Source organism: Sciurus carolinensis, chromosome 6 (assembly GCF_902686445.1).
Source record: "Sciurus carolinensis chromosome 6, mSciCar1.2, whole genome shotgun sequence".
Taxonomy (NCBI): Eukaryota; Metazoa; Chordata; class Mammalia; order Rodentia; family Sciuridae; genus Sciurus; species Sciurus carolinensis.
Window position 1 is genome coordinate 20,193,435 of NC_062218.1, and position 288,358 is coordinate 20,481,792.

The 288,358-nt window shown below is 34.7% G+C and overlaps 1 protein-coding gene across 1 annotated transcript; it reads left to right on the forward strand.

The window, feature by feature from the left end:
• The first annotated feature begins 7,395 nt into the window (after window positions 1-7,395).
• LOC124986990 (60S ribosomal protein L27-like) lies at window positions 7,396-159,658 on the forward strand. Its single transcript, XM_047555848.1, has 2 exons — window positions 7,396-7,808; window positions 159,502-159,658. Exons 1-2 carry the CDS (start codon window positions 7,396-7,398, stop codon window positions 159,656-159,658), a joined length of 570 nt encoding a protein of 189 aa, XP_047411804.1.
• Window positions 159,659-288,358: the final 128,700 nt, after the last annotated feature.

Genomic DNA, 288,358 nt, shown 5'->3' on the forward strand with positions numbered 1-288,358 from the left:
TATACCATTTGAAATATCCTGTGGTGATTTGTTAGGACCATCATGGACTGTAACTAACAGAAAGTTTAATGTTTCAATTTCCTGTATTTTAGAGCCATCTTAAAATTGTCAGATATCAAATGGTTCACCTGATTCAATGAGTTCCTGGCATTTAGATCCTTCAGTGTGACTTCAAGTACCAGTCTTTCACTTAAGGCTGCTGAGGCTGATGTCCTTCTTTCTTTCTTTTTTCCTTTCTCTATTTCTGACATTAAATACTATAAGAACAATTACTCTTAATATTGCATAGCTAATATGGTTCTGCCTATTTTATCAGTAATATTGGTCTAATTGTGCATAAGACCTATGCAACCCTTAAAACAAAAACATTGAAGAGCAAGTGCTTACTAATAGCTGATGGACACTAGTATGTGAAAGTATTGTTCAACCAAAATCAAAATTAGGAAAGACAGATGTAATACATAAGTCATATGCATGTATTTTTCATAATCAAATTGTCACAGGAAAGCAGGGAGCTGAAACTCCAAACCTTGGTTCTTGTGGTCAAATGAAAGAAAATCTAAAATCAGATACAAAAAGCCATGCAAGAGAACTTTATTACAAGAGAAAGTGAGGTGAAAGTAAAGTAAAAGCAAAGTGAGGCTTCAGCAGAGAGCACTCTTAAGAGAGAGAATGGACCATCTCTGAGCAAAGACCAACAAAGGAGACAATGTTGTCTCCAAATTTATTACTGTTTGAAATTTGCCAGGAGAACTAGGGACCACCTTCTATACTTTTTGCCAATCAGGTATTCAACTCCTTCTTCATGTAGGGTGGTGAAGTTGCTGACTTTAGTTGGTCCTCTCTGGAGTGGTCATGGTGACCATTCTATTTAGGAGGACTTTATCTACAAGTCAATCCCATATTACTGTGGACACTGGGGTGAGTAACTGGTCAGAAGTTATGTTAGTGAGCCTGCACTTCTAAAGGAATCTTCCTTCTCAGATGAATGGAGACACCTAAGGTCATAATCTCTAGTTTCACATCAACACCAATGGACCCCCGACAAGTGTCAGGGACCAAGAAGAAGTTCTCATTCTGAGAACATTCTGACCTTTATGATAAGCAGCAGCACACCCTCCCCCCTCCTGGCTGATAATTCTGACAATATGGCACCTATGGCGCCGTCCCTGCTTCTCTTCCGGGACTTCACCTTCCCGCCAGCGCGAACTTCACCTTTCCGCCAGCGCAAACTTGCACCCTATCAGGAGCCCAATAGAAGAACACAGCCAACCAGCCTGCACCTCATCATACCCCTCATTCCCTCAGCATAAATACCCGTGAGAACAATAAAAATTTGCAGCTTGATCAGAATTCCTGTCTTGCTGTCACTCCCTGTGTCTCTTGTCCCTTTCATTCCTTCTCTCTTAGGTTCACTGTCCTGCGTTGATGTCCTGCGGGCCGGGACAATTGGCGCCCAACGTGGTTGACTGAACCCTTTACCTGAGAAGCGAACGCCACCCTCCGGGGAAGCCTTGGCCAAGTGGGATTCCGGATCACCTCGGTAAACACGACCGGGAGTCAGATCCAGGAGGAGAGTGAGGCCGGTGCAAGGTGAGTGACACACCATGGGACGAGCAGTTTCGTCACATGATTTGTTTTTGACGGGTCTCATGGAGGCCCTCAAGACTCGGGGAGCGCGTGTTAAGAAAAAGGACTTAAAATTATTCTTTTCATACATAGAGGATTTGTATCCTTGGTTTCCCCTTGAGGGTCAATTGATGGTAAAAGGTGGCTCAGAGTAGGAGACTGCCTCAAAGATTATTATGAGACTTTTGGTCCTCAAAAGGTGCCCGTCACTGCCTTTTCTTATTGTAATTTAATTAATGAGATTCTTAAAAATTCACCCTTTGACAGTGGTACTTTAAAACTTGTAAAAATTGGGGAGCAGGCAATGCAATCCACCTCTCGCCCCCCCTCAGCATACCCTTCGGTTAGTATTCAAATGCCCCCTACTCAGCCTTCTCAGGACCCTGGGACCCTCCCAGACCCCAGGAACCTCCCAGACCCCACCTTACCAAAAGAGTCCCCTAAAAATTCCCCTAAGATTTATCCGGTTTTAAATCCCCATGATGAGTTGACCCCAGAGGATGAGGCTACCCTGGAGGAGGCAGCGGCTCAATACCATTCTCCAGACGTGCCACCTCTTAAAAATCCACCTCCCTCTTATACACCCCCTGCCTTTCGTGCTCCGGCCCTTCAGGGACCTACTGCCCCCCCAGACATTTTTTCCCCGCTTCCCTTGCCTAATCTAACCTCTTTACGTGAGTCTCTCCAACATAGGCGGGAACAAATCCAACTTTTAAAAGAACTAAAAGCCCTTGATGCCGAACTTCGCTCACTGGCCTTGGGCACGGAGTTAACACAATCTGGCCCAAAACCCCTTAATACTCGTAAGGTGAAGCCACATGGTCAGCCTGTTCTTGCCTTTCCAGTCACTCGCAGTCAAGCAGATCAGCCCGCCCAAACTGAGGCAGAGAATTTAAAAGGAAGTCAGGAAGAGGAATCAGGGGAGGAACAAGAGGTAGAACCAGAGAGAGAACAAGAGGAGGACCAGGAATCAGGGGATGAGGAGGAGCCCACCTCTGGACAGAGTGGAGCCCTTGGTTTTTATAAAAGGCTGAGCCTCCGCTTTCTTAAAAGACTTAAAAAGGCTTGTACGCAGTATGGCCCCACTGCACCTTATACACTGGCCTTGCTAGAGAACCATAGTACACAATGGCTCACCCCTAATGATTGAAAATTTTTGGCCCGAGCCACCCTCAGTGCGAGTGACTTCCTGTTATGGAATGCAGATTTTAAGAAATATTGTTGGGAAACTGCTCAAAAAAATTCAATCAAGGCTTCCTCTAAATCCTGGACCTATGTTAAACTAGTGGGTAATGCGCCATTTGATACTAACCCTAAACAGGCGTGCTTCCCTACTGGGCTCCTAGCACAGGTTCAAACTGCTGGTTTGCACGCTTGGAGATGGCTCCCTCCAAAGGGCTCGGCCACCACCTCCCTAGCAAAAATTCGTCAGGGTCCTGACGAGCCTTACAGTGACTTCGTTGCCCGGCTTAATCTAGCTGCAGCGCGCTTACTTGGACCAAGTGAAAGTGGAGCTCCTTTGTAAAATATCTTGCCTTTGAAAATGCCAACCCAATATGTCAAGATGTTCTTCGACCCCACAAAGATAAAGGGGACCTTTCTGACTTCCTTAGGCTGTGTACCGGGGTAGGAACGGCCCATGCCATGGGTCTCGCCATTGGCGCCACCTTCACCAAGGCCCTTCACAACCCTGGCCCACGTACTTGCTTTACTTGCAAATAACCTGGCCATTTTGCGCGAGACTGCCCAACAGGGAGACTGGGTCAAGGACCCATATCTCCTCAAACAGGGGCTAAACCACCTCCGCTCACGCTTTGCCCTAAATGTGGTAAAGGTCGCCACTGGGCCAAGGAGTGTAGATACAAGACCAATGCCCTTGGACAGCCTATTCCCTCTGACTTCTCAGGAAACTCCTCTCGGGGCCAGTCCCTGGCCCCAACCGCCCCCAGAACAAACCCGGGGGCAATAAGGTTTGTTCCCTCTCAGACTCCCAACCCAATCCAGTCCCCCTGTCCTCCTCCACAATCACCTCCCTCCAACACGCTACCCCAGGCAGCGCAGGATTGGACCTCTGTGCCTCCACCGATACAATATTAGACTCTATGCAAGGACCCTAAATAATACCCACTGGGGTTGTAGGCCCCCCTCCACCTCATATGTGTGCTCTTATTCTTGGGAGAGCTTCTACCACCTTACAAGGTGTTCAGGTCTTCCCTGGCATCATTGATAATGATTACACTGGAGAAATTAAAATACTGGCCACAGCCATTAATGGAGTGGCTGCCATCCCTGCAGGAACAAGAATTGCACAATTAGTACTCCTTCCCCTCATTCAGGAAACACTCCCACCGCCCAAAATTCACCATGAAACACAGCCTCTTTAGGTTCCTCTGATGTGTATTGGGTCCAACCTATCTCCCACAAAAGACCCACTCTTACCTTATTTATTGAAGGAAAGAAATTCCAAGGGATCCTAGATACTGGTGCGGACGCCACAGTTATTTCTCAAAAATATTGGCCATCAGAATGGCCCCTCATCTCATCACTAACTGACCTTAAAGGAATAGGGCAATCAAAAAACCCCTTAGTTAGCTCCAGGGCACTCAATTGGACTGACACAAAAAATAACACAGGAAATAAAGGAACTGTTACCCCCTTCGTTGTTCCTGATCCCCCTGTCAACCTTTGGGGATGAGACATTCTAAGCCAAATGAAAGTTATTCTTGCTAGTCCCGACTCTTTAGTCACTTATTAAATGCTTCATATGGGCTTTATCCCTGGTACAGGCCTTGGGAGGCTAGGACAAGGACAGGTTGAGCCTGTACAGCCCATACAAAAAACAGACAAATTTGGACTTGGGTATTTGGATTTTTAGTGTCGGTCCCTGACCCTCCTGTACCCCATGCAGACTGTACCCCATGCAGACAAAATTATTTGGGAAACTCAAACTCCTGTGTGGGTGGATCAGTGACCCCTTACCCAAGAAAAATTAGAGGCTGCCTCCATGTTAGTACAGGAACAGTTGACAGCCGGCCATGTGGAACCCTCAACCTCACCCTGGAACACTCCTATTTTTGTTATTAAGAAGAAATCAGGCAAATGGCACCTTTTACAGGATTTGCGCGCTGTCAATAAGGTTATGCGCCCGATGGGGGCACTATAGCCAGGCATCCCTACACCGGTAGCTATTCCTAGGGACTATTATAAAATGGTCATTGACTTAAAAGATTGCTTTTTTACTATTCCTTTACATCCTGAGGACAGACCCTAGTTTGCTTTCAGCCTCCCCTGCATCAATTTTCAGGGCCCTAAGCAAAGATTTCAATGGAAGGTCCTTCCCCAGGGTATGGCTAACAGCCCTAGTCTTTGCCAAAAATATGTTGCTCAAGCAGTAGACCCTGTGAGAGAGCGGTGGCCACAAGTTTATATATTACATTATATGGATGATTTGTTAATCACTGCACCTAACACCTATGATCTTAACAATTGTTATTTGGATCTCTATAAGGCCCTTACTGCCTTGGAACTTAAGATAGCCCCTGATAAGGTTCAGACACAGGACCCCTACACCTACTTGGGCCTCAAACTTCAAACTAATCAAATTCAAATCCCTAATATACAATTGCGTGTGGACCATCTCCACACTCTTAATGATTTCCAAAAATTACGAGGGGATATCCAATGGCTAAGACCATATATAAAACTACCCACCTATGTGCTTTTGCCTCTTAATGATATTTTAAGGGGAGATTCTGACCCTTCTTCTCCTTGAGAGCTTACTCCTGAGGCGCAGCAAGCATTAATTCAAGTCACAGAAGCCATTGCTCAACAATTTGTTAAACAAATATCTTATAACCTTCCTTTGGTTTTGGTTATATTACACACCCCTCATACACCCACGGGACTATTCTGGCAGCAGGATCCATATTTTAAAAATAAAGGTTGCCCCTTACTTTGGGTTCATTTGCCCGCCACATCCTATAAAGTTAATTGCTGTCTATCCTGCTCAGGTAGCTTCTATCATATCCAGACAATTGATTTCTGATGTACAGATACTCTCAAGCACCATACAAGATCTTCAAGATCAGGTGGATTCCTTAGCAGAAGTGGTCCTACAAAATAGGAGAGTTTTAGACCTTCTAACTGCCAAACAGGGAGGCATTTATCTGGCTTTGCAGGAAAAATGCTGTTTCTATGCCAACAAGTCAGGAATTGTTAAGGACAAGATCAAACAGCTGCAGGAAGACTTAGAAAAACGCCGATGAGCACTGGCTGATAATCCACTATGGACTGGATTCAGGGGACTCCTTCCCTATCTCCTTCCCTTCCTAGGTCCCCTCCTTTGCTTGCTGCTTATCATATCGATAGGTCCTTTGATATGCAACAAGATTATGGCTTTTCTTAGAGCTCAAATTGAGGCTATACAGGCGAAACCTATTCAGGTTCATTACCATCACCTGGAGATGATAGATTGCGATGGTGCAACATCTGATCAATATTAGATCTTAATAAACCATCACCCCTGTGAGCTGAACTGGACAACCAATGATGGGTAAGATTCGTGAGAGCTCATACCAACCTAAGACAGGAAATGAGGGCTACAGCCTCATTATCCAATGACGGGTAAGGATGTTGCTCTGCCATGGACAACCTAAGACAGGCGCAGTTCCCGAGGGATTGTCACTCCAGCTCTGTACCTGTTCGGGCAAGCCGTGCCCCCGCCTCACCACATAGCCTCTATCACTCCCTTAAAATATGGCTATCGAAATATGGTCAATAATTTTGTATAAGAAAGGGGGAAATGTCAGGGACCAAGAAGAAGTTCTCATTCTGAGAACATTCTGACCTTTATGATAAGCAGCAGCACCCCCTCCCCCCTCCTGGCTGATAATTCTGACAATATGGCACCTATGGCGCCATCCCTGCTTCTCTTCCGGGACTTCACCTTCCCGCCGGTGCAAACTTGCACCCTATCAGGAGCCCAATAGAAGAACACAACCAACCAGCCTGCACCTCGTCATATCCCTCATTCCCTCAGCATAAAAACCCGTGAGAACAATAAAAATTTGTAGCTTGATCAGAATTCCTGTCTTGCTGTCACTCCCTGTGTCTCTTGTCCCTTTCATTTCTTCTCTCTTAGGTTCACTGTTCTGCGTTGATGTCCCGCAGGCCGGGACAGACAAGAGTTATTCCCACTAATCCTTTTATTCTGACATACTTTCCCATTAGCTCCTTTGTTTCTGTTTATTTTCTACAAATCAACTATCACCCTTGGCTTTCTCATCTACTTTGGAAGTAATTTAAGGAAGACCCTAAAGTAATTTAAGGAATACTTGTGACTTTTCCATACATTTCACTGCTCATTATTAGCTACTACCTAACAAAATTTCTCTGCTCAGTAGGTCCATGTGACCTATTCTGCTCTGTCCAGAATATTACATCACATCATGGTAATGTGGGCAACATGGAATTTATGATGTAAAGACATATTTGATAGACTGTAGTTTTCATTAGAAAATAGTTAAAAGGTCTCACTCCCTGAGTAGAATAAGTGTCAGTACTAGGAAGTTAACATTAGCAACCATAGGCTCGGCTGTTTGCTGTAGGCTTCTGATGACTTCCCAGTGGATTCCATCCTGCAAGCAGTGCCTGCAAGGGGCTTGGGCCAAGACAGCAGTGAGCACTAAAGTCCTGGGCTTAGGACCTGAGCTCAGAAACCATTGACTTTACGAATTTTTGAGTGTTCCCTTCTTGCTTTCTGAAGAAATGGGCAAGTTTGTGAAACCTGGGAAGGTGGTGTTGGTCCTAGTTGGAGGCTACTCAGGACACAAAGCTGTCATTATGAAGAACATCGATGATGACACATCAGACCCTCCCTACAGCCATGCTCTGGTGGCTGGAATTGACCACTATCCCTGCAAAGTGACAGCATCCATGAGCAAGAAGAACATTGCCAAAAGGTCAAAGAACAAGTCTTTTGTGAAAGTTTATAACTACAATCATCTCATGCCCACAAGGTACTCAGTGGATATCCCCTTGGACAAAACTGTCATCAACCAGGATGTCTTCACAGACACTGCTCTTAAACCCAAGGCCCATCGGGAGGCCAAGGCTGAGTTTGAAGAGAGGTACAAGACAGGTAAGAACAAATGGCTCTTTCAGATGTTTCAGCTTTTGATGTTTTTTGGTTGTTGCTCCCATCACTAAAAACAAAATTTTGAAGAAAAAATATTAATATTGGCAATAATACGAACCCCACAACTTCCACCTCAGGCCAATACCTATGGACTGAGTTACTGGAATTACATTTCATGTGGTGTGGTGGACTGACAGATCTGGCTCCATGAGAATGTTATAGGCCAGACTCTAAGGGAAATGACTAAACAGACTCCATTTTGCTGTGAGACTCCATGTTATGTAGGAAATAAGTTTCTCCCATGGGAACACCCCACCTCTGTACCCATCATCAGTTACTTAGTGTGACATGTTTAACAATACAAAATGACAATTCCTAAGTAAAGAAAAATTGCTCTCTTTTGATTCCTATTGCTCCTAAACAATGTACATGTGAACAGTGATTGGATAGATGTTAGTAATCATTCTTTAGTTTGTACCTAGGTAAGGGTCATTTTGACCCACTTCTCCGTCTGTTGATGATCTCATGATGTTAATGTGTAATTTCAAATCATAGCAACAGACACTTATGATTGATGTGATTTTTGGTATAAGAACCCCTACAACCCTGTGGTCGGGACTGTTCTCCCAATAGCCATTTTTTGTGGCATTGTGTGAGACACTCCGTCGGTCGGCTTAATAAAGACTCTCAAATTTGGACTTCTCAGTGGTGATTGGTCTGTTCTTAAGTTGTGCCCCATGACAATGCTAAACAGGATTACTTCCACCACCACTCCTCCCTCAGGCAGAAAAATAAGGAGCAAGACCCCACTCTCTTGGAAGCAGGGTGGGAAAGCTAGTCCAGGACTTGGTCTTAGAGTTCAGTGTCAAGTCTTAGGTGGTAAAAAACAGCACAGCACTAGACAGAAAGCAAAGGCTTTCTTACTCAGGTCAGAGCTTGTAGATAGAGGCTAGATCTCGGCATCAGGTAGAAACTAGTGCATTATTAGTCAGACAGATTTGGGTTTTGGCCTGCATTATCAACTGCCCTTAGTGGGAGTGGGGCACACACAACTCCTCCCCAACCCCTTTCAGGTGCCTGTGGGTGTGACACTCAGGAGTGATACAACTTAATGTTAGTCCAGGGACCCAAGGACTGTCTCCACCACCATCTGTCCGCCTTGGGGAGAACAATTATCACCAGATCAGTTCTCACAGATTGAGCTGCAGAATCTCCCTAGCACAATCCAAAGACCAGTGTCCTGGTGGGAAGGACTCAGCTATCCACCTACATCACTATAAGCAGCAGCCTGAACCTTGGTGTAATCCTTGGACTAAATTAGTGAGCTTGACAACAGGCTATTTGAAGATAATCAGAGGAAAAAACAAATGATAACAACAACAACGACAAGGATGAAGAAAGAAGAAAGCTTAAGAGAATTCTGGGACACAATGAATAGAACAAATACAAGATTACTAGTGTAATACAAAACCGATACTCCGCACTTCCAGGTGCAGTCATTTCTCCCCGCCTCCCAACCACTTGTCAATCTGTGCTCCGCCCAGCTCTTACATTACAGGAATTTCCGGCCTACCCTACAGCCATTTTCCTGCTTCCCATCTTACGTCCTAACATGCTAGCTAGCTATTGGTTCACCAGTCAGCTTGCAAGTATTCTCTGCTGCTATTGGCTCCAATATCTGGGAGAAGCGTTCACTGCCATTTTCTCTTTTCCTTTCTTTTCACCCCAGAGCAGATGCACTAGTCATCCACATAATAAAGTCTCTTGCGTGAGGCCTTGTGTCCACCATGGATTTTTCTGGGAGCTATTGTCGGGCCACAACTGAGACGGGTGAGTGGAGCGGCAGTTCAGCGGGAGGGAGCTGGAACTGCCGAGTCCCGAGCCGAGCTGCATTTTCCTTACAACTAGGGCTCAAGGGGGACATGGAAATGCCAAAGAGTAGAAAGTTTATTCAAACCAATAATAACATAAAATTCCCCAAACACAGAGAAAGATTCAAATATTCAGGAACAAGAAAGGTAAAAGTTATCAGTCAGATTTAACTCAATCAAGTCATGTTGTAATCAGGATTTCAAAAAGTGAACGATATGAAGAAAATATGAACATAAGAGAAAGGAATCAACTAACACATAAGGGAGCCTCAATTCCCCTGACAGTTAAGTGTCAACTGAAAAGACTGGCAGGGGTGGCCATGGATTTCCAAAGACTTGAAAGAAAAAGCAAAACAAACTGAAACTAATGAGAATATGTACCCAGCAAAGCTACCCTTTAGAAATAGAGAGACAAAGACACTTATAAACAAAGAAAAACTGAGAGAATATATTTGCAACAACCCTGTACTATACGAAATGCTAAATAGCTGGGCAGAGGCTGAGGCCAGCGGATTAGTAGTTCAAAATCAGCCTCAGCTACATAGCAAGGCCCAAAGCAATTTAGTAAGACCCTGTATCTAAATAAATATGGAGATGTGACTCATGGTTAAGCACCCCTGGGTTCAATTCTTGGTACCACCAAAAAAAAAAAAAAAAAAAAAAGAAAGAAAGAAAGAAATGCTAAATGGACTTCCTCAAACTAAAAGATACATTAATGAGTAGAAAAATCATACAGTATAAAACTCACTGTTAAGACTAGGTATGCCATCATGGGATACACGTGTAATCCCAGCTGCTTGAGAGGCGGAGACGGGAGGATCACAAGTTCGAGGCCAGTCTCAGCAACTTAGTGGTGTCCTATGCAAATCAGTGAAATCTGTTCTCAAAATAAACATTAAAAAGAGCTGGGGATGTGATTTACTGGTTGAGTGCCCCTGGGTTCAATTCCTGGTACCAAAAATAAAACTTATGCAAATTCAAAATGTTTCAATACTATAAACATGGTATGTAACACACCTGTTTCTTTAGTATGAAGACTAAAAACAAACCAATCAAAAATAACAACATTAATATTTCAAGATAAGACAAAAGATGTAAAACTGGACATCAAAAATTTTAAATGGGGGAGTAATAGAGGTCAAGTGTATAGGTTTTACTGGTATGTTTTCTCTCATTTTTGCTTTTTTAAGATCTTTATGATCCTGTTGTATTATCATGTCAAAAGTAATAGGAATTGATCTCTATAAACTCCTCTCTTAGCACTGCTTTTGACATATCATCCCATTTACTGGGGAAATTCCTCACACAGAAGAATGAAACTAGACCCTTATATCTCCACAGTTAAAAAATTACATCAAAATAGATTACATTTAGCTATAAGCTATGAAACTGCTAAAGAAACACATAGAGGAAACACTTCAGGGTAGAGGAACAGACAAGGATTTTTTCAGAGCAGGCAAGAACAAAAATTGACCAGTGGAATTACATTAAACTTAAAAGCTACTTCATCGCAAGGAAAACATTTATCAGAGTGAAGAAATGACTTAGAGAATGGGAGAAATACTTATTAAAAATATCTATCTGACAAGGGATCAATACCCAGGATGTATAAAGTATATTAAAACAATCTAAAGTTAAAAATCAAATAAACCAGCAGGTTGTGGTGGCTTACACCTATAATCCCAGCAGCTCAGGAGGCTGAGGTAGGACGATTGTGAGTTCAGAGCCAACCTCAGCAACTAAGCAAGGGCCTAAGCAACTCAGTGATACCATTTCAAATAAAATACAAAAATGGACTGGGGATGTGGCCCAGTGGTTGAGTAACCCTGGGTTCAATCCTTGGTACCAAAAAAACAAAAAGAAAAACAAAAATCCTCAAATGAAACAGTTAAAAAACAGGTGAGAAACCAAAATAGATACTCCTCAAAAGAAAGCATGCAAATGACCAACAGGTATATTGACATTTGTTCATAATGATTAATGATGTTCAACATCATTAATCATTTATGAAATGAAAATTGAAATCACAATGAGACATCACCTCACTCCAGTAAGAATGGTTACTATCAACAAAGTAAAGATAGTAAGCATTGGCAAGGAGAAATGCCCATATTTTGGGGAATGTACATGACTACACACATTAGGGAGAACAGGAGATTCTTCAAAAAATTAAAAATATGAATAGCATGTTATCCAGTCCCCCCACTTCTAGGTATATGTCCAAAGGTAATGAAATCAGGCTGGCAAAGAGCCATGTGCCTCCACCAGTTATGACAGCACTATTTATAATAGGTAAGAAACAGGAACAGCCTCAGTGTCCATTGGCTGATGAAAGGATGAGAAAAATTTGGTGCATTTCAGCCATGAAATAGAAGGAATACTTATCAAAATGAGTTTCGCTACAATATACATAATAGCCACATATTACTTACAGTTTTACAGCATGCCTGTCCTTGCTGGGACTCCTGAGTGGACCTGCTCATGGATGGAAGAAGGTTAAAAAAGAATCACTATGACCACAGCACCTAAAAGAGTGTGAAAACCACTTCCTGTCTCACAGTTTTAAGACTTTCCTGAAAGGTGAGAAGATATAATTTCTGTTTTTTTTCTGTCCTATGCTGTATCATCAGTGTTTAAATTCCTTAACAAAAAGATGCATTTTCTGTTACTTGAATCTGAAACCTCTCAAATGATCCAACATTAAAATTTTTCACTTAACGTTTTCTCAGATTTTTTGAAATATTTATTAAGTACTGCAAAACATGAAAAACATGAAAAGGCAGTAAGCTAACATTAATAAGAGAGTAGAACATGTGATCAAAACACATGCAGCTTATAAAAAGGAGAAAATCTGTTTATCTAACAAATTCAAATCATGTCCATTAATAGGAACCTTCAATTCTGCGCCAACTATATATTAACCTGTACTTTTGTCATGAAGCAATTTATTTTTAGAATAGATGTTTGGTGTTAAGGGATGGTTTAGAAATAAATTATTAAAATTTATTGGTCAGATATGCATTTAAACATGCTTTATTAAAAAGATCACATTATTTCATTGGGCATTCATCAAAATCTATGGTATACCCAGAATTTTTTAAAGTATAATTTTAGTTAAAACTACACTATAAATCTCATAGTATATTATAAATATAGTTTTAATCTGGAACTACTAGGTCAATTTACATCTCACCAAAATGTAGAAATCTTGTATTTGATATTGTTTTTGTGTCATAATTTTATGCATTTTGAAACTGCTGTATTGCATGGTCAAACTAAAAATTCCCAGCAATTCGCAGCAATGAAACAGATCCTTAATTGGAAAAAAAGTGAAAAAAAAAGAAAGCAAAAAGAAAGAAAAAGAAAAAGGAATGCAGTTTTCAAAGGTCTTCCACAGCGTGAAACCAACCCTAACTTTCCTACGTACACATATAAACATCTTAGAGGTCTTTGCCTCTGACAACAGAGTCTTACAGAGGAGGGAGGCAGACTCCTGGCTTGTTTTTTTTTTTTTTTTTGGAATGCTGGGGATTAAACCCAAGGCCTTGTGGCTTGTGAGGCAGGTACTCTACCAACTGAGCCATATCCCCAACTCTCCTAGCATGCTTTTCCATTAAGAATCTGCTTCCTAAATGGACAGGAATCTGGGAAGCTGAATAATCAGCTGAGTCTGAAAGGCTGAGAAACTTACCAGACTTAATGGACAGTTGTACAGCAATAAAAGGAGGACATAACTTGAGGCCAATGTGTGAAGAGAATCTGGGGTTACACATTAAAATTTTGGTTGGAAGCCCAAAGGGATATATTTTATACTTAATAAACAGAAAATCAGCCAGGTCTTACAAGAACTGAAGTCATCTTCAAACAAAGTCAATTTGAGTTTGTATTAAGGACTGCTTCCCACTGTTTAATTGATTCTTGAAGCAAACATGTTTTTAAACATTCAGTTTTAAATTGTCCTGCCATGTATCACACATAATTTCTGGGTCTCATGTAAAAATAATCAGGCATGCAACAAAAAAATAACTGAAAGCAAACCAAAAAGAATTAAAAAAGCAAAAGCGGAAATGTCATAGTAAAACTGCCAAAAACAAAGACAAAGAGGAAAATTATAAAGGCAGCCAGAAAATAAAATTAAAAAGACAGAAAAAAGGCATACTGCCTTCAAAGAAAGACTTCCCAAAAGAAACAATAGAACCAGTAGACAATAGACTGATATCTTTGATGTGCCAACCTAGAATTCAATTCCCTGTGAAAATATCACTCATAAATGAAGACAAAATAATTTTTTAGGAAAACAAAGACTGGGAAAAGTCAACAGTGTAAGGATATCATTAAAAGAAGTCCTGCAAGAAGATTTTCTGTATATAAGGAAAGAAAGGTAGAATGAATCCAACCCTAACTTTCCTGCATACACATATAAACATACCACAGTGAATCTTACCTTCTGCATGTATATAAGGTGATAATTTAAATATATATATATATATATATATATATATATATATATATTTAAGTATTTAGCAGTAAGAGCAGAAGAGGAAAGGGAAGGAAACAGGGAAGGAGGAGGAGAGAGAAAGGGGAAGTACTGGGACTGAATTAGAACAAACTATATCTCATGCCTGTATAATTATGTCAGAATGAATCCTAAGAGTATGTATAACTAAATGAGCTAATAAAAAATAAAAAAGAGTCAAATGACATAACTTTTTGTAAACAAGTCCGTAAAAATTTAAACAACAGATGATGTTGTCTTGGCTAATAACTTGTATCAAAAAGTGTGCATGAGAACAAACTCATCTATACATATAATTCACTAAACATAAGTGACACAGTAATAGGTAAATAATTCCCTGAGCAGAAATTTTTCAAATCATCTTCCCAGATTCTCCACCCTCAAGGAAGGGGTGCATATCTCTCACTCCAAAATTGTGGTTCCTGCTTGTAATAGTGCAATATTGACAGGAGGGAAAAATAATAACTTCACACTGGTGAAATCTGGCCAACTCTACCATAGCCAGGTGATCAAAGTCAATGTCAAAATATGGAACCCGTGCTGATGGTACAGATTGTTGATGTTTTGTGATTAGGATGCATGTTACCATTGTGTTCTTCCTCCCAAGAAGAAATTTTACTAAAATAATTAGAAAAATACCAATAAAAGCTCAGTGGAGGAACATTGAAAATACTTTTTGAAACTATAAAACAATCTTTAAAATATGACAAATCTGATAAAATATTTGCCAACAATGTCTCTTAGGATACATGACTACTGTATTGGGATATCTTAGATAGGATTTTGGAACATGAAGAATATTAGGGAAATATGAATAAAGTATATACTCTAGGTAATTATGAGGTATCAATATTGGTTTATTAATTATAACAAATATACTATGCTCATAAAGGTTAAATTTGGGAAACTGAATCATGTGGAAAATTACTAATCTTCACTGTCATTTTTTCTTTAAACTCTCCTAAAATTTACTTAAAAATAACTGCAGAAAATGAGAACAATATAGGAACTTCCAGAGTCTTCCTTTCAGATTGTTTTAAATAATGTTGCAATTGCAACATCCAAGGATCTTTTTCTCATTCAGCCCTGATAAAACCAGTATCCCTTTGTATCTCTGAACCTCTAAATGAAAGTGACTTTATGTTGTCTCCTGACTACTTGTCTCAGTATCACTTGTTCGATGCTTTAAACTTGTTCATACATATTGAAATTGTCCCTTTCAGGGACAGATAAAGGTTTTATAGAGTTTAAAATCTGTACTATGTGGAGATTTTGTTTTTAGAAAAGGAGTTCACAATTATAAACATCAAATTTGTATAGAAGAAAACGCACCTTTAGAATAAGAGTGAAATTATGTTACTGTGGAATGGAAATTCCTTCTACAATCCCTGTAGACATTTCTCAGACATGCAATGATTCTTCACTGTAAGCAGGTTGCCTCTCTCCATTCAGAACACAATGTTCCCAGCAGCTCCCAGAACTTTCAGAGGCTCCTGCAAATGGGAGCCCTGCAGTTTAAGCTTCATTAGCTTCACATTAAAACTGTCTCTCGTCCCTTCATTTAATTCTCTTCAAAATCCCAGTAGATTGCGGTTGCTCTCTGATGTCAGCAACCCTTACCAATAAGTCTAGGAGGTAGAAATGCAGAAAGTAGGCTAATTGGAGATCTCTTTTGTCTAAAGAATCAATGCTCTAGGGTGTCTTGTGGAATGTGAGAAAGGAGATAGAGGTAGCTAGTAATGACGATAACCAGGTTTGGGGCTTCAAAACTCTTTTGTGCTTAGTGTCATTCAAGTTAATAGGAACTAGCAGAAGAGGCACCAAATTGGAGAAGAAGAGAATTTGAGTTTGGGGCTGTAGAGTTAGATATTTCTACACAGATATTTCTGTGTAGTATATCCATAGATGTATGTAGTAGATATCTGCTTCTTAAATATGAGGAGAGATTTGATCTGGGAATAAAGTCTAAAAATCATCAGGGTAGACAGTATTTAGAATTCTAAAGTGATCACTTGAGGAATCTATAGACTTTAGGAGTAGAAAGGTATTAATGTAAATCTCAGAAAGGGAAAAAAGAGCAGTGTTTGAAAGGACATCTCTCAGAAGCAACTGGAAACTGACTCACTCATTAGAGGGAATCAGCAGCTTTCTATTTAATCAGAAGTGAAAGAAACAAATATTAAAAAACCAGAAGCACCAGAAGTAACAATTCTGTTACGATGGCAATGGACATACATTGAAAGCTTCTATTTGATTATGTGGCAAGACTAACAACAATCTTATGAGCCAAGGAAATTTATCCCACTTTAGGATGGATAAATTGAGTAATAGGAAACCATTTTCTTAAATGGATTTTGTAAATAACTTAGGTTTAAACAAAAATCAAACTGTGTATAAAAACCATATTGACTAGGGGCAGGGGAAGTCCCCTTCAAAATATGAGAAGTAGAAAATAATGGAAACCATAGGTCCATGAGGCTTAAAAGCATTCAAAAATTTTTTTTTCAAAAAGAACAAAGAAAGATCTCTATCTAAACAGTGAAGGAAAGTCATCTTCTCAGTTTATTTTTGTAGTTTTATAATCACACTTTTCATGCCAGAAAAGGCCCTGTTTCTTCTTTCTGTACCTCTTGTTGCCTGTCATACCTGCTGAACAAGGAAAAGAAAATGCCTCCTATTGGTGCTACCTGCTAAGCAGAGATGGCTCAGCCTCACTCTGTACCTTGCCTCTGTGATGGGCAGCGTTCCTTGTAATTCTGACTTCATTGTTAATAAAAACGGCTTCTGCATGGGGTGATAGGTCCCTGGACCTACAGGCTCACCATTTCAACCTTCCAGAAAGTGACAAGCTGGTTGAAAATGCACATGGAGTTTGTCTGGGGGAGGGTTCTGTAAAGAGTGAACTGAGTCTGGTGGAGGGTGGAGCATTTCATGCATGCTTTAAACAAAATTTCCATTAGTCATAACCTGACAATGCGGTGGTTATATAACAAATCTTTAAACCAATAAATGCTTTGAATTTTAGAACAGTTATATGTTTTTGGGAAAATCACAGATAGTACAAAGAATTGACATGACCTTTATACCCTGTTTCCCAATTTTTAACTTCTTGCATTGATATAATTCTTGCAATGTTGGTAGATTATTATTGAGTTCCTGCTTTATTTAGATTTCTATCTAGTACCCTTTCTGTTCCAGGATCCCATCCCAGATGTTGTTATGGGGATCACAGGTTCTGTTTTCGCAGATGTGAAGATTGAATATCCAAGAAATGTTGAGGCAAGCATAGAAAGCAAGTTTTATTTAAAGGATAAAGCAGAGATAGACTTCTCTGCAGAGAAGGGGCCTCAGAGCTGGATAGCCAAAGAAGTGGGGATGTCCTGCCCTTTGATACATTTTAGATTTCCTTTGCTCTTATTCTCTCCTCCCCTGTCTTCCCTCTCTCCTCTCCTTTCCTGTATAAGTGCCTAGTGGGCCAAAGGTGAAGGTGGAGCTGTTCAAGGACTGAATGAAGCTGCCCAGGAATACTGTAAGGAAGGGACTAGGCATTATTCAAAAACTCTTACAACTCCCTGCAAGGAGGAACAATTCCTGGGGCAGGTTACCTTAGCAACATGTTGAAGAGGAGGGGGAAGGGCTTTGGAGATGTTAGCATTTGATTTCTTTTCCTTTCCCATCAGCCCCCATCTTCTCCATCAGGCCCAATAATTTATTATCTACATTGACTGCCTTTTGTCCCCCAGCTTCAATATCATGTTCCATTTCTTGAGCATGTCCCCTTAGACTCCTCCTAACAATGACATCTTTAAGACTTTCTCAGTTTTTTCGTGCCTTTTCCAATTTTGAGGAATTTTGGCCAATTACTTTGTATAATATCTCTGTGTTAGAATTGATCTGAAGTTGTTCTCATGGTTGTCTTGGAGATATGGGTTTTGAGGTAATGATCAGAGAAGTAGAGCATCATTACCACCACCCTTTTAAAGGGACATATTATAAACCTCATTTATGACTACTGATGTTGACCCTGAGCATATGGTGTAGGCATGTAGTACCAGTCAGGTTTCCCCAGGATAAGTTACTCTCTCCTCCCCCCACCACATTTAAGGAATGGGAAGATGTGTCTTCCTCTCCTTGAGAGTGAACTGTTTGCATATATTATATGGAATTCTTCTGCCAGTTCCCACAATATTCCATTTTTCCAAATTGTAAAGCACTGGATAACAGTCAGTTTAATCTGCACAAATAAGAGGATTGTCTAACTTCCCTGGGAACCCAAAACAAAAATGCTCCTGATGAGGTAAGAACAAATAGCAGGCAGTCAGGATAGATGATTGGGACAGGAAGATTGTGGCTAAAAATGCTAATACCTCCAGAGCATTTACCCCTCCTCACAACCCTACCAAAGTCACTTCCAACTCCAGGGAATTGTTCCTCCCAGCAAGGAGTTATTAATGAGCATCCCCTGTTTGGCTCCTCTTCAGCCTTTTGGATCATTCCCACCTTTTGGTCACATAGCCAGGATGTGAGGAAGGGGCATTAGAAGAAAGGAGACCTGAAATTTATAAAAGGGCAAGATACAACCTTTCCCACCGAAACCAGCTCTGGATCTCCTTCTCCCTCCTGAGAAGTCTGTCTCTGTTCTATCCTTTAAATAAAATTTTTTCTCTGTGCTTGCTCCAGTGTTTCTTAGGTGTTTAATCTTCAACATGGGGGTGGAGAAAGGTGGCTGGGGGTGAGGGAAAAGGACCCAATTCTGATTTTCAACTCTGGTACCATTGCCTTTTTACCAATCCAGGGGGCCAAGAAAGGTGATGAGAAGTTCTGAGTTCACATGGAAAAAAGCATCACAAGGGTTCCCAGTAAGAAAGTCTCCACCAAACTTCTGAAGAGACTTACAGTAAGGTCTTCCCTCCCTGCATGGGGAGAACTCTGAATTCAGACTCCTAGGTGAAGGGTTATGGAAAATAATATTCCTATAGGACAGCTCCCCAAGAAAATGGAGGGATGGAGTGACTTGGAAGGAGGGAGGAGAAATTGGCCAAACATTAAACCTCCCCCAGAGCATTCTTTTCTGATAACAATGGACTCTGGGGGATAGGGGCAGATACTGAATGCTGGGTCCTAAACCTTGACCTTCCCACATGGCGAATTAGTCCTAAATGACAATGAGCAAGATTTGAGTACTCATCCCTGGGATCCTGACTCATATCTCCCCAGGCAACAATGAGTTTCGGCCTTTTTACAGCTACCCTCCTAAATTAAAATTTTAACCTGCACAACTAGCCCCTGATGGTCAAAACTGCACGTACACAGTTTGGAATGATTACATCATTGTACCCTATACAACCAAAATCCCCTCTGCAACTGACTGCCATTTTCCCATCTGGAAAGTGAACCCCTATGGCGCCCGAGTCTGCAAAGGAATACAGGCCTCTCTGAATCCATTTAGATCTGCCTCCCCTCCTTTTGCACTTACACTAGGTATGCCCCAAAGCATGGCCTGTCATAAAAGGTGTTGGAGCCTGGGGGAGAGTCCTTGTCTGCAGCTCTCTCCAGACATTAGAATACATTTCCTGTGCATCAAGTGTGGTTGGGGAAACTCACTTCCCCCATTTTACCTGGCCAGTAATGCCTTTGCGATTGACTTATGGCTGGGCCTGAACGATCAGCTTACTATTTCTACTTATGTTAGGTTTTGGAGTGTGTCCTAAAAAGAAGAGTTCTGTTTCATTTAAGTAGTTAAATTTAGAGCATAGAAGAATGCACAATTTTTCTCCATTATCATTTCAGAGTCTATGGGATCAGTGCCAATGACATCCAATATATATTTGGGTGAGACTCGTGATGATGATGGAATCTTATTCAGAAGAGTATGATTTTAAAAGCCTGTCTATATTCACCACTCCCAATAGCAGCAACATTTTCAATAATTTTGTGATAAAAGGAAGCTTTAAAATGCATTATTATGAAGAAATTTTCCAAATGAACTTTAAAATCCTCAAATGTGGTGACTGCAACACTGAGGATTTTACCCTCTTTCATCCTTGCTACTCAAGCTGAGAAATTTCCACTCTTCTGAATGCTGAGTGCTTCTCTTCCTCCTTCTCTCTCTGTCTCTCTTCTCTCTTTCCCAAACCAAGCCCCTATATCTTCTATCTTCTGTCAGCCTCCTTTTTATTTTCTATGAGGTATTTATAATTTGTATGTAAAATTCATCACACTTTCACTCTAGTCTCTATTTTGAAGATTTAAAACATGTTTCTTTTATTTTTTCAAAACAAAAATAATTAAATAATCTATCAATCTCTATGTATTCATCTGTGATAGGGTAGCTGGCACAAATATCCACGAGACACATCTCTGAGTTCAAGCCAAGGTTTCTTGAGAGAGAAAGTCTGCCAGGTTGCCCTTCTGCAAAGTGCAGCAGCCTACTGGAAAAAAACTTCTTAACTATATGGTCTTGTACAAAGGAGTAGTTAAAAATAACCTGTCAGGTCCTCTGATTGTTACTTGCTGTCTTTGTTCTTGTTTAGGTTATTAGACCTTTGAGGGTGGGCCTTCTGAGAAGGTCATGCCTGGTGGGCAGTTGCTGATTTTCAAAATGGAGTTAAGTTGGCCTAAGGATTTAACATTCTGGCCCTTTTCTTATTGATAAGGGGCATTGTACATTCTGGCTTCTTTGAACTATACAGGGGCATAGAAGGGTTTAGGCTGGAATTTTAGGGAGGGGCTTATATGGGCTCATAAAGAGCTGATTTATAGTCTGATTAGTCAGTGACTTTACTTGATCATGTAAAAAATTTTTTTCAAGCAATTTACCAGACAAGGTCCTGTTAAGAGCAGTATGATGAGTGTAAGGAAAGGGCCCATCGACAGGAGCAGCCAGGGGAGAGTCTGGCCCAAAAGGGTGCAGGGAGATGACTGCTGCTGTTCCCAGTGGCATTTCACGATGCTTTCCCAGAGTTCAGTTATCTTTCCTTGGTGAAATAACAGCATCCCTCTTCTAAAAAAGACGTAAGTGCCTCCCTTCTCTCCCATTAGTAAGTTAGTGGCTCTCCTATTTTGGAGAACTACATTGGCTTCAGAGGTGACCTGGATTTGAAGAGACTCTAGGGAATCTGCCAGCTGCTCAAAGTCCTCATTCAATTCTTGTGAGAGTTTATAGTAAAGATGGGTGGCGTACCTATTCCTGCCACCCCCATACCAGCTGCTCCCAATATGCCTGATCCAATGAGGACTGAGGTGAGGACTTACTCTTCTGCATCTGGAACATTGAAGTGGAGTCCAGGATTGGAAGAAAAGGGCTAGTTCAGCCTCCCTTTCAGAGTATATGGTTCTATCAGGTGTGAGGGGGGCAGGAAGACAGAAGGTAGGAATAGGAGGTGTCAGGCAGTGAAGAATGGAGCTTCCCCAGAGGAAGAAGATGCCTGGTTGACTCTGGAGTGACTAAGTGACATTGTAGGTTGTGTTGTGCAGGGCACTGTTATATAGCATGGTGGGGTAGAGACATAGGGTGGGGAGGGTGCAGCAAAGTAGGAGACATTGTAATAAAGCGGTCCCAAGCAATTACAGGGGGAAGGGGTGAAGAGAGAGGGTAGATTGGAAGTCCGTGGAGAAGGGATAGGGTTTGCTATCAATGATCCATGGATAAGAGGCACAAGAGCCAGCAGTCACAAGTATAGGATGGGTTAGAATTGTTGAGGAGTTGTAAGATTCTGTTGAGAAATGTGAGCAGAGGGGGTCTAGGCGTGGATTTAGTAGTGTTTGTGATGGTTTGAGCTACATTGCTTATTGGCTTATCATCCAATTGGATATAGGCCTTAATAATTTTGATTATTCCTGCTGGATCTCTATCCCACCCATCTACATGAACCCCAGCCTTAAATTGGAGTCCCAAAGGGTTTTGAGGGTCAGGGATGGGATATTGCATGGGGTTACATTGGTTACTCTTACCGTTAGTGGGGGGATGGAGTTTGAGAAAGTAACTTCCTGGAGTAGCTGTGTGAACATGATGGCAAGGCCAACGGGGACAATAAGCCTCATCAGGGCTACCTTTGGAAGCTGGCCTTTGTTTCTGCTTGAAGCATATGTACTTATGTTGGAAAGCATATCCCTATTCCCAACAAGGGAGTAACACACTGTCATGAAATTTTGAGGCATGGTGTTTGCACAGGTATCAAATTGGAGAATGAGAGGAGTGTTGGTGTGCCAGCTCAGCAAGTGGAGTTAAGAAGAGTTGGTGTGCCCTAGTTTTTGTGAACCTGGAATTGCCAATAGCCTAACACTTTGTAGTGAATAGAAGAGAAAAGGAGAATAGAAGTAAGGAAGAGAAATAAGAGATTTCTTTGGAAAGAAGTCAGAGAGGGTGACTTGTAGGTGGAGGGATGAAATCCATGACTGAAATTGGGGTAGAACTCCAGAGAAGAAAATCTCATCCACGTATTGCAAGACAAGACTGAGTGACAGGGAAAGAGAAGAGAGATCCTTAGCAAGCACTTGGTCAAATAAATGGGGATTGTCTCAAAATTCTTGGGGAAAGACTATCCAGGTGAGCTGTTGAGAATGACCAGTATCAGGGTCAGTCCATGTAAAGGTAAAAGATACTTGTGAGTTGGAGCATATGGGGAAAGAGTAAAAGGGATCTTTAAGATCTAAGACTATAAAGTAAGAGGTGTTGTTAGGAACGAAAGACCATAGAGTGCATGGTTTGGAAACCACTGGATGACTTGAAAGGACTACTGTGTTGATGCTGTGGAGGTCTTGTACTAAATGATAAGATCTGTTGGATTTTTTAATGGGAGTGTTTAAAAGAGTGTGAGTAGGGAAGAAGTCCTTTTGAAAGATCTGTTATAATGGGTTGCAACCCTCTGAGATGAGTCAGGGAGTAATGAGTAATGAGGCTGACATGGGAAAAGGAGGGACCCTTCAGGGATATGTGGATGGGCATATGGTGAGAGGTGACAGCTGGATGGGTCAAATCCCAAATTGAGTAGGTAGAAGCAAGAGGAGTGGAGGAAGTAGGTTACTGGGGAACAAAGAAAAAGCAATGTGATGTGCATGGAAGAGAAAACAAAGGATTGGCAAGAAGAGAAGGGAGAGACATCTGTAGCAGCCAGGGTGAGTTGTTCCATTTTGGGACTTATGGAAGTGATACCACCGTTTACCAGTGATGAGTTCTGCTCCTTCTAATGTTGAAGATTGAACACTAGAGAAGCACGCCAAGGCAAGCATATTAAGCAGGTTTTATTTAAAGGTAATAATACAGACTTCTCTCTGCAGAAAGAAGGGGGCCATGGCTGATGTTCTAAAAGTCCCTAGAAGTGAGCGCACCCCTACATCTTTTATAGGTTAAAGTCTCTTTTGTTCTCCAGTTCTCTCCCCCCTTATTTCTCCTTCCTGCCTATGTGACTAGGCCTGGTTTTGCATTAAGTGAGAAACCATGGGCAGGGGGAGGGCCAGGGTGATTCAGGCAGATAAGGGCCCAGGGGGCACCAATTAGCAGCCCCTTGTTTGCAGTCCTTGATAAAGGCAGGTAAATTTGGTAATCAATGGACTCCGGAGATCCTTGACATTCCATTCTTTCAGGGACAGTCTCCAACTTCCAGAGGCAGATGGCTTTATGGTCTCCATTTCCTCGATTTGACCCGATCCCCTATTTCTACACTAACTACCTGTTCTTAATTCTGGCTTCAGAAGGGAAATGAAGTTTGAGGGAGGCTTGAAATTTTCAGAGGAGATCTCCTCCATTAAGGAGTTTTAATTAAAAAGGAATGTACACAGAATCCCCTCAAGGCTGCATAGCAGAGGGTTTGTCATGCGTGGGTTGGAAGTTATTCCCTTTACCCAGACCACAGAGGTTTTCAAAGGCCGTTTGGTCCCCAAAATTTGGGTAAAGTTGAAAAAGTTTCTGCTATATTAATGAGGAAAGAGATTGGTCTGCCTTCAACAGTGGCATTTACCCTGGGCTCCCGGTGGGCAGTGGTCGTTGGGGCAGAGAGCTCTGGTACCTTCAATCTTTGGAAGTCAGCCCTATGAGGTTAGTTAGGAAGAGGGAAGAGGGAAGTTTTGGCTCCTCACCTCGTTGGGAGGAGGGACAATTGGCTCCCCAGTGTCTGTCACTTTTTGCACTTAGGCCAAGGGCTGGGTGTCGGTTGGAGATTAGGGCACCCATGGCCCAGTGTCCTTCCTGTTTGCACTTGAAACGAGGACCAGGAGGTGCCTTGCAGTGCCCTTTGTTGGAAGCCATACCCTTGGGTTTGCCTTGCAGGACCTGTGCCAAAAGTTGAAATTTGGCTTTATCTCTTCTTCTTTTTTTTTTTTTTTTTTTTTTTTTTTTTTTTTTTTTTTATATCTCTTTTTCTCTTTATCTACCTTTTGTTGTTCTTCTCCAAAATTAAAAACGTTAAAGGCAGCATTAAGAATGGTTGATTGGGGGATTGGGGGCCTTCCTCTAACCTCTTAAGATTTTTCTGAATGTCTGGGGCAGACTAGGGGATAAAATGAGTCATTAGGATGATAATGACATCTGGGGATTGTGGGTCAAATTTAGTATAGCCTTGAAGAGCTCTGTGAGATAAGATAGAAATTGGGCTGGATTCTCATTGGGTTCTATGCATCTCATCTGCATGTGCTTGGGCTGTGGCCCAAATCCTGTCTCTCCTCTGGGATAAGGGTAGAAGAGAGAATGATATAGATATCATGCCATGTCACATCACAGAATTGGGTAAGACATTGGAATTCTTTAGTATAGGAATTGGGATCAGTAGAATAGGAACCCAAACATTTCTCAATCTGGGAGAGGTTAGTAAGCCAGAAGGGAACTTGAACACATAAAACGCCTTTGGCTTCAGCTTCCTCCCCCAATGGTAGGAGGAAGGGTGTGGGGGTGGGGCACCAGACAAGGTATGAGAGGAGAGAAAGAACAAGAAGGAGAGGTGGGATTGGGAGATGTGGTGTTGAGATCAAAAGGAGGGGAAAGGGATAAAGGATGGGATTTTCAAAATAGAGTTAGTTTGGCCTAAGGACCTAACATTCTGTCATATACATTAATGTAATACATTTGTTTTTGCCAGACATACTGGCACACACCTATAATCCCAGAGACCCTAGGAGGTTAAGGCAGGAGGATCACAAGTTGGAGGTCAGTCTTAGCAACTATGTGAGGTGCTAAGAAACTTAATGAGACCCTGACTCAAAATAAAAAGGGTTGAGAATGTGGCTTAGTGTTAAGACCGCTCTCTTTTTAATACTCAGTACGTGTGTGGGTGTGTATAATATACATATGCATAAACTATATATATTTATCCATGTTTAATAATAAAATTATACAAAATTTTATATTTTTCCCCATGAGAATTTGTAAATATTGTATTTGTTTTGTTTGCATCTGAGCATTGTTAGATAAAAAGATGTTTTCTTCAAACTTCTTAGGTCAGTAACACAGGTGGGCTGTGAGATTGTGCTGTGGGATGTTTGAGACACATGATTTTACAACAAGGATCCTTGAATCTCAATCTGGAGCAGAGAAATCACAATCTCTGAAGAATGATTTTTGTTTTATACTACTTTAGAGCAGTATTCCCTAAGTTTTTGTGTAGTCTGAAGTGTCAGGTAGTTGTCTTGTCTGGAATTTAAATTTTTTAATATCCTTTCTGTTCTTTCAAAGTTATATTCACAAACTTTTCTTGATTATCCTTTGTGCTTTTCTGCCAGATTCACTAGGTATTCACATAATTTGCTATTACCAGAACTATAAATGCAATTTCCTCAACTATTGTGAAGAGATAATATTTTCAAGCAGATTGCTATTTCCTGGGCTTTCTCAATTTTCATGATATTCTTATTACACTAGGTAGCAAGAATTTCAAGTAGCTTTTCAAGTGTGGTTTCAATTACTTGCCACCTACACAGTTTTGAGTAAATTTCCAATAAACTAGATTTATTGTTAGTTCTTTGCTTTTCATTCATTATCAAATTTAGTTTGATTATATTTATTTTTTTAAGTAAATAAAATAAAGATGGCAGTGACCTTTAGGATTATGGTACCATATTTAGAGATAAAATTATTAAATAAATTTACTGGAATAAAGACAAGGAAGCTGCATTATTTAAGGAAAATATGTTTTTCTTAAATAACCCTAGAATGATCAGGAAAGGATGCAAAATGACAAGAAAACACAACTTGTATTTTTCAATATATGTGTGTTTATGTGCACACAGACATTTTAGTGATTTACACATTTCTCTTAGTGTTTTAGAAGGTTATAACAAAATATCATGACAACAACTAATAGGAAAATATATGCAATCATCTTTTAAAAACTTATTCAGATGTTAAAATATTCAATTCTATAATGTTGACAATAACTTGTATTATGCTTCTATGAATTGAAAAAAATTATGTTATTGGTGGTATTCCTCTTTAGTTAATATAGTAATTTTCTTCTTCTCTTCATTACCAAGGATATAAATGATAGAAAACTGTATTTATTGTTTGAATTCCTAACGGAGTAAGCTAAGACTTATCACCAGGCAGCAGATTGAGACATTGTCTCAGCCTGTTACTCCTCCTCTGCTAGACAGTCTCAGAGAGCCTCAGACCTCAGTGACAAGTCCTTCCCTCCTTAAAGTGCACACTGCTACAGACTCTTCTCATTGCTTCTAACTGAAGGTTTGTCCAACCATGTCACCTGCCTGTTCAAAATCCCCTAGTGACTTCCAGATGCACCCAGCATCAAAACCTGTGGTGCCCTGACATAAAAACCTGTCGAAGCACCTGTGAATGGCTCATCTCTCCAACTCACCCTACATGGCTCCCTGCCTCATTCACAGGATCACAGTCCCACTGATGTCTTTTATCTTTAATTAAAGGAAAACTTTAATTCTCCTTTAGGGCTTCCAACTTTTATCTCCATCATCTTCAAAATGTGCCTTTCCTGGTTCTTGGGCTGCTACCTCCTTATCATTCAGATCTCAGTTTACATGTCTTTTTCACCAAGGAGCCTCCTTAACTACCCTATCGCCACCCTGGCAAAATTCTAATTTTGTTTAACTACCAGGAATTTTCCATTAATTGCCATGGTATAAGGCATGAAACTAAGATGCCAGAGTATGCGCTGCCTTGATATTCTGTGAAACCAAGAGGGCGAATGGCCTCTTTTCACATCCTGCTTCACATTCTGCTCCCAGGGGTAAGGTACAATCATCCAGTATTGCTCCTTGTCAAGGAGACCTGGCACTGTTACTATGGAATCCAGAGTAGAGGATTTTACTTGCCTGCTACTTTGAAGAATTATTAAACAGCTATAGCTTTCCGTGGAACCATGTCATGCCTCATGTGTATAATACAGCAAAGCTAGATTCTTATGGTCCTCACTGGTTTATTCTTCTCTTGAGTGCCACCTGAGCGTTAGGCTACATGGCATGCATTGTCTTCCCTACACTGGTTGAGTCCGTGAGTTAAAAAAAAAAAAAAATACTGCTGTATCAGTCATTTACCCAGTTTGACATCCCCTCAACCATACTGGCAGGAATTCCTCCTGCACTAATGGGGTGAGGCAGAAACAAATGAAACCATACTTTTATTTATTAATTTGTGGGGTATTTACCTACAATCATGTAACCAAACACTTCATCTGTCCTAGACTTTCATGTCTTTTTCCCTTCAATAATATTAAAGCATTACTATAATGCTTTACTTTATAAACATTACTAAGTACTCTGATAAATGAATGATTACTAAGATATCCCTTCCTTCTTCACATCCTTACAAATACTCATATTATAGATGATTACAAACACAGAGACTTTGCTTTACCAAAGGGGAGGAAAAATCTACATGCAGGGCTTGGATGGTGTAGTTTAGTGGTAGAGTGCTTGGCTAGCAAGACTGGGGCCCTGGGTTTGATTGCTAGCAAAGCAAAACAACAACAATAAGAGCAGTATCTGTATCAGTGCTAAACATCCTGAGCAATCTCTGCTGGCAAACCTGTAATAGGAAGATTCTTAGGACATAAGAAAGCACAATAGGTTAATGAATTTCTAAAATGGCCCAAGATGTCCCAACGTAATACCAAGAATGAGTGAATATGCTGGATAATAGTTCCATGATTATGTTATGACAAACGTTGTAGGTGAACTCAAAATAGGTTGATTACACAGGTGGGCCCATTGCTATGACAACACAGAGCCCTTAAGGGAAGAGGATGTCCTGCTGGGAGCAGATGAGAATATCAGAGAGATTTGAAGGGCAGACAGGATTCCAGGAACAACTCCTGGGCTTGAATGTGGAGGGGAAAACAGGTCAAAGAATGTGCATTACCTCTCCAAACCAACAACAATCACTACTGACTTTAGTGGGAAAGGGGGACTTGGCCCTATGAATCATAGAACTTCATTTAGCCAGTTGTTTGAATAAAATTGATAGGATTTTCCTCCAGACTCTCCAAAACTATTATGTCCCGAGTGTCACATTGATTTCAGCCTTGTGAGGCCCTAAGCGGAGGATCAAGTTAAACCTGTTGAGACATCTAACTTATAGACCATCAGGAGCGGTGAAGAGAGGAGAGTTAGGTAGTTTCTCAATGCTGGTTTATTCACTGCACATAATCACACACTTGCTTAATCTAACTCTAGTCCTAACCTAACTCTAGTCTCACACCAACATCCCAGGGCTCACCATGTGACGTGTCTTAAGGTTGGTTTTGCTGGGAGTCGATCTGACCCGGAGGGCGTATGTGGGATTCACCAAAGGAGGAAGCGGAGGCTGGTGGCCTCATTTCCAGCATCTGGTCTGGCTCTTGTCTCTGCTCGTTCAGGGTCTCGGCTCCCTGGCATCCTCAGCTGTCTGATGTCCGATCCAGGCCTCGACTCAGCTCTCTGCCATTGGATCTCCTACTCTGCAGTTGGTCTTCTTATAGTTTTTCTCAGGGTCTGTCGTGGCTCCATAAGATGAATGGAACTGGGGGTGTTAGGTGTGGTTGCTCTAAACTCTCTCCAACTGGTTACACCTCTTTTTTGAGTTCTCTAATTGATTACACCTCATTTTTGGGTTATATCATTGGGTTTTCACACAGTTACATTATATCACAGGTAAAACTGCATTATTCATATAACATTCCATACAGTAAAGTATAGCAAAGCAAATTATATCACTCATAACACAGACTGACAAGATGATAAACATATATTAAGCTACTAAGTACATAAAATTTGTCCTGTAATAATAAAAAAAATATATATATATATAGCCATATCCATGGAGAAAACCACTCTCTAAAGCATGGTCTGCAGGGACTAGTGGCACATGTCTGTATTCCCAGCAGCTGGGGAAGCTGAGGCAGGAGGATCCTGAGTTCAAAGTCAGCCTCAGCAACAGAGAGGTGCTAAGCAACTCAGTGAGATCCTGTCTCTAAATAAAATACAAAATAGGGCTGAGGAGGTGGCTCAGTGGTTGAATGCCCCTGAATTCAGTCCCTAGTTCCCACCTCCGCTCCCCAAAAAAAGGAATGTAAACAGCTTGAAGGTAGTGGATATGAGATGAGGAGACTGCCCTGAGGAGACGGTCAGTGTTTGTCTGGGATGCTAAATACGGAGCATCCAGGTTATTTGGCATAATTTTAGGCCACATCCTCATTGTGGGACCACTAGAATCCAGATAATATTGTCCCTTTCTTAAGAAACCAATAGTCACTTTTGGGAAAAAGAGCAAACCTGGCACTGGAGACTAGCAGAAGAAATTATGCCACTGCTTCACATGAACAATTGGTCACAGTCCCACTTCTCACCACCACAGGCCAAGCATCTGACTCTTCACAGAAAACAAAGGCTAAGCTGAGCAGAATCAAACTCAGGGGTATTTATTAAACCATGACTTAGTCAGGAAGAAACCATCTTAAAAGGGAATCAGTGAGTCCTCCTTCACACTTGGAGAGCCCCAAGATAAAAGGAAACATCAAATGCATGATTGTCTTTGATAAATGATGTCTTTAGAAGTACAGTAGAGAACACCACACACATAAAAATGCAACTAGTTATGAGAAAGATAACTAATTAACCACAGTAAAAGTGTTTATCAGGATCAAAAAAGGAGCTAACTAGCAGTAGCATGTACACTGACAGGCAGAATTTCCTCAGAAACAAGATCAGGAATCAAGAATTTTATGAGCAGAACGATGTTAAAACAACTAAAGTAGCATAAGAGAAACAGCTGAAGACATTCAGGGCAGCAGAAATAGAAGGGAGGGAAAGTCCCCACAGCAAAATTATGATAATTCCAGAGTAAACCGACACTAGAACTTCTCTCCAGCATATGTCTGAAAGTTAGCATGGGTGAAATTAACTGTCGCCAATGCCAATCTCCCAATATACATTATTTCCCTAGAGCTGCAAAATCCCAGTTTCATGAGTTCAAAATTAAGATGAGGATCCTGATAAATCATTGTCACCCCCCAATTAGCCTAGAACAATATCTCTGCCTCTGTATAATTTTTGTATCTATTATTCTTCACATAGTGGATTTTTGGTCCACTGCAGAGTGGATAATGACATCAAGAGCATTCCCTTGTTTCTGAGAGAAGTCTTCCTGCTGAGGCGCAAAGACATCTGTCATGGTCTCTCTTGCAAATTGATGTTTAGCACATGAATGCTGTGTGCATTTGATATGCGACTGCATTTTTAAAAATATTTTTTAGTTGCCAATAGACCTTTATTTTATTTGTTTATATGTGGTGCTGAGAATTCAACCCAGTGCCTCACACATGCCAGGCAAGTGCTCTACCACTGAGCCACAACCCTAGGTTCATACGTAACTGTTTTCTTTTCTTTTTTCTTTTTCTTTTCTTTTCTTTTTTTTTTTTTTTTTTTAATTTTTGACTATGTCCAGAGTGGGAACTTTGAGACAAACATGTATGTTTTTCTTAGTTTCAAAAATTGTATGATAAAATTAAATTCTTCTTATTTAATTGAATCTTAAAGTTTATGCCATATATTCATTAATTCCTTGTTATGCTTGAGTTACAGCTGTAACTGAAGTCAAGAAAGATCAGTATCCTGTTTATCCTTTATACAGTAATGAGCTGAGCATCATCTCATTTAATAAAGATAACTGTAATCTCTGAATAAAAATCAATAGATACAAAAAAATCATTATTTTACTGAAGGTAGGTCTCTCAAAGGGTTATCACAGGACCAACTCTGAAAATATAAAGTAAAATAAAGGAAAGTCAAATTGAAGAGGAATCCATGAGATTATGGAAATAATATTGAACAGACATGGGAAACCAAAGGAGTTAAAAGATGAATGTAAGAAGATTATCATAAACTAATACCCTATAACAATCCCCAAAACAGACAACAAGGTCTTTGCAACCTGGTTTGGCTAATTTTCTCTTTCACTGTAAGATGTAGATATTGATTCTGCTTCAATTTAACTTTTAAAATTTTATACTATGCTTTATAAACAAATAAGTAGACAAGATTAACATGTATTTTAATATTTTCCCCAAGTATTTATAGAAATAAACCAAGTATTCCTTTATTCCAAATATATTAAGTTTTGATTCTTTATAGGAGATATATTTCAAAATAATGGATTTATTCAGTGAGAAAATAGGTGCATATTCCAGGATAATGTGCATGAAAGGAATTCTGCCTTTTCATACACTTCGACTTTCCCCATGTATTTTTGTGTAAGAGGGAACATTGTTTTAAAACAAAGAGGAAAGTATGAGCTAAAGTAAAATTTGAAACCATAAGAACAACTGGGCATAGTTACAGTAACCTGTAGTGTTCCTTTTAGGGAAACTGAGGAAGAAGAATCATGTGTACTCAGGAGTTCAAGGTCAGCCTAGGTGACACAGCCAAGCGCAACTCCAAAAAAATAAAAAATACACAAAAAGGAAAAGATAAGAATATTTATGTTGAGTGTTTGATTAGGATATTGTGTAATAAATTTGATAATTTAAAACATTCTAAAGCTTTTTGAATACATTTCTTTATATTATATGACAGGTTTCCAAGTGAAATGCTAGAACCTGGTAGCAAATATTGACAATAGTCTTAAAGATAAAAATAATGAGCCTGGATATACAAAGAGCTAATAAAAATCAATAAATCCAAGGTTGGGTTAAAAAGGCAATTCACGACAGAAAAAAAGTTTATAGCAATTAAAGTTATTGAAAAAGATGCTCTACATAATCTAAGGTTCCCCTGTTCTTCTCTCACTCCTCATACCCCCAACCCCATTATATATCATTCTCCACTTATCAGGGAAAACATTCGGTCTTTGGATTATTGGGATTGGCTTATTTCACTTAGCATGATATTCTCCAATTCAATCCATTTATTTGCAAATGTCATAATATTATTCTTCTTTATGGCTAAGTAATATTCCATTGTGTATATATACCACAGTTTTTTTTTTTTTTTATCCATTCATCTGTTGAAGGGCATCTAGATTGGTTCCACAATCTAGCTATTGTGAACTGAGCTGCTATAAACATCGTGTACAACCATAGAAACGAAATGATGTACTCCATTGTGTACAATGAATCAAAATGCAGTCTGCAAAATATTTAAAAATAAATAAATAATTTTAAAAGATGCTCTATTCACTTTAATCAGATAGTGTCCATTAAAATAAAATTGAACATTGTTCTATTGGATCAGCAAACATTTGTGTCTCATAACTTCTAAATTTTGATGATGTTTGATGATAGTCATGCTCATGGGCTAGGGATATAGCTCAGTTGGTAGAGTGTTTGCCTTGCATGCACAAGGCCCTTGGTTCAATCCCCAGCACCGCACCAAAAAAAAAAAAAGAAAAAAGAAAAAAAAAAGTTAGATGTACATTAAAGATAAATTCTCAAAAATTCAATATATGTGGACTACATCAGTTTGGGTTATAATTATAAAATCACAGAAAAATAAATGTATATGATTAATGTAAAAGCTGGGTAAAATATAAAAACAATTAATCTGAATATTAAAATAATTTTAAAGAATTAGGTTCATATACACTTAATGATCTAAAATATGTCCATTATTTTCTGCTCAGTTGAATAAGTTTCAGAACCATATGTAGAGCATGATAATATTATTCTAACTCCATTTATGTGCTTACATGTTGTTTTAAGCACATATACATGAATTTTGTCATATATGAAAAATGTCCAGAAGCTTATGTAGTTTATTATTTTCTATGATTTTCTTTGGCCATAAAAATTCTATTGCAATAATGCAGAGACTCGGGTTTTTCTTTAATTATAATTTCATGCATTAAAATAAGTTATAGATTTACTATTTATTGCCTATATTTTCATATAGATATTTTACAATAATTTATAAATTTAAGTGTTGCAACAATTTCTTAAAAAATCAATTAGTAAATATGGTTTATTATACTATTAATTAAAATACTCTAATTTCACATTTATAACTTGAAAAATAAAGATTTTTACTCTGATCGTCAGTTTTGACTTATAAACATGTGAATATTTAGAGATCAGAAGCTATTTCAAGAACAAAGTAAAAATAAAAGGAATAAAAGGTGGATTTAACTGACAAATTTGAAGTCTTGAGACAATATTTTATTTGAAAGCAAATTAAATTTAGGGGTTTCTAACTTCAGGCAATATAACTTAAATATTAACTTTGAAATCTCCTTTGACTTACAGAAAAATATGTAGAAACTTGTTTAGGTCTGATAGTAGTCTATGAACCTCTTAGAAATCAGAGTTAAAATTAGTTAAAAATAACACCTGATTTGTATATTTAATTATTGGATAAAAGAATCCATATTCATGAATGTATAAACATTTTCAACCATATTTCCAATACTTTATATAATGGCATTTGAGAAGAAAAGAGAAATTGAAAGAGGAAGAAAAAAAGAAGTCAGAACTTTGGTCAGATTAGCTTTCACCAGTTCAAAGAATCTATAACTTTTGTAATGTAAGTAAAATAATTAAATTAGTTTGTTTGAAAGACTGACCTTCCAATATTTTAAGGTTGGCTTTGTGTTTATTTAAACTTTCTAAATAACTAAAAATAACTCCTCACAAGATATTTATTTATAAGAAGCAAATTGCTCTGGGACCCCTTCAAATGAAACCAAGCAAACTACACTGCCTACATATAAATATGTATCACCTGGTCTTGATAAAAGTCAACCACGACTTCATAGAGAATGTTTTCCCTTTTTTGAGGGGACAGACCTAATTCCCGCTTCTAGTTAGAATACCTTCCAGCGTATAATTAACTCTTTGAGATTTACTCTAGTTGCTTTCTTTTCCTATCACTGTAAAAAAAAAGTTATTGAATTGATGAATGTACTTATCAGCAAGGAAATACACACAGAAAGTTAAATTTCTTAAAGCAAACAACTAGATATAATTTAATGTTTTGGTAAGGATACCACTTCCAACATTTCTTTTTCTAACTAACATAATCACTCATAAATTGTGCCAAATTTAGTTTGTTCTTCTCTAATACTGTTGCTTTGATTCATCTTATGAACTAAACTTCATTTCTTGCACTGGTCCCTGACCTACTGGATCACTTTCAGAATTGGCTTCAGTCTTTGATGTCACCTGTTCACAACAGGCATACTGTCCTATCATCTCCTTCTGATCTCTGCTACTTTGGGCTACATTTCCTATCCCTGAGAGGGGTGGAATATGCTTGTTTACTATTTTCATTTTTACTTGGAAAAACAGTCATAGTGTTTTCATCATTCCTTTGTTGCTAGAGTGTAGTTAGTACATCCCTGTAGCCACACATCCAGCGTGGCTGAGGGAAAGGGTTTTTGTTGGAAGGATGAACCGGCTGTAGACTCTTCACTAAGAAACATATTTAATAGAATAACCACAAGAGACAATTTATCTTTTTGAATCAGAGAGGATGCTAAGGATTCAGTCATGACAGTTCTGGCTCTAATAAAGACAGAGGAGCCCACCTCCGTTTATTTATAGTCATAGAGGTAAAAGGGGGAGTAGGAGGAACTTCTTCTGTGAGGAACAGAATGGGGTGAAGTTAGGAAGCCATTTGTCCAGTAGGATCAGCAAATTCTGGGTGGTGAGTCACTCTGCAGGGATACGGTATCCTCCTGACAATCTGGAACAATTTCTCAAGGATTGCCAGTTCCTGAAAGCCATATTTCCATGTTCGACAGCTCACCAAGCCTGGTTTTAATTGCTGGTCATAAATGGCTCCCCACAATCCATGATTCCTTTATTAACCTTTTTCTAACTGAACTTTGATTTATTTAGAAGCTCTAATGTGTTCTTATACTCGCTTCAAAATCTCATTGCGTAGAATGAGAGATGTTTTACAGTCTGCAATTTTAGTTTCTATCTCTTCCAGTCTGCCAGTCGTTCTGTTTCTCTCCCTCTCTCCCTCTCATCTCTCTCACACTCCCTCCATATATACACACAATTGACAATGCACAGATATTTATATTTATATATGTAAGCACATATGTATACACATGTATATAAGCGAATGTGTATATTAATAATTACGAATGCTTCATAACATTCCGATTTAAATTTCTTACATTACTTGGATAATCTCTATTATGAATTTATTGTGGGTGCTATCATTGACCATGAAAGATAAATAACAGGTTTTATGTTTAAAAAAATAAATATGGTATCATCTAGTCTTGATACAAATCAACCGCAACTTTTTAGAAAATGTTTTCCCTTCTTTGAGGGAAACACCTAATTCCTGCTTCTAGTTAGACTACCTTCCAGAGTGTAATTAACTCTTTGAGATTTACCATAGTTGCTTTCTTACAGATTGTAGAAATAAAAAAAGACATATAAGTTCATCTTCACTAGTATCTTCAACTGTTTTTAAACTGATTGTCACTCATTTTCATGTCATGAATGTTTACTTTTTAAATGTTTTATTTCAAAACAAATTCAGATTTAACTAAAAGGGAGAAAAGTATTATAACAAATTCCCACAGATAGCATGCCCCCTCTTAGTCCTGGTTTCATATCCCATGGTTTCAGTTTTATGTGGTTAAATATAGTCAAAAACATTAAATGGATAAATGACTTCTTATCTCCAAAGTATCAAATGCAAAATTCCCAAAATACACAATTACAAGTTTTTTAAAAACTTTATTACAACATTTTGCTGTAAGTGTTCTATTATATTATTGATCATTGTTGTTAATTCTTCTTGTGCCATTGATATGTGCATAGAGGAAAAACACGACATATTCATGGAAAGGTTTCACTGGGGTCCCCACCTGGTGAGTAAGGGGGACTACTATATCTTTCATGCATGTTCTTCAAAGTTTTATATTATGTAATGGTAGATGAATTACCGTAAATTAAATTATTTTATAAGTAAAAGCTAACCTACTTATCTTATTCAAATTCATTTCATTGTCCCACAAATTTTCATTCTCTGGGAGAGAATCCAATTGAGAACTAAATAAAACATTTAGGTGCTGTGTTTCTTTAGAGTCTTCCAACACCAATCCTCATTGTTTCATAGTTTTTTCCATGACTTTTAAACTTTTAAAGAGTATTGACTAGTATTATGTAAACTGTTTTTTTAAAGAGAGTTTATCTGATGTTTTTTCCTCAGTTTGTTATGTACTTTTAGTAAGAATGCAATAGAAGTAAGTCTGTGCCCCAAAAGGTAACATATTTCAGCAGGTAGATGATAATAGTGTGATTCATTATTAGTATATTAACTTTTTATGCTTGTTTAAGGTGGGCTATGGCAAGTTACTTAACAGTGAAGTTTTCCTCTTTATAATTAATAAATATCATGTAGAAAGAAACTTTGAGAATATGTAGACTTTTTTTGTTATGTTTGTACTAGTTAATTTTGGCAAAGATAGATCTCAAACTTTATTGTTACATAAGACAAAATAGTCATTTTGTTCTCTTTATTGCTCCACTAGTCTATCCAGAATATCAATTTATTTTGATTAATGATGTTGAGATGCTTACCTTCTACACTTGTATAATTTGACAACAAATTCAACGTATTAGAGCAATATGTCTGAGAAAAATGAGACAAAGGATAGAGATAGTTATGACTTTATATAGCTGCAGAGTACATGGCTTCTAGGGACATTTTGGAAACCTACTTAAAGTAGACAATAAAGAGTCTTGATGAAAATGGAAATTGAAGGTTAGTACCTATTTGATATAAAAGTAAAATAATAGCTTACTATATTATTTCTACCATCCTATAGAACATTAACAGAACTGAATCATCTTATAAAGTGAATAATGATTTGGAAATGTGTGTGGAAGACAGTAATCTTTATTGCAGAGAAAAAAGTTTTTCTAATAGTGAGTATAAAAATTTGGCAAATGAAAAGATGCCAAACTTTGCATACACTACAGCAGCATTAACAAAGAAGATTTTTAAAATTGATCTGAAGTCTTAAGATCTGAACTTATGTTTTAAGGCTATGTGTATATATTAAAGATGGATGCTAATATAGTTGAACTTTAGCAGAACAGCAGAAAATTACCTGGTCTCTCTATGTCCTTAGTATCAATCATATCATTTTAGAAAGAAATGTTAATTGCAAATTTTAATATATCATGTACACATGAAAAAACATGTCAGCATATAATTCCATCATTTTAATTGACATTAATTTTTTCCATGTTTCCTCTTATTGAAATTAATTATGAAAGCTAAGATGATCTAAGTTTTTTTTATGATCACTGGGAGTATGATCCATCATATTCAAGGAAATTAAGTTGGGTAATTTTGTGAACTAGAAGAGTAAAGGAAGGTGTATCACAAGCACCATATAGGTAGCAATTGGATTTCACATATTATTCATATTTTTGTTTTCTAACCTAAAGAATTAACTCCAGGCATGTCATTTCTGGTCAATAATTTGAGGCAAGGACATAAATATACATGACTTTTGTCATATATACTTTTGGATAACTTGTGTTTTGATTCATAGTTTAAATCATTTGGCAAATGAGTGCTCAGCATAGTCTACCTAGACTCTAGAGCGAACATTCCTGGCTATTCTACTAACAGTGTCTTCACTATAAAAAGCTTAATGCTGGATAGTCGGATCATTTTTTTTTTCTTTGTTTTGTTTTCTCTAAGAAAGTATGTGTCTTAGTAAAAGAGCTGAAAAGTATGCTGCCTATTAACAAGAATCGAGATGGTTTAGAACAATATCTGTCATTTTCATTCAGGAGAATTCAGAGAATGGATTCTAGTGAAAATATGCTGCTTAAATATCACATTTTGAACCAAGTTATTGTTTATAGATTGTTTGTCTTAAAATAAATTTATGTAATTTTGAAGTAGATTTAACAATATCCCCCCCAAATTTATGATTACCTACAACTTCAGTATATGACATTATTTGGAAATGAATTCATTACAGAGATAACTAAGAATTTCAAAATGAAACTATCTGGAATTTTGCCTAGGACCTAAATCCAGTTCCTTATAGAAGAGTAAAGAGATACACTCATGTTAAAGATCATTTGCAAATGGAGGCAGAGATTGGAGTTACTCTATCCTAAGTCAAGAAATGTCTAGGATCACCAGAAGCTGGAAGAGGCAAAGATTCTTCTCTAGAGCCTTAGGTGGGAACATATCTTTGCTGAAACTTTCATTTTGGAGTTACCTGATCCAGAACTGTGAGAGAATATACTTCTTTCATTTTAAGTCACCTAGATTTGGCACCAAGAGTGAGATGTTGCTGTAACAAATACCTAACAATGGAAACATGGTGTTAGAATTGGATAAAGGACAGCAATTGGACCAATGGACTCTTAATAGTTGTCTAGTTTTCTTCATTACTGGTGTTTCATTATTTCTTTTCTCTTTGAAACTGGCTCTATGACTATCAGCTTTAGCTCAGGCTTTGTTCTGTGTCAGAATCTGTGTCCTCTTCTTATTTTCATGATACCAATTGCACATAGCAATCACCAAAGCATTGCACATTTAAATTGTTTCTTGTCACTCTGTATTTCGTCATGTGTCCAGTGAGTCAACTACTTGTGTGTTACATTCTTCATTTACAAATCCCTTCAATAATCATTATCTTCAGAAATGAGTATTAGGTAGCTCGGGAGACTGAGGCAAAAATACTGAGGCACTAAGCAACTCAGTGAAACCCTGTCTCTAAGTAAAATACAAAAGAGGGCTTTGAGTTTTAGCCCTGGTACACCCCCCTCCAAAAAAAAACAAACAGATCCAGAAATTAATATTAGAACAGCTAAAATTCTATGTGTAAAGTGACTCTGGACCATCAGGAATCAGAGTTTTGTTGTCGCTTGCTCTGTATTTATCTTTCCTTCCAAAACACATTTTCTCAATGAGTCATAGTCATTGGAGTAAAAATTACTTCTCATAATGTCAATTATGTGGTCTTGGTCAAACTGAGTTTTAGAACATGGTCCTAAGGTCTGGTAGGTCTTCCTAAGTCTTCTGAACCCCATGCAGGGAGTCCATCTGTAAAGTTAGAAGTAAGAGTACACAGAGGACCATCTCACCTCTACCAAACTCTGGCAATTAGAGTCAGACTTGCAGCCTGTGGAAGGTAACAGTCAGGTAATAAATTTCTGTTGCTTTAAGCCATCAGTTCATGGTACTTTATTACAACAGCCTTAGGAAGTTAATACCAATTTGTCAATTAACTCAAAGTCCAAAGCTACCAATCTCTGTCACGTGATGTGGCCTTTCTCTTGACTCTTCACATGCCTGTGGCCATGCATGACTGATGATTTTTTTCTCTCAGAACAGCCTTAGATAAATCACTTCTAAGAATTAGTTTCTTATAGACCCCCTTTGTCTCCAACACCTTTAATTTGCTCTCATTTCCTCTACATTCTCACCTTTACAAGACTTCTGATTTTTTCAGTGTATTTCCAAAGCTCAAACCTAATACTAGGATTTACAATAAACCAAATCAATTTATAAATGCATACTGGTATCACAAATGTGCTGGTAACAATTCCAGGTAATAGGGATATAAGATAGCTGATAAACAGATCCTCCTAATAGTTTTTAGTATGTAACTGTTTAACAATGGGATGAGCATTTGGAAAATAGTGATGTGGAATATCAGGCTATACATTTTTTGCTCTAAAATTTTGATTCATTGATATTATCTACCTGATGATAGAAAACAGTCAAGTTAAAGAGAGTATCATTCAATTGTCCTGCATTATAAAGACCTTAATATCCAAAAAGATGTTATTTGTGATATATGTGATATATATATTATACATAAGATATGTTATTCAAAATATGTTCTTTTATTTTTTAACATAAAATTTTAATATTTTTATAATGTATGACCTGATATTCTGAAATATTTATACATTACAGAATGGATAAATTAAGCTAATTTATATTTGCTTCACTTCATATATTTATTTGTCATGAGAATTTTAAAATCTACTCTTAGCAATGTTTTTCATTCAGATATTTCCCTTTCCTTGGTATCAGGTTACTCAATGTTTCAAGTCCTTAGTGAATCCCTATTTATCCTTTAAAACTAATTTCATCTTTTATTTCTACCTTTCCTGTGTAGGAAACTTTTTCTAGTGATATTCACCTTTCACAGGCCTGGCTTTATTCTAATGCTGTGTTCTTAAAGGATCACTTCACCTACATCTCAGGAAAACAAGTGCTTAGTGTGCAAGGAGTAATTAAGCTTTCCCTTCTAATATATGAATTAAAGTCCCTGGATCTTTTGGGAAGGTTATTTAACTTAAAATACTTGGCTTCATTGACAATGAAGTGACATTATTGCTTCATTAACATATTTGAAAAAAGTATGCACATCTGTAATCAATTCAAAACAGGAATATTGATGAAGATTCTTATTTTTTTCATAATTTTTAAATATTTTATAGACTCCTCCACAATATTTTAAGCAATAAAAACAAAAGTATTAGTCTTAATTATCTTTTCCCAATTTCTAGTGCAATAAATTTCATAACATGACTTTTTTACATTAAAAAATATTTAATTTGAGAACAGTTCAAACAGAGGCAGAATCTAAATATAAAAATATAGCAATTTAAACCTGTATTTAATTATCTGAAGGAAATGTTTACAAAATTTTCACATGTAAATGTCATATTTGAATATATATCAGTGTATAACTATGAACATAAACTGAAAAACATTGCTCATTTTTATATTAAAATTTTTGTAGAAAAAAAAGAGAACAACTATAATAATATATTAAATCTTAATTAACTACATAAAACAATACTTAACATATATATGGCTTATTAACAACTTCACATGTTAAAATTTGGAAAATTTGAAGTTTTTAATAATTTTACTATAAATTGTCAAAATTATGTTTGACCAATATGTGATATCTAGTACATTCCAAAATCATTTCATATAGAAAACAAAGTAATCTAAATTTTATTTTAAATTTATCTTTGATCCCTGAAAAATACTAGGAAAATCAATTAATTAAATTATTTCTGATAATTATTTTACCTTAATTTTAGTCAGAATACAGCAGATTTTGTAAGCAGGAATTTTATAATATTATTGACGTATATTCATCATGAACTGTCAAGATTTCTATTTTTTTCTGCAACATATTATATTTTTAGGAGGTTGAAGAAATTATGTGAGGGATAGTTATCCATATGGGAGATGTGTGTTGAAGTTCATTGGCAATATTCTTACTTGTGTTGGTATAATGATGCCAGACTAGAAATATACCTACATTCTCAAACTCTGGCAAAAATGCTTGAACCTGGAGTTCAGAATCTACATATTCAAAATGTGTGTACAGAATGCATGGCACACTAAATACACTGAGGAATATATTTCCATGATTTATCAAATTCCTGAACTATTATCTCTTGACTAGAAAGAAATTGTGTATGTTAGAGAAATGAGGTACTAAAAGTATTTTCATGAATCAAAATAACAAATGGGAAAACACCTTTACATATTAAGATTTCATTAATTTAGATTTATTATCATCTCTTAAATGGAACAATCATAAAGAGTAATATCTTGAAATGCATGTATTACCTATGCAAGTGTTTTGATGCTTAATTAGAATTTAGATGTAGTAAATTATTTGTTTCATACTTTTTTCTTGCTTTTTTTTTTGGTGAAGTACATGATTACTGGTTCTTTCTGTGAGAACTTGAGACAACAAAATATCTTTTTTAGTTTATCTCAAATATTTTCATTTTGCCTATGTGCTGCAATCTGTATTTAGCTGTCTTATGATTTTCATTTGGACAAATTTTTACCCTAAGCTCTTTGAAGATATTATTTCATTGATCTGTAATATTTATTGTTCTAAACTAGGAATCTGTTGTTTCTCATTCCATCATACATGATATGAATATCCATTTTGTAGTTTGTCATTTCCTCTATTGTCTTTGATACATTTTAAATTTAGCATTTATTTTCAATTATTTAATTCTATTTGTTTACAGACAAAATTGTTAATGATATTATAAACGAATTTAAAAACCCAACAGGGAATAATGCAATTTTCTCACCAAAATCTGTTGTATTTTTTTCAGTGATACATTTTAACATACTTTTTCACATTTTCAAGACTTCCTTGAAACTAAATACAGACAAAGAATTGATATTGTCAATGACATATGAACAGAAAACATATGGACAACTGTGCAACCTTGGCCATGAAACTCTTCTGCCTTAGTTACTTCACCACATCCCCTTCTGTCAGCCCAATAGTTAAGCATAGTGAATTTACAAGCCATGTGTTGAATATGGCAAAGTCCCAGGATGGAACGATTCTTAATTTCTGAATCATTACAAGAAAGGTAGAGACATACGGACTAGAAAAATTGTTTTGGACATTATATGCCAGAGGAATAAACTCATGCCACCATAAAACCATTTGCTGCCCATTTATGGCACCTTCAAATTTACCAAGTACAGTTCTCTCTAATGGTCATATTGTGTTTATTTACTAATAAGGAAAGTCATTTTCTCAGATATGCTTAGCTCACTAGTTTTATTCAAGTTGCTATTAAACGTATGTAACTATGAAACCAAAATATTAAGAATATGTACAAACAATTCTAAAATAAAATAAATAAAATTAGGATTGATCACAAATAACAAACAATTCAATAACATGAATACTAGTATTTTCATTGTATTTTTAAAAATCTTATTCTGAGGCCATTTCCACTTGCTCTGGAACAGATAACACCACACAGGAGGTTGCTATTTTACTGTTAATTTCCTCATTTGGACTAATGTAAAATTGTTCATATGGACTACAGTGTCATAAATTCATCTTGTACTGAAAAAGGGAATTATTTTTTCTTCTCACATATTTAAAGTAAGAATAGAAAATAAACATTATTGGTAGAGACACAAAAAGCACAAATATTAAGATATTATAATATGTGATATGGAAGAGAGTTTTTAAAATATTCATCCTTTTCTCTATTCGTTATAATGTGTCCAACTCTTTTGAATCTAGGTGAGAATATTTAAAGTTTTCTAATCTTTAGGAGGTCTGCAGAAGGCATGTGATGAAAGGAGGCATGTAGCTTTAGACTTTCTTTCTGTTCTTTCCCCAAAAGCAAAGTACCTGCAGGGGAAAATGGTGCTCTAGAATATAACAGGCTTCAACTGAAGGACTTAAGAATGACACCTTGAGCAGTAATCTCCTGGTTCCCTCTGCTGCAGTTCTTTACTGGGTTGGACATGAGCAAGAAATAAAAGATTTGCTGGGAAATTCACTAAGATTTGTTGGATTTGCTCATTATGGTATATAAGAATGGTATATAAGATGACTTTCCTAATCAATGCCACAATGCCTAGTTAAAATGTAATTACTCACATGCTGATTGATATCAGATGTCACATATGATTTTTAAATTTTAAAATCCAGTGAAAACAAAAAAGCTAAAATTTTGTAGAAAAATCACATATACGAGGAAAAACTAATATTGGATATTAAGTAGAAAATTGTTCCAAACCTAACAATGAATAATAGAATATTGTAGAAAAGTAAAAGCTGTCTGTTTTGGTTGTACTGTTGGTAAAAATGAGGTAGTCAAGGTGTAAGAAGAAACAGAGAAATAAACTGAATAAATAACTAAAAACTGAATAACTATTAAATACATGCCTAACAGCAGGAAAGTAAACCTTAGAAGTTATAATAAGGTCATGATTTTCAGAATGTGAATTATTTAGTTTACTTTTTTTTTTTGTTTTAAGCACCGAGGATTAAATCCAGGAGAAATTGGCCACCAAGTCACATTCCCGCCTTTTTATTTTTTGTTTTGAAACAGTTCCACTAACATCCTGATGGTCTCGCTAAATTGCTGAAGTTAACCTTGAACTCAAAATGTTTCTGTTTCTGCCTCCCAAATTGCTGGTATTATAGGCGTGTATCACTGCACCCAGCTTGAATTATTTAGTTTAATCAACATGTAATTAAGGAAAAAGATTTTCTATCAAATCTTCTAAACCATTAAATTTAAATATTATAAAATTCATCATCATTATTTTCAAAAAGTATTTTCAGTATAAAATTTCAAGATACCTTCGAAATAGATGAAAGTTTTGAAAAGTAATGATACAAATTTGAAAACATTTTCTAAAACTGATAATTATGATATTAGAAGTATAAAATGGAACAGAAGTGCCTTGTTTATAGCAGAAACAAGAAGCAAAATCTTAAAGTTATATTTATTAGATAAGCTTGCAGACTTTTTAATAATGTGTAAGACTTATGTAAATAAAATAACAAAACACACAAAACCTCTATTGAAGACAAATGCTGGAATTGCATTCTGTGTTTCTGTATGGAACATTCAAAAAAAGAGAGAAAAAAGGTAAGTTCTCCCCTAAATAATAAATACTTAACTAATTTTAACAAAAATCATGGGAATTAAAACCAGGGATGCTGTACCACAGAGCTATATCCCACCCCTTTTTAAAATGTTTCAATTTGAAACAGGCTCTCATTAAGTTACCCAGGCTACACTCAAACTTGAGATTCTCCTATCTCAGCCTCCAAGAGCTACATTATGGTCCCATCTTATAATAAAATTACCATCCACATAGAAAAATTCAAATTAATATAAAATATTTTAATGAGACAAATGTACATTATGTAAAGATACAAAGTCATGATTGCATATTTTATATGCATTACATAATTGCAGATTCAAAAATATGCAAAAAGAATTGAAAATAAATATACTGAAGAGGTGCTAATATTTCCTTTGGCTGGTGGCATTTAGACTGTTTTAAAATGTATTTGCTGAATTTAATTTGGTTTTATCAAAATTATAAAACAAACAAACTTAATTTTTAAAAAGACAATCAATATTAAAATTTAACCAAAAATTATTAAATATTCAGAAACTATTTTCATCAGGTCACGTGGTTCATATGAAATATTTAAAAGCATTGTCTTAAAAAATGTCTCTAGAGCAGAAAGAAACTGTAAATAATCGTAAGCATGATTATCCTGCAAATAATTAGCAAAAAAAAAAATGTATATTTAAACTTAAAAATAAATGCTCTGTAAGGTGGCACATGCTTTTAATCCCAGCAACTTGGGAGGCCAAGACAGGAGGATCCCAAGTGTTTGAGGCCAGCCTCAGCAATTTAGTGAAGTTCTAATCAACTCCTCAAGACCCTGTCTTAAAATAAAAACTTAAAAAGGATTGGAAATGTAGCTCAGTGGTAAAGTGCCCCTGGGTTCAATATCTAGTACCCCAAAAATTAAAAATAGAAATACTTTCAAATAAATTTTTCTCCAAAGATTATATACAGATGACCAGAAGGTCTACAAAAAAATGCTTAAAATAACTAATTAGGGAAATGCAAATTAAAACTAAAAAAAAATATATTGCTTCATACCTGTTAGGATGGCATTATCCGAAAAACAAAAGCATAACAAAACGTATTGGAAACCTTGTACACTTTTGATGGGAATGCTAAATAGAGTACCGACTTTAATAAACAGTATGAAAGTTATTTAAAAAGTACCTAATTATCACAAAATGCCACAGTACTAATTATGTGTATTTTCCAAATGATTTCAAATCAGAACCTCAAAGTATATTTGTACATTGAAGTCATTGCAATGTGATTCACAATAGCCAAGATATGGAAATGACTTAGGTATCTATGAATAGTTGAAGAAACTTTGATATATACACACAATACCATATCATTCATTTATGAAAAGAAAAGTCTTGTTACATGGTATATCATGGATGAATCAGAGGACGTTATGCAAAGAAAAGTAAACCAGTTACTATAGGTTAAACAGCACATGATTTCATTTCTATGAAGTATCCAAAGTAAGCAAATCTATGGAAGGAGAAAATACTCAGGGGTGTCAGGAGCTGCTGAATGGGGAAGGGGACAATTAATGTTCAATGGGAATAAAGTTTCAGCCATGTAGAACACAAATATTCTGAAATATTCTGAGAATGAAAGTTTATGCTTTTGTCTCTTTTACATAATTGTGCTTAAAGTAAATAATACTGTATGTAGAATGAAGATTTATAATGGTAAATCACATAATATATGCTTTTTATCACAATTTTCCAAAATATTAAAAATTAAGCAGAATTAATAAATAATTGATAAAGAAAATGTCTCTTGTCTGTTAGTTCAGCATTACTCAGCAAGAATTACTTGTCTTACTCTCCAGTCCAGTCAATTATGGTTCATATGAATTTATTTCAATTGAATTCCTCACAATCACCTTCAGTTTTCACTCTTACTAGAAAATAGTTTTTCAGTTGTTGACAGGTTTCCCAATGCCTGGTACATGAAAATTGTGGGGTTTATTTATGGTCAGTTTTTCCGTTAACTGTTGTTTGAGTCTAAAAGCATTTCTCATTATTTTCTTTACCATTAAACTGAGATTTTCATATGACTTCACTGAACTTGAGACAAATTCTAGTAGTCCATTTACTGCCCCAATATAATTGTCTCTTTACTGACAGATGACCTACTTAAATCATTGTTCTTCACAGAAGAATATGATTATTTGTCAAAATTTTCTGGTTTTCACATGGATTAATTAATAAGATTCTCATAAAATTTATATTTAATTTATGGTTTTTGGCATTTAAAATTTTTTCAACTTGAAAACATTATGTATGAAAGGCATAACTACTCATATAGCAGGTATAATACATTTATTTAAGAAATTAGCATTTATTTGCTGAATGAAAGAGATCAGAAAACTAAACCAGAAACAAAAAAATGTAGTGACTACTTAATACAAATCAAAGATATATGAAAATATCTATAATGCTTTGTGTCTTAACTCAGTAAGTTAATTTTCGAGATCATCCTATTTCTAGGCATCAATAATAAAATACTGCTTTTTGAATGAAATAAAGATGTTTTATTACTTAATTTTACAATCATATCAAGGCTTCATATCAAACCTGAGATATTTGAAATAGTTTTCTAATTTTTATACTATTCAAACCAATGCGTTAATGTCTACACATGCCTGAAATGCAGCATATTTTATTTTTCACATTTATAGCATAGAATAAATCAATTCATTACCTTGAGTTTTTATTTTTTTAGATAATTAACATGATCTAGATCTCATTTTCATACAAGCTAAACCCATTTAGTTGCATGCTTTGGTAAATTATAAAAATATCTAACCATTGCAGTACTAACTTATAATGATCATGAAACATTCCTGTAATCATGTAAGGTTTTTGTTTCAATTACCCTACCCCTCCACATGACATCTTTTGGCCTCAGGCAATCCCTGCTATGCTTTCTCTGATGAAAGAGTAGTTTTGCCTACTTACAAATTTCAAAAAAATAAAATGCTGAAGTTTAAACTCCTTTGTCTTTTGCTTCTCTTACTCAGCATGCTGTTTTAGAGATTCCTCTTCGCTGCTGTGCTCAACAGTTCATTCTTTAATATGACTAGGTAGTATTCACAGTAATATTATATGTTATATATACGATATGTATATTATGTATATATATGTATAATGTAATAATGTTCATTTTGTCACCTGTTCATTGGTATTTGTATTATTTATAATTTTGGATATTTTAATGAATAAAATGGCTATGAATATCTGTGTACAATTTATAATTTGGTTAAAGGACTAAAAGTGAAATTACTTCTTTTTAAAGTGTATACACAAGTTTATATGGGATTTCTAAACTATTTGACATCTAAACCAGAAATATATGAATGTTTAAGTTGCTTTACATCTTCACCAATAATTAGTAAGTCTTTAACTTTTAGCTATTTTATTTGTTATGTAGTAATATTTCATTATATTTCAATTTGCATTTTCCTGATAACTATTAAAATTGAATGTCTATTCTTGTGATTATAGTTTGAATACATAGAATCTCCTTTAAAAAGTGTACTTTCAAACACTTTCCTATTTTTTATTACATTGCTCCCATTTTTTTCCAAAATAGCAACAATATTAAACTTTTAGAATCACCCTTCCAGTTTCTCTTGCTCTATTCCAAAATCTCTATCCTGATTTCTAACAGTCAAATGAGTTTCATTTATTCTTTTTCTAAGAAAAGAAAAAAAAAATTGAATAAATGAACTTTTGACTAGTACATAAAACTTTTGCACACTATTGAAATAACAAAGTTTCAACACATGGGTACATTGTATAAGGTTTAGATCAGGTATGTTTAACAGGTATATGTAAATCAGGTTAAATATATCCTCAAATATTTATCATTTCTTTATGGTGAAAACTTTCAAAATCTTTTATTCTAGCTCATTGAAAAGTACAACACACTACCGTTATCTATAACCTATTGTGCAAATCCTGTGAAACGCAGAACTTTCTACTGTTCTCTAACTATGATTTAGTAATTGTTGATCAACTTCCTACCATTCATCCTTTTCCCTCTACCCTCCCCAGCCTCTGGTAATTGCCATTTACATTCAACTTCTATCCGATCAACTTTTTATATTGCACATATAAGTGAGATCAAGCAGTACTTGTCTTTCTATGTCTGGATAATTTCACTTGACATAATGCTCTCCAGATCCATCTATACAGTTGGAAAAGATAGGTTTTCATTTTTTCTAGGGTTGAAGAGTATTCCATCACGTATATGCACCACAGTTTTTAATCCATTCATCAGTTCATTAATAATTAGTTTTTTCCTTTTCTTTACTATTCTGAATAATACTGCCATAAATGTCTTTGGAATGGTAAGTTTATTTATTATTTATTCTTTTGTATTTATTCATTTGGACAAGACCCCCAAAGACACAGGAACCACAAGCAAAAATAGACAAGTTAGAGTACATCAGAGCAAAGAAAAAACAAACAACAACAAAAAAAAGAAAACACAACCTACAGTATAATGGGAAAAAATTGCAAACTAAAAATGAGAAGAGGTTAGTATGTAGAATATGTAAGAAATTCCAAGAACTCCAAGACAAGAAGCCCAAATAATCTCAATAAAAATCAGTCAGTAGATAATGATAACATTTATTAAAAGAAGACACAAATGGACACTAGGTATAAAAAAATCCTCAATATCACTCATCAAAAATGAAATGCAAATCAAAACTACAATGTGCCATCACCAGTAAGAATGACTATTGATCCAGTAAGAATGACTATTGTCAGAAAGACAAACACATTGGCATGCTACTGCTTGGTAGAGCATCCGGTTGGTAAGGGCCTGGGTTTAATTCCACCACCAAACACAAACAAAAGAGGCAGAGAATGACAAGTGCTGCCAAGAATGTGGAAGAAAGAGAGTGTTTGCACACTGTTGGTGGAAAGTTAGATCAGCGCAACCATTATGGAAAACACTTATGGTGTTTCCTCAAAAGATGAAATGCACAACTACCTTGATCTACTATCTCACTACTGTGCACACATGGACAGGAAATACAGTAGTATACCGAGGATACATCTACACTTCCCAGTCATTGACTTTCTTGAAATGGAAAAGATCTTATGAAGTGTGTAATCGGATTCTTTCTCTTATAATATATGTCAATATCTTTTCTGCACATCTGAGGCTTTGTTTATGTATAATCTAGCAAAATGTATGAATGCATTTTACTGTCATGTACAACTACTTAGAACAATTAAAAATTTTTTTAAATGTATCTTAAGGGAATGCATAATAAGTTTTGATAACCTGAATCATTTCTTTTTGTGCTTAATGTTGTCATTGTGTGTTTTTTCTACTAGAAATTCTTTGCTTCAAAATCAGTTTTGTTTCATTTTGTTTCTTTCTTTCATTTCTTCCTTTCTTTTTTCCTTCCTTCTTTTCTTTCTTATTCCATTTTTAACAAAGATCTCATGTATGTTTTTGCCTATTACCTCTATATCTACTTTCTTCTATAAGACTAGCTCTTTAAGGTAGTTTCGTGCTATATTTTGTTATTTTTGTGTATATCATCACAATGTAAAGATTGAGGTCATTAAAATGTTCCTCACAAATTATATCCAGTTGATCCGTCAACATCTGTCATAATGAACACCCTGTTTTCAAGGTATTTATTTGTCAAATTGGTCATTAAACAGATATGTGTAATAAGCCTGTGTCTTGTCTCTGTTTACACACTATTGAGTTTTATGTCTATCTTCACAAAAAGATTATACTGTCTGGATTATTGAAAATTCAGGACTTAAAATCAGGCAGTTTAAGTCCTTCAAATTTGTTCTTTCTCAAAATTCTTTGAAGTATTCTATCTTTTTCATATTTAGTTCTATAATCTAAAATCAGCTCATCTATTGCTAAAAAATTGAAAATTCTATTGCATTGCTTAAAATTTTATTGAGTCTACCTAAATCAATTGGAAGAGAATTGACATTTCCACAATATTCAAGTTTTTAATCATTGAAAATAGTTTATTTCTCTACTTATTTAATTCAAGTTGTTCTCGGCAATATTTCTTAGTATTTTCTTTAGAGTCCTTGCATAACTATTGTTAGCTTTATCCCTGTGTAGTTGTTATTTTGGTTCATATCATTTATAGTATTGATTTTTGCTCTGCTTTTTCATGCTTTATGCAAATTATATATAAATTGCAATTGATTTTGGTATATTGACAAGTTAACCTATGGATTTGCTAAATAAAATTACATGTTTAAATAGATTTTAAAATCATTACTTGTGTTATTTTTAACATGCAATCATGTGTAAAGTGAATAGAATGTTTATTGTTTCCTTTCTAAACTATTATACTTTTCTATGTTTCGTCTCTCCCCCTGAGAAACACTGTTATGTTGATGAGAAGTTGTGAAAGAGGATTTCATTATGTTGTTCTTAATCTTAGGTGAAAAACATGACTTTTTCCCTATGAAGTATTATATTAAATCTAAAGTTTTGATAGATGACATTCATCTTTTGCCAAAATAAGTATTTTCTATTTTTAAATTCCTGAGAGTATTATTTTTTAACAGGAATGATTGTTTAATTTTTCAAAAATGTTTAGCAAGAGCGTTGTGGAGAATTCCTTGGTATTCTTCTGTAAATACAATGAACTTTGCTATGGTTTGGATCTTGTCTCCTAAGGCTGGTGTGTTGGAGTTTTGTCCTTAGCCAAAGGCAGTGTTGGGAGGTTATGAAACCTTTAAGAGGTGGAGACTTATGAGGGTTCTAAGGTCATTTGCACATGTCCTTGAAGGAATTTAAGGACTCTGGTCTATTCCTTTACCTTTTTCTTTCAATTCTTGGCCATGAGTTTAGCAGTCTTCATTCTTCCTTATGTCTCCTTCCATGAGTCAAAAAGTAAGCGGGCCAACCAAGTAAGGGTGGAAACTCAACAATTGTAAGTCAAAATAAGTCTTTCCTCTTTTTAAGTTGATTAATACAGATATTTTTAAAAAGTAATGAATTCATTAAACTATTCAAAATAACTTGGGATAAACCACCCTAAATATTTTGGCAACCTGGAGAGACACTTGTTCATATCTGCTTCCTGAAGACTGGTCTCAGAGAACACAGTGGATCCATTGTCTTGGCTGACAAATCCATCAATGCTTAGACCATGTTCGCCCTGAGCTGCTTTAAACCAGTGACTGAATGCAACAAGGATCCTCGGCAAGGCCCATTCTGCATGGTGTTCAGTTCTATTTATTGTCAACCCTTGCTCAAGAAATATGCCCCAACCTCATCAGGATTTTGTCAGAACTGTTCTATGCTGTGGTGCAAGATTCTTACTATATACTTCTGATTCCTAACTATTCTTGAACATATGACAGATCTGCATACTGACCCAATAATTCTCCAACCTACTTCTCCTTTCTTCTGTATTCACGATGGGTTCTTTCTCTTAGTAAATGTTTCGCGTGTTTAATACAATTTGTGTAAGTTTATATTTATAAAATTATAATACACACTATGTTATAAGGACATCCAATATAACTATTTAGTTTTAATTTAACTCATGTCCTACGACAATTACTTCTATTTTAATCAGTGATATTTGCCTGAACTTTTGCTTTTAAAAATGTCTAGCACAAGTTTAGTACAATGATATGCAGTACTTCGAATGGGCTGCAAATATGTGTTTCTGCTCTTTTTGTTTATTTATTCAAAAGTTTTTGTAAGAGTTGGTTTTATTGCATTGTAGAATGTTAGACAGAGATCACTCGAGAAGTCATCTGAGCACAGAGTTTTCTTTATGAGAAACTTTTAAAGTTGAGGTTTATATCCCACTAATTTCTATCATACAGTCTTATAAACCAGACTGTCTTAGAATTCTAGCTTAGGGAGCTTGGATTTATTTTTGATTACATTGCTTAGAAAAGTAGGACATCTGACACCCCAATTCTTGGAAAACCAACTAATATACAATCATATAAATGAGAATCATCTTGGTGGTTTTGACAATAATTTTTATAATGCTAATATACAAACTGATCTACTAAAGGATGAGATTTTTAAAGCAGAGTGCAGTGTTGTACCCCTGTAATTCCAGTGAACCAGGAGGTTAACACATGAGGATCCCAAGTCCTTGGCCAGACTCAGCAGGTTAGCCCCTCTGCAACTTAAGGAGACCCTGTCTCGAAAAATAAAAAAGACTCAGCTTGATCTCAGTAGTAAAGCACCTCTGGGTTTAATCCTTAGCACTAAATGAATAAATAATAATAAATGTATTTAATTCATGATTTCTATCATCATAAAATAAAATTGGACATTAATATACATAAAAAATTTGTCAGGGATAATCTTCATGACGATAAAAAGCTTACAAATGCCTATTAAATTGGGAGCATTGTTTTTAATATGTAAGAGATATTCAGAATGCTCACATTGAAAACTGTCTTAGCTTTTTTAAAGTATAAGAAACCACAATAAGTGGTGCCTAGATTTCTAATGAAGAATGATGATACAGTTGGATTAAGTATCTTGGAACGATTTTAAATAGAGCTTTGTACAAGATTTTCCAAAGCCTCTGTCTAGGTGGATATGCTATGAAAGTTATTGTTTTCTAGGTAGATATCCTTAAAGATTATTGCCTTTAAATTCAGATTGTCTTTTCTATATTAAAATGTTTTCTCATTTAAAAATTAATATTCTATTGTAGATATTGTGCAATAAAGATGAAGTAGAAAGTATGATTTTTGCAAATACTTTAACAGATGACAAAATTTTGTGTTTGTAAAATTAATATATTCTGGTACAAAATGGTTTTAAATTATATTTTATAAAATCTTCCCCCAAAATTAATTATTTTATAATTCTAGATATGCTTACACTTTATATTTCTCTCTGTATCAATTTTATGTCAATTTTGGTGTTCATTGAACAGATCTTTCCCTTATGTTTGCATGGCTTTCCTCATAATATTCTTTGTTATCATGATGTCTTTAGGACCTGTACTTGTGCATTTTTTAGCCTTTATGCATGCAATTTGAGCCTTCTGCTTTTAGTTTTCTTTGGTCTGTCATAGACTTTCACTTTTAGATTTTAATTCAAATTTTGTATTACCTTTATTAATATTTTTCTATTGCTTGTCTGTTCTGTGGTTGCTTTCCTTTCTTTTACTAAAATCTATTAGATTTAATTTTCTCTTTTTTCATAGTATTCAGGGAAAGCATATAAATGATATTAAAATTCAGTATTTATTATTTTGATGCTATATTTTTCATCTAATCCCTGTTTCAGCTGTACTATACACATTTTTGATTATTTGTCTTAGTAGTTAAATTCAAAAAGTTTTAAACTTCCAATTTGATATTTTTGATTTGCGACTTTGGTAATACAACAACTGTCTAATTTACAACTACTTGGCTATATAACCTTTCTTTGAATTGTAATTCAATTTTCTTTTGGTCAGAAAACATACACAAAATTGTTTCAGTTTTTTTTTTAATTTACTAAGACATTTTATGGCATTGAATATAGCTAAGGAAGTAAATATACCATCTGTACTTCATGAATTTGCATTTTTTATATAGATACATGTAAATTTTCATAAATGTCAGCAAAGTTTAGTTGAATGGTACTGTTGTTTTCTGTTCTTTAAACTTGTTCTATATATGACTAAGAATGAGAAAATTTTCAGCCAAAATTGTGGATTTGTCTATTCTTTTGTCTGCTTATTTGTTTTATGTTTTGTTTATTTAGAACCTGTGCTAATAGGTATATATATCATTAAGTCAGTTATATCATTTTGTTGAATTCATCCTGTTGTGATGATAAAATGTCTTTAATCATTTCTGATTATATTTTTCCAGATGTCTACAATGCCTAATATTAAGATCAACATTCCAGTTTTCTTATGATTAGATTTTTCCTTATGTCTCTTTCCATTACTTTACTTTATGGATTAAGTATGTGTGTTATAGATAGAACACTGACAATCATTTGTCTTTAACTAACTTTTAAATTAAAAAACCCTTTGTTTACTGTAATTATTAATACATGTGACTTAAGTTTACCATCTTACTTTTATTTTAGATCTGAAATTATCTTTTTTTCCCTACTGTGTTTCCTGACTTTTGTTAAACTAATTGAGCCATTATATTTCCTGCATTTTCTTAATTTTTACATGCTGCATCTTTTTAAAGAATTGCTAGAGTTTATGATGCTTACCATTAATTTTTTCCACAGTCTTACTATAAGACCTAAATTTTAATATTCCACATACTATGTAAAAAGCTTTCAAAAACATACTTTGTTTCCCTCCATCTTATTGTTCATGACATTATTTTTTCTTTTATATTGGTAATTCTGTCACATTTATGGATTGCATATTTTTTGTGATTATTTTGGTTCTTTATATGTCTTCTAATATCTTATTGTTTGTTGAGTAAAACAGATAATATATTGTTAAATAATTGGATTTTGTTTCTTTCCTGTAAGGATTTTTCTTCTTTTTTTTTTTTTTAGGAAGCAACTAAGATAATTATGAGGATAAATCTAATCCTCCTCAAGCTTATTCTCTTGTTTTTCAAATTCATTAGGGCAAGCCTATAGAAACATCTTTAGTTTTTTAGAGTTAGTTTAGCCCTACTGATAAGGTACAACTCTTCTGGATGTTATTTGAATTGTACCAGTTTCAGCAAATATTTTCCAGCCCTGCTTAGAATTCAGTGAATTTTAGAATCTTATTCTGTGTTTAGTTTTTTTCTTTTCCAATTGACTCAACTTCTCACATTTTGTGAACTTAATCTTCACAAACTCATATATTATTCTCCACAAGTGCATCATTTCCTGTTCTGTCCAAAAGCTCAAGGTAGTATTGTGCAAATAAAATTAAGTAATCTAAATGTTTTTGGAAAATGAAATCAACATTTTAAATCAGACTCCTCCGTCAGTTTCTCAAATACATCACCGATCACAAGGGGCAGCAGTACAGTTAGCTCCTGCAAACTCCTAGTAGGAATATTAGGTATAAAGCTAGAATATGTTCAAATGTCATGAGGCTAAGAACCAAAAATTGAGAGCCAGATTTTTTTCTTTTTCAGTGCTAGAGATTGAATCCACAGCTTCATGCATGCTAGGCAAGCACTGTCTTTGGAGTTATATCTCATCCCCTGACATTCAAAATATAATTTTGCAAAATACCAAAAGAGGAGAAAGTCAACTGATGGCCTATTTCCATTTGTACACCAAGGTTCATACCAGCAGGAAACTTGTCCTGTTCCCTCTCCTCTAAGCATCACAAGGTGCATGCTTATTCTTCATGAAGCGTACACCTGGTTAAAGGTGTCTGATTACCTTCAAATAAATAATGACCTGCCTTGCCATGCTCGCCACTCTCCCACGACACTTTCTTTACTCTCTTCTGACTCTGCCTTTATGCCCTGCACTTTCACTACCTGCAAATTTTCCTTCTGTTTCTCTGCGTGGCTTTCAGGAATGAGCTCATTTTCTGTCTATTCTAGGATAGTGAAGTGTGTCTTTAATGTCACCATAGAACACTGTGAATATTCATCTGTCCCATTATTTCTGATGAAGGGAAATCACCAGTTTACTTTTCTGTGCCTCTTGAAGAGAGGATGGTGTTTTATGTATTGCTATATCTCAATTTTCTGAAAAGTAAACATTTTTAATGAACAATTCTTAATTCAGTAGATATGGGAAGTTATTCTTAAAGAAGCAGCTATTATTATGCACTGAACATTATTTTATCAGCACTTTTTCCTCTTTTTGTCTAATTCCACCAATTTATTTAAAATTCTACTGACCCCACCCTCCTGAACAAAGTAAGAGATGCTTCTATAATGCAAAATTCTCCTGAATTCATCCTTTCTTTCCTGAGAGCAGTCCAAAATCACCTTTTCCTGTTTCCTCTTCAAAAATCATATTGTTTTACATGACTTACACTGAACCCTAAGACTTATTGCTAAAAATTATTTCACCCTGATGACTGAGAATTTATCTAGGCATTATACAGCTGTAGTTCAATGAGAATTTAGCATCATGTAGAATATGCAATTTGATACTCATCTCTATTCTGTGTTCATATCATATGCTAATCCTGATTATTATGTAGAATAAAATATTAAAAAACAATGTGGACTCATTCATAAAAACCATGTTTTCTATATAAATGACAATAACTCCATTATAATATTTTGTAGGTGAGAATCCAATGTAGCAATTTTATGTGTCTTCTGTATAAATATAGGGACGTATTATTTCCTGGAAAAAAACTGAACAAGGCAAATGACACTTTTCCACACAGTGGTTCACTAGAATATGATCTTTCACAAAATTTTTCCAGTAAGAAAATATGCTACAAAGTGAATAAATGAAAATATATTCTTGTGTATACAACCAACTACAAAGCCTGTAATGGGGAAGAGATCCGTGCATCCTAATGAGAGTGTATTGGACTGGCTTGTGTTTTTCTATGTCATTTCACTCAATCATCAAAGGACATCTTTGTAGCCTTCTGAGAAACTTATGGACAGATTAACATTTTCACTCTTTTGAATGAATATCTGTATGACATGAATCACACATTAAAGAGATTGAAGGAGACTGAAGTGATGCTATTGAAATACTTCATAAATCTAATGCAAATCAATCTTATTTGTTCCTATGGTATGAATAGACAGTAATTCTTATGTAGAAAAGAATAATGAAAACATACTGAACTGACCTCCTCAATGCTCACTTAAACTCCAAAATCTGATCTCTCTTCATGTTCTCTGGAATCAAAGCTTACCAACTTCTCACTAGAGGACCCAGTTGCTATGGGACCCTGGCTTATTTGAGAGAATTAACAGAACATGTACTTCTATTTTCATTATTTTGTAATTTTAGATAATGTTTTATGTGATTTAAAAATTGAATCACAGATTGATTTCTTATTCTATTTATGCAATTTATAAACAAATAGATCAGAAGAAAATACAATTTATTATTTGAATTTTTTACTTTTCCACTAAATATTTGGAAGTCTCTGTGGAAGAAGGTTCCCTTGGAAATACCATTCAACCAGATTTTTCAATTCATAGTTGTTATGGTTTAGAAATGAGGTGTCTTCCAAAAGTTATGTATGAGACAATTGAAGAACATTCAGAAAAGATTAGTTATAACCTAATCAGTTGGTGAAAGAACTTGGATAGATTAACTGGAGGAGGTAGCTTACTGAAGGCATTCCTAGGGTTTATATTTTCTTCCTAGTGTTCAGAACTTTTTTCTTTTCTCTGGGGCAATGTTTCTCAGTGGCTTTCCTCCTCCACACACTTCTGCCTTGCCGTTCTGCCTCACCTAAGGCTTAGAGCTGTGGAGTCAGCTGTGTAAGGTCTGAGACCTCTGAAGCCATGAGCCAAATAAACTTTTCCTCCTCTAACTTTTCTTATCAGGTCTTTTTGTCACAGTGATGAGAAAGCTGACTAAATCACAAATTGGTACTAAGAGAGGGGTTATTGCTGTGACTAACCTGACCACGTGATTAAGAAGCTTTTGGGGTTTGTGGAGAAATTCTGAGTCATTTAGAGCTGCCATCTGGAAAAACTTTAGACTGTTGGAAGTGGAGCTTAATGTAAGATTCTGGTAGGAGCCTGAAAGACTGGAATACAGAAGGATTGTAGACAGTAAAAACTGTGTGCTCCTGAGTATCAGAGAAGGAGAACTCCTTTGGAAGTTGAATTAGAGTTCATTCATGTTACATTCTGGCTAAGAAGTTGTCCTCATGTCGCCCATGTTCTGAGACTTTCTGTAAGTTAAATTTAAAGCTAATGGTGTAGTTAATTTGGCAGAGGAAGGTGGCACAGCATTCAGGAGTGGCATGAATATTTCTGGCAGCTTTTAGCTATGATACCAGGAGTACAAAAAAAAAAACAAAAAAAAAAGCAGAAAGATATAAAAACTTATAGTTTTTTCAGGAAACTGAGTAAAACTGAAGTTAATGAGTTGTGGTAGTTCAAGAGATTATAACCACTAAAGGAATGTTAAATACTTTATCCTGAGATAATAGGACAGATAGCTTGAAGACATCTCAGGAACTGTCAAGACCACACCCATCTCAGGCTCAAGGGTATAATAACAAAAGTTCCTTTGAGAAGAGACCAACGGGGCACCCTGCTTGTACAGAATGGTCTAGCAAATTGTTTCACCAAATGCGCCTGCCCAGGAATCCAAAGGCTGCTGCAGGCAGGGTCCCAGGGGATTTGGCTACTGTTTAAGATGGTGGCAGGCATTGGTTTCAACCATGTGTTGCTGGTTCTGCAGGAATGCAAGATGCTGGAGGTAAGGCACCATGGGGGTTTCCACCAAGATTTAAAAGGAAGGCCTATGAGGCCAGGCAAATGTAGAAATGTCAAGGTCTCTGCGGGCTGCCCCTGAGAGGGTGATGCATGAAGAAATAAGAAGAAATCAAAGCTTCAGTGGAGACCCCTAAGATTAAGAGATGCCAGTAATGTGGGATGTCTGCTAAGGAGAGCTGCAGGAATCAAGCAGGAAAAATAAATAAATAAATAAAAGCCAAGAGAGGTCACATGGCTGCAGCCAGCAAGGCCTTGGGGTGGAGCTACACAAGTCATTTGGAAAAAACATCACGTTGCTATGTTTCTGAAATGTTGAATGTGGAGATGCAGGATTTCCCAACTGGGAAAACAACTATAAAAATGGGATGAATTGTCCCTAACACTATCCCATGGGGCATATAAATAACACCTAGTGAAATTTTTAGCTTTCAGTAATCTAGGCAGATCAAAGAAAATTTGTTTGGGGTACTTCAGAGTTTGTATTTTAAAGAGAATTGTATGTCTAAGACATATTATAAAACAATAGCTTTTAGAAAGTTTCTAATAGCAAGTGTCAATGCTGTTTGAACTCATACCATGAAATGCATAGATAATATTTCTTTTGCTGACTCTCAGAAAAGATCAGAATTCAATTTATATCAATTATATGATTTAGGTGAGAAGCTAAAAGTGTTTGTGGATCACAAAGAATTGTGTGCTCATTGCTAACTTAAGCATGACTTACCTGTTCATGTTAACAGTAGTGAGTTTATTAAATAAATGGGTGAAGTAAAAATGTATTTTATAATCAGAATGGAAAAAATTGCTGTAGGATTCCTAACATGCCTCTTGCCAATTCTTCCTAAAGTACTTTTCAGATAACTAAAGATTGGATGTACTAAACTAAAGATTGGACAATGAATATATATTCTCTTCATTTCATATACCTGAACTGATGCTAATCGTAAAATGGACTTAAGTATTCATCTACCCCAGTGTCTAATTGTTTTCAATTAGTCAAGACTAGTTTTATTTTGATAGTGCCCTATCCCATTTATACTTATTCTTAGCCTTTGACTTGGGTAGGTCACTGTTTTCATCTCATAAATACTGCTGTGCAAGATAGATTGAATTGGAGGAAGAAGACAATTTTCAGACACTTTGATGCTGAACATTGCAAGTAATTTTGTATAAAAGGCAAATATGACATAGAATGTAAAACCTTGAAATTACTGGAGTTTCTTTCCTTACTGAAGATTAAGATAGGTGGTAGGTCGAGTCTTTCAAAAGGGAAGATTTATGTAGAATGAAAGAATTGAGTTCATATATTCTCCAAACATTTTGCTGATTTCAACAGAAATGAATTCTTAAATATGGCTTTCAAAACATCATAGGAAATGCTGAGTGGTGTGCATTCAAGGTTCCAAATGAAAATTGTCCTTATTGGAACATTTGATTTCTTCATTCAATTTGGTAACAGCAGTGACTTCTCATGTCATGGGTTATATTAGTATAATTTGCTTGCTGGGATTACCATTGTATTTTCTTAAATAAAATCACTGTCCTATTATAGCATTATTTTCTCACTGGAATGTTTAATTCACTGGACATACTATTTCAATAATTATTGTATTATCATTTTTTACAAAAGAATGGCTAAGATTAATAGTAATTGGATTTCCAAATAATTAAGTTTGAAATATTTTCCTGTAGTAGGAACAGAAATAAAGTCCCACAAAAATGTTTTAATCCATTCCTGAATAGCTAATATTTTACATGGCACATGAAAATATGCTGAATGAGAAAAAAATTGAGGATAGTCTTGTAAATTCTAGGGGCTTCTTTGCCACCATTTGCATCCTCTGATTGAGAATACATATCAAAGTATAATATTTGATATTCTTTTAATTTTATTCCCTCTTGCTCTTCTTTGTAAATATATTTTAAAAGTATCACCTATTATCAAGTTTATCCTTCCAAATTATTCAAATGTTTTAAAAATTGCTACTTTTTTAACATGGTAGTTTTCTGTCAAAAATTTGAATTGCTACCAAAAGAAAGCAAAGTCACATATGATCTGTGTAACTTTCCCCTATCCCTTCCTTGCTTTGTTCTTCCTTGTTCTGGTTCTAGTTTTTACTTTAATTTTATTGTTTTCTCTCTTCCTCCTCCTAGTTCTTTTTCAACCCTTTGAAAAGGTTAAAACCAGTTTCACTCAAATGATTTGTACAAATAGACTCCTGACTGAGCGTGACCCACAGAAGGAAGGTTGCTAATGTTACTACTCTAGACTAATAAGACTTCGCATAGACAATGTGGAAAGAGGCATTGATGGAGAAGGAGGAGTTGAAAGAAAGGATGAAGGTACCATCTTGAAATGTCCAGCAGGAGTCAAGTTGTTCCATTGCCTCCACCATTAAGAAAATGGTAGGCCCCACTATAAGAAAGCAATTACAAATTCCAAGTGAATATAACACCAACCTTATCCTTTCTAAATCCTTATTACTCAGATATTTTTCCTGAAATAGTCACCATGATATTTAAGTAAAAACACAATGCTTAACAAAAATCTATATGCTAAAAATATGATTAAAATTTATGGTTCCCTTAGGTCAATGGGGTTGTAATTTCAAGAATATGAATTTAATACTAAAATATTCATCAAATAGAAAATGAAAAATAACTAAGTTATGGACACATGGAAATCAAAATGTTTAATAAAAGTAACATATACATATATTACAAGTTAACTATATTTGGTTCATAAATAGAATCTAATGAAAAATTATGAAATAGAATACATATTCTTTCTTCAAAGCACAGGCTTTTATTCAGCATTAATATTTGTAGGATGTGATATTCAGATGAAGCATTAAATTGAAGTTCCACCTGCCTGAATTTAGAAGTTATTAGCAATGTTAAAATGTCTTATTTTTCTGACTCAGAAAAAGCAGATGTGTATAACTGTGTCCTGGCTAACATTCCTTCTTTTCTAAAGTAAAATTATGGATGAATTGTCACTAATAAAAATATTCACTGCAGAAAGAAGAATGTTGCTGAGTTCACAAAGGCATTCACAGCTGCCTATCAGAATCATAAAATATCACTCTAGAAAATGCCATTTTAATGTAGCATAAAATAATGCAATTTAATCTCTAAGCAGGTGTGACATTGACAGGAAGCAAACATAGTTACTCCTCTCTCTCATTCAGTCAACAATCTCTATAATATTTACTTTATTGTGAAATTGTTATTTTATTATGCAAACTGGTTCATTCATTTGTAAAACTTGCCTTTTCATTTCCTATAAACTGTACAGCATATCCTCAATTAAGGAAAAAAGTGTCTGGTGAACAAGCCTTTCCCACATTTAAAATAATGAAATGATGAGTAAGTATAGATTATACCAGATCTTTAAAGGTGACCAAAAGATGACCTTTCTCTGAGCAAGATTAAAGGCAGAACTCTTAAAGTCTGTATGTATCAGGTGATACACAATTATCCAATACTTTGAAGATGCATGTCAATGTATAAGATTTTATAATTGAGAAATTACATTATTTACTATTGATGCTGTTTTTATATATTTTAGTATATGATTGTCAAACAAGCTGCTAAAATATACTTAACAATTTTTTTCTACATACCTAAAATGTCAATTTGAGTTTAAATTAGCCTGTGTCGTATCTATCACAGAAATGACAGAATATATATTCTCTGTCAACTATTTTTAAGAAATTAAAGAAATATATATATTTGTCAGTAATATATAACCTCTGGTATGCTGTGTAATAAAATTTAATGCAAGATTACTAAACAGCCAAAAGATAGTCCAATAAAATATATTCTTATTTATATATTTTAAGATAAATTTACAATTTTGCCTACTTGTGTACCTAGATTTTAATAATAATAGTTTAAAAATCACATATGTATTTATGGAAATGCACAAACCCATGTGTATATGAAAGTTTGATAAAGAATACATAGAATTCTAGAAATCCTTGCATTTATCAAATACGGAACAAATCCCCCATAAAAATCGAAATACCAAAATGGGAATTTTAAAAGTTAAAAATACATTAACATAATGTTTTAAAATATTCACTATTCCTTTTATCTAACACTTTATAATGACAAAAGTGAAGTATTTTTAATAAGATCATTCATTTTCTATTATTCTGTACTTTTACATATGTTGTGACATAATTCTGTAATTATTGTCTAGTGTTTCTTAAGATCTTGTGAGTAGAGCCACTGAAACTTTTTTTCTGAATTAACTTTACAAGGCATGTACAGAGCAGAGAGCCTTGGAAAATGAAGTTGGTGTCTCTCTTTGGAGAAAAGGACTTGTGCGTTTCCTGTCCAGTGGAGTAAAGCTTATATCTGTACCCGGAGCAAAGAGCAGGCATGTTTACTACCCATTATAAAGGATTCAACTCTGTTTTCTCATAAAACATTCCACCCAGTGTGCATGGAGGCATTCATATGAACCTGTCTGGAACTCCACTGTGGGAGTAAGAAGCAAGGGAAGCTGATGGCAGTTCTCATGCTCTTTCTGTACCATGAGTAGCAATAGCCTTTGTCTCTGACCCTAAAGTCTAGCGTCCCATGCCAGAAACTATGATACTTTGAAACTAAGTAGTTAGCTTGAAAATGGATAAAAAATCTCACAGCATTCACTGTGTAAATGAGGATTGGTCACTGATGAATGCATGGCTTTCAAGAAGAGATAGACAATGTCCTCAGGATTGTGTTCAAGGATTCTAAGCTGCTAATGCATGAGTTACGTTCACATAGGGAGATAAGCAGTGACAGCTGTGCCTGAGGTTGGTATGTACTGTTCAAATGTCACTTTTTTTTATTTTTCACTCTTATGTAAGTAGAAAAAAGCACTTAATCATGACATCTATGGGTTCCATCTTGGAGGCTCATTCAGGATCCATAGACTGCTGAGTAATATGGACAAGGAGCTCTGCTTTCTCTCATCTCAGTTCTTTTACTGTGGACAAATGGAGATGTCAATGGGTTCTTTGTCTTGTGAATTCAAGGAATGAGACCCAAGTGGGTGGAGTGCAAAGATTTATTTAAAGCAGAGAAAGGCTCCAGCAGTAAGGGAGAGGGTCCCAAGGGAGAGTACTGCAGGTAAATCTTTGCCTGGGGTGTTTTAAAGGCATATCTGAGGACCTACAATAGGTGATTGGTGGGGCCTATGTTAATGTGGGAGGTGAGCACAGACCAACCAAGTTCTTTAAGCTCTGCATTTGATAAGTCAAACAGAAGGGCATAAATTTAATCCCTTAATTACATAATTAACAGGACTGGTCCAACCTTGTGGTTTGGCATCTTTTGTGGTCAGTCATTGCTAGGGGTATGGGAAGGGATAACTAGGAAGATGTGGTTGCAGTTTTCAGGGGCAGCTACAAAATGTGCTCAGGGCCCTGAGGCCTTCAGGATAGTCTGGTGTCCTTCCCTTTTTCTCTTCTCTGAGGCCCTTATGCTACCTGCCTGTGGGTTGTCTACCTTCCTGCCTCAGAACCAAACACTGAGTTCAGTTTATTTCTGCCTCCAGATGTTAAGTTCATCATTGTCCTAGCTCTGGTCAAAATATATACATATATTTAAATATATTTATATATATTTAGTTAACTTTAAAAAGTTGATTCTTAGTACATTTGATATCTGTTATCCTGCCATCAGGGAAACTGTAGCTTGGAAAATTAGCTTTCACTTCTTAGAAGGTATAAGCTTTAGGAAACAGATCATTTCTACGTAGTAAACTGTCTGCTTCACTCATGCCTCCAGTAAGGGCAGTTTTCTGAGACCGACCACAAACCTATGGCAGATGGATGTATTCTTGAGACTGTGTGTGTCCCAGATTAGATCTATCCATCACCAGACAGAGAAGCTCTTCCATTAGAGTAAGAAACTCTGGGATTCTGATGCGGAAGTTAACACTGCATGCCAGATTTTGTTTCTTGCTGAAGCTGGCCAAATATCTTGCAGTGAAAGGTGACACATTTCACAGGAATTATCCTCTTCTATTCTTTGTAGTTTGACTACCACGATCTTTTACTTTGATTCGGAATCATCTGTGGTGGCTTTCCAATGCAGATGCTTTTCCAGTTTGCAGTATTATCTTCTCTCTAGCTCATCAGCTGACTGCGGTCACACTCCTCTGGTCCTTGAAACTTTTCTGGGTTCTGATTTTCCCACTCTGGATCATTTGAAGCCTTACTGTGATATGCCTTTCATCACGAAAGTCATTGAACTAATAGTGACAAATGAAGGAGTGTAACCAGTAGGTATTGTTCAACTTAGAAAAGAGTTAAAAAAAATGGACTCAGAAGGGACTCAAAATGATTTTTGACTCTCGTTCTCACTACCTTTTATACACACCTCACTTGGGATGTTGGGTCATGGGACCAGAAAGGCATTTCTTCTCTTTTGTTAAATATTAGCTATGTTATTGCTCCTCTTTCACTCTTCCTAACGTTTTAATTTCTGAACCTGAAAGCAAGATGGCATTTGTTAAGTACCCCAGATATTCTGTAGGGAATCTGACATATTACACATAGGAAATGGTAAAGCAGAAGTAGACCACCCTCACTGAGTCTGCATTCCATGTTCAAATCATCTGAACATAAAGTTATGTCCTCAAGAAGACATTAGTAAATAAGATTCAATAATCCATGAGAATGCCTTATTATACTGTTTTTATTCAGAAAGATATGTTTAAGCATAAATTAGTGTAATTAACAACTGCAACAGTCAACTCATGTAATCATTTTAATAGATGTAAAATTATTTGATAAAATTCAAACCCAAATGTAAAAAAGCCAGTTACAAGAACATTTTCATAATCTGAGGGTATCTTTAAAATTCTAGAACAAACATGGTACAGAATCTGAAAGAATAAAACAAATTGAAGATAAGGGTCACCATTTCCCTTTAGTGATATGCAAGAGCCCCTAGCAAGGGAATCCACAAAGGAGAAAACACAGGGAGATTCACATTTTAAAGAAAGAAATAAAACTTACGTGTTTTTGATCACTTAATTTAGTATACAGAAGACCCTAAAGTCTTTACAAAAAAACTAATAAATAATTCAAGTCAATTTAGAGAGGTCATGGGGTTCAAGAACAATGTGCAAAGATTAATATTATTTATTTAATCCAGCAACAGAAAGTGGGAAATAAAATATAGTAACATTCCATATGATCAAAGTTATCAAATAAATACAGATGAATCTAAATATATATGTATTCATATCATATATATATACCTCTCCATATCATATATAAGATATCAAAAGAAAACTTTTTTTCTGCAGAATATATTTTAATTGGTGAATTAATGTGCATATATTTTTAATAGACAAAATGTCTTGAAGTATATACATATTGTAGAATGGCCAAAATGAGCTAGCTAATATATGTATTTTTGTATCTGTGTGCATGTGGTGAGAACTCCTAAAACCTATGTTCAGCAATTTTCAAGTATACAATATACTGTCATTAATTATAATTACTATGCTATACAAAAAAATCTCCTGAATCTTTTCTTTCTATAAAACTTAAAGTTTGTTTCCTTTGACCACTATTTCCCTAAACCTCTACTGGACCTTACATAATCATCATCTTATAACTGAGGCTTCTTTAAATTCACTTTTTAAATTCCACATCAAAGTGAGATAATGTGAGTCCTTTGGTGACTCGTTTTGTATCTCAGTAGTGAAGTGGCCCTTCAAAGGGGATTGTTGGATCGTAATGTGGTTCTATTTTTAATATTTTGAGAAACCTTCATACTATTTTCTACAGTCTGCATTAATGTTCATTTTTACCCACAGTATAAAAGGCTTTCCTCTTTTGCATATCCTTTGCAACATTTGTTTTTTGTCATATAGGTTATAGTCACCCTAACAGGTGTGAAACGTTAGGTCATTGTCATTTTAATATATATTTCCCTGATGTTGAGCATTTATTCAGATACCTGTTGCCAATTTGTATTTCATATTCTGAGATATGTTTTTTAAGATCCTCTATGTTTTTGTCAAGCTGTTTGTTAACTTTCCATTGAATTATTTGAGTTTCGTATATATTTGGATGTCAATCCTTATCAAAGATGCATTTTGTAAATATTTTCTTCCATTCTTTGGATTATTTCTTTACTATGATGATAATTTCTTTGGCTCTGCAGAGGTACTTTTATGCCTGAAGAGTTATTTGAATTGATTTCTCTGTGGGGTACAAGTGCTGGAGAGTCATATTACATCAACTTTCTGATGCCCTTATAATAACTGGATGAAAGAAATTAAGCAAGAACTAAAGAAATGGAGATTGGGAAGTTAAGTCAATTGTAAGACAATTTCTCTTTTCTTCAGTTGATCTATAGCTTAATGTCATTTCAATCATGAGTAAGTAAGGCAATCTTGGAAAAACAAGCATAAGCTGAAATACTTCACTGCTGTATATCAACACCTATTATACCGCTGCAATATTTGAGAAAATATGTTAACAAGGCAACACAAGAAAACAGGGCATTCCTAAGGAAAACCCCAGGCTACAAAGGTGGAGTCAGAACCTGTAGCTTGGAGTCTGAATGTGACCTCCTGCCTGATTTTGCAGATGAAGTTCTATTTACCTACAAATGGTCTATAACTACATTCTGGCTTCAGTGTATTGTCCATCTGGCCTTCACAGAAAAAGTTTGCAACCTGATGCAGGCTATACAGCATTGGAGAAAGGAAGGTCTAGGCAGCAAATATTGCTGAGCATTTGTTTCTAAATGCTACCTACCTATCTAAATGAAAGAAAGTAATATTTACCTCACCTAACATGAAGTGTAAAATTCAATTCCACATGCATTGTATAACTAAACATGTAAAAGCAAGCAATAAAATTCTACTGAGTAACATGGGAGGATAACTTCATGAACTTGGGAGAGGCAACAATTTTAGGCAGTTTAGGATATTGATCATAATAGAAACAGATTTAAATTGACTGATAAAATTGATAACTTTAGTAGTCACAAAAAAGCGTACTGTAACTATACAAAATTAGCAAGGAGTTTCAATGTATATTAAAAAAGATCACATGAGGGGAGGAAGGATAGTAAAGTGAAACAGATATTATTACCTCATGTACATATATGACTGCATGACTGATGTGATCCTAAAAATGTATAATCAGAAAAATGAGAAATCACACACCATTTATGTATGATCTATCAAAATGTATAAATGTATTCTACTGTCATGTACAACAATTTAGAACAAATAAAAAATTTTAAAAAAGAAAAATTTGTATAACAGATGTCCTCAAAAGCATAGCCTTATATCAAATTGATCAAGAAATTTATGAAAATGTACTTCCACATAATAAAGAAAATACATATCATATCCAAAATATCTACATACCACTGCTGACTTAGTAGGATTAACCAAGAAAAAAAAAAAAAAAAAAAAAACAGCACCAATTTGGCAAAAATGAACATTTCATAAAAGAGAAAATGATATTAATAAGCAACTTTTTAAAAATTGCCTATTAGAATTCAACATATGTATATTAGAGTTCTCTAGAGGAACAAAGTCAATAAAATCATATTTATGTCTCTTTATCCATATCTACCTATCTATCTACATGTAATTACAAGAGGTTTATTAGGAGGCTTACGAGATCATTGGCTGGATAGTCCCACAGTGGCCGTTTGCATACTGAAGAACCAGAGGATTCAGTAGCTGCTCAATTCAATAAGCAGGAATCCTCAGAACATATTTAATATGTTATAGACTTTTTTAACAGAATAAATTACAAATGTAATATTTCTGACTATTGTGAAGCAGTTATTATTTTTCCATTTCACAGGTGAATGGTTTGGGTCTCAATAGGAGTAAATAGTAAATCGTTTTTTTTTTTTTTTTTGGTACTAGGGATGGAATCCAGAGGTCCTTTATTACTGAAGCATATTCCCAGTCTCCTTTTTTATGTTTTATTTTGAGACAGGTTCTCACTAAGTTGCTTAGGGCATTGCTAAGTTGCTGAGGCTGACTTTGAACCTGCAATTCTCCTGCCCCAACCTGCTGAGTTGCTGTGATTACAGGGGTATACAACTGCACCTGGCTAAAAGGCACACTTTTTAAAAACTGTAAACAAATGGGGTATACTTGTTTCTCTGGTTGTACATGAAGTAGAGGCGTACCATTTGTGTAATCATACATTTACATAGGGTAATGATGTCTGATTCAGTCTGTTATTTTTCCTTCCCCCACCCCTCCCACCCCTCTTTTCCCTCTATAAATTCCATCCTTCCTCCATTCTTGCCTCCCTCCCCCCCCCATTATGTGACCTCATCTGTTTATCAGCGAGATCATTCATCCTTTGTTTTTTTGGGGATTGGCTTATCTCATTTAGCTTGATATTCTCCAACTTCATCCATTTGCCTCCAAAGCCATAATTTTATTCTTCTTTATGACTGAGTAATATTCCATTGTATATATATGCCACAGTTTCTTTATCCATTCATCAACTGAAGGACATCTAGGTTGGTTCCACAATCTGGCTATTGTGAATTGAGCAGCTATGAACATTGATGTGGCTGTATCTCTGTAGTATGCTGATTGTAAGTCCTTTGGGTATAGGCCAAGGAGTGGGATAGCTGGGTCAAATGGTGGTTCCATTCCAAGTTTTCTAAGGAATCTCCACACTGCGAGTGGCTGCACTAATTTGCAGCCCCACCAGCAATGTATGAGTGTACCTTTTTCCCCACATCCTTGCCAACACCTATTGTTGCTTGTATTCTTGATAATTGCCATTCTAATTGGGGTGAAATGGAATCTTAGGGTAGTTTTGATTTGCATTTCTCTTATTACTAGAGATGTTGAACATTTTTTCATATGTCTGTTGATTGCTTGTAGATCATCTTCTGTGAAGTGTCTGTTCATTTCTTTAGCCCATTTGTTGATTGGGATATTTGCATTCTTGGTGTAAAGTTTTTTGAGTTTTTTATATATTCTGGAGATTAGTGCTCTATCTGAAGTATGAGTGGCAAAGATTTTCTCTCACTCTGTAGGCTCTCTCTTCACATTGCTGATAGTATCCTTTGCTAAGAGAAAGCTTTTTAGTTTGAATCTATCCCAGTTATTGATTGTTGCTTTTATTATTCACAATAGCCTCAAAAAAAATAAAATACTTTGGAATCAATCTAACAAAAGAGGTGAAAGACCTTTACAATGAGAACTACAGAACACTAAAGAAAGAAATTAAAGAAAACCTTAGAAGACGGAAAGATCTCCCATGTTCTTGGATAGACAGAATTAATATTGTCAAAATAGCCATACTACCAAAAGTGCTATACAGATTCAATGCAATTCCCATTCAAATCCCAATGACATTCCTCACAGTAATAGAGCAAGCAATCATGAAATTCATCTGGAAGAATAAGAGAACCAAAATAGCCAAAGCAATCCTTAGCAGGAAGAGTGAAGTGGGAGATTATCACAATATCAGAACTTCAACTATACTACAAAGCAATAGTAACAAACACGGCATGGTATTGGCACCAAAATAGACAGGTAGATCAATGGTACAGAATAGAGGGAATGGACACAAACCCAAATAAATACAGTTTTCTCATACTAGACAAAGGTGCCAAAAACATGCAATGGAGAAAAGATAGCCTGTTCAACAAGTGGAGCTAGGAAAACTGGAAATTCATATGCAGCAGAATGAAACTAAGTCCCTATCTCTCACCCTGCACAAAACTCAACTCAAAATGGATCAAGGACCATGGAATCAGACCAGAGACCCTGCACCTTATACAAGAAAAAGTAGGTCCACATTTTCATCATGTCGGAATCAGGAGTTACAGTATTGTGGTCAAATTTTTGGAAATGCATAAAAAAACTGTAATGCATATGAACAATACAGTGCAGCATATAAATGACAAAAAAGTATCTATTTAAGGAAAAAAGTAGATTTTTGACTAATTTCATAATATGTAGTTTAAAAATTGCAAAATTGAAGTTTAAAATTGTATTTCTTACTTTCTCAACTCATTATACACATATTATGGCAAAATTCCAAAGAATATGCATAAGTAAATTCATATTTAGGCAATGAATTATAATAAAGCTACCTGAAAACAAACTTAAAAATTAAACTTTTTACTGCAGTTTTCTTGAGGACAAAAATTTAAAAAACCACAGTTATAGTCAATAAAACACAACTTCTTAAAAAAGCTGACTATTTTGCCCTCTTCAAAATATTTTCTGCAGCATTTTCCAATTGTGATAGTTCATTTCTGGATGATGGCTTGCTTTATTCTTTACCTTATGTCAGTATTTTTACGTATAAGTAGTTCTGTTTTGCACACTTAATGATATGATGATAAATCATTTTCCTTTGGGGTTTGGATAAGATTTGCCACACCGTTTTGAAAGAAGAGAACATGCAATTGAACTCTGCTTTCATGTCTCATTCATATGTTACATACATCTTTAGACATGCAAAGAGCAGTAGATCACTTCCGAGAAGCAACGCACATGTGAAGACAATTTTTCTTTTTCTTTATGGCTGAAATTTTCCAAAACAATGTGTTTGTTGAATAGATGCTGTTTGCACACTGTGGGTGTCTGCCTCCATGGAGTCTGTGGACTTGCTGGCACCTAGGATTGAGAATAGAATAACTTCAGAATGGAGAAGGGGCTTTTTCATTTCATTTCCAGTTTGTGAATTATTTTCCAGGTAAGTTTGGGCAATTTCCTGAAGTTTTGCTTCCTGCACATAATAAATAAAAACTTTCTTTTTTCACTATAATTAATCAATAATTCAACTTATTACAGTAATGAAATAAAGTTCCCAGTAACTTTATTATATTGCAAGAATAATCAGATAATATGCATCATTTCCTGCTACAAGGTAGCCAGGCTTTATTTCTATATCAAAAACAATTTATGCCTTTTTATCTCTTTCCAATGTTCTGTACCCAAAAGAATTTATAAAAGAGAGATTCTTTCTTATTTTCCTGCTGCTTCTCTTGGGTGATTGGAATGTTTATTTTAATAGCATTCTTTTTTTCTAGGCGGGTTATCATTCATCAGACTTTGGCATTTGGTGAAGAATGACTCACAAAATTTTCCTACTGTTTGAAACCATTTCATTGAAAGTCAAACTTGATTAAATACACTCAATATTTGACCCCAGTAGAAGAACCAGACTAGTTAGTGCACGAAGCCCTTGGAATAAATACTTGAGTGTTTAAAGACCACCTATGTGGATATATTACAGAGACAGAGTGAGGAAAAAGCTAATTGTGCATTTAAACCACCATGTGGTAGCCAATGTGTTTCCTTAAGGGAACATAGAAAGCTGCAATTGAAAATTATTTCTGACTTACAAGAATGAAAATATCTTCCCTAAGATACAAACATAGTCTGCAGTAAACATGGGTCTTGATAGAAATACAGCTGGAAGAAGAAAACAACTGCCTGTTGTTTTGCACCCCTCAAGCTAAAAATATATATGTATCAATTTTCTTTCATGCTAATTGAGGAAAAATATCAACAATCAAGCAGTGCTGTTTTTATTATGCATTTTCAACTGCAAGGGGAAAAAAAGAAGATAAATAATACGGTTTCACCCTATCACAACATATTTTGCATCATGTTTACAAAATGACTGATTAAACCAGATGTTACCATGTGGTAATATTCCCTAATCTTTCACGTGGTATAAATATACTTGTGTGTGTGTGTGTGTATGTGTGCCGTGGGTCTTCTTTTTTCAAGTAAAATGATCAATAACAGCTTATGAAAATAAAATAAAATTTTGATAAACAAGTGGTATATTTATCTTATGCAAAATTTTCCTTGTATTCATAGATACTGAATTGAGAAAACCCACTCCTCAATTTTTTTCCTTTTATCCCTAAATCCTTGCAACACTTCATGCAATTTTCTTCCATAACTGGGGTAATATTGCACAGGTTCTATCTGATGATTTGTAACTCATGGATTCAAGGAATGACCAATTTATCCTAGATTAGTTTTACTCCTTTTATTAATTTTTTCATTCTGAAAAGAAAAATAAAGGAAGTACCTGGCAATCACCATGCATTGTGGACCCACATATTTAAAAAGCCCAGAATGATTCTAAATACCCATTTTTACAGTTGATTCATACTGAATTAGTATTAAATTTGTTAATTTATCTTCAAGGATTTCATTTAATTTTGATCATCTTATGTACTGTGGCTCTGAGTGTTTTTCCAAAGAAAATTTTTTAAAAAACCTCAAACTGGGATTGATTCCCAAGTATTTTATTTTTTCGATGCTATTGTGAATGGGGTAGTTTTCCTAATTTCTCTTTCTGAAGATTCATCACTTATGTATAAAAATGCCTTAGATTTAGGTGCATTGATCTTATATCCCGCTACTTTACTGAATTCACTTATGAGATCTAAAAGTTTTCTGGTGGAATTTCCTGGTTCCTCTAAGTATATAATCATATCATCAGCAAATAGGGATAGTTTGAGTTCTTCTTTTCCTATTCGTATCCCTTTAATTTCTTTGGTCTGTCTAATTGCTCTGGCTAGAGTTTCAAGAACAATGTTGAATAGAAGTGGTGAAAGAGGGCATCCCTGCCTTCTTCCAGTTTTTAGAGGGAATACTTTCAGTTTTTCACCATTTATAATGATATTAGCCATGGGCTTAGCATAGATGGCCTTTACAATGTTAAGGAATGTTCCCACTATCCCTATTTTTTCTAGTGCTTTGAGCATGAAGGGATGCTGTATTTTATCAAATGCTTTTTCTGCATCTATTGAAATAATCATGTGATTCTTGACTTTAAGTCTATTGATATGGTGAATTACATTTATTGATTTCCTGATGTTGAACCAACCTTGCATCCCTGGGATGAAACCCACTTGATCATGGTGCACTATCTTTTTAATATGTTTTTGTATGCGATTTGCTAAAATTTTGTTGAGAATTTTTGCGTCGATGTTCATTAAGGATATTGGTCTGAAATTTTCTTTCCTCGATGTGTCTCTGTTTGGTTTAGGTATCAGGGTGATATTGGCTTCATAGAATGAGTTTGGGAGGGTTCCCTCCTCTTCTATTTTATGGAATACTTTGAGAAGTATTAGAATGAGCTCTTCTTTAAAGGTTTTGTAGAACTTGGCTGAGAACCCATCTGGTCCTGGACTTTTCTTTGCTGGTAGACTTTTGATGATTTCTTCTATTTCATTCATTCATTGAAATTGGTCTATTTAAATTGTGTATGTCCTCCTTGTTCAGTTTAGGCAATTCATATGTCTCTAGAAACCTGTTGATGTCTTCAAAATTTTCTATTTTGTTGGAATATAGATTTTCAAAATAGCTTCTAATTATGTTTTGTATTTCAGTCGTGTCTGTTGTGATATTTCCTTGTTCATTCTGAATTTTGGTAATTTGGGTTTTCTCTCGTCTTCTCTTTGTTAGTGTGGCTAAAGGTTTATCAATTTTGTTTATTTTTTCGAAGAACCAACTATTTATTTTGTCAATTTTTTGTATTGTTTCTTTTGTTTCAATTTCGTTGATTTCAGCTCTGAGTTTAACTATTTCCTGTCTTCTACTACTTTTGGTGTTGGTCTGTTCTTCTTTTTCTAAGGCTTTGAGCTGTAGTGTTAGGTTGTTTATTTGTTGAGTTTTACTTCTTTTATTGAATGTGCTCCATGAAAGACCTCTACAATGAGAACTACAGAACACTAAAGAAAGAAATTAAAGAAAACCTTAGAAGATGGAAAGATCTCCCATGTTCTTGGATAGACAGAATTAATATTGTCAAAATGGCCATACTACCAAAAGTGCTATACAGATTCAATGCAATTCCAATTAAAATCCCAATGATGTAGCTTACAGAAATAGAGCAAGCAATTATGAAATTCATCTGGAAGAATAAAAAACCCAGAGTAGCTAAAGCAATCCTTGGCAGAAAGAGTGAAGCAGGGGGTATCGCAATACCAGATCTTCAACTCTACTACAAAGCAATAGTAACAAAACAGCATGGTATTGGTACCAAAATAGAAAGGTGGATCAATGGTACAGAATAGAGGACATGGACACAAACCCAAATAAATACAATTTTCTCATATTAGACAAAGGAGCCAAAAATATGCAATGGAGAAAAGATAGCCTCTTCAACAAATGGTGCTGGGAGAATTGGAAATCCATATGCAACAGAATGAAACTAAACCCATATCTCTCACCATGCACAAAACTAAACTCAAAATGGAATCAGACCAGAGACCTTGCATCTTATAAAAGAAAAAGTAGGTCCAGAGTTTCAACATGTTGGCTTAGGACCAGACTTCCTCAACAGGACTCCCATAGCACAAGAAATAAAAGCAAGAATCAATAACTGGGATAGATTCAAACTAAAAAGCTTTCTCTCAGCAAAGGAAACTATCAGCAATGCGAAGAAAGAGCCTACAGAGTGGGAGAAAATCTTTGCCAATCATACTTCAGATAGATCACTAATCTCCAGAATCTATAAAGAACTCAAAAAACTCTACACCAAGAATGCAAATAATCCAATTGACAAATGGGCTAAGGAAATGAACAGACAATTCACAGAAGAAGATGTACAAGCAATCAACAGATATATGAAAAAAATGTTCAACATCCTTAGTAATTAGGGAAATGCAAATCAAAACTACCATAAGATTCCATCTCACCCCAATCAGAATGGCGATTATCAAGAATATAAGCAACAACAGGTGTTGGCGAGGATGTGGGGAGAAAGGTACACTCATACATTGCTGGTGGGGCTGCAAACTAGTGCAGCCACTCTGGAAAGCAGTGTGGAGGCTCCTTAGAAAACTTGGAATGGAACCACCATTTGACCCAGCTATCCCACTCCTTGGCCTATACCCAAAGGACTTAAAATCAGCATATTACAGAGATACAGCCACATCAATGTTCATAGCTGCTCAGTTCACAATAGCCAGATTGTGGAACCAACCTAGATGTCCTTCAGTTGATGAATGGATAAAGAAACTGTGGTTTATATATACAATGGAATATTACTCAGCCATAAAGAATGATAAAATTATGGCTTTGGAGGCAAATGGATGAAATTGGAGAATATCATGCTAAGTGAGATAAGCCAATCTCAAAAAAACAAAGGACGAATGATCTCACTGATAAGTGGATGATGACACATAATGGGGGGGTGGGAGGGGTTAGTGTTAGGGTTAGAGTTAGGGTTAGGGAGGGGGGCAAGAATGGAGGAAGGAAGGACTGTATAGAGGGAAAAGAGGGGTGGGAGGGGTGGGAGGGGTAGGAGGGAAGGGAAAAAATAACAGAATGAACCAAACAACATTACCCTATGTAAATTTATGATTACACAAATGGTATGCCTTTACGCCATGTACAAACAGAGAAACATCATGTATCCCATTTGTTTACAATAAAATAAATAAATAAATAAATAAATAAATAAAAGAAAAAAAAACCCTCAAACGGGATCCTACCAATAGTTTATTCTCATTGGGAGTTATTATTATCTATTATACATATGTAGAAAAATAAACAACTAAAGATAAAAGCAGAGTATGAAACTTTACAAAAAACTGCAATAAATATCCCTCACTGTAGCACTGACTCTTCTACATATTGTTTTTCATCATGGAAGTTTAATAAGAACATGCGATGAGTATGTAACAGGGATACCATTCTAATTCATAAACTTTTTTGGCACTGACCAAAAATTTCTCTGCCTACCTAGAAATTATGCCTTAAGGTGAGTTTTTAAAAAGGTGATATTTAGATTCATTAGTGCTTTGCTTTTCTGATGCCTCTATTAACTTCAAATATGTAAATGAAATACTGAAAGTTTCTAATAAACAACACAGAAAAATAACATCTTTGAATTGTGAGGTAGTAAAAGTAAAGTCACTTTATATTGTATATTACTTTCCTTTCTTTCAATTATGTTTCATAAATGCTATATAAAACTACAAAGTTTTGCATATTAATGGGGTACTGTGAAGTTTTAATGCATATATACATTGTGTAACATTCAAATCGGGCTAAATCTGTCACCTCAAACACTATTTCTTTATCATAAAAACATTCAAAATCCTTTTCTCTTGCTTTTTTGAATGGATAGGATATTATTGTTATCTATAGTCACGTACTGTGCAATAGCATACCAAAATAGCAAGATTGCTCCCTTCTAACTGCAACTTGGCACACACTGATTAAGACTCCCATCCTAAATCTCCACCATTTTCCTCTCAATTTCTGTGAGATCAAATGTTTTGATTCCACATATCAGAGACATCATGCATTGCTTTATTTTCTGTGCCTGGTTTATCTCACTTGACATAATTATCTCGTTTTATCTATGAAGCCCCAAAGACAGGATATCCACTCCCTTTTATGGTTGAATATTATTCCATTATGTATGTGAACCATATATTATTTATTCATTCATCAGCTGATGAACACTTAGCTTGTTTTAATTTCTTTACTTTTGTGAACATGGGAGTGAAGAGATTCACTAGATATAACCAATTTCATTTCGTTTGAACATACACCCCGTAGTGTGATTATAGGATCATATGGCAATTCACTATTAATTTTCTGAGGAAAACTCAGACTATTTTTATAATGAATGTATTGATTTATATTTCCTCCAATAGGGTGTCAATGTTCTCTCTTTTCCCTATCATTACTAGCACTTGTTATCTATAGTGGTTTTGATATAAACATTTTTATAGTTTGAAGTAATATGTCATGTGGTTTTGATTTGCATCAGGTTTTAAATAGAGTATTCCTCTCTTTGGTTAACCTGACTGCACCATTAACATTTAATTTCACAATAAATGTCTAAACACTGTTTTCTTTAAGATTTGCTTTGACCTTTATTCAAATAGAGGTCTTTCTAAGTTCCTTATATTTTTAACATATAATTTTTCTCTACTTTTTCTACCATCTTTCCTCATCTGGTATAGCTTTTATAATATGATTTGATACTCAAGAAATGGTAACCACTCAATGTATTTAAAGACAACAACAGAAATTATTTTCTGAACATTTAGGCTAGTAGCATGATCAAATAACTTGCTCAGTCTCAGTATGGTATAATTACTCCTATTTCCATAAACTATTCAGAGAAAACCATAGTTTTCAGATATCTTTTATTTTAAATTAATAAATATTCCATTAGTCTTACAAATGTTTTGTCCTAAAAAATACTGTGAATTTTTTTCATTGTATATCACAGAGTTGGAGGACAATGCATTCCTTTATTCCTTGTCTTTATGAGAGGAATTCTTCTAGATCCCAGGCTTTGGAATGTATTAGCTTTAACTATGTCTGCATTCTCCGGTCCTGCTGTGGTTCTCCTGATCAACAGGAGAGGCCTTTCCTTTCGCTCACCACCACTTTTAATTCTACTGCACTGAGGTGGGCTATGAGTCCCTGCTTCTGTGAAGAGCAACTATGTTTAATATTGAAGGGAATATAATAAAGGGCACCAGAGTTCCATATCCAGATCACTTCCTGCAGTCAAATTTTATCATTAAAAAAAAACTACTTGATTTATTTGCCTGTTTCTCAGCTTCTGTAAACATGGGAACTGAATGAGTTATTATATAATGTCCCTTTCAAATATTATTATATATCATCTTTTAAAATAATTCAAAACACAATAAAGGCATTGATATAATAACATTAACTTTATATCATAATGACAGAACATTGGGGCAATGTTTCTGTTCAGACATTGTAAGGCTTATTATACTATGTATATATGTCTTATTTATCAATTATTAATTATTATTCTTAATTATCTCATCCTAGAAACATTTAAAAGAATTTTTTCATATCATTCTTTTATATAAATCTCTGAAAAGATGAAAAAGAGCAATATTTAGACATGAATAGGATATTATTTCCAAATTATCACAATTGATCATCACTAATTTTATTAAAATCTATGTTGGACATATAGAAAAGATATGTAAAAAGACCTGAATAAGTTTATGTACAAAATATGTTCTATAGTAAAATAAGTTTAAAAACCAAAGGATGGAAGTAGATTTTTTAATGTAGAATTACTCTTAGATTCCTATCCTTACTATAACTAATTAACCCAAACTTAGTGCTTTGAAATAAGACAAATTCATTATCAGTACTGAAGATCTGAAGTTCAAAATAGGGTTTCACTTTACTGAAATTGTCAACATGCTACCTTCCTTGTGTTTGTCCAAGGGAAGATCTACTCTCTTTCCTTTTCCATTTATATTCTGCATTTCTTTTCTCCTGTTACACTCCTCCATCTTCAAACCAATGTTGGTCAGCCAAGTTTTTCTCAATTTATGTGACTCTGGCAGGAGCTTTCTTGCCTTACTTATTCACTTACAAGGTACCAGGTGATGCACTGGGACACCCAGACCATCAGAGTTAAACTTCCATCTCAAAATCCTCAACTATCCCATCTCTAATGTTTTTCTGTCATGTAAAATAACAATCCAAGTTTTCAGGATTGGGACATAGACATCATAAGGTTAGGGAAAGAACTTCATCATTCTACTCTCACAATTGCATATTGTTGAATTGTTTTTGAAGCAAACACATTGTTACTTACCTGTACCCCATTATGAAGTTCAGAAATGCTAAATACTGCCTTTCCCAACCTTTGATCATAAAGATGACAGCACAGGTGGCATTTTGTCCATACAGAGGATATAAAACATGTTTCTAAAAAAGATTATTTTCTTCCTAACATAATCATAATCTTATTATTTTCAGTGCAAGGTAACTAAGAGGAATGTTAAAGCATTTTCAGTAGATGTGAACATGTTTTGAACTCAAGGGAACTTAATACCCTGATCTTGTACAGTCTGAAAGGCTGTCAACAAGTATAAATCTCCACACTTGTTATTTTTTTACTTTTCCAAAAAATCTGAGTTGAACAGTCAAACTGCATGTACATAAATCAAACGAAGAAACAACTTAAAAAAAAAAAAAACGGAATCTTGCAAATTAGCAGACTCTACTAGACTATCTCTACGCTTGTTATCAAATGAAATAAACAAAAGCCTTTTAAACTTTTTCTTCTTCTTTAACATTGTCCAATTTTCCTTCCATTTTCAGCCTACATATTTTCAAAGAAAAATTTTACTATTCTAATATGCATATTTATTAGATCCACTATGTATTAGATTTAGATGAAAAGGTTGAGGACTTATTTATGACATGTTAAAAAGTAGATTTATTTTCTAAATTACATGTCAAGCATTAAATGGGATAGTGTATTACTATAAAATCATTACTTTTGAATATCTTATGGTTCTGAAAGTTAAACATGATTTAACTTGTTATAATTCTGCAGGGTTTATAAATTGTTTTATTTTGATACCTTGGTTAATATAGTTTCTCTTTTGTTTTGTCCATTAACAATATATCACTAAACTCCATGACAGATATGAATATAAATCATTTAAACTGGGAACAGAGTTTACAAAATAAATAAATTAAAAAAAGAAGTATAATGTACTTTCATATATAAAGAAACTAACAAACTTAAATATTGTGTCAGTTTTAAGTTGGCCACCAGATTCTTTACCATCTATCCCACTGAGAAGGAAAGACTTTTGCTTCTCTTTCTGGTCTGTGTATATGTAACACCCAAATTCATATGTTGAATCTCCAAGTGATAGTGTTAGGAGGTGAGACCTATGGGAGGCGATTAGGTCACAGGAGATCTGCCCTTATGAAAAGGGTTGGTGTCTTATAATAAATGCCACAGAAGTTGTCTTGTCCCTTCCACTGTTTGAAGACAGAGAAGCTGCCATCTATGAATGAAAGCAAGCCTTTGCCTAATAAGAAACTGCCAGCTTCTTATCTTGGAATTCCCAGCCTCCAGCACTTAGTGATTTAGATTTGTCCTTTTTGTAAGTTTTCCAATGAAAGGTATTTTTTTAGGGGAACCTGAATGGATTAAGACAATGTCCCATCAATAAAATATGGCCTAAAGGATGCCAAGTGCCTTCTGAGGCCATGATCCCCAAAGTCCAAGACACTTCAAACTCAGTCTCTGAAATAGCCTGCTGAGGAACATCATTTGATGTTTTTTCTCTTCTCAAATACAGCAGAAAAACCCTCTCCATATGATGATCTCACATTTAGGTGCTCTGGGGATATATGGACAGATGAGCTGAGCCCAACAACCTGACATAAAAGTAAAAATCAAGATGGAAATGGATTCTTCAGCTCTGGCTTGGCCTGTCATAGGTGTTTATATACATTCCCATTTTAATTCTTGGGCATCATGGAACACAACCAAGCTATATTCTCTGTGTTCCATCTAAATTTCTGTCAGAATCCTTGAGTATATTGCCATGACTATTTCTGCATACCATTGAGTTGTAGGATGGTTTTCTGTTCAGTGAGACCTATATATGTTTTTTTTTTTTTTCAAAGCATTAGATAAATGGAAACATGTTGAGGAGAGGTTTTAAATGTTGACATGAATTTTGATATTATTTTAATTGAAATAAGTAAAAGATGATTCCTATTGCTTAGCACATCTGTGTTTTCAGTGTTCTTCAAAAAGTAATATATTTTGTTTTCCAAATAAGTATGGTGTTTATTTTGGCATTCCCAATATCTAACATATTGATGTGCACGAAACAAAGCCCAAAAAGTGTTTCTTTGATAAAGACATTTGAAAATGTTTGCATATAAAATGTTGGAGGTAGTTTACTAAAGGGAATTTCTGTTAATCAAGAAACTGTGTGGATGTAATTTCACCTTTAATAAGCAGTAAAATGATTCTTATAACAAATAATCAAGTAAATAATCAGCATCTATGTAATTCTATTCTGTAACGATGAACACTAAGAACATTCAGTGCTTCTTCCAAACAGAATTCTGATGACCACAAATACACACAAAGTCATACTGCACTAAATTTAAGAAGGTGACCTATCATAAGAGTGGCCTTGTAATTCATTAATCCATTTGTTTTTTATGTTGCACTGAGGTATTCTGTTTGGAGACTATAGAAACTGATGGTTGAAATAATAAAAAGATTGTACCACTGGCTATAATTTCAAATGAAAAAGACAGCTTGGGGATGAGAATAAAAAATATATGGGGCTTTTCTCAAGAATTCAGAAGTGTATGAATGAGTGTGTGTGTGTGTGTGTGTGTGTGTGTGTGTGTGTGATCTTTTGCACAATGCTGCTGAGAAGTTCTGTCTGTAGTATCTGTAGTATAGTTTCTACATAGTATATAGTTTGTATAGTATATATATATATGTGTGTGTGTGTGTGTGTGTGTGTAGTAGATTTCATTTGAAACTTTGGCCAGTGACACAGATTTTTTTTTTTTTTTTTATTTAGCCAAGGCAACTTTAATTGTCCTTCAACAGGATAGCTTAGTATAATAAAAAGAGTAAGTGAATTACAGGGTCACTCATAGGCTAGGTTACTTCTCCAACTTAATGGCACTAAAATGATTAATTGCTCAGTCAATAAAGACCAGCAGCTGATCAAGACCAAGAATCAGGTAGTGTTTTCAGGCTCATTTTAGCTGGCAAAATGAAAATCTATATTGGGACCCCTGGGATATGAAGAGAGAACAAAATTGCTTTGAGCCACTGTGGTGGTTGATGAATGGCACACTAAGAGAAAACATTAGTCTCTTTACCCACCTGCCCAAGTCAAGCTAAATTCAAAGGAAATATGTACCTCCCAGGTATGTAATGGAGTACTTAATTTATTCTCTTTGACCAGAACAGGTACTCTTGTGTTCATTATTCATTGCTCACATTCAAAGGGATAAAATAATGTGATTTGACAATGCTGTGTATGGATAACTTTCAAATAAGTTAGGTATAGAACAATAACATAAACCCATAGGGGAAACATGCTTATGCACTTAATTTTTAAAAGGTATGTAGCATGTAAAAATATATCTTTGATATTATAAGAATAAAAGAGGAATGCTTTATCTAGTCATACTTCAGAGAAATGAGAATCAAAGAAAAAATCAGAAAGACACTCAAGGTTAGACTTAATATACTGTTTTTGTATATATGGAATATATGCAATTACTTATTCAATGAAATTGAAAAAAATGTAAATCAGTGTGATGAGTAAAATCAGTCTAAATATTCTATCAATTTATATCTTTTAAGGCTTAATTCAACTATGATTGAGCTAACTAATCATATATATGTATATATATAAATATATAGGTGCATAAATATATACACACATATAAATACTGTTATTTATGTCTTTTTTAGCATGAAATGCATTACATATGCTTTAAAATCCTATTGTTTTTCTTAAATAGCTAAAACAATAGTTTGTAATAAAATTAAGAGAAAGATTATTTCTCTAAATTAACTTTTATTGCTATATTAGAAGAAATAATTTTAGAAAATAAAATTAATGTTTAATGCCAAATTCCATTCTCTCTCAACAGTATTTATTTAAAACTTTTAAAATCATCATTTCTATGAAATGAACCAAGATAATGTCAAAGTATAAAATAAATACTCTTTTATAGCAATGTTAGATGTTCTGATATAATGATAGACTTTTATATAATTAAGCAATTTCTTTTCATTTATACATTTTCTACCTTATGTAATGACCTCAATCTAATTTATTGAATTTTCTCTTGATTTATCAGGTAATAGAAATGAATTTTTCAGAATTAGTGTTGCCAATCTGTCTAGATATCTGTCTTACATAATTAATCAAATAATTATTTGGTATTATCTTTTAGCTCTTATTTTTTTAATTCATCACTTCTAATTAATATTAATGATTGTGGCCACTGAATTATGTTATAATAACATTTAAGCTGAGATTAAATAACCCCATATGCAATCTAAAATGTGGTGTAGCACTTCCTGGTTTAAAGTACACTGAATATTAACAATATTCTTTAGTCCTACTTATTTTTATATTTTTGTCTGTGTTCATCTTGCCCTTGGTTCTCCATATTCTTCATCAATGCTAAGTCATGAGAGGTAAGTTAGCTTGAATTCTTTTCTAAGATACCTTTATTTATGTGTACTCCCAAGATACTTTAGAAGAAGTGTAAAGTATTCAGTATAATATACTGATTCAGGTTACAAGCTATGGCTACTTCCTGATGTTTAGTTGGAGGTCTCAAAAAGTGAGATGTCTAACATAGAGAAAGAATGAATTGTGCATTTGCTACCCAGGTTACACTCCAATATATTGCCATCCATTAAATAACCATTCTAACAAACAGACTTAGCTACATCAGTAAGTTCTAACATTTTGGATTACTATACTTTGAAATAGTACCCCAAATAATATATGGAGAGTTGAATCCAAATTCTTGAAGCCCAGGGACAGAGTAGGTGGTGAGAGTGAGATATATTAAGCTTGTAAGTTTCTTTATAAAGGTGTAAACTGAACCTGAGATGAAGACAACTTAAGAGATAGCACACACACACACACACACACACACACACACACACACGCACATGTACACACTTACTAACTGGTTACATGGGAAAACATAAAAAGGATCTTTTGGAATTTCATCATTCATTGGGCAGTAAGAAGACATTTAACAATAGAAAAGAAAGTATAAAGGTGTAAGGGTGTAAGGAGGACTGAAAAAGTGTCTTGTGAAAAATGCCCAATGGGAATGATATTTTAGAATCTATACAAAACTAAATAGTAAAATATATATATATATATATATATATATATATATATATATATATATATATAAATGTAACAGAGATACTTCTTTTTCCAGTTAATGCAAACACTCAATATTGGACATTGCATAGAAAGCAATGCCCTTAGAAAGATGGTAAGAAGACCCCATTTACATCTCCATGTGTTAAGGAAACATGTTTAGATGTTTCAGTACCAAGGATTCTGACGAAAGAGTCACCTCTGAGGGTCATGATTACATAGGTTTTATGTAAAATGAAGTAGGTAGTTAAGTGTAAGATATAACTAGGAGAAGTAAAAATAGTTTGATTTTGTCTGTAGAAAAATGTAAAATGTCTTCCAAATGTACAACCATAAAGATAGTATTTTGGGAACAAAGTTAATCATTCATTTAAAAACAAAATAAATAAAAACCAAAAAATGAAAAACAACAGGATGACTAATAAATTTAAATATATGAACCAAATACTTCCTTGAGTGCTTGTAGATTTTTAATAATACTCTTATTTGGGGGGAAGAAAAAGCATGCTACATCCTTATATGATCTCACAAATGTCAATATCTTACAAAACAATGTAACTGGCAATGTGTAAACATATAAGTTATTTATCAAACAGCAATAGAAAAAGAATCAATGAAATTAAGAATTTATTAAAATTAAAAAATAAAACACTTAGCTAGATGTAGTACGAAAAAATAACTAAACAGAAAGCAAATTTATTATAAATTGTCATAAAAATAAAAAATAAAAAACAACAAAGTTAGCAATTGTGTTCTAAACTGAATGAACTAGAAGAAATAGTCAAATTCTCCAAAACATACAATATACCCAGACTGAATCATGAAGAAATAGAACATATGAGCAGATAATAAGTAGAATGACAATGATCAAAATCCTATTATAGTTTGGATGTGAATGTCTCCCAAGTTCTCATGAAGAAGCTTTAGTCACCATCTGCAGCCACTATTGGGAGGTGGTAGAAAATTTAGGAGGTGGGTTTGGTTGAAAGAGATGGGTCATTGGCATATGTGTTTATAGGTGTGACCTCTCCTGGACTCTTCCTGTGTCCCTACTGTCTCTCCTGGCTTCTGTCCCTATGGCAGTGTCCCTACTGCCCTAATATTCTGTTTAGCCTCAAGTCCAAAGCAATGGAACCAACTGATCATGGAATGAAATTTCTGAAAACATGAACCAAAGTAAGTCTGTCCTCCTTTAAGTTGATTTTCTCAGGTATTTTTTCACATTGAAGAAAACTAACTAGCATGAACAATTGGTACCTAAGAATGGGGTCTTTGTACTCAAAATTCCTAACCATATTGTTTAGAAACCTTGGGAAATGGTTTGGTGGAGAGTTCAAAAAAGTTTGTAGATGCAGGTTAGAGAACCCCTGGATTTTTAATGGATGGTGTGAACTTAGGAGAACAGAATGCTGATAGGAATGTGGACAGAAGGTACTGGGCTTATGAGGTTTCAGATGAGAATGAGGACTCTATTGGGATTGAAGTAGAGACCATTTGTGTTACATTCTAGCAAATTACTTTTCTACCTTTCATTCAGGCCCTGAGATTTGAGAGGCTGAGTTTGAAGGTGATTGACTAATATTTAGGAGAAATTTCCAAGGGAGCACAAAATTCAGGTAGTGGCTGGAGTAGCATGCTTCTTTTAGCCAGATATATTGTGAAAATTAACAGCAAATAGCAGAGCAGAAAGATTTTTTTTTAATTGTAATTTGGCAAGAAGAAAAAAAAAAAAAGATACTTTTAAAGTTGAGTCTCAGAAAGAGAGTATGGTTGATAATGAGACTGTCATTAAAAAAAAAGTCGAATACTCTACATGGGTAAAACAGGCACTATGCCAGTAGGGCATCTCAGGCAGTAGAGATTCAAGGGCATAACAGTTTAAATTAATTAAAAAGGCTGTTTTGAGGCAGTCAGAGGACAATGAGGCTGTGGACTAAGGAGACCTGGCTACTGCTGGAGCCCAAGGCAGACCTTGGCATTATCACCAAAATATTGGTTTTGCAAGCATACAAAATTTAAGAGTTGTGGAGTCATGGAAGACTTCCACCAATACTTGAAAGGAAGGCCTGGCAGGCCAGAAAGAACATGGAAGGGCCCCAGTCTGTGTGGGCAGATGTAGGAGGACAACATGTGCAGTTGTGAGAGTGGAATCAAAGCTGGAATGGAGAACCCAGGATGTTGGAAATGCCAGAAATGTGGAAAGCCTGCCAAAGAAAATTGAAGGCAGCAGGTAGAGCCAGTCTCAGAGAGTGAAGTACAGCTGGCAAGACCATAGGGGTAGGGGTAGGACTCCCCAGGTTCTTTAGAGCTCACGTCATGTCAATGCTGGCCACAGATGCAGGATATGGGACTACACAACTTAATGTTTGCCTTAGTGGGTTTTAGTCTTTCTGTAGTCCCTTTCCTCTTTTCTATGCCATGATGCCCTTTGGGAATGGAGAGGTTAACCTTGTGTTATTGTTACATTGTAACTATTAACTTGTTCCTTTTATTTATATTTATTTATTTATTTTTATAAGGGTTCACAGATAGGAGTTTCACTTGAGTCTCAGAGGAAACTTCAGGATTGGACTTCCGAGCAATGCCGGAACTGTCAAGGCTTTTGAGATACTTAAAGCTAGACTAAATGCATTCAGCATCGTGGGAATTCAATGAGCCCTTGGGGGCCAGGGACATAACAGTGTAGTTTAAATCTCGAATTGCACTCAAAGTCTCATGTGTTGAAGGGTTGGTCCTTAGTTGGTGGTGCTATTGGGATTCAGTGGAAACTTTAGGTGACAAGTCTCAGTTGGAAGAGGTGGGTCACTGAAGACATACATTTAACGGGCTTAGTTTGTCCCTGGATCTTCTCCTTCTTTGCTTTCTTGAGATATTATATTTGAGGTATGAAAACCTAAGAGTCTCATTCGCATCTGTACCTGATTTGTATAAAGAGATTCAGATCTAGATTTGGAGCAGATATAATAGTGGGTATTTTTATTTAAGTCTTCTGTATATTTCTGGACAGCATGAATGTATTGCACATTCAGGAAAGACATAAATCACATAAGGGAAGATTGAGAGTAACAGTAGCTAGTCTTTAAGTTTACCCCAAATTTTAACTGACTTCTGGTTATTTACACACTTGTCTGACACACTTACCCAATGGTCGCTTTGAGAATAGGTCTCCATAAAGAGCTAAGCCAAGAACCCCTAAATGTGTAACTTCAAGATTCCTGGCCTTTAAAGATTGTGGGACATGAAAAGCTTGTTGTTTTAAGTTGTGCACAGCAATGCACAGTGCCCTTTCTGATGTCATTTTTTGATTTGTTCTTTTTAGATATACATGGTAGTGGAATGTATTTTGACATATTATATATAAATGGTGTATAACTTCTCATACACTGGTTGTATATCATAGGGGATCATAGAAAATTTATGTTTGATTATTCTAATGTCTTTTGTATTTCCACCCCCTCCCTTTGTTTCTTGATGGATTGGTTTATTTCACTTAGCATGATAGTATCCCTTTCCATTCATTTACAGGCAAATATCCTAATTTTATTTTTATGACTGAGTAATATTCCATTGTGTATGTATACCACAATTTCTTTGTCCATTCATCTATCGAAAGGTACATAGGTTGGTTTCTTATCTTAGTTATTGTGAATTGAGTCACTATAAACAATGATGTGGCTGTGTCACTGTAGTATGCTGATTTTAAGTTCTTTGGGTATAAACTGAGGACTGGGATAATTGAGTCAAATGGTAGTTATAGTTCAAGTTTTCAGAGGAAGCTCCTTACTGTTTTCCAGAATGGTTGCACCAATTTGCAGTTCCACTAGCAATGTATGAGTGTACATTTCTCTGCACTTTCTCGCCAACATTTGTTGTTACTTGCATTCTTGATAATTGCCATTCTGACTGGGGTGAGAGGAAATCTCAATGTAGTTTTAATTTGCATTTCTCTAATTGCTAGAGATGTTGAACATTTTTTCATGTAGTTTTTGGTCAATCATTTATCTTTTTCTGTGAAGCATCTTTTCAGTTTGTCATGGCTTCATTGGGTTTTTTGGATTTGGTGTTAAGGTTTTTGAGTTCTTCTTATATAGGGAAATTAATGCTCCATCTTAGGTGCATGTGGTAAAGATTTTCTCCCATTGTATAGCTTTTCTCTTCACATTTTTGGTTGTTTCTTTTGCTGTGAAGAAGTTATTTAGTTTGCTACCATACCATTTATTGAATCTTGATTTTGGTTTTTACACTTTGGAAGTCTAGTTAAGAAGACAGGTCCTAAGTCAACATTATGAAGATTTGGGCCTATTTTTTCTTCTACTAGGTGCAGGGTCTCTGGTCTAATGCCTAGGTCCTTGATCCACTTTGAGTTGAGTTTTGTGCAAGGTGAGACCTATGAGTTAAATTTTATTTTGCTACATATGGATTTCCAGTTTTCCCAGCACCATTTGTTGAAGAGGGTATCTTTTCTCCAATGTAAGTTTGTGATGCCTTTTATGGTCTCATTTGACTTCCTAAAGGTAAGTTTAACACTGATGCCCAACTATATCTGTAGTCAGAGTTTTATAAAACACCTCAACGAGATCAGCACAATTTTAGAAATGTAAAATTTTCAAAATTTGAAGTGTAACAATATAAAACCTATTTCTTTGTCAATATTTTATTCCTGGAGGGAAAATAAAATATCAGGAAGAATTTTTCAAAATCCCTGTAACACACACTTTCTTTTTTTTTTTTTTTTTTGGCATTTAGAAAGCACAGTCCTTTTATTTTTATTTATTTATTTATTTATTTTTATTGTAAACAAATGGGAGACACGTTGTTTCTCTGTCTGTACATGGCGTAAAGGCATACCATTTGTGTAATCATAAATTTACATAGGGTAATGTTGTTTGATTCATTCTGCCATTTTTTCCCTTCCCCCCCTCCCCTCCATCTATACAGTCCTTCCTTCCTCCATTCCTGCCTCACTCCCTAAACCCAACTCCAACCCCAACACTAACCCTTCCCATCCCCCATTATGTGTCATCATCCACTTATTAGCGATACCATTCTTCCTTTGGTTTTTTGAGATTGGCTTATCTCACTTAGCATGATATTCTCCAGTTTCATCCATTTGCCTGCAAATGCCATGATTTTATCATTCTTCATGGCTGAGTAATATTCCATTGTATATATATACCACATTTTCTTTATCCATTCATCAATTGAAGGACATCTAGGTTGGTTCCACAATCTGGCTATTGTGAACTGAGCAGCTATGAACATTGATGTGGCTGTATCTCTGTAATATGCTGATTTTAAGTCCTTTGGGTATAGGCCAAGGAGTGGGATAGCTGGGTCAAATGGTGGTTCCATTCCAAGTTTTCTAAGGAGTCTCCACACTGCTTTCCAGAGTGGCTGCACTAGTTTGCAGCCCCACCAGCAATGTAAGAGTGTACTTTTCTCCCCACATCCTCGCCAACACCTGTTGTTGCTTGTATTCTTGATAATCGCCATTCTAATTGGGGTGAGATGGAATCTTAGGGTGGTTTTGATTTGCATTTCTCTTATTACTAGAGATGTTGAACATTTTTCCATATGTTTGTTGATTGCTTGTAGATCATCTTCTGTGAAGTGTCTATTCATTTCCTTAGCCCATTTGTCAGTTGGATTATTTACATTCTTGGTGTAGAGTTTTTTGAGTTCTTTATAGATTCTGGAGATTAGTGCTCTATCTGAAGTATGATTGGCAAAGATTTTCTCCCACTCTGTAGGCTCTTTCTTCGCATTGCTGATAGTTTCCTTTGCTGAGAGAAAGCTTTTTAGTTTGAATCTATCCCAGTTATTAATTCTTGCTTTTATTTCTTGTGCTATGGGAGTCCTGTTGAGGAAGTCTGGTCCTAAGCCAACATGTTGAAGCTCTGGACCTACTTTTTCTTCTATAAGATGCAAGGTCTCTGGTCTGATTCCGAGATCCTTAATCCATTTTGAGTTTAGTTTCGTGCATGGTGAAAGATATGGGGTTAGTTTCATTCTGTCGCATATGGATTTCCAATTCTCCCAGCACCATTTGTTGAAGAGGCTATCTTTTCTCCATTGCAAATTTTTGGCCACTTTGTCTAGTATGAGAAAATTGTATTTATTTGGGTTTGTGTCTGTGTCCTCTATTCTGTACCATTGATCCACCTTTCTATTTTGGTACCAATACCATGCCGTTTTTGTTACTATTGCTTTGTAGTAGAGTTGAAGATCTGGTATTGCGATACCCCCTGCTTCACTCTTTCTGCCAAGAATTGCTTTAGCTATACTGGGTTTTTTATTCTTCCAGATGAATTTCATAATTGCTTGCTCTATTTCTGTAAGCTACATCATTGGGATTTTAATTGGAATTGCATTGAATCTGTATAGCACTTTTGGTAGTATGGCCATTTTGACAATATTAATTCTTCCTATCCAAGAACATGGGAGATCTTTCCATCTTCTAAGGTTTTCTTTAATTTCTTTCTTTAGTGTTCTGTAGTTCTCATTGTAGAGGTCTTTTACCTCTTTTGTGAGATTGATTCCCAAATACTTTATTTTTTTTGAAGCTATTGTGAATGGGGTAGTTTTCCTAATTTCTCTTTCTGAAGATTCATCGCTTATGTATAAAAATGCCTTAGATTTATGTGCATTGATCTTATATCCCGCTACTTTACTGATTCACTTATGAGATCTAAAACTTTTCTGGTGGAATTTCCTGGGTCCTCTAAGTATACCATCATATCATCAGCAAATAGGGATAGTTTGAGTTCTTCTTTTCCTATTCATATCCCTTTAATTTCTTTGGTCTGTCTAATTGCTCTGGCTAGAGTTTCAAGGACGATATTGAATAGAAGTGGTGAAAGAGGGCATCCCTGCCTTGTTCCAGTTTTTAGAGGGAATACTTTCAGTTTTTCACCATTTAGAATGATATTAGCCATGGGTTTAGCGTAGATGGCCTTTACAATGTTAAGGAATGTTCCAACTATCCCTATTTTTTCTAGTGTTTTGAGCATGAAGGGGTGCTGTATTTTATCAAATGCTTTTTCTGCATCTATCGAAATAATCATGTGATTCTTGACTTTAAGTCTATTGATATGGTGAATGACATTTATTGATTTTCTGATGTTGAACCAACCTTGCATCCCTGGGATGAAACCCACTTGATCATGGTACACTATCTTTTTAATATGTTTTTGTATGCGATTTGCTAAAATTTTGTTGAGAATTTTTGCGTCGATGTTCATTAAGGATATTGGTCTGAAATTTTCTTTCCTTGATGTGTCTCTGTCTGGTTTAGGAATCAGGGTAATATTGGCTTCATAGAATGAGTTTGGGAGAGTTCCCTCCTCTTCTATTTTCTGGAATACTTTGAGAAGTATTGGAATGAGCTCTTCCTTAAAAGTTTTGTAGAACTTGGCTGAGAACCCATCTGGTCCTGGACTTTTCTTTGTTGGAAGGCTTTTGATGACTTCTTGTATTTCATTACTTGAAATTCATCTATTTAAATTGTGTATGTCCTCCTTGTTCAGTTTAGGCAATTCATATGTCTCTAGAAACCTGTTGATGTCTTCGAAATTTTCTATTTTGTTGGAGTATAGATTTTCAAAATAGCTTCTAATTATGTTTTGTATTTCAGTTGTGTCTGTTGTGATATTTCCTTGTTCATTCCGAATTTTAGTGATTTGGGTTTTCTCTCGTCTTCTCTTTGTTAGTGTGGCTAAAGGTTTATCAATTTTGTTTATTTTTTCGAAGAACCAACTATTTATTTTGTCAATTTTTTGTATTGTTTCCTTCGTTTCAATTTCGTTGATTTCAGCTCTCAGTTTAACTATTTCCTGTCTTCTACTACTTTTGGTGTTGGTCTGTTCTTCTTTTTCTAGGGCTTTGAGCTGTAGTGTTAGGTCATTTATTTTTTGAGTTTTACTTCTTTTATTAAATGCGCTCCATGAAATAAATCTTCCTCTAAGTACTGCTTTCATAGTGTCCCAGAGATTTTGATATGATGTTTCTTTGTTCTCATTTACCTCTAAGAATTTTTTTAATTTCCTTCCTAATATCTTCTGTTATCCATTCATCATATAGTAGCATATTGTTTAATCTCCAGGTGTTGGAGTAGTTTCTGTTTTTTACTCTTTCATTAATTTGTAACTTCAATCCATTATGATCTGATAGAATACAAGGTAGTGTCTCTATCTTCTTGTATTTGCTGACATTAGCTTTGTGGCATAATATATGGTCTATTTTAGAGAAGGATCCATGTGCTGCTGAGAAGAAAGTGTATTCGCTCTTGGTTGGATGGTATATTCTATAAATGTCTGTTAAGTCTAAATTATTGATTGTGTTATTGAGATCTATGGTTTCTTTGTTCAATTTTTGTTTGGAAGATCTGTCCAGTGGTGAAAGAGGCGTGTTAAAATCACCTAGTATTATTGTATTATGGTCTATTTGGTTTCTAAAATTGAGAAGGATTTGTTTAACATACATGGATGAGCCACTGTTTGGGGCATAGATGTTTATGATTGTTATATCTTGCTGATTTATGCTTCCCTTAAGCAGTATGAAATGTCCTTCTTTATCCCTTCTGACTAAGATTGGCTTGAAGTCCACATTATCTGAAATGAGGATGGATACTCCAGCTTTTTTGCTGAGTCCATGTGCATGGTATGTTTTTCCCCATCCTTTCACCTTTAGTCTATGGGTATCTCTTTCTATGAGGTGAGTCTCTTGCAGGCAACATAGTGTTGGATCTTTCTTTTTAATCCAATCTGCCAGTCTATGTCTTTTGATTGATGAATTCAGGCCATTAACATTCAGGGTTATTATTGAGATATGATTTGTATTCCCAGTCATTTGGTTCATATTTAAAATTTTTGACACATCTTGGTTCCTCCTTTATTTGACAGTTCTTTTAGGATAATTCCTCCCTTTGCTGATTTGTTTCTTTGTTTTTTATCTCTTCCTCATGAAATATTTTGCCGAGAATGTTCTGTAATGCTGGCTTTCTTTTTGTAAATTCTTTTAGCTTTTGTTTATCATGGAATGATTTTATTTCATCGTCAAATTTGAAGGTAAGTTTTGCTGGGTATAAGATTCTTGGTTGGCATCCATTTTCTTTCAGAGCTTGAAAAATGTTGTTCTAGGCCCTTCTAGCTTTTAGGGTCTGGATTGAAAAATCTGCTGATATTCGTATTGGCTTCCCCCTGAATGTAATTTGGTTCTTTTCTCTCACAGCCTTTAAAATTCTGTCTTTATTTTGTATGTTAAGTATTTTCATTATAATGTGCCTTCTGTGGGTCTGTTGTAATTTTCTGTATTTGGAGTCCTATAAGCCTCTTGGACTTGATTTTCCATTTCATTCTTCAGATTTGGGAAATTTTCTGATATTATTTCATTGAATAGAATGTTCATTTCTTTGGTTTGTTTCTCTGTGCCTTCCTCAATCCCAATAATTCTCAAATTTGGCCTTTTCATGATATCCCATAGTTCTTGGAGATTCTGTTCATGATTTCTCACCATCTTCTCTGTTTGTTCAACTTTGTTTTCGAGGTTAAACATTTTGTCTTCAATATCTGAAGTTCTGTCTTCCAGGTGTTCTATCCTATTGGTTATGCTTTCTATGGAGTTCTTAATTTGGTTTATTGTTTCCTTCATTTCAAGGATTTCTGTTTGGTTTTTTTTCAATATCTCTAACTCTTTATTGAAATGATCTTTTGCTTCCTGAATTTGCTCTGTTAACTGTCGATTGGTGGGATCGTTCAATGCCTGCATTTGGTCTTTCATCTCATCGTTTGCTTCCCTAATCATTTTAATTAAGTACATTCTGAACTCCCTTTCTGTCATTTCTTCTGCCATGCTGTCGTTGGATTTTATTGATGTAACATCTAGATTTGTTTGGGGCATTTTCTTCCCTTGTTTTCTCATATTGTTCAGGAATCAGTGGGTCATTAAGATATTGCAGATTTCCTCTATCAACTTATAATGTCCCTGAAGATTGCTAGTATATCCCCTCTTATCCTTCAGTAGCCTGAAGTCTTGGAGGAGGTTGATAATGCAGAGCTCCACAAAGAAGCTGCCTCTCTAGGGGTGGTGACCCTCAGGTGGCGTATATTCCCTGCTAGTGGGCAGAGGTGCCTCCACTTGTTGACCAATGGTCATCCAAAGGGGAACTAGACTGCGGGCTGAGGCAAGGCCTGTTTGTGCCTGTGTCTCTGGTTTTACCGTCCCTGTGGGAAAACCTCACCCGACAGGGAAGACTCACTCGGTGGGGACGTCTCGCTGGTCAGTTTCCCTCCTAGAGGTTCCCCTTAATCTACAACTACCACCTGGGCTGGGCTGTCTTCCTCTGCAACGATCCCAGGGGCCCGGACCTACGTCTTGGGCCTGGGAGCCTCACCCTTCGCAGGCAAGTCTCCTTAGGCTGCCTCTCCCAGAGAATCTGCCAGGAGTCCTGGAAACTTTGCTCCGCCCCTAGGTGTGTCTCTGTGCGGCTTTTCTACCAAGAAGCCAGTCCTGGGACCCTGCTCTGCACCTAATCGCCTGGCTATGCGGCCCCTCCTCTGAGCCGCCACCTGGAGCCCCGTAGAATAGCTCCGAAACCAGAGACCCGCCACACACCTCCTCCTCGGACAGCCGCCTGGTTTCCGACGCCGTCACTAGGGGTCCAAACAACTCACTTCGGGTCTCCTCCTCCCGCCAACCACCCGTAGCCCTAGGCAGTCACTCCAAGTCCAAGTGACCCGCCCTGTTCCTCCTCCTCCTCCTCGGGGCACCCCCCGGGTGTTCAGGGGCGGTGGCTCCTAGACCAAGTGACTCACCACGCTCCTCCTCCAGGCAGGCCACCGGTGTTCAGGAGTGGTCGCTTTTAGTCCAATCAACTCACCACTCGCCTCCTCCTCTGGCAACCACCTGTGGCTCTGATGCAGTCACTCCTAGACCAAGCGTCCCACCGCTCTCCTCCTCCAGGCAGGCCACCAGTGTTCTGGAGCAGTTGTTCTGAGTTCAAACAGCTCGCCACGCAGCTCCTCCTCTGGCGACTGCCTGTGGCTCTGATGCAGTCACTCCTAGGTCAAGCAACCCGCCGCGCTCCTCCTCTTCCTCCGAGCAACCTCCCGGTGTTCAGGAGCGCTGGCTCTGAGTTCAAACAGTTCACCACGCAGCTCCTCCTCTGGCAACTGCCTGTGGCTCTGATGCAGTCACTCCTAGACCAAGCGTCCCGCTGCGCTCCTCCTCTTCCTCCAGGCAACCCCCCGGTGTTCAGGAGCGCTCGCTCTGAGTTCAAACAGCTCGCCACGCAGCTCCTCCTCAGCAGCTGCCCAGAGCCCCAGTGGTTGCTCGAGTCCAAGCGCTGTGCTGAGCCGCCTCCTCTACAATGATCCCAGTTGTCCGTGTTTACCGCTCCAGCCGGGGGAGGGACGTCTCGCAGAGCAACTCCACTTCACAAATTCCCTGCGTTCCGGGGCTTCCGCCCCATCCGGGAAGCCTCCCCAACAGGAGAGACTCACCCGGCGGCTTTGAGTTGGTCCCAAGTCTCTCACTATCTCCTCTTTTGAATCTTGAGTCCTGGAGCAGCGTGAAATGCAGCCGCCCTCTAGTCCGCCATCTTGGCCCTCCCCCACACACTTTCTTTTTCTGAAAGAAAAACAAATCAAAGCATAGCCTGAAATTGCTATTAAGCTTCAGATATATGAAAGATATATCTGAATTGTAGCACAATGGTAGAACACTTGCCTAGCATGTATGAGGTGCTGGGTTCAATCCTCAGCACCATATAATAATAAACAAATAAAATAAAAGAATTGTGTCCAGCTAAAACTAATACTTTTTTAAAGATACAATATATGGTTTGAACCAGCTATCCCACTCCTCAGTTTATACCCAAATAACTTAAAATCAACATGCTACAGTGACATAGCCACATCAATGTTTATAGTAGCTCAGTTCACAATAACTGAACTATGGAACCAACCTAGATGCCCTTCAACAGATGAATGGATAAAGAAAATGTGAGATATATATATATATAATATATTATATATATATATATATTTATATATATTACTCAACTTTAAAAAAGAAAGAAATTCTGGCATTTACTGGCAAATGGATGGAGTTAGATAATATCATGCTAAGTGAAACAAGTCAAACCCCAAAAACCAAAGACTGAATGTTTTCTCTGCTCTGCGGAAGCTAATTCACAATAAGTCATGGGGAGGGTTAGGGAAGAATATAGTTACTTTATATTAGGTAGAGGGAAATGAAGGGGAGGGAAGGGGTATGGGGGTAGGAATGATGGTAGAGTGAAACAGACATTATTACCTCATGTACTTGTATGACTGCATGACTGATGTGATCCTGCAGTATGTATAATCAGAAAAATGAGAGATTACACTCTATTTATGTATGATCTATCAAAACATATAAATGCATTGTACTGTCATGTACAACTCATTAGAGCAAATAAAATAAAAAATAAAAAGTATATAATATAGGGGAAAAGAACTCTGTTTCTTTAATTCTTCTCCAGAACTGACGAATTTCATTCTAAACACAGTTCATATGTTTTAACTCAAACCTCTCGAGTGTCTTATTTATTTTCCAAGTTTTGGAGTGTGATAAGATAAAAATCACAGACAAACTTTATAGTCATAACAGCAAAATAAAAAAAAAAAAAAACAAGAAACACTGTAGTAGTTTAAAACTAAGACTATAATGTTCCCAGTACCTTATCCTAAGATAACATAGTGTCCCCACAATGTTACTTATGTGATAACCTGGACCCACCTTACTTTTGTTTCACTTTTGTGAATATAAAGAATAACAAAAAGGGTCTTTCTTTCAATGTTGTGAGGATGTAGGTCAATCTTTCTTAAACTGTTGTTTCTCAATTTCTTAAACAAAGAGAGCTTTATAAAATAAATAAGAGACACTTTTCAATTAGTTAGGGCACCTCCAATTGTAACCAACCCTAAATTTCAATTGGTTCATGCAATAACACATCATTTTTCATAACAGTTTATTCTAAAGTGGTAGTCTCTGATTCGTAGGTGATTTTTATACACTTTGACTGAGGGATCTGAACTTCTTTCTTACAACTTGTAAATACAGCATGCCATGGCTCCTCAAGAATCAGCAACAAAGAAGATGCGATATTATAGAAAAACTCACTTTTAAACTGTCTTGGCGATAAGGGATACACTTCAATCATACTCCTATGTTCCCTTCTAGATGTCACAAAATGCTGGGGAGGAATATTCTTTGCTTCTCAACTGGATATATTTTCTGAATGATAGTACTTAGCGATGGAAAGGGAAAATGTAAAGTTGGTGAATATTGCTCTCCATCTGTAATACTGAGTCTTGGTGTATAATTCTCCTGTGCAGTTGCCTTTTTAGATACCCCACATTTAATTGTGATGCGACTGCCAAAGACAAGCTCTGTCTTCTCCACGTTTACAACCCACGAACTTCCTGTTTGTGCAAGAGGATTCTCCAAGCAAGTCCATAGTGTCTACTCCCCACAATATCAATCTTCAACACATTCATCATCTTTTTTTGCATCCCTTTTAGGATTGCAAGGTATTTTGGATTTTTCTATTGCAACCATCTACAACTAATTTCTCCTCAGGGAAAGAAATGTTTAATCAACTTCTGATTTGATGAGCCCTTAATTTTGCTTTCAAATTCAAGACTTCAGGAGCCCAGAAGGACAAATAAGCTTAGACTTTGACTGTTCTGATCCTTAAGCAATTGTCCATCTTTAGAAACCTCAGAAACAGGAGTTTCCACTGCATCAATTCAACATATGGGCTCAGATTCTGAAGTTTCATTTTATGTTTTCTTGCTTGTTGTAGGTCCACCAAAGTTTTTAAATGTCACAAATGCTTGTATTATTCTCATTTGTCCAATCTATAGTATAGGTTTAATATTGAGATTTTCTTCATTCTTTCTACTTTCTTTTTGTTCCCTTCACCTATTAAAATATGAGCAAATATTGAATTTGCTTTTTAAACATCCATTTCTAGCAAATTCTGCCATTTTCAACTTCATAGTGGGAGAAATTTTCTTAGCATCAGTGATCTCTATTAATGCGAATTTGACCACAGGAACCCTTGATTTCAGTGTCTTTAAGGTTTTTAACTGAGGATTTAAATCACATGGTTATATCTCTGTCTAATTCTCCAAATATAGACGGATAGTCTCCTGGCCACTCACTATGCTTCAGTTACAGTGGCCTTATTATGTCAAGATCATCAATTATTATCATACCATAAGGTCTGCTTATTTGAAGTTACTTCTAAATGTAATGCGTCCTCCTCCCCAAGGGACACAGCACACACACACACACACACACACCCCATAACTAGGACTAAAACATGTATTTCTAGGATACTTAAATCCTATCTAGTGTTCCAACTTCAGCTTGAATATGCATTTCATCTTTTACCAGTACTTCTTTTCACACCACCTTAGTCAGAACCATTTGTTGTATTTCTCACCACAATAATTAATGGATATATAAAAATGACTTTTGTGTGAAAAATATGTTTCTTCAGTAATCTATGAAATGACTTAGCCTTTCTCACTACTAGGACACTCCCTTACCTTATTCAACTTATACTTATGATGACACTTTGACATTAAAAGGGATATAAATTATAATAATTTGGCCTTTTTAAGTCTTACTTCTCAATTTCATGCATTATTATTTTGTAGTCACCGTCTGTGTTTGCTCCTTATATTCATAAGGTACAAGTTTGATAGATTTCTTAATTGACCTCAATATTGAATCCTCATGTGTAACTTTGGAGGATATTTTCAATATATGTGTGATCTTAGATTTCTTTTAATGGATAATTCTTATTCATTTATAGTATGTTCTTTTGCCACATTTGATAAAACTCCTTGAGAGTCAATTGATTTCCTTCACTTTATTTTTTAACTTTTTAGCACCATTTCAAAAACCCCTCACTGTACTTAAGTTTCATTTCCTTCTTACAAATTGTTTAACTTTATTTTTCAACCTGCACAGTTTCCCCAGATCTAAATTTTTCACCTACACTACCCTTCATTGAACCTAAGAAAAATAGAGAATATTTAGCTTCAGTATTTATGAAGCAAAGTTTGCATTACATTTAATTCTTTTCCATACAGTTAAAAAAAAGTTTGAACAACACTTTGGAGTTTTAAAGGGAATATTTAAATGTCAAATTAAAAATAGGAGCCTAGTTTCATTCTAGGGAATTGGATTTCATATTCATATATGACATTCCTCCCCAGTCATCTTGTCCCATACAAACAGGGGGAAAAAATGCAATGTCAAAAGGAGTTATAACTTAAAGGAAATCATCTAAGAATGATGTATTCTGGGAAAAGAATAAGGTACCAGGAAAAATAAACTGTAGCACACAAAATATGATTGTGAGTGAGAGTTGTTGGAAAGGTATAGAATGCTTTCCATCTCTCATTGCTCACCAGCACAACAGGTCTCCCTATTGTACAGTTTCAGTGTATTACAGTTGTAAGAGCTGCAAGATGCAGATTCTCACAAGAAGAAATAAATAGTATTTCCCGAAGTCAAGAGAAGAGACAAAAACATGATTAGTTCAGGAATATATAGCTGCTGATATCTATAGCTATAAACAACGTTAACCATAAACCATTTCTAACCCTGAGTAATACAGTTCCTTACCCTAATGATCCAAATATCTCATCCCCTTTTGCCTAATAAACATGACAGGTTTTCAGCAAAAGTAAATGAATAAATAAATAAATAAAGCATAGAAAAACCAGGGAAAAAATAAATTCTAAAAAGAACAGAAGATGCATCAGAAATAGATGCAGATATGATATAGATGTTAAAATTATTAAGCAGATAATTTAAAATAATTATGAATAGTGTATTAAGAGGTGATATTAATTTCCTATAACTTCTTATCCTGAATTACTGGCTTAAACCTCAAAAACTTATTGTCTTACAGTCCTGGAAGTTAGAAGTCCAAAATCAAGGTTTTGGCAGGGTCATGTTCTTTCTTGAAACCTGTAAGAGAATTCCTTCTTACCTTTTCTTGTACTTGGTGGTTTGCTGACAATGTTTGGCATCTCTTGAATTGCAACTGTATGAATTTATTCTGTGCCTTCAATATCACATGGTTTGTCTACACATGGTCATGTTTATATAAGGACATGAGTTATATTGAATCAGTGTCCCACCCTACTTCATCATGATGATGTTTCAGTTGAGCTAAATACACATGTAATTACTCCATTTCTCAGTGAGGCTGCATTCTGAGACATTGGAATTCAAAATATTTCTTTTGGAAAGACACGATTTAATCTGTAAGTTCCCAGATACAGAATAGAAACTAAGAGATAGCTAGAAAGATTGAAAATATTTGAAATTATAAACATATCTCTAGCCCATAAAGAAATAATTTATTTCAAGAATATTAAAATACATGTCAATTAAAGTAAAACCCCTTATCAAAAATTAGGAGATTGGAAAGAAGAGTGTTCAGAGTAAATTTTATGCTATTAAATGTAAGTAAAAATATGTTTTCACTCATAGAAACTAGATATGGAAGAATAATTTAAGCTTAAAACAAAGAAAAGAACAATTAACAAATAAAAAATTAGAAAAGAAATCAAATTGAGAATAAGAATATACTAAGGGAATATAAACAACAAAATGCTGTTTCTTTGAAAAGATCAAACTCAATTGTGTTTATATACATCATAAAGATGTCAGTTCTCTCCAAATAGATCAATAGTGTCAATGTAATCTAGTATTATTTTTTTAAACTTAAATACTTTCATACTTATGAAATACCATGACTTGTCACTATTTTCCAAAACAAAGATGGAAACATGTTACTGGAGATAATCACGTGTACTGAGATGGTAAGAATAAGGCACAGGACACAAAGACCACTGTAACAGAAAAACTCAGCAGGTTGTACATGATGGACTTATGACAGAGGGACAGAATTGCATAAAAGGATTGTAGGGAAAAAATAATATTTCCAAAAGAATTCATCGCTACTTCTGAGCAATTTTGTCCTCTGTTATGTGTATGCACACATGCACACACACATGCACACACACACACACATACACACAAACACATACATAAATACACATGTAGGTATACATATGTACAAGTATACATACATATACATACATATGAGAGAGAAGGAAAACTTTCTTTTTCAAATCCTATACAAAACAAAATGTAGAAACCCAATGAAATGTCTGAGGAAGTTAATTTTCTATAATTAATATGTACACAAGTCTTGAATAAGAAAAGATTTCTTACATGTGATAAAAAGCCCTACTCTTATTGAAAATATGAATAAATTGTCTATATTTTAAGTAACATTTTAATATATCAAAACCTCTATTAAAATATAATAGGCACAACATGAGAAATTATATTGATAATACATTTTCATCTACTCAGGGTTAAATCAGGAAATGTGAAAAAATGATTTTTTTGAAGTAGAAGAATATAATGTATAGAATTTTTAGTAAGAGTTATGGTGATTACAGGAAGCATCAGCTACCCCCTGGGGCTTGGGTATTAATGGATGAGGTTAAGGTTTTATTTTATTTTATTATTTGCCTTTTTAGTTACACATGACAGTAGAATATATTTTGGCAAGTTATACATACATAGAGTATAACTTAATCTATTTAGGACCCCATTTTTGTGTTTGTACATGATGCGGACTTGTCCTGATACTGTATTCAAACCAATGCTAGGAAAGTTATTTCTAATTAACTCTACTGTCCTTCATATTTCCCTCCCCCTCCTTTTCCTTCATTCCCCTTTGTCTAATCCAGTGAATTTCTATACTTCCCTTCCCTTACTTTGGGTTAGCTTCCACATATCAGAAAGAATGTTTGGTCTTTGGGTTTTTGGAATTGGTTTATTTCCCTTAGTATGATATTCTCCACTTCCATCCATTTACCTTCAAATGCCATTATTGCATTCTTCTTTAATGGTAATATTCCATTATATATACTATATTTTCTTTATCCATTCATTCACTGAAGAGCACCTGGGTTGTTTTCATAACTTGGCTATTGTGAGTTAAGCTACTATAAATATGGATTTGACTGTCACTGTAGTATGCTGTTTTTAAGTTCTTTGGGTATAGACCAATAAGTCGGGTTACAGGGTCAAATGGTGGTTCCATTTCAAGTTTTTAAAGGAATCTCCATACAGTGTTCCATAGTGGTTGCCCCTTTTTGCAGTCCCACCAACAATGTATGAGAGTACCTTTCTCCACATATCCTTGCCAACATTTATTGTTACTTGTATTCTTTATAACTGCCATTCTGACTGGATTAAAATGGAATCTCTGTAGTTGGCAGAGGTTAAGTTTTTAGAATTTTCAAAGTTGTAGTGAAAGATTCAGAACTGTTTTCAATGGAAGAAGCTACTTTATACCTGACTTGTGTAACTTGAAGAGTTGAGATGAGCGTCCCATATAGTAGTGGCCCAGGAAAGAAGGGAGGACCCTTCCAAATGGTGCAAAGAGAAACTGAACCAAAAATATATGGTCAGCGAAACACAAATTTTCTGGCCTCATAGGATTTAACTATGCATGGAAATATGTCTATAAATGACTATTTGATAAATACAGTGCATTGTATTTATGAATTAATGAGAATTTTTTCTTGAATGTACCTAATTAAAAGAGATGTCTACAACTGGAAATGACATATCTGTAGTCCAAGAGGAATATCATCTCTGGAGTGCCACCATACAGGCTCTCGTTGAAGCTGTGAAAGTCAATGTGGTTGCTCAAGCAGAAGGTATCCAGAGAAAAAAAGAGTCCTATCTCAGGGAGTAGAAAATGACATAAGCCAACCAAGAGCAATCGTGTTGATAGAAAGAGACTCAGGAATGGTTAATAAGGAGAAACACATTAAGGTAGAAACATACCCAGGAAGGTTATGGACAAATGAAATAGGAAGGTACTTTTGAAGAAGACTGAAAAAAAAAAAAAAAAAAAAGTCCTTGGAACTGGCAATTTCAGCATTAAATGTGACCTTTGAAAAAGCAAGACTGGCAGGCAGAATTAACAGCATAAAAGTCAGATGTAAAATGCTTTTAATGATTATCACTAATACCATAAAGACATGAGTTAGCATTTAAAATCATTTACACCCCTTGATGCTCATGTCCAGAAGCATTTTGTGGAATGTTTGATTATTATTAACGAATCCCTGGGTGTTCAAAGTGGAACTGTCAAAACTTTAAGTCCGATTGTAAAGGCTACTTGACTCTCCATTTTGCCACTGTGGATTTTCACAGACTTTTCCTTGCTTCTCCCAAATGTTGTAAACCTAATGAAGCAGAAAACTTCTCTTCCTGAGTCAGGTGATCGAAACCTTGGTGTTGGGCTTACACTGGCAATGAATTCTATATCATTCCTTTATACGTTTCTATTGTAAGAAGTCAGGGGTTTTATGTAGTTCAGAGAATTTATCACTTTTGGTAATATCACCAAAAATAATAAATACTAATAAATAAAAATGAATATTGAGAATTGTTAAACTGGCTAAAAGCAAAGTAGGATGTAAACTGAAGATCATTTTTTAGGTCAAATTAGGAATCACCATTAAAGCCCAATTTTATATTATATACTAACACTTTACACGCTTTATTTCCTTTACAAACTGTCATTTACTCATGAAAACCATAGAAATATTGGTCTACTGTCTTTCATTCTATAATCAATGAAACAAATAAGCTTTTTAAACATTGATCTAAAATATTCTTAAAATCAACTCAAACTTGAAAAATCTCATAAGAAACATTTACTTTTGGAAACATTTTCTAAATAATAATCATTCCTTTGATCATGCAATGGACAAATGTCAGTAACTGTTTTGTTTTGTTTTTAAATAAATGCTTCAGATGGGTTTCTATGGTATCCCATAGTAATTTCCTGGATAAGATATTCAAATGGAAGGAAGAGAGGCAAATGGTTAAAGGCAATTTCTTAAACCAGCAAATAGTGTAGTCGGTTCTCTTTCTAACTTACTTTCAAATATTTTGTCATATCTTCATGTAAAAAATGGTTATGGTTCCAAGGGTTTTCTGGAGATTGAATCATTTATCAAACTATAACAAAACTTTTTCGATTTTTATTAGAAAAGTTATGAAGCTGAACTACAGAAATCATTTCTACTAATTTGTTGGTTCAAAAATATCTAGAGGGAGAGAGTACTTTCGTGTCTGTGCACTAGTGTAAGCATATATGTATGCTCAAGAAAGCACTTTAAGCACCATTAATGCCAATAAAGCACACACTGCAGTCATTTTTCATGAGTGGTGCCTCTTTTGACGCCCTCCCTCTGAACAACCTTCTTCGTCTCTGATTGTTCATCTGTCTCACAGAAATAGCCCAGGATGTTCATTCATCATTTGAATGATGGGTGGTAAAATTTCCACTCTTTTTTCTCCTGCAGAACTAGTGTATTGTCATGGACTGTGCTTTTTAAGCTCATTAATAGCAATGATGTTATATGGTTCACTCCTGTTCTTTCTATGGGTTGCTGCTCACATCACAGGAAGCAATAAAAGGCAGGAGGTAGAATATGGAAAGAGAATGAACCCCTGGTGCACAGGGGTGATTGAGATAACAGTTCATTATTCTTAATAAGCCAAGGATAGACAGAGGGAGGATGAATAAACTTTTGGAAACAGTAGAGTGGGTCTCTCTGTCCCTGTCTCTCTGTTTCCATCTCTGTCTCCCTTTTTCTGATAAGATACTGTGTAGCCACAGTGAGTTTCCTGTGGCACAAAAATCATTGCAGGTGGGACATTATTTCCAGCACTCCAGACTAGATGGTTGCAATATGCTGTATTTGAAGTTCCCTTGGAACACCTCCCAGAAGCTTCAGATAATGCAGAATGCAGCTGTTGGAAATCGTTAGTGTAAATAGATCTGGCTTAGCTGGGAGCCTAAAGCCTGGAACTTAAATATATATCTGAGCTCAACTCTTAGTTCAAAAGCTCTCAAATGAAAAAATAAATTAAAAAGTTAAAATATAAATTTTGCAGATGAAAGACTTAGGAACCATTAACTTTGCTTTATTCCTGACATAAAAACTAGACAAATGTAGAAATTTTACCAATGTGCTCAGTCAGGTGAAGTGTTCTTCCAAATTGTAAGCTTTGATGTCATTTTTTTGATATGTTCATAAACATAGAGCTATTGATCTACATAGACATTTTTGTTTGACTAAAATATGTACATAAATGGACAAAATAATTTCAATAACTTTCTTTTAGAAAGAAAGGAATATCCTATTATTTTAGTTATACCAACATCAATAACTTTTATATATTTAAAAACAAACAACAGAAGAGTATTCTTCTGTTAAGTTTTAAGTCCTTGACACACATTATGTGGTATCAATTGGTTTCATAATTAAATAATATAAAGAACTCACTAAGTCTGAATATAAAATCCATAAGATCTTTAGAGTTATTGATTAATTTACATTAAATAGGATTAAAAGACATATTAAAATACTTTCCAGAATAAAAACATATTAAATTGATTAAAGGTAGGTACTTTACAATATAAGCAAAACAATGCAGTAACATATCTGGTCTTGTGTTTGAAATTATTAGTACAAGAAAAGAAAATGAGCTTAGCATTATGAAATCTTATATCATATTAATCTACTACAATTATTCATAAAAATATAGAGTATTAATGTTAACAGACTCTTTACAACATGTATATTCACAGTCTTCTACAGTTTACCTGTATTTTAACTGTAATTATATGTTGTATTTTCCCTATTGTGGTTATTTTATGAGCCAGTGATATTTTTCATAAATATGTAATAAAAAATAAAAGCTTAGCTTTCTAATTTAAAAGTTTTAATAAAAATTAAACATAAGAATAACATGGTTAAATAATTTTATTCATTGTGAAATTGAGATTATTTATTTTCAGTGTCATTTAAAACATCTATTTTGTGAAATGTATTTTTTTAACTAATGGCAAAAGTTTATTCATTAATTCACCAGATTTAAAATATGAACATATAAGAATGCACAAATCGAGCCACAGTAAGATGAGATAATACTTCATAACCACTAGAATGACTATAATTAAAGACAGATGACGGCAGATGTTAGCAAGGATGGAGAAACTGGTCCTTATGCACTCCTGTATTGTATGTAGTCTTTAAGAAAATAAATGGACGTGGTACAGATTATTGACTGGGCCTTAGATTGCACTTTTATTTCTTTCATTTTTTTAATTGGTGTATCATATTTTGTGTATAATGTTAGAATTCATTGTCATATATTTGTGCATGCACACAAAGAATCTAATTTTGTCAATTTCATTCCTCAGTATTTTCTATTTCCCTCTCTTCTCTTCTCTTGTTTCCTTTCCTCTATTTTACTGATCTCCCTTCAGTTTTTTTTTAGATACCCTACCCACAGTTTTCTTTTCCTTCTTATTCTGTAACTTTCACATATAAGATAAATCATTTTCTGAGTTTGGCTTATATCAAGATCATATTCTCAAGTTCCATCCATTTTCTTGCAAATGACATGATTTCATTCTTTTTTTTTAATGGCTGAATAAAATCCATTCTGTGTATATATATCATATTTTCTTTATCCATTCATCCATTGGTAGACAATTAGGCTAGTTTCATAGTTTGCTATTGTGACTTGTGCTGCTGTAAACAGGTATGTATGTATTGCTGTAGTATGCTAACTCTAATTCTTTAGGGTAAATACCAAACAGTATTTAGGATTTAGTTATTTAGGATAAATACCAAGGAGTGATATAGTAGGGTCATATGGTGACTCTGATAGGGGAAAGATGTGAGTTTAGAGAATGTTTCTAAACTGGTCCAATGTGCTGACCTCCACACACTTTCACTTTTTAAAAGCAATTTGCCTGGATTAAGTCTACAAGATATTCTACATTCCCCACAAAACTACCTGTTTTCCGCAAGATAAATGTAGGTCTGGGAAAGCTAATAGGAAGAACACAATTTTGAGAGAAACTTTGTGAATCTTACACCAGGTCCCAGAACAAAGAGAGATAATGATAATTTCCCCTAAGCATAAAATCTGTAACAATAGATTCTAAAATTAGAACTGGTCAGCATGGGCCAAAGTGATCCAGAGTTGTCATGCACAATGAAGACTTGAAAGTTTGATGTCATTGAGTTGTCAGTCAGAAGTCAGGAAGTGAACCTGAGTAGGACTCTCTGGAAACTTCCCTGGTACCCCTTTTAAAATCAAAGGGCAGGAGGCACATCCCATCCATCTCCTCTGAGAGAGGAACCACTCTCTCCATTGAGTGTCCACCTGTTTTCTTTCCTATACCTTCTAATAAACTCATGCCATACGCTGAGTGACAGGTCTGAAATCTCTGACCCTATTGCAAGAATTGAGCTTTGACCAATGGGCCTCTGTGCTCCCTCAGTTTCCCAGAAGGTCTCAGAGCTATAATAGGAATAGGTCACATTCCTATTATTTTGAGGAGGATGTTCCATAATTACAAATTTGAGTACAATAGTAGAAAACTAAATTATTTTATTTTATCTGATTGAACAATTTTGTGAGTAATATTGTGAGTTATATTACAACTGAAGGTGCCATAAATTTGGGAACAACTAACAATATAGGGGACTGAGGCACTTTTATATATTCAGTTTGCAATAAATCCCACTATCTCATTCTTAAACAGTAACAATACAAAAATTGAAGCAAAAATTCACTAGCTTATTAACTCTAAAGAACTGCAAAAATTGTTTATTTTGTATGAATTTTTAAAGCGTAGAAATTATTATTGTTTTCTTTTCAAATATTTTTCTATCTTTCACATATTTCATACCAAAAAGTTTACTATCATAGTCAAAATGTATTAATTATAAGAAAATGTTTCTGGGGACTAATAATCAGTATTTAAACATTAGCACTGCAATTATTCACAGAGTCACTATTCAACTAAAATTTGAGCATTTTTATTCCTATATCCTTAAATATTATCTTCTTATCAATGTAATCTACTTAAAAAATGATTATTTTTATATCACAAATAAAACAGCTTAATCTTGATTATGACCAACACTAGTATTTCAACTTCACTTTTTTTTTCTTCAAATGTTGTTAATATATTTTAATTTCTTTTAAAAGTGTCTGGCTAACATAATCCAAGTGTCTCAATTGATTACGTATTAGAGTATTTATACTTCATGTCATTGTTGGAGAGATTTTATACTTCTAATATTAAAAACCAACTCATCTAACAGGTGTGGAGTTATGATTTTCAAACATTTCTTTCATTTTTAAAAATAATAATATTCATACTTTGTTTTTTATTTATTTTTTAAATTTTTACAGACTGCATTTTGATTCATTTTACACAAATGGGGTAAAATATTTTGTTTCTGTGGTTGTACATGATGTAGATTCATTTCTTGTAATCGTACATGTACGTGGTCTGTCTCATTCCACTGTCTTTCATGCCCCTGCCCCCTCCCTCCTCTCATTTCTTTCTACACAATACAAAATTCATTCATTAATATTTATCATTTGAACCAAAGAAATGTCTTAATTTTAAGCATTACAATTTTTAAAATTGAAATGTTGCAATAAATTTATTATGTAAAAGGCATTGGAATCTCTGAATAAATTTTCAAAATTATTTCAAAAACATAGTCTTGCCCAGTGTTTTGATGTGTAGTAATAAAGATGAATCCAAATAACTGAGAATAATCAATTCCTCTGTAAATAACTGAAATATAGATAATGGCTACCTATAAAAAAAGGTAGATTGAAAAATATTTTAGGTTTAAAATTTATGGGTGGAAATGTGTTTTATTCTTCTTTAAAAACTGTATTTTCTTCTTTAAACAAGAATTTTTATTCATAAATCTGTGCAATTCAGGCCAAGCATATAAAATATTCTCTGTTAAAGCAAGTCCTTTAATGAATATCAAAATTATGACTCCCTAAAATTCTGAGACATCTAGGCAATGTTTGATCACCAATATAAATAAACAAGAGAAAGTATCATATTTATTGACTAAGAGAATAAGAAGATTATAAGGAATTTTGAATCTATTTTTGCACAAATATTCAATGCATAAATCAAGATAAGTTCCCTAAGCAGACAGTTTTCTTTCTTTCTTTCTTTTTCTCTTTCTTAATCAGATTCCAATTTATGACAACTGGTCTGTGCTCTTTTCCCAAGAGAATAGACTATCTGTAACAATTTGTGCTTTTTCCCTGAATTTAATTTCACTAATATAACAAGTTGTAGGTTTATAAAATCCCAAGGAAGCTTATTTGGTGAGCTTCAACATCTTTCCAATGGAGCAAACCTCATATATACATTTACTACTATATAGTTATATGGTGGAAGAGGTAGAATTACTACTAATCAAAATATGGGCAGAGAAGCTCCAAATTGGTACCACCTTATGTACAAGTCAAAGATAAATTATTTACTTAGTTATTCAATCCTAACCTAGGATATGAGGCAAATTTTTACACACACACATATAGGCATAATTATATTACAGTGGTAGTTCCAAAAAGCAAGAAGTGACTGGGGTCTCTGATAGGGAGGATCAATAACACCATCATGGAGATTCACATAAATTAAGTTTCCCTCAAAGTAGACAGTCTTCTGTGTCCTATTAAAACAGATTAATTTGTACACATGCTATTTAAGTCCACCCATATGTTACCATTTAGTTCACTATTTTCCGGCTTGTATTATTTGTGATTTTCTTTTGTATTTGTTCTAAGATTTTAGGCAAGATGTCTTACCTTACTACTTTTTTATTATGGAATATATTTGTAGAGCCAAAGGGAAATTTCCACTTAGTTCTCTGAGGTTTGCTGGAACAAACTGACCAAGATAGATTAAATAGAGCAAATGTGCAAATATACAAAGGGCAAAAGAAGAAAAATCACAGTATGAGAAAAATAAATGTGGTTACCCAGTAGCCCAAAATTATTCAAAACTTATATATCCCCTTCCAAAAGGGGAGAGGGGAATGAAAAAGAGGATAATAGTAAATGATTGGGCTGGGGGGTATGGGGGTTGAACTCAGGGAATCAACCACTGAACCACATCCCCAGTCCTATTTTGTATTTCATTTAGAGATAGGGTCTCACTGAATTGCTGAGTGCCTCCCTTTGCTGAGGCTGGCTTTGAACTCTTGATCCTCCTGCCTCAGCCTCCAAAGCCGCTGAGATTACAGGCGTGCACTACCGTACCTGGCTAGTAAATGATTATTAAGGTAACACCATGGGCTTGGATAACAAAAGTTGGCTGGGTCAAAGTTTGTAACCTGTGGAACAGACAATTGGTTGTGATTCTTCATGGGATGGCAATAGAGGAAAATGGTGTCTGGTTAACTGTCCAGGTATGTTGGCAAGAGTGGAGTTCTTCCCTTCCTGTTTAAGAGTTTAGTTATTAGAAACTTAGGCAAGGAAACAGGCATACCTGCTTTCTTCCTTGGGGGTTTAGACATTAAGTAAACATGTAAACATTGCAGAAATCTTCTCCATGCACTGACAGGGCAGAAACAGGGACCTGGAATTTAGATTTGCTTTTAAAACTTTTAAATTTTCTTTTGATCAGATTTCTCAGCATTTGGAAAACCACCATATTTTAGGGGGACTCATGCTCTTAATTCCATAAGTTTAATGAAGAAAATAAAAATATCTAATATACTGAAAATTAAAACATTATTTTACTTATTGCATATTTTCTTTCTTATTTGCTTAATGATTAAACCATCACAAAATTAGTTCCTTAGAACCGAAAATGTGTAGGGTAATAATAACAGAAATAGAAATGTACAATATTAAAAAAAAATCAAAGAGAACAAACCTTGTTATACATTGAGCTCCATCTTTGTCAAGGAATGTAGCTGTAATTCTACATATCTTTCGTGTGTGGTATTTTAATATTTTATCACATTCTTCCTTTTTTTTCTTAAGTAAAGAATAATTGAATTCAGGGACCCTCTGCCACTGAGCTACATTCCCATTCTCCAGCCCTTTTTATTTCTATTTTATTATTATTTTCTCTTATTTTGATGCAGGGTCTCCTTAGGTCACCTAGGCTAGATATGAACTTGAGATCTTCCTGAAACAGCATCCCAGGAAGCTGGGCTTAGAGGCATGCACAGCGCATCCAGCTTATTATCTTTATTTATTAATGTTTTGACAAATTAAAAAAAATCAGCATCATTATGTAATTTGTTCATATTTTTGTGGGTAGAAAGTAGTAGTGCTGGTATTAAAACATAGCTCAGAATGTTTCCACAGCCACAATGTGGATACTACTAAACTCTTGTCCATGGCAAAGAGACAATTACTTACATAAAAATTATTCTGAATAATTTGGGCAGTATAAATTTTCCTTATTTTTTATTCATTTCTTACACCAAAGATATCAATACATTATATACATTTTATAAAATAAACTCCTAGTTTCTTACTGATTGAACAGACCATTTTTAATTGGATCAGTTAAATAACTGTGCTCATTTTAGTTATAAAGTAAATGAATTGTACCATTGATGCTTCCTTCAATATTTTTAAATTCTCTTTCAATGTGATTTTATTTTTTAAAAATTGCCTTATTTTTTAAAGTATGCTATTTTACTTCATTTTAAATAATGATGATTGTACAAAGCTATTCAATACACTAAAAAATGTTGATTCTGCATCATATACAGCCATAAGACTGGGATCCTAATTAGAACAAGATGTACTGCATATTTGTCTATATGTCAAAATATACTTTACAGTCATGTATAACTAAAATAAATTACAAAATTTTAAAAGAAATACATAAAAAGTCATGGAGGAATACATGAGAAAAATTTCCATTCATTTATTCAACCAACATTTATTGAATACTTTGTATATGCCAAGCTATGTTGTAAGTGTTTAAAATGAAGTTCTATACAAGACAATACAGGCCCCTAATTAGTTTGCATTTTATGTTCTTAGGAAAGAGATAGAAAGAGCAAATAGACCTTTAACATGAAAAAATGTTGATAGTTTAATAAGATTTAAGTGATCTACTAATTATGATGCATGAAGTGATGTAGTAATCAGTTACATCCTCCATAGGGACAGCATTTTCTTGTAGCTTTTAGAAATTAGAAGAGAAAGATCAAAAATAAAGGAACAAATGTGTGATTTCAGTGTGGGAAGACAGCCAAGACACCAAATGAATAGAACATTTGAAAAAGCAATAGTAGTGTTGGAGGGTAACAAAATGTCACTTTGTGTGTGTGTGTGTGTGTGTGTGTGTGTGTGTGTAACTGGAGGTTGAACTCAGGTTTACTCTACCACTGAGATATATCCATGGCCCTTTTAATTCTTCATTTAAAAATTTTTGAAACAGGATATTGCTAGTTTCCTGAGGATGTCCTTGAACTTGTGATCCTTCTACTTCAACCTCCTGGTTGCTGAGGTTATAGTCATGCACAACTTGTCTTCCTGGAATGTCATTTTTAATTTGTTGGTAAGAGAAGGAGTTGAAATTTAATGGATACTGTAAGAATAAGAGCATGACAGACATGTCAAGACTGTAATTAACTTTCCTTTGTACATGTAAGAATATACCACAGTGAATCTCACTATCATGTATATTCACAAGTATGGGGACTAAATTAGAGCAAATTATATATTATAATTGCTTTTATAATTATGTCAAAATGAATCTTATTGTTTATGCATAACTAAAAAGAACCATAAAAAGACACAAAGTTCAATGCAAAATTTGCAACTGTATAAAAATGTTATTTAATCTTAAATATTCAGGAATTTGTATAGTTCAGTTCATACTGCAATATGTCAATTTTGCATTGAAAATTCAGAAGTCCACAATTAGAAAAGGCAATGAAGAAAAGCAAAACTAAATTTTCCAAATGTTATATTTTATTCTCAAATATCAGTGTTTCTATTATTTTATCTTTAAAAGAATACATGTTAAGAGTTCTCCGGCTCTCCTTTAAGTTTTGTTTTCAAAATTAAATTCAATAAATTTGTTTGCATTTAAAAAAAAACAAACTGTAAGTGAAGATACACTGAGTAGAGAAAATAGTAAATACACAAGAATTGTAGCAGGAAACAACTTGAGATTTTCAAGTAAATGAGGCCAGTATGTGTGCCACTTACCTGAATTCAAGAGTTATAGATAGTAAAACTGGAAATATAAGGATGGTTAGAGATGATATGTGAAGCCTGGATTTGGCTTGTAATCTTTAGTTAACTTTATGTAATGTACCATCAGCAGCATAGAGACAAATGACATAACCCAGTGAGAAAAACAGAAGGAAGAAATACATTACACTAGAGTAGAAATCCAAAGTATGCCTAGATTTAAACATCAGATAAAAGAATAAGCCAAGCAAGAATGTGATGAGAGAGACAAGTGAGAATAGTGATAGGAACAAGAAAAGAGCCCATAGAACTGACAGCTTCAAGGAAAAATGTTGGGAATATTGCCTGAAAGTCTGCAGATATGTCAATGAACACAATACAATCAGTAGTAGAAAAAAGATTCAAAGGAATCATTTGAATAATAAAATATTGAACTAATTACATTTGTAAAGAACATTTTTAATTGGAAAAGAAAGGAACTAAAGATGCAATTGATTGAAGAGGGAATGGTATGTCTTGCTTTCCCTTCTAATTTGTACACCACTGAGAGAATCAGTTAACTCTGTATTGTGGTTCTTTCCTGTGTACATGTGTGTGCACACCTATTTAGGTAGATTGATATGTTATTCCAGTTTTCCTTTGTAGCATACTAGCATTTAACATTCACAGAATTGGTATGACCCAGACTTTGAATGTTCCCCATGTGATTGCTTAGGGCAACAGGATGCTATTAGATGTAAATATAACAATTATTAACCTATGCTTATATAGTTTGTCTTGCATTTTGGTTTTGGCATATGGATGAATTATCATCTAGCAGTCAGCCATGTGTCACAGTTGCAAAATGATAGACATAGAGCAACACTACCTCTTCAGACCTGCAGATTTTCAGCATATTTCAAAGTTATCAAGAATAGCAGGCACAGAATCTGAGTCATAATCATCTCAACTGATCTGCAGACATATGAAAGAGAAACTAGGAAATGTTAAAGAGGTAGAAAAATGGTGAACCATGACATAAAATGTTAAAGTGTTGTATACAGTAAGTTGGGAGATAGAAAATACACGAAGTTGGCTGGTATTGTAGCTCTGTTGGTAGAGCACTTACCTACCATGTCTAAGCACTGGGTTAGATCCTCAGCACTGCATAAAAATAAATAAATAAAATAAAGGTATTGTGTCCATCTACAACTATAAACAATTTTTTTTAAAAAAGAAAATACATGAAATGCACAGATCATGATTAGGAAGGAATTTTGAACACAGGTTGAAAACAATGTGTTATTTTATAAAAATAAGTTTACCTATTAACAAATCAGATGTAGAAGCACAGGATGAACATAAAAATTTTGCAATTATAAAATAAACATATTTCTCAATAGTGAAGAGTATGGAAATTACAAAAGACTTCCAGAAGAAAAATTATCGAACAAATCACTAAGAAAGGCACTACTTTAAGGCAAGTGAAAAATCAGGGACTGTGACTCTAACAGAATTTTTCAAGTCTTGTGGAATATACAAGAAGTATTCTATATACCTTTTAAGGCAGAAAAAGATGGTTTCAAAAGTATGAAATTTTTGGACTCTAAGAAGAGCACTTGTTCATAAACATAAAAATAATGGAATTTTTAAAGGTATCTTGGTGTGGTTTTTAACCAATCAACAGGACTTGAAAGTCACTCCATGGAATAAAAGTGGAATTAATTCAGAAATTTGTCTTAGTCACAGTGTTAGAGAGGTTGAAGTCCAAGATTAGGTGGGCCCTTTGCTTTCAACCTGTGGTGGGCATGCCAAATGGCAATGTCCACAAGTGTGTGGAAGAGCAAACTGCTCACCTCACAAGCCAGAAAGGAGAGAATAAAGGCTGGAGTCCCAAAATTATCTTCAAAGGCAAACTACCAATGATTGAAGGAATTCCCACCTCCTCCAAAATATTCCTCCTTCTGCAAATAGTACCACCCTGGGGATCAAACCTTTATTTAACACATGTGTCTTTGGGTGAAACTCAAGATCCAATATATATCTCTATGCCTCTTGCCCCCAACTGTCATGTGTATCTCACCATGCAAAAGACTTTCACTTCATTTATAAGAGTCCCTAAGGTCACTACTATGTTATGATTGCTCAAAAATCCATGTCCATATTATCTTATTAGTCTCAAGGAAAACTCAGTTGTGAGCCCCAATAAGGTTTTTTAAAAATGTAGATATATACATCTAATATACAATGATGAGATGGAAATGATTTCAATGTTCTTATCTAAACATGAAGGAATAGGAAAATATTGAAGAGGGATCAATTCAAAGCAATAGTGAAACCCAGAAAGGCAAACTTTAATTACTAAATCTCCCTCCCTGACTTCCAGAGCCCACTGTCTGAAAATGGGCTCCTGATGGCCCTCTCCTGTAGACTTCATCCACTGTGGCCCACATGGCATTTCTAGTGACTGAGTTTTGCGTGCTTCTTGTAGCTTCTCTCAACAGGTGTTCTATGTTCCTGACAGCTCTAACTTCTTGGAATTTTCATCCCAGTTTGCTTTCACCCTCACAACTCCATGCAGCCCTGTTGAGGCTGTTTACATGGACTGTGACCCTGAAGCACAAGGGTGCCTTCTGAGGCTTCACTTTGAAGTCTCAACGGAAGCTGCTATGACCCTTAACGCTTGCATTCTGCATACCTGAAAAATGAGCCTCACGTGGGCAATGCCAAGATTTGTCACTGGTATGTGCTGTACAAGAACCCAGTTGAACCAAAACTACAGTTTCTAAATGTTTTGTTGAATGACCAAGAGGAAATGAATTCCTAATTGAGTCGAGGCCCCTTGAGCTGTTTTCATGAATGATTTCACCCTGGAAAGTTTTTGAAACCAAATTTCACTTCTGCACCTTTGAGTCTATGATGAATGGGCAACCTTGAAAATTTCTGGAATTCCCTGAGGGCTTCTTTCCTTTGGTTCTATGCCAAGCCCTCGCTTTCTTTTTTATCAGTACTAATTTTCTTAGCAATGGCACCCTTCTTGCTGCACCCACATTTTTGCTCTTTTTTTCTGCCAGGCAGCAAATTTTCCAAATCTTTTCAATCTGTTCATTTTTGCTTCTATTTTTTATTATAAATTTGGTTAAAGCATCCCATGATACTCAGACCACAGACTAAATACTTTACCACCTTGAAATTTCTTTGTTTCTTTTTAAAATTGTTTATTTTTCACCTTTTAAATTTTTTTCTTGTTACATGCACATGACAGTAGAGTGTATTTTGACTTATACATAATTGGATTATAACTTATTCTAATAAGGATCCCATTTTTGTAAGTTGTACATGATGTGGAGTTTCATTGGTCATGTATTCATATATGAACATAGGAAAGTTATGACTGATTCATTCTATCTTTCCTATTCAAATAACATGCTCATAAAGCTTCTTCATCAATTTTATACATTCATCTATTGCAGAAGATGAAGACTCAGCATCTGTCAATGTCCTCCATATTTATTTCTCCCATTGTCTGAAAATACACTTCATGATTATTGGTTGAATAAATAGTCGCTATTCAAATTATCAACATAGTGTATATTAAACCACTTTGTGATGAGGTTTACTCTCCTACCCAACCTATTTTTTTCCTGGAATTACTTATTTTTCTGTATATGCAGAGTTAATTTCCTCCAAAGTTTTTCCCATTATACCACAAAAGAGTTTCTCTGAGTTTCAAACCCAAGTCACAGAGCAGTTTTCATTGTTGCTGTGTGTTATGGGCCAGGAGTCTCTTTTCTAGAACCCTGGCTCATCTGCTCCATATGAACTGATTTCTGTCCAGGCCCAATTCATATCTGTTATCTGATTTCAAGGTCATCCCAGCCTTTCCTATTTGGTAATCTTTGCTTCCAGAGCCTCATGACTTCCTTTTTCTTACTATCTCTGTGTTTGTCAAGAAAACATGTCCATTTACTTCCTGAGGAAAGTGTAGATTACTTACATGTTGGAAGAATAGTGTATAACTTTCTTTAAACATGATAGTTTGGTTAGGTTAGAGTTCATGACTCAAAATATGTTTATTTTGATTCTTCCTTATCATTCTCTAACTTTTGTAGTGAAATTTCTTTCCAAGTAATCTAGTCTATCACCCTTAAGTAAGCCTTCACACAAAATATCAAAGCAAGGACAAAATGCATTCAAATTCTTTCTTAGAGTGTCTAAGAAGTATAGCCTCTAGTCCAGTGCCAAATAGGGTTCTCATTTCCACCTAAAATCTCCTCAGTTTTCCCTTTATTGTCCTCATTTTTATTATCATTCTGAGTCCTTACCAGAATCACCTATTAAGCTCTGCATTCTGTGGAAGCATTCTGTGCTTCCCCTGTCTTGTTCCTCCTAACCCCTTAAAATTTGACCTCTAAACCACTTCTGATGGTTTCTCTACATTTTTAAGTATAGTTATGTAAAAGGCCCCACTTCTTGGTACAATTTTTCTGGATCAGTAAGTTTTCTGTCTCTATATCAAAATATCTGAGATAATAAAATTGTAGGAGAAAAATGTTTATTTTGACTTCCAGTTTGGGACACTCTAGTGCAAGACTGAGTGGACCCTTTGCTCTGTGTCTCTGGTGGGCATGCCAGGTGTCAATGGTTGTGAGTGCATGATAGAGCAAATTGTTCTCTTCATGAGTCAGGAAGAAGGAGATAATAATGAAATGGCCAGATTTTCACAATCTCTTTCAAGATCACACCCAAATTACCTAAAGAATTCTTATTTGAATCTACTTCTTAAGATTTCATCACCCCTGATGGCACCACTCTGTGGAATCAGTCTTTAAATATATGAGCGTTTAGAGGACTTGCAAGTTTTAAGATCCATACTCTAGTATATTCTGTCCTTTAAAATTTTTTTTAAGAGTGAAATGGATTTTTTGCTTAAGTATTCATTATACTGGTTTTCCTTGGGCTGCCACCACAATATACTATAAACGGGTTAACCTAAAACAACAGAAACATTTTGTGTCATGGAAACTAGAAGTCTGAAATCAGGTTTATGTAAGTTTTGATTTCTTCTTGAGCATGCTTTTCTCCTTCTTTCCATCAGATGCTGACAATCCTTGGCATTGCTGGCCCTGTAGACATGTCCCTATGATCTCTGCTTCCATCATTATGTGACATTCTTTTTTTGTCTGTAAATCTGATGTCCTCTTATTATAAGGACACCAGTCACTTTGGATTAAGAATTACTCTAATTCGGTATGAACTTTTCTTAAGATTGTTGAATCTATAAAGATCATATTTATAAACTAGGTCATATTTAGAGGTATACGTATATAGAACTTCAATATGTATTTTCTGGAGGAGGAAACATTCAACCAATAACAGTGAGCCTATGAAAAGGAGCAATTGTACAAAACAGACACAAGTGATAGGATCTGTACATTCTAGTTTATTAATGATTAAGACTTTAATGAATCTTGGAATGAACATAACTGTATTTTTATGGTGTGGAGGTCATGAATATTCATGATCAAAACACTGTTCCTTACACGGTAATAAATTAAAGATCATTGGTCTTGATCCTCTGTTCCATCCTTTCCTTTCCGTGATTACTTGACCATGATTTGAGCATGATTCTGTCACATTCTTTGATTACATGTTTGTAGAATTAATGCCAAAAGAGTCTTTAATATTGTCATGTGTTTGGGTATTCTTTTTTATATTTCTGCCATCAATTTGGAGAGCATATTTTGGGATGGAACTACATCTTCACACTGTACACTATAATGAGATACATTGAGTCAGATTTCCTCCAAATGGCCTCAGTAATCTACATTCTAGCATTGTTGTTTGCACATGAAAGAATGAGAAAAAGGATTGCGTGTTTAGTGTTTAGTAGCACTGCAATTTGGTGGTTGTTAGTGACAATTATTGCAGTAAAATCTGAACAAAGCACATATTGTATGTGAATCTGTATTTTAGGTTTTTAGAACAAGTACACTAAGCATTGCTAAGGGAATGAAAAAGCACAAGTCACTTGCTAGAAAGACAAAAAATGAATAGATAGTAATATGAAGTGGATGCTGATATCTTCTTCTGTGCTTGTCGATGAGAAGAGAAATGCAAGGGATCTGAAGACGTTTGTTTTATATTACTCAAGTGTGTTATTCTGTATATTTTCATAAACATTTCTCTTTAAAAATAAAATCAAAATAAAGATGAATACTTTTGAAGACAAAGGGAGCTATTGTCTCCATTGGGCAATTGTTGAGTTACGAAAATCTCAATAATGCCCAAACTAAAAATAAGGATTTGTTGTTAAAAGAATGTAATATTTTATGCATGATTTTTGAACTGATACTTTCTGGATTCAAAAACTGACCATGCATTGGGGAAATGGAAAAGAAAGGAATTTTATGTCAAGAATCATAAGAGAATCAGGACAAAAAGAATGACTGACGGTGATGCAGCTTTCTTCACTGAATGAGTTTTGGTAAGATGATGAGTAGGTTCAGCAAGGCAGCACAGACCTGTATTTCCAGCTACTCAGAAGACTGGCAAAGGAGGATCATAATTCTGTGGTTAGTCTGGGCAGCATAGGAAGATACTATCTCAAACTAAAATCAAAAGGGTTGGTGATGCTATTCAGTGGGAGACACTTGGCTAGCATGCACAGGCCTTGAGTTCAGTCCACAGTACTGCAAAACACACAAAAAGAGACGAGTATTTTAAGTAACAAGAAAGTATTTGGAAACAAGGAAACCAATCAGGAATAGATGAAAACAGCAATGTGGAAATATGATACAAGTGAAGGTAGAATGGGTACTTTCATCTGCACATACATTACTGATAAAGGAAAACACTGATGCTATGACATAAAGTGAACGAGTACAGAAAACAGGACATCAGGTTGATCGTGTAACTTATCACCAAAGCTTGAGAATCCTATGCCAGGAAATTAGGTCTGGTGCATCCTGGGGGTTCTGAACAAACAGAAAGTGGTATTCTACATGTAATATGTCTTTGACTAAATAGTTCTAATGTCCAGATAAAATATCATGGAAATAAAACCCTCAAACAAAGTGAAGGGCAGACTGTGAAAATGATAGTGTGTCTTCTGAGCACTGTCATCATCATCTCCATTGATATAACTCCAGCACTGTTTGATTTTCACGACTATATCGTTCATGTTTTATATCACATATTAAAACTATAGTCATATATTAGATTTATACCCTTCATTTTACATTATCTAAGGGAGAGGAATCATTTTACATCATGTTTATTTACAATTTTTTTTTATATTTTTCTCTGATTAGAAAAGGAGAGAGATTGGGAAGTGTCTTAGTAGAGCATTTGTCTTGTGTCAGTCAGACAGGTCCTGGATTCAGTCTCCAGCACTGTAAAAACAAAAAAGAGGGAAGGTGTGGGGGGGGGGTAAGGGGGAAGAAAGAGAGAGAGAGAGAGAGAGAGAGAGAGAGAGAGAGATAAAGAGAGAGAAAGAGAAATTATTTTTTTGTCATCTTTAGTTAAACTGGCAAAACAATTGAATTGACACTGAGTAGCAGACTGTTTTGTTTAGTTACCATGATACTATTCAAGAATTTAGAATTTTGTGGTAAATTAAAATAATATGATAATTGTGCAGTTCTTTCTTTAGTAAATATAAAAAAAAGTTAAACTAGGTAGTTAAAATCAAATCACATCTATTTTATTTTTTTCAGGTATTTGGAAAAAAAAATTAAATAGATACTCAGAAAGCATTTAAAATTTAAATCTCACCATAATAAGCACTCATTCCTCTTTTTGGACTTGGGGAAGTTGCTATTGACCTGATGACTGCATTATTAGTTATGCTTTTTTGCCTTTTCTCATGGCTTGTATTTTTGTTGTTGAAAACTGAATGGGTAAAAGAAATGGAAATAAATAATGTAAAGATTTATACATCCGATTGGAGTTGAACTGTGTTATTTGGTGTAGGCACAGTTCTCAAAGATGAAATTCCTCTAATGTCCTTGTTTTTTCTTTACTTTTCTTTTAGTGTCTCCTTAGTGTAATCCTCAGAGTGCAAATGTGTCTTGTAACTTTTTTGACTGTTACCAGTTTGTTGTAGTGGAACTGTTGCTGCAGTGGTAGAGTGCAGAAGAGACAAATATCTTACAATTTGATTAAATCTGGATATTTTAGTAATCCTGTATCTTGGAGCTGTGACCCTCACAAGTGTTTATATAGTGGTATAGTTTTGGTTTGTTTTATTTTTTTCCTGTTTCCCGATCCATTTCTTGCTGCAACATTCCTAAACTTGAAGCCCAGACTCCTGTGTACATTTTCCTCCCTGTGGGTGAGATTAGAAGAAGAAAGGGAGATAGAAGGGTCCGGCTTTCTTCTCAGTGGGAATAGGTTCTTACAATGTTCTTTTTTCCAAAGTGTATGCTTTCATTACACTATGTAAAAGGCCTTAGAGGTATTTCAAAATGATTATTCACCTTGTTTCCAAACCTACCAATTTCCCCAACCTCCACTGGAAATCAGGAAATGGGTACTTTGGAATCTGCTTTTTCACTGGAACAACTGGTGGCCTTCATGAAGGACAAATCTGGGACTCCCAATTTTCACTTTCCTGATTGTCTACCCTTAGCCTCCTGTAAATAATCAAAATCCATCATTTATTTGCCAAAATCTCTATTTAGCTCTTTGCACCCATTTCTGCCTCCAATGACATCTGCTTCAGAAAAGCAAACTTCAGTAGGACTCCCTGATCCGGTGCCTCCAGATCTTGAGGTGGCAGTTTTACCTGTGGTTTCAATTCCAAGGAAAGTCTTTAATTTTAAAGTGTTCCCCTCCTCCCCCCGCCCCAGCTTTTCCTTATTGTATGAACAGGAGTGATGATTTATAAATTTTTATATTTTTGGAGCTGAAACTGTATGTTCTAAGTGATCTTTTCCTGATGTTTTAAATTTTATACACTGATTTTCAAAACGTTGTTTACAAAGAAGTACATTTGGACAATTGCAGTACTAAAATCACATGTGTTTTTAAAATTATTTCAAAACATGAAATGATCAACTGAACTAACTCATTTTTAATTGGTGAAATTTGCATTAAAAGAACCAGCTCACAGCCAAATCTTAACTTTTATACACCATCCTCTATGAAAAGAATTAGATCTTCTTAGATAAAGAGTGAGTTTCAAAATTGGGACAAAAAGTATACAAAATAAGCCTACAGTATCTTGCAACACCAAAAACTAGGAAAGTACTAAACACACACCCATACATATACACATACACATACAGACACATCCAGAATAATGGAAATTTGTCAAGTAACACAGGATCGAAATAAAACATCTTCCAATGAAAGAAATGGGAAAAGAATGTAGTAACAGTGTAATATTGAATTATAGCTCAACTTATAAAATAATTATTCAAAAATGCATACTACCATAAATAATTGAATGAATGAATAAATGAATATTAATTTTTTGATACAGAAAATTTTAAAATAATTATTGTAGATACTTTACCCTCAAACAGATGAACCATAACCTCTCAGTCCTGGGCTAATTGCAGTGACTTCCAATGAATAAAGTATGAAATTTTTTTAAAAAATGAGTATATTTGCAATGAAGAAACTTGACAAATATTACCTCAGCCAGGTGATAGGTTAATAGCAAAAGTTAATATCAAAATCACTAAGTCAGATCCATAATATGTACCCTTGATCATATCACACCAGGTGGTTCGTACTATATCATTGTGTTTTTCCTCCCCAAATTCTATAACCCAAAGGTAATAATGAGGCAAAAATCATGCAAATCTCAGCTGATGAATCTTAAACAAAATACCTGATCAATATATGCTGCCCACTGGGTTGTGTCTCCTGCCTGATTCATATGTTGAAGGCATAACCCCACTGAGACTGTCTGGGAATCAGGTTTGGAGAAGTAATTAGGTTTAATAAGGTCATAAGGGTGGTGCTTTAATCTGTTAAGTCTGCACCCTTTTAAGTAGATAAAGATCTCTCTCACCACCATGACTTTTTGTATTTTACAATGTTCTTCAAGAGGAAAAGTACATGTATTTATTTTAGTTGACTTCTACAAAATTGGAGGATTGAGTAGAAAAACACAAATGGAATCTTAACTTGAACTACTGCAAAGTTATATGTGATTAAAGAACAACAAATGAGATAATATAGTACAAAATTTTCAGGCTTTTTCACATTCCAGCAAATTTAGTATTCTTCAGCATATTTTTAGCTATAACAGCCTTCTGAATAGGGAGTCTTCAAAGAAAGGACTTAGAATCTCATGGACCTTAGTCATATGACCTCTCATTCAAAACACAAGACGCATCTCAGATACAAGGATATTTAGATAAGAAATTGAGAAGTCTTACATGAATGGTTTCAACTAAATAAAGGGACTGTATTCTGTCTTATGCATTTCATTCATGTACAAAAACAAAACTAATAATTTGAGATGCTAACATTTCTGAAATTTGTTTTATATTTAATCACATGCTTAAGATATTTTATGATTTGGATAAATATTTATAGCATGTTTGACTTCATTGAACTCTTGAAAACATTTTATAATTTTCTGACTGTTCTCAATCCTACCCACGACTGGGTATCATGAAAGCTATTAAAAGATGAATTTCTGCACTTTTTTTTTTGCATATAAAAGAATTAAAGTATTTAGAAAAACAATTGATAAGCACAGTTCACTTTGTTAAATATTCTAATAATTTCGAGATATGTATATCTGCAAGTAATTCAGAATTCATAACCTGGAACCTCTGGATTAAGAGAGAAAAATCCTTAAAAGCTGTACTGTCAGAAACAGTTTCCCTTCTTTGAAAAAAAATTTAAAAGTAATAAGATTTTATAGCTAAGTCCCTAAGACACTGACTGTGACTATTTTTTCCAAGCTCAGGAACGTAAAGATATTAGTTTTTTTTTTTTCCCAATAATTCTATTGGAATGATTATGTTGGTTCCAAGGTTAAAGATGGGGTAAGATCAAAGTAATTTCTAAGTGGACAAATAGGAAAGAGACTTCTGAACTGGAAAAGTCATCTATACTGAGAAATATTATTTATTTCTTTACTTATTTATTTTATTTTATTATTATTATTTTTGGCATTGGGTGATTTGAACCCAGGGCCTCATGCATCTCAGGCAAGCACTTCACCACTGAGCCACATCCCCAGCCCTAGAAATATTATTTAATCAGAAATTAAAATTCCTCTCATTCTAATCTTTCATATTTATATGAGAAGATATAAGTCATGAGCTTCCACCATTGGATGATTATTGAAGAGAAGAAGAACAAGCAGTGGGGAAAGAATTTTTTTCTCTCTAATTACAAATCTGCCCATCAGAAATAGAAAATAGATAAATTCATATTTATAGCCTCTCTCTCACCCTCTTTCTGTCCTTTCACTTCAATGGGAAGACGAGACACATTACTATGGAATGAATTAAGTTACTCCAAAGATATGTTGAAGTACTAATTCCCAGTACCTCAGAAATGTACCATGTTTGGAAAAAAAGATGTAATCAACATAAAATGTTATCATTATGATTCATCCAACTGTGGGAAGCAGATTTACCAATAAATAACGATTCCCAATAGAAGACTCTGCATGAAAGACAGAAAAGATCATCACTACGTGAACCCCTAAAAGAAGTCTGAACAATTTCATCCAGAAAATCCTGGACTGAAGTCTTAGCAATTGCATTTGTCTGGTGAGGCAGAAGACACTTAGACCCAACAAGTCATATGAAGCAGATTTGTTCCTTACAGACAGACTAAGGAATAAAGGAAGCCAACGATACATTGTGAGCCATTCTCCTGGGTTGAAGAAAGCTTCCTGGAGCAGAAGGAGACTTCTTTGTCCATATCCTAACTGAACCACAGCCTGCCCCAGCTGATGTACCTCGGGGGCCACACAAATCACTAGGTAAAGTTAAGAAGAAACCCTGCTTTCAAAGGAGAGAAAAACAAAACTCCATCAGTCCTGGGCAGCTCTTCCCTATCATATATCATTGCTTTTTAGGTGTATTATACTGTTATTCTGGGAATTACAGGCAAGAAGAGGGGACAGAACCCAGTAAACCTAGTGTATCAGGGAATGACCCAGCACACTGGTTTTCTAAAAAGAGGAGAAAACTCCACATGAAGACTGGAACATAGAGGGGAAATGTCATATGTGACAAGAAAAACAGAATGAATTTTTGCAGCCAAACACCAAAGACTGCAAAGGCAGTCAGTAAACCACCCTAAACTAGGAAATGGTGAGGAAGGATTCTCCCCTACAGATTTCAGAGGGAGGAAGATCCTGCTGTTATTTTTGCTTTTGGACTTCTAACCTTCAGAAATGTGAAACAATAAATATCTGTTTATGTAATCTCCCAGTTTAGCAATATTTAGTTATAGCAAACATAATAAATTGATAAAACTTTTCCATGGTGACATCTTAATGCTAAATGGGAGCAGATATTCTAAAACATTAGGAGTGGTGCTTTTTTCTCCTCTAGTACTTTTATTTCACCATATATTTAGCTAAAGAGGCAGAAACTGCTTCTGACAATTGAAGACTAAAATGTACTCCAAGTTGAAGTACTTTCTTTCCAAATAAATAACAAAGAGCGCAAGCCTTGAGAAGCAGTGTGCATGTGTTTTAGTCAGCTTTGCTGCTCTGAACAGAAGACCTGATAAGAACAATTATAGAAGGAAAAGTTTATATTGGGACTCAGGGTTTCAGTAGTCTCAGTCATAGACACGCTGCTCCATTCCTCAGGGCCCTAGGTAAGGCAGAACATCATGGTGGAAGAGAGTGGTGGAGGAAAGCAGCACAAGCCGTCACATCTGGAAGCAGAAAGAGAATTCTGCTCACAAGGACAAACTATATACCCCAAAGGCACAATCCCAATGCCCACCTCCTTCAGTCATACCCTACCTGCCTCTAGTTACCACTCAGTTAATCCCCATCAGGAGATTAATTCACTGATTGAATTAAGGCTCTCCTAACCCAATCATTTCACCTGTCAATGTTCTTGCATTTTCTCACACCTGAGCTTTTTGGTGATACCTAATACATAAACAATAACAGCATGCATATACCTTAACCTACTAAATGGATTTACTTTATATTATTGATGAAGTGTTACTAAATTTTCCAGAAGGAGGATAAGTGAAAAATTAATTTACCTGCACTAATCCAAAATAATTTTTAAACTACTGAATTGCCAGGTAGTGAATATACAGTGACTTACAGTATTAGTTATTTCCAAATAATTTTTTGTTTAATCTGTTTGTTTGATATACCACAGCAAGTTATTTTATTTAGCCAGACTTTCTCTTCTAATCCTTACTCCTTCGTTTAAGTTGTAATCACATAGAATCATTTAGATGTTCTTTTTATAAGTTGTGTTTAATTAGTACATAATAATTTTATTCACATATGGGGTGCAGTGTGACTTTCTTTCTCTTTCTTCATTTTTTTTCTTTTGGTATCAGGGATTGAACCTAGGCGGGCACGTAACCAGTGAGCCATATCCTCAGCCTCTTTTATTTTTTATTTTGAGAAAGGGCCTTACTAAGTTGTAAAAGCTGGCTTTGAACTTATGTGATCCTTCAACCTCAGCCCTATTGGGATTACTGGCATGCACCACCATGCCCGGCTACAGTGTGACTTTGTGATACATTCCATATTGGGTAATGATCAGGTCAGGACACTTAGCATATCCATCACCTTGAGCATTTATCATTTCTCTTGGATCCTAAGAATTGATATTCTGTCTTCTAGTTATTTTGAAATATACAATACCATATTATTAACAATAGAAACCCTACTGTGTGTGAATGAAAACCACTTGTTATCCCTATTTCCATGTAACTTTATACACCAGTTATCTCTCCAGTCACATTCTGTAACCACTATAAGTCCATGAGTTCCACTTTCTTGGACTCCAAAATTGAGTGAAATTATATAGTATTTGTCATTTTCTCTCTGGCTTACTTAATATACCTCAAGTTCATTCACATTGTTATAAATGACAGTATTTTATTAAAGACTGAATATTATTAAATTGTGTGTGTGTTTGTGTATGATAATTTGTATTCATTTGCCCATTGATGGATACTTATGTCAATTTCAAATCTTGGTTATTTTGATTAGTGTTGCTATAAACATAGGAATACAGATACCTATTTTACATACTGATTTTATTGTTTTAACTATGCAGTAGTCAGAGTGCTGGAACATATGACATTTTTATTTTTAATTTTTTTTTTTTTTTTTTTTTAGGGGAACTCTGTAGTATCATCAGTAGTAACTGCAGTAATTACATTTCCACCAACAATGTGAAGTGGTTTCCATTTCTCCACATTTTCTCTTTCTTACCTACTTGATAAGAGCCATTCTAATGAAGGTTAGGTTATATCTTAGTGTGGTTTTAATTTATATTTTCTTAATGATCAATGATCTTAATCAGTTTTTCATTTACCATTAGTCATTTGAGTATCTTGAGAAATGCTTTTTTCAGTTGTTTTGCCCCTTTAAAGTCAGATTATTTGCTTTTGCTATTGAGTTGTCCAAGTTTCTTATATTTTCATAAATCATGTCAGGTGCATAGTCTGCAAGTATTTTCTTCCATTCTTTGAGTTTCCTCTTCACTCTTGTCAATTGTTTTCTTTCTGGTTTAGAAGTTCTTTCATTTGAAGTAATCCTGTTTATAGTTTATTTTTGTTGCCTAAGTTTGGGATTCTTACTCAAAAGAAAATCCTTGCTCAGACCAATGTCATGAAGCATATTCCCTAAATTTTCTTCTAATTGTTTTATGGTTTTAGGTCTTACATCTAAGTCTAATCCATTTTGAGTTGATGTTGGGATGTGGAGAGACACAGGATTCTAATTTTATTCCCCAGCATGTGGATATCCAGTTTTTCTGGTGCCACTGATTGAAAGAAACTTTTACTCAGAATGTTCTTAGTGACTTTGTCAAAAATGAGTTGTCTATAAGAAGATAGGCTTATTTCTGTATTCTCTATATTTTTTTTTTCTTTTTGTGGTGCTGGGGATAAAACCCAGGGCTTTTTGTTTGTGAGGCAAGCACTCTACCAACTGAGCTATATCCTCAACCCAAGGTTTTTTTTTTTTACTATAGTATTTTGAAGTCAGGTACTATGGTGCTTCTAGCTTCATTTTGTGTATTTGTTTTAGTTTTGATTTTTGTTTTCTCAAGCATGCTTTGGTTATTCAGAGTCCTTTGTGGTTTTATGTGAGTGTCAGGATTGCTTTTATCCAGTCTGTTGAACAATTTCATTGGTATTTTGATAGAGATTATGTTGAATCTGTGTGTGACTTCCATAGTAGTGGTTCCTCTTCTTACATTCTTTAGAAGACAGATATTGTCATTCATTTCTCAACTGTAGCCAAACATTATTAAAATTCTAAAATTTTTTGGTAAAGTGTGGTTAAATGACTGAACGAACAAATAAAATAAATACACATCATGCCTGTACTTATAAGACTGACTTCATTATCATCTTATGAGAAGTGGTATTGCCTCTTGAACAGAGAAATTGATTTAAGGGATGGGCTTGTATGGATAAACCTTGAATTTTTTTTTTAATTTTCAAAATTTAAATAAGTATTGGTAGGAAATTAATTAAATTTTCACCGGTTGTTATATTCATCATCCACCCTCCAAACTTATTTCTTTTGTGCTGATCCTGTTATCCACGCTGAACATTCTTATTTCAAACTTAGTTCATGAGAGTTAGGTGTTAGCTCAGTAACAGACTTTACAAAGAAACACCAGTTGTGTATCCAGAACCTTCATTGTCTTGAGACTTCAACATGCTAGATAAAAAATAAATAAATAAATAAATAAATAAATAAAACAAATGCTCATTTGTAGATCCCAGGCTCATTTTTCTCCTACATAAAGGCATTTAGCCATGACTACTACCTTGCTTTCATCAAAGTCCCTATTTTCAATTGCTATCTTTGGATCAAATGAATAAAAGAGATTATTTTCAGGACACCTCTATTCAAATCCAGATAAACTAAAAAGAGGTCATCTAAACCAAAAAAAAAAAAAATACTGTCAATTTTAAACCTTTTCAGATCCATGCTATTCAACATGATACGGATTCATGAAAAATATTAGTCAAATAAAAAAAGGAAGACCTAAGTTTTCTTTGCACCTCTGGCTAATAAGCTGTCACATTTTTCACCTGAACTTCTTCAAAATATTACCATTTTAAATTCTCTCCCTGGCTCATCACTCACCCCTCAGTACCCACCACTTTGACTGCAGCGCTCAATTGGACATCTCATTATTTCTGGCACCAGTGACCTTCATTTACTGAATGCAATAGGTACTTTTTAGTCTTCCTCCTTCCCAACTTCACTATATCACTTGTCAGAGAAGATCATTCTTTTAAAAACTCTTTCTCCTTGCTTCTCTGATTCTACATTCCCCTTTTTTGTTCTACCTCTCAGGCCTTTCTTTCTCATTCTCTTTGTTTATAATTCCTCCACCTCCACTTGCCAAAGCATTCACCTCCCAGGCCTTAACAGCTCTTCTTCTTCTGCTTCCTTGCTCTAGGTGATCTCATTAATGCCCAGAACTTCCCCGCCCTTCTGTGTGATGATTCACTATTACAGGCTATACTGTTTTCCTGCCCTCCAGATGATCATCTTAAACTGGTTCCTTAAGCTTTGCATTGGGCGGGTTCACAGACTGTAAAATTTTGGTCACTAAATGCAACATAATATGCAAAAGTATGTGTCTAAAATAGAATTTGTAATCTAGCTCTATCCAAAATTCAATTCTTCCTACTGTGTTCTCTGCATTAATTAATAAGTATCCTTCCTCCAGTCACTCAAGCTGAAGACAGGGAAACACTGTTTAATACTCACCTCTGCTTAAACCACCAGCAGCAATCCATCAGAAAGTTCTGCAAAATTCAACTCCTACCTATATTTCAAAGCTGTCTATTTCTTTCTAGTTCTGTGACAACCACATGAGTCTAAACCAACATCTGTCATATGGATTTTTGTAAAAGTTTTCAAATTGGTCTTTCCTTCATCCTATTTTACCCTGGCACACACAAAAAAATCTTTCTCCAAAGAGCAACCAGGGTGATATTAAAAAAATCTAAATTGGAATGTATGATCAGAGTTAAATCTAAATTCTATAAATTCTGTATTACTCTCCAGAAGGACTTGTATGATTCAATGCCTTATCTATCCTCTCTCAACACCATCCTTTTTTTATTCCGTTACCCAGTTCATGACCTACAAAAGCAATCTTTCTTCTTGAAGTAATAATCCATGCTTGCTAAGCATGTTTAATTTTAAAATAGAAAAATGTGATAAACACATATGCAAAGAAGGTGTAAGTGTGTCCTCTGATCTAAAATAACCTCTGAAGACTGAGAAGAAAATCCTCCCACCTGGAGGATTACATCACTGGTTATCCCCTATTTCTTATGAAAAAATAATTCTAACAATTGCCTTGCCAATTTTTATGTTTTTACCACAAATTTATAAGCTTCTGAAATGTGTTGGTTAGATTTGTCTGTTCTGTCTGTTTTGGTCTGCTCTGGTGGAATGTTTTGCTTTTTCATTTAATATCTGGATTTGCATTTGTTCATTATAATATATCATAATTCATGTATTTTCCTAGTGTACAGTTGTTTTGAATGAATATAGTACAATGTCTTGTCCTTTTTTATTATTGATAGGTAACTGACTTTTTCATAGTTTTTTAATAATAAGTATTACTACTAAGATCTGTTTTGTAAATGTGTACTGGAAGGTATTGAGAAATAAGGATTTTTTTTTTTTTCTGTTAGAAATACCTAGGACAGAAATCCTCATTTCACAAGGCATATACAGATAAAACACAGGAAATTAAAAATACTTGCCTTTTTTTTTTTTTTTTTTTTTTTTTTTTTTGGTGCCAGGGATTGAACACAGGGATACTTGCACACATCCCCATCTCTATTTTGTGTTTTATTTAGAGACAGGGTTTCACTGAATTGCTTAGGGCCCCATTTTTGCTGAGTCTGGCTTTGAACTTGTGATCCTCCTGTCTCAGTTTCTCAAGCTGCAGGGATTACAGGCGAGTGCCACCACACCTGGCAATACTGTCCATTTTTAACCTATATCTTAAAAATAATTTTAAGTAATTTTAAATGATTCCAACTTCAATATAGCTAATTTGAGTAAACAAATCAAAATCAATTTCAACAAAGACATAAAAGTTTACATTTTAACTGTTTTCATCATTTTGGGACTTATCTATTCATGGCATATTTTGATGAAATGTCTGGGTATTCAAATATATAATTATTTACATTTTAGTGTGTCTTCTTTAAAAATGCTTCTTTGAAACCTAGAATATAAACATATTTCATAATTTAAAATTTTAATAAAATTCACATTTTATTATTTATGTGAATTAAATTTTTATTTTCATTTTTTAATAGGAGATAACCAATTTATCCAGTATCATTCATGCAATGATCTATACTTTTCCCAATGACATGTCATAAGTCAAGATTTCATATGTATCACTTTCAGCCTCAAAGTCATGTAAAATTTTTTGACTGCTAAAGACTACTAAAATATTTAAGAAGTCAATGTATCTGCTATATTCATTCAAAAATATTTTTTACCTCAATGCATAAAATGGTCTCTGTGTGTACATATATCAAGTGATATACAGTTTATGTATATAGATTTATATAGGGCTAGGGCTGTAGCTCAGTGTAGAGCGCTTGCCTACTGTGTGTGAGACACTAGGTTTGATCCTCAGCACCACATATAAATAAATAAAATAAAGAACCATCAACAACTAAGAAATATTTAAAAAATAAAATAAATTTGTATGTACATATAAATATATGTATATTTCTAGTTGTTCTCCAGCTCAGTTTAGTTATTGACTATTAAGATGCTACTCTTTTGCTTCTTTCTCTCTACATCTCAGGAACTTACTTTTGATAGCTTCTGGAATTTTCTTGTAATTCTTTACAGTTGTAAATTTCACTAAACTATTTCTCAGTACAATTTTTTCATGTTTCCATTATTTGGCATTTGGTGAGTCATTATTTACTTCTAGGAAATGTATCTTTATGAATTTATTCAAATGTTTCCTCCTCACTATTATTTTTCTTAGATGTTTGATTTCTTTTACCCAGTTATTCATCTTTTCTATATCTATTCTTCTTAAAATTTATTATTCATATATTTGATTTTGTAAATTTTTTTTTGTAATTTATTGATCATTTTGTATAAAATCTACAAGGAACTTATTTGTTTATTTATCTCATAACATGTTCTTCAGATACGTTTTGTATTTATGGTGTTTTTAGAACAAATTTAAGCTACTATTTATGTATGAATAGAAATATCTGTGGAATGACTTCTATCTTGTTTCCCATTGACAATGTTTTTTTTCCCCATTTTATCATTGATCTTTCTGATCTAACACATCCATATATATTGGTATTCAAAATCTAGGACTTTGTTGTGCTTTTTCTTCTACTAATCTTGTTTGATTTCTTGGTCGTTTAAAAATAGATCTCCTGCTCAGATGTTGTGCTATTTTAGTGTGTGACTGCATAGGGATGTGGAAGCTTCTGACATCAATAAAAAGCCCAACTCAGCTAAAATGTCACCGAGCTTTCTAGAGGCTAGAGCAGTCCTCTAGCTTTCCAAGAGAAGCAGGTGTGTGTGTGTTTTGGAAAGGAACCATGCATGGGGGTCAGCACCTAGGACTCCTTACATATTCAACTCCTTATTTCATCTCCTGAACACAGACTTCTGAGCTACTTATTTGGAATAACACATTTTGTTAAGGCTGTTGCTTTATGTAAACAGGGAGCAGCATTGATTTTCCCAGGGGGAAAGAGTTCTTTATTCTAATTTTTCTTTCTGGATATTTTCTGCTCTGGGTTGAATCAACACCCTTTAGGGCCAGCAAAGCCCCCCGATTTCCTACAAAATGTACCACAATTTTTTTTCCAGAATTTTGTCTTTCCATGTTTAATAGTTGATCTAATTTGAGAGAAACCGCAGGCTGACTAATTTACCATCTTGCAGAAATGACAATTTCTTACATTATTGTTATTATGCTACTATGATATTTTAAATTTACTATAATGACAAACGTTCTTCCCATATATATTCTTATTTATTTTAAAAAATAGGAAATATACTCAAGCTTATGGGTGGGATGGCCACTTTTTCATGTTTGTCATATTAGTCAATGTTTATTAAGTGCTAGGTGATGTGTTATTTAAAATTGCATTATTTACTGAGTAAAAAATAACCTTAAGGTATCATCTTTCTCTGTTTACATGAAATAAATGGGGTATTTAAGTATTTTATTATGTGTTTTGTTCTGTTACTGACTGTAATCTGCTTTTGAAAGTGAGACACAAATTTTCATGAATCTTAGGGGTCTGATAGACATGGTTATTAGAGTTTTATATTCTTCCCATAAATATTACATAAACAGTTAAATGTAAATTTTTGCACATTTGCATCCACTGGACTGTGATCCTATTAAAATCAGGAAATGTTTTTCATTCAACAAGTGGAAAAATTAACATCAAATATTTACTCAAAAATTTTCTAATGCAGCATATATTTTTCACTGAGTTAATGCCAACTTAGTCTGTCTTCAATACAAGCACATTCTTTCAGGGAAGAAAACCATGTAGACAAAGGCTCATAAAAAAATAAATGGTGCAAATGGAAGCCTGCTTCCATGGAAGCAAATTTAATGGGAGATAACAGGAATGAATGCCTGTGTAGGTAGAATCTTGTTATGAAGATATAAGTGTATCTAAATATTTAGCTCCAACAGCCCTACAGGGAGAAAAACCTGTTAAAATATTTAGAAAGACATTAGACTTGACTTAAAAGTTATACCAGAATAAAAAGTTCAACTAGAAAGGTGTAAAATTATACATGATAGTTCCCAAAACACTTTTCTGTTTCAGCCCAGAGAACAATGTTGCATGATTACCTGATTTGGTAATCATACAACTAAATGTTACAAGGGTAAGTGATATTAATGTAAATGTAGAACAGAAAAATCTGAGGTACCAGTTCAAAGCAGTCAGGCAGAGAGTTTCCCCTTACTTGCAGAAGGATCAGCCTTTTTGTTTTAATTCTAGTCTACGAGGATGAGGCATATCTGCATTAGAAAGGATGATATTCTTTACTGAATCTATAGAATCAAACGTTAATCTTATCTAGAAATGCCTTGGTAGACACTGGAAATAATGTTTGAAAAAATGTCTGGTTATCTTATGGCCCAGTCAGGTTGAAACAAAAAATTAACCGTCTTGATGAATGTATCTTAAGATGACCTCCTCAGCTTCTTGAATTGATTTTTGATCTGAGGTAAGAAGTAGGGAGGGGAGTCCTAAAGACAATTAACAAGGAAAGGAAAGACCTCCTAGAAATGGTGTGCCTAACTATAAAATCTGTGAACAGAAAAAACAATATTATTACTTATTTTATTGCAGAGAAAATAGAATCATGAAGGTCCACATGTTTTCTAGGGACATAAACTTTAAGAAATTTTGGAAGAAAGCCTTTGAGATAGTCATATGCATCCTCCCTCTTGATAGTCATGTTCTTGTGAAGACCCCTCTCTGGTTCAGTGACCAAGAGGACCCAACCAGAGTGATGATGTATCACTTCCAAGTCCAGGTCATCAAGGATATAGAGAAATGGCAGCTGCTGATTTAGGACACTCAGACAGCCTGATGGGGAGGTCTCTGAGAAGATCTGAGGTTTCCAGCAAATGGCCAAGAAAGGACTATTGCCTGCTGCCAGCAGTCATGTTTTGGAAGTCATTTCTTCAGCTGTATCCAAGCTATCGATCTGCTGCAGCCCTGGCTGACAACATCGTGAGATCCTGAGGTGCAATCACCTGGCTAAGCCACTTCCGAATTCCCCACCACACATACCAGGAGGAATCAATATTTATTTTCTAAGCTGATGAATTTTATAGTAATTTATTAGGCAACAATAATTAACTGAGACAGATTTTAGGACAGAGGATGTCATGTACTGTGACTACACCTGACTCATGGACTGGCTTTGGAACTGGGTAGTGATGAGAACCTGGAGAAGCTTCAAACAAGTGTGTGTGAAAAAAGATGAACTTTTAATAAGTGATTTTAAATAACACGGTGACATTTCAGGAGGCCTTTCAAGGGAAAATGATGGCTTACTACCAATAAAACAAATTAAAATTCCCCTTGAAAAAATCAAGATAACCAGGATAAATTTGAGAGAAATTTCTAATTGCCGCTAAAATCAGAAGAGTGCCATTTCTTCCCAGTCAATACAGTTTACATCTGGAACTATTCCACCTGTCATAGTACACTAGCTCCTACTTGGTATTAACACTGGTCTGTGGAGAAATTTCTTTCTCCTTCTAGGGCTGATGTTGCTCCAGTTTTGCTCAGTGAGTGAGGGAGGAATGAGTTTGCTTCTCTGAGCTGGGTAAGCCCATCTGCTGACTCCTGGTCTTTACATGAGGACAGGATTGGATTACTAGAATACATAAAATTTGTCTTTTATCCTGAATGTGAATATTTACCTTGGAATTCTGAGGGAAAAAAACATAAAATCAGATTAAAAACACATTTTCCTTAAATAGTTTAGGCATACAAATGTAAAAGTTGTGAGTAACGAATGGATTTTTCAGTTAATAGAGTTTGGGAAGTTTGGTAAGAAATTGCTAATGATTTAGGGACATGAATAAAAAGAAAAACCTTTATGTGAACCCAAGTCACATTTCCTTTCTCCCAAGTTCTCCCAAGTTCATTCTGTGCACTGGCAGTGGCTTTGATGAAGGTCACACATCCCCTCTTTTTCCAAGAATTCTGTATCTGTGTACTATCTGCCATGCCTGACATCATTTGTGGAGGAACACACACTTTGTGGAGTGTCCTTTACCTTAGATGCCTAAGTTCATTTCTACATGGGCTTTATGGTGTAAACGAAATCCTATCTCATGCATAGTTGTGGTACTTCTTTTCTAACATCAGTACACTTGTAACCATTTATAGCGCATATGGAAAACACGATATAATAATAGAAATCATTATAATTATTATTACTAAATTATTATTTAATAATAAATAATCATAAGTACTCAATATTTTCTCATGAGGACACAAAGGGGCAATTCCTAGGGGTCGCGAAAAGAAAATGATTAAGTTTTCAAACTTCGCTTTTCTACTTCTCATGAACACATTTAGATTACACAGGCTTTACCAAAAAAGAAATACAAATAACCTCGTTCATACAACTCCAAGAAGTGTTTGCTTTCTCACAATCCTGAAAGAATCACTTTTCTTTAGTGTTACAACTTTCTGCCTGTGTTTTTGGCAATGCATTTGCTGTTACCCATGAGCTCAGAAATCTAGTACTCAGCAAGATTCATGTGTGTCCTTGATTCACCAGTAAGCCTTTTCTGGTGACGTTAGAGATAGGTTGTTTTTTTCCTCAATTTGTTGTGAACTATTTTGGTTATATACATATTTTTTCATCCCATTGGAAAGATTCTAAATAAATATTGAAACTTTCAATGAGAAGCAATTTTCTCTAAAAAACGTTAAGTAAATAACCAGTATTAGTATGCTGTGCTTATAAAGGAAGTAAAGAACATCAAATTGGATAGTATTTGCTATGGTTTGAATACAGTTGTTTGTCCCCATGGGAACTTGGTGCTGCATTTTGTTCCACAATATGGTGATTATTAAGGCATGGTGCTTGCAGCAGGTGACTAGTTGTTAAGACGATTTCTTTTCTTGAGGTAGTGAGTCAGACCTGGAGGGATTGGGTCAGTTGCCATGAAAGCAGATTGCTTTAAAGGAAGTCAGTCTTCCCTCTATCTCTCTCACACATGTACATGTCTCTCTTCTACTTTTTCATATAACCTGGGCCTCATCAGAGGCAAAGAAGAAAGATGCTGGCACCACCATCCTTTGCCTTTAGAGTTGTGAGTTAAATAAACCTCTTTTATTTATAAATTATTCAGCCTCATATATTTTGTTATAGCAAAAGAAAATGATTAAGAGAGTATTAATAAAGTTCTTAATTTCATGAACAATTTTTATTTTGTGTCTAACATGCTTTCATTGGAAGTTATTACGTTTAGTAAACTAGTTTTTATTAGGTGTCTGATATATATCTACTCTTATTTATTTCTATATATATTACAATTATAAATTTAAATATAGTTTGGGGATTTACAGAAAATTCCAGTATATTTTCAACCTTTTGTCTTGCTGAAAAATAAATGAGTTTGAGTTTTCTCACAAACCTATAAACCAGTGAGCTCAGGATTATTCAGTTATAACTGAGATAAAGAAATAGAAGAACATGGTAAATATTTGTAGTGAAAATATAGATGACTATACTTTTAAAATTAGTCAATTAAATTGGAGATGTGCAAATAAAGTGAGTTTCAGGCTCTTCACTTTAGCTATTTGCATGAAAAAGTAATAGAGCATTAACAAACTATTATGCAATATGGTGTAATTGCTGTTCCAATGTAACCCCCACACACCAAGGGTATACTTGTATACAAAATAACTATGATACTGGCATAACAAAGAAATAAAATTTTAAAGCTGAATTTTATGTGGCAGGGAAGAGAAATCAAAGAAATTATGGAACTCAGGTAGAGTTTTTTACTATCCTGTCGTCATTTGGGAGCTACCAGCTGTTACACTCACACAAATAGATTAGTTGAAAAATGCATTAAAATGTACAAATTATGTCTTTACAGTGAAATTAATGATCAGTTCATACACCATAAAAGATAATTTTACAAAGGAAATACTGCATCATTAAAATGAGCATTTATGCAACCCAAATGTGTAGAATAAAATGACAGCCGCTTTCTCAAAATGATGTTATACTCTACCAAAGTGTCTATCTCTTAAAATGAAGAGCAGTAATACACGAAGGGTGCTTGCATATTTCTCCAAAAGAATGAGGATTGAGTGATCTTTAAAATTAAAAAAAAAAACAATTTAGTTTTATTGTTATATCAAAATTATTCATTAAAAGTTTGCAGTTATATAGTAGATATACCGATGTAGTTTAAATTGTGAAAAATTGACATAATTGTATGCAGATGACTTAATTCATGAGATACTAAAATATGTAGGTACTTTTGTAGTATTGGATGTCTCACTGAGTCCAGAACTAGACTTGAACTACTATCCTATTTCAAAACTAACTGCATCAGCTCTAATGCACCATCCTCAAGTCCTTGTTTTCAATATGGAACCCATACCTGTCATGAAGAACAGACGTTTTACAGCCAGTTTTTTTTTTTTTTAAATTGAAATAGTAAATAGGACTAATGTTTTTCTTCAGATCAGTGATGTGTAAATACAAAGGCAATTAGAGGGCCATGTCCAGTATGGTTATCACCAGCATCTGCACAGGGACAGGTGAGTGCCTATTCTCATGTGTCCTCCTTCCAGTCCATAGAAGCAGCTTAACTAGTACTTTCATATACCTATGTTACCTTTACTACTATAAATGTGATAAAATTTGAATTTTTTTCTTTGTTCTTTTTAGTTATACATGACAGTAAAGCCTATTTTGACATATTCATACAAACATGGAGTATATCTCATTCTAACTAGGATCCTGCTCTTGTAGATGCACATGATGTTGAGACTCACTGTGATATATTCATATATGTACATATGAAAGTTGTGTCAGATTAATTTCACTGTCTTTCCTATTCCTATCACCCCTACCTTCCCTTCATTCCCCTTTCTCTAATGTTTATCATGCATTTTCACCCTTGAGGAACTGTGAATAGATGAGTAATGTGAAATATTTTTAATCACAGATTCAAATAAAAAGACAAAAAGGAGCTAGACATGAGAGTTCACACCTGTAATCCCAGAGACTTGAGGGAATAAGGCAGAAGAATCATAGGTTTGAGGCAAGTCTGCACAATTTAGTGAGATCCTTTCTCAAAAAAAAAAAGCTTTTTAAACACTCCTGTGTCCAGCCTCCAAACAAACAAACAAAGAGAAAGAGAGAGAGAGAGAGAGAGAGAGAGAGAGAGAGAGAGAGAGAGAGAGACTCTACTCTCCAGATACAAAATATATACCCCATAGCCACACCCCAATTCCCACTTCTTCCAGCCACACCCTACCACTTCAATTATTCCCATCAGGGATTAATTCACTGGTTGGGTTAAGACTCTCACAACACAATAATTTCTCCTCTGAACCGTCCTGCATTGTTTCACATGTGAACTTTTGGGGGACACCTCACATTCAAACCATAACAGCTGGTAATACCACACTCTAAAGACTAATGACTGACATAGCCCACAATTTCCCTCGGTAGAATATCCACAAAGAAAATTGAATTTATATTTTTCAAGTGATACTTATTTTTATCCCTTCAACTAGCAACACTTCAAAACTTTTTATAATAGTTAACTCTAGATAATTTTGTGTTATATCCTTGAAAAAATGCATACATTGTAGGAAAAATGCATTAAGAATTAAGGATATATGTTCATAATAATCTATATGGAAGGTATTGTTAAGTGGCAGCTGAAGTTGATGTAACTTAGTTCTGACTTATTCCAGTTACCTTAGGCTGACCTTGGCTGGTTGACTCACTTCCTATTAAAATGACTTCTCCAAAATTACTACAAGTGCAAAGATGACTTTATGTTGCTGCTTAGTTTATTAGTTAACTCATCAAGTAGTTATACATCTCAAATGATGGAAAATTTAGGACATTAATAAAATGCTGTGAGATTTTATGATTTTGTTACAGTTTATTATAGAATAGTTATATAATGTAACAGATGTCTTCTGTATATGAACTTTTTATATTCTTGTGTAAATCATCATATTCATAGCATTTTACTAGTAAAGTTAAATGCTTATAATAATGACTCCTTTAGAATGTCCTATCAATCACCATTATACACTAGCAAAGTTGTTTATAATTGTGTATCATTCACCAATATACCTTAGTGAACTGTTACATACTGCTACTTACTCTTCATGAACTGTCTCTTTATTTTATAATAGTTTAAAACATTCTGAGTGTACAGGAAACTTGCAAGATTGGCGTAATTTCTTAGTTACATGTTATCCAAATTCATGGTTTGCATTTTTTTTCCATTTGCTTTATTATTGTCCCTTTATTTTTGTTTATTTCTTTTCATCTATCTATATGTATGTAAATATCTGGGTTTTTTTCTTTAATTATTTGAGAGTAAGTTGGAGATATCATGACCCTTAACACCTAAGTACTTCAGAGTATTCATTCTAAGAAAAAGTGTATGGTCTTCCAGAATTACAGTATAGCTATCAAAATTAGAAAACATGGGGCTGAGATTTTGGCTCACTGGTAGAGCATTCACCTATCATGTATAAGGCACTGGGTTCTATTCTCAGCATAGCATATAAATAAATAAAAAATAAAGGTTCATCAATAACTAAAAAAAAAAAATGAGAATTAGAAAACAGCATAAAACTGTTATCCAATCAATAATCAAGATTCAAATTTCAGCCTTTTGTCAAAATAAAGTCATCTGTAGGTAGTCCTTAGCTAGAATCCAGATAGATTTATTTTTTTCAAATTATTTTAGTCTCTTTATATGATGTATAATTCATTTTTAAAATATATGACAAAATATTAAATGGATATTCTTTTTTTTGTTTTGTTTTGTTTTCTTTTTTTTTGTTTTTTTATTATTGTAAACAAATGGGATACATGCTGTTTCTCTGTTTGTACATGGCGTAAGGCATACCATTTGTGTAATCATAAATTTACATAGGGTAATGTTGTTTGATTCATTCTGTTATTTTTTTTTCCCCATCCCCCCACCCCTCCCACCCCTCTTTTCCCTCTATACAGTCCTTCCTTCCTCCATTCTTGCCCCCCTCCCTAACCCTAACTCTAACCCTAACACTAACCCCTCCCACCCCCCATTATGTGTCATCATCCACTTATTAGCGATATCATTCGTCCATTGGTTTTTTGAGATTGGCTTATCTCACTTAGCATGATATTCTCCAGTTTCATCCATTTGCCTGCAAATGCCATAATTTTATCATTCTTTATGGCTGAGTAATATTCCATTGTATATATATATATATATATATATATATATATACCACATTTTCTTTATCCATTCATCAATTGAAGGACATCTAGGTTGGTTCCACAATCTGGCTATTGTGAACTGAGCAGCTATGAACATTGATGTGGCTGTATCTCTGTAATATGCTGATTTTAAGTTCTTTGGGTATAGGCCAAGGAGTGGGATAGCTGGGTCAAATGGTGGTTCCATTCCAAGTTTTCTAAGGAGTCTCCACACTGCTTTCGAGAGTGGCTGCACTAATTTGCAACCCCACCAGCAATGTAAGGGTGTACCTTTCTCCCCACATCCTCACAAACAACTGTTGTTGCTTGTATTCTTGATAATCGCCATTCTAATTGGGGTGAGATGGAATCTTAGGGTGGTTTTGATTTGCATTTCTCTTATTACTAGAGATGTTGAACATTTTTCCATCTGTTTATTGATTGCTTGTAGATCTTCTTCTGTGAAGTGTCTATTCATTTCCTTAGCCCATTTGTCAATTGGATTATTTGCATTCTTGGTGTAGAGTTTTTTGAGTTCTTTATAGATTCTGGAGATTAGCGCTTTATCTGAAGTATGATTGGCAAAGATTTTCTCCCACTCTGTAGGCTCTTTCTTCGCATTGCTGATAGTTTCCTTTGCTGAGAGAAAGCTTTTTAGTTTGAATCTATCCCAGTTATTGATTCTTGCTTTTATTTCTTGTGCTATGGGAGTCCTGTTGAGGAAGTCTGGTCCTAAGCTGACATGTTGAAGCTCTGGACCTACTTTTTTCTTCTGTAAGATGCAAGGTCTCTGGTCTGATTCCGAGATCCTTAATCCATTTTGAGTTTAGTTTTGTGCATGGTGAGAGATATGGGTTTAGTTTCATTCTGTTGCATATGGATTTCCAATTCTCCCAGCACCATTTGTTGAAGAGGCTATCTTTTCTCCATTGCATATTTTTGGCCCCTTTGTCTAGTATGAGAAAATTGTATTTATTTGGGTTTGTGTCTGTGTCCTCTATTCTGTACCATTGATCCACCTTTCTATTTTGGTACCAATACCATGCCGTTTTTGTTACTATTACTTTGTAGTAGAGTTGAAGATCTGGCATTGTGATACCCCCTGCTTCACTCTTTCTGCCAAGAATTGTTTTAGCTATTCTGGGTTTTTTATTCTTCCAGATGAATTTCATAATTGCTTGCTCTATTTCTGTAAGGTACATCATTGGGATTTTAATTGGAATTGCATTGAATCTGTATAGCACTTTTGGTAGTATGGTCATTTTGACAATATTAATTCTTCCTATCCAAGAACATGGGAGATCTTTCCATCTTCTAAGGTGTTCTTGAATTTCTTTCTTTAGTGTTCTGTAGTTCTCATTGTAGAGGTCTTTCACCTCTTTTGTGAGATTGATTCCCAAGTATTTTATTTTTTTCGAAGCTATTGTGAATGGGGTAGTTTTCCTGATTTCTCTTTCTGAAGATTCATTGCTTATGTATAAAAATGCCTTAGATTTATGTGCGTTGATCTTATATCCCGCTACTTTACTGAATCCACTTATGAGATCTAAAAGTTTTCTGGTGGAATTTCCTGGTTCCTCTAAGTATACCATCATATCATCAGCAAATAGGGATAGTTTGAGTTCTTCTTTTCCTATTCGTATCCCTTTAATTTCTTTGGTCTGTCTAATTGCTCTGGCTAGAGTTTCAAGGGTGATATTGAATAGAAGTGGTGAAAGAGGGCATCCCTGCCTTGTTCCAGTTTTTAGAGGGAATGCTTTCAGTTTTTCACCATTTAGAATGATATTAGCCATGGGCTTAGTGTAGATGGCCTTTACAATGTTAAGGAATGTTCCCACTATCCCTATTTTTTCTAGTGCTTTGAGCATGAAGGGGTGCTGTATTTTATCAAATGCTTTTTCTGCATCTATCGAAATAATCATGTGATTCTTGAATTTAAGTCTATTGATATGGTGAATTACATTTATTGATTTCCTGATGTTGAACCAACCTTGTATCCCTGGGATGAAACCCACTTGATCATGGTGCATTATCTTTTTAATATGTTTTTGTATGCGATTTGCTAAAATTTTGTTGAGAATTTTTGCATCGATGTTCATTAAGGATATTGGTCTGAAATTTTCTTTCCTCGATGTGTCTCTGTCTGGTTTAGGTATCAGGGTAATATTGGCTTCATAGAATAAGTTTGGGAGGGTTCCCTCCTCTTCTATTTTATGGAATACTTTGAGAAGTATTGGAATGAGCTCTTCTTTAAAGGTTTTGTAGAACTCGGCTGAGAACCCATCTGGTCCTGGACTTTTCTTTGTTGGTAGGCTATTGATGACTTCTTCTATTTCATTACTTGAAATTGGTCTATTTAAATTGTGTATGTCCTCCTCGTTCAGATTAAGCAATTCATAGGTCTCTAGAAACCTGTTGATGTCTTCAAAATTTTCTATTTTGATGGAGTATAGATTTTCAAAATAGCTTCTAATTACATTTTGAATTTCAATCGTGTCTGTTGTGACATTTCCTTGTTCATTCCGAATTTTAGTGATTTGGGTTTTCTCTCATCTTCTCTTTGTTAGTGTGGCTAAAGGTTTATCAATTTTGTTTATTTTTTCGAAGAACCAACTATTTAGTTTGTCAATTTTTTGTATTGTTTCTTTTGTTTCAATTTCGTTGATTTCAGCTCTGAGTTTAACTATTTCCTGTCTTCTACTACTTTTGGTGTTGGTCTGTTCTTCCTTTTCTAGGGCTTTGAACTATAGTGTTAGGTCGTTTATTTGTTGAGTTTTACTTCTTTTATTAAATGTGCTCCATGAAATAAATCTTCCTCTAAGTACTGCTTTCATAGTGTCCCAGAGATTTTGATACGATGTTTCTTTGTTCTCATTTACCTCTAAGAATTTCTTAATTTCCTTCCTAATATCTTCTGTTATCCATTCATCATATAATAGCATATTGTTTAATCTCCAGGTGTTGGAGTAGTTTCTGTTTTTTACTCTTTCATTTATTTCTAACTTCAATCCATTATGATCTGATAGAATACAAGGTAGTGTCTCTATCTTCTTGTATTTGCTGACATTAGCTTTGTGGCATAATATATGGTCTATTTTACAGAGGGATCCATGTGCTGCTGAGAAGAAAGTGTATTCGCTCTTGGTTGGATGGTATATTCTATAAATGTCTGTTAAGTCTAAATTATTGATTGTGTTATTGAGATCTATGGTTTCTTTGTTCAATTTTTGTTTGGAAGATCTGTCCAGTGGTGAGAGAGGAGTGTTAAAATCACCTAGTATTATTGTGTTATGGTCTATTTGGTTTCTAAAATTGAGAAGGATTTATTTAACATACATGGATGAGCCACTGTTTGGGGCATAGATGTTTATGATTGTTATATCTTGCTGATTTATGCTTCCCTTTAGCAGTATGAAATGTCCTTCTTTATCCCTTCTGACTAACTTTGGCTTGAAGTCCACATTATCTGAAATGAGGATGGATACTCCAGCTTTTTTGCTGAGTCCATGTGCATGGTATGTTTTTCCCCATCCTTTCACCTTTAGTCTATGGGTATCTCTTTCTATGAGGTGAGTCTCTTGCAGGCAACATATTGTTGGATCTTTCTTTTTAATCCAATCTGCCAGTCTATGTCTTTTGATTCATGAATTCAGGCCATTAACATTCAGGGTTATTATTGAGATATGATTTGTATTCCCGGTCATTTGGTTCATATTTAAAATTTTATTTATTTATTCATTTTTTGACACATCTTGGTTCCTCCTTTATTTGACAGTTCCTTTAGGGTAATTCCTCCCTTTGCTGATATGCTTCTTTGTTCTTTATCTCTTCCTCATGGAATATTTTGCTGAGAATATTCTGTAATGCTGGCTTTCTTTTTGTAAATTCTTTTAGCTTTTGTTTATCATGGAATGATTTTATTTCATCGTCAAATTTGAAGGTAAGTTTTGCTGGGTATAAGATTCTTGGTTGGCATCCATTTTCTTTCAGAGCTTGGAAAATGTTGTTCCAGGCCTTTCTAGCTTTTAGGGTCTGGATTAAAAAATCTGCTGATATCCGTATTGGTTTCCCCCTGAATGTAATTTGGTTCTTTTCTCTCACAGCCTTTAAAATTTTGTCTTTATTTTGTATGTTAGGTATTTTCATTATAATGTGCCTTGGTGTGGGTCTGTTGTAATTTTCTGTATTTGGAGTCCTATAAGCCTCTTGAACTTGATTTTCCATTTCATTCTTCAGATTTGGGAAATTTTCTGATATTATTTCTTTGAATAGATTATTCATTCCTTTGGTTTGTTTCTCTAAGCCTTCCTCAATCCCAATAATTCTCAAATTTGCCCTTTTCATGATATCCCATAGTTCTTGCAGATTCTGTTCATGATTTCTTACCATCTTCTCTGTTTGTTCAACTTTTCTTTCGAGATTAAATATTTTGTCTTCAATATCTGAAGTTCTGTCTTCCAGGTGTTCTATCCTATTGGTTATGCTTTCTATGGAGTTCTTAATTTGGTTTATTGTTTCCTTCATTTCAAGGATTTCTGTTTGGTTTTTTTTCAATATCTCTAACTCTTTATTGAAATGATCTTTTGCTTCCTGTATTTGCTCTTTTAACTGTCGATTGGTGCTATCATTCAATGCCTGCATTTGCTCTTTCATCTCATCATTCAATGCCTGCATTTGGTCTTTCATCTCATCGTTTGCTTCCCTAATCATTTTAATTATGTACATTCTGAACTCCCTTTCTGTCATTTCTTCTGCCATGCTGTCGTTGGATTTTATTGATGTAACATCTAGGTTTGTTTGGGGCATTTTCTTCCCTTGTTTTCTCATAATGTTCAGGAATCAGTGAGTCATTAAGATATTGCAGATTTCCTCTATCGACTTATAATGTCCCTGAAGATTGCTAGTATATCCCCTCTTATCCTTCAGTAGCCTGAAGTCTTGGAGGAAGTTGATAATGTGGTGCTCCACAAAGAAGCTGCCTCTCTAGGGGTGGTGACCCTCAGGTTGTGTATATTCCCTGCTAGTGGGCAGAGGTGCCTCCACTTGTTGACCAATGGTCATTCAACGGGGAACTAGGCTGCGGGCTGAGGCAAGGCCTGTTTGGGCCTGTGTCTCTGGTTTTACCGTCCCTGTGGGAAAACCTCACCTGGCAGGGAAGACTCACCTGGTGGGGACCTCTTGCTGATCAGTTCCCCTTCTAGAGGTTCCCCTCAATCTACAACTACCGCCTGGGCTGGGCTGTCTTCCTCTGCAACGTTCCCAGGGGCCCGGACCTACCTCCTGGGCCTGGGAGCCTCACCCTTCGCAGGCGAGTCTCCTTAGGCTGCCTCTCCCAGAGAATCTGCCCGCAGTCCTGGAAACTTTGCTCCACCCCTAGGCGTGTCTCTGTTCGGCTCTTCCAGCAAGAAGCCACCTAGCTCCTGGGACCCTGCTCTGCACCTAATTGCCTGGCTATGCAGCCCCTCCTCTGAGCTGCCACCTGGAGCCCCGTACAATAGCTCCGATACCCAGAGACCCGCCATAGACCTCCTCCTCCGGACAGCGGCCGGGTTTCCGACCCAGTCACTAGGAGCCCAAGCAACTCACTTCGAGTCTCCTCCTCCCGCCAACTGCCCGTAGCCCTAGGCAGTCACTCCAAGTCCAAGTGACCCGCCCTGTTCCTCCTCCTCCTCCTCGGGGTAGCCCCCCGGGTGTTCAGGAGCGGTGACTCTGAGACCATGTGACCCACCCCACTCCTCCTCCAGGCATCCACAGGTGTTCAGGAGTGGTCGCTTTTAGTCCAATCAACTCACCACTCACCTCCTCCTCTGGCAACCGCCTGTGGCTCTGATGCAGTCACTCCTAGGCCAAGTGACCCGCCTCACTTCTCCTCTTCCTCAGGGCAACCCCCCGGTGTTCAGGAGCAGTGGTTCTGAGTTCAAACAGCCCGCCACGCAGCTCCTCCTCTGGCAACTGCCTGTGGCTCTGATGCAGTCACTCCTAGACCAAGTGACCCGCTGCGCTCCTCCTCCAGGCAGGCCACCGGTGTTCAGGAGCAGTTGTTCTGAGTTCAAACAGCTTGCCACTCAGCTCCTCCTCTGGCAACCGCCTGTGGCTCTGATGCAGTCACTCCTAGACCAAGCGACCCTCCACGCTTCTCCTCTTCCTCCGGGCAGCCCCCTGGTGTTCAGAAGCGGTCGTTCTGGGTCTAAACAGTTCGCAACGCAGCTCCTCCTCAGGCAGCCGCCCAGAGCCCCAGTGGTTGCTCCAAGTCCAAGCGCTGTGCTGAGCCGCCTCCTCTACGTTGATCCCAGTTGTCCGTGTTCACCGCTCCAGTGGGGGGAGGGGCGTCTCGCCGAGCAACTCTACTTCACAAAGTTCCCTGCGTTCCGGGGCTACCGCCCCATCTGGGACGCCTCCCCAATGGGAGAGACTCACCCAGCGACTTTGAGTTGGTTCCAAGTCTCTCACTATCTCCTCTTTTGAATCTTGCGTCCTGGAGCAACGTGAAATGCAGCCGCCCCCTAGTCCACCATCTTGAAACTCCTAAATGGATATTCTTTAAAGATGTTTTCAGTTTCATGTAAGTTAGACTATTTTCTGTTATATAAAATCTTTATTTGAACTTTATTTTTACGTAATGTTGAAAAAATAGTCATTTCAAAAATACCTTGAACTTGCATTTGAATGAAAAACCCTAAGGACAGCTGTAAAGGAATCAGAAATGATTGAATCAACACTCTTATCTTTGACATGACTCAGATTCTCCTTAGAATTATTATGTACTTCAAGCATTATATCCTAGGTTAAGTGATTTCAGATATGTTGCCTCTTTTATCCTTTGCATCACATAATAGTAAGTGCATATTACTATTTTCATTAAAAATCAGCAAACTGAATTTTAAAAAGAGAACACCAATTGCTAGTTTCAAGTTTGGATTCCTGTTAACTGTTGAACTGGAGTTTGAATCCATATTTTCGGAATCTCTATTAAATGAATCAGGGTAACGTATAATAGAAAATAATATAGATCAGAAGTGAATGCAGATAGATTCCCGAAAGAGGAGTCAAGTCAATTTCAAACATGAGAAATGAATGAGAATTTGAAATTTAAACACTTTGAATTTAAATGTGCAAAGTCTATGTAAATACAAATGCTAATTAGGAGCAATGATTTAGAATGTGACGTAGACCACCTGTAACAATTCCTGTGCTGACTGAAATGATTGCATATCTGAGTCTCATCAGAATTAAAAGCTCAGTTTTATTGACTAATGACCACCTGCAGTATGTACTTCTGGAGAAATCACTTTTGTGTCCCTGGGAATGCTACTGTACAAATTTGGGATAATTTCTTACCAAAAGTATCCAGCTATATTAGTTTTCAATTTCTAAAAAATGAAGTATCACAGACTTAGTGGTTTCAAACAATACCCACTGAATAGATCACTGGCCTGTAGGTTTGAAGTGTGAATGGGTTCAACTGGATTCTACATATTCAGGGTATTACAAAGCTGAAATCGAGACAATGACCAGGGTAAACTAACCTAGAAGCTCTGGGAAAAGTGTTTTCTTCCTGACTCACTCAGGCCAATTACAGATCCATTCTATACATCTGAAAGTCTAGGTTGGACATCCCTTGCTGGCTGTCAGCCAGGGTTGCTATCTGTACTAGAGACATTCAGTTCCCCTATCAGGACACCCTCTCTGTCTTCATAGCCAGCAGACGCGTGTATTGTTTTTTTGTTTTGTTTTGTTTTTTCTTTTACATACTTCAAATATTTCTCAGATCCCCTCTGCCACAAGTCGGAGGACATATTCCACTTTGAATAAACTCATATGATACTTTGGGACATTATAATTATTCTATTATAAGGTTAACCAATTAGAATACTTAATTACATGTCCCAAGTAACTGTATGGCCATGAAAACTAATGTAATTATGAGTATTATATTTATCACTTTGATGCTTCCATGCATTATTGTGGAAAATTTTTGATTAGCGACAGTTTCTGAATTTTTCCTACTTCATAGAAGATATTAAAATGTGACTTAGACATACTTTGATATCATCCTATTTTATCACATTAGCAATACCACTTTCAGCCTTAACACCTGAGTATTTGGGAAGAATATTCTGAAAGTCTGCTCATTGAATACCTTTTAGGATTTGACATTATGACTAAACTCTGTCTTGTATAAATTCTTCCGCTCTTTGTATTCATAAAACAATTTAATTTTGCTAATTTAATTATATTTCTTGGACAACTTATGGGTCCAATTTCTTTGCTGTTACTTTTCATTTTTATTTTAATTTTGTTTGTTTTTCCTTCACCATTCATAAATACCCTATCAAGCTTTGGCATGCTCAATTTTCTTATAGTATATCTCCTTTCTACTGACTATTGCTCTCATGGATTCTACTACCATCCTTCAAGATATATTTCTTTTTTTTTTTTTAATTGTACACAAATGGGATACATGTTGTTTCTCTGTTTGTACATGAAGTAAAGGCATACCATTTGTGTAATCATAAATTTACATAGCGTAATGTTGTTTGATTCATTCTGTTATTTTTTCCCTTCACCCAACCCATCTCACCTCTCTTTTCCCTCTATACAGTCCTTCCTTTCTCCATTCCTGCCCCCCTCCTTAACCCTATCTCTCACCCTAACACTAACCCCTCCCACCCCCCATTATGTGTCATCATCCACTTATCAGTGAGATCATTTGTCCTTGGGTTTTTTGAGATTGGCTTATCTCACTTAGCATGATATTCTCCAATTTCATCCATTTGCCTGAAAATGCCATAATTTTATCATTCTTTATGGTGGAGTAATATTCCATTGTATATATATATACCACAGCTTTTTTATCCATTCATCAATTGCAGGACATCTAGGTTGGTTCCACAATCTGGCTATTGTGAATTGAGCAGCTATCAACATTGATGTGGCTGTATCTCTGTAGTATGCTGATTTAGAAGTCCTTTGGGTATAGGCCAAGGAGTGGGATAGCTAGGTCAAATGGTGTTTCCATTCCAAGCTTTCTGAGGAATCTCCATACTGCTTTCCAGAGTGGCTGCACTAATTTGCAACCCCACCAGCAATGTATGAGTGTACCTTTCTCCCCACATCCTCACCAACACCTGCTGTTGCTTGTATTCTTGATAATCGCCATTCTAATTGGGGTGAGATGGAATCTTAGGGTGGTTTTGATTTGCATTTCTCTTATTACTAGAGATGTTGAACATTTTTTCATATGTTTGTTGATTACTTCTAGATCTTCTTCTGTGAAGTGTCTGTTCATTTCCTTAGTCCATTTGTCGATTGGGTTATTTGCATTCTTGGTGTAGAGTTTTTTGAGTTCTTTATAGATTCTGGAGATTAGTGCTCTATCTGAAGTATGATTGGCAAAGATTTTCTCCCACTCTGTAGGCTCTTTCTTCGCATTGCTGATAGTTTCCTTTGCTGAGAGAAAGCTTTTTAGTTTGAATCTATCCCAGTTATTGATTCTTGCTTTTATTTCTTGTGCTATGGGAGTCCTGTTGAGGAAGTCTGGTCCTAAGCTGACATGTTGAAGCTCTGTACCTACTTTTTCTTCTATAAGATGCAAGGTCTCTGGTCTGATTCTGAGGTCCTTAATCCATTTGAGTTTAGTTTCGTGCATGGTGAGAGATATGGGTTTAGTTTCATTCTGTTGCATATGGATTTCCAATTCTCCCAACACCATATGTTGAAGAGGCTATCTTTTCTCCATTGCATATTTTTGGCCCCTTTGTCTAGAATGAGAAAATTGTATTTATTTGGGTTTGTGTCTGTGTCCTCTATTCTGTACCATTGATCCACCTTTCTATTTTGGTACCAATACCATGCCCTTTTTGTTACTATTGCTTTGCAGTAGAGTTGAAGATCTGGTATTGCGATACCCCCTGCTTCACTCTTTCTGCCAAGGATTGCTTTAGCTATTCTGGGTTTTTTATTCTTCCAGATGAATTTCATAATTGCTTGTTCTATTTCTGTAAGGTACATCATTGGGATTTTAATTGGAATTGCATTGAATCTGTATAGCACTTTTGGTAGTATGGCCATTTTGACAATATTAATTCTTCCTATCCAAGAACATGGGAGATCTTTCCATCTTCTAAGGTTTCCATTAATTTCTTTCTTTAGTGTTCTGTAGTTCTCATTGTAGAGGTCTTTCACCTCTTTTGTGAGATCGATTCCCAAATACTTTATTTTTTTCGATGCTATTGTGAATGGGGTAGTTTTCCTAATTTCACTTTCTGAAGATTCATCGCTTATGTATGAAAATGCTTTAGATTTATGTGCATTGATCTTATATCCCGCTACTTCACTGAATTCACTTATGAGATCTAAAAGTTTTCCGGTGGAATTTTCTGGTTCCTCTACGTTTATAATCATATCATCAGCAAATAGGGATAGTGTGAGTCCTTCTTTTCCTATTCGTATCCCTTTAATTTCTTTGGTCTGTCTAATTGCTTTGGCTAGAGTTTCAAGGACGATATTGAAAAGAAGTTTTGAAAGAGGGCATCCCTGCCTTGTTCCAGTTTTGAGGGGGAATGCTTTCAGTTTTTCACCATTTAGAATGATATTAGCCATGGGCTTAGCGTAGATGGCCTTTACAATGTTAAGGAATATTCCCACTATCCCTATTTTTTCTAGTGTTTTGAGCATGAAGGGGTGCTGTATTTTATCAAATGCTTTTTCTGCATCTATTGAAATGATCATGTGATTCTTGACTTTAAGTCTATTGATATGTTGAATTACATTTATTGATTTTCTGATGTTGAACCAACCTTGCATCCCTGGGATGAAACCCACTTGATCATGGTGCACTATCTTTTTAATATGTTTTTCTAAGCGATTTGCTAAAATTTTGTTGAGAGTTTTTGTGTCGATGTTCATTAAGGATATTGATTTGAAATTTTCTTTCCTCGATGTGTCTCTGTCTGGTTTAGGTATCAGGGTAATATTGGCTTCATAGAATGAGTTTGGGAGGGTTCCCTCCTCTTCTATTTCATGGAATACTTTGAGAAGTATTGGAATGAACTCTTCTTTAAAGATTTTGTAGAACTCGGCTGAGAACCCATCAGGTCCTGGACTTTTCTTTGTTGGTAGGCTTTTGATGACTTCTTCTATTTCATTACTTGAAATTGGTCTATTTAAATTGTGTATGTCCTCCTCGTTCAGATTAAGCAATTCATAGGTCTCTAGAAACCTGTTGATGTCTTCAAAATTTTCTATTTTGTTGGAGTATAGATTTTCAAAATAGCTTCTAATTACATTTTGAATTTCAATCGTGTCTATTGTGATATTTCCTTGTTCATTCCGAATTTTAATGATTTGGGTTTTCTCTCGTCTTCTCTTTGTTAGTGTGGCTAAAGGTTTATCAATTTTGTTTATTTTTTCGAAGAACCAACTATTTATTTTGTCAATTTTTTGTATTGTTTCTTTTGTTTCAATTTCGTTGATTTCAGCTCTGAGTTTAACTATTTCCTGTCTTCTACTACTTTTGGTGTTGGTCTGGTCTTCTTTTTCTAGGGCTTTGAGCTGTAGTGTTAGGTCGTTTATTTGTTGAGTTTTACTTCTTTTATTAAATGCGCTCCATGAAATAAATCTTCCTTTAAGTACTGCTTTCATAGTGTCCCAGAGATTTTGATATGATGTTTCTTTGTTCTCATTTACCTCTAAGAATTTCTTAATTTCCTTCCTAATATCTTCTGTTATCCATTCATCATATAATAGCATATTGTTTAATCTCCAGGTGTTGGAGTAGTTTCTGTTTTTACTCTTCATTTATTTCTAACTTCAATCCATTATGATCTGATAGAATACAAGGTAGTGTCTCTATCTTCTTGTATTTGCTGACATTAGCTTTGTGGCATAATATATGGTCTATTTTACAGAAGGATACATGTGCTGCTGAGAAGAAAGTGTATTCGCTCTTGGTTGGATGGTATATTCTATAAATGTCTGTTAAGTCTAAATTATTGATTGTGTTATTGAGATCTATGGTTTCTTTGTTCAATTTTTGTTTGGAAGATCTGTCCAGTGGTGAGAGAGGCGTGTTAAAATCACCTAGTATTATTGTGTTATGGTCTATTTGGTTTCTAAAATTGAGAAGGATTTGTTTGACATACATGGATGAGCCACTGTTTGGGGCATAGATGTTTATGATTGTTATATCTTGCTGATTTATGCTTCCCTTTAGCAGTATGAAATGTCCTTCTTTAGCCCTTCTGACTAACTTTGGCTTGAAGTCCACATTATCTGAAATGAGGATGGATACTCCAACTTTTTTGCTGAGTCCATGTGCATGGTATGTTTTTCCCCATCCTTTCACCTTTAGTCTATGGGTATCTCTTTCTATGAGGTGAGTCTCTTGCAGGCAACATATTGTTGGATCTTTCTTTTAAATCCAATCTGCCAGTCTATGTCTTTTGATTGATGAGTTCAGGACATTAACATTCAGGGTTATTATTGAGATATGATTTGTATTCCGGGTCATTTGGTTCATTTTTAAATTTTATTTATTTATTTATTTATTTTTGACAGAACTTGGTTCCTCCTTTATTTGACAGTTCTTTTAGGATAATTCCTCCCTTTGCTGATTTGCTTCTTTGTTTTTCATCTCTTCCTCATGGAATATTTTGCTGAGAATGTTCTGTAATGCTGGCTTTCTTTTTGTAAATTCTTTTAGCTTTTGTTTATCATGGAATGATTTTATTTCATCGTCAAATTTGAAGGTAAGTTTTGCTGGGTATAAGATTCTTGCTTGGCATCCATTTTCTTTCAGAGCTTGGAAAATGTTGTTCCAGGCCCTTCTAGCTTTTAGGGTCTGGATTGAAAAATCTGCTGATATCCGTATTGGTTTCCCCCTGAATGTAATTTGGTTCTTTTCTCTCACAGTCTTTAAAATTTTGTCTTTATTTTGTATGTTAGGTATTTTCATTATAATGTGCCTTGGTGTGGGTCTGTTGTAATTTTCTGTATTTGGAGTCCTATAAACCACTTGAACTTGATTTTCCATTTCATTCTTGAGATTCGGAAATTTTTTGATATTATTTCATTGAATAGATTGTGCATTCCTTTGGTTTGTTTCTCTAAGCCTTCCTCAATCCCAATAATTCTTAAATTTGGCCCTTTCCTGATGTCCCATATTTCTTGGAAATTCTGTTCATGATTTCTTACCATCTTCTCTGTTTGTTCAACTTTGTTTTCAAGGTTAAATATTTTGTCTTCAATATCTGAGGTACTGTCTTCCAGGTGTTCTATCCTATTGGTTGTGCTTTCTATGGAGTTCTTACATTTGTTTATTGTTTCCTTCATTTCAAGGATTTCTGTTTGTTTTTTTTTCAATATCTCTAACTCTTTATTGAAATGATCTTTTGCTTCCTGTATTTGCTCTTTTAACTGTCAATTGGAGCGATCATTCAATGCCTGCATTTTCTCTTTCATCTCATCATTCAATGCCTGCCTTTGTTCTTTCATCTCATCATTTGCTTCTCTGATCATTTTAATTATGTACATTCTGAACTCCCTTTCAGTCATTTCTTCTGCCATGCTGTCATTGAATTTTATTGATGTAACATCTAGATTTGTTTGGGGCATTTTCTTCCCTTGTTTTCTCATATTGTTCGGGTATCAGTGGACTGCTAAGATATTGCAGTTTTCCTCTATTGACTTATAATGTCCCTAAAGATTTCTAGTATATCCCCTCTTATCCTTCAGTAGCCTGAAGTCTTGGAGGAAGTTGATAATGCGGTGCTCCACAAGGAAGCTGCCTCTGTAGGGGCAGTGGCCTTCAGGTGGTGTATATTCCCTGCTAGTGGGCAGAGGTGCCTCCACTTGTTGACCAATGGTCATCCAAAGGGGAACTAGGCTGCGGGCTGAGGCAAAGCCTGTTTGGGTCTGTGTCTCTGGTTTTCCATCCTTGTGGAAAACCTCACCCGGCAGGGAAGTCTCACATTGTGGAGAGGTCTCGCTGGTCAGTTCTCCTCCTAGAGGTTCCCCTCAATCCACAACTACCGCCTGGGCTGGGCTGTCTTCCTCTGCAACATTCCCCGGGGCCCGGACCTACCTCCTGGGCCTGGGAGCCTCGCCCTTTGCAGACAATTCTCCTTAGGCTGCCCCTCCTCAGAGAAGCTGCTTGCAGTCCTGGAACTTTCGCTGTGCCCCTCAGCTTGTCTCTGTGCGGTTCTTCCACCAAGAATCCACGTATGTCCTAGGACCCTGCTCTGCACCTAATCGCCTGGCTATGTGGCCCCTCCTCTGAACCGCCACCTGGAGCCCCATACAGTTGCTCTGAATCCCAGTGACCCGCTTCATGCCTCTTCCTCCAGGCAACCACCTGGTGTTCTGGTGCGGTCACTAGGAGTCCAAGCAACTCACTGCGCACCTCCTCCTCCCAACAGTCGCCCGTAGCCCTGGTGTGGCCACTCTGAGACCAAGCAACCCACCGCACTCCTCCTCCTCCTCCGGGTAGCCCCCCAGTGTTCAGGAGTGGTTGCTGAGTCCAAACAGCTTGCCGCGCATCTCCTCCTCTGGGCAACCGCCCATAGCCCTGATGCAGTCACTCCAAGTCCAAGCGACCCACCGTGCTCCTGCTCCTCCTCTGGGCAGCCCCCCTGTGATCAGGAGCGGTCACTCTGAGTCCAAACAGCTTGCTGCGCAGCTCCTCCTCTGGGCAGCGGCCCGGAGCCCTGGTGGGTTGCTCCGAGTCCCAGCGTCGTGCTGAGCGGCCTCCTCTCCAATGCTCCCAGTTGTCCGAGTTCACTGCTCCAGCGGGGGGAGGGACGTCTCACTGAGCAGCTCTACTTCACAATGTTCCCTTCTTTTCGGGACTACTCCCCAACGGGAAAGACTCACCCAGCGGCTTTGAGTTGGTTCCAAGTCTTTCAATATCTCCTCTTCTTGAATCCTGAGTCCTGGAGCAACATAAAATGCAGCCACCCTCTAGTCCGCCATCTTGAAAACCCCCTCAAAATATATTTCTAATACATATTTCCATTTGACAACATAGTCCTCTGCTTCTGATAGCACCTGTCACACTCTTTCACCTAAATGGCTTAACTCTCTTTCCTTATTCTTGCCATATGTTTCAGTTTTAAAAATCAGAATATATCCAAGTTCTAAGACAGAACCTTTAAATTTATTTTCATTTTTAAATTTTTCTTATTTCTTTTTTTGAAACTTTCTGTCAATTCCGATGACACTCTTTCTTCAAAACATGTTTTATAGAAGGTTTTAGTGCTAATATTACAATTTGCAACACACCTTCATTACTTCTGAACTTATATGGTTCAAAAATCTTTTTTGTCTGATTTTGTAGACTCAGCTCTAAATTACATTAATATTCCTAAGGATAGTTGTGGAAACACTATGTTCTATGAACCTTAGAGATTTTAAGATTGTTAGAAGACCAGTACATTTGTCTCAGTATCTGTGGAGATTTGTTCTGAATTGCCCACCCATCATGGATAACAAAATCTGTGAATGCACAAGTCCCCTGTCCCAAATGCTACAGTGTTTGCCTAGAACTTATGTACATCCTTCTGAATATTTTAAATAATCTCTAGATTATTTATAACATAACAATGTAAAAGTTACACAGATAGTTGCTATGTTATATATATTGATAATGATGAATAAAACAATGGTGTGCACATGTGCAGTACAGACTCAACCATCATAGAGCTGACAACATAGTACACAAAGAAGATGCCAGGTAAACAGTGTTCAGATTGCCAGTGTAGAAGAGCAGTGAGGGTCTATGACACTGTAGAAGGTGACAGCAACGTCTATCAATACACCACTTCTGCATAGATTCAGCCCACTGCCTTGTACACAGCAAATTCAAGTTTTGTGTTTTGAAATTTTCTGGAATTTTTTGTTCAGATATTTCTGAGTCATGGTTGGTTGAATTGCATGATGTGGAACCCATGGATAAGGGGTTTGACTATTTATTTGTAGCTTACAAGTAAATGAATCCTTAAAATAGTATGTTCTTTCAATATAAAAAAAATAAATAGAGTATAAAAAATGGACAAGGTAAATGAGCAATCACTTTGTTCCTACTCTACATTGCATAAGCCTTCACAGCAAAGTAAACAATACAGGTTTGTTTTCTTTTACAATTGAAAAAATTCTGCAAGATTCAGTTGTCTTAATTTTTACAAAATGAGTGTCAAAATAGATAAATGATTTTTGATCCTTTATTTTATATTTTTAGTCACATTGAACCTGGAAAAATAGATACTTTTTGTGTAAAACTAAATTGCCTGAATTGTACTTCAGAATATTGGTCATATAATAGGTCTCAACTAAAATCCTATCCTGGAATTTCTCTTAGCTCTGAAAAGCTACGTTACCAACAGTCACACAGGATTCCAGGTCATGGCCCACATCCAATGACTGGAGGACAGAAGGCCTAACATATTTCCCTTAGGTGGAATTACTCTGAAGGGACCTCACTCTTCCAGAACTGCCTGTGATAATCTGTTGCCTTGGTTCCAAATGATGACTGATTTGCAGTCCCCAAACTCCCTCTGACTGTCAACTTCTTTCACCACCTATGAGTGTTGATATTTTTCTATTATTTTAGTAGTATATTAAATGCTTTAGTAATTACTAAATAATATACTAGAATATTTTGCTAGCCATCTCTGAACACCTGTCAGAACAAACAATTCTATGCAAAATATTAATTCAGTTATTTCTAATCAATTGCCACCATCCTCAAAAACAATGTTTTAAAGTTATTTTCAACAAAACTATATAATATATGTTTTTCATTTTATTTTCAGAATACTTTGACACAAAGTGCCTCTGAGTCATGCTGTCATTTAACGTAACGGTAACATAGACCGTGCACTTTCTCTCTAAGAGTTCATCTTTTGATAGTTCTCAAAAGAATGGAGTCCCTGTGCAAGCTCTTTGGCAGACTCACCATCTGCCTGCCCTAAAGTTTAACGTGTAGAGTAAGTCAGGGTCCATTGGGGAAATATCCGCATGTATTTCAGTTGAAAAGTTAAGACTTCCTAACCTCTTGATGTCCTCAGCTCAGGGAAATGGAGTGACACTCAACACCACTGGCTAACGATACAGCTGGCCGACTCTGACCTCCTGGATTCTGGCCAGCAGTTGTCCAATCTGTGCTCTGCAGTCAAGGGACTTGAAGTTGAAGCATCATCCCTCGTATTGTCCGTTCCACCCTAATTATCTCAACCCTCCATATCTCAAGAAGTTTTTTTTGTTTTTTTTTTTCTAATCAGGATAACTTATGTTGCACTACTTCACAAAATTTGTATAATTAATTTATTACTAACAGCTCACCAAATACTTTAGATTTCAATGTTCCTGATTCAGTATACACACTATCAATATTATATGTGTGTTTATAAATGTAGAGTCTAAAAATTTCTCAAAAAGAAAAACAATATTGGTAAAGCGCAGTTAGGAAATAGTTTTTGCAATATTTATACTAGGTTTTTAAATGAAGAAAATGGGAGATGAAATTATCTCAAGTTTCATCAAGTTTATAATGCTTTTTGATTTATAAATTTAACTACAAAAATTCCTTTAAAATTCTGGGAGGATTATTTTATATAAGAAAACTAGAATTGAATGCAATTGGTATGTATGTATGTATGTATGTTTTTTAACAGAAAATGAGCCACCTGAGCTGGTTATCTAACTAAAGAATCCCCATGCAGTCAAGTTGCTGCTTAGTAAGTTGAGGAAGAAAGCATGTGTTTGTGTGTACTGTTATATTTTTAAAATTCATTTGGTAATTTGTATTTTCAAGGGCAATTTTTTTTTCTGAAAGCATTTTCATAATTTCATCCCTTAGCTTTGCCTCAAAAATGTGCCAGTTTCCCACAAGGCAGAGAAAACTAACATGACTTTTCCAAATTTTTTCCCTTCATGGCATTGAAAATGAGCATTTTCTCCTTATTTTTTCAACACTGTGCTCATGTGATGAACAATATCCATGAGTGATATGAAGTGGAATGTATTGAACTTTTTACTTTGCAGTGATAAATCTTATAGTCTACTTTTTACTTTGCAGCGATAAATCTTATAGTCTATCATAATGTTATGATATCCAGATTTATTATTTCATCTCCCAAAACTATTGTTTAACCAGGTACATCAAAAGAGAAAATAATCATTGCTGTCGGTTCAACTGATGAAAACAGGGTAATATTTTGGTGTCCCTCTTCCCACTGCTGCACCCAGCCACTGGTGAAAACTGATATTTGAACACTTATTAGGAAGAGTTTCCCAGGAAACAACACAGAAATGGAAGTTGATAAACAAGAATTGTATTGAAATGTGTCCTCAAGATTAATACTAAGGGGCTCAGGGAAAAGGGATTGGACAAAAGGAGGAACTGAACTATGATTTAGTCTCAAAAGGGGCCAGGGCCAATTGATCAGTGAATTTCCCAAGGTCATCAGTCATTTTCTATATTTTATAAATGCACATTTTTAATTAAACCATGGACTGAAATAGGAAAAGGGGAATTAGAAAACATTTTAAAAGAATGGTAATGAAAATATTATATACTGACATGTATGGGATAAAACTATAGAAGTGATCATACAGAGAAATCCATAACCATAACTTCTATATCTTAAAAAAAGTAGGTTAAAATTAAATGACAACAGTTTCAACACTAGAAGCTAACAAAGAATAGCAAATAATGTGTATTAAAACTAGATGAAAATAAATAGTAGAGTAAAAAAATACAATATAAAGATTAAAATAAATATTTTAATAGCATTCAAAAATATAACATGTTGAAGAGTAAATCTAAGGAAAAAAATCAGGACATGTTTTTGAGAATTGGTAAACAATACATTGAAGAAATGCCCAAATTAACAGGGTATATATCCTGAAAACAATTTAAAAGAATTGATTATTCTTTCAGTACTAGGTATTGAACACCGGACCTTTTGAATACTAAGCAAACATTAAACCACACATTCAGGCCTCTTTTTGAAATCTTTTATTTATTTATTTATTTATTTATTTATTTAGTGACTGTGACTCACTAAGTTGCCCAGAATGGACTCAAACTCACACATCATTCTGCCTTAGCCTCCTGAGTCACAGGAATTAAATGCTCTGCTGAAGCTTGGTATTTTAAAGATAAAACACACTCAAAATAAGAGTTTGTGCTCTCCTTTTCAAGATCCCAGCAATTTGTAGTTTTTATTTGTGCATATGAATTCACGAGTCAAATTCTCTCGATATTTCAAAAGGCAAAATGCGTGATGGCAATCTCCAAATTCAAAGAGTCACCATATCAAATATCAAATAAAGCAATGCATCAGAAATGAAAGTCCAGAAATAGACAACTATATACATTTTTAACTTACTTAAAAAAGTGGCGACCAACATTCAATTATAGTGGAGAAAAAGCTTTTTTGAACGCAACATATTGGATGTATTGGATAAAGATATCACAAAACCAGTGGCTGCTTCCACAGCAAGTTCCCTTCTGGGTATGCATCAAACAAATACAAAGAAAATCACATCGTAACACAGGAGCTTGGTGTCAGGTCAGTTCTTTGTCTCAGGAATCTGAGGAAGGAGATCCACAGACAACAGAGGGTAGCATAGCAAGACTGTTTTGAAGCAAAACCATGTTCCTCCCAAAGGGAAGGGCCTCAAGGAAGGTTACTGCTGCCTGTTCTTTGTCTAGGGGTTTTTAAAGGCATTTCTGATGGTCCAGCATGGGTGATTGGTTGAGCCCATGTAAATGAAGGATCCTTGTATGAACCAATCAAGCTCTGAGTTTAATAGACCAATTAAAAGTATACAAATTTAATTTAATTCCTTATACACATAATTCAGAGATTGGGCACATTTACTGTGAATGGAAGTGTTTGGGGTGGGTGTTGATTCTGTGGTCGGCCATTGCTAGGGATAGGTAAGGAAGAGTCACTGTGGTTGAACCTACCTGGGGCAGCACCACCATGCGCTCAAGGCTTGGGATCTCCTTTTAGGATGGCATGGGCTCCTTCTTTTCTTTGAGGCCCTTACTCCTATCTGCCTGCAAATGGTCTATGTTTCTTTCTCAGTATTTACACACACAGACACACCCACACAGCACATGCTCACACACAAACATAGAGCATTGTACAAAGGTGTTCAGAGCAGATTTTTTCATGATAATCAGAGACAATGAATCTATTCAAATGCCTATATAGAGTACATACATTAACAAATTTGAGTTATGCTTATAGAGTATGACACTAATCATCAATGAAAATAACTCACAATCACATGGCGCAATGCAGATGTATCTCATAAGAATAATAATGAGGGAAAAATTCAAATATAATAAGACTGACCTTGGTATTATAGACATGTAAAGTACAGAAGTAGGAAAATCTGTTTGGGCTGTTAAGACATCAAGAAGGTGATTGCCTCTGTAACTAGAACTTGGAAGGACACACAAGGTGAACTTGTGGCTTATGTTCTAATCCTTGATCTTGGTGCCACTTTCCCGGATGTGTTCAGCATATTAAACTTCATTAATTTGTGCACTCATCATGAGAAATAAGCTTTTTTTGTATGTATACTATACTTCCATAAAAGATTATGAAAATGATTGATCAGTTGTGCTTCCATACTTTCAAATACTCAAGGCTTAATGATTGTCACTCCACATGTTAAGAAACCCAGGTAGTAGGAAAATATGTATTATTTTTACCAGTAATTGTCAACTGGAGAGATTTTGTCCTTAAGAGGACACATGACCTCTTTGATTTTTGATTATCCCTACCACAGTGGTTGTGAAGGAGGGCATATTGTTAATTTTGGATAGAAGCCAGGAATATGACTAAGCATCCTGCAATGCACATAACACCTCCCACAAAAAAAAAAAAAATAGTTTTCATCCAATATGTCAATGGTACTGAGGTTGTGAAACCCTCACCTGAACAATATGCTTTCTACTAATCACATGTTTAGTGAACACTGCTACTTTCTTTAGCTCTATTATTTTGCTGATAGTAACTCCCAAGACAATACCTTTTGAGACTTAGTGGATGTCACCTGCTTTTTGCCATATGCTTTTTGACAAAATCTTGCCTCTCCTCAGCTTTTAATTCCCTGAATGTTAATTAACCTTCACAACTTCAAGTTAATTGCAAATATGCATTAATAACATATTTTTCTCTCCTTTCTCTGATTTGACTGTCTGCAAAGCTTATTTTATCCTCAGACCTTACTGAAAGTCAGATTAAGGAGCACATCAAGCAAAATTTTGATCTAAATAAGATAAACAATATAGGCTTTTTCCAGCTAACAACCACTAAATGGTCAATTTTTTTCAAAGTCTTAACCATTTTACTGTCTTATTTTCAATTTTAGGAGCAAAATAAATTTTGAGACAAGACTTCCCTGAACTTCGCAATTTTTTTCCTAAAATTCAAGAAAAGCGTTTCTTTAGTAGAAATTTATATATCTGAGAACATTACCATGAAAGGTGGAAAGAAGAGCACACCTTAGTCAAAACTCAGCACTTCCTCTATCAGTTTTAAGTATAAAAAATGACTTCCTGGTCACAAAACTATGTGTTTTTAAAAATCCCATCCATCTTTACAGTCCCTCTGATTCTCTTCACTCAACCTCCTAAGACTACACAATATATTACAAATTATGAGGGATTTTAAGTGCTATTTGACATCAATAAATCCAAGAAACCAGAGATTCCTACAAATCATTTTTCTTCTTATTGCTTCATGAATTCCTGGAAATGATTCTATGAAAAAAGGAACAATCCGTTAAAACTCCAAGTACATATTTAGTATTTGTTATGGAAGTATTCCAAACCTCAATTTTAAATTCTCATGTAAAAGTCACTAGTGTTTGGAGAAGAAGCAGAAAGTTTATCAAAGAAATTATACTAGCAAGGGGATTATGGAGAGAGGGAGGGCAAAAGTCCATTCACCAACAAGAACCTCCACTTACATTGCCCACCCAACTACCTAGAAAATAGTGGTAGGAGTGGCAATCATTTGCTGTACCTTACATGGGAATCCTCAATCACTCTTTATTTGTTATAGGCCGTTGTCCCTAAATTGTGATCTCTCATGTTTTATTATTCTGTAATATTCTGGTAAAATTATTTTTTAGTGTTTTTATAATCTGAATATGCAAAATCGTGCAAAACTAGCTAAAATTGATAAGTTCAGGCTCTGAAAGGTAGGGTCCTTGTATCCCCAAGATTGAACCTGGGGAAAGGATTGTCTTCTGAAATTGGTTCCAACTGGACACTAAAGAGCAAATTGAGGAGCATGAGGCAGTTATTGGGACTGACCTGGGTACAAACTGCCCTGGAAGATATAGCAGAGATGCAGGTGAAGCTGGTGGAACCACATGGGAGATGCAGGACATGCATTGGTGTGACAACTAGGTCTCTCAACAGGACTGCCAACAAGATTTCCAGCTTGCCTCTAAACATGGAAACATTTTATTAACTTGCACTTGGAGTGACAAGATTTTCTTCAGAGGTCCAAAACCTATCATGAATACTTATAGGACACAGCAATAAACTAAGCAAAACGAGATTCTACAGCATATATGTGAACCACACAGTGTTACCTGTAATTAGATATCCTGACCAGGTAGGTGGAGTAAAGACTACTGAAACTAGTTGGTTGACACTAAAATCTTACATAAAAATGTTCTTAGACCATCTTAAAAAATCCAATTCCCCAAATGTGCACTAATAATCTCCAGGAACTTTTAGGGGAATTGAAGGTGTTTCACACAAGACAAGACAGCAGAAGAAAAATTGCCAGTTGAAATTGATGCACACTTTCTCATGTCTATGTCACACACCTGTGGGCAAAAAACACTACACCATCCATATCTCTACTAATCAAAGCAAGAGTATAATCTTTGTAAATGAGATTATTGCAGCATCATTATGCAGTGTTGAAGAAGATGAAATGGAAGATTTGCGTCAGGTGTTAATAAAAGAGTAAAAAGGCTTGGGAATAACCTTGGGTTCAAATCTCTAGTACCACAATAATTTAAATAAAATAAAAAAGGAAGACTTGACAGGTAGCTCTAACCAGAGAAAGGCAAGTTTTTGGTGTCTAAATTAATACCGTCACTGAAGTCAGAGAGGTTTTTAATTTTGCTTTCTAAAAGGGTTCAGTTTTGGTAATGAAGCTTCATACTGAACAGGCCTCTGTCACAAAAGTATTGAGTGGCAAATAGTGAATGGTTATGACAACAGTAAAATTCTTGGACACTGGGTAATATTCTCCTGCTATTGGACAAAGTCACAGAAAAGAATATTTCTAGGTTCACATACTAGCACTTAATTTTCCTATATCTTTCTATGGAACAGGTAAGCTGTTTGGGAATATTTCTTCATTTCACTATAAATTTATTTTTACTTTGAGAAGAATCAACTAAGCCTGTTTTTACTCCCATTTTTGAAAATTTAAATATGTGGAGTAGTAATGAAGTCCTTTCTCTCAACCTCAGTAGGCTGATTTTCTGGAACTAAGTAATAACAAACACCTGTTTATTTAACACCATCATCAATGTAAAAAAAACAGCTTCCATCCACGGATGAGGATGAGCATTTGTCCACTGAGTCATGAAGCCACATCTGCTGCCATATTGAGCTACAGTGGCTACTCTAAAGTCCCCCTATGAGGCAGCTTCTCTCTATGAGTTTCCTTTAGTTGTAAGGAAAAGGAAAAGATTCTCGGAAAGGCATCACCTATTTGAAGATACAGCACTTGTGCTGATGTCAATCAGGATTTAATTCTAGGAATTACATGGCTTCTTCTCTACTAGTTAGTATTTCTGTTTATAAGAACAGTGGAATGAATTGAACATAACATTCCTATGTTCATATATGAAAACACCACCAGTGAAACTCCACATCATATAGAACCACAAGAATGGGATCCTAATTTGAATAAATTATACTCTATATATCTACAATATGTCAAAATACACTATACTCTCATGTGTATTTACACAGAACAAATACAAATAAAGATGCAAGAAAAAATGATGAGTTACTATTTTGTTAACTTATTTCAAAATAGGAATTCATACCCCTTTCTAATTAAAATGGGATTTGACCTTATTAGCTCAGCTAATATTTAACCCTGTTACATGGACCAATTTATTTCTGTTCATCTTCTTGTTTCCTAGGCTCCCTTGATCAGTTCTTCATTTTTGTCCAACTAGTATACAATCTTGTGCTGCTTCTTAAGATTTGAACTACAGGGAAAAAAGCATTTTACCAGAAAAAAACCTGAGGTATGGTAAATTCCACCTATGAGATGCTCAACCCACTAGGGAAAAAAAAAATCAACATTCTGTGTTCAAAAGTAGCTGAAGATCATTTTTGTGTATGTGACACAAATACTCTCTGCTGAATGATTTTTATTTTTATATGGTTCCTCAACCAAGATTTCAGTGTAAAATCAGAAGGGACCAAATCATTTAAATAGAAATGTTTAGAATATAAAGCTAATGACTTTATAAACATAGCTAATTTACAAAACTGGAAAAGTCAAGTTCTTGCTCTGTCTTCTAAAAAGGCAGATATTACCCTGAAAATATCTTTGGTTTGCTTCTGGACCAATGTTCCACATAGATTTCTTTACTGGTCATTATAAATTGGCTTAATCCAGCTTCCCTCTATAGCCCATGAATGTGAATACAAATTGAAAAGGGTCTTAGATAAGATTACAGGTCATATAAAAGTCTTCATGGTTTCTAGTGAACAGTACATTTCAAATCTAGTAGGTATTTTAAAACCTACTTGATTTTGAAAATTGCCATACAAAGATATAAGATTTTTTAAAATATATTATCTGGAATGAAAAACACTTAAAGAACTCAGTCATTTGGAGTTAAGTTTGTTCATGACAAGTAGATATTAAAAGAAAAAATATTTTGAAAAACAACTTACAAATAGTCTTTGGTGTAGAAAAATAGTGGTAGGCTCACCAGGACTGTTATGGCAACTCTGCTCCTCAGAGTCCAGATGAAACAAAATGTCCTCCAGTTTTTATTTCTTCTAGATTTTTTTAAAAAAATATTTTAGCTGTAGACAGACACAATACCTTTATTTTTTGTTAATTTTTTTTTTCTTTAATATGGTGCTAAGGATTGAATCCAGGGTCTCCTGCATGCTAGGTCTGCCCCTGAGCCACAACTGCAGCCCTCTAGATGGTTTTTATTAAATAATTCAAACAACTGTGGTTCTAGCTACCACAGTACGTTCAAAGTTTCAACATGAGTAAAGAAGTGAAAGAGGAGTATTAGTTATCTGGTAACAAAAATTTCTTGATGCTGCCATAAGACATTTTGTCTTATATCTTTTGGGCAGAAATAGATACCTGGGGACATAAAGTTTTATGAGAGAGTGAACAAGTAGTGTTCGCTCTGGATGACCTTATGGTCACCTCAAACTTCAGGCTTCTGTCGGAAGAAGATATAATGAATATTGAGGTATAACTATCATTCCATCACCGGAATCACAGTTACATTAAGAATAGTTTTTGCTGCTTTTTTGGTAACAATGTATAAATAAGGGTGATATTAATTTTTAAACTTTCTTTAACTGAGTAAAACTATATTTCAGAAACTGTGAAAGGGGAACAAATTGTACACAGTTTAGTAGTCTTATGGGGTTGTGTTTGTTTTCTGTTTTTTGTTTTGGATATTCTTTTCCACTGGTAACTACACAGGATGAACCACACTAAAAATGGTTATCCATATTTGCATAAAATCCTATAATGATGATGTTATGGTTAGGATGCAGGGGTGCCCCAAAAGCTCATGTGTGAGACAAATGCAAGAAGGTTCAGAGGAGAAATGATCGGATTTTGAGAGTCTTAACTCAATCAGTGAATTAATCCTGTGATAGGGATTAACTGAGTGATAACTGAAGTGGTAGGGTGTGGCTGGAGGAAGTGGAAATTGGGGTGTGGCTTTGGGGTATACATTTGTATCTGGCAGGTGTAGTCACTTCCAGTGGTAAGACACTTCCCACTGTGATACTCCCGCCATGTTGCTGTCTCACCTGGAGTCCTGAGGATGGAGTTGGCTGTGGTTGTCAATGGATTGAGACCTCCGGAATCCTGAGACCTCAAACTCTTTATCTTCTACAGTTGTGCTGGTCAGGTCATTTAGTCACAGCAGCAAAATAGCTGACTAAAATAGATGATATTCTTTGCTTTGAACCTCACATATTGTTGCCCAACCAAAATTAGTATTAAACTAGTAGCTGTGCTGAAATTAATGGAACAATAATTAAAATTTAGAAATGATGCTCTAACTGACTGCATTTGTCATAGCCACATATTCTACAGATTATTCTAAATTTAGTAATTTACAAGGCAAATCCTTCAATCAGTTAATCATTCTTTTAAAAAAAATACTCCAAGGGGAATGTATATTTCAGATTAGTACATTTTCTCAGTCTATTGGAGGAGTTTGCAATCAGGTCCTCTCATGAGGATGCAAAAATGTAAGTATTTCTGTTGAATAAAAAATGATCTACTTTTACTTGTTTTATTTTTTTCCAAAAGAATTCCAAATTGAATACTAATTATGAGTAGCTCATCTTTGTTTATTCAGTGACCTATCTAAAGTTAAGTTACTGTTGGTATAGTTACAGTTTCATTAAAAGGAAATCTATGTTTAATCTGTTTCTGTGTGTGAGGATAGAATGTAATTGATATAAAGAAGAGGTACTCATCTTGGGTATAGGAGGCACAGCCAAGCGGGAGTCCTTATCTAATCAAATTGTAAATAATGACTCTATAAATTAGTTTGAGGGTTCCTTTATCATCTGGGCATGGATAATATTATTGCCAATAAAAATATTCAAAGTTCATGATTGATTTTTTAAAAATAATTTTTGTATATTTGTTTTACGTGTGAGCATGATAACCTACAGTAGATAGGTTTTGTTGCCAGACTCTCTTTGTCCACCTCTTGGTGGAATTCAAATTGGAACAGAGCACCAAATACAGTTGTCACACCAAGTTTATTTTAAGTAAATAAGGAGACCATGGGGAATCACTTCCAAAACTGTGACTCCCCAACATTAGATAAGACAGGTAGCAGAGATGTGTATTCAAAAGAGTTGAAGGCGCCTTCACATGTTCAGATGGGGATAGATCTGCACCAACATATTCCCACATACATCCCTTGACCTTTGCAAGGTCAAGGTCCCATTTTATTCATAGGTATTTGGTTATTTGTTCACTTTGTCATTTAAATATTTTTTTCAAGGAAAACTATTAAGGAATTATTTTCTTAATGTCAAACTGAATCAAAAGTCACATTTAAATGAAAAATTATATTTAAGCATCTCTCTAAATATCACTTTTTTATCTAAAAGGAACTATTACCTGGCTAAAACGACTATTACATGCATTATATAAAATTCTTTAGGTAAAGTGCTTATTATAGTTTAACTAAAAGTAAATGTACACAATATCTTAATTATTTTAAATTAATAATTAGAATGTGAATTATTTTTCTTTAATTGTACCTAGGTTGATACCTACTATATACATAGAGTTGCAGATATTAAAGTTTCTACAGGGGGCTTTTTCTTTGTTGTTGAAAAAAACTGTTGTTGAAAAAATCTCACTCATTCTAATCAGAGGCACTAAATTACTAGTGGGCTCTTTAATTCACAAGAATATAATGAATTCATGATACATTTATTTATCAGATAGTTTGTAAATAACTAGACATTTTTTCTAGTTTTAGAACTTTCTTGGGGAAGGGCATATAGCCTCTTTGGTTTATTAGCAACTTATCTGAGACAAGAAGATTCATAAAACATTTATAAATGTGCTTATAGAAAAAGGGTGCATACATAAATTCTGATTATATCAAAGGGATTTATTTCAAAATAAGAATGTTCCTTGAAAAAATATGCAGATGGAATTGGCATCAACTTTATGAGTATGTAATTGATGTAGTAGTTTCTTATCCATTCTTAATAAGAGAGAGAATATTCTAAAATTACTTTAAATTACTGGATTAATATCAACTATATCCCTTATGAAATGTCTTTGTTTACAAATCTTACCTGATAACTTGATCTGGTTACAATTGTTTGCAGATAAGTGTCACCTAGGTGACATATTTCTCATGCCCCCAAAGTGGCATTTTCTTATATCTACATGGTGTTCAAAAAATTACATTTGAGTACTACTAACAATCTTAAAGAATAAATGCATCATAAGGTTTAATTTTAGATGTCCTCCTGAATTGATTAAGGAATACCTATAAATCAAATAAAGCAATATTTTGGGTATGTCTGAGAAAGTGTTTCCAGAAATGGTCAGCATGTGAATTGGAATGAACAAGGTGAGGAAGACTGACCCTCAGTGTGGTGGGCCCCATCCAGTCTGCTCCTGTCCCAGAGTGCAAATAGAGAAGGTGAACTGGCATCTCTTCTTGAGAGCTGGGACACACATTTTCTTCTTTGGACATCAAAACTCCAAGCTCTCCAGCCTGTGCATGTCAGGACTTAACATTAGCAGATTTCATTTGCCATAATCCTATGAACAAATTCCCTGATAAATGCCCTCTTACATCTATGTCCATATCCTATGTTTCTTTCTCTCTGGAGAATCTATATATTATTTTAAATTTGGTTACTAATGGTAGCTAAAAAGTTAACACTAATATCTCATATAAGTGGAAATATATAATTGTGTCTTTTTGTTTCTGTTGTATTTCAATTAATATTATGTCCTCAGAGTTCATCCATGATATACAAAATAACAGGATTTCCTTTTTTGAAAGATGAATAATATTTTTTTATTAAAGTGTGTACATACACACATATCACACACACATAAACACACCACATTTTCTTTATCCATTCATCCATTGATGGACATCATGGTTTGACTCACCATTGGCATTATGAATAATACTGTATTGTGTCAATTGTAAAACTCACAGAAACAGTTAAATTGTTTCCAGGTCCTAGGAAAATGGAAAATAGGGAAGTTGTTGTAATGAGTGTAGAGTTTCAGTTTCACAGGATGAAAAAGTTCCAGAGGTCTGTTCCAACAGTGTGAATTTGGTTAATGTTATTGAACTGTACCCTATAAGTAGATTAGAAATTAAATTTTATGTTATACAGGTTTTATTGTAGCTGTTTAGTTAGTAAAAAAAATTAATATTCATATAAATTTTTAGAAATCTAAAATTGAAGGACGTTCTCAAACATGGTAGAGATTAAGTTTAATGTTACTACCTTTGACATTCTCATTTCAAACACAGTGATCTCTCTGTTAGCTGCTGTTGAATGGGAGAAAAATCTGACAGTGATCTAGTGCTGAGGGAGGAGAGGATGAGGTAGCTCTTAGCAACTTGGATAGCTTTTTCATGTTTTGAGTGAAAGGCTACAATTTTTCCTTTATCTTTGCAGTAATATACTGCCATCCTATTAAAAACATGATCTCCATATTGATTATTGTGCTGTAACTACACTGTAAGGGACATACTGAGCTAAGATATATAAGTATGGAGTGCATGTATCTTCATTTTAAAATTCATTTTGAATATTTTTCTACTTTAATTGCCAGCTCCTACAACTTCAAACCACTATGTAGAATAATAGTAATCTTCCTGGGTTTGAGGTTTTGACCACCTATATCTTGAAAAACATCTTTACAAACCAGCTGATTTAACAAGTTAATCTTGTTAGAACAGTTTTTAATAGCTTTTAGTGTTTCCACATGTTAAAGTAATATAAAATGACGTGACAATTTCTATTATCTTCCTCAGAGACTAAATCATCATTTGTATTATGTTGAGTTTCAGAAACAACCACATAAGATATTGAGTATTTGTGCACATTGGGAGGAAAAAAGTAAGACAGCAGAATAACTTGGAAGTTATGGAAACATTATAAGTTGTTATTGCATATTCTTGTTTTAAGCATTTAATGATGCACAGTGCACAATTAATCACATAAGAGCTTTGCTTATGGGAGCATGACAATCCTGTATTCATAAAAATCTTTAACTATTTTAGATACATTGCCAATTAGCATTTGATTTGGACTATTTTCAAAGAATAAATCATGTTTAGATTGAAAGAAAATAATTTGAAATTCAATGCAAGTGTTTGCAGCTATGACTACTGAACTAGAAGACATACTTGATATACTTTTAATTCCTGATAAGGGTTAGAAAGAGGAAGAACACCTCTGTTAAACTTCTTAAATCAGATTTTTGGCAAGTATCATAATATACACTGCAATAGAAATTTGAGTAAAATTTAATCAGAGGTCTGTTAATAGACATCTGGGCACTGTCAAGGAAACCCAAGAATTTTGAAATATCTAGGGTCTATAAAGAATGGAAAGCTTTTTCACTATCCTGGACCTGGAAGGGCAAGGAATAAAACATTTTATTACCAGACCATGAAGTAATGTGAGTAACCAGACCCAGACTGAGCTAGTATTAAAAAAGATGGGAGAATTTGAAAGGAAGACATTCTGGTAACTCTTGCCTACAGTCTCTGATCTATAACTATAATAGATGGAATGCAAGAATAATCCAGAGGTCAAGAACATATGGACTAATGATATCTGAAGGAGTTAAAGCATTCTTTGCCATACAGAAGAGGGGACAGGGGAATATAATCCATCACAAATACATAGTGATTGATATCCAAGACAAGACAATGTTAAATTCTTTTTGTACATAAAACATATTACATAATGACATTTTAGTATCAGTAAATACTGTTGAAATAGAGACTCATTAGGATGGAGGCTAAAAAAAGAGTTAATTCTTCTGTCTTTAAATTCATTAAGGTGCCACTCAAAATAAGCTTGGCGTGTTGCATTTCTATTAGTACATTGAGTGATATGTGTAAATAAAAGGTTTCAAGAATCAAGAAAATAAATGATCAGTAGTTTTTAAATATACTTCATTTGTTTTAATTGGTCATACATAACAGTAAAATGCATTCTCACACATCCTACATAAATGGAGTGTAACTTCCCATTCTTCTGGTTGTACATGATATAGAGTCACACAAGTCATGTAATCATGTATGCACATAGGGTAATAATGTCCAATTCATTTTACTACCTTTCCTACTCTCATAACCCCCCTCCTCCCTTCACTCCCCTCTCTCTAGTCCAAAACATTAAATCTGAACATTTTCCCTGTAGTAGCAAATTATTTAAACTGAAACTCTTGAGTGGCCAAGGAAATATGTGAGAAGAGTTTTAGATAAAATATTGTATCTATAAGAAAGGAAAATTTGTAAATTTTACTTACTGAAGTATGTATGACAAGAGTTTGAAAAAAAATCTTAAATTATTTCCCAAACTTCATAGTAAAGAATATAATCTCTTGAGAAGACTTTTCTTAATGATACCTTAGAATATTTGACTTTTAATGTTTAACTCAATTAAATCCCCCAAATGGAATTTTCTGGAATGATAAAGAATCAGAAAACAGATATAAAACAAATGTAGAAAGTTGAAAATACTTTTTCTAGTTTTCAACTACCTATTACTAATAATAATTTCTCCCAATACATGACTTCCTCCTATCAATGTTAATTGTGTTGAGTTATATTGACAGTTAATGACATAAATTATTAGTTTTCTGCATTATGTCATATTCTAATAAAATGTCCTACATAATCCAAAATGCGTTAACTTTATTTATTTCAGAGACATAAACAAAATTCATCTGTTGTGATGAAGATCAGAAGAAAAATATATCTCTTCCCATTGATAAAAATAATTGCATAAAATACTAAATAAAAAAGTATTGCAAGCTGAAATGAAATTCATGCTAAACTTCAATAACTTTATGACACAAAGTGATTGTTAACATCTGCACAACTCATTGAAAAGACATCAATATTTGTAGCTTATTATTAAAGGCATTGAAGTGATGAGAAACTAAATCAGCTCTTCTCTTGTCATCTCTGAGTTCTAGAGTCACTTCAGTCTAAAGTGTCATCCAGGGGAAAAGGTAAATCTAGTTTTGCATTCATTCTCTTGGCATCATTGTCATTGCAAGTTTTCAGTTTATATGTTCATTATTTTACTTGAAGTTCAAATATTTTTTTAAATATTTCCAGAAAAAAAAATTCAAAACATAATTTTCAATGTATTCTGCTCCCCAACTTCTATGTGACAAATACATACAAAAAGAATGAATATTATAATAAATACTAGCATTTTATAAAAATTAGGATTATAATGTAATCTCTGAACAGCAAAATCAGACCAGAGAACACTAACCAAGATAAGAAAAACACTAACAACATTAATAAAATGAAACAACAATGAGTAAACATTGTGGAAACAAATAAACATGTTGAAATTGTCCAATATATCATTACAATAAATATAATAAACATATGTCATTCATTAAATGGTGTTTTTTTGTTTTTTTGTTTGTTTGATAGGCAGTTAATCCTGCTAACAGTTTTCACAATTGGCATTCAAATCCTACCTACCTGACCTGGAGCTGGAGTTCTTTGTAGTCCAATGTCCCAACTCAAGAGTTTCCCCACTTTGATGATCTTTTATTGCAACTGAATCAAGAAAGCCAAGTAGTGCTTTGTTTGACCTCAGTTGGGAATAGCCATGTCAGGAGATTCAATACTTTTGTTACTCTGAACTTTTTGACTCAATACTCAATTGGGAATAGCCATGTCAGGAGATTCAATACTTTTGTTACTCTGAACTTTTTGACTGAATACTCAATTGGGAATAGCCATGTCAGGAGACTCAATACTTTTTGTTACTATGACAATGAATGAGCATGAAAATTGCCCTAAGTATTGATTTTGAGCTTACAGATATATTTTAGCAAACTAGAGATCTTTACAAACTCAGAAAAAATAAATAAAATGAATTAACTTCATTTCACACTCATCAAAGAAATGGTAATATAAAAGTAGAAACTATGAGTGTGTGTTCACTTACCTCCAAGGTCATAATATTCAGGTTGAAAAACTAAGCAAAACGATAGAAGTTTACACATTTGGAAATGTGCTAGAAAGATTCAATCATCTTTTTCTCAGAAAATTAGAGATTACATAGTCAAAGAATCATTAGGAAAGCAGAAAGTTTGTATGCACCAAATAATAAATTGAACAAATACTTCATAAACAATTTTTAACCCAGATACAAGAGGGTGTCCTGGAAAGTTTAAAAGTTTGAATCTAGGGTTGCTCTGCCACTGACTGACTTACACTCCAAGCACCTTTTTAATTTTTTTTTTTTTAATTTTTGAGACAGGATCTCACTAAGATGACAAGGCTGACATCAACCTTGAGATTCTCCTGTCTCTGACTCCCAAGTTATTGTGATTACAGCATATGCCACTGTACCCATCTTCCAAATACATTTTATAAAAATAAAAATATTAAGTAATTACCCTAAAACAATGGTATTTTGTGTAATTTAAGTTACTTATGCATAATATTATTGTTTATCATTTGCTTATATATTAAGTTGTGAATTCTTATCCAATTTATGATAGTGGTTGCCTCTGTGTGAGTGGAGTCAGGTCAAGAACTTTGTCAACTTCATTATTAAGGTTTTATTTCTTTAAAAAAGTTAATGGAAATAACAAAATCTTTAAACAAAATAAAACTTTATCATCTCTAGGGTAAGTAGTAATTTAAACGACTCTAAAGACACATTCTCTGGTATAACACCCTCTTCTGGAGCATGATGGGGTCTAAGAACATCATGCGATATCACTCCTATGGTTGTATGATTTTATATCACAATGGGATTCTACAAATGGAATTAAGGTCCCTCATTTGTATAAGTTAACTAAAGAGATGTCCTCCTGAGTCGTTCTGACCCAATCAGTTGAGCACATTAGAACAAAGAGCCCAGAAGCAATACGGATGGTCTCCTGATGCTCTTGAAGAAAACAGTAATTTCTAGAACAGCAAGGACCTGAATTCTGCCAAGAGTCTTGTGATCTTGAAAGAGGACCCTGAGGAGCAGATGAGATCCCAGCTCCAGCTGACACCTTGAATATAGCCTGTGAGAGCCTGAGCACAAGTTCCATAATAAATATGTGTTGCTTTATGATGCTACATTTATGGTAATTTGGGAGATGGCAATATAACAATAATGCTGAAACAAATGTGCCAATATCTTTCAACACAGAAATCCCCTGGAAAGCGATGATACAGTTTTCTTTTAACTGGTTTTTATAGCCTTAGGCAATTGATTTAATTTCTCCAGGTCTGAAGGGGTGCTTTTATGCTGAAAGTATCCACATCCCTTAAAGATTAAAAGATTAATCTTATGCTCTAAGAGCTAACAAAGAGAAAAAAATTTTGCCAGATATAGGGGACTATTTCCAAGTACTGATTAGTAGATTAATTAATTTATTGGAACATTGTTCCTTTGATTAATAAAGAGAGTAGTGATTTCATTTACTCATTTTGGACTTGTCCAAATATTTTTTAAATATATGCCACACAAGCTAGATGGTAATGACACACGAAGAGATAGTCACTTTCTCTTTAATTGTGATTACTTGACTGTATGTGATACATTGGGTGGGCATTACACAGGGAGACAGGGAACCTGAGTGGGAATTCTCTATGAAAGGAGAGGTGGGTGAGGATGGACTGAATGAAGTTCACAAAGTCAAAGGGGCACTGGGGAGAAACAGGGCTGTTTTCATTCTGAAAGAAGATGGTAGAGAAAGATCTGAAGTTGTCAATTAATTTGGTAATGTGAAGAAATCACAACTGTATCCTCTGGTTTGATTAAACAGTCCAAAAAAAAGATTTCTTATGTGTGAGATAAGACAATAGAAACTAAGAAAAGATTATAAATGCCTGGCATGTTATTCTAAGTAATTTAGAGATTGCCATAAATGATAGTAATATTTTTAATTGTTGTTTAGCTCAGACTACTACAATGAAGTATCTTAGATTGTGCAGTTTATAAATGACAGAAATTTATTTTTGACAGCCTGGAAGCTGGAAGTCTGTGATTATGGGACCAACATGGCTGCATTATGATGAGGACCCACTTCTGGATTATAGGCTGCCAAGGTCTCATTCTGTCTTCACAAGGTGCTATGGGCAGCGGGAAGAGAAAACTCTCATTTCTCTTTAAAAGATCACTCATCTCACTCAGGAGACCTCCCCACTCATGACTTAATTACCTGCCAAAGTCCCACATTCTATTACCAGCACACTGAGGATAAGAAATTGCAACACAGAACTTTAGAGATGATAGAAATATTCAATTCATAACTGGTGATATGGTATTAGTAGTAATGTTTTCTTGTTTGGTTTAATAAAGTTAGAACTCTCATTGTTAGGGGGAATTATTGGTAGTTTCAAAACCTATGTATAGAATAATTAAATGTATTTTTAAAATAGGTGTAAATGTTTGTGTAATAATAGGTTTCAAACAACAGATACAAGACTAATTTTAAAAAGATATACAGAGGCATATCCCAAAGTAAAGTCGGTGAGAGTGGGAATGGAATAAAAGGAATATGTTAAAGAAATATGTAGAAGTCAGAGCATGCAGGAATGTATCACAAATTTAATATAAAGATAGTAATCAAGACAGGACAATAGAAGGCAAAGGACTTATCCCTGGCTTATCTAGCTGTGAATATGAGCAGAGTTAAAAAAGGGTAATTGGACTTAGGTAAGGAAGTTTTCTTAAATATTGAACATGTCCAATTCTAAGTGGGTGGATTTAGAACCCTTAAGTTAGAGTTTTCCAAGTTTTACATGTGGTACAGGTTCTCAACAATTTACTTAGCAGTTTTCCAAGAACAGATTTAAGAGGAACTGCTTAGGACTTACAGCAATACCAGTGATCTTAAAACAGCAAAAATTGGAAATTTGGGTTTAAATGAGGATGATTAGTGAAGGGAAAACCTAGAGTGTTAGGTCCACAACACTGCATTGATGCCCTCTAATCTGTAAAAACTATGCATGAAAGCATTTAATAATATCCCAGATATATAGGGTAAGTGGGTAGAATACATTATATTCATTGTCATCATAATAACAATATTTTTCAGGATCTTTATACAGAGCTAGGACTTTCTTTTTAATGAGATGCTAGAGAAAAAAAGTACCCTTAGTATCCTGAGTAAAACAGAAAGTAAACAGTGAAAATTGTGACAGCAAAATTAGTGTATCGCGATAGTGTGACGCCAGGAGTGTTTATTATACTTGCCCTAAAATAAGTCGTTCAAACACACAATGGATTAGCACAGTCATTTAGTGTTTCTATCAACATACAGGGATTTGGGAAGGGATCGTTTGCTTATCTGTCTCTTACCTACCTGGCACAATGTGGGGTGGTTCATGCTAGGTGTTCCAAATCCAATATGACTTCTTTGCTGATGTTTTTTGACATGTGTGTGTCCCTTGGCTGATCTCTCTCTTCTTCATAGCCCTTGCATTTCTCTCATAATAGTGGTTTCACTTAGTCACACTTTTTTATTATTAACGTTTAAGACATACAATATAATGCTTCAATATACATATTCATAGTGAAATGATTACTACAGTCAAGAAAATTAACATAAAGATCTCCTCACACAGATTTAACCACGTATATGTGTGTGTGTTAAATTCACCTGAAGTGTACTCTTTTCACAAATTTCCAGTGTATAATACAATATTATTAACTATAATCTTCATGCTGTATTTTAGATCTCTAGACATATTTATTGTTCATAATCATAACTTTATACCCTTGGACCTACATCTTTCCAATTCATTTCCTCACCACTCCTGGTAATAACTGTTTAACTCTTTGATTCTCTTATGCTATATATTTAACTTTTTAAGAAAATGCATGTGAGATCATACAGCATTGTTCTTTCTACATGTGACTCATTTCCACTAGTGAAAAAATAGATAAGTTCATGTATGTTGTCATAGTGACAGGATTCCTTTTTATGACTCAATATTATGCCATTGTACGTATGTGCCATTTGTTATTGTAGTCATCAACTGACAGACACTTTGGTTTATTTCCCATCTTGGATATTTTGAATGGTGCTTCAATGACCATGGGAATGCAGATGTCTCTACAAAGCATTGATTTCTTATCCTCAGTGTGCTGGTATTAGAATGTGAATCTCTCAGAAGAGAGAATGAGGGGTCACATGATAATTCTATTTTTAATTTTTTTGAGAAATGTTTACATCATTTGCAGTGATGGCTATATCATGTTACCTTCCCATTATAGGGTTGGATGGAACCATTTTCTCCACATCCTTACAACACTAATCTCTTGTCAATTTGATGATAGCTAAGCCTATAGGTGTGAGGTGATATCTTACTGTGGTTGCATTTCCCTAGTGATTAGGGATAGGGAATACATTTTTTTGTTTTCTGTATTCTTTTGGAAAAATATCTACTCAGGTTGTTCCAAGAGAAAAGATTTCTCTGCTGAGGAACGCAAGGAGTTCCTGGAGAGAACAGGGACCTAGACAGACTCAGGACCAGTGATGTTCTTGGCATGCATGACAGAAAAGAATTTCAGTACATGTCAGTCAGAGACAGAGTTTTATTTAGGAAAGTAGGTACACATTGAAGAGCAATCTCAAGAGAGATATGTCCTGGGGTGAAACAAGGAATATGCCTCCAAGAGAGAATGCAGACCATCTCAAGAATGAGAGTTGCTATTCCAGGGTTCTCAACTCTTCTTTTAATGGAAACTTGGTGAGGGTAGGTATGGAAAGGTATATAGGAAGGATACCATTCCAGTGAGCTTAAGATGGTTCCTGGTGGTCTGATCAGTCTCAGGATTTTTTGGCTGTTGTGATCTTCATTATCTGATCAATAGAATTTCTGCTGCATTTTAGGATCTTCAAGATGTTGTTTTGCTCTTTGCTTAATCTGGTTTTTTGCATGGTAAGGGGGTAATTAACAGCACACAGGTAATTTACAGATTCTCCAGGAATCTGGGAGTAACTAGCCTAGGAGAAAGACTGGGTGCTGGGAATGGCAGGCCTGAAAAACTATATGGAATTTTTAATTAAAATTTAATTTCCTTGTTCTACCTACTTCTTAAGTCTTTCCCCTACCTCAAGATGTTTTGCATGTTTTTACCTTTTTATTTCATTTTATTTACTTTTCGCTGTGAAGCACTAATTAAAGCAATTGAAGGAGACAGAAAGAAATGGAAATACATCCTATATTGTTGGGTTGGAAAAATTAATATTGTTAAAATGTTCATACTACCCAGGGCAATTTCTATCAAAATACCAATGGCGTGTTTTCACAGAAATAGAAAAAAAAATGGCAAAAATTTCTATGGAAGCATAACAAGATACTCAGTATCCAAAACAATTTGAGAAAGGCAAAGAAAGTTGGAAGCATCATTCTCTCTGCTTTCAAATTTTATTACAAGTTATACTAATCAAAATAGTATGGGACTAGCATAAAAACTGACATAGAGTCAGAAAGCAAGCCTGAAAGTTGCTTGCTCTTGTCAATAATGACAAGCCCAGATGTTTAGGGTGAACTAATTTTATAAGGGCACCCAGAAAAAGCAATGGGGAAAGAATATTCTTTTCAACTTATCATGTTGGGAAAACTGTGTATTTATAGGCAGGAGAATAAAATAGGAAACTTGTAATAAACCATACAATAAAAAAGCAACTCAAAATGGATGGCAGATCTAAATCTAAGACCTGGAATATAAACTCCTGGAAGGAAAAATAGGGGAAAAATCAGGATGTTTAGATCAGATGAAGCCAGATAAGTAAATTCTGAGGGAGATTCACACATTCCCTTAGGTATTCTTCATTCTTCCTCTCTTCCTTGTATATGGATGTCTGCATGGGAATTGGCTAATCCTCATCATTCCTACTTCTTTTATCCAGAAATATGAATGACAATGTCTGTGGACTGAGTATCTGAAGCCAAAGCATTTGTAGACTCATCACATCTTTAGATGTGGTGCTACTTCTGCTTACGGACTGGAGTTACTTCCCAGGTTTCAATTTCATTGCTGTTATTTGCCTTCCATTTGCACTGACAAACCTAAAATTCCCTTTCCTTATTATTCACAAAAAGTAATTTATTATTCACTTCATGTGAGTGTTTTTTTTTTCTTATAAAATTGATTGCATAGAAAATTCTTCCATTTCTTTTAATGCTTGACAATCCCACAGTAGTGTTAAAAATACTCATTGATGTAAGGGAGATTTACATATGTAGTAAAAACCATTATTTCCCTAAAGTTATTCAGATGATAGTAGCATTCTTGTTTCCTGATAACAGTATTTTTTCAAAGTGCTCTTGTAAATATTTCAGGTATTAAATAAACTGTTAACCATTGCTCTATAGTTTCTAGATGCTCTTGTCAATAATGACAAAATATATGCTCTCATCTGTATGAAATTCTGCTGAGAGAAAATTTATAATAATTCAGTACATTGTTCTCCTTTTCATTATTCTATCTTCTTGTCTGTGGCCATGAACACATCCGCACATTATTAAAATCTACTTCAAACTGTAAAGCAAAACATTTTAGAAATATGCAGGTGCTTTATAATACTAAGTGCCTCATCAATGATGTGAGTATGTAACCAAAAACAAGCTGAGATCTTTCAATTCTCAAAAGCTTTTCTGTTTTATGATGAAAAGAAAGTGGAATCATAAGAGATTGAATGCTAATACATGCAACCAAGTCATTCTATTTACTTCTTTTGCAGGTCTGCTATCAGATGATCAAGTGTAGATACCATACTGAATACTCTACTTAGTTTCTTTCAGAAAAAAATGTATATGTAAAATTTTCTAAGCTAAAAATGAAAATGTCACTAGGTATTTGCAGAAGATAAATAGACTCCTACAAAGGTACTGATAACATAATCCAAAATGGGTTTCATTATGTCCTAAATTTATATAGTTTACATTTATTGAGGTTTCTATTGAAAAATATTCTAGCATAGAGACTGAGTGAGCATTAGGTCAAGTCTTGTAACAAATAGGACCTGTCTACTCAGGGAACTGCAATTACAAAAAATGGCCATCATTCACAATGCCACCCGTGTTTCCTTCCTTCTGTAGGAAACGTGTTCATCACAGTACTTATTCACATCTACTACCTGAACAACCTATTGCACATACATCTGTTTGATTATTTTTTGCCATATAACTAAATTTTGTGAGAACAAGAACTTTGTTCTGATAATCTGTCTTTGTGAAGTTATTTTTACAGATTTTGGCTAATCATGTTCTTGAACACCAGTGATAAAATGAATTTAAAATGGGGTGAATTCAGTGTTGGCAGTTGACTAACAGCTGTTTCTTTGGTAGACTATAGTGCATTCATTTTGCTTCACTTGATTTTAGCCGTAACTTCAGGGGTTAGCTCTATGCAATTTTTAGTCTCATACTGATAATGTCATGTGGAGCATACTCCATGTGTCTTGTTTTTAACATAGGGCTCTCTTTGAAACCACAAAAGCCTACCAAAGTGTGACTTTGAACTATGCAGATCTTAGTACCCTCAGAAGCAATCCTCAATCAGCAGATGCTAGTAATAAGTAGGCAAGTGCCCTTTTCTCCTGACTTTTGGACAAATATGAGACACATCATCAACCTTGCATCAGAATGGAATCCCTGAAGTCTACAACATTAACCTTGATGCTAAACAATTAACATGGATTTTTACCTTACCTCTTTTCTCGTATTATCTTTCAACACCTTGCCAACACAGCTTTGTCTTTGTCTCTGGCTTGTATTGTTGACTAGTATGGTGACAACATAGTTAATGAAATCCAGTAAATTTTCAAGAAGAGGAAGTCATTCTTGACTATAATCTTTTCAGGGTAAGTACTAAAGTTATGGTTCCTTTCTAAAATCTATGAATTTATGTAGATGTCTATAAAATGTAGCATAACTTTGAACCTAGTATTTCATATTATGGCAACGAAATCAGTATATTATGTGGAGGAAAGGGCATTGAAGAATTTCTACTTTATAATTTGTCAGATTCCAGTGGAAAATACAGGTTTCTATTTTAAATTTAAAATGTATGCATATTTGTAATTACTTTATATGTTTTCATACAACTTTAATTAGACATAAGTAGATTAAAAAAGGCTTTAGCATTATCAACTAGTCACAGAGTTAGCGTTCTGTATCAAAAGCAAACAAAAAAAGAAAAAAGAAAAGAAAAGTAAAACAGTTGAAAAACCCCAATGGAAAGCAAGGAGAACCTATCTGAGGAAGAGTACCCCTGTGTGCCTACGTGTGCAGACACCTGCACATGCTTTGAAAAACTCCATGGAAAATTGAGTTGTGCTCCTTCCCTCACCAAACAGAAGGAAAACTGGCTACAAAAGACTTTTCTTCTTTCTTCTCAATGTGTTGTCAAGTCTGTATACATTAGAGGAAATAAGCAGCACATCTCCTTTTTGGAAACTTGGGTCTGTAACTTTGTAATCACACTTGACAATTTTTAAAATTTCTTTAATGTCTCAAGCAACCACATTTATAAAATAACACTAATAATAGTTTCTTAAACATTATTATAAAAATTAGAGAAATTAGTTTATGTATTTAGAGAAATTTTTTATGTGTTTTGACAAGTGTCCAGCACAGAATAAGTACTTAATAATTGTTAGCATAAATATGATTTTGGGAATTTAAAAAAAGGATTTCAAAAACTATAGAAGTTCATCCAATAAAATTCTGTGAAGTTGAAATAAAATATGAAAATGAAGATTTGAGCCTTAATCCTCATATGTATATATGTAAAAAACTCACTAATAAAGTTGGAAAACCAGACCTGCTACAACATAAGATGTAGCAATTAACTGTCTAAATGTACAAATGTAAAGGTAACTGATCCAAAAAATTTATAATACAATAATAGAAAAATATATTCTGGGAAAATTTGAGGCAAATTAAAATCAGAGTATCAAATTTAATATCAGAATATAGAGAAGTAATCATACGAAACCCACAACTAATATAATGCACATTATAGAATGACAAAGAACAGTTGGAGAAGATACAATGGTTATGATTGCATCATACATCCAGCACGTAAAATAACCAAAGGAATTTCAGGAAGCATGATTTTACAGAAGTCAAAATGAAGATTTTAAAAAGCTCTCTCAACAATGATAGATCAATCAACTTAAAATAATCAAAGATATACATTTTTCAAGACTTATACTTTCAACACAAGCTATTGATAGAGTTATTTACTCTAAAGGAACAGTAAAAGGAAGGCCTTTGTTACCAGAGAGAAAAATATACACAATAAAGGAGGTCTCCAAAGAAAATAAAGGCAAATCAAAGTCACACAGGCTATATGATCTAATATTACATAAAAATATAAACATGAAAAGCTAGCCTATACCATAGAAACACAAATTAAAAATACAGAACAAAGAAAATATCGAGTAGTTTAAAATAAGAGAAAATGTAAAGTGTACATGATACTGGACATTGTGGTAGACATCATAAGAACTACAAGAGACGAGAGATGTTTAAAGGTCTAATACAACCATCTACCCAGAAATCCCAACACATCTTACAAACTATTGAGATAAAGGAGAGCTCATCAATTTTTCCAAATCAGAATTAATTGACAAAATTCAATAGTGATTCTTGTATCTCAGCAACAACCTAATAGAAATGCATTGTAAACTATTATGAATATATAACTGCAAAACCCCATAAACTATCCGAAAATTAACTGATAAACAATTTATAGGTCTTCTACAAAATTTAATTATCTATTAAAAGTCATGGGAACATATGAATAATGAAAACATAAATACAGGCATAATGACAGCATTTAAGATAAATCCCTTCATATAAATCCATAAAAAATAGTTTTCACCAAAATTAAGCCTGGGAATGCATTCTGAAAATTGTATATGTGTCTATATACAAATAAAATTTGAAATAGCAAAAAATTGGGTCTCTATATAAGAGACATTGAGATTTAATAATATCATAAAAGTCTACAAATGAAAAATAATATGACATTGGGTCAATAGTAGATAAATGAATCAATGGAATAGACTAGAGAATACCAAAAGAAATTAAGCATACATAAAATTCTAATATTAAATAAAAAGTACTTGCACAAATTAATAATGAAGGGGTAGATTAATTAGTCAATAATGTACCAAAAATGTCTCCCATATAGGGAAAAAAGTTGGATCTTGCACCTCATATAACAATTGAATTTCTAGGATACTAAAGATATGAATGTCACAGATAAAACACATGATCTATTCTCATAATTTCAGTTTTAAAATTAGATCCCAACAATATAATATGTGAAACAGAGATTGACATATCAGATTACATCAGAATTCAAGATTTCTGTTCACAAAGTCATCATAGAAAGATTGGTCCTTTGTATATAATATTTTTCTTTGTCAAAAGCCACCTAATGCCATCAAATCAGAATATAATTCAGGCAAATCAATATAAGAAAAACAGAAAATAAAATATGAAGAAATACCAAACAAGAGGAAATATGTTAAAAAGTTATGAAGAAATAACCAAAGTCATTTACAATGAAGATTGTTTTATAATCAACACAAAAGTGTTTTAAAAATCACCTTGGCCAAGACCAATTTGTGAGAAGTTTGGTTGAGGCAAATCCATATTTAATGCTGATCTGCACATTGCATAACCCATTCACCATTTCTCAGTTCATATCCTTACTATGTAGCAGTATTCTATATTAATTTCATTCACTTATTTTTTTTCCTAGAAAAAACTATGGTCACTTGCCATCCAGTACACACTTATTTAATTTTCCATCTCACTGACTATTTTATTTCCTAACAAACTCTCTTCTCCTTCATTTGGAATTATCTCATGTTCAATTTTTGGAATCTATATTTTCTCTGTCTCTACTTTTTGCCTCTGTAATGTCACACAACACTTTGACCAAAAAACTTTTTTCTACTTAAATATTTTTAATGTTTATCTAGGGTCAGGATCACAAATAGCACTGCCTTCTACCTGTGTGTCTTGTCCCTCTGGGAGGTATTCAAGAACAAAAATGCATTTAGAGCTGTCATCTCCTTAATACCAATTCCCTCTGGAATGCCTCCTGAGACCTGCCTGAGGCTGCTTCACTGTGGTGTTCTTACACTCTAAAAATAACAATGAAGGGATAGTATATTACACTCACAAGCCAGAAAATAATTATTTATTATCATGTGCAAATATCTTACAATATATGTAATTGCATATGCAAAACCTTAGTACAAATGGCTATGAAATGCATTTGTTCACACAGTCATCACAAATGAATAATATATTTCTATGTCTTTATACTGGCCAATAGTAGGCCATTGGAATAAGTCAACTCCAATATAATTTTAAAAAAGTTACAATCAAATATGCAGTCCACCTTTCTTTTTGACTTTTCAAAAATTTGTTCTACTTACTTATACATGACAGTAGAATGCATTTTGGCACATCATACATAAATGGAGTATAACTTCTCTTTCTTCAGTTGTACAGGTTGTAGAGTTATACAGATCATATAATCATATATGCATACAGGGTAATAATGTTTAATTCATTCTATTCTTTTTCCTACCCCCACACCATCTCCCCTCCCACTATCTAATTCAAAGTACCTCTATTCCTCCCTAGCCACGTCCCCTTATTGTGAATTAATATCTGCATATCAGAGAAAACATCTGGCCTTTGGTTCTTTGGGATTGGCTTACTTCATTTAGGATATTCTCCAGTTCCATCCATTTATCAGCAAATGCCATAATTTCATTCTTCTTTAAAGTTGAATAATATTCCATTGTGTATATATACATTTTCTTTTTCCATTAGTCCGTTGAAGGGCATCTAGGTTGGTTCCATAATTTAGTTATGGTGAATTGAGCTGCTATAAACATTGATGTAGCTGCATCACTGTAGAATGCTGATTTTAAGTCCTTTATGTATAATTCTAGCAGTGGGATAGCTGGGTCAAATGGTGGTTCCACTCAAAGTTTTCTGAGTTTTCCATAATGGTTGCACCAAATTGCAGCCCTACCAGCACTGTATGAGTGCACCTTTCTCCCCACATCCTCGCCAACATTTATATTTATGCACTCCATCTTACTGAAACATTATATAACATACAACTATGCGTACATGTTGATATAAGTGTGTATGTATGTGTGTGTGTGTGTGTGTGTGTATGTGTGTAGAAAGGCAGTCATAAGGAAATTGTTCATGAATTATGGAGGCTGACATATGTCAGCATCTGTTGGGTGAGTTGGAACCGACCAGGAGTTAAGTTGGGTTAGTTGTGGATCAAAAACTGATGGTATGATGTATATTAGGGATAGGGCAATATATTTTACCAAGTCAACTGAATTAAATGTTAAACTGAACCAAAACTATCCTTGTAGACACACCCAGGACAATGTTTGATCTAATAAATATCTGCCACCCCACCATGGCATAGTCCAGTTGACACATAAAAACACCATGCCAGGTTGTCAGCTGCCCGAACATGACCTCAAAGGAGATAATTAACTTTATTTTATGTGATAATAAACGAACCTTCTATGCATTCTAGTGAAATCATCACCTCTAATTTTCAAAGCAGTTCATGATGAACATATCTTTGAAATATTAGTCCAGACCAAAGGCTAGTACTGTCTTGAACTCATAGACAAACAGAAATACAAGAAACTATTAAGAGTCAAAAAAAAAGTTAGGTTCTTTTGCCTGTAAATCTAGTCCTGAGATATTTAAGTTAAAACAAAAATCTCTGCAATAGTTTGCTTTTAGAGTTTGAAATGATCAGGTTAGAATGACAAAATGATATCTTTGTGAAAGATTTTGTAAAATGCTTAAAACTGTGTATACAAGTTACACAAAGTTGCAAAACTTTTAAAACTTGCCAGTGATTCCATGTATGAATGTGAGTATACCACAGGGCTATAAAGAAATGATTTATTAGGACATTGCAAACTTAATTTTGAAACACAATTTCATGTAAAATATTCCCATAGCATGCTGTTAAAATATTTCATCTTCTCTCTTTCACGTAGCTTCAGCGGAGAGAGAATCCAGTTAATGTGACATAAATGTTGGTTCAGGTTTCACTGGTATCATATACTGCACAAATTAGGTCTTGAAATTTGATGTGGGTAAATGTGTTCATTTCTGCAAGTTACCTCAAGAGTAAAAACAATAAGCTGATAAACGTCTGGCTAATAATGCCTAAATTAAAAGTATTGGAGACTTTACCTTTAAGGTATACAAGCTTTTCTACTAGTTCTGAACAGCTATTGACCATCTACTATCAGATTCACATTGCAGGAAATTTTTGGTTTTGATATCTTTGAAGTCATAATTTGGGAAAGATTGAAATATCACCTATATTTTAAACTTCATATTTAATATTGTCATATTTGAATTTAGTGTAGCTCACTTATATGGTATTTAAAAAATCCGAAGTAGTATAAAATAATGTCCTTGGCTTCCCATTCACTCCCCATTAACTCATAGACTTTCCCAAAGCAACTTCCAGTCCTGCAGGTTCCATTCATGGTAAGATCCAATAGGTGTAGCATTTTTATATTTTGTACCATATTTTACTCTGCCTTTCCTTCCTAGATTTAGCCATGTTTGGTTTAATAAATATTTACCATTACTTACTATAGTTTTCTACAGTATTTAGTAAAGTCTTGTATAGGTTTGTAGCTTATGAGTAATTGGCTATAGCACATAACTAAGTTGTGTAGAAGACTATAACATATAGGTTTGTGTAAGTACGATTTACCATGTTTGCAAAAATGATGGATGAGATTATCAGCCAGCACACGTACCTGGGAATGTATCCCCACCCTAAGACACATAGATGAATATAATTATTTATGTAGAAAAATAGACACACATGTATATGTATATACACACATCTGTATATATAGATCTCTCTATATGTGTATATATATATATAAAGCCACATACATATAAATATATGCATATACACACACATATACATTATCATTTTGTTCTTTTCATATCACCCTGACAGAATTGAATCTGTGACTCTGGCAGAAATCCTGATATTATGGCTACTGCTCCTACAAAAAATTATAAATTTATTTATTTCTGACCTATGCCATCTGCCATCACCCTTGATATTTTAGACAGATAACTTGCTAGTTTAAAGGGACAAAAACATAAATAAATTGAGATAAAATCTTACTTAGAATATTTATTTCTATAACAAATTAAGTAAAATAAATACAGCACCACACCTGTTTTTCCCAATTATAAAATGAACCTGGTATTCTCCAACTCCATCCATTTACTGGCAAGTGCCATAATTATATTCTTCTTTAAAACTGAGTTATTGCCACAGGTCCTGCATGGGCAAGCAAAAGGGTTCCTGGTGGAGGGGTGGGCTGGCTGTCTACCAATTGCTAAGAAATTTATTAAATATAAAACACAACAAGAGACAGAATTATCTTTAGAATGGGGGAGGTGATGGGTTGAGCCATTCAGAAGAGTCTGGTTCTAAAAAAATGGAGGAGCCCACATTTTCTTTACTTATTGTGGTGCAAATCAAACAGGGACCTGTAGGAGCTTCCTCTGTGAGAAACAGGATGGGGTAGAGTTAAGTAAGCCATTATTCTCTATTCATATTTCTGGCTATTGGCACATCCAGGGCCTGCAAATTCCAGTGGTGAACCACTGCACAGAAACCACATACTCCAGGCAATCTGGAACAATATTTCATAATTGTATAGTTCCTAAGAGCCAGATTTCACTAATAACTCAACCAAGTCTAGTTTTATTTGCAGGTCATGGATAGTACCCTGCACTGAATAACATTCCATTGTGTATATGCACATTTTCTTTATCCATTCAACTATTGAAGGACACCCAGATTGATTCCATAGTTTAGCTATTGTGAATTGAGTGACTCTAAACATTGACATAGCTGGGTCACCTTAGTATGCTGATTTTAAGTCCTTTTTGTATAAATGTAGCAGTGGGATAGCTGGGTCAAATGGTGATTCCATTCCAAGTTTTCTGAGTCATCTCCATACTGCTTTCCATAGTGGTTGCACCAATTTGATGCCCTACCAGCACTGTATGAGTATACTGTTTTCCCCACATTCTCGACACCATTTATTGATTGCCATTCTGACTGGAGTGGTAAGCGAAATAGGTCAATCCCAAAAAATCAAAGACCAGATGTTTTCTCTGATATGGGGATACTAATTCACAATAATGGGTGGGGGAACCAGGAAAGAATAGAGTTATTTTAGATTAGGTGGAGGGGACTAAAGAGAGGAGAGGAAATATGGAGATTGGAAGGAATAGTAGAATGAAGCAAACATAATTATCTTGTGTACATATATGACTGCATGACCGATTTAATTCTACAACATGTACAATCAGAAACATGATACCCTATCTATATATGATATAAATGCATTCTAATGCCATGTAGGCAATTATAAAATTATAATCATTAAAGTTCATCCATATTTTACTCAGATTTTCTCAAATTCTTGCTTTCTCCATTTTTTGCTCTAGGACCATGTTCAGGATACCACATTATAGTAGTACTTATTACTACTATATCTAGAAGTCATTTGTCTGTAGTCTCTTCTTAGTTTTATCAGTTTCTTGACTTCTTTTAATTTTGATGACCTTGATGACAGGTGGTGAATCACTGGTAGAATTTGATTGAATTGGAATTTTTCTGTGTTTTATTCATGACCACTTTAAGTGTACTAGGTTTAATAATGGTACCCAAAGATATCAGTTCTGAAACACTGGAATCTAATACTTCCTTACAAAGTGAAACATCTTTGCAGATATGAAAAAGTTAAGAACCCCAAAATAGGGATATTTTTCTGGATTATCTGTTTGAGCCTTAAATCTTTTCACAAATATATTTTGAGAGAGATAAAATGGACATATTATGCACATGGATAAGGAGGTAACATGAAGTCAGAGGTAGAGAATGAAGCAGTGTAGCTATGAGCAAACCAAAGCTGGACCAGGAGAAAAGATGCCACACTTGAACTTCTGACGGAACTGCTGATCTACTGACAACCAAAATTCAACCAAGAAAATCTGACTTGAACAACTGGTTTTCCGAGTTATAAGAAAATGAATTTCATAGACCTCCTGATCTATGGTAATTTGGCAAATACAAAATGAATTCACCAGGATGAAGTGTTTTTAGAGGAAGGTCACAGAGATCAAACAGCATTTCAACATATCCTAAGGCTGCATAATATAGATAGGGAATTGTCTGGCATGACCCTTGAACATTTGACTAGAGGTAGTTTCTTACTCTTCTCTCCAAAGTAAAATTAGTTTTTTTGTTTTTCTTTTCTTTCCAGAGTACATTCCTTGAAGAAAGGTACTATGCATAGCACAATGAGAATTATTCTTCACCTGCTTAATTGTGGGTGATTTTATAAATTTTGTCAATTTTTATATGGGATATTTGTTATCTTCTCCCCACAATCTTATTAAGTATTCAGTAATTTTGCTAAGAAACTGAGAATATTCATTTCATCCTTTAAGGAGATAGACCAAGCTATTTTTCCTTCCCCAAATGTGTTATACTGGGCCATTGGGACCTCTTTATCTGTTTGTGATATCACAACCTTTTCATTTTTCCCAGCACTGGCTTTGTTGAGAATAAAGAATGGTCATGTTTATCTTGTGTATTTATTCGTTTGACCCTAGAATAATTTCATCAAAGGTCTCTGAATCCTTTTATCACACAATGAATTAAGACACAAAAAATATGAAATTAAGAAACAAAAATACGTGTGCTTTGTTCTATTGGGTCACACTTTTATTTTAATCCATGAGAGTCTATAGATAAAGTTTTTGGGGTCAAAAACACCTAATTTTTTATATTTTGGTGCACTCTTCCAACCATTGTCAATTTTTAAACAATTGAAATTGTTTTTTAATTTCCCAAAGCATTTTTTAAAGTTGTTCTAATTAGTTACACATGACAGTAGAACACATTTTGACACACCATTCATAAATGGAGCATAACTTCTCATTCTTCTGGTTGTGCCTGATATAGAATCACACTGATAATGTAGTCATATGTACACACAGTATAATAATGTCTAGTTCATTCTACTATCCTACCCCATACATCCTCCCTTCTATCCCCTCCCCTCTGTCAAATCCAAAGTACCTCTATTCTTCCCTAAACCCCACTGCCCACTTATTTTAAATTAGCATCCACATATCAGAGAAAACATTCAGCCTTTCTTTTTTGGCTTATTTCACTTAGCATCATATTCTCCAGCTCCATTCATTTACTGGAAAATGCCATAATTTCCTTCTTCTTTAAAGCTGAATAATATTCAATTGTGTATATATATACAACATTTTCTTTATCCATTCAAATGTTCAAGGACACCTACCTTGGTTCCATAGTTTAGTTATTGTGAGTTGAGCTGCTATATACATTGATATGGTTACATTACTGTAGTATGCTGATTTTAAGTCCTTTGTGTATAAACTGAGTAGTTGGATAGCTGGGTCAAAGGGTGGTTTCATTCAAAGTTTTCTGAGGATTCTCCATACACCTTTTCATAGTGGTTGCACCACTTTGCAGTACCAAAAACAATGTGAGTTACAATTTTCCCATCTTCACCAACATTTATTATTGTTTGTATTTTTTATAATTGCCTTTCTGATCTGGAGTGAGATGAATCTTAGAGTAGTTTTGATTATATATATATTTTATACTTTTTTGGGTTAGGAATTATACTAAAATTTAACTTTAGATTTTCATTCAATCAATGTCCACTTTCAAATAACTTTCTATCACATGGTTATAGTGCAGGGTCCCAAAAAGATAGCATTACTAATTCCTACCTTGCATCCCTGATGATATTTCTGTCATTCATTTTACTTCCCCACACGGTACACTTACACAGTACATTGTTCCTACCACAACTTTAAAAACAGTTTTCATTTGGATAAATTTAATACTTGTAAACAAGTTTCATATATTGCTTCTCTAACAAAGTTCGTTCATATATGTGATTATATATGTAATATGTGTGTAATGTATATATATATATATATAAATATATATTTTCCATATTTTAACCTTATTTTTCATTTGCTTAAAAAACTTTTTTTTCATGTTTCTCACAAAAATTTTTGCTGTGATTTTTTTTTTTTTTAGTTTGGAGGGCTTATTTCATTATTGTTTTTGAAATTCTGCCCATTTGATTGTATTGACATTAAAAAATTGTACTTTTTTTTACATTTTTTTATTGTAAACAAATGGGATATATGTTGTTTCTCTGTTTGTATATGGAGTAAAGGCATACCATTTGTGTAATCATAAATTTACATAGGGTAATGTTGTTTGATTCATTCTGTTATATTTTCCCTTTCCCCCATCCCTCCCATCCCTCTTTTCCCTCTATACAGTCCTTCCTTCTTCCATTCTTTCCACCCTCCCTAACCCTAAACCTAAACCCAACCCTAACCCTAACACTAACCCCTCCAAACTCCCATTATGTGTCATCATCCGCTTATCAGCAAGATCATTCGTCCTTGGGTTTTTTGAGATTGGCTTATCTCACTTAGCATGATATTCTCCAATTTCATCCATTTGTCTGCAAATGCAATAATTTTATCATTCTTTATGGTGGAGTAATATTCCATTGTATATATTCCACAGTTTCTTTATCCATTCATCAATTGAAGGACATCTAGGTTGGTTCCACAATCTGGCTATTGTGAATTGAGCAGCTATGAACACTGATGTGGCTGTATCTCTGTAAGTATGCTGATTTTAAGTCCTTTGGGTATAGGTCAAGGAGTGGGATAGCTGGGTCAAATGGTGGTTCCATTCCAAGCTTTCTGAGGAATCTCCATACTGCTTTCCAGAGTGGCTGCACTAATTTGCAACACCACCAGCAATGTATGAGTGTATCTTTCTCCCCACATCCTCGCCAACACCTATTGTAGCTTGTGTTCTTGATAATCGCCATTCTAATTAGGGTGAGATGGAATCTTAGGGTAGTTTTGATTTGCATTTCTCTTATTACTACAGATGTTAAACATTTTTTCATATATCTGTTGATTGCTTGTAGATCTTCTTCTGTGAAGTGTCTGTTCATTTCCTTAGCCCATTTGTTGATCAGATTATTTGTATTCTTGGTGTAAAGTTTTTTGAGTTCTTTATATATTCTGGAGATTAGTGCTCTATCTGAAGTATGACTGCAAAGATTTTCTCCCACTCTGTAGGCTCTCTCTTCACTTTACTGATAGTTTCCTTTGCTGAGAGAAAGCTTTTTAGTTTGAATCTATCCCAGTTATTAATTCTTGCTTTTATTTCTTGTGCTATGGGAGTCCTGTTAAGGAAGTCTGATCCTAGGCCGATATGATGAAGATTTGAACCTACTTTTTCTTCTATAAGATGCAGGGTCTCTGGTCTGATTCCGAGGTCCTTGATCCATTTTGAGTTGAGTTTTGTGCAGCGTGAGAGGTAGGGGTTTAATTTCATTCTGCTACATATGGATTTCCAGTTTTCCCAGCACCATTTGTTGAAGAGGCTATCTTTTCTCCATTGCATATTTTTGGCCCTTTTATCTAATATGAGAAAATTGTATTTATTTGGGTTTGTGTCCATGTCCTCTATTCTGTATCATTGATCTACCTGTCTATTTTGGTACCAATACCATGCTGTTTTTGTTACTATTGCTTTGTAGTAGAGTTGAAGATCTGGTATTGCCATACCCCCTGCTTCACTCTTTCTGCTAAGGAGTGCTTTAGCTATTCTGGGTTTCTTATTCTCCAAGATGAATTTCATATTTGCTTGCTCTATTTCTGTAAGGTACTTCATTGGAATTTTAATTGGAATTGCATTGAATCTGTATAGCACTTTTGGTAGTATGGCCATTTTGACAATATTAATTCTGTCTATCCAAGAACATGGAAGATCTTTCCATCTTCTAAGGTTTTCTTTAATTTCTTTCTTTAGTGTTCTGTAGTTCTCATTGTGGAGGTCTTTCACCTCTTTTGTTAGATTGATTCCCAAGTATTTTATTTTTTTGGGACTATTGTGAATGGGGTAGTTTTCCTGACTTCTCTTTCTGAGGATTCATCACTTATGTATAAAAATGCATTGGATTTATGAGCATTGATCTTATAACCTGCTACTTTACTGAATTCACTTATGAGTTCTGAAAGTTTTCTGGTGGAATTTCCGGGTTCCTCTAAATATATAATCATGTCATCAACGAACAGGGATAGTTTGAGTTCTTCTTTTCCTATTGGTATCCCTTTAATTTCTTTGGTTTGTCTAATTGCTCTGGCTAGAGTTTCAAGGACAATGTTGAATAGAAGTGGTGAAAGAGGGCATCCCTGCCTTGTTCCAGTTTTTAGGGGGAATGCTATCAGTTTTTCACCATTTAGAATGATATTGGCCATGGGCTTAGTGTTGATGGCCTTTACAATATTAAGGAATATTCCCACTATCCCTATTTTTCCTAGTGTTTTGAGCATGAAGGGATGCTGTATTTTATCGAATGCTTTTTCTGCATCTATTGAAATAATCATGTGATTCTTAACTTTAAGTCTATTGATATGGTGAATGACATTTATTGATTTCCAGATGTTGAACCAAACTTGCATCCCTGGGATAAAACCCACTTGATTGTGGGTCACTATGTTTTTAATATATTTTTGGATGCGATTTGCTAAAATTTTGTTGAGAATTTTTGCGTTGATGTTCATTAAGGATATCGGTCTGAAATTTTCTTTCCTCGATATGTCTCTGTGTGGTTTAGGTATCAGGGAGATATTGGCTTCATAGAATGAGTTTGGGAGGGTTCCCTCCTCTTCTATTTCATGGAATAATTAGAGGAGTATTGAGATGAACTCTTCTTTAAAGGTTTTGTAGAACTTGGCTGAGAACCCATCTGGTCCTGGACTTTTCTTTGTTGGTAGGCTTTTTTTTTTTTTTTTTTTTTTCAGGATATTTTATTTTTTATTTTTTTTTTTATTGTAAACAAATTGGATACATGCTGTTTCTCTGTTTGTACATGGAGTAAAGGCATACCATTTGTGTAATCATAAATTTACATAGGGTAATGTTGGTTGAATCATTCTGTTATTTTTTCTCTTCCCCCACCCCTCCCACCCCTCTTTTCCCTCTATACAGTCCTTCCTTCCTCCATTCTTGCCCCCCTCCCTAACCCTAACTCTAATCCTAAAACCTACCCTTCCCACACCCCATTATGTGTCATCATCCACTTATCAGCGAGATCATTCTTCCTTTGTGTTGGTAGACTTTTGATGACCTCTTCTATTTCATTGCTTGAAGTTGATTTATTTAAGTTGTGTATATCCTCCTGGTTCAGTTTAGGTAATTCATATCTCTCTAAAAATTTGTTGATGTCTTCGAGGTTTTCTGTTTTGTTGGAGTATAGATTTTCAAAATAGTTTCTAATTATGTTCTGTATTTCGCTCATGTCTGTAGTGATAGTTCCTTGTTTATCGCGTTCCCTCTGCCCGCAGAGAGAGACACAACAAACGTCTAAAGCTTTGGAAGTTTATTGTGCACAGTCTTCCTTTCTTTCCCTCTTTTCTAATCCCTTTCTCTCTTTTCTTTCTCTCGCTCTCTTTCCCTCTGCTTAACTCTCGCCTGCTCCCGTCGCTCCGCTCCTCCTGCTCGGCTCACGCCTACTTCGGCCGCTCCGCTTCTCCCGCTCGGCTCACGTCCTCGCTCGCACTCTTCTTCCTCGCTTCTTCTCCTACTCTCAGCTTCTTCTTCTCTCAGCTTCTTCTTACTCCCAGCTTCCGCTTCAGCAGCCGCTTACTCCCCCACCCACCAAGCTTATATACACTTCAACCAATCAGGGGAGAGCACACGAGGTAAACGCGCGGACAGCTGCAGGCATAGAATAGGTACACGAGGGGGGCATGCTCTAATCACATCGTTAACTAGCCAATCATTGGAATTCGCTGGTTGTTTACTGTATAGCTAGCCGCTTTTGGCTCAGTGCCAGGCGCCATCATGACCGTGCCCAAGGCTGGGGGTCCCGGGAACCCCGACATATCCCCCTTCTTTATTATTAAACTAAGGCTCGGGACCGTGTCTGTCTTAGGCTGAGTGGTCAGCATATGTCCTTACCCGTCATCAGAGCCTGCAGAGCATGCTGCAGCTCCTGTCTTAGGTTGGTACACAGCCACCTCCTTCATTACCCGTCTTTGACTACCGGTCCAGCATCAAGAGCCATACTAATGGGGGGCTGTCGGCCTTTAGGGCGGTCATGGCCTGATGAAAGATAATCTGATCTCTCTATTGGCTAGCTCGTAGATGCATGCCGAAACGAATGAAGAGAAGGAGGCCAAGGCAGAGGAGTACCACCATAGCTCCTAAGCCTGCCCGCTGTTTGATAAATCTATAAGCAGAAGAAAAACCATGTAGCCATATTAAATACAGAAACAATACACATCCCAGTAGAGTTACAATACAGGCAACACAAACAGCTCTCAGGGAACAAACACATCCCAGTCCCAAAAGTTCTTGCAAGGTATCCACTTGTTCTTATAGTAAGTCCACTCTCTGATAGAGTCTCTATGGTCTGCAAGGCTGCAGCTGTATTTTCGGCCAAATGATCGTTGTTATGGTTGTGTCAATGCTGCTACTGCAAGGACTGTGATGGCAATGATCACGGCTGTTGCAATGTCAAAGCCTCTCCTGTTTCTTGATAATAGCACTGGCAATTCTATATCTGCAACAGAAACTAGGACTGGTAGGAAGATAGAAATGTGCATCAAATTGCACGGGTGGCAAAAGAACCATTCCAGCATTGTGAGAGATAGCACACGGTTAGTGAACAGTTAAGAGGTGTTATTAGAAATGTTAGTTGGTAGAAACATAAAAGGGAGGAAATACACAAGCTGACGTGGGAGGAAAAGCAATATTACAGCTAGGGTCAGCAGAACGAGTTGCTCTACTCTGGGTCTGATTTGTAGTATGATTCCAACGGCAAAGTGCAGAAATTCCTCCTGTTAAAGCAAAGAAAGACTAGAGATATCCTTGTCACCAAAAACAGCACGACCTGAAAAATCATCAGTAGAATTGACAGGCTTGTAGAGGAATTGGTGAAAAACAAGAAAAGGAAGGATAAAAAATGTGTTAGTTAGAAGTAAAAAATATGGCCAGGCTAACAATGGCCCATAGGTTCCGGGTTTGCCTTTCCGTCTGAGTTTTTGTTATTGGAGGAAGGCTCAGGCTCGCCATTGCGAGGAGGAGCAGCATCACTTGCATGCTGTAAAACTCTGATTAGCCTTTCTGGAATCCAGACTGGAGTCTGTTGATCCTGTGGGAAAATACAAACAGACCCTCGGACCCAACGAAGGACTGGATCCGGTCCTTTCCAACAACCTGTCAGGATATCTTTCCATTTTGCCCATACTTGAGGAGTATCATGGGGATTATAATGTCGATCAGCTGCAGAGTGGCCGTCCCTATCCAGAGTTAAGAAATTTAGAATGAAAAGAACTAAATTAAGTTTATCTTTAGGAGACTTGTAGGAGGCTCCTATTCCCCCTTTTTGTTTATTTAGACAATTTTTTAAAGTAAGATGTGCTCTTTCCACAATGCCCTGTCCCTGAGGATTATAGGGGATGCCAGTGACTGATTGGATGTTAAATGTTTGTAAAAACAACCGGAAGCTTTTGGAAGTATAAACAGGACCATTATCTGTTTTAATAACTTTAGGTATGCCCCAGCCAGCAAATGCTTGTAGGCAGTGTTGAATGACATCTTTTACCTTTTCTCCAGAATGAGTGGAAGCCATAATGACCCCTGAAGCAGTGTCTACTGACACATGTACATACTTAACAGTACCAAATTCAGGAATATGGGTTACATCCATCTGCCAAATATGACCAGGCAGCAGTCCCCTGGGGTTAACTCCAAAGGATTGTACTGGGATTAAAGGAGCATAATGTTGACAATTTTTTACTATTTGTCGAGCCATACATTTAGATATAGGAAATTTTCTGCTCAAAGTAGTGGAATTTACATGGAATTTTTCATGAAAGAGTTTTGCTTGTTCCTCTATGGAAAAAACAAAAATTGATTTGGTGGCCATATCTACCAAGTCATTAGCATTGGCCAAAGGTCCTGGTAAATTAGAATGGGCTCTAATATGTCCTACATAGAATAGATGTTTACGCTGTAGGATAAGGTTTTGTAGTGTGGTAAAATAAGAAGCTACCGTGGACATGGAAGAAATATGGGGTACCGTTTCAAGAACCTGTAAAGCGTTGACGATATATAAGGTATCAGATAGAAGATTGAATGGCTGATTATCTGCTAATTTAAAGGCTAATATTACAGCTGCAAGTTCAGTAACCTGTGCGGAGTTGGGTGGAACTATTATGGTGTGAAGTTGTTTACTGATAAGTACTGCACCTACTCCATTTTTGGAGCCATCAGTAAAAATGGTTACACAGTCTTTAAGAGGCTGGACACTAGTCACTTTTGGAAAAACTATGGGAGTATTTTTACAGAATTGAATCCAGGGATGTTGGGGATAATGGTTATCGAACTGAGCTGAAGTGGAACAATATAATACTGACCAATCATCATCATTATTAATTAGTCATTTAATTTGCTGAGTGGAATAAGGAGTTATAATAATAGACGGATGGATTCCAAAAACAGTAATGCAAGATTCTATTCCCTTGAATATTACCTGAGCAATAGCTTGGGGATATGATTGTAATGTTTTAGCTGGAGAGCTAGGGAGATTTATACTTTGCAGAGGTCCTCCTTGCCAAACTATGCCAAAAGGGGTATGTTTCTCTGAGATTATGATTAAACTTAATGATTGAGTAGGATCACAACGATCAACGTAACACTGCTGAAGTCTATTCTCTACTAGCTGTAAGGATATCCGTGCTTCAGGAGTAAGTTTCCTAGGGGAATTCAAGTCAGGATTACCTTTTAATATATCGAATAAAGGTTTTAATTCCCCTGTGGATAATTTTAAATAGGATCTGATCCAGTTAATGTCACCTAAGAGTTTCTGAAAATCGTTCAAGGTATTCAATTGATCTGTCCTGATGGTCAACCTTGATGGTCTGACTGTAGTAGCAGTGAGCCTTGTACCCAGATATTCTTGGATCTCCTCTAATTGTAATTTTTCAGGGGCTATCGTTAGTCCTCTTTTTTCTAATGCTTGAGTTATAAATTGTAATGCTTCTAACAAAACTTCTTTTTCTGGATGGCAAATAAGTATGTCATCCATATAATGATAAATCAACAATCTCTTAAACTTTTGTCTAGTAGTTGTTAACGCTTTATCTACGTATATTTGACATATAGAAGGACTGTTAGCCATACCTTGAGGCAACACGGTCCATTCGAATCTCTGATCAGGCTGAGTGTGATTAAGAGAGGGCAAAGTAAAGGCAAATCTCCAACAATCATTTTTGTGTAAGGGTATAGAGAAAAAGCAATCTTTTAAATCCAGAATAATAGTAGGCCAATTTTTTGGTAGCGCAGTGACAAGAGGGAGTCCACATTGGATGGGTCCCATAGGGTACATTTGTTCGTTTATGGCTCTTAAATCATGTAATAACCTCCATTTTCCTGATTTATTCTTTGTTAAGAATATTGGAGTGTTCCAAGGAGAAGTAGAATGTTGTAAATGACCTGCTTGTACCTGCTCTTGTACTAACTTATGAGCTGCCTCTAGCTTCTCTTTTGTTAGGGGCCACTGTGGAATCCAGCGAGGCTTATCATCTTTCCATATTATAGGGATTGATGGTTTATCAGTGGCCCCTAGGAAAAACCCAATCCATGAGAATCATTTTTTGGTGGAAGTAAAGGCAGTGGTTGGGTAGATCCTTGACTATGTCTTCCTAATCCTTTTTTATCATCATAGTTCATATTTTGTAACATATTTCTTATAGGAGTCCCTTGGTAAGTCTGATCAGTGGTGAGTTTCATATGCATTTGCTGCAGGACGTCTCGTCCCCATAGACTAATAGGAACATTACAGACATATGGCTGAAATATTCCTGTGTGTCCCTCTGTATCTTTCCACGATAATGAGGAAGCACTTTGATTGGGGCTTTCTGCTACCCCTAAGCCTCTCAAGCTCTGAGCTGCTGTGATCAATGGCCAGTGCTTTGGCCAGACCATTGTGCTAATAATACTTTTGTCTGCTCCCGTATCTAATAAACCTGTAAATTCCATATTTCCCACTTTTAATTTTAGGAGGGGCCTCTGTCCCATATCCATAGTAAGGTTTATTAAAGTGGTTCCTGTTGATCCAAAACCTCCTTGTCTTTTATTTGTATTTTTACTGGGCCACAAAGAATGTCAACTGGGTAATATAAGCATTTGTGCAATGCGATCCCCTGGAGAGATGACCGTAATTCCTTTTGGTGAAGAGACCAAGGCTTTTATTTGTCCAGTGAAATCAGGATCAATAACCCCTGGGTGTACTATAAGTCCTTTTAGTGTTGAGGAACCTCTACCTAGTAATAGTCCTACACTGTTCTGTGGGATTTTTTCATGCCAATCAGTATCAATCATCTGCACCCCCATATCTGGGGTTAGTATGAGTCTGGAGGTGGCACAGATGTCCAATCCGGCACTTCCTGAGGTGGCTCTGCGCTCCCCTTCTCTGTGGGAGGATACCACCATCGGGGAACTTGTTGAATTACCCCGTATATTTGTTGCGGGCCCCGGGGAGGGCCCTGTCTCCGGTTTTTTTGAAGTTTAGGATTCAACCCTAGGAAATTATCCTCCCTATCTCTAATAGACTGACAGGCACTATTCCAATGACTTCCTCTTCTGCATCTTGGACATAGCCCAGGTCCGGTTCCCAAGTTATTCTTTGTATAGATGTTCCCACCTTGGGCAAAGGGTGGCCTTTTGTTTGGACAAGTGGCTTTTAGATGTCCCTTCTGTCCGCACACAAAACATGATCCTAAAGACTCTTTATTAGTTCTTGAAGGGAACCTCCCCTGGGCTTGTGCAAGTGCGGCAGACAACAAGGTGGTTTGTCTGTCTATGGCTGCTACAAAGGCACTGCTCTGCGCCAAAGTATCATTTATATCTCTACACACTTTTAAGTAGGTGGACAAGTCTTTGTTTCTCCATGGTCTTATGGCCTCCCTACACCATTTGTTGGCTTGTTCGTAAGCCAATTGTTTTACTAGGGGCATGGCTTGCTCTGCATCTCCGAAGATGCGTGATGCTGTCTGAATTAGCCTATCGACGAAGTCCGCGTAGGGCTCACTACTCCCTTGAGTTACCTTTGACAACTGGCCCTGCAAATCTCCTGCTCCTTGTAATGTTTTCCAGGCCTTGGTTGCTGCCACGGCAATTTGCGCATAGACTGCTGGATGATAATTAAGCTGTGCCTGAAGGGTTTCATAAGGTCCTACGCCCATAAGCATGTCCCTATTGACTTGGGGATTCCCCGCTGCCGCATTTCGGCGGGCGGTATCCATAGATATTTCTTGCCATGATGTTTTCCACATAAGGTACTGTCCCCCAGACAGAGCGGCCCTAGCAAGATTAGTCCAATCCTGGGGCACTAAGTTTAATGATGTCAAGGTATCTACTAAGGCTATAGTAAAAGCTGACTGAGGACCATATGTGCTAACTGCTTCTTTTAACTGTTTCACTATTTTGAAGTCTAAGGGTTGGTGGAATCTTTGATTTTGAGTATCCTCAAAAACAGGATACGCTACAGATCCAAGATGACTCCATTCTGAGCGTAATCCGAAACCGGACGCTTCATGAGGGGGTTCCCTATTTATGGGAGGTGCACTAGGCAACACGGGCACTAGAGGGGGCTTTTCATCTAGTCTTAATTTTTGTACTCTTTTTTCCAGTTCCTCTCCTGATAATTCCCCTTCTGATAGTTCCTCATCTGAATTAGTTCCTTTTTCTGAATTTTGAGAAAGATATGAGCGTTCCTCTTTTATTTCTTCCAAAACCTGTCTTCCCTCAGCTAAAGGCTCGGTGAGTGAAGGTTTTTTGTTTTTATCTTGCAGACAGGATTTAATAAGAGACCAAATGGCCATAGTGCCTACTGGCAAAGGGTTTTGCCTATCCACTATACGAAGGTCCTCCCCCAGCTGTTCCCACTGTAGGGTATTCAAAAGGCCCTCATCCAAAAACCAAGGGGAAACCCTTTCCACAGTATCGAGAAATACTTTAGCTGTTTTTTCCTTTAATGGCGTCCCATGGTTTTTTAATAGCTCCCTGAGGGGTTGCTGCATTCTGAATTTAGACGTTTCAGACCCCATTGTTACTAATTTGAATAGCTTCAGTTATGGCAGTTACAATAACAAACAGTGGCCAAGCTGCCAGGAGCAACGAGATTACTGAAAGGAAAACTATCTATCAAGTGTGCATTAAAATTTTTATAGTGGCTTTTCACGTGCTACCTATACCCTAATTGGACCGCTTCAAGCGTGTTTCTACTTTCACTTTTAATTGGACCGCGTTCCACGCGTCAGGACCGCTGCTGGCGTATCCCGATACCGGACCACCTTCGGTGTGTCCTTATTTTTATTTTAATCGGGCCACATCCCGTGTGCCCCCAGGACCGCTGATGGCGTATCCTGATACCCTTTAACTTTTTTATAACCGGTTTAACTTATTAAAAATTTTTTAAGATATCTTACCTTGTTTTCTTTATAAAATTTTCATCTTCCCGGGTTTCGGCACCAGTTATCGCGTTCCCTCTGGCCGCAGAGAGAGACACAACAAACGTCTGAAGCTTTGGAAGTTTATTGTGCACAGTCTTCCTTTCTTTCCCTCTTTTCTAATCCCTTTCTCTCTTTTCTTTCTCTCGCTCTCTTTCCCTCTGCTTAACTCTCGCCTGCTCCAGTCGCTCCGCTTCTCCCGCTCGGCTCACGTCCTTGCTCGCACTCTTCTTCCTCGCTTCTTCTCCTACTCTCAGCTTCTTCTTCTCTCAGCTTCTTCTTACTCCCAGCTTCCGCTTCAGCAGCCGCTTACTCCCCCACCCACCAAGCTTATATACACTTCAACCAATCAGGGGAGAGCACACGAGGTAAACGCGCGGACAGCTGCAGGCATAGAATAGGTACACGAGGGGGGCATGCTCTAATCACATCGTTAACTAGCCAATCATTGGAATTCGCTGGTTGTTTACTGTATAGCTAGCCGCTTTTGGCTCAGTGCCAGGCGCCATCATGACCGTGCCCAAGGCTGGGGGTCCCGGGAACCCCGACACTTGTTCATTCCGAATTTTAGTAATTTGAGTTTTCTCTCTCTTTCTCTTTGTTAGTGTGGCTAAGGGTTTATCAAGTTTGTTTACTTTTTCAAAGAACCAACTCTTTATTTTGTCAATTTTTTTGATTGCTTCTTTTGTTTCAATATCATTGATTTCGGCTCTGATTTTAACTATTTCCTGTCTTCTACTACTTTTGGTGTTGGTCTGCTCTTCTTTTTCTAGGGTTTTAGCTGTAGTGTTAAGTCGTTTATTTGTTGATTTTTAATTCTTTTGTTGAATGCACTCCATGAAATAAATCTTCCTCTAAGTACTGCTTTCATAGTGTCCCAGAGATTTTGATATGATGTGTCTTTGTTCTGGTTTACTTTTAAGAATTTTTTTTTATTTCCATCCTGATGTCTTCTGTTATCCATTCATCATATAATAACATATTATTTAATTTCCAGGTATTGGAGAAGTTTCTGTTTTTTATTCTGTCATTTATTTCTAATTTCAATCCATTATGATCTGATAGAATACAAAGTAGTATCTCTATCTTCTTGTATTTGCTAACAGCAGATTTGTGGCATAAAATATGGTCTATTTTAGAGAAGGATCCATGTGCTGCTGAGAAGAAGTTGTACTCGTTCTTTGTTGGATGGTATATTCTATACACGTCCATTAAGTCTAAATTGTTGATTGTGTTATTGAGATGTATGGTTTCTTCATTCAATTTTTGTTTGGAAGATCTCTCCAGTGGTGAGAGAGGTGTGTTAAAATTGCCTAGTATTATTGTGTTGTGGTCTATTTGATTTCTGGAATTGAGAAGGATTTGTTTGACGTACATGGATGAGCCAATGTTTGGGGCATACATATTTATGATTGTTATGTCTTGCTGATTTATGCTTTCCTTAAGCACCATGTAATGTCCTTCTTTATCCTTTCTGACTAGTTTTGGCTTGAAGTCCACATTATCTGATATGAGGATGGATACTCGGCTTTTTTGCTGAGTCCATGTGCATGGTATGTTTTTCCCCATCCTTTCATCTTTAGTCTGTTGGTATCTCTTTCTATGAGATGAGTCTCTTGCAGGCAGCATGATGTTGGATTTTTCTTTTTAATCCAATCTGCCAGTCTATGTCTTTTGATTGATGAGTTCAGGCCATTAGCATTCAGGGTTATTATTGTGATATGATTTGTATTCCCAGTCATTTGACTCATTTTTGTTTTTTGACATGATTTGCTTTCTCCTTTATTTGGCTATTCCTTTAGGCTAGTTCCTCCCATTGCTGATTTGCATTGTTGTTTTTCATCTCTCCCTCATGGAATATTTTGCTGAGAATGTTCTGTAATGCCGGCTTTCTTTTTGTAAATTCTTTTAGCTTTTGTTAATCATGGAAGGATTTTATTTCGTTGTCAAAAATAAAAGTAAGTTTTGCTGGGTGTAAGATTCTTGGTTGGCATCTGTTTTCTTTCAGAGTTTGGTAAATGTTGTTCCAGGTCCTTCTAGCTTTTAGGGTCTAGATTGAAAAATCTGCTGATATTTTTATTGGTTTCCCCCTGAATGTAAATTGATTCTTTTTTCTCCCAGCCTTTAATATTCTGTCTTTATTTTGTATGTTAGATATTTTCATTATAATGTGCCTTGGTGTGGGTCTTTTGTAATTTTGTATATTTGGAGTCCTATAAGCCTCTTGTACCTGGTTTTCCATTATATTCTTCAGATCTGGGAAATTTTCTGATATTATTTCATTGAATATATTGTTCGTTCCTTTGGTTTGTTTCTCTAAGCCTTCCTCAATCCCAATAATTCTTAAATTTGGTCTTTTCATGATATCCCACAATTCTTGTAGATTCTGTTCATGATTTTTTACCATCTTCTCTGTTTGGTCAATTGTGTTTTCAAGATTAAATATTTTGTCTTCAGTGTCTGAGGTTCTGTCTTCCAGGTGTTCTATCCTATTGGTTATGCTTTCTATGGAGTTTTTAACTTGGTTTATTGTTTCCTTCATTTCAAGGATTTCTGTTTGGTTTTTTTTTCAGCATCTCTAACTCTTTATTGAATTGATCTCTTGCTTCCCGTATTTGGTCTTTTAACTGTTGATTGGTGCGATCATTTAATGCCTGCATTTGCTCTTTCATCTCCTCATTTGCTTCCCTGATTGTTTTAATTATCTACATTCTGAACTCTCTTTCTGACATTTCTTCTGCTGTGCTGTCATTGGGTTTTATTGATATAGTATTTAGGTTTGTTTGGGACATTTTCTTCCCTTGTTTTCTCATATTGGTCAGATATCAGTGGGACTCTGAGATATTGCAGATTTCCTCTATTGGTTTATAGTGTCCCTGTAGATTTCCAGTATATCACCTCCCAGTCTTCAGTAGCCTGAAGTCTTGGAGGAACTTGATAATGCAGTACTTCCGAAGAAAGCTGCCCCTAGCCCGCTACTGCGTCCAGGGCTTGGGGCTGGTTCTGCATTGAAATCCTCTCACTGCGCGGTCCTGCTCTTAGAAGCTGGCTATAGACAGGGCCTGCCCCCGCCTGAGGGTGCCAGGCTGCTCAGGGAAAGCCTCTCCCTGAACTGCCTTGGTCCCAGAAGCCGCCTGTGGGCCGGAGCCCGCCGCTGGGTTCAGGGCTTGGGGTTGGCTCTGTGCGAAAAGCTCTCACTGGGCTGGCCTGTTCCAAGAAGCTGGCTGTGGACCCCACCTGCACCCGGAGATAGCAGGGCTGCTTGGGGAAGTCTCTTGCTGTTCTGCCCTGGTCCCAGAAGCCGCCTGAGGGCCAGGGCCGGACGCTGGGTCCTGGGCTTGGGGTTGGCTCTGTGCGGAAAAGCTCTCACTGGGTGGGCCTGCTCTGAGAACCTGGCTGTGGACCAGGCCTGCTGCTGGAGGCAGCAGGGATGCTTGGGGAAGAGTCTGTCTGCCCTGCCCTGGTTCCAGAAGCTGCCTGCGGGTCGGAACCTGCTGCTGGATTCAGGGCTTGGGGTTAACTCTGTACAGAAAAACTCTCACTGGGCAGGCCTGCTCCGAGAAGTTGGCTGTGGATCGAGCCTGCTGCCGGAGGGAGCAGGGGTTCTTGGGGAAGAGTCTCGCTGCCCTGCCCTGGTCCCAGAAGCTGCCTGTGGGCCAGGGTCCACTGCTGGGTCCAGGGCTTGTGGTTGGCTCTGTGTGGTAAAGCTCTCACTGGGTGGGCCTGCTCCAAGGAGCTGGCTGTATATCGCGCCTGCCACAGGAGAGAGCAGGGCTGCTTGGGGAAGACTCTCACTGCCCTGCCCTGCTCCGAGAAGCTGCCCCTGCCCGGGCCTGCCGCCAGGTTGAGCTTCACCAGGTGGGAGAGACTCACCACACAACTCTATGTTGGTCTGAGTTTCTCAATACCTCCCCTTCTTGAATCCTGAGTTCTGGAGCGATGGGAGATGCAGTCACCCTCTAGTCCGCCATCTTGGATCTCCTTGCTGTGATTCTTGTTTTCTTACATGTCAAAAAAAATCATTAATTTTTAGTTGGTTCAGATTTTCTTGTCAAATAGTAGGTGGTGATGTCTTTGAAATTGTTTACAGAAGTAGAATTTCTGTAATAATCCATTTAAAATGAATAGAGTTTGAATTTTACTCTCAGGCAACAGAGTAAGCAAAACACAGGCCATAAAATATTAAGGTGATAATTTTAATATTTTTATTAGTGCATTATAGTTATACATAATATTGGAGCTCATTTTTAACCAAGCACACATTCATGGAGTATAATTTGCTCCATTCCAGTCCTCAGTACTTCCTCTTTCCCTTTACTCCCTCCCCCTTATTCCCTTTCTTCTGTTTCACTTCTCTTCCTTTTATTTATTCATTTATTTTTTTAATTTTTGAATTTGTGCTTTATAGAGACACAAAATAGTGAAATTCACTGTGGCATATTCAAGTATGTACATGGTATAATTTGGTAAATTTCATTTGGAAGTTCCTCCCTTTTCTGGTCACTCCTCCTCCCCCACAGTCCCTTTCTTCTCTTCCACTAATCTTCCTTCTATTCTTATGAGATTCCCCTTTTTTCCCTCTTATTTCATTCTAGCTTCTGTATATGAAACCTTTGACAATCTGAGTCTGGCTTATTTCACTAGCATGATGTCCTCCAGTTCTATCCACTAACTAGCAGATGACATAATTTCATTCTTTGTGGCTGGGTAAAACTCCATTGTGCATATATGTCAATTTTCTTTACTAATTTGTCTATTGATGGGTACCTGAACTGTTTCATAACTTGGCTATTATGAATTGTGCTGCAATAAACATTAATGTGCTTGTATCACAATCATATGCTGATTTTATTTGATCATATAGTCATTCTCTTCTCAGTCTTTTGAGGAATCTCCACAATGCTTTCAAAAGTGGTTGTGCTAATTTGACACAGTCCTACCAACAATGTATGAGTGTACCTTTCCTCCCACATTCTAGTCAACATTTATTATTATATGTATTCTTGATGATTGCCATTTTGACTGTAGTGAGATGAAATATTAATGTTGTTTTGATTTGCATTTCCCTGATTCTAGGGATGTTGAATATATTTTCATATATTTGTTGCCAACTGTATTTTTTTCTTTTGAGGAATATCTATTTAGTTCCTTTGCTCATTTATTGATTGGGTTATTTGTTTTTTGGTGTTAAGTTTTTTGAGTTCTTTATTTATTCAGGATATTAATGACCTATTCGAGTAGTAGTGAGCAAAGATTTTCTCCTATTTTGAAGACCCTTTCTTCACACTCTTAAATGTCTCCTTTGCTGTGCAGGAATATTTAGTTCCATGTCATCCACTAACTGAATCTGGTCTTTATTTCCTGAGCTTTAGGAATCTTACTAGGGAAGTCAATGTCTGTGCTAGTATGTTGGAGTGTTGAGCCTGTTTCCTTCCATCAGTTGCAGAGTTTCTGGTCTAATTTCCAGGTATTTGACCCATTTTGAGTTGACTTTTGTGCAGGCTGAAAGACAGGGATCAAGTTTCATTCTTCTATCCAGTTTTCCCAGCACTATTTAATAAAAAAATTATCTTTCCTCCAGTGTACATTTTGGCACTTAAGATGCTACTGTCAAAATAATGAAAACAAAGTACATATGAATGTGAATAAATAAATACTAAATAATCTTGAGAAAAGCAAATGACAAGTAATCATGAATAAGGTCTAGAAATATATTGTGATAAATTTTCTTCTTCCTGATGAAAAAGTTAGACTTGTTGTGTTTTGGAAATACCATGTGAGTGACTGGGTTTGCATGTGTCTGTAAAGTATAATAATATGATAGAGCCATCAGAGGGTTAATATTTTATATACAAAGTGAAAACAAAAATCTCCTGATTCCAGGCATTGAGCGTATTTGGTGTATTTTCAAAAGACAATATACTTTGATTTTTCAATATTCAGAAACATTTAATCAGTGCTAGTAATATTCTAGGTACTGTCCTAGGAACTGACGACACAACACTGAGCATATCCCAACACTACTGAAGCTTGTAAGATCTATACTATCCCAAAAAGTACACTGAGATTAAATAGCAACTAAAAACAAAGTGGTGTACTATACTGCCACGTGAATACTTGATAATGCTCTTCTTAAGCAAATCTTTTCAGGTGGAAGAAAAATACAAACTGAAATCTTTATATATTTTTTAATGAGGAATGAGGAAAATACTGTTTAAAAGAACAAGACTAGCATGGAAGAAAATTCAAAGTTTGAGATTTAAAAACTGAAAAAAAAATACAAGTAAGTTTTAAATTATTCAGAAGTTCAAAAGTGATCAAAATAAATCAATCTGGGTGAAGTGGCACACTTGTATAATCCCAATGACTCAGCAGACTGAGCCAGGAGGATCACCAGTTTGAGGTCAGACTCAGCAACTAAGTAAGGGTCTAAGCAACTTAGTGAGACCTGTCTCAAAAAATAAATAAATAAATAAATACAAAGTACTACAGATGTGGCTCAGTGGTTAATTATACCTGTATTCAATCCCCAGTATGAAAGAAAAAAACAAAACTAAAACTACATAAATCAAAAAAGTGAAAAGGATTTAATTAAGAAGGCAGAAATTAATGAGCTATAAAAAATAAAATGAATACATTTTAAAGTTTACCCTTTAAAATTCAGTCAAATATTTATTTCATAAGCTAATTTAGATAATATAAAATAGGGAAAAAGCAATCATATACAGAATAGAATAGGAAGACATAAATAATCATGAAAATAGAATTAAAATGTCAGATATAAATGACCTGACCCTATGGAAATGAAATACAAAGCAGATGAAATGAATGTTTTTGGTAAACTTAATAAAAACCTACTAATACACCCCATGTACATAAATACAACATAATGCTGAGTAGTTTATTCTACTAGCAGAAGGGTGACAATATTTGAAAATGTTTATATTTGTTGCATAATAAGAAGAGATTACAGGAGGAAAAAAATCAACATTTGGCAATGTTCAAAACCATTAGGATTTAAATTTAAATAAATATGAATTAATAGATAGTTATTCTTAATCATGATTCCATATGTGTCATATACACACACACACATATATGCATACAAATGTTTCAAACTTAGCTTATGAATGGAGGTTTTCTTTCCAAGTTATGTACTTATAAATACACCAAAAGAATTAGAAATGTAATTAGACAATCTGTAGAAATTTATGTTCCAATTAAAAACTGGAAAAAAGTAAAATTAGCTCTGATTATCAAATGTGTGATATGAAAGTATAGGAGGAAATTATATGAGGATCAAATAAATGAAAATCACAAGAAATATTATTGTGAGACATAAAGAAAGTAAATACTCTGGTATTGATAGCTGGTATGTATGTGTGCATTATGCATGTGTGTATCACATATAGATTGACATAGAAAGAGAGATAAATATAGAAGCATGCTATTGATATACTAATAGAATGTATACACATATGCATTTGTATGTGTATGGATGACCACACACACACATACACACACACACACAGTCTCTCCTTTCCTGATGAAAATGAATCATAACACTGTGAAGCAGATGTATGTCACAATATCAACAATAAGAAGAAGAATGAGAAAAATGCACTAAAACATTTAAAACATATATGAAGAAAATATTATAATGATAGCAGCTTGAAATTAATATCAAGAAAGCACCACGTTGTTTTTCTAAGTTGGAAACAGAGCTGACACAAGCTAAAAATAAATCAGCAAAATTTTCTAGAAATTATCTGACAGAAAGGAAAAGCTTTGTGGTTCATGGGAAATGTGAAGCTTTCAATAATAAAAGCATAGGATGATATGTCAATATTTAAAACATTATGGTATTGAAACAAGAACTGAATATAATTCTACAGATTAGAATACGGTGATAATATATACATATGCATATATGTATGCAATTTCTATATTATTGAAGTAATTATTCAAAAACAGTAAGATTAAACTGACTTATTAAATGATATTGAGATAATCGGAAAATCATTTAAAGACCATATTTTTCTTGCTGTAGAATAGATAAAAACCAAATAACTAAGGGTTTAAACGTAAAACATGAAACCATAGAAGTATCAGAAAACATGGTGACATTTTTACAGTCATGGAATATATAATACCTGATTCAATGCAGATGCAGTTAAAAATACTTCAAATGAGAAAAAGATAGGTAAAACAACAAAAGGGAAAAATATTTATTATTCACACCATAAGAAAGAAACAATGTTTCCACATTATAAACAGCACCTAGACATCCAGAAGCATAAGATTAAAACTACCATTGAACAATAATGGTCAGAAAACATGAATAGACAGAAAAAGAAGGAAAAACTTTGGCAAACATGAAAAAATGATGAAGCAAAGCTAAGTTGAAAGTACCAGTTCTTACCTGTCAAAAATAGGACATAGTTTCTCAGATTATTTCCTTTTTGTGTTGTGACATAAGTTGTGCTTATGTTCAAGTAAATACATTTTCATGTTTCAGAATAATATCCAGAATGAACAGGTGCTCAAACAGCAATAAGAGAGATATTTGGGGGGGTACATCATGCCAGTTATATCTCTAGAGGCTTAAGCCACAATGATGAAAAAAGAAAAGAAGAATTCAGGTCTTTATTATGATTCATTTTTTGTTTCATCATGATCACTGAGAATTTTTTTATTAATATTCTTTAATCCTTCTTTTTACAGACTTGACAAAATAAAAAAGTAATGAAGCCCCTGTTCGAACAGTTATTCCACATGATTAAATATATTGGAGTTTAGCAATGACCTGAAAGTGCTGTTTAATGTTATTCTTCACTAATTCAGATAAAACAAGAGTTGCTAAATCTGATTGCTATTCATGAGTTTTCTCTTTTCCCCTGCTCATTGCTCAGCTTTTCAAATTTACATTGACAGGAATCACAAGTTTTCTCAGTGACACATTATGTTCCTGACAAATCTCAATGGAGAGTGATTCTCCTTAATTTTAATGAGCAGCTTTCTATTTTCCATGGTCTACCCATAAATGAATTAAGAAAGAAGAGGCAACACAGGAAGCAGCAAACCCTTCATTTGAATGGAATAAAATATTTACTGGGAAACAAGATACTGCACAGGGGAAAGTATATATTTTATCTCCCCATAAAAGAAAATTATTTAAATTATAAGGTGATCAACATGGAAATATGTTTGTTTTATCAGATCCAAAACACACTATCTAGTTTTCTAATCAAAACCATTAAAGTTAATGTTTCTTTATTTAAAGTATTTAAAGTAATATCTTGGAGAATTTAAGAAATGTGGGCCCTAGATTCCACTAGTTTTCCAGACAGGAGTGTGATTATTCATATCATTCTTTAATTGTAACACTTAAATGAATTATGAAGATGTGAGAAACATACAGTTGCATCTTTGACTTAAATAATTTTCTTCTCCATTACTTTATTCAATCGAAAAATGAATATAAAGAGGTAGATGCAATAATTCTTTGTAAATAAATATTCTGGCATAAGAAAAAATAATTGGGTGTGGTACCAAATGGTCAAAGCTCTGTTCTCTAGCTTACTCCTATCATGACCCAGCTTTCTTGTTATACACCAACCTCCACAGCATGAATGCTGTTGACTTGGGAGAATGTTAAGTAAGATTCTTCCCATGTTAATTAGCCTACACAAATTAGCCTTGCATATATAATATGTATGAACAAGCAAGGTAGAAAAAATGCCTTATCTTTCTTTGATCCAAATGTATGTGTATGTGCTTATGTACAAAAATTTCTATCATTTTAAGTCATTACAAGAATCTACAGATGTGCAATTTATATTACATGTTAAAGAATCTGTTGTCAATTGTGAACTAATTGATCATTTTTCTGATATTTTAAAAAAACTTGCCTAAATTCCATTTTTTAAAGATTTTTTTAGTTGTAGATGGACACAATACTTTTATTTTATTTTTTAATGTGGTGCTGAGTATCTAACCCAGTGCCTCACACATGCTAGACATGTGTTCTACCACTGAACCATAACCCCAGCCCAAAATTCAATGTTTTAATGCAAACTGTATGCCAATTTAGTGAGAACCAGCTAGAAACAAGAGTATTATAAGAAATATCAGGAAAGAATAAATGAAGATGTCCTTCTTCTTATCATATTATACAATAGAAAAAACATTTTAAATAATGAAATTTTCAATTTGTTGATTTTATCCTTATACTTTCCAAATGAGTAAACATGTTTTAAAAATATGATTACAATTGCTCTTATCTTGTAGATGAGGTACAACTTCCAAAACTTCAAAGATTGCTTTAATTCAGATTTCAATAATTTTTGAAGATGTTTTGCTGCATTTAAAGAAATGTGCAGAATAACAACATGGTCAAGGTATTTGCTTATTTTTATGTAGTTTTTGCATTTTAATATATATTTTAATTAACATTTAATCGTACATATGAATGGGATTCACTCTCATATTTCCATTCAAGCACAGTGTGACCTGATGGTATCCATCCACTCTTCTTTGACTTTGCCCTTCAGTCCCCACCCCTGGTACTCCTCCCACTCCCTAGTAATAAATATTCTACTTTCAAACAGCATTGATTTTCTAAGTTTCTGTGTAAGGGAGGAAATGTAATACTTATCTTTCTGTGTCTGGCCTGTTTTCTTTAACATGATGTTGAAGAATTTCATTGTTCTTTACCACGGAAAAATTCTCCATAGTGTGTGTGTGTGTGTGTGTGTGTGTGTGACATTTTCTTGTTCTGTACATCTGTTTATGAGCATCTGGGCCAACTCCCCATCTTAGCTGTTTTTCATAGCTAAGTCATAAGAAACATGGGTCACAATAAACAGGGACATGAAGGTTTCTTCCCTGTGCTTATTTCATTTCCTTCAGATGGCTGCCCAGGGGTCCCATCTGGATCATGTGGTAGTTCTAGTTTTACAAACCTCCATACTGTTTTTTCATAGTTGCTGTTGTCACAGTCCTAGGAGTGGTATCAAAGCGTTCCTTTCTGTCCACATTTTTGACATTTGTCATTCTCTCTTTGTTAGTTATTGGTAATGACTGTTCTACCTGGGGTGAGAGAGTATCTTACTGTAATTTTAATCTGCTTTTCCCTGATTGCTAATGATAGTAACAGTTTATCATACATTTATTGGCCATTTGTATTTCTTCTTTAAAGTAGTGTCTAGTCACACTTTCACACTATTTGCCACCCTCCCCAGCTTTTTATTTCAATCAGATTGCTTGTTTTTCTTTGTTGTTATTTTTGGGGCTTTTTATATATTCTGAATATTAACCCTCTTTCAGATGAAAAGCTGGCATGTATTTTCTCCCATTCTGCAGGTTGTCTCTTCACTCTGTTGGTTGCTTCCTTTGCTGTACAGAAGTTTGAGTGTGATGTAATACTTGTAATACTAGATGTTACTTTTTGCTTTTGTTTTCTATGCTTTTGGAGTCTTATCCATAAAAGCATTGCTTCTTCCATATCTTGAAGTGTTTCCCCTGTGTATTCCTCAAAACTTTGTTTTACATATGAATAAGCATCTACTGGTTCTTCTCTCCTGCCAGCCCTTTGGAAATCATTAATGAACTCAGTAAGATACCTCCTTCTCTTCACACCATGTCTGTGTGTCCTGGAAAGATTATTCCTCCTGTAAAATCAAAACTCTGCTAAAGCCCTTTATGAGCTCCTCTAGGAGAAAAGGGATGAGCAATTTGGGAAAGGGAGATAGGGAGATTCAAGATCATACTATTTATCTCTTTCCCTGCAGTGTCCTCAGAGGATCAGAGAGCATATGAAGATATGATTAAATATCTTTTTAGTAATCTATTTTGAGATCTCTCCCGCCAGCTGAAACAGGAAATTTCTTCCAAAAAGGAGAAAAAACATTTAAATATCAAAAGGCTTAAATTGCAAGAGTCATATTCAGAAGCATGTTGAGCAAATTCAGAGGATACATTATTACTGAACTAACTAAAAAGTATAAATGAAGTCACCAACGTATGTGTAAGGGTGAATTTTCAGGTTCATCTCAAAAGACATGAAGTAGCAGAATCAAAAGAACTTGAAAACCAATTAGGCATGGAAAGTAAGATAGAAGGTTTAATCAAGTACGATTCATGTTTCTCTCATGGATAGTGTTTTAGAATGTTTTAAAGTAGTAAGTGCATAAGCATTATTTATTTGAAATCCTTATGTGCTCAGTTCATTTAGGAAAGAGTTGAACATAGAGACTGGAAACATACATTTATTTATTTTCTCCGTAATTCAGTCAAGTATTTTCAAAATACTTATGTAATATCTAGAAAGTGGAAGGTACTGGCTTTGGAGAAATAAAATGAAAAACTAAGTTACAGGTGTTCTTCTCATAGTTATTTTATTTTATTTTATTTAACTAAAAAGACAAATAGCCAGGTTTATGTTGGAATTCTCCACAATACTAAAAAATACTAAAAGATGGGAGCTTTTGGAGATTTGGGGAGGAAAATGCATGTAACATTACAGGCATTTTCTGAGCTATATAGACATAAAACGTCTGTTATAATTCCTTTTCTAAATGTAAAAGTTTCCAAGTCAATAGAGACATAACTGAAAATAATCATTCTTAGAGTTCTTACTCAATATCACACTATTAATTAAGTCACGACCCAAAGATATTTTTTATTAAATGCTGTAAAGGTAGAATACACACAGTTTGCAGTTGAAATAACTTCTACTGGTGGGGAGGAGTGAAGAAAACAGGAAGTGATATTTGAACCAGGACATGAAAGATGATACTAGCCAATTGGGTGAAACTGGCCTTGTGTGGAGCCGGAGGGGAGGTACAAAGCATAGTACACAGTGCCGAGTGTCAGGGGGAGAAAGAAACAGGTGGAGATGTAGAGGTAAGTAGAGCATAGACCATGTGGAGACACACAGCCCCTGACTCATCCAGCTACATTCCAACTCCTTCTTTTAATGGGCAATAGACACAGATTATACATGTCAGAAACTATAATCTTCAATCATCCATGAGTAAAAATCTTATTTATATTAATCACCAATAATGACTTTTATAGAAGAAAACTTTTTACACATTTCAAATTATATATATGACTCTTTAAAAGAATTTTCCTAAAATTTCTAAAATTTCTTTAAAAGAAGTTTCTTTAAAAGAATTTTCCTAAAATATTCCTTATTTCTCTATGTTTAACCGAACAAAAATTAATATTTGACTGAATGACAGGTGAAAAAGGTAGGAATAATTAATCTAACTAAAATAAGATTTTTATCAACCTATTTATGAAATTCAAATATTCAAATTAAAATGTTTCCAACTAGAGAGGGACACATTATACTATTTAATGAGCATCAATTGATTTTGAAGCATTACTCAACTGATACAATTTTATTAAATTGTCTGAGTGGGCTTTGTTTCTGCCTTAAATGTGTGACATGATCACTTCCCTTAATGTAGAAAAATATTTTATACTTCTTTCACATAATCCACCCACCTTCTACAGAAGAAATGACATGCAGCTTAAGCCTATACAAAGATAGCATTGTTATCAATTTAAAATTGTCAAACTTTTAGTGGAATGTGCATATCTGGCTTGTTGATTGACATTTTAATACAAAGGACTTTAAAGTTTACTTCATTCAGAAGGTTCATAATGAGTAAAGGGAAGTCAAGCAAGACTAAATTATTTTCCGTAATTTCTTATTCACAGATATATTTCATAGATATATTTCCCAAACTTATTCTCCATTTACTTATTCACTTTCATTCATTTGCGTAACATATTTGTGGAGTGGTTTCAGGACTGTTACTGTGGGAGACACAACAGTAAAGCAATTACTGTCTCATCATACTTACGTTCCAGAAGTAGTAGGTGACTGATGATTAGATCGGTTCATTCCTATAGTATCGGTTTTTATGAAGAAGAAGAAGGTACACAAATGTCAAAAGTATCAAGAGGGACCTAATTAGATGCAGGGACTTACTTTATCATGAGAATCAGGGAAGTCTTCTATATTTGCTAAACTTGTCTTGTCTTTGAGGAAAAATACCAAGAAGCAAACTTGTGTGAGGAGTTAGGGAAAGAATATCCCGTACAAATGCAGTAGTTTTAAAGACCTCAAAGTAGGACAGACTTGATCACATCCTAAAGTTCCATGCATGTTACTCAAGTCCATGCAGCAAGCATCTGATGAGCCAGGAAGTGTCTGATCATAGAGAACCCTGGACACTCCTTACAAAGCCAAGACTTCATTCACAAGATCACCTTGTTTCCTGTCTGGAGAATAGATTATAGAATGACAAAGGTGAAACCAAGAACAATTAAAAGACTATCTTTCTTCTGTTAAGCACAAAGTAAACTAAATATTCTGGAATTATAAACTTTTATAATATTACGTAACACAGAATAGAAAACACTGACTATATTCTATGAAAATATTATCATTGAATGTCTTCTTATGTCACGTTACTGAGTGATACATTTTGGATACCTTTGGTTGAGTAGTGATGAAAATTAGAAAACCAAAAGATTCATTATAACTTACAAAACTGAAAAAAAACCCTCAAATAGTGCAGAGGCTATTTATGCTCACAATATATTTAAATCTTTGTAGAAGAGAGCAAAATGAATTTTAGAATATGTACATATAATGACTGAATTATAAGCTATATATTATTTTAATATAACTGTGGATATTACTTATTTTGTAAAGTCAACATTTCAAATACCAAATGTGTAGTGTTGTGTTATATGCAAAGGGATGTTGTTCAACAGAACTTTGCAAAATTTGAGGTGGGTTTCTTTGTTCATCAAAGTCCCTGTATTATTCACTTCTAACTTATGCTATTTATAACATGATTACTCTGTCCTGCCTTAATGTCATGATTAGAATATACTTCATGAAGAATTCATGCTCCATTTGTTAATTTTTTTCTTATGTTTTTAATTATTAAAGAGTGAGCTTAACCAATGTTACGAGTCATAACTTTGTAATATTATCTAATTTTAATAAACATTTAAATGCTCATTTTTAGAAGGAGGAAAAATCTTGAAACACAACTCATGAAATACAGTTAATCTAATAAGTCAGAGGACTTTTTAAAATAAAACTGTTTTAAAATGTATTGTTGACAATTTTTAAAGTATTCTTCTCCTTATTTAAATTTTACAGGTTATGGGGTACTATATTTAAGTTGCAAGATTTTAAAGTTTAAATAATTACCAAAGTAAAGGTAATTTCTTATTTAAAAATAATGAATCCAGTTGAAGAACAGTTGCTACTCTAGAAGAATTTCAAATTATTATTTAATCTGATGAAAAATATAATGTATGTATTTGCACTTATGATGGAACTAGTTAACCTTTTGTTACTTTTCTTACTAATGATATTTACTACCCCCAAAACATTTTATTTATTTTGAATCACTCATCAGTTATCAGGGTAGCAACCAAGAGCTCCAAATTTCATGTATCTCCTTTACTTGAATGGTCAAGAGGAAGTCTAAGTAGTATCCTTCAAATTCCCCTGAGGTTCATAAAATATTTAGTCTATAGTTTTCTTCTCAAAAACTTTATAATCAGCTTTTAGAAAAGCTGATTCACAGTAAAAATGGATGATTTCTACTAATATGATTCTAGCTGAATTATCATATGCTGTATATATAACAGAAATTTCACCAAATATCTAGCTTAACAAAGACACATTGTTTCTAAAAGTGATCAATTTAATCAGCTTCATTTAAAAAAAAATATTAAAACAAATGCCAGGAGAAAGCCAACTAGACATCACTAACCTTGTTACCAAATCATCAGGAATTCTTAAGAATTCTTAAGGAATTCTAAGGTAACGCAGATGCTTTCTCCAGTTGTCATAATCATAGAATAACTTTTCATTCTTTAAATAGAAGATAAGGAATTTAGCATGTCACATTTTTTTTCCTGCCCTTCTCCTACATCTCACTTCACTTCTCATCTAATAATGATAGGAATAGGATTATTATCAATGACAAATTTATTGTTTCCTGCTATTCATTAATTTTTTAAAGTTTAATTTTGATGTTTTCATTCAGTATTTTAAACATGAATACATACTTGAACTTAACTTTAAGTATAAACTGCTTCAATGTTTATTCCCTATATAAGAAAATTTGCATATTCTTTCCTTATGGGTCCTGATTTATAAATATGCTTTATATATAATACACATATGTATAAATACATGTTTGATTGATACAAATTAGCTACAAGAAAAAAATTCTTTTTATATGCAAAGCATGATACTGAATATTTTATAACCATTGTCTCATGGGACAACTCTATGGAGTAGACTTAACAGCTCCATGTTCCAGAGAAGGAAATTGAAACTTACTCTGAATAATTGGCTTCTCTAAGTAAACATAGCTGTGAATACTTAAATTTCAGTTTAAACCTGGACTTATTTATTACGACACCCTGCACTTATGAATCTACCTTCTAGATTGTTCTTTTAAGTTTTACATCCTGTCTTAAGTTTTAGTTTTTCTTTCTCTTCTTACCCCTACTCTGTATCCCCCACTCTCCCACATACCCAGGATATGAACACCATGAGAGTGGAGGATGAGAAGAAGACATTTATAAACCCATTCTGCTAAAAGGGTGAGTATTCAATAATTTGTTGCTAGGGATTTTTTTTTTTTTTTTGTTAATGCATCAAATCGTAAAAGGAATAAAGACCTAATTGCCACTCCATGGACCATATTTTTATGTTTAATTAGTTACCTATTTTTAGTAATATTGGTCATAATTTCCTTCCTGGAAATGAAGCTCAATAGGAATTTGTAGTTAACAGTAATTTCTATCAATCTCCAGAAACCGTTATTATTTAATGAGTATTAGTACTCCATAGTTTGGGGAGCTTTTATTCTTTATTGTGCCTCCAGATTCTTTTAATATCTGTGACTAAATGTGGTATGTTATACAGATTCTAGTATAAGATTTTTAACTTTTATTTTCAAATATCTATACAAATTGAAGTCAAAATTTTACATTGAATTACAAGCAATATCCAAATTCTCTTTTTGTATTTCATACATTCACTTACTTTTGTTGTTGTTTCTGACAAACATCATTTTTAAAATAACTCCATTTCCCTCTTCTAAATGTAGAATTATTGCACTGGTCTCTTCAGTACTGGTTTCTGTGGGTTCGAATACATCCCCCATGAAACATACCAAATTCCTATCTCCCAGGACCTCAGAATATGTCCTCCAAATATCGTCTTTAAAGAGGGCAAAGGACTTCAGTTTCCAGTCATCACCCTTCTTCATCTTCTGTTTCTGATACAATAGGTTATAGGAAGAAGACAATGACTGTCATAAGTCCAGTCTCTTCACACAGCAGTGGCCCAGATATTGTTTTTTTTTTTGTACACATTTCTATCTTTATAAATCCAACAAAAACTTGTTACATGCACTTAGTGTAAGTAAAGACAAATTTAGTTCCTTTGTGGATTTCAAGGGTAAATCATATAGAGATTATTGTGATGTAAACAGAACATTGCTGACCCTGGAAAATAAATAATTACTAACATAGTTTCATGTACATCAGACATAAACTATTATATTCTGAAAACTCTTGTGAGATAATTATATACATCTGTAATGTACATTCCTCAAGCTTATCTGACAGCAGTCACTGACACCATGGTCTAAGTAAGACAAAGAGTCTGGACAGAGAAATTGAGGTAATTTAAAGACTCACCATGGAATGAAGGTCTTTGCAGCTGCTGAGACTGAGTTAGGAGCTGAGGGGAGGCCTCGCTTATCAGGCATCCCAGAAAGCTGTGATGTGAGCTCACCCATGCTGCCTTGCCTCATGCTGCACAGGAGCTTGCCATTCCCCCAGTCCTTTGTTTCAGACCTGTTGTTGGACAGAATTATTTAGGCATACTAGGTTTGTTTACATTACCTCGACCTCGACATATAGTTCACTTATAGGCTGATTCTGTTATGCTTTAACAAGCATGTTAACCTGATTGGATAACGTGACTATGTGTCTTGTACAATCCTAAGTAAAATTAGATCTGTGCCTTCAGAGTCTGATCTCTGATGTCTAAGTGCAGTAGGTAGGCATCCTACGTCCCCACCCTCAGTAGACCCTGTCTCCGAACATCTACAAATGGCGCCAGAACAGGGACTTGCTGACATTCCTCAGGTTGGGTGAGTGACCCTCCATAATGGGTAATTTACCTCCTTCAGCGAAGAAGCCTCAAGTGAATGCTTTGAAAGGATTATTACGGAGCAGGCAAGTTAAAACGTCTGAAAAAGGAATTATTAGCATGTTGGGAAAAGGCTCAAAAAATAGCTCTGTGTCTCAGGTCTGGGAGCCTGAAGTTTGGGGAAAAGTTTTATATGTTGCTAGGAAGGCAGAAGTGAGAGAAGGTTTAGTCCCACCAGCACTGTTTTATCCTATAATAACAGCAATTTATACCTGTTTAAAGGGAGTTCTGACAGAGAATGTAGATCTACAAATTTTATTCTCTCTGACTATAGAAGAAAGTAAAACAAAACCTGTAGTTCAGCCCCGGGGAAAATGGTGGGAACCACTCAGAGATAGTAAAAGTTAGCCCCCTTCTAGCTACTTCTCTTTGTTCTTCACAAGTAACTGGAGAACAGGACATTCCTAAGCAATCAATCTCCACAGAGAAAACCTGTCTGGTCACATCACAAGGCCTTTGCTTTTGTGTTATGTGTATATTGTATTGTGTAATGTCATGTTGTTTATTATGTACCTGATAACAAAATTGACATGAATAAGTACGCATAAAATTAAAATTTAAAAAATGGATTCAAATACTTTTAATTCACGTTATTTAAATGGTTCAATTTAAATTGGGTAAACAAAAGAAAGTAAAATGCCTTTAAAATTAACTCACAAGTCTCTAGGTAGTCAAATTAATAAAATGTTGATGTTTATAAAATGTCTAATATCAATTGTTTCTAGGACTTCAACAGGAAAGAGACAGCAAATATTGTTCAGTACACTTGTCTAATATCTTGTTTTTTTTTACAGAAGAATAAGTGATTTAAATTTGACATGTATGGGTTTACTCAAATGTGTTTGTTAGAGGCATCTGATTAATTTACAAAGTTACTCGTTTAAAAATTGCTTTGTGTCATCACAAAGCTAAAATGGAGTAATATATCTAAATTCAAAAATTTTGTGTAAGGGTTGTTTTAAAATGTGAACAAAAGGGGTCAACAGATAGGAAAGAGAAAAGGGTCTAGGTGTGGAACTATATTCAGTAGAAGGGAAAAGAAAATGTTTCTGGGTAAGCAAGTGCTTCTGTGATGAAATACATGAGGGTTTAAGTAAGTGCTAAGAAAGTCTGTGTGTAAGTAAGGGGTAAATTTCAACAAGTTTAATCAAACAACATTACCCTATGTAAATTTATGATTACACAAATGGTATGCCTTTACGCCATGTACAGACAGAGAAACAACATGTATCCCATTTGTTTACAATAAAAAAAAAAAATTTCAACAAGTTTTCATGTAACTAAGTTGGTTATATGTATGTGAGACAATCAGGTAAAGCTATTTAAGGTTTTTCCCTAAGGTCAAATGTTAATGGGCTGATAGAAACAAAAGTTTAATCTATATGTTAAAATGACAAGGATTTCTTTAAAAATACTAATTTACTCTTAACATTGTGTCTGTTAAATTATTCTTTAAAGCAATTAGTCTTAAAAATTGGGGTTTATACAATTATGGTTAACAACAACTGTTAGAGTATTGTACTATGTTACAGAGTCTAAAGTTTTCTTTAAAAACTAAATTTGGTTAATATAAAGGTATTAAGGAAATTGGAATGGTCATTATTTGTGTATCAAATGTGTTCATATTTTCCAGGTATACAAATCTTTTAAGCAGAAAATTTGAGAAAAAAATTGTTTTTATAAAGCTGCTGTTCTGCAAAGTAAACTGTAATGGTAATTTTAAACTTATAAAAGAGTAGATTTTATTGAAGTTTTACTTATATCATTTAATGTTTTATAACAGGACCTGTTATCAATAAGGTATATATATAGAAAATTTTATATTACTTTTTACACTGAGATAAAAAGTTAAAATGTATTTTTAAAGAAAGATGAGAGACTGATATATTTGAAGGTTAGTATTGTAAAACTTAAAAACATTTTGTCACTTTTCTACTTGTAAGAAAAGTTAAAAGCTCTCTTGGCCTTTCTTTAATTTTTATTTTAGATGTAATGTTATATTATATTAACTAATGTTTACATAGACATTAATGGCAATATAAACACACTTTATAAGGTACATTTAAGAGAGTATGGAGAGCAATATTGTGGGTCTCTAAAGCCCTCATGGCTGTGGCATGCCTGGTACTGTGGCAGTGCCTTACACGAGGAGGCTCTGTAACAATTTAAATTGTCAAATATTAATGGAAGGATTTACTGGAGAAATAGATAATCATTTGCCTAAAGACAAACTTCTCCAAACTTTGAACACTTTACCTATTGATACTCAAAAAGTTTTTCCTCAATCTAAACCTTTGCCAGAAGCCACAGTAATTTTTTTATGGATGCAAATAGAACTCGTTGGGGGATATTAATCATATCACCTACAAGAAAACAAAGAATAATAAAGGAAAACTTTAATGGGTTGCCACAATTAGGAGAGTTATTAGCAATAATTAAGGCTTTTGAGGTGTGCCTGGAATCTTTTAATCTCTTTTCTGACACTGCTTATGCAACTCAAGTAGTAAAAAATCTCCCATACTCTACTTTTAGACCTTCATTATGCCTGCTAGATCAAATGATGGACACATTAAAGCTTCTAATAGAGAATCAAACTAATCCTTGGTTTATTCAACATATAATATCTCATACTAACTTACCAGGACCTCTAACTAAAGGTAATGAAATTACTGATAAATTGATAATATACATAGATTCTTCTCTAATTCAACAAGCAAAAGAGCTACATGCTAGATTTTACATATCTGCTCAGTGTCTAAATCATTTGTATCCAGATCTAATTATTTCCTCATGCAAACATTTGGTCCGGACATGTGCTAAATGTGCACCCTTATTGCCTATAGAGCCTCTTCAATCTCAAGGTGTAAATCCTAGAGGTCTATAACCAAAAAAGTTATGGCAAATGGACATCACTCATGTACCTTCTTTTGGAAAATTAAAATTTGTTCATGTATTTATAGATACATATTCAAGTTATACTTATGCTACTGCTTTAAGTGGTGAAAAAAATAAAACATGCCATTCAAGCATTAAAGCAAGTATCTTGATAATGGGAATGCCTTGGTCCTTGAAGACAGATAATGAGCCATGTTTTGTTAGTTCTCAATTTAAATAATTTTGTATATCATGGAACATTCATCTTCTTACTGGTATTCCTTATCACCCACAAGGACAGGCAATTGTAGAATGTACAAATCATTCTTTAAAGACTCAAATGCAAAAGGAAAGGGAGAACTCATCCTCCCCTGGAGAAATATTAATATCTTCCCTATTTACCTTAACTTTTTAAACTTTCAATTCAAATGGAATATTCCCTGCCTATAAACACTGGGGATCACTTCTATCATCTCCATCACCATTACCAATGGTTAGATGGAAAGATCCCTTGACAAATGAATGGAATGGTCCTCATCCTCTTCTAACCCAAAGTCAAGGTTTTGCTTGTGTCTTTCCAGAATTGGAAGCATCGCCCATCTGGGTACCGGCAAGAAATGTCAGACAAGCAACAACAGCAAAAGCAGATGACATCACCGACAAGACAGATGGTGCAATGAAGATTGAGGGTGAAGATGCTTGATCCACACCAGGACCAATACAATGATCGAAGATGCCCACGCTCCAGAAGACATCATACCATAACATGGGGAGATATGAAGAATATGATGCATCTAGTGGAGCATATGTCACCAGAGACCAATCCAGGGCCTGGGACATTATTTCTATTAATGTGCACTATTATCACTGCTAATTCCAATGCTCATGCCTCTGTCCTATTATCTTCTACTTTAACTGATTTTATTCATTATAATATTTGGATTTGTTTGGCAGAAATTGTTAATTCCTCTGAAACTTTGCTGCAGGGGCATATAAAAAAGTCATGAAATTAGACTGTGCCATGGTGGAAAATATTAATAATACCTCTAGGGCTATTGCAATGCTCAATGAGGAACAAAGGCAGCATCATCAAGTTATTCTTGATAATAGAGTTTCTATTGATTATTTATTGCTGTTACACAATAAAGGCTGTAGGGAGCTTAAGAATATGTGTTGTTTCAACTTAACCGATAATGGTAATTCTATTTCCAAAGAGCTAAGTCACTTAAAAGATATTGTTAATAACATTCATCAAGAACCTGGAGATATAGGCCTGCTAGATTGACTGACTTCTTGGTTACCAGACATATCTTGGTTAAAGCAACTTTTTGTAACTGCGCTCATATTTGTCATACTCTTATGCATATGTGGGTTTCGTTGTATATTGAATCTTCTTTCTAAGCGACTAGCTTACTGTGCCAAATCACAAGTGTTTGTCAAGACCCTACTTGCTTCATTTAGTAAAGAAGGGGGAAATGTAGGGAACATTCCTCAAGCTTATCTGACAGCAGTTGCTGACACCATGGTCTAAGTAAGTCAAACAGTCTAGACAGAGAAACTGAGGAAATGGTAAAGACTTGCCATGGAATGAAGGTCTTTGCAGTGGCTGAGGCTGAGTTAGGAGCTGAGGGAAGGCCTCGCTTATCAAGCATCCTGCAAGCTGTGATGCGAACTCACCTGCGCTGCCTTGCCTCATGCTATGTGTAGGAGCTTACCATCTCCCCGTCCTTTCCTTTGTCTCAGACCTGTTGCTGGGCAGAATTACTTAGGCATACTGGTTTGTTTACATTACCTCAACATATAGTTCACCTATAGGCTGATTCTGTTATGCTATAACAAGTGTGTTAACCTGGTTGAACAATGTGCCTATATATGTCTCGTACAATCATAAGTTAAATTAGATCTGTGCCTTCAGAGTCCAATCTCTGATGTCTGAGTGCAGTAGGTAGGCATTGTACATCCTCACCTTCAGCAGACCCCGTCTCCAAACATCTACATACACCAATATTAAAATCCAGCCTTTTGCTCATCAGCACAAAATTGTTATAAAAGTGAAACATTAAAGTTCAAGTTCTTTTGTAAACATAAGGAACTTTGAATTTTTGTAAAAATGTTTTCTTAAAATGAAACATGTCAAAAATGATTGTGTAAGGGAAAAATATCTTTATAAAGAGCACGGAATGATGGAATTGCAAGTTCAGAATTCTTTTGGAAAATCCTATATTTTCTTTCTTCTACATTGATGAAATAATTCCTGGTGATATCTTTAAATGTGTATTGTAGGCCCACATAAAGATCGCTGGCATTGGTAAGGCACTTTGTACATCTGAGAGTAGTATTCACTATATAAATTACTAGCTTTTCTTTTTACATGGGTTAGGATCATTACTGAGCTCAAAATAATTTAAATAGGTATTCTCTTTTAGCATATATAATACTAAATAATATTAAAATTGATTCTTCTCTATTTACTGTGATTAATAAGTTGTGGGAATCTATTTGTTAGATGTATATTTTGTTTGGAGTTTTTTTTATTTTTTCTTTCCAAAGGAAAGGAAACTGCTACATTAAAAAAATAATTTTGTTTAGTCAACACTTTAGGGTTGCAATTCCTTTTTAAAGAGTCATCTTATTACCCATGAAATAAAAACCTAAAAATGTCTAGAAAAATAACTGGAAGAGACAGGCTTCTGGAACAAGGGTTTATTTTAGAATAGAGCAAGGGGTTGCAATCTGGAACATGTGTGGTTAGGCTACCACAGGCTCCTCTAGGAAGGCAAAGAAATGAATGTTCTTCAAAACAAAATGAGGAAAATCACTTATGGTTTTGAAACAATTATGTTGGTTACCGGGATAAAGAGCAAGATTGATGTCCATACATTATCAGGTCATGTAATTACTGGTCAGGTGTCTTGGAAGTAATCTTGGTACAAGACATCAATGGTTTCTGTGCAAGGTTCAGTCATTCGTATAATCAGACAGGTGTGCATGAAGACCCTCCATGGCCTTTGTGGCTGCGTTTTTTGGGGTGTGACCCAAGTAACTTTACTTTGGTCCTAATGTCTTTAAAAAAGTTGAAGCAAGTTTACTAGTGATAAAATAAACATTGAAAACTTCTAAATTAAATACTTGTAAAGACTGCTAGTTCTCTACATTCTGTATTATCTGAAAATTCATTTCCAACTATTTTAATATTTTAATGAAAAACACTCTAATACTAAAGTACATAGCATCCTAATTCACACATATATAACTATTAAGATTATTATAATTTAAATATTTTCTAAAGTGGGTTATTTGTTAAGGCTTTGTATCTCTAATTCAATTCTAATTTGTGTCTACACATTAGAGATAAATAGTGGCTTTAAGTAGTGTTTGTTATACATTCATACACAATTAAAATAGAAATATTCTTTAAAATATACTATTAATATTTGCGAATAGAGCACAATTATTTGTACTTCTATATTTAAAATATATGTTAAAGTAAAAATATAAATACAAGTACTACATAAAAATACAAATACATTATTAAAAGTTTATTTTCTACCATGCATTATTTTGTATTGAAATTATAATTTATCATTGAGTCTACATGTTTTTACTGTAATATTCATTAAAGACACTCATCTTTTAATAAAATTCAATTTTAATATAAAAAAAAAACACTGAATCCTGTTTTTCTAATACATACAGACAGAAAAACATAAGTCCACATAAAGTTGTTCTTTGCATTCTTTTATAAATAAAACCTTTCCCTTGCCCCCATTATCACCAAGATATCTACATATTTCTCTTTTCTGCACCAAAAAAATGACCTTTGAATATTGAAAAAAGTTTTTTGTCACCAGGAAAATATCCGGAAACCCAAAGCCAGAAGTTTCCTTCCACAATAACAATCTAAATTATACATATGTCATTTGAAATAGAAGCATGTGTTTCATAGCTGATGCAAAATAAAAAATATTGATACATACACTACTGAACATTGATAATTTTAGCAATATTTTAACATATTAATTTGTCCAATGAATTTCACTAATAATGCCTCCCAATAAAGCATTATTCTATTTTTAAATTTGTTTTTTTTTATTGTAAATAAATGGGATGCATGTTGTTTCTCTGATTGTACATGAAGTAAAGGTGTAACATTTGTGTAATCATACATTTACATAGGGTAATGATGTTTGATTCATTCTGTTATTTTTTTCTTTCCCCCACCCCTCCCACCCCTCTTTTCCCTCTATACAGTCCCTCCTTTCTCCATTCTTGCCCCCTCCAACCCCCCATTATGTGTCATCATCTGCTTATCAGTGAGATCATTCATCTTTTGGTTTTTTGAGATTGGCTTATCTCACTTAGCATGATATTCTCCAACTTCATCCATTTGCCTGCAAATGCCATAATTTTATTATTCTTTATGGCTGAGTAATATTCCATTTTGTATATACACAACAGTTTCTTTATCCATTCATCAACTGAAGGGCATCTAGGTTGGTTCCATAATCTGGCTATTGTGAATTGAGCAGCTATGAACATTGATGTGACTGCATCACTGTAGTATGCTGCTTTTAAGTCCTTTGGGTATAGACCAAGGAATGGGATAGCTGGGTCAAATGGTGGTTCCATTCCAAGTTTTCTGAGAAATCTCCACACTGCTTTCCAGAGTGGCTGCACTAATTTGCAACCCCACCAGCAATGTATGAGTGTAACTTTTTCCCCACATCCTTGCCAACACCTAATGTTACTTGTATTCTTGAAGATCGCCATTCTCATTGAGGTGTGATGGAATCTTAGGGTAGTTTTGATTTGCATTTCTCTTATTACTAGAGATGTTGAACATTTTTTTATATATCTGCTGATTGCTTGTAGATCTTCTTCTGTGAAGTGTCTGTTCATTTCCTTAACCCATTTGTTGATTGGTTTATTTGTATTCTTGGTGCAGAGTTTTTTGAGTTCTTCATATATTCTGGAGATTAGTGCTCTATCTGAAGTATGAGTGTCAAACATTTTCTCCCACTCTGTAGGCTCTCTCTTCACATTGCTGATAGTTTCCTTTGCTGAGAGGAAACTTTTTAGTTTGAACCTATCCCAGTTATTGAATTCTTGCTTTTATTTCTTGTGCTATGGGAGTCCTGTTAAGCTGACATGATGAAGATTTGGACCTACTTTTTCTTCTATAAGATGAAGGAGCTCTGGTCTGATTCCGAGGTCCTTGATCCATTTTGAGTTGAGTTTTGTGCAGGGTGAGATATAGGGGTTTAATTTCATTCTGCTGCACATGGATTTCCAGTTTTCCCAGCACCATTTGTTGAAGAGGCTATCTTTTCTCCATTGCATATTTTTGGCATCATTGTCTAGTATGAGAAAATTGTATTTATTTGGGTTTGTGTCCATGTCCTCTATTCTGTACCATTGATTTACCTGCCTATTTTGGTGCCAATAACATGCCAGATTTTGTTACTATTGCTTTGTAGTATAGTTGAAGTTCTGGTATTGGATACATCCTGCTTCACTCTTCCTGCTAAGGAATGCTTTAGCTATTCTGGGTTTCTTATTCTTCCAGATGAATTTCATGATTGCTTGCTCTATTTCTGTGAAGTACGTCATTGGAATTTTAATTGGAATTGCTTTGGATCTGTATAGCACTTTTGGTAGTATGGCCATTTTGACAATATTAATTCTTCCTATCCAAGAATATGGGAGATCTTTCCATCTTCTAAGGTTTTCTTTAATTTCTTTCTTTAGTGTTCTGTAGTTCTCATTGTAGAGGTCTTTCACCTCTTTTGTTAGATTGATTCCCAAGCATTTTATTTTTTTGAGGTTATTGTGAATGGGGTAGTTTTCCTAACTTCTCTTTCTGAAGTTTCATCACTTATGTATAAAAATGCATTCGATTTATGAGCATTGATCTTATAACCTGCTGCTTTACTGAATTCACTTATGAGTTCTAAAAGTTTTCTAGTGGAATTTCCTGGTTCCTCTACATATATAATTGTGTCATCAGCAAATAGGGATAGTTTGAGTTCTTCTTTTCCTATTTGTATCCCTTTAATTTCTTTGGTTTGTCTAATTGCTCTGGCTAGAGTTTCAAGGACAATGTTGAATAAAAGTGGTGAAAGAGATCATCTCTGCCTTGTTCCAGTTTTTAGGGGGAATGCTATCAGTTTTTCACCATTTAGAATGATATTGGCCATGGGCTCAGCAAAGATGGCCTTCACAATGTTAAGGAATGTTCCCACTGTCCCTAATTTTTCTAGTGTTTTGAGCATGAAGGGATGCTGTATTTTATTGAATGCTTTTTCTGCATCTATCAAAATAATCATGTGATTCTTGACTTTAAGTCTGTTGATATGGTGAATCACATTTATTGATTTCTGGATATTGAACCAAACTTGCATCCCTGGGATAAAACTCACTTGATCGTGGTGCATTATCTTTTTAATATATTTTTGTATGCAATTTGCTAAAATTTTGTTGAGAATTTTTGCATCAATATTCATTAAGAATATTGGTCTGAAATTTTCTTTCCTCGATGTGTCTCTGTCTGGTTTAGGTATCAGGGTGATATTGGCTTCATAGAATGAGTTTGGGAGGGTTCCCTCCTCTTCTATTTCATGGAATAATTTGAAGAGTATTGGAATGAACTCTTCTTTAAAGGTTTGTAGAACTTGGCTGAGAACCCATCTGGTCATGGACTTTTTTTTGTTGGTAGGCTTTTGATGATTTCTTATATTTCATTACCTGAAATTGATCTATATAAATTGTGTATGTCCTCCTGGTTCAGTTTAGGTAATTCATATGACTCTAGAAACCTGTTGATGTCTTCGAGATTTCCTGTTTTGTTGTAGTATACATTTTCAAAATATCTTCTAATTATGTTTTGTATTTCACTGGTGTCTATTGTGATATTTCCTTGTTCATTGCGAATTTTAGTAATTTGATTTTCTATCTCCTTCTCTTTGTTAGTGTGGCTAAGGGTTTATGAATTTTGTTTATTTTTTCAAAGAACCAACTATTTATTTTGTCAATTTTTTGTATTGTTTCTTTTGTTTCAATTTCTTTGGTTTCCGCTCTGAGTTTAACTATTTCCTGTGTTCTACTACTTTTGGTGTTTCTCTGTTCTTCTTTTTCTAGGGCTTTGAGCTCTAGTGTTAAGTCATTTATTTGTTGATTTTTTTCTTCTTTTATTGAATGTGCTCCATGAAATATATTTTCCTCTAAGTACTGCTTTCTTAGTGTCCCAGAGATTTTGATATGATGTGTCTTTTTTCTCGTTTACTTCTAAGAATCTTTCATTTCCCTCCTGATGTCTTCTGTTATCCATTCATTGTTGGGACTAATGACACATTAAGTAACTCAGGCTGACTCCTTACTCCCTGGCGAGTGAGCAAGATCAAGACCTAAAAGGTGGTTTCAATAGTTAATGAAGATAAATCGGACCACTGTCAGGGATTGGTTAACAACAGTTCCGCGAATGTGATCAGCTCATGCTTGCCATATAGTCCTATGGGACTCTTGCCTGCGTGAATCCCCCTGTCTTGCTGACCTTTAAGCTGATTGGTTCCCACCTAGCCCCCACCCTACATAAAAGCTGTGTGATTTCCTCAATAAATGAGTTCCTGCTGTGACTGGTCTCCCTGACGTGTCTGTTTGTCCTCTGCTGGTAGGGTTGGGAGCGGGCAGTCAGTCTGCCCTACCTATCCGGGTCTGACCTTGTTGGGGAGTGTCCCCTTCCCTTGTTGCTGGTCGAGAAGAGTAAGGAGGCTTAAGACCCTGACAATTCATCATACAATAGTGTATTATTTAATCTCCAGGTGTTAGAGTAATTTCTGTTTTTTATTCTGTCATTTATTTCATTCAATGTCTGCATTTGCTCTTTCATCTCATCATTCAATGCCTGCATTTGCTCTTTCATCTCCTTGTTTGCTTCCCTGATCATTTTAATTATGTACATTCTGAACTCCCTTTCTGACATTTTTTCTGCCATTCTGTCATTGGGTTTTATTGATATAGTATCTAGGTTCGTTTGGAACATTTTCTTCCCTTATTTTCTCCCCTTATTTTCTCATATTGGTCAGGTATCAGTGGGACTCTGAGATATGGCAGATTTCCTCTATTGGCTTATAGTGTTCCTGTAGATTTCCAGTATATCACCTCCTAGCCTTCAGTAGCCTCAAGTCTTGGAGGAACTTGATAATGCGGTGCTCCACAAGAAAACTGCCCCTCTAGGGGTGGTGGTCTTCAGGTGGGGTATATTCCCTGCTAGTGGGCAGAGGCGCCTCCTCTTGTTGACCGATGATCTGCCAAACGGGAACTAGACTGTGGCCTGGGGCATGGCTGGTCTGGGTATGTGTCCGGCCTGCCACCCAGGCCAGAAGCCTAGTTGTGACAGAAGCCTCTTGCTGACCGGCCCTGCTCCAAGAAACTGCCTGCTGTCTGGTCTCACCGCTGGGGCGGGGGTGGGGGCTGGCTGTGTGTGGAAGCTGGAGACTGGCTGTTCATGGAAGCCTCTTGCTTCCAGGCCCTGTTCCGAGAGGCTGCCTGCAGTCCAGGACTGCCGCCCAGGTCGATCCTCAGCCAGTGAGGAGAGACTCACCCAGTGGCTCTGAGTTGGTCCTGAGTCTCTCAATACCTCCTCTTCTTGAATCCTGAGTTCAACCTAACCTTGGGTTCTAAAGCAGAAATGGTCTCTGAATGTTCTGTATTACAGAAATATTCTCTAGAAAGGAGAGTTGGTCATATCTGTCTTTCTGACCACATTCCTACTCCTGAGTAGTGGTGCTGTCAGCGTACAGTATGAAAGCCATCAGTAAGTGCCAGCAGCGTTTGCATTCCAGGTGGTGAGAAGCCCTACAACTGACAATGAGCTTCCAGTCTCCAGCAGGCGTCTCAGGATGGGATTTGCCCCATGTAAAGATCAGAGCTATGGCTTCCAGGATTATTCAAGATGGCTGCTCTGGTTTCCAAATGTGTTGGCAAATAGGGAGCCGCAGCTCAGGGTGTGGACGTGGTCAACTGGAGATCCTGGGGCTGGGGTGCAGTTTGTCAGGCAGGGATCCTGGAGTTCGGGTGTGTTTGGTGTGGTTCTGGGATCCTGGAGGCCGGGTGCAATCAGTTGATCTGGGGTCCTTCCTGGTGGCAGGGAGCAGTCAGCCGGTGTGAGGGCCCTGGAGGCAGGGAGTGATCGGTGGGCTGAGGGATCCTGGAGATGGGGCTAGTCAGTCCAGTCAGGGGTCCTACTATTGTCTAAGGGGGCCTGGCTGTTGTCTCAAAATGGCAGCAGCCACATGTAATCAAACCTGCTGGTACTGTAACAGTGAACTTCCAGGCAACAACAGGCAGCTGGCACTCCACTTGTGGTCAGTGATCAGTTTGCTGACTGTTGTCGGACGATCAGGAGGTGAACCTTGTGTGATGGGTGATGGATAGGTGTAAGGCAGGTGATGGACAGGCAAGAGGCAGGCAAATGGTGGATAATAGGTGCCTGACAGTGAGCAATCTGCACTCAAAAAAGGCGTTGATATGCTGGCAGACTTCAGGTGATCACAGTAGACAAATGGGGTAAACAGCCAGGGATAGATAAGCAGCAAAAACTGCCTCACCAAGAAACAGATATCCTCTGCTTGAAACCAAAGTTACAGAGTGACAAGGAATGCAGCCTCCCTCTAGTCTGCCATCTCGGATCCCCAAGCATTATTCTTTACAGGAGATGCTTATGTATTTAGCAAGGTTAGACAGGGTAAGAAAATACATATATGGGCAATCTAAAAGTGCCTTATGAGAGCAGTGACCCACCACACATACAACCTGAGGAGGCTTGAAGTCTGAAGACACTTGGGACAATAAGGATGCAATCACAAAAATAAAGTCAATAATTACAAAGTTTGCTACTGGTCCTTCCCCAAGAAAACTAATCCATTCATTGCTTTCATGTCACATTGAGAAACTCATTTACAGATCTCTTAAACAAACCAAATGAAATACTTCAACAGTGTGCAAGAAAATAGTGAAGTGTTTAACTATGATAATATCTGGAAAGCATGTTTATGTCAGGAAAAATTTGACTAATAACTTTCAGGGATGACTCCCAATAAGGAAAACAGTGTAGTCAAAAAAATACGTTGAGAAGTATAAAAGTAGAAGAGAAAATGTTTAATATTAAAATGAAGAATTCAGGTCACAGAATGAAAATATTCAAGGAATTAAAAGAGTAACTGTACTGGAAAAAAAGAAGGAAACAACATTTTAGTTCATTTTCTGCTGTGGAAACAACACTGGAGATTGAGTAATGTTTAATGAGCACAGATCCCTTTGACTCCTGGTTCTGGATCCTAGGAAGTTCAGGACCTTGGTATTGCCTTCAGGAAGGACTCTTGTGCTACATCACCCCCAAGCAAAGGGAGGAAGGGCAAGAGAGTGAGAGTGAGAGCAAGAGAAAGCCCTGTTCACTTTTGAATCAAGTCCATTCTCACAATAATTATTCTTCTGTCATGATATTAACCCACTCATCAGGGAGGAATCTTTATGCTCTATTCACTCATCCCCCCAAAATCACAAGTGAATCAGAGAAAATATGCAATGCACATTCAAACCACAGGATAAATTTATGGAAAAATTACAGAAAAAAAAATGGGGAACTAAAAGAGTTAAATATGTTTATTTTTTTTTTACAAAACATTTGACTAATTTGCCAGTGTAATGTTAAGAAAAGCAGACTTAAATTGAAGAAGCCAGGTGTTACTACATGTAAGCCCAATCAGGAAAATCTTGGTATAGGTAGTGTGATACAGTGAAAAAATAGAGCTGTCAGGGGTTCTAGGAACTTCATTCTCTCTCTTTAGGTATCTGTATATTTTCTGTTTCTGTTTCATTCTGAACTTCATTTCCTCAACTTTTTTTCCCTTCCTCTTTAATTCTTCAAGCTCTTTCTACCCCCATCATTCTTCAAGCTTCCTACCTTTTTTGTTTTTGTCAAATTACTTCAATATCTATCCTACTAATGTTCTTTTTAATTTTTTTAATTTTTTGATTCATTGTACACAAATGGGGTACAGATTTTCATTTCTTTTGTACACAAAGTAGTCACATTATTTGTGTAATCATAAAGGTACATAGGGTAATGATGTTTGTCTCATTCCATTATCTTTCCTTCCCTCAGCCCCCTCCCCACCCCTCATTTCCCTCTACACAATCCGTCCTTCATTCTTCCCTTACCCCCTCCCTGCTCTCTGTCAGGTATCATCATCCACTTACCAGAGAAAATGTTTGGCCTATGGTTTTTTGGAATTGGCTTGCTTCATTTAGCATGACATTCTCCAACTCCATCCATTTACCTGCAAATGCCATAATGTTATTCTTCTTTATGGCTGAATAATATTCTATTGTGTATATATACCACAGTTTCTTTATCCATTCATCTATTGAAGGGCATAAGTGATGCAACCACATCAAATCAATTCACAATAACTACTAGTGTTCTTTAACATTACACATTCCTGGTGAAAACCACTATGTGTTTTTCTTCTCCTTCAAGTTAAGAACTGCTAGATAAGTCAGTTCAAAGTCACCATAAAAACAGATAAATGTCACTATTGATTTATGGTCATTAATGGGTCTTGGGTTTACATTTCTGTCACCATTCTCTTTTTCTTCTAATCCACAGTTACTGTAGCAGCTATGTTTTGCCCCCAAATTTACTTTCTTTTCTCTTTCCTCAAAGTATAGATGATCTCAATTGCTACTTTATAAAGAATCTAAACATTGTCATATGGAAACTCCCATGATTATTTGTCACCTAAACTACAGATTTATGTGCATTCTCATCCTCTCTTCTGCCTTTTGTTTCTATGGAACAAGGTGTTTTTCCTCCTTGTCTATTTGATAAGTTATTTTAATTCTCTGAATTTTGTTTTAAATTTTACCCTCAGAAACAAATCTTTATTCATTTGCATAAATTTTCACTTCACTTTTGTGACATCAAACCTTCTTTATTAAGTCCTCTGGATATGTATCTACTTTTCTCTAAATTAACCTACATTCAGATTACAGTGTATTTTATCTTTGAGTCCTAACTGAAGCTTCTGACCTATATCAGATTATCAGTTACCTACTTTAGATAGTTTACAGTAAAACTAACATCAATGAACATGTGGAAGCCATCCTTTGCGTTTCTTTTTCTGATCAACCCTGATCTTGAATAGTGCTGTTTTCTTCATTATTGCCTTTTCCTGAGAATAGTGCTGCTAATCAACCTGCTACCCAAGGCAGAAATTTTGTTGTCATTTTTGGGCCATCTCACTTCTTTGTCTCCCGAATTTGTTGGGTCTCCTATTTGATCTTCCTGCACCCAGTCTCATCCAGATTAATGTAGTTTTTTGTGTTAGCTACATGTTTTTTTTTTTTTTTTTTTTTTTTTTTTTTTAATGATCATCTTATATTGTAGATAAAAACCTATGAGTGCTGCTTCTCTGAAGTAAAAAATTCAAGTCCTTAATTTACCCATCCCCATTTCACCATTCTGATAGATTGGTTTGCAGGTCTCTCAAAATTTCTTGGGGTTGTAAAATATGCCAATTAAACTCTCACTGCCTGGCATTTTCAAACTCTATTTCTTCAACCCACTCCCAACCTTTGCCATACCACATTTAGAACCAGTAATCTAGTTAACTAAAACTCCCATTCCTTAGCATCCTCTAACTTCTTCAAGGTCGATCACATGCCCATCAAGAGGTAACATGGTAAACTGTAATTTTATATTACAGAGTTGCTTAAATACTTTGTTCTTTGTAAACTTCCACATTCATTTTCTGGCATCTGATGTTTCTAACCTTACTTTAAACCATTAAAGACAGTTCCCTGAGCAGGGTGAGGAAATTAAGTGCCATTCCTGCTATCTCATTTCTCTTCCTGCTGTTACTGAAACATATTTTCTCAATCATCCTGAATCCTACACCTGCTGCTCATATAGCAAGTGCTCTTATGCATCAAGGCAATTGTAAACTGATTAAGGACTTTCTCTCCGTTGAGTAATACGTTGGATCATCTTCCAGAAACAACAGAGATAAATATAAACAGAATACCTCTTCCCTTAGTGAATCACTGAAGAGGAGGGCAGCTGTGTTTCTGCCTCATTCAACATGAAGGTTGCAGGGGACTTGTCAGCTTACACCTAGTAATGAGAAAATGGTTTTCTTCCTTTTTCCTTGAAGACACACAATTAATGAGTACAGTTTTCTATTAAAATGTGTCTGACGATGATCCTACAGTTATCACAACATATAAATGGACCTACTTTTTTCATTTTTTAAAATCATATAAAACGTCCATATGACTAATGTTCAATTTACCCTCTATTCTCTTATTGACAATAACTGTCGTTTATGCCTAGCAAATATATTCATCTATCTTAGTTCTAGTGTATCCTTTTCTTGTAAGTTGATAGAATATACTCCTTCAAAGTATTTTTTTTCTTATTTCTAGTGATAACTATCACTTAGGAAATCTCTTTATCTAGCCATCAGAGTAGTATAGAGAATTCTCATTTATCACTTATGTTTTCCCTTTTTATTTCAAAATGATCTTGAAATGCTCACATGTAGTGTAGACTCCATTTCAGTCATTCTAATTCAGGCAAAATGTGACTAGGAATACAGCTTTCAAATTTAAACATCCTGATGGTTAATATACTATCAAATTTCATCATAAATTTCTTGTGTAAATCACAGAGGTAATTTTAAAAAGTAATATTTTCTGTAGAAATTTAGTGTCTTATGTTGTTGGAAGGTGAAAAATGTAGTTGGAGTTTTATTTTGAATCTGAAGATCTAAATCTATACTGCATATATTCTCAAAATAAATATACTGTTGTCATTATCCTCAAAATAAATATACTATCATAATTAAATTAATTATAGTTATTTTTAAAACTACGAAAATAAACAGTTATACTGCAATAAAACATTTCCTTTCTCAGAAATAACAAGAGACTTGCAACAGAATGAGCCTTCCATAACAGGACAAGTGGTCTTTAGGAATGTTAAAACAGATGACAAGTCTTTGACAAAGAACTGAAGAAAAGAGAAAAATCTAGTATGTAGAGAAGTTATTCTGAAATGGAACTCAGGAAAGGCAAAAATAACTTTTCTTGAAAAAGAAAAAGGTATTCAAAATATGTATGATGTATGATAAGATAGTGTCATATCGAAGAATATGGTATGTTTATTTTTAAAGTCTCTTCATAAGCAAATTTTAAAGAATTAAAATAATTACATTTCTAACTTGAATATTTCTAAACATTTAAAATTGTTTTTAGTTGTAGATGACACAGTACCTTTATCTTTTTTATTTATTTTTGTGTGGTGATGAGGATCGAAAATTATGAAGTAAAGGGTGACTGGATCTACAAAACAATCATTTTTGATGGAAGTTGTATCTTAAAATTGGTTTATTTTTCAGTTTAAGGTATACTCTAATAAGAACAATTCAAAATTTCAGTGACTGGCATCTATAGATAATTTATCTTTAACATTACAATTGGTATAGAGTTTTAATAAAAATTCAAATCCAATATAAGCAGGTTCTTACAAAAAAATGATAATGTCAGTTTCATTCCATACAGGGCTTAAAATTGTCAAAACAAATATTAGAATTAAAAGCAATATATTTTTTTATAGTTTATTTATTTTGATTCATTGTAAACAAATGGGGTGCAACTTGTTTCTCTGGTTGTACATGAAGTAGAGTCATACCATTTGTGAATCATACATGTACATAGGGTAATGACGTTTGTCTCATTCTGTTATTTTTCCTTTCCCCTACGCCTCCCACCCCTCCTTTTTGGCTATATAATCCATCCTTCCTTCATTCTTGCCTCCCTCTTACCCCCCATCATGTATCATCATCTGCTTCTCGGAGAGATCATTTGGCCTTTGGTTTTTTGAGATTGGTTTATCTCATTTAGCATGATATTCTCCAACTTCATCCATTTACCTGCAAATGCCATAATTTTATTCTTCTTTATGGCTGAATAATATTCCATTTTGTATATATACCACAGTTTCTTTATCCATTCATCAGTTGAAGGACATCTAGGTTGGTTCCACAATCTAGTTATTGTGAATTGAGCAGCTATGAACATTGATGTGAATGCATCACCATAGTAAGGTGATTTTAAGTCCTTTGGGTGTAGACCAAGGAGTGGGATAGCTGGGTCAAATGGTGGTTCCATTCCAAGTTTTCTAAGGAATCTCCACACTGCTTTCCAGATGGCTGCACTAATTTGCAACTCTACCAGCAATGTATGAGTGTACCTTTTCCCCACATCCTCGCCAACACCTATCGTTGCTTGTATTCTTGATAATCGCCATTCTAATTAGGGTGAGATGAAATCTAAGGGTAGCTTTGATTTGCATTTCTCTTACTACTAAAGATGTTGAACACTTTTTTCATATGTGTGTTGATTCCTTGTAGATCTTTTTCTGTGAAGTCTGCTCATTTCCTTAGCCCATTTGGGGTTATTTGTATCCTTGGTGTAAAGTTTTTTGAGTTCTTTATATATTCTGGAGATTAGTGCTCTATCTGAAGTATGAGTGGCTAAGATTTTCTCCCCACTCTGTAGGCTCTGTCTTCACATTGCTGATAGTTTCCTTTGCTGAGAAAAGCTTTTTAGTTTGAATGTATCCCAATTATTGATTCCTGCTTTTATTTCTTGTGCTTCGGGAGTCATGTTAAGGAAGTCTGATCCTAAGCTGACATGTTGAAGATTTGGACCTACTTTTTCTTCTATAAGATGCAGAGTCTCTGGTTAATTCCAAGGTTCTTGATCCATTTTGAGTTGAATTTTGTGCAGGGTGAGAGATAGGGGTTTTGTTCTGCTTCATATGGATTTCCAGTTTTCTCAGCACCATTTGTTAAAGGACTCAACACTGATTAATTTCAAACATTTTATAAGATTAAAATAATGTATATTATTTGTGTGTATATTAATGTGGTTTTGCCGTAAATATTGACAAAATATATTTGAAGTAAAAGAGAGAATACATATAAATGAGCACACTGGTTTGGATTCACAGTAACCTACCTTGATATTTTAACAAGTGGTACCAAGGCAATTCTGTGAGAAAGAAAAATTCTCAAGTGAGATGGGAAAATATATGAAGAAATAGATTCAGTCATCTCAGTCATGGAACCATGTATGAAATTAATTCTATACAGATTATACACCTAAAGGTCATGATTTACTCTTTCAGAAAGAAACATATAAAATATTTTCCCAACCTTATGACAAACAGAACTTCTGACAAAGAATATATAATCCAAATTTTGATAAATTATATTTTATCAATATTTGAAATTTCTTCTCATCCAAAATGATATTAAGATGTCTGGATTTCACTAGATACCATTTTGAGCTCAACAGAAATACATTTAAAATAAATAACCCACAGAACAGTCATCCATAATGTTAGTACAGCAACATTACATCATCATTGAATCAAAACCTTGGCTTAGAGTAGTTTTGTTTTGCATTTCTCTATTTGCTAGATATGTTGAACATTTTTTCACATATTTGTTGATTGATTCTATATCTTCTTCTGTGAAGTGTCTGTTCAGTTCCTTAGCCCATTTATTGATTTTTGTGTGTGTGTGTGTGTTAATTTTTTGAGTTCTTGATATACCCTAGAGATAAATGCTTTATCTGAGGTGCATGTGGTAAGAATTTTCCCTAATCCTTAGGCTCTCTTCCCATTTTTAATTGTTAGTTTTTCTGAGAAGAAACTTTGTAGTATGAAGCCATCCCATTTATTGATGTGTTATTGAACTTCTTGAGCTTTAGGAGTCTTGTTAAGGAAGTCAGATGCTAGGCTGACAGGTTGAACATTTGGGCCTACTTTTTCTTGTAGAAGGTGCAGGGTCTCTGTTCTAGTGCCTAAGTCTTTGATTCACTTTGAGTTGAGTTTTGTGTGGGTCAAGAGATAAAGGTCTAACTTCATTTTGTGACATGTGTCTTCCCATTTTTCCCAGTATCATTTGTTGAATATGCTATCTTTTCTCTAGTGAATGTTTTTGGTACCTTTGTCTAGTATGAGATAACCGTATTTATGTGGATTTGTTGCTGTGGTGCAACCATTATGGAAAGCAGTGTAGAGATTCCTCAGAAAACTTCCAGTGGAACCACTATTTGACCCAGTGATCCCTCTCCACAGATTATACTCAAAGGACTTAAAATCAGCCTACTTCAGTGACACAGCCACATCAATGATTATAGCAGCTCAATTCACCATAGCTAAACTATGGAGCCAACCTAGGTGTCCTTAACAGATGAACGGATAAAGAAAATGTGATATATATTTATGATGTAATATATGTGATATATATATATATTACTCAGCTTTAAAGAAAAATAAAATTATGGCATTTGCTGGTAAATGGATGAAGTCGGAGAATATCATGCTAAGCAAAATAAGTCAAACCCAAAAAACCAAACACCAAATGTTTTCTCTGATATGCAGATGCTAATTCACAATATGGTGAAGGGGAGGCACTAGGGAAGAGTAGAGTTCCTGTAGATTAGGTAGAAGGGAGTGAAGGGAGGGAAAGTGGTATGGGGGTAGGAAGGATAGTAGAAATATACATTATTACCTCATGTACTCATATGACTGCACGACTGATGTGATCCTACAATTTCTACAATCAGCAAAATGAAAAATTATACTTCATTTATGTATGATTTATCAAAATGCATAAATGCATTCTAGTGTCATGTATAACTAATTAGAACAAATGAACAATTTTAAAAAACAGTGCTTATCAATAGAGTACTGAAAAGAATAAAACAATATGTGCACCAACAGCAACCAAACCCTTTGGGAACATGTAGCCAAGCAGGGGCACAGAAAACAGGGTGTAATGAGGGTAGGAAAGAAGACTCAGTGTACACCCTGTAGAATTCTACAGAAAAGAAACATGAACTCTTGAAGGACAGAGAGATGAAAATAAATGCTTCATATAAGTGTTCCTGAAGCACCAGAATCTTTCAGATTTAACAGTATGTTTGATCACCATCTTTAAATTTTTTATCATGTAGAAACCCAGTTATTGGGCATAATGTATAGTTAAGTGTTTGGCTCAGTTTGTGGTATTTTTCTTTATAAAAAGCAATATTTAATATACTAACTTTTGGATTAAAGTGCATTGCAGATTTGTAATGTCTTTTTAACACATTACTACATTTGGAATCTATTTGTAGATGAATTTGAAGTATATATTTGAACAGCTGTTAGTTGAAAGAAAAGTACTCATTTTTGTACTAGAATTCAATTTTATGCAATGCTTAAAACACTCTTAGCAGTTCTTTTTAACTAAGAGAAAGGCAAATTGCATAAAAATATTGTGTGGCTTTAACTTGTATATTTTTTTTCCTGAGTTTGACATCTTTAATAAAAATAGTTTTGAAAAAGCTTCAAAGTGAAAATCTGAGAAATATTTGAGGAAAATTACAAAAAATAATATAAAAGATTACTGGCCTGAGGATTGCCATTTTAATTCTAGGGAACACAGAGAATCTTTCATAATATTTGACTTTCTGCTTTCTATAATTTATGGTCATTCCTATGCATTTTCATTTACAATTGTGTGTTGAGTTCCTTGATAAGATGTTGTACAATCATTGAACTCCTCATTTTATTTTGCCATATATCCCTTCACCTAGAAAAATAACATAAAATAACCATTCCAGTAGGTTGAAGTTGATATTTAGCCATCATACACCATAACTCATCCAACAAATTACATAATTTTCCAAGACTTTCAGACATTATTCCTTGAGTTTCTTGTAATTAAAATTTCAAACATCATATCCGGTGGTGAGATTATTTCTCTTTAAGATTGCGAAGATGACAATTGTTTTAAGGAACAATTCTCCCATAGGAACATTAACTAATCAATATTTGCCAGAATGGAATATTTTTTCAATAATCAAACTTTGTGAAGAAGTAAGTAACTCAATAGTTACCTAAATTTTTAACCTGGCACATAAAAATTGTTTTATATAGTTACATTGTTAAAAGAACAGTGGACATTTTAAAGAATGAGATTAAATCATGGGCTCTTTGGAAAACATTTATTTCCCTACTTATTTTTTTGTAATTAATGTTGGATGACTGCAAGATATTTAGAACACCTATAGCACACACTGAAAAAGATAGCCCCACAATAGTAAAGTTGAAAAATGCAAATGATTGAGGGCAAGTTTTTGTCTGAGAAAAAGCAAAATGGATCATATAAACATACAATTGCTTATATATGTAATAAATATAGTTCTGTAATGTGTGTATGTGTGTGTGTTTATGTGTGTATATATGTGTGTGTGTGTGTGAGAGAGAGAGAGAGAGACTATAAACAAAGTGCTGTAAAATCATCTATCACACAAAATTTATTATGGAAGGAAAATAATGAATTGTAGGAAATAAAATCAAAATAATATCTTATAATTAAAGAGGCAAATATGATAACATACCAAAAATTATAAATAGATTTAAACATCATAAATTCCCCAATTTTGCACATCAATAGCTTCTGCTAAAGATTCTATTTTTGTAGGGATTTTCTGTTAAAGATTCTGTTTTTAAGGATGTTTGTGTAAGGAACAGCTTGGAATATGGATACTGTGTTCCTCTGGAATAGAGGAAAGGTTTCTTTTCTTTGCCAGTATAATAAAGATAATGTCACCCTTCAGGACAAATGTCAGGCAGGTCTGCTTACCCAAGGCAAAGGTTAGGCAGATTTGATGGCAGTTGATCATAAAAGATTCGAGTTCTCTAAGTATGAGGTTCATCATCTGCGACATAAAGCAACCTCACACCAATACTCTCTTAAGGGACATTTTTGTGAACATGAAGCTCATTTTTCTTTTTCTACTTTGGTAATAATATCCTTTATCTCAGACACAGTGCTTCCTATCTTCTGCCAGCATCCATAAAATCGTGACAGGCTACCTTCTTGAGATTGTGAGTAGAAATTTGGTAGACTTTGAAGAAGAAGGGAAGTTAACTGACAAATGTCTTTCTGAAAGAGAATAGGCAAGGGTCCCAAGGGCGAATGGAAGATGGTCCAATCTGCTGCTGGTAGAGCATACCCTTGCCTAAGTCTTGAATGGAGAAGTAGAGATACAAGACCCCAATCAACAGATGTAAAAAAACATATAGAGGCTGCATGGGGATGTCCCGAGCAGCAAGGAGGAGTCAATGAGAGTAAATTTGGTCCAAAATCCATTGGCTTTTATTTGATGCTGATCACACAATTATTATAGTTATTCTAACTTTTAGTCACACCAATATCGCACATGACTTAATCACAAAATTACTCTAAGCCCCAATAAGCAAGACTCACTCCTTACTGAGACCTGTTCCTAAGGTCCACTCCTGTGTGACATATTTTAAGTCGAAGGGCAGTGACTCCCAGAGGTCAGTCAGGAAGACAGCTCAGGAAATCTCGCTGGGGAACTCCCTCTGGCCGGAGTCCTGATCGGCGAGGACAGTAGGAAGGTGAAGGAGGGCGGCGAGCTCACAGCAGGCAGGCCGGGCAGAGACCTCTCAGGCAGAATGCACACAGGCAGCTCTGGTGTCGTGGAAGACAAGGCAGCTCTGCGGTCACTTCCACAGGTCATGCTCAGGATGATGGATGGTCCATCAAGCAATGAGCAAGTCAGTGAGTCCCTTTCAGACTTGGTGCAGCACCGGCGTCATTGGTGTAAAACGGGAACTGGAGCTAGGCTCATCATGAGTCCTTTTTTTTTATTTTGTGGTGCTGGGGATCGAACCCAGGGCCTCGTGCTTGCAAGGCAAGCACTCTACCGACTGAGCTATCTCCCCAGCCCTCATGAGTCCTTTTAAATCCTTTTTATCTGACCCTGCCAGCCGGTCTTGGTCCAGGGGAAGTTAGTTATCTTACTCAGGGTCAGTTGCACATGTCTCCAACTTGGGGCAACTCAATCCTATCTTGGGGCAACACCACATCATTACCTCATTACAGCACAAGCAAGTTGTTTTTTGCAAGTTACACAGCACACAGAATGTCACACATTTAATTTTGCTCCTTACAGTGCAAGTATGATTAAATAGTGCTTTGGTTGTTGTTCCATTTCTTTCTGATGGGGGCAGTGTGGAATAGATAACATTGGAAATGCAAGTTCAAGCCGGACTTAGTGGTGCCTGATTGAAATCCCAGCTGTAATCTCAGGATACTAAAGGAGGAGGATCACAAGATTTGAGGCCATCCTAGACAATTTAGGGATACCCTGCCTCAAAATAAAACTAAGAAAATGGGTGTGCTCAGTGGTAGATCCCTTGCTTTAGCAAGTGCAAGTTCCTGGGTTCAATTCCCGATAAAACACAGACAGTCCCTGCCCCGTCCCCCAACCACACACACACACACACACACACACACAAATACAGCTGCCTATCTGCTAAATCAAGAAGGGGCCAACTTACAAATGAATCATTGCTGCAAAGAGGGTATGGACCAAAACATTAGAATCTCATTTGGTTGCTCCATGTTGATATCCTCTGGCAATTGAATGTAAACTTGAGGACTTTACTGTTTACTGTTGGTTGTAGTTTACAGTCTTTAACACCCTTCTTTCCTTTCTATACTCCACTTAGAGACTTCAAGTTAAAAGTTAAAAGATGGTTGGGAATGAAGCTCAAAGTCATATCAGAGCTAAGGCCAAACAATCTTATCATACTATCCTGTTGAAATGCAGAGCAGAGAATTAATGCAAATTTTATGTCTCTGTTGGATCCAGGAAACTTAGAGGCCACGCTAAACTAGATAGAGTGGAGAAGGAAGTGGGAGAGTCCTAAGATTCCACTGAGTTTGGGCACATTCCCAAAGTGGGTGTATGTGTGGCGGGGGGCACTGCTGCCGTGATATTTGTTGTGTAAATTTTAGATCATTTGAAAGACTGTTGTATAGCTTTCACATGTTAGTTTGTCATACAAAACGTGCTGTGTTCTTGTACATTTCAGTCCATAATTTTCAGATGAAATCCTCCAGGCAGAGAATAGGCACATGTGGAGAAATGGAATTGGAGAAACATCCCTGTCACTTGTCACCAGGGAGTGGGATGGAATTTAGTATGACAGTTACTATCCTCTGATTTCCAAAGCTTTTATTATAATACAACATGTGAGATTTGTCCCAAAATATTTCCTATTTTTTGCTACTCAAAAAGGTATTGTTTAAATTTCCAACTTTTAATTGCTAATACAGAAACATAACAAACCCTGTGTTTATTTCCTGCTGTAATTTAGAACATTCTCCATAGGACTAGTAGGTTTGTTTTAGACTTCATTGTTTCTTTTAAATAGATTCTTCAAGGTTTCTGTGAGGAAGACAGACTGTCTTCTTTTTAAAAGATGCTATTGATTATTTTTGTTGGCCAATTACACTGGCTAAAATACTGGGTGGAATGTTGAAAAAAAGTTAGTGAAAGTGACATCTTTGCCCATCTTTGTCCCTTTTTAATTTTTTTTAATAAGGAAAGTTTTCCACAATTAAGTGCAGTGTTCCCCTGTATATTTTTTATTCATGACTTCAGGTTAAAGTCTTTATTCAGAATCACTTCACCGCCTCTGTCTTTAACCCATCATTTCTTTATTGGCCTCTATTTTTTCATCTAACAAGTTCCGTTTTATCCTGTTTGTTTCTTAATTTTATTGAAATCTTATTATACACTGATTTGGCAACTTTGGTCTTCCTCTTAATATTGTATAAATTTCCAAGAAAATCCAAGTTTAGATCCCACAGGTCACAACGGGAATGCATTGCTGTTTCTCCTCCATTTACATTTTCCTGGTTACATGAGGGAACGTTTTAGTGTGTTACCAATTTATTTTTATTTATCATTATTTGATTCACACCCTATTATATTCTGGTTTCCTGGTCCAAAATTTGAATTGCTCTTGCAGAGTTGGCAGTATTTGATTATTATTATTATTATTATTATTATTATTTTTTTTACATATTAAAACATAATTTTCCATTCACTGCTTTGTGACCATTACCATTCTATTGACTTCTTAAAACACCCTTTCCTTCCTTTAGGGTCTTTGAACTCGACTATTTCTATTTTACCTCTCTTTTTTCTCTGTTACCCATCTTAGACTAACATCTAGGACTTAACTGTGTGACATCTGTTCCTTCATACATAAAAAGCTTACATTATGCGGAGCAAGGTGGTCCATGAATTAATCCCAGTGACTACAGAGGCTGAAGCAGGAGGATCGGGAATTCAATGTCAGCCTCAGCAAAAGTGAGGCACTAAGCAACTCGGTGAGACCTTGTCTCTAAATAAAATATATAATCCGGCTGGGGATGTGGCTCAGTGGTTGAGTGCCCACCGCCCCCTGCCCCCGGAGTTCAATCCCTGGTATCAAAAAAAAAAAAAAAAAAATCTTATTTTGTAGCAATTATATAACTTATTTTTGTTTTGAGTATAAGATTATAAAGTGATTTTGAACTATATATTTTTAACATAAGGGATAATTTAAAAAGGAATCTAGGATGAAAGTTTTGGGTTTAAGACATTTGTTTAACTTTGATATTTACTATTTACTAATAATCCAACTAATAATAAATGACAACAAAATCAATATTATCTAACATACCTGAAGACTATAACTCACTTAAAAAAATCTGTTTTAATCAGTTTTTGTTAATGTGATGAAATTTCTAACAACAAGAAGTTAGGGAAGAAAATATTGTTTTAACTCATGTTTTTAGAGGTCTTAGTCCACCGCCACATGATTGTGGGCCCCAGGTGAGGCAGAGCATCAACAGTAGAATGATGTGATACTAGACAGCTCTTCAACTCAGGGCAGCCTGGATGGGAGGGAAGGAGAGGGAGAGAGAGAGAGAGAGAGGCCAAGGACAAAATATATCCCAATACAGACCCAAACTGACTTAAATCCCTCATCCATACCCAATTGCCCACAGTTACCACCCATCACAGTAGTTATTTTTTCAAATTATTAATGCAGCAAATGAATTAATCCATTGATTAATTTACATCTATCATAATATTATCTTTTCATCTCTGAACATTTCTGCATTTTCTAATACAAGCATTTGAGTACATTTTATATCCAATTTATAACAATCACTCTCAATATTTATTTGGTTGTAAGCATGCATTTTACTAAAGAGGAAAGTGTATAAATATTGGATTTTAAAATGTGCTCTGTTTTAAAGGTGCTGATTTTTAATTTTTTTTGAAAGGCTATTAAATGCAACTGAATTTTTGTGTATCATCTGAATTGTTTTATTTTCTAAAGTGTCCTTTTTTATCAAAAAAGATTCTTGAAGAGATGAAGTAATTATGTTTGAAGTGATTATCATTCATTTGAAATTCATTTAGTTTAAATTATTATCTTGAAGTCATGTAAAACTTAGTCAGGACAAAAACTATTTTATCAATATTTATAAATTAATTTTTATTGCAATCATCCTATATCTCTAGTTTAAGTATGCATGGATTAAAATATCCACAGATTGAAAATATTCGGAAAACAGTAATTGCATCTATATTGAACAAGTATAGACATTTTTGTTGTTCATATTCCTTAGAAATACAAAAGAATAGATATTTACATAGAAATGACATTGTACTAGGTATTATAGGTAATGCTAGTGATTATCTAAAGCACATAGGAAGATGCGTGCAAATTATAAGCAAATACTCTGCCATGTCCTATAAAGGAATGGAGCACAAATGGATTTTGATATCTATTGGATTGTGGAACAAATCCCCCACAGATATTAAGAGATGACAGTATAATATTTGTGCAATGCCATTTTTTGTTATAAAGGTAATTTGTTTATAATTCTGCAATATGAACTAAATATTCTATCTCATTAAACTACTATAGGTAAAAATCAATAAAGTATAAAATATATAAATATTTATATAAATAAAATATATAAATGTTTATATATTTTATATTCAAAACACATAGATTTATAAATTCAATTTAATCTGATAATTTTTCAAAAGAATTTCCAAATTTGGGATTTTTAAAAATATGTAGTTTTAAATAATATTCCCTTTGTCAAAATACTCTAAAATATAACCCTGTAGCAAAGATTCATGTGTCCATGACATTTTTGGATCTTATTGTACTGATTGATTATTTGATTCATATATCATATATATATGTATATATATATATATATATACCTCCATGTGTGTGATGTTTATGTGTGTGTTTTTGCATCCCAATCATGTATATATATTTCATGTAATATTTCATAACAAGTTCTTGTTACTTCCTTATACATTGAGATGTGTAAATTGAAAAATATATTTTTATCTTGTAATAAAACATTATAGTATTCAATTTCTCTAGTATCAGGAAATATATCACACTGAAGATAAAGGGTAGAATTTTAATTAAATGAAATAATTTGTGTTAGATTTATTTTTATAGAGTTTTTGAAACATAAAAATTATGATCACTCTATTCTGAAATATGTACATTTTTGGTCAGTATGTATTTCCCTTCTATTTTGAAAGCATGCAAGCTCTTGACCAAGTATAATTTTATTACATGCTTCTGTTTGGGTTGTGCTAGAAGTCACCCTTTTGCTTTTAGATGTTTCTAGGACTCTATATGTGCATAAACCTCTTTTCCATCCAGGATCTTATCCACTCTTTCTTCAACACTACCCACCTCACAACTGCTTTGAAAAACCATTTTAAGTTGCTCTTTTAATAATGAGAGAAATTTTACATCCAATTGCATGCTTCACAGAACTATATTAGCTGCACCATGTTACAGTGTTATAGTTTTCAAGGTAAGGAAAATAATGAAATATTAGGTCAAATATTGAATCTCAATATTGGCTTTACTGTCATTATACTCACTGATTAATGTACCTAGCAAGACTATTCACACTAGAAAAATGGGAAGTGCAATAGGCATGAAATCTTCCTACTATTAGAGTAAACAAAATCTATTTTAGCAATTAGTTGTAAGATTTCAAATTTCATTGACTAAATATTAATGCTTATAATGATCAACAAGAAATACAATCTCAAAGTATAATTAGATTTATGGATTACAAAAACCTGAATGTACATATGGTTGTAGAAATTAATGAACATTTCAATGCTTACAGAGTTTTGGGGGGGGAAAACCCAGCTGTGCCAGGTTTTACCAGTTGAGTAGATAATTTGTAATTAATTACAGACGCATATGGCTATTGCTATTCATGAACAGACCAAGTGTTTCTTTGGTAATAAAAGAGGCAAATGTTAAATTGTCTGTGACTATTAAACTTTTTATTGCCCTAGTGGAAATTAGTATATAATGATCTACTTTTTAGATATGTTCTACATTTTATATTTTTATTATTTTACAAATTGATCATTTTGAAGTTGAATAAAACTAAAGCACATTCCCATAGAGGAAAAAAATAACTATTCTTTGTTTCATATTTTGCCTTTTGTGAAGTAATTCCATGATGAAACTTTCTCAAAAGTGTCTGCTCATATTACTAAGATGTAGTAGAACTCATTGGTGAGAAAAAGATAAAAATGTACTGGTCATTAATTTCTTACCTATCGTGAATTAAGATCTGATCAATACATATCAACATTATTTTCATTTGAAGAAACATCTTCTTTGTACACCTACAGTATTGATATCCTATATAATTGGCGATAAGTCAAGATCATTCTATTTCAAATCATTGCATTTATGTTGGCTTTGCCTTTGTTAACTTTGGACAATTTGATTATGTGGCCACAAAGTACTATATCTAAATGCTAAATGCTAAATTAATTTTGTTCTGTTTTATTATCTCTGAGATTTTAAGATCAAATATGGTGTTCACGTAAATCTATTTGCACATTTTATGTTACTAATTTAATTATCTTGAATAATTAAATTCCTACGTATTTGTCTCAGAAAAGAAAGCATATATGTTCAAATTTCTCAAGTATCTCTGGATAAAACAAACATTTCCCATTTATTCACCTAAAACTGATCCTATTTGGTTTGATTTTTAAGTGTATACTTTACATTTCTTTATAAATGCTAATAAAATATTTATCTAAAATACAGTAAATAAATTAAATAAAAATAAAATAAAATATCTATTGTGTTAAAATATGTATTTTGTGCTTAATAGATTATTGCTTGGGCTTTTGATTTTAAATTTATTTTCAGTTCTGTTCTTTTAGTGGACTCTGAATATTCTAACATTTGATTTGCCTTCATTTTTCTTTGGATTCCATGCATTACCTGATTGAAAGAATATGTTAATTGTGATTCATATCATTAATATGTACTATAACTGTCACTTTGTGTGGTCTGAAAAACAAATGCTACAGATAAACTCTATTTAGATTTTATGTAACAAGAAAATAAATTAATATCAAAAATTATTGAAAGGTTTTGGGCATTACATGGAATAACATTTGCTACTTGAATGATTATTACTCTCACTTTCACACTTGAAAACCAATATTTGGTGTGATCTCCTCAATTCTCTCCCTAGGATATGAGTATAAACAAATTTCCTCAAGTTCAATCATAGTAATGTCAAAATCTTTCATAAAAAAGTTATGTTAAAACCAAAATTAAAATAAATAAATGTACATGAGAATGGAAATCAGTGATCTTAATATTTAGTGCTTTTTATTAAATATAGTTGTATGATTTAGCTTATGCTACACTACACTCATTTTCCTATATTTAGCATCAAAATTCCTATTTTCCAAATTTCAAATACTTATGTAACAGAAAAACATTCTAGTTTTTTATGAAATGACCATAAAATTGAATTTATAGAATATGTATTTTGGAATAAGTAGTAACTCATTGGCTGTTTTATACATAGACTCCTATAACATCGATCACATAGTAGGATTTTTGCTCATGCACTCATAGATAAGGATATTTTACCTGTTCACAATGTCTCCACAATTTTTCCATCTTCTCTATTTTAAATTAATATGTACATTTATTTTGGTGTTAATATTTAACTACTCTTCTTGTTAGTTTTTCTTGTATGCAACTTAAATCTCTTTATTCTCTTAATCTACTCTTCTCTTTTTAACTTCATTACTTTCTTTCATCTTTCTTACTCTTTTTTAAAAAGGTATTGCACTTTTTGCTTCTTTGTTTGTTTTGTGGGGATTGAACCCAGGACCTCCATACATGCTAACCAAGTGTTCTGTCACTGAGCCACATTCTGAGCCCCCTATATTTCTTATTCTTTTAAATAACATATAATTCTAAAAAATATATGGATTGATAAAGAATAAAAATAAAATGAATAATTGTTTCCATTTTGTATAAAATAATTTTATCAGTGTTAATATTTCCTGATATAAAAATTCACAAAAAATAAAAATTGCTATGCAATATACTAAAGTTTTTCTTCGTTTCTTCATTTCGCCAAGTTATGGGAAAAAAAATTTAAACAGTGTTGCAGCATATGGTGTAAACTTTATCTCTGCCCTGAAAACTCCTTGTGTACAATTTACTACATATTAGAAAGACCTAAATAATAAGCCCAGATATAAATATAGCTTTATCTATGCCCTTATTTTACTATGTATATAATTCTATATCTTAGTAATTATTGAACATTAATTATTGTATAATGTGCATTAAAGAAAAATAAAAATAAAATTTCATACCTTTGTGAATTTCCAAAACTTGGTACATTCATGTAACTTAGATGCCAATTAAAAAAAACAGAGCATTAGTAGCATCACAGAACTCTAGCATCTAAGAGCCTACCAATGGATCTCCCATCTACTTTATCCATCACCTTTATTGTTATTAAGGTCAGTATTTAAAAATTTCCTTCGTTGTTAAATATCTGTACACAATACTTTGCTACAGAGAGAATTTTACTGAATTTCCATACCTAATTATTTAGTATAATTGTGTTCCATTTATAGCTGTTTACATTTTTCTGTTCAAATATGATTGCAATAATCATATTTGTACATATGTCTCAACCCTGACAAATAATTTCATGTAATATGTCTCAAGACATCTAGGAGCTAAATCAAATATTATGAGACCATGGTGATTATTAGTCAATCCATTTATTTATTTATTAAGGTATATGCTGATTTCTAACCTCCGCAACAGAAGTTGGGGTTTTTTTGGTGTTAAGTTTTTTGAGTTCTTTGTATATTCTTGATATTAATGCCCTATCTGAGGTGCAGGTGTCAAAGATTTTCTCTCATTTTATAGTCTCTCTCTTCATACTCTTGTTACCTTTTCTGTGAAGAAGCTTTTTACATTAATGCCATACCACTTATTGATTTTTTATTCTTTTGGTGTCTCATTAAAAAAGTGAATTTCTTTGCTGATGTGCATTGGGCCTACATTTTCTTCTAGCTATTGCAGTTTCTGGTCTAATTTCTCAGTCTGATGCATTTTGAGTTGATTTTGTGCTATTCAGGCTATTCTTTCTCCAACACCAAAAACAAAACAAAACAAAACAAAAAAACCCACACATAGAATCCCCTCAAAAAAAGCAAAAAGTAAACCAGGCAGTTCTCAAAAGAATAAACACAAAAGGTCAACAAATATATGAAAAAATTTTTTCACATATCCAGTGAAACTGCATTAAAATAATAACTACATTATGATTTCATTTCACTCCAGTCAGAATGGCAATTTTCAAGAATAGAAATAATAATAAATGTTGGCAAGAATATGATGAAAAAGGTTCACTCATATAGTTTGTGGAACTGCAAATTAGTGCAATCACTCTGGAAAGCAGTATGAGGATTCCTCAAAAAACTGGGAATTGACCCATCATATGGCCCAGCTATCCCACTGCTCAGTATATATTCAAAAGATCTGAAATCAGCATGTTATAGTGATGTAACTAAATCTGTATTTAGCAGCACAATTCATAATAGTCAAGCTATGGAACCAGTCATTCAACAGATAAATGCATAAAGAAAATGTGGTATATATACACAATGGACTATTACTTGGCCATGAAGTATGAAATTATGACATTTTCTGGTAAATGAATGGAACTGGAGATTATCATGCTAAGTGAAATATGCCAGGCACAGAAAAGTTAAAGGTCAAATATTTTCTCTGATATGTGGAAGCTAATCCAAAATGGAGAAGGTGGAGAAAGAAAGAGGAAGGAAAAAAAGGGAGAGGAACTTTCATCAAAATAGAGGAAAGATGCATAGAGCAGACAAAGGATATTGAGGAGGAAAGAGGTACAGAAAAAGTTGTTATGTCAAAATGTGTTCTAATGTTATATGTAACTAAAAAGAAGCAATAAAAATTATGTGGTGGAAGATAATAAAAAACATATTTGTACAATAATAAAAGTGTCATGTAATGATTAAGAAAAATATAATAGCCACTTCACAACTAATGAATGAGCAGACAAAATTCAGTGAAAATGTCAAATATAGGAACAAAGCAATAAAACTGACCAATATGTTAAAGTGAAATATGTGTTTAAAATGTTTAGTAGCATACAATAAATAAGTTAAATAGCAAACAATAAAAGAACATGGAAGAGTTACCAAGATCAAACAAGAGCTGGACTCAAAATATTCTCTACTTCTATTGTAATATGGGAAAAAATATAGTAATAACTATAATATTCTTACTCTGCCAAATGAGATAATGTGATTAGACCAACTCATGGGATAAAAGTTAAATTAAATAATATTTTAAATAGAGCAACTAATGAAATATGCTTTCATTTGTCAGATCTTACATTTTAAATTGTTATGTATAGTTTCTGTTCTTCATTTTCATTATTAGGACTTGTGTCATTATTTATACTATCAAAAATAAAGCATTTGCATTTCCATAAGTTTAATTATTGGTGACTTTTTAAAAATCTCATTGATTTTTCATTGTTAAATATATATTCAGCCATAGTTTTAATTTTTACATGGTAAACAATTTTGAATAATTTTCACTTATGGAGACATTGTGAAGGTAATATAGAGATTTACAGAAAACCTGCAGCCCAGGTTCTTCTATTATTAATATCTTGTAAGGTATTATAAGCTTTTTAATTATAATTAAAAAGCACAACTGATATAATTAATACATCAGCATTGACAGATTGCTTTTCATTAACATACAGATCTAATTCACATTTCTTGATTTCCCCCCATGGTATCTCTTTTCTGTTCCAAAATCCCCTCTAGGACAGCACTGTCATTTGGTCATCACCTTTCCTTGGGGTGCTCTTTGCGGTGAGAATTTCTCAGGCTTACCTAGGTTTCATTATCTTCACAGTTTTGGGGAACCCAGGCCAAGTGTTTTCTAGAATGTCCCTTCTTTTCATCATAAATGATGCCTTTTACCATGATTAAGGGAGCGATACGTGTGCCTGGCAAAAATACAAGAGAAGTGGTGCTGACACATTTACCAAGGTACACACCAGCAATATGAGTGACAGTCTTGGCCCTGAACTTGATCATCTGTAGGATATAGAGCTTGGTGTGCTTCCCCATTGTCACATTCTTCTTCTCTCCCCTTCTATACTGCCCTCAAAGGAAGCAGTATCTACAGACCACATTTAAGGAGTGAGGAGTTAGATCCCACCTCTGTGAAGGACAGAGAATATGCAAAAGGTTTTGGAACTCTCAAGCATGGGAAACTGTCTACTATAAATTCAATCACATATTTAAGTCATTTGGGGTTTATGGATATTTATTTTTATATTTTATCTATAAACCAACCCTGATTTGTATTAAAACTGTAGTAATTTTAGACTTTAAGAGTTTTTTCAGTTGCCTCCTGTGCTGCTTGGATATATTGTTACAAAAATTTGATTGCTTTTGAGCAATTTTTTTTTTCTTTCTGAAACTAAAATGAGTCTGAGATTTTCCAGACTCATTGTATACGTGTCCCCTATCCTATGAGAGAAATCAGTATTTCTGTAAGGAGTCCTGGTTCCGTCGATTGGAGAATGATGTCTCAAATAAAGATCTGGCTACTAAGTGTACTCATTGCTACAGAGCTGCTTTTGTTCCAAGACCTCTCAACTAACAGAGAAAGAAAATATGTGTGTGCATGCTAACTCTCGTATACACGTTTATAAACATCTCTACATGTATTTATCAATACCTGTACTGTTAGCCATAATTTCATACTGATGTCTCCAATTCTAATCCATTACTACATAAATCATTGGAGACTTTTCTTGCTCTTATGTGAATTCACACTCAAATCATGATAACTGTGGCCCTTACCACCCACCATTCATTTATTTAATTGTTCACCTTCAATGTACACGTATAATAGCATCAAACATTTTTAACCATATCCTTTGTAATACAACCTCAGGAGTTTGCACACAGTTTTTGTGCAAATGTATTTAAACTGATAACACTACATTTGTTAATATACATTTTGTTTCATTCTGACTCTACTAAATTTTACAAAACCATGTAATTAATTTTCTTAATTCATCTATTTTTGCATTAGAACAACAAAATGTCTCCACATTTCATATCAGCATACTAAATTTAATATACATGTATTTTATTTTATTGGTACATACTAAACTTAATACACATATAGTTTAAGGTTTGATTACTGCATTATAATTACATATAATAATGGGATTCATTTTGACAATTTCATACTGCATGTAATTTGCTCAATTTCATTCACAATGCTTCCTTTTTTCCTCCTCTCCTCCTACTCCTTGACCACCTTTATCTACACCATAGGTAATCTTTCTTCGTTTATTTATTTATTCTAACTGATGCATTAAAGATACACATAAAAGTGGAATTCATGAATTCATGTATTTATACATGCACAGAACATTATTTGTACAAATTCATTCTGCAATTTCTTCCTATTCCCATCACCCCTCCTTTGCCCAATTCCCTTTCTCTACTTCACTTATCCCTTCTATTTTCATGAGATTCCCCCTTTTTTTAATTCTAAGGAGAAAATATTTTAGTTGTAAATATCTAAGTATAACCACGTTTTAAGGGAATTCACAAAAGTTACATCAATTAAGATGCTAAAATGTGTTTGTTGACTTGTAAATCTATTGATTTTTTATATTGCTATTCAAACTATGTGAAAATTATACCAACAATATAATTGCTAAATATTTATTTTCTCCCTCATTGCCCAGTCTTTGAATAGCAATAATATATCCTGATAAGGATACTAAGAGTAATCAATTAAAAATTGTTTTTGTTTTCAAAATCAGACTATACTCTGTATTTTTGAATCATCTGATAAGGTTCTTTTATTCTGAGATATTGAAAGTACTAATTAAATAAGCCCACTATATATCACACATAAATGTTCTTTGATTGCTACAAAAAATAATAAGAATGAGAAAAAAAAAATCTATGATTTTATTGTGGATAAAAATTTCCTTATGAATTATTTCACAGCAAATTTTCAGTTCTAAATTAATTCTGATTATAATAATTCAAGTCTGACACCTGTACTATTCAGAGGAATGAACTGCAAATTACCATTATCTGCTCTCTTACTACTTTACAGTTATCATGTAACTATAATTTTGCAAGTCCATTGACCAAAAATGTTTTATAAGCATTTCTAGAAATCATAAGGATGGACAATTCACATTATTTGAGTTAAAAACCTGTCCATTTCTTTAGCTACCAATAGAATGTGCAATATAAATATCAAAAAATTCCTAAACTTTGAAAAGAAATTGTTTCAACTTCTTTGATTGGAGTAGTTAAACATCATTACTGTTTAGTTGACTGGGCCAGCATAGCTGACCCTCACATCATAATAGACACTGCTCCTATGTGTAAGTAGCAAAGAATAGATGAAAAGTAGGTCAGAAGTCTAAATTCTTCCACTACAGATTGAGTGAGAACTCGCTCTTTTCTATAAAAAATTGATAACAATAAGCTAAAGAAATTCTTGCTAATAAAAATTTACAATTCATATCATTTATAGTTTCAAGAAGACATGAAATGCAAAAAGAAATAAAAACAATTTGTTTAATTTGTCCTATCATACACTGGAGAATTTTCTTTTTTTTGTGGTACATCCGTGATTATTTCAAAGGATTCACGTGGTCAAAAGTATTCAATTGGTCAATCCTCTTAACACCTGCAAAAGTCCTAGAAGATACATGAATATTGTTTTTTGAACATCCATTCTCTGTTTTAGACATAGACTCCAAATAAAATGATATGAATGTCCAACATGCACAACCATAGAAACAAAAGGTTGTACCCCTGTGTGTACAACGAATCAAAATGCAGTCTGTAAAAATAAAAAAAAATGAGCAGCTATTATTTAATGTATAATTTTTACAAAAGTTATTTTATTTTTTCTCATAGTAAACAGTTGTACATGAGGGACAAAAATATACAACAAAGATACTAAGCAAGTTGAGAAAAAGATCACAAAATATATTTGCAAACACCTGTGTTTTTGCATAATCTTCTCTTTCAAAGAATGCATATATAGTGTTCACACTTAAAATCAAACCAGTGGGCATTTGGGTTACTATCAAAGTATGAAGGAAGCATCAAAAGCATCAAAAAACATTTCAGATCCAAAACACCTGCTCATATAACAATGACATGATCATATATAATATGTAAAGTTTGAAAATGACTATGAGTTTATGAAATTCCTACCACATAAAATGATTATGTTTGAAGCAATAGAAATACATATTATGATTTTATGATTACACACTGTGTACAAGTATTCCTATAAAGTACCCCATATAGATATGCAATTATTAAATTTCAATGCAAATTAATCAATTAAAAAAGGAAATATGTATATAGAAGCCTTAAAGTAGAAGGGCAAAAATATGTTCCATAGTGTAATGGTTACTCATTCCAGAATGTACTGAGAGGAACCTGAACAAAGTCCAGTAATAGTTGAGCCCTCTACCCCAGGAAGAATAGAAAGTTATCAATATGTTAGATACCAGTGGATGGTTTTGTTTAATATACAGGCATCATACACAGAGGGCTTATAATGAAATGGAATAGTAAATGAATGTGTAAGAAGGCTTTGATTTTTTAAACTCTCCTCCAATATCAACTTGTTTGAACTTTTTCAAAGAGAATGACATTAAATTAAATACAATTCCCTGATATGCTTTCATTTTGTTCTTTCCTTCAGTGACTCTATAGTCAACCTGCCTACAGACCTTTTTCAAAATAGCATACTTCTTCAGTGAGGATATATACTTTAATACTAAGTGTGTGTAACTCTTTCATGTTAGTGTTTATCTAACTGATTTTTATTATGCATTAGTGAAATAGGAATCTAAGTTTACAGATAGAATTCAAAACTTATTTGAAAGAATATACCTGAACACAGTGAGACAGAATACAACAGGACAGAGAGCAATAGCTATGAAACACCACAGGAAATTAACCAGATCCTTTGCAAGAACTGCATGTATTTGCAGCAAGTTGTACAGGAAATGGGTAAATGTCCAGTGACAGGAAAACAAGTAGGATAATGTAATGCCTTTTCTTGTGACACTTCATCTTATTTAGAACATGACACTCCTGTGTGAGGTCCTATTAGATCCCCCAGTTCATTCAACAGATGAAGGCAGATGTAGCTGTAAGTACATGTGAGGTTGGTAGAACAGCGTCCCAGACAAGGCACAGAAATTTGAAACTAAAAACAAAGAGAAAATATTGGGAATATTTCACTTATGATGGAAAATATACTATATAGGTAAAAATGACTATATATACCTGGAACTCCATTGAATCTTTTTAATATTGCTTCAATCAACACAAGGTGGAAAACTCTGTTTTACATAAGGTGGGCATGATAAGTAGTATTAATAACAATAATCTTTCAAAACACGAATGGAAATTTTTCTTACAGAATATTCTATTTTGGTAATCCATTTAAAAATATTATTAATTTTAGTTACTTCATGAACTAAACTACAAAAGTGTGTTTTCTATAAAAGAAAGGTTTCAAACAGAACAATATAGATTTTTTAAAGTAAATGAGTCATTTCAAAGCATTTGTCTTAAATATTGCAATATTCTGTGCTGGAAATAATAATCACTATTTTCATATTAAAAATAAATTATAATAGCAATCCTAACCCTGAAGTTGTGTTATTGTAATTTCTGTAATCTCTATGTTCTCTTCAAAATATTACAGTTAAATTAGGAATACATAGTAACTAGGGCATTTGTGTTTAAACCTTGCTTTATATGAAGATTATTTTTTAGATATTTTAAATTCTTTGCTATATTAAATGTGTTGTAAAGTATAATTTTTCTATGCATAGCTTCAAATTTATTCTGAAAATACCAGATGGGAACATGACAGAAGAATTCCAGCACCAGCTGGAGAAGCTTGCATTGGCCAAATTTGGGACAATTTGAGCATCAGAAAAAATAATGATATTGATGGAATACAACTTACAGAATTAAAGGTTAGAACAAACACAACTTCTTTGTTATATCAAATAAGAGTATATTATTCTTTTAGAATGTTAAACAAGTATTAATTCTAAATAATAAAGCTCCAAATTTGGAAAAGTAAGCCCTATGTCTGATTAATGAGTTCCTTCTAGCAATATATCTGGTTTGTGGCAGTTTACTTACTTACATGTAATCTCTTACAATGAAAATTTCGAAGTTCAAAAAGTTAACCTAAAGCATACTTTCCTGAGTTGTCTGGAAATAATACACAAAACATATACAAAGTGCTGTGGTATATTTATATATACAATAGCATATTTTGCTAGACTCATTTCATTTCCATCCTTTTCATGTCCCTCCTCCCACCATCTGGATCTCCTTCTAGTCCACTGATCTTCTCTTTATTTTTATGATGTGCGACCTCCCCTCTTTTTCATTTTGCTCTAGTTTTCAACTTATGAGAGAAAATATTCCACCCTTGATTTTCTCAGTATAGTTTATTTTACTTAGCATGATGGTCTCCATTTCCATTCATTTACTGGCAACTAAAATAAACATACTGTAGTGGTACAGCTACGCCAATGTTTATAGAAACACAATTCACAATAGTCAAGCTATGGAACTAGTCCAGATGTCACCCAAAAGATGAAGGGATTGAGAAAATATGGGATGTATTCACAATGGAGTTTTATTCAGCCACAATGAAGAATGAAAGTATGGCAATGACATTTTTCAGATTAAAAGGAGACAGATTACCGAGTTTAAATTTTGGTGCTAATTATAAATGTGTGAGCTTGGGCACTTTTCTTCATTTGTAAACTTTAAATTAGGGATGATTGTTTTCACTAATTTTTGAATTTTTGAAGAAGAATAAATGGATTAATACCTTTGACACTTAGAGCATAGTCTGTGATAAATCCTCAATCCTATAACAAACAAACTAACCTGATAATAATTATATAACGTCCTTTATGTACCAGCCACATTTGGCTGTTAAAATCTTACACATTTCCATATATATAATCCTCATCTTCAACTCTTTTATATATGCACATAGCATGGTTTTATGGTATCAATAGGTTTACTTCTGTCTTAAATGAGAAACAGAAGCAAAGCTGCCTAACCCATTTTATGTGATGACTAATTGCACTACCTGAGGTCCAAATTCACACACGTGTAATGATTAATTTGTAATCCTAACCACTATAGATGTGTTCCCAGTGTGATGGATTCAATTTTGAACTCCACAGTTTGGTTCATTTGTGGGAGTGTCAAACCCAAAGAGCGTCAACCTACTTGTGAATTGTGAAATAAAGTACCTTACATGTCTTTAAAACTTCTCTAAAGACTATGTCCCAAATCTTAGAAATCACAGGTAATTTATCCACTTCATTTGCTTGTGAATTTCATTACACTCTGGCAATTGGGGGTGAAGGTTACTGAAAGTACAACACATTATTTATTTATGTATTTATTCATTTATTTATTTTTAATAAAATGAACATGATAGTGTATGATTCCTATGGGTGTTACCAGCTGCCAGCCTGAAAAATCAAAGTGATAAGTAAAATTTTAAAGTGCAACTTTTAATTTGTTCTTATGGTCTAAGAAGCAAGACATTCATCCATGACGACTTCCACCTGTCCATGCCTAAAATTTCTTTAGCAACTTGCAACTACTGCATGAGATAAACCCAGATATAAATCATTCTTTCAACTTATGTCCATTTAAATGCATATAGTTTACTGGAATCTTTATTCTTACTGAAACTCAAATGATGACTATTATAGTTGACTTGAGTAGAAATGACCTATTCTCTTTTCCTAATGAAATATCTTATGAAATGGTCACTCAGTAAACTAGAATAAAGTAGAATAAAGATTAATTTTAAATATTCCTGCTCATGTCCAGCAAAACATTATAAATGGAAAAAATACCACTCATAATACTTTGCATAAGCTATGTTTGCTTTATAATAAATACCAAATATGTTCAATTCTGGTGTGATCTTTAAGGAAATTGTTTACATTTAAGGAAACTGTGTATATTTTCACTTTTAAGTCACCCAATTACTTTATCTAATTGTTGAAAATTAAAATGTACGTTCTAAAGGTAGTCAATAAATGTCCAACAATGATATGCTTTTAATTATTGTGCTTCATTTATATTGATATCATTCATGCATTTCATTCACTTAAAATAACTCAGGTACAATTCCTCTAGTTAAGGTAAATGTCACAGTTGCACACCCACTAGGGATATCATAGAGTCAAAATGCAAATACCAGTAGACACTGCATTTAATTGTTCATTTTTTTGGTATTCTGTATAAAATCAGTTTATAATTATTTCTCTGTGAATTTGATTTATACTTGAGTCACTCTTTTTTCTAAATAATGTGACTATGACTTTTTAGATATCTCTGTACAAAATATAAAAGCAAATTAATAAAATATTCTATAGTGACCTAATAGTTTGATTTCTGGATTGGGTATTTTGTGAAGACCCTAGGAGTAAAATGTATTAGTTTTATTTCTAATTTTCTTGTATGTAAAAAGGTATTTTCCTTAGAAGAAACAACTACATAGTTTGTAAATTTTGAAACTAAAAAGTGTTTATGAAAATACTTGAAATTACTTTGTTTTAAGCTATATTTTAAAATATATATAGGATTAATGTGCTCAATTAGACTATTGCTGGACTATTTTGTTTTTCTTTTTCAGCACACCTCTTTCTTTGAGATGAAATTTTTCAGTGGCTCCAACTCAAGTCAGAATGTCATTGTTCCATTGATGCAGGGTGTATCAGTGTGATTTGATTTTGGCTAATCTATCGCTAGTATACAAGAATAGATAAACATGGTTGGTTGGTATTCCTACACTGAGAGGATCCACAGTGAAATTAAAATACCCCTGAGGGCTGGGGAGATAGCTCAGTTGTTAGAGTGCTTGCCTTGTAAGCACAAGGCCCTGGGTTCAATCCCCAGCACCACCACCAAAAAAAAAAAAATACCCCTGATAACCAGGGGCACTGCTTCTTCAGCCCACACACCAAAATTCATTCTGTGATATTCACTGCTCAGCCTAACAAGACCAGCAGAACCACAAATGAATTGCATGTTTCTGTGTGTGTGAAATAATTTTACAGAAAGCACCTACAATGAAGTTTTTGTCAGAACACATCAGAACTACAGTAAGACCCCCCCCAGTCATAAATGCTTAAACAACAAGTTTAAGATATGCTACTACTGGGGTTAGAGTTGTAGCTCAGTGTTAGAGCACTTGCTTAGTACATATGAGGAAATAGTTTTGATCCACAGCACCACATAAAAATAAATAAATAGAGTAAAGGTATTGTGTCCATGTACAACTAAATTTTTTTTTTTTTAATGATATTCTAGGACTGGGGTTGTATCTCAGTGGCAAAGTGCTTGCCTAGCATGTGTGAGGCACTGGCTTAGATTCTCAGCACTGCATTAAAAAAAAATAAAATAAAGGTCCATGGACATCTAAAAATATTTTTTAAAAAAGATGTGCTACTTGGTTCTAAAGTATCAGTAGTTGTCTATCACTTAATTACTTATGAGTCTGCATTTTTCTCAATTTTTTTTTATTATCTAGTCTATTTATTCACCAGTCAGAAATTTATCTTTTTACCTTCTCTCTCATTGATTAACATTTTTTCCTATATAGATTACCATGTTGGAATGATCTAACATCATTGGATAATTTTAAGTGAAATAAGCTAGACACAGACAAAACAAGTACTCCATGTTTTATGCAATTTGTAGAATTTTTAAAATGTCAACCCAAACATGCAGAAGTAACTCATAGAATGTGGGAAATTGCAGGGGGAGGTGGATCAAGGGCAGCAGGGTTGGATCAGTGCACTGTGTGTTCCTGTATTTTTTTTTTTTTATTTTACTTTTTTAGTTGTAGATGGACACAATACTTTATTTTTATGTGGTGCTGAGGATGGAACCCAGTTCCTCACACATGCTAGGCAAGCACTCAAGCCCAGCCCCAATGTGCATGTATTAAAACAGCACACTAAACCCTTGTGATATGTACAAGTTATAAATGTTGATCAAATAGACTTCATGATGTGAATATTTGTTAGTGAGTTGAGGGCGAACACTGAAAATAATGTGATGACTCATTCTGATGTTGATTACAATGATTTTAACAGTAATAATCTTTACTTTGAAAGGCATTCCTTCTGTAGTATCTAAAATCCATATTTGTACATATCATTATAAATGGTCACCCATGATTACTATTATTTCAATAATAAATCATCAATTTTTAATATGCTTTGTCTGCACACATTTGAAAAAGGGAATCATCAATATGTTGGTAATATATTAAGTTTTAGTGTATACAGTTTTATGCAATTTAGGTACCTTAGGAGAGCAATACATATTTAATCCAATTGAGATGAGAAAGAATAAAAATATACATTTATTCCTTGAAGAAAGATGAAATATGAATTGATATTAAGGAAAACTTATTGCTGTAGATTAAAATTATTTTTGTAAATACATTTCCACTTATTTATAGGTTGTTTACAGTATTGCTCAGATTATAACTTGAATCAGCTCTAATTCCAAGATAAAGGGTAATTACATTGTTGAAACAAATGATATTCAGTTATATCTTCAGATTTTCTAATATTTATTTCAGGCCTGTAATTGTGAGAACTAGCATAACTTCTACAGAAGAATGCCACTGTATAAATCTATATAAGTGAGTGTGGCTTTAGTTAATGACATAGATAAAAATATTCACCAGACATACAGTGAATAATTCCAAAGGTCTACTGAGGCTGCACAGCTTATTTAAAATTTTGGGTTTTTACCTAAGTAGAGAAGACATATACTATCTTATGATTAATAGCTATATACACATACAAACACACATATGTATATATATATATATACACACATATATATAATATTGATATTATATCACATAAATATACCTAGAGCTACTGCTATAATATTTCCTTACATATTACTTAAAAAGTAGTATTTTGGAATTAGTCTCAAAGTAGTGGTCCCATCCCTCAGAATTAGCACTGTATTTTCCTACATACTAAAATGGTTGGAAAATAGTTTTTAATTTTTGGCCAGTGAAGCAGGGGAGATTTGAAGTTGGTAACATGTCATTTTTAGTCATTTTTTAAAATATTATTTTAGTTGATGAATTGATTTATTTGACACTGTAAGTTCCTCCTACAATGCATCTATTTTCTCACATCTGTTAACTCTCTCTCTGGAGAGAAATAAGCATAATGTTTTTCACAGAGAATTGTCACAAACCTATCACAGATAAACTTTCTTGTTAAACAATTCCATAAAAAAAGTGTCATGCAGCTCAATTTTTATTTACCATTTGATTTAGGATGTGTTGCCTTCACTCACCATAACCTTTACCATTCCTTTTGTAAAAGGTGGTGACCACACCAGCCTGTGTAGACGCCTCAGCACTTTTGCATGGCTCAGGACTCATTCATAGAAAAGGACAATAAAACTGAAGACACAAAAGGAGAAAAAGGATTGTATTCAACCTCAAACATTTCCATCTGCATGTGACTCAGTGACTTGAGCATTTCCAGACAATGACACACACTTCTTATATAGACTTCTCTCCAGAAAACCAATAACAGAGTCATAAAGATTGTTATTATTACAAAACAGTGCTAATACGCAAAGCTTCATTCAAATTTTAAAGGTTAATTTTTAAAATGAAATGGCTTGTGGACATAGTTATTAAACATGACTAAATATTAAATAACTGTAAAAGGATATTAATAGTTTGCATAAAAAATGGAGATGTTAGGAATAAACCTTGCAGTTTACACTCAGTTAATCAACCAGTGGGCCATAATCCTTCACCCTAATTATTGTTATTGTATGCATCTATCAATTAACTAAATTATCTTCATTTCTTTGGGTAAATAATGAATGTGAAGAAATGATATGACTCATGAGACAATGCACTTTCCTTGGCTCATTTTTAGGACTGATATTATTATTATCTAATTTTCTACAAAATCTTTTTTATTGAATATTTTCCCAAATCTATGCTTCTACATAGGTATAGTATGCCTGGATTCGCTGTTTTGAATCTAGTTAAATCCATTTTCATCATATTTCACTTTATTTGCTATGCAAAATTGAAGAATGTCAAATTGTAAGATTCTTATAATTTGCTTAGTATGTTATTAATATAATTATTATTTGTAATGGAAAGCTGATTTTATTTATCATGCTTTGTCTGTTAGGCTCAAATATAATGTAACTTTTCAGACCTAACTTTAAAATAGCAATGTAGTATTTCAGAGGTAAGATACAGTGTAATTGTTAGAATTTGTTTCAAAATAAATCATCCAAAAATGAATCCAGTGAGAATAAAAGATTACATATATACCACACAATGAAATTTTTAAAATGACATGAAATTTTATATGCAGAATTATCCTGTTCATTTATTTAATAAACAGTCATTGAAAATGTGACATGTTCAAGTACTAGTTTAGATTTGGAAAATATTTTAATCAACTATTTGAAAGTTAATGCTGCTAAAATACATTTATATAAGATTGTTTACATTTTTGAAAAAATTTGAAACAAAATATTTTTACAAATGGAGTTAATAAATGAAGTTAATTTGTATCTAACACATATTTCATTTGTTAAAATTAAATTTACATTCATAAAACTAACCTATTATTATTCCATTGCAATTTAATAACTATATAAAAATTCAGTTCTAATTTGAAGAGTAAAATAATATGTTTCCATTTTCTTCTCTGAGCTCCCCAAAATATTTTCTACTTCATTGGTTTATGTATCCCACTAATGGTTTATAAGGGGGTGTCCCCACCAAAACTCCCCTGTTAATGCAGGAATATTCAGAAGTAAAATTCTTAGATTTACAGAGCCTTCTTCTAATCAGTATGTCCTAGTTTGAACAAACTAACTGGTGGTGCCTGCATACAGGATGTTTGTTAGGTATAAAGCCACCTTTTCCTCTCCCGCTACAGGCATCACCTGTCAATCTGCCGTTAAGCCCGCCTTTCCCGTTACAGGAATTTCCGGCTTACGTCGCCGTAAACTTCCTGCCTCCCACATTACGTTCCAATATGTCATTGGTCCATCAGTCAGTCTGTAATAATTCTCCTCCGTGATTGGTTCCTCCCAGCCCGTGAAATTCCAATACAAAGAACCGTGCGCCATCTTCTGCTCGCTCTCTTTCCCTTTCCCCTTTCCCCCGAGCGGACACGTTTTGTCCCCTTAAATAAAAGTTCCTCGTGTGAGACCTGTATATGCGGAGCGTCTTTTCTGGGAGTTATCGACGAACCAAAACTGCCCCCTTTACATCTAACTAACAATGTTCATCTTCCTTCAACACCATCCCTTCTCTCCTTCTGTGTCCTGGCTACCATGAACTGAGTAGCCATTGACTGGTGACAATTCTGCTTCCTGAAGTTTGAACATCAGAGAAGCATGCCAAGGCAAGCATATTAAGCTGGTTTTATTTGAAGGTAATAATACAGACTTCTCCCTGGAGGGGGAAGTGGGCCATGGCTGATGTTATAGAATCCCAAGAAGTGAGCATGCCCTACATCTTTTATAGGTTAAGGTCTCTTTTGTTCTCCAGTTCTCTCCCCACTTCTCTCTCCTTACTGCCTATGTGACTAGGCCTGGTTTTGCAGGTGAGATGGGGGGGTGGGGGGCAAAGTGATTCAGCCAGGTAAGAACCCAGAGGGCATTAATTAGCAGCTCCTTGCCTTAGTCCCTGACAAGTGCAGGTAAATTTGGTAATCAATGGGCTCCACAGATCCTTGACATTCCATTCTCCCAGGGGCAGTCTCCAACTTCCAGAGGCAGATGGCTTTCCTGGCCTCCATTTCCTTGATTTGACCAGCTCCCCTATTTCTACACTAACTGCCTGTCCCCAATTCTGGCTTCACTCTGAGCCTTTGGGTTATGATGCCCTACCTCACTTTGGGCCTAGAGTATGAAACTGGTGGACAGTGTACTGAACCCATGAAATCATGAGCCCCAAATAAACTCTTTCTCCTCTAAGTTGTAATGATCACAAAAAACATTTACTAACACAACTGACATGGCTTAGCGTAATTTAGATTGTGACTGGATAGAGACTAATAGCTATAGTGATAGATAAATACTACTTTCATCCAATGTAAAGATACAACGTTTAGAATATCAATGAATGACATCTCTTTGGGGCTAAACTGCACAATAATCTTGGATGTTTATACAGTAATTTTTCAGTCTTTTAGCTTTGACATACTTCTTAAACTTTCTATTTTATTTAAGGAAATATTGTGAAATTATTACTGTCATCCTTTTTGAATATTTGTCTCTTCAACTGTAAATGACAAGGCCACCCAATTGTGAATTTATTTGATTTAATTAAAAATAAAACCCCAACTATAGTAGTAGTCATTAAGGGAACAGGCTTTGAAGCCAGGAAAAACTTTGCAAAAATCTTAGTTTGCAAGTAATTAGATGTTACACATTGGATAAACTACTCTCTGACTCAGTTTGCTCAACTATTCAAAGGGGATAATAAGAAGAATAAAATTAACCTCAAAGAAATATTCTGAGATTTAATAAGATAGTTTATGTGAACACATGTAAGTTCATTTAATATATATAAGTAGATAACAAAACTAATATATTTTAGTCTAATTGAAAAAATAAATAGCATATATTGAAGTCATGGACAAACAAAAATCTGAGAAAATGATGGTAATAGGGTAGAATGTGTTAGTTCACATATCCAGGAAGTGCAGTGGAATAGATTACACCTTGGATTCAGAGAGTTTTATTACTTAAAATGAACAATATGTTTCCTACTCATTTTAATGGGCAATTATGTCTACCATATAAATCTAAACTTTATAGTGTTCACAGTTGTCATGCAATAAAATGTTTAAACTAAATTTTACACTATATTAGAGGAGAGATGTCTTGCATGACATGTTTAATTTCAAGATAGTATAACTGTTGTGGTAACAAGAGAATTTTCAATATTATTCAAAGCTCTGTAAATTAACTATGACAAACTAATTATAGTGGTGGATGCAATGCCCAGACAAAGGTTATTAGACACTCTATTAATCTATAGTTCATAAATTCTAGTAGTTTAGATTACAACTCAATAACAAGGTGAGGGAGGGTGACTAATAAAAGTATACTCACAACAGACAGTATTTGCTCACTTTCATTTTTATCAATGTGCCAAAATCAATACTTCGTACCATAATTACTCTATAAACCAGGATTATTATGGCAGCAGGATTATATCATCTAAGACATATTTCTTAATAAACATTACTAAGAACCAATTCAAGGTAGTATTTTAAATGTCTGATTTAAAATACATTCACTACTGAAGCAATTTAAGTAAAATGGAGTAAAATTTACTTTAAATGATTGTCTTTTATAGAGACTCTCTTGACCCATTTTGTCTCATTGTTACAGATGCTAAAAACCTATAGAAACTTAAATAACAAGTATATCACAATGATAACTTTGAAATAATACTTGAATATTTATTACACTTGCAGAATTGAAAACCTGGGACTTAATGGGTCAATATATCCATGATAAAGATTGAGTATGCCTAACTTCCAAAACTTACATAAATATAGAATACTTTATTTCAGAAGGCTATAAGCATTCAATAAAATTTAAAACTATATGGGGATTATGTCATAGGCAAAAATAAAGCATTAATACATTGCTAAAATACAACCTATTGTCCAAGATTTAATAGTACTTATGCACAAAATTTTCTATTTTATGTGAAAAAATTTTATCTTCCTAATTGTAACAAATATTTATATAAAAGTGCATTACAAAAATGATAGTATGTTATTCTAAACATAAATTTTTAAATCTGTATCCCAGAAATTCAAATTACATGGTTTCAACATGACTTGTGATTAAATTCTTGGTGATTTCATTATTCACAAAATGTTATCTTTGTCTTCAATTACAACTGACCTCCATGTCTCCAAAAGTGATTATCTGCATTCCTCATTCTGCCAGATATAAGACAGAAATGATTGCTTGTATTTCTTCTTGGGTTTACACTTAATTTCTGGATTTTATTTGTTAAATGACATAGATATAAATACATATTATAAATTCAAATACCTCAAACTAATCCAGCTCTCTTCTTTCAATAGGAAGATGATGTATACAACCCCATCCTGAATTTCACATAACAGTCTTTTATATTCCACAAATTTAACTTTAATTTCCATCAAACTTTGCTCTTTCCACTGTCCCTCTTTTCTCATTGAATGACTATTCTAATTGATAAATGCTGGTATCCTTCACTCTTTTTATTCTCTAAATCTAAGAAAAAAATTTAAGGATGCTTCTTCAAAATAGACCCAGAATCTGAACAGTTTTCCTGTATCCACCTGCATCCTGGTTATTGTTCCTACTATGTACTGCAGTATAAAAAAAGGCTTCTCTCTAATGTTTGACTTCAAATATAGGTTCTATAATTAATATATGTGTCAGGGATAATGTTATTAAAGCAATGCTACCTCAGCTGGGCATGATGCCTCATGCCTGGAGATCCCAGGGACTCAGAAGTGTGAGTCAGGAGGATCGCAAGTTCAAGGCCAGCCTCAGAAAGGTAGCAAGACCATAATCAAATTAGACCCTTTCTCAACATAAAAAATAAAAGAAAAAAAATGGAAATTTTCTCTTCATATGCTACAATGACTTCAGATTCAGAGTAAAATTTGCTACACATATGAAAACCTGCAAGTCAATTCCATGTGTTATAACAATTTTTTAATTAATTAATTAATTAATTTTTATTTTTTTATTGTTACAGACTGCATTTTGATTCATTGTACACAAATGGAGTGCACCTTTTTGCTTCTATGGTTGTGCACAATGTAGATTCATACCATTTGTGTAATCATATATGTACATAGGGTAATGATGTCTGTCTCATTCCACCATCTTTCATACCCCCGCCTCCTCCTCCCTCTCATTTCCCTCTACCTAATCTAAATTTCCTCCATTCTTCTCTCATCGCCCCCACCTCCCACTCTCGTTATGTATCATCATCCACTTATCAGGAAAAACATTCGACCTTTGGTTTTTGGGGATTGACTTATTTCACTTAGCATGATATTCTCCAATTCCATCCATTTATCTGCAAGTGGCATAATATTATTCTTCTTTATGACTGAATAATATTCCATTGTGTGTATCTACCACAGTTTCTTTATCCGTTCATCTGTTGAACGACATCTAAGTTGGTTCCACAATCTAACTATTGTGAATTGAGCTGCTATAAACATTGATGTGGCTGCAATATTTTTTGATAATATCTACTACACCTTTTTCCTCTCATTTACTTATGTTTTATTTACTATTACTGCTGCCTAATGAAGTGCCCCCACATTGAGTGGCTTTAAAAACACACACATTTCTTAAATCATAGTGTGTTGATCTAGAATTAAAAACAACTTAGTTGGGTATTCTGTTTTGTGTTCTATCACAATACTATTATCAAGGTTTTGGTCAGTATTAAGTTTTCATATGAAGGCTTGAGCAAGAGGGGATTCACTTCCAAGTATATACATGTGCTTTTCTACTACATTCACTTTCTTGAGGATGTTCAACAATGGACATATTTTTCTCCTGGCTGGTAGAGACTCTCCAGAAACCATGCTCTGCACTTTTCTACCTTGTTCTCCCCAGGTTTGCTCATATCATGAGAACTTGCTTCATCAGACCAAGCACAAGAGCACAGATAGACAGATAGTATCACAGTTTCCCATACTATCACCTTAAAGTTATATCCCATCATTTTTACTACATTGTATTTATGAGAAGCAAGTTATAAAGCTCAGTCATCAGACAAGTTGAAGGTATTACACAGGTCATGAACTTCAATAGTAAGGGATGATTGGAAGTCATTTTAAAGGAATGTTTCACACAGATTCAACTCCCCTGTACATATGTCTGAGGCAAAGGTATCAATAGTGCTCCCACCTGTGGGTTTACAAGTACTCCTTATAATGCCAGAAGCCTCTTTTCTCAGTTATTAAATGTTTTATTCCTCCATATTGATTAAGTGGTATTCATATTGGATAATATGAAAAATTCCTAGAAAATTATACATAAAATCATATATAGAATATTATCTAACAACCCCAATTATTGCTTTTATGAACTTTTTACATGAGTAAATGGAAGGCAGTAAACATTTAGTTCTGAATTCATCAATTATTACCCTGGAATATCATAGAAAGGGAATGATTCAATTTTTAATCTGTAAAATTATATTTTTCTATAAATCTAATATCAAGATTTCAGGGTATTTTAAATGTTATATACATAAAATATCAAGGAACACACCATTTATAAATGTATATGTATTATATTACTGGAAGATTTTCATAGCATGCTAAGTTAAAAGTTAGGAAAACTTTAAGTAAATGTAATATTTGATTAAAGTCATAGGAGAAATAAAATGAAGACACAACCCTTCAAATATTTATCTGGGGGATAAATCATGAATTTTTAAAACATTACTTGAATCTTCTATACTACCTAGAGGATATATGATATTGCACAACATATTGAAATAAACAGTATTTTCCTGTTAGTACTAATAAAAAAGTACATTTAGTTCAGTAGAGTCTCAGAGGCAAGGGAATGGAGAGGGAAGAGAAGAGGGAAGAAATTACTTTGGACTGAATTAGAGCAAATTATTTTCCATGTTTTTATAATTATGCCAAAATGAATCCTAATGTTAAATATAACAGAAAAGAACAAATAAAGCAAAAATTCTTGAAAAATTCTAAAATTAAAAAGCAAGTAATGAATAGTATTATAAGAGAATTATAAGTGAATGATGGGAAATTACATGCAATTAATATTTGTAAACATCTTAAACTAAAGTTGAATTAATGAAACGATGGAGGAGTAGATGAATACAACTTTTTCTATAAGACTTTATCACAATGGACAAATACGTACTCACATGTAAAGATATGAGAAATTATATTAAAAATTAACCCTGAAAAAGTACTTCAATTTCTTGCATTTTTTTACAATTTTATGCAAGATCTGAGTAATGGAGGTGGAAAAATAGCAGAAAAATTTAATACAAGAATAAAAATTATAGTATAAGCTGAACATAATATAATAAATGTATATATATTAACTCTTAAACAATTAAGTTTAAGTATTATTCTTCCTAAGTTCATGGAAAAGTTAAAGTTTGAGAATATTGAGATTTTTTTCCACATCTGAGGATATTTTTTAGAAATTATTTACTCACATACACCTTGTCTAAATCAGTTTTTCAAAGACCCAGAACCAACAGAATACATAGATAGGAAGAAAGTAAAGAAGGAAGAAGGAGGGTTGGGAGGGAAGGAGATAGATGAGAGGGGATTTCATGGAAGAATTGACTTACTAATTACAGATGCTGAAAACTTCTATGATACACTGCCTGAAAGATAAATGGGGAAGCTGTTACAGTGGTTTATTCCAAATCCCAAAACCTCAGAATGGGAAAGTCAACTGTGTAGCTTTTAGTTCCAAGCTATACACCATATGTGTGAGAACTCAGGGAGCTGTTGACCTCAGCTTCAGAGTGGAAAGGTCAGAGACCCTGCAGTGCTGATGTCTAAGAGCAGAATAAAAATAATGGCCAGAAAGGAGAAAGTATTCCCTCTTTCTCTATATTTTTCTTTTCTTCAGCCCACTTACATCAAGAGCAGAATTTTGACACCTAGTCCACCAACTCACAAGCAAATCTCTTCCACAAACATTCTCAAAGATGCACCAGAAAAATGCTTCACTAGTGTTAATAGTGTCTCTTCATGTCAAATTGACACCTAAAATTTATCACCTTACCACCTAGTATTTTCATCTACCATCTATCTTTTTATAACATTATTTATAAAATTTACTCTGAAAATTGATGTTAAGCTAAAATAAATTCAATTAAAGTTAAAATAAATTGCATAGATCACTAAAAGACAAATGTATTCAAATTCAGTGATCAAATTCAAATTTTAAGCTCCTTAAACAGAATGATGAAAAGTAAGAAGGGGAATATAGACAACACATATATTGGTCAGAGTTCAGCAAGAGTAGGAAAACACTGCAGACATTTCAACAAATACAATTTAATGTAAGTAATCTTCACTCTGTATAGGTCTCTAAATTAGTTATTTTTGAAAAATAAAAAGAGACTATATTTATATTACCAAGGTTGTAGCTACTAGATGTAGCAAACCCATGCGTTTTTCATTATAAGAATTAAAATACAATAAACTTTCCACAACATGACGGTCTTGGCCCAATAGGGAATGGAAGTTCAGAGTTTTTCTCTGATTTGTAGAAATCAGTCAAACCATGGCAGTTACCTTTCCTGAGGAAACATACATGTTTTTGAACTCATGCATTTTTGTCTCCAGGACCATTTTTTACATATGCATGTTGAGTAAGCACCAGCATAAAAAAACAGAGTGTGGTTCTGCCACAAAATTAGACCTTTTATTTACACGATTGCTGATAGCCTCTTCTGATTTTGTTGACCATTGCTAATCATTCACAAAGAAAAGTTATCCTTAAGCCTATCTTCAGAGGTCCATACACATTTATCTCCTACAGCTCTGTTTTAGAAAAAATTCAAAACTATTCCAATAAACTGCTCATTCAGATAAATAATTAGTTAACAGCTCTAGAATAAACATAGAACAGTAATTCTGGCCATCTTTTAGACAACACAAACATAATGTATTTTGTACTGATTATTATTGGACTAAATAAAATGCAAAACTTTGATTTCATTCTTTGACAAAATTGTGCAATGCACCAAGTATTATGATTAATCCATTTCTCTAAAAACTGATAACTAATATAGCAAAATAGAGCTAACAGTCTGAAAATAGGAAAAAAATTAAAGATGGGTTCTTGGTTATTGATTTAAATATTTTAGCCTATAAACATCAGACTGATAATTATGCTCCAGGGCTTTATGTTTGGCCATTGTGTTTACTTTATTACTGCTGTCATCTTTCTCTCACTTCAGAATATTTAAAAACAAACAAGATGATTAATGTAAGTCACTGATTTGAGAAGATACTGCCAGTCTTCAAGAGCCTTGTTATGCAAGAGGTTTTTTCCTGTTTCTTTTCTTTCTTCTTTTTTAAAATTAGAATGTCTTGAGCACAGTTTTTTGCCTTCTGTCCAATAGTACAAAAGGAAATGGTAGTCTTTTCTTTATACATGAGGATTTGGGAATGGGAAGACCAGTGACTTCATAGAAATTTGGTACACCTATCAACAGGCCCAATAATCAACAATTCAAAATTAAATTCCAAATATTTATTGTATCCATTCATGAAATGTTTTAGGAAAGTTTGTTTTAAATACTTCGGATCATCGATTACTGTAATAATTTTTAAAATATCAGTATTTGTGGAGTATATTCACAAAGAAGTCTCAAAACACTATGGATGGAAAGAAGACTTCAATTCATGCAAAAGGATTTGATTCAAAATTTCTTAAAACTAAAGAGAATTCAGTAATCACATACAAATTTGCCTAATATTTCATCATAATTTCCTGTTTGTTAAGGTCCTCAGAAAATTGATATGGTACCTTCAATTTTTCTTCAATTGAAAACAATCTAGAAAAAAAGAAAACATGCAAAGATAGAAATGCTCCCTGACCGGTCACTGAAATATTAGTGAAAGTTGTTATAAAAATAAGACAGGGAAAGAAAAGGGGGTATTATCTTGTTAGTTCTGCATTTGTATAAATATATTAGAATTTGAAGCTTTATTTTAGATATATTTGCATATTGAAAGTGGGGTAGGATAGAATAAATAAGAAAAAGTAAAAAGGAGAAAAATGGAAGGAAAAAGGGATTGTAACTTTTTTTAATTAATTTTTTTGTTGTAATTAGTTATGCATGACAGTAGATTGCATTTTGATAAATCATGCATAAATGGAGTATAATTTCTTATTTTTTTAATTGTACATGTTGTAGGATCACATCGAATATGCAATCATATATGTACATGAGGTAATAATGTCTGTTTAAGGGACTGTAACTTTTAAGTCTAGAAACTCCATATGTCCTCAGCTTCACCCCCAAGGCTTTCTTGTTCAGGTCTGAATTCTTAAAAGGTCCAGTGAATCCTAGAGTATGATAAATCTGATTAATCAGAGCCTCTATACTTTGTTCATTTCCAGAATGTATTTTTAGATTAACTGAAAGAAGACTAGAAAGAAGTACTGATAGAGACCCTTCATGGGGGGTATAGTCCAAGTGTTACATATTAACTAGATAATATCTACCTTAAGTTTGAAAGGAAGGAACCAACCACCTTGACCTGTGCTATGCCTACAATCAAAGGAATTCAGCTCAGCAGGTTGACTCCACCCCTAATGCTTTGTAAGTTTACCAATCACAAGGTTTCCTTTAATAAGGAGCTTAAGATGTCCCTGAACAGGACTCACTTTGGAGCTCCCTGAGCCTGTATCCTGCTCCATTGTTTCCTCTCCTCTGTAAATCTCCTTGGTTTCCTAAATAAGTCTCTACTTAGGCCTCTTTTGACACACCCTAAAATTCCATTTTTTGGTGTGACTACACAACCTGCCAGGACTGAGCTTAGGTCCCTCTCTCTCCTCTGTGGACTTCCTCGAAAGTCATGCAGAACTAGAAAAAGTGTTACATGGCATTTAATAAGAAAAACTATACATTTATAATGTTTACATTTAAATCAACAGAAAATTGTAAATAGATGCAATGGTGTCATGACTTACATGGAAAATATTGCAAGTCTATAAAATGATTTTTTTAATGAACAATGGATGAAATTTTATCAATTTAGGAAATTCTTTTGAAATTTATGATGGTTTAAGGTATTTTATATGTCTCTATATTTGCATATCCTTTTATGAAATGTTCAGAATTCTTTTTCCCCCACTGGTTTGATGGGTATCATTTTCTCATAATTTGAAAGAATTCCTGTAAGCACTGAGTATATCATTATTTGAGACAGATGTCCACATATATAGCTGATACAAAGCAAGACTTATATAAATATATATGAATATGTGTGTATATGTATATATATCATTATTTGGTCTCCCATTATATTGTTTGGATGTTTTATTCATTTGATCACATATTTTAATGAATGTATTCCTTGATTTTTAAGTAGTTAAATTAGCAATCTCTTTGTGTAGTGAAAATACTTTAAGTTCTTTTTCTGTTTGACAATTCAATCTCTACACTAACAATGAAGATATTCTTCTATGATTTCTTCAGGAAGTTTTATTGTCTCATTATTTATATTTTGAACAACGATCCATATAAAATTTTATTTCGGTAGTTTAAGAATGAGAATTTTTTCTCATAAATGATCAATTACATGATCATCATCCATTGAAAAGACATTACCATTTAATGTAAGTTTTATGAATAGTCAAATGTCTTTATATATGAGGGATTTTGTGTATTCTATACTCAAGTGATAGTACTAGAATTGAATTGCTATTATTCTCTTATAATTTTATATCTATATTCATGAATAGAAATAACACAATTTTCTTTTCTTTTAAGGCTTTTGTATGAAAAATGTGAAAATCACATAAAATGCTTTAGGGTATTCTCTCTTCTACTATCTGCAAGAATTAGTATGTGATTGGTGTCTTGTCTTTCCAAAATATATTTTTTAAAAAGAAATGCTGAGTTTATATTTGAAGTTCCCTACACAGGTAGAAAGAAATGCTCCAGCAACTAGAGTACCAATGACAGAGGTGGTAAATAAAAAGCTATTAAGTTTATTTAATAAACTGAGTGAGCATAATATTATTTGAATGTACAAAGTGATGTTAAAGATGTGTATTTTAAATTGCAAGGTAACAAATGAATAAATGGTATATAGCAATTTATTTAAAAAAGTAACAGATCAAATAAAATGGAATCTTCAAATTAGGTACATTTAGGGATGGAACTATTTCTCCAAAATTTGCCTACTGATTTTGTAACCTCAATACCTTGGAATGTAATGGTATTTGGAGATGGGGTCTTTAAAAAGGTAATTGAATTAAAATGACCTTATTGTACACACTAACAGAAAAAAATATTTTGACTCGAAAAAAAAAAAACATTTTTTCAAGAAAACAAAGGATTGAATTGGCTAGGTTATGTTGCATACGTATGTCTCAATAAATTAACTGATGTGAAGTAAAGTACCTACTTTGCCAACAATATGCTATATCAACAATTAATTATAAATTAATCACATCAAGACATCAGGGATGAACCTCAAATACTTCAACATTAAAGATGACACTTAAATAACCTATGTCAATGAAGAAATGACAGAGGAAATTAGAAAATATTATGGCCTCAATAAAAATAGAAACAAAATAGAAAATTTTAAAAATGAAAAAAGAATGGACTAATAGCAATACTCTATTTCTACTTTTAAAAAAACTATAAAAAGAGGAGAAAATTAGAATAATATATATACATACACACATATATAAGGATATAATAAAAGAACATAGAAAAAACAATAAAATACAACTTTTTTTTTTTTGGTTATCAATGGGTCTTTATTTTTATTTATTTATATGTAGTGCTGGGAATTGAAACCAGTGCCTCACACATGCCAGGAAAGCACTTTACTACTGAGTCACAACACCAGTCCTAAAATACAACTTTTTAAAAAAATAGGAAAGTTTTAAAAATTAAAAAAACTCAAAGCTGATTTTTTTTAAATAAAGTAAAACAGATTTTCTAGTTTGTCCAACTAAGTCAGAAAGAGAGAGAGAGATAAAGAAACAAAAAAGCATATTTCCATGGTATGAAACTGGAGGTTAAATTTTTACAGTTTCTGTGGACATTAAAAAAAGCTAAAAGAAAAATATGAACAATTTAATGCCAATAAATTCTACTTAAATCAAGTTGAAAATTTCTTCAAAAGTCATGATTTTCCAGTAATTGCAATAGAAAAAAGAGACAATTCCAAAATCCTGTATTATATTTTATTGTAAATGTATATTGAACAATCTTTCCATGAAAAAAATAGTTGTCATTCGTGGATTTGCTTGTTAATTCTGTCAAATATTAAGAAAGAAGCAATATCACTCTAATATAAACTTTTAAAGAGTATATATATATGGGAAAAAATAATACATACCACACACACACACACACACACACATACACACACACACACACACATCACTTTATGAAGAAAATGTTTTACCTATATAAAAAACATAATGAGATATGACAAATTAGGGAAAAATGTACCAAATGGTTCCAAAAATATTAAAATAATTATTACATATGTTTGTGCATTTGTGTTTGTGTGTGTGTAAAGAAATCCTTAAAATCCTAGAAATAGAAAAATTAACAAACAGTAGCATCAATGTTTGATGCTAGATTTTTTCAATAATGACTGGAATAGAATTTCCTCAAGCGATTCAGAACACTATGAAAATCTGAGAGTTGCTACTGAACATCACAATGAAAGACACAGTAGTTCCTCCAAAGATCAGGCAAAAGACAAAGTCATTGCTAATGCAAGATCTACATTTTATTAAAGATATTGGCTATTGCAATAAGACTAATCAAGTTTTAAAAAAAGATGACTATGGAAAGCTAAACTGTACTGAACATTTGAAAACCTTGAAAAGGGATCCTGAATGTTCTCATCACAAATAAATGAAAGATGATACGTATACTTGACCTTATTTGAACATTACACTATTTATACATGTATTGAAACATCACCTGGTACCACATATCTAGGCACAATTGTGTGACTAATTAAAAAAGAAGAAAAATATTTACATTATTGGAAAGATGATATGATTGTTCATATAGAAAACTCCAAAGAATAACTAAAAAAAAGTTGTAGTAAAGTTGCCTGTCACCATCTTATTATATAATACTCACCATTTTCCCTCTAGATAGAGTAAAAAGTTATAAAATGAAATTAAAACTACAAAACTAGAGCTATGGAAGAATACACTGAGATTGAGGGTAATAATTTGGGGAAATCTATTGGCTGCATTTTTAACGGAGTTGTTAATTATTATGCCAATAACTATGCTAATAAGAGTTTTGATGAAGTAGAATTTACTATTAGTTTTAAGAATTTGGAGAATTAAGTGATATTTGAGAGTGAGGAACTTGACTTAATGCCAGTTAGTTACCAATTCTTCATCTGAGTGGAATCCTGCTATACCCCCTAATTCCTTCCTGTTCTTCTGCCCTGTCCCAGTCTTTCCTGGGTTGTTGCTGCTAATGGTGAGGAGTTCGCATGTAAGGAGGAACTTTTTCTCACCTCCCCCTCTGGGTTCTACTGGCATGCAGTAGTGAAGGTCCCTGCGGGTGGGGCTTCCCTAACTGCTGTTCCTTCAACCTGAGATACTCCTAGCTCATGCACTTGCTGCAAGTCTTGAGGAAGAATAGGAAGATAGATGTGGATGAGCTTTGCAACTGAGAGCTCTCAGAATCCAGCTCTTCACTGCAGGGCTCATATGGCTATTAATGGAGCATTCCCTTTTGACTCTTGCTCCTTACTCCCTCTGCAGGTTTCTCTCTGCTCACTCACCGTCCACGGGGTTGAAAGCTCTCTTCTACAATCTTCACCTCAAGTTTTAAAGTTTTTGTATTTAGATTTGAGTCCTCAGCATTATGATGGCAAAATAAACAGATACAAATAATACATGTGACACACTTATGTATAAACAAGATTTTGTAAATCGTCTTACATTTATTCTTTATTAGAATGAAAGGATTGATCCTTTGAGATTTCTACCTTTTAACCAATAGTGGAAGACTCATTCTCTTATTGATGCATCTGTTTTTGATAATTGGAAATTAAAGTTTAAATACACACACACACACACACACACACACACACACACAAACTATATATGTGTGTGCGTGTAATATGTATAATTGTCCTTGTCTTTTCCCAGCATTTGTAGTAAATGCCTTCATTAATTTTGCGTATTTATAAAATATTTTGTATATGTATGTATGTTAAGGTCTCCTGGAATTGTTTAAGGCATGTTTCAAATTATGCTCATTATTATTGTCTTTTTCAGTAATACTGTGATTTGGAGAGAACACTAGTTAATCTAAAAATTGTATCCTATCATTTAGATTTACAGAGTTGAATCAAACCATAATAGAGTTAATTTATAATAAAGTCAGAACGGAATTGCTTAGATAATTGAAATAAAGTCACCTTTCTTGATGAATCTAATTTTGAAATTTGTCTGAACAAAAATGGGTTTGATTTTTCTCTGTCAGTCACTTAAATAATCAAATCAGAAACAATTATTCTGGCAAGGCAAATGCAACCAACTTCATTTTAGCAACCCTGTGCTATCTTTTTGTAGTAGTTATGAAGCTGATTTCAAGGACTTTGAAAAAAATTAAAATATAATAGTATGTAAAATACTTTAATCGTATCTACATAAAATAAATTAGACTTTCTCAGAAACCCACAGCAAATGTGAGTAGGGACTACCACAGTAATGTTTGCTGACCATACCTTACAGGAGGAGCCAACACCCTTCATTGCAATAGAACAAACCAGGCAGAAACTACTCTGAGCAAAGACTTGTATCTAGCATGTCTTGTATCTTAAAATATTACACTAAATTTAATATGATTTATTTGGAAAAATATTTGTAGTCCTTATTCATTGCTCTGAAATGATTTTGAAAATGATCTGCTGCTATCTATTCAGGAGTGGAGTTCTGCATTAATTTTCTTTTCCTCCCAAAGACAATGGTGAGGTTGTAAGTGTTTAAGAAAACAAAATTTCTTTTTATCCATTTTATAATATTGATATTCCCCTATTTTTAACATATGAGTTCCACTCTGTGTTTATTCCACATTGGTCTAATACTTTTATCTCAGGTAGCTTAAAAACTGTTTTAAAAATATCATGCTTGTCTCAATTCTAGTTGCTGACAATTCACTTGAACTATAGTCTTTATTAACTTCATTGAAAGGAGGCTCTATTTCCTTCAAATAAACCATAAAAATTCTTACAACAATATAGATATTAAAGCTTTCTGCTTTACTTTGCCTTCTGTAACGATATACTATCATTTCTCTTTAAACCTCTAATACAAAAGACAAGTTGATTTTATTTTATACAGCATTCAATTTTATGTGAAGTGTACCCCAGGTAGGTAGAAGCATGGATTTTTATGAAAGTTCCTGTGTAACATAAAGACATAACATCTCCATCTATAGCTTCTTGGGGAAGTTTCTAATATTTAAAGGTTCTGTACCAACTCAATTTTGGACCAAGCTGTTTGTTCAGTACCCATGGGTACTCTAATATGCTTGGCACATGAAGGCGTACCAAAAATGTATCAACTGTGATATATAGACTTTACACCAGAGATGTTCTTTCTCTTCTATTTTCAGTCTTATATATAAATACCCAAAAGTCTAAATTAATAAATGTGCAATGTAATGCAAAATTTTAAGTATGCATTCAATTTTTAAATATCACTTCATTATTAATGGAAAATATTACATATTAATATGTTTCTCACCTTGGGGAAGCAGAAAATAAACTAAAATCAATGTTCTAATATTGCTTATGTTCTAGGAGAAGCTAGTTAATAATAATAATTAAAAAAATGATTTGCAAGACATTGTATGCTTCCATGATGATCCTGAAGACATGAGTCTAAATGTTGTATTTTTAAAAATCACCAGATTCAAATGTGGCATGTCATGTTATCACAATGCCTACATACTCATTATTGAAAATATTTTCTTGCTCCATGCCCCACAGAACTAAAATATGCTTCATTGAATAAATATAAATTGGGTAACATATACATTTTATTATGATCTACGTGAGTTTAGAATATCCCTTCAATAAACCACTTTGACTTATGAAAAAATTTTCACCACTGATGTAAAATGAGAAAAAAAAAACATTAGATTAGGTTTCATAAATATAAGTGACTTGATCTAAAAGTCTGTCTCTTGTAATCTTTCTGCCAATATTTTTTTGATAAAACTTCCTTTTATTAATGAAATCACGGTGAAAGTTGTTAGGTCCTTTAATATTGATAATGGACCAAATTAAAATTGAAAGTCCATGTCTGTTATTTTGAAATTCAGAAGTCTGGGCAAAGCTAGAAATATTCTATAACACAATAACATGCCCAAACAAATGTTTTAAAACTTGTCAAACTTATAAAAATTTTTTTTTAGCCTAGTTGATTTAGCAGTATCAGAAAAAGTGTTTTGAAGCGGGCATGGTGAAGAATACTTGCAACCTCAGTGGCTCAAGGCTGAGGCAAGAGGATCACAAGTTCAAAGCCAGTCTCAGCAATTTAGCAAGGATGTAAGCAACTTAGCGGGAACGGTCTCAAAATGAAAAATACAAAGGGTTGGGGACGTGGTTCAGTGGTTAAGTGCCTCTAGGTATAATCCCTGGTACCAACAGCAACAAACTAACAAACAAACAAACAAAAAATACTGTTTCAAAGAATCAAAACACTGTGTGGCTATTTACTGAAATTCTCACAATTACATTGAAATCTGATAAAATGAATATTTTCTTTCTTCAGAATATACATACAAACCAGTGAAAATAAAAGTGGCAAGAGATAATGTGTCTCCCTACCTGACATGAAGTTTCACATGTATTTTATAGAAGGAATTCAGTAGAGTGAAGGACAGGGACTCAGGGAGGTAGGAGAGGAGCACATGCTGAACTACTAGAGAACAAAATCTACCAAATTGTGCTGTCTGTGAATATAACACAATGAATCATGTTTATTGTTATACTGCACAAACAGAAGTCATGTTCACCATCAGCATCATCATCATAGAAGGGAGATCAATAGAGGGGATCAGGGAGGCTTAAGGAGAGGGACAGGGAATGTTCTAGGTAACGATTTATCAAATTATCTTTATATACAAATTTGGTATATACAAAAGTGGTATAATATACCTCTATTATGTATAATTTTAAGGCACCAATGAAAATGTCTAAAAGAATCATTTACAGTCTAAGTATAACTAAAATAATGAAAAGTATATAATAGCAAAAATATCAATATTGTCAAAAGATTTCTTTCCCCATTGGTTTGTAGATTGTTTTAAAATAAGATTTATGAGTCTATGTCATCTACAGCTGAGGAGCGTGCTTTCTATTTTCTCAAACTCTGAAAATATAATTTATAAAATATGGAAGTAGAAGGATTTGATAATAACTGTGCTTTGTCCTAAGAGGTTTACTCTTTCACCTTGTTAATTCAAATTTTAATTCTGCTGCACTTGCGTTGAAATATACACCTGTTTCATGAGTATGAGCCTGGTACATCAAAGGCAAACAGTATTGTGTTGTAAATATTCCAGGATCATGTATTAAGTATAGTGCTTGGGTGATGGATGCTCAGTAATAGAGAAATAAATATATGGGTTCGCTTTTCTCATTCTGGTGTACTCAGCATAAATCACAATAGGGCCTTTTGAATATGGGTTGAAACAGAAGAGGGAGCTATTTTGCAAAAAGATTTAACACTCTACTCAGATTATAGCACAGCTCGGGGAGAGAACAAATCATCAAAATATTGAAATGTCTACTTTCTTCATCATAAGTTCTGTATAAGAATGGATGAAATTTAGTGGTAAGTTTGTTCCTGTTCCATTTACGGGAGCATATTGCCATGCCATGAGTGAGTTCAGCCACATATTCACAAGTTTCCACTAAGGGTGCAATTTTGTGTCTGCCATTTCTGCATAAACCTACAGTGGCATTCTCTCCTGCATGAACCTAAAGTATTATTCTCTCTGATTCTATATGCAAGATTCGTCATAAAAGGCTTAAATTATCTAACATTCTGTGATAAATGTATTCATATACAGCATTGATTATTTTAGTAACAAAAGAATAAATATAATAATTACACAATATTCAAAAAATAGCTGCTTTTTGAAGTTTGTTAATTTTTTTTACGGATTTTTCACCTGGCCTTCATTTTTTAACCACTTAAAATGTTTAATTGGTTAAGCACTGTATTGAATGCATTTCAGAGTGGAGAGCATTTAAACCTGGTGCTCAATGTTGCATTATTTTATCCCAGTTATTTCAATATTAGCAAAAAAAATTATTAATATATCATTTTAATATTATTAATATATCATTATTTTATTAATATATCATCTATTAAGATCTAGATTTCTTAGCAAACTATAGTGATGTGGCCACATCAATGTTCATAGAGGCTCAATTCACAATAGCTAAGCTATGGAACCAACCTAGGTACCCTTCAACAGATGAATGGATTAAAAAATGCAGTATACATACGCAACAGAATATTTCTCAGTCAAAAAGAAGAATGAAATGATGGCACTTGCTGGTAAAGGATGGAGCTGAGGAATACCATGCTAAGGAAAATAAGTCAAACCCAAAAACCAAAGACTGAATGTTCTCTCTGATATGTGGATGCTAACATTCAATAAGGTGGGGTGTGGGAGAATAAGTTCTCTGGATTAGACAAAGGGGAATGAAGAGAAGGGGGATATAAGAGGGATTGGACATTGAGAAAAGTAAAGACAGAAGAATGAACCAGACATAACTTTCCTGTGAATACATGACCAGTGTTATCTCCACATCATATACAAACAGAAGAATGAGAAGTTATGTTCAATAAATGTATAATGTCAAAATACATTCTACTGTTATGTATAAACATTATTCCTAATTTTCTCCCTTTTGTGTTATCAAATTTCAGTTACCCTTCTGAGTAGGCCAAGTCAATGAACACAAAATGTTAACTCAAAATAGCAAACATATGAAATGCAATTTTATTTGGATTTGGCTATATTCCAAAAATTCCAAGTAAAATAATGACAACGTGTCTGTATGGCCTTTTGGGGCTTCACTCTTCAATTTCTCCCACCTAAACTGAATAATTATGGTAATGATAAAACCCTTACTTAAAGTGATTAACACTAATTAACACTATTATATCCAAACATATTTATTGACTCATAAAATTATGTCTTCTGATATTTTTTTTCTGAAACTATTTTCTTATTTTTAATTTAGAAGTAATTTAAGCCTTGTAAAAATGAATAGATCACTCAATCATCTCCATGGATGTGTAATTCCCTATATTTGTATATAAGAAAAGTAGATTTGCTTTTACTTTGAAAACTTGAAGACTCTTGGGACTAAATAAATATTTAGCTTACATAATTGATTTTTTTAAAAAGTTTCTATATTTGCATGTTCTTTATTATTAACTTTTGGATTTGGAAAGTCTTTATTAGTTGTTTGATCACTATAGCTAAGGTATAAAAATTGTTGTTTTATATTTTAAGTACAGCAGCTTTAAAGGAATATTTGATGAAGGTTGATTGCTGCCTTTAGTGTTCTTGATCTGATGTATAGAGATTTTGTAGGATTTTTTTCTGTAAAATC

Bases quoted from the DNA above. Each gene is read 5' to 3' on its own strand.
- LOC124986990 (XM_047555848.1), top strand. From the start codon at position 7,396: ATGGGCAAGTTTGTGAAACCTGGGAAGGTGGTGTTGGTCCTAGTTGGA. The intron at 7,809-159,501 runs GTTTTTTGGTTG...TGATGTCCTCAG, and splicing joins CAGATGTTTCAGCTTTTGAT to CTCAGGGAAATGGAGTGACA.